Source organism: Molossus molossus, unplaced genomic scaffold (assembly GCF_014108415.1).
Source record: "Molossus molossus isolate mMolMol1 unplaced genomic scaffold, mMolMol1.p scaffold_m16_p_1, whole genome shotgun sequence".
Classification (NCBI taxonomy): domain Eukaryota; kingdom Metazoa; phylum Chordata; class Mammalia; order Chiroptera; family Molossidae; genus Molossus; species Molossus molossus.
Window position 1 is genome coordinate 90,400,951 of NW_023425344.1, and position 288,358 is coordinate 90,689,308.

Below are 288,358 nucleotides of genomic sequence, written 5' to 3' on the forward strand. Positions count from 1 at the left end.
GTTGGGGACCTCGCTTTGCTTTGTCCCTGGGGAGCTGGGGTCATGCCGGGAGCAGGAGAGTTTCTCAGGATTGTGCTGATGGACACGGGGTTTCATAAGCAGCTCTTTCAGGGGTCGAGGTCACTGTTGATCCTGCTTCTCCGTGGGTCATGTTTTTTTTTTAAAAATTGAGCCCTGGCCGGTTTGGCTCAGCGGTTAGAGCGTCCGCCTGCGGTCCGGAGAGACCCGGGTTCGGTTCCTGCTAAGGGCATGTACCTCGGTTGCAGTGTGTCCCCGGCCCTGGTTGGTCGTGCGGGTGGCAGCCACTCGATGTGTCCCTTTCACGCCGATGTTTCCCTCTCTTCCTCTCTCTCCCTCCCACTCTATCTGTACAAAAAATGGAAAAATGTCCTCGGATGAGGATTAAAAAAAAAAAATTGAATCTATGGAAAGGCACTCCATGTTTTTGGCAAGAAAGACTCAACATCAAAAAAGACTTCAATCCTAAAGTTAGGCTTTAAATTTAACAGAATCCCAATAAAAATAGCAATATACAGACAAGCTAATCCAAAAGTGAGCAATGCATAAAACAGGCCAGATAAGTGCTGAGGATTACTGGAAATTAAAAACCTTGAAATCTTTAGTAATTAGAACTGCACATTACTAGAGTATGAACACTAGATTGAAGACACGGGGAAAGTCCGCAGATAATAGACTGAAGCACGTGTAGGAATTTGCTACTTTATAAGGTTAACATTAAAAAAAATTTTTTTTGTTAATCCTCACCTGAGGATATATATATATTTTTTTCCATTGGTTTTTAGAGAGAGTAGAAGGGATGGGAGGGAGAGGTGAGGGAGAGAGAGAGAAAGAAACATTGATGTGAGACATCAGTTGGTTGCCTCACGCATGCACCCTGGGGCTGGGGATCGAACCTGCAACCTAGGTACGTGCCCTTGACCGGGAAATGAAACTGTGACCCTTTGGTGCACCAGCTGATGCTCCAACCACTGAGTTACACTGGCCAGGGCAAAAAAACAAAACAAAAAAAGATTCTTGAATTGTAGGCATCCTTGCATCTCGTGAGGTGAAGGTCTTGGTTATTCTGTGAAATCTTAGGTCTCGTGCAGGTGGTTTGCATAGCATGAGCAAGCCCTGCACCAGGTCCCTGGGACGACACAGTTTATCTCTCGGTCCTCCTGGTGACAGCCCTCAGCTGCCTTTCCTTCTTCCTATGTCGGGAACCGCTAATGGCAAGGCCTGCCCGGCAGGCCGGAGTGGAGGACTTGCCACTGTTTCCCCTGGAGCGGGAGCTGCCCGGGCACAGACTGACCTCCTCTCCATCGCACAGAGCCCTGCACAGGGTGTCGTAGGAAGTAGGTGCCTCAGAAACATGTAAGGAAACTTCTCCCAAGTTTCACCAAGTGCCCATGTGTTGGCTTCATGACACTGCTTGAGGAATTTTAAGACAACACGTGACCTGTGCAAAAGGCTGCTCGTGTTGGTCAGGTGAAGAAGATGAGCTTCCTGGGAGGTGCCTCTGGTGGTTAACTCCCACCTCAGGGACTGCTGGCTCTGCTTGTCCACACCTCGTGTGCGATTGTTCAGGGCCGCACTGTTCCCGATCGTCACCAAGTGAGAACAACCTGAAAGTCCGTCCGCTGACGGACAGCGGGACAGGGTTCAGAAACCGAGAGGAGGGCACTGACACGCCAGTTCTGCTACGTGCATGTGCCTGTAGCCAACACACAGGGCACCCGCTGTAGGATTCACATGAAATGCCAGAACAGGCAAGTGTGCAGAGATGGAAACTACATTTGTGGTTCCAGGATCTGGGAACCAAACCCGGGTCTCTCTGGACTGCAGGCTGTCACTCTAACCGCTGAGCCAAACGGGCCAGGGCGGTACAGCATTTCTATTTGGGTGGCAAAATGTTCCAGATTTAGACAGCGGTTTTCTCTAAAACATATATTGAGTTTCTTCCATGTGCTGTTATCTGTTATGTCTCTTGTATCTCCAGAAATGCCCAGGAAGGCATTCACTGTGCATTCTTTGTACTTATGTTGGATTTAACTACCTTGAGTCATGACAAAGTCTGTATTTTTATTGAAGCTACAGATCAAGCAGCCTTGACTGTTGATGTTAGAGTTTCCAGGCTGATAGGAACGGCATTTATTTTATTGTTCTCCTAGCACAGCACTGTCCTCCAGTGCTCAATACAAACTGTTTGATGACAATGGAGAGGGAAGTTCTGCACGTCTTACGAAGAGGAAAGTGCCCCCCAACTCCACCCGCTGAAGAGCACCGGGTGCTGCAGCTGCTGGGACTGGCTGGGCTCACTCAGCAAGCGCAGGACAACTGCTGAGGGGGGTCATGTTCTGGCAGCATCGCTGGGTTTGATTTTACTGCAACTTGAGCTTTTATTAGCTCCTGCTCCCTCTTCTAAGGCAGGATTCCAACTCCCTCAGGTTTTCTGGTTTGCTCGGTCCTCCAACGATGGTCCTAGGTTTGGGTCCCAGGATGGTATCTTTCTTTTAAAAAGTTTGTATTTTCTTTATTGAGTTTAGAGAGAGAGGAAGGGAGAGGGAGAGAGAGATAGAAACATCAATGGGAGAGAACATCGATTGGCCGCCTCCTGCATGACCCCCACTGGGGGTTTGGCCCACAACCTAGGCATGTGCCCTGACCGGGAATCAAACCCGTGACCTCCTGGTGCATGGGTCGACGCTCAACCACTGAACCCCACTGGCTGGGCCAGGATGATGTTTTTCTACAGCCAGTGGAATCACAGAAACCTGAACACGTGCAGGGTTTCCCTTTCGCCACCTGATGAGGGAGGTCGATCAGCAGGCCGCTCAGGCGGCACGGTGTCTGTTTCCCTGGTTCCTTAAACCACCACCAGCAGCAGCAGCAGCAGCAGCAGCACTGACTAAGCACATTCATGTTTCAGGCTTTTTGTCCAGTCACATGCTGCACACCAGCATTTTAGTCAACGACAGACTGCAAACACGACGGTGGTCCCGTAAGATTATAATGGAGCTATGGTGTCACTAACCTACGGCCAGTGACGCCCTAGCCGTCATACTGTCATAGCTCAATGCTTCACTCACGTGTGTGGAGATGCTGGTGTAGACAGACCTACCGTGCTGCAGTGTTGGAACAGTATAGTACACACCATTGCCGTCGTGGCTGTACCGTCTAGGCTTGTGTGAGTGCGCTGTTTGCACAACAGAGTCACCCCACGAAGCACTTCTCAGAACTTCTCCTCATTCAGGGGCACGAGGCAGTATGGCCTCATTCAGTCCTCACAACCACCCAGTGCAGTATGTGTGATTATGACCGCAGTTTACCGATGAGGAAACCGAGATGCAGAGTTAGCACTGTCCCGTCGTGGAGCGTAGGAGGTGGAGGGGTTCTGGGCCACAGCTCGGGAGCTGGTCTGCTGACTGACCACTGTCCTAATCCCTGACTCTGGGGATGCAGGGTCTCTGTCCCCTGTGCAGCTTTCTGGTGTCCCTGGGTGGGGAGGTGGGCTCTCGGTGAGAGTCCGTGCTGTGCAGGGACATCGCGGCCAGGATGTGGAACGGCCATCGTTCATGCTCCCTCTCCGGCAGCAGGTCAGCAGTATCGCCCTCTCTTTGGTGAGCTCCTGTCTGAGGATGCACCGCCAGTCCTCACGTGTGCCCGGTGGGGTGTCTCACCTCAGGTATCTCTGTGTCTCCTGCCGTCGGTCTGAGTGGCTCTTTCTCTCTGCACTGTCCACAGTGTTCCTCCATGGAGCCTCAGATGTGGAGGTGCCCTCTACCTCTCGGTTCTCTCCTGCTGGCCGACAGTTTCCACATTTCACACCACCTTTATTTTAATCCTCACCCAAAAATATGTTTTACCGACATATATATTTATCCTCACCCGAGGACAATTTTTCATTTTTTGTTCAGATAGAGTGGGAGGAAGAGAGAGAGAGAGAAACATCGACATGAAAGGGACACATCGAGTGGTTACCACCTACACAACCAAACAGGGCCGGGGACAAACTGCAACCGAGGCACATGCCCTTAGCAGGAACTGAACCTGGGTCTCTGGACCGCAGGCTGACACTGTAACCCTTGAGCCAAACCGGCCAGGGCTGTTTTACTGATATTTTTGAGAGGTGGTGGTGGTGGGGGAGAATCATTGATGTATGAGAGAAACGTCGATCGGCTGCTTCCAGTATTCACCCCCACTGGGAATCGAACCCACGACCTAGATATGTGCCCATATCAGGAATTGAGCCCACAACCCTTCCGTGCATAGGACAATGCTCCAACCAACTGAGTCACCAGCCAGGGCTTCACACCACCATTAAGTACCCTTTGCCTAGCTCTTAGGACCACATGCCACGTTGGTCCTGCTGCTGCTGTGGGGTGCAGTGAGGGTCACCTAGAGCTTTCCTCGCAGCGCATGCAGTTTGGCTGCAGGTTGGGTGTTGAGTTCTTCGTCTCCACACCCCAACCACGAGCTCCACCTCAGACCTGTCAGCCGGAGAGAAGTCCTTGGAGGGTAGGATCCATCTGCCGGAATCTTCCCCAAAGTGTACCACATTCAGACCCTTTGCTTCATCCAGTCGTAGGTTCTCCAGCACGATCAAGAAAGTTGAAGGACTGTATACCAGATGTGGGTTCTTTCAGGAGCTCCTATGATTTTATCCTCAAATCTCTGGACACTTCACCCAGTGGCTGCCTCTTAATGAGTTCCCTGATGTAATATATATTTTTTTGTTATTTTAGTATTTTTTCTTTATTGATTTTTAGAGAGAGGAAAGGAGAGAGAGAGATAGAAACATCGATGAGAGAGAATATCGACGGCTGCCTCCTGCATGCCCCCACTGAGGATTTAACCCACAACCTGGGCATGTGCCCTGACCGGGAATCGAACCAGCGACTACTTGTTGCATGGGTCAGCACTCAACCACTGAGCCACACTGGCCGGGCTGATGTGACATTTCTTAGCTAAGATTACAAGTATTTCTAAATCCAGAATTTTAGATATCTCTCTTTGAGTCAAGATGACTTGCATTTCCCTTTTTCTTTGTATAAAAAGGCTGTGGTCTTACCTTCTATCCCTTACCTCCTATGATCCTGTGGTCCTACCTTTTATCCCTTATTTAGGGACCCCACTCACTATGATCCTGGCCTCTGACTTTGCGCCTGCCCCCACCAGGTGCCCTTACCTTCCTCCCAGCGGACTCAGATACCACCAGCCATTCACTGCTCAGCAGTCCCTCACACGCGGAGTTCGCCTGGTCATCCTATTCTACTGTCCTTGCTTTAAATGGAAAAGTCTATCATCTGGCTGCTAATTATTGACAGCTCTTACTGTTGTCTTCACTATTTAATTTCTTTTTTTTCTTTTCTTTTTTTTTTTTTTATCATCCTCACCTGAGGATATTTTTCCATTTTTTGTACAGATAGAGTGGGAGGGAGAGAGAGGAAGGGAGAGAGAGAGAAACATCGACGTGAAGGGACACATCGAGTGGCTGCCACCCACACGACCAACCAGGGCCGGGGACAAACTGCAACCGAAGTACGTGTCCTTAGCGGGAACCGAACCCGGGTCTCTCCGGACCGCAGGCCGACGCTCTAACCGCTGAGCCAAACTGGCCAGGGGCACTATTTAATTTCTTTATGTTCGTATGTCCTGTTTCACCAACTAATCTCCCCAACTCCTTGGGACCAGAGATCACAGCACATTTTTATCACCTCCAAGGACTGAGAACAGTGACTTGTTCACGGCAGGGCTCAGTACATCCTGCTCATTAAGGAACTTGGGAAGGACTGTCACTTTGACTCTCCCTCTCACGACCCGCTGAAATACCAGCAATGGTGGGAAAAGCGTGATCTCCTAATTGGGTAGTAAAAGGAGACACATCTTGACACTAATAACAACTATTATCATTATTACCTTTTATTAAGTGCCCACTTTTCTTTTTCAATTACAATTGACATTCAACATAATTTTACATTAGTTTCAGGTGTACAGCACAGTGATCAGACATCGATACACCTTACGAAGTGATCCTGCTGATAAGTCGAGTCTCCACCTGGCACCATACACAGTTATTATATGATTGACTGTTTCACGATGCTGTACCTTACATTCCTGGGACTGTTTTTATAACTGCCCATGTGTACATATGAATCCCTTTCCTTTTCTCACCCAGTCCCCTAACCCCATGATCATCTGGTGACCATCAGTTTGTTCTCTGTATTTTGAGTTTTTTTCTGTTTTGTTTGTTCCTTTATTTTGTTTTTTAAAAAAATTCTTTTTTCTTTATTGATTTTAGAGAGTGGAAGGGTGAGAGAGAGAGAGGAGAAACATCGATAAGAGAAAACATCAACTGGCTGCCTCCTGCATGCCCCCTACTGGGGATCAGGCCCACAACCTGGGCATGTGCCCTGACCAGGAATCGAACCAGCGACTTCCTGGTGCATGGGTCGATGCTCAGTCACTGAGGCACACTGGCCAGGCCTTTATTTTGTCTTTTAGGTTCCACACATAAGTGAAATCATATGGTATTTGTCTTTCTCTGTGTGACTTATGTCACTCAGCTCAATACCCTCTAGGTCCATCCATGCTACTGCAAATGGCAAGATTTCATTCTTTTTTGTAGCTGAGTAATAGTTCGTTGTGTGGGTGTATATCTCTATCTCTGTCTCTATCTCTATCTCTGTCTCTGTCTCTGTCTCTGTATATCTATCTATCTATATCTATCTATCTATGGACACTTAAGTTGCTTGCATATCTTGGCTATTGTAAATAATGCTGCAATGAACATAGGGGTGCATATATCTATTTGAGTGTTTTGGATTTCTTTATATATATATGTGTGTATATATATATATATTTTATTAATTAATTTTTATTACAGATGTTTCTCCTTTCCCCCCAACTGATTCCCCCCTCCCTCTCCCTCCCTGCCCTGTCCCCAGCTTTGTTGTCCATGTCCATTATTCATGCATACATGCATATAAGTTCTGTGGTTTATCTCTCCCCCACCATCCCCTCTTTAGGGGATTGTCAGTCTGTACCCCACTTCCGCATCTCTGGGACTACCCCATTCCTCAGACTGTTATGTTCATTATGCTCCACAAATAAGTGAGATCATATGATTCTTGTCTTTCTCTGTTTGGCTTGTTTCACTTAGGATGATACTTTCCAGGTCCTTTCATGTAGTCTCAAAGGATAAGAGATCTTTCTTTCTTACAGCTGCATAGTACTCCATTGTGTATATGTACCACTGCCTTTTTATCCATTCGTCTACTGATGGACACTTGGCCTGTTTCCAGATCTTAGCTATTGTAAATAGTGCTGCTACAAACATGGGGGTACATATATTCTTTCTGATTGGTGTTTCAGCCTTCTTAGGGTATATTCCTAGAAGTGGGATCACTGGGTCAAATGGCAGTTCAATTTTTAATTTTTTGAGGTAACACCATATTGTTTCCATAGTGGCTGCACCAGTCTGCATTCCCACCAGCAGTGTATTAGAGTCCCCTTTTCACCACACCCTCGCCAACACTTGTTGTTTGATGATTTGTTTATGGTGGCCATTCTGACAGGTGATACCTCATTGTTGTTTCAATTTGCATCTCTCTGATGATTAGTGATGTTGAGCATTTCTTTATATGTCTCTTAGCCATTTGTATGTCCTGTTTGGAGAGGTGTCTATTTAGTTCCTCTGCCCATTTTTCAATTGGGTTCTTTGTCTTCCTTTTGTTGAGTTGTATGAGCACTCTTTATATATTGGAAATTAACCCCTTATCTGATATATCATTGGCAATGATGCTCTCCCATACAGTGGGTAGCCTTTCTGTTTTGATGATTGTATCTTTTGCTGTGCAGAAGCTTTTGAGTTTGATGTAGTCCCATGTGTTCATTTTCTCTTTTGTTTCTGTTGCTTTAGGTGATGTATCAGTGAAAATTCTGCTGCATATGATGTCTGAAATTTTGTTGCCTACAGTTTCTTCTAGGATTTTTATGGATTCACGAGTCACATTTAAGTCTTTTATCCATTTTGAGTTTATTCTTGTGTAGGGTGTAAGCTGATGGTCTAGTTTCATTTTTCTGCATGTAGCTGTCCAATTTTTCCAACACCATTTATTAAAGAGGCTGTCCTTACTCCACTGTATGCTCTTGCCACCTTTGTCAAATATTAATTGAGCATATTGCCTTGGATCCATTTCTGGGTTCTCTATTCTGTTCCACTGGTCTATATGCCTGTTCTTATGCCAGTATCAGGCTATTTTGATTACAGTGGCTTCGTAGTATAACCTGAAATCTGGTAATGTGATGCCTCCAACTTTGTTGTTCTTTTTCAAGATTGCTTTGGCTATTCGAGGTGTTTTTTGGTTCCATATGAACTTTTGAAGTACTTGTTCTAATTCTGTGCAGTATGCCATTGGTATTTTGATGGGGATTGTGTTGAATCTATAGATTGCTTTGGGTAGTATGGACATTTTAATGATGTTCATTCTTCCAATCCATGAACATGGTATGTGCGTCCACTTTTTTATATCTTCTTCCAATGACCTGTAGTTTTCTGCGAATAGGTCCTTTATTTCTTTGGTTAAGTTTATTCCTAGGTATTGGATTTCTTTGGATAAATACCCTGAAGTGGAGTCGCTGTGTCATATGGTAGTCCTATTTTTAAATTTTTTTTTTTTAATCCTCACCTAAGGATATTTTTTCATTTATTTTCAGATAGAGTGGGAGGGAGGGAGAGAGAGATAAACATTGACATGAGAGAGACACATGGACTGGTTGCCTCTCGCACCACCTGACCAGGGCCAGGGATGAACTGCAACCGAGGTAGGTGCCCTTGACTGAAATCAAACCCATGACTCGTTGGTCCATGGGCTGACGCTCTAACTGCTGAGCCAGACCGGCCAGGCCTATTTTTAAATTTTTGAGGAACGTCTATACTGTTTTCCAGTTTTAAATTGGCTGCACCAATTTGAGCACCTAATTTAAAAAAATATATAATTATCTCATTGACTCCTCATAGTAATCCTTCAATTTAGGTATTATGCTCTTCTAAAAGATGAAGAGTTGGGGTTCGATGGCATAAGATGACTCAGAGCTAGTGAACGTAGGTCTCGGTGTGAAAATCGCCTCCACACGCGGAAAGCTAGCTCCACAAACACGGGCAGTGTACCCAGCTCGAGAGAAAGGCAGGCACGTGCCTCCAGGGTGTGGCGCCGCCGGGCGCTCGTGGAGCGTGAGCCATGCCGCCTGTGAAATCCGGGGTTCTATTCTCCCTGGGGACTGCATTTAGTGTTTAAGAGCACATACAGTGATACCTCGGTTCTCGAACATAATTTGTTCCAGGAGGACGGTCGAGAACCGAATTGTTCGAGAACCGAAGCAATGAAACCCCCAATAGGAAAGCGGACTCCACAAAGCGTGACTCTCTCTCTGCACTCACACTGATGACACAAGCAAGGCGCGCTGGGCCGAATGAACGCCATTCGGCTCAACTCGGCTCATCTCGGAAGTTCGAGTTCCAAATATTTGTTCGGATTCCGAGACAAAAGTTTCTCGAATCTCCTGGTCGAATACCGATTTGGTCGAAAACCGAGGCGTTCGAGAACCGAGGTATCACTTGTACTTCCTACATGTTTAACACGGCTGGGGAGGTGGGGAGAGACCTCGGCTGTGAGCAGCATTATCCTCCCCACAGTCCAGGGGGCCCACACCCCTCTGCCTCCAGACCCTCCTGGGCTCTCTGGCTGACCTCCTTTGATCTGGAGAGTACATTACCACTTGTGCGTGAATGAGCCATTTCAGGTAACACAATTGAGAGCAATGAGCCTCTTTTGTGAAAGACTGTGCGCAGAGCAGGGAAGTGCTAGACTGGGCTCTAGCCAGGGCTGCTGGAAGGAGCCGCTTACTCTCTGCAGACACCCCTGCCCCCAGGGTCTGTCCCGTGGGTCCTTGTTCTCCCCCCCCCCCCCCGTGTCTGGGCCCACAGCCTGCACCTGTGCCTGCGCAGCTCTCTCTCCAGGGCCCGCCATTAACCGGGGGTCACGGAGCCGGTGTCAGGGCTGCAGTGCAGCTGGGAACTGCTGGTGGCCTCACAGGCCGAGACCCGGGACTCTGGTGGAGGTGGCACTCGACTGCCAGGCCCCCAGGCAGTGCCGGCTGGTGGTAGGGCTCTAGCGTGGGGACATTTCCCCACTTAGGGGATTGGAGGGAGCCAAGTGGAAGCCACATTTCCTGCGCAGGATGGCGGTTCCTCCAGTGAGACCGGGGAGAGCAGGTGGTTTCTAAGGAGGAGGCCGCGGGGCAATGACTCTGTACCGGGTGCGGTTGTGAAATATGAGTGTGAGAGAGAAGGGAGCTGGCGTGCAGGCCTGGGGATGCCCCTGCCAGAATGGACGCGCTGTGGGCTGGGGTCTCAGCCGCTCCCCTACCCGTGTCACTGGATGCAAAGTGCCCATCCTTCTCTGGATCCTTGTCCCTTCCCTCCTCACCCATGGAAATGCTGGCGCATTTGTTTGTTAGCACATCTTTACCGAACACCTACCATTCACTGGCTACTGGACACACTCATTTTTTTTTTTAAAGCAGCCTGAATTGCTGTCCTGGTGGGGCCCATTTTCTGGTGGCCTCTCCTGCCAGCTGGGGAATACAGTGGCCTCCATCCATCCTTGTGCCAGGCCAGGAGGTCCCCAGGTGGGCCTGGTCTTTCTGGGACACCCCCACCCCAATTTCCCCTATGCTGAGCACCCCCTCACCACTCTGTGCCGGGCCCCTTCCTTTCTGCCAAGTTAAGTCTCCATCTGCACCCCCCGCCCTGTCCCTGCCCCACTCACCTCACTGTGCCAGCGTCCATCCCTGACCGGTCACGACATTTCTTCTTCACAGCTCACAGGCTTCCAGTCATCAGCGGTCTTTTCTGAGTCCTCATTCTCCTCGTTTTTGTCTCAGTCTGTTTGGGCTGCACAATAAATGTCACAGGCGGAGGCTTAAGCAGCAGGCGTTCATTTCTCACGCGGTGGGGGCCGGAAGTCCAAGGTCAGGCCCTGGCAGATTCGGTGTCTGGTGAGGGTCCTGTTCGGTTCAGGGCATGCGTCCTCTCACCGGGTCCGCGCATGGGAAGGGGCCAGGGAGCTCTCTGGGGTCTCTTCTTATAAGGACACTAATCCCATGAAGGAGTTCATGACCTCCCCTCCTCCCAGAGGCCCCACCTCCTGACACCATCACATTGGGGGTTAGATTTCTATATGAATTTTGGGGACAGAAGCATGTATTTTTTTCTCTTGGGCTCTATGAAAGTGGCATCTCTTTATTCACATCTCTGTGACAACTTTCCCCCGCATGGACCCAATTCCTTCTTCCACCCTCCGGTAGTTTCCAACCCTGAGAGCTGCATTGCTCTTGCTACTGAAATCGTGAAATCTCTGAGTGCACCTGACTTTTTGCCAGTCGCTCAGCGGGGCCACCTGCCCTGTGATGTTTGCACATCACCCTTTGCTTTGAGAACTCACTGTGTGTGCTTTGCTCTCTGCCATGACCCTCTGGGGTATTTCCCATTCTATGCGCAGCCCTGAAGCAGTGTGGCGGTTTGCCTAGGGCCTTGGCACTCACACCAGCAGGAGAGAGGTCTGGGCCTCTGGCTCCAGACACATCCCCTCCCCCGCTCCCTGCTGAGCCCCTCCCCTGGACTCTGAGTTGTTTCCCAGGGTTAGCAAAAGACACTGCTCAGAACACCCTGCAGCGAGCTTGAGCTCTGAGCTGGCAGACGACCTGTGTTAAAATCTGACATTTTTAGTGAGCTCAGTCCCAGGGTAGCCCAGGAATTTATAATCCTGAAAGGTTGGGGGACTGAGGGTGACCGCTTTGGGGCAGGTCTCATCAAGTCCATCGCTGTTATCTCGGGTCCTGTTCACACCTCATCTTCGTTAATAAGAAAGACTGTTCCAGAAGGCTGGCTCCGTAAGGGCACTGGCTTTGTGAAACTCACCGGGCAGAGTGTGTTTCTGCCGCCCAGGCACACCCAGCCACAGGAGCCCGACTGCACAGCTGCGGAGAGGACTCGAGTGTCGTGCGTCACTGCTTCCCTGGCCGTTTGTCCTTCATGCTTCATGCTCACCTTTCCAGCTTTAAGAGTTGGGGTAGACTCCAGTTACTTTCCCTGGGAACTGTGCCCCTCTCCGGACACTTGACTGAACCAATATATCATACACTTCATATTTTGTAAAAAAAATTTCACCAAGAAAGAAAAATATCACAAGAAATGAGGCCACGCTCCCGGCAAGGGCAGGCAGGGACTCGATGGGCATGAAGAATGATCTGGGTGAATATGCAGGACCATTGACGTATAAGGAGGTGCTCACGCATCAGACTGCTCATTTCCAGGAATGATGGCTCTTCTCTCTCTCCTCTGCGTGAGAGCGAGTGCAGGTGCCGTCCAGAGTCACTTCTTAGGACCTTAAAGGGGTGTCGGGGGAACTTTCGCTCTTGCCACCAGACAGCCAGATTCTCAGAGCGTGGTGATTCTACTGCATAACTTCTGAGGCACCTCACTTGCAGGCACGTGAGGTTTGTCTTGAACCTTATTTATGCTTTCAGATCCCCTTTGTTCCCTAAGAATAACTGTGGCCTTAAGTGTCTTCTCCATTAGGGGCAACTCACTGTAAGACTTGAAGCAGGAGATGCTTGCTGCCCAGTGCTCCTCACCAACCTGAGAATGACAGGACGTGTCAGTGTCGGGGCACTGATCTGAAGACCCTTCCCCACATCAACCCGCACCCCCACCCCAGATCTCATGTTGGCACTTGAGGTAAGTTAATGGGAAACCAGTGCAGACTGAACAAAATGTAAGACCCGCCCTCTCCCCTGCCCCCAGCCCATAGGCAAGTGTAGCAGGATTTCAGATGCTGGGATGGAGGAAGAGTGCTCTCAACAGGAAGCCTCATGTGGGAGCACCAGGGCCCCGTGTGCAGCACGTCAGTGATTTTGCCCTGCTCCTGGTAATGGATGAATTTCCAAGTCCCTCCTCTGGCCGCGGGAAAGGGACCGGATGTGCTGGTGGGAAGGACCTGCATCATTCCATAGAGTGGAGCTGAGGACGCAGAGGGAGGTTTTAGGTGTGTCTTATGGCTGACACCCATCTGGCCTTGAATCCTACAGGAAACCAGCAAGCCACACCTGTATTTTCTGTGTGAGAGCACTTTTGGGTGGAAGACCCAGACATCTTAAATGTTTGCTTCAACTTCTTAAAGCCCTGAAACATCCCAACATCACCCATTCCCCTACACACGCATGAAGCAGTGGGCTGGCTGTTCCCCACACGTAACCGTGAGGAGACTGGGGCCAAGCCACCTACTGAGCAGTTTGTTTCGTGTTGCACAGTTCATACAAGCTGAGTCAGCACTTGGAGGAGCGTCTTTCATTCCCAGCCCTGTGATGCTTTCAGTCGTTCATTTACATTAAGTCTACAATGGTAACATCTGGGCTGGGGATTGCCACGCAGGCAGGATCCACGCACAGACACAATCATGAAACAAAAGGAAAACAAAAATGTTTTAGAGTGGAGTGTGCCATTTCTTTGGAGTGGGTAGACCCTTCGTGGATTCTAAACCTGCACATATTCTGCAGAGGCCCCTAGAAGTCTTTTCGATGAGAAAAGCCCAACAACCTAGGAAAGCACAATTTTACTTGATATTTTTATTCACTTAACAGAAACATTCACTTATCAGATATCACTGAAGTGCAATTTACAGAACTTAGAGGCAGGTTAACATATGTAAATTCATATGGTAAGATTTTGGATTTTTTTTTTTTTTTTTTACAAATATTACAAATGTACATCCATTGGTACAATATTGCCATTCAATCATGCTTTTTTATGTACAAACCTTCACTGAAGAATACTGTTCATTAAGTTTATTTTGCTTAAAAAATGCTGAAAATTAGCAGAAAGTTAACTGGGCACTGCTGGGAAAGTTGTTTTTTTGTTTTTTGTTTTTAACTGATGCATACACCGCAGAGTGATAGAAATCTAGTGCCTGTGTGAAAAGAGGCCCTAGAATCCAGGTCTTGTATCTTTATCTTCCGACTTTGACTTTGCAATACTGCGTTGGGAAGTAAGGTCTTTCTCCAGGGTTTGCTACTGTTTGCTGTTCCCTGCAGGAGTGGTATTATCTGGTCTAAATTTCTGGAGATGTGGCCATTAGGCCTCTTTTGGTGAAGGTCAGACCGAGTGGACATGCTCCAGGAGTCCAGGAAAGAACTCCTGTAAATCCCTCGGAACAAGAAGCCACATGGGGCTCCTCCCTAATCCTGAGCGTCTGGCTGGGTCACAGATCAGCAGAGTGGAGCTCAGGGGAAATGTGTGCCTGAGACTTGAGTCTCAGGGAGTCAGAGGTTTTTGGATAGGAAAGGACAGGCAATGACAAAGGGAACAGGAAGGGGAGGGGAGGAAAATATGAGAAAGAAAATCAGAGAGGCAGCGTTGGTGAGAGAAACAGCAGACAGTGGTGAGGATGATCACATCTCTGACCGGTTTCCCAGAACCGTGAGGGGCTGCATTGCTCTGCAGCCTGCATTTCCGGTCTCCGTGCGTCTGCCTCCTCCTCATCCTTCATCCTTTATCTGATTCAGACTTTGTATGAGACGTTTGACAGAAGCCAACAGTAATCCCAGCGTCCCCAGAAACAGCAGTGGCCCAGGCTGCGATGGGTCAGGACCACGGACAGCGGCAAGCGTACCCTTGCTCTGCACTTTGTCCCGCCCCTCAGCCCTGTCCCCATGTCACCCCATGACTGTTTCATGACTGTGCCTGGAGAAACAAAATGTCAGCAAGACCTCAGAGGGGCCTTGTCCCAGCTAATTGCTGCCTGATGGTGTTACAGCCCTTCCTGAAACACAGCTCCTAATTTTTCACTCCACCCATGAACTCAAGAGCTCGGAGCTGGGAATGTGCAGGTTGTGGGCTCTCGGCCTCCTGGAAGGAATGACAGCTCTGTGGACTCTGCTCAGGAGGGCGGTGGGGAAACCAGCGCAGGTACGTCCGGTTTGCTGAGTCCATGGGACTTCTGCCAGGTGGTCATAGCCGTCTGTGCTAGGGCACAGAAAGACTGTCCCTAACTTCTCTTTGGTCTCTATGAGAAAGTGATGTTTATTGTCTTCTGGGCCAATTGGACAGATGATTTTGTTAGAATGGCTTCTTTAAAAGTGGGTGTAGAATTTCCCCTAAATTAAAAATGTCTAAGTTTTAAATGTCTCTTAAAAATTTTTAAACAAGATATATAGGTGCATCTTAAAATTTATAATCTAAAAATAGGATTTCATTAAAATACTCTAACTCTTCTATTCTGGGCATTGATATACCTGTATTTACTGTTTATGGCTCTCCAGATGTGGTAAACAGTAAACTAAAAGAAAAAACTTTAACTTTATTGATAAGAACAGCTTCCTATGAAAAGGAAATTACGTGGGAAAATGTAATGAACAATGTTTGCTTGAAAAGTAACACAACTGGATGTGTCTGGGGACCAAGACTCGGCACAAAGCCAGTGGTGGCTGGAGGGATAGATATACAGACTCAGAGAACCACAGGAATGAAAACAAACCATAGTCACAGACCTGCAAATCCTTTCCTTGGCAAAAACCAAAACCAAAGAAATCCTGAATCCAACAATGTGCTGTCACACGTAGTTGTGAAACGCTGATGGAGCTGAACAGGCAGAGGCATGTGACCGTGTGACCTCCTCCCGCCGAGTCCTGCAAAAGGCTTGCAGAGGATCAGATACTGACTTTTTGGCTAAGAACCAGGCAGGAAAGTTTCCACGGCTTATCTCCCCAACAGGAAAGCAACACCTGCTTTAGAGGCAGATAGGATGGTGCTGATTTGATTTGGAGTTTCGTATTAGGGCTAAGAAATATAAATACAGAACATTGGAAGGTTGAGAACAAAGGACTCGGAGCCACCAGGTGGTACAGGATGGTGATTCCCAGGCAAATTCAGATGGGCAGTGGGGGCAGTTGGGGTAACCTGGACTCCTGGGGAGACCCTGATTTTATGTCTGTCTGTCTTCCTTTTGTTTTGCTCATCACATTTTCAGGGTGACTAGAAGTGGCACCCACCTACTCCTGTTTTGTCCTCCTTATGGAAACCTCAGGTGGTCAGGTGTATGTAGGCTCCTCTCAAGATTCTCATTCATCAAATTTTCTAATTCATCAAATGCAGGGTAGACCTGACCTAACACAGTGTTGGCATGTCCTGTTGGACTTTGACACAGAGAACAAAGTCCTCAGGCTTCCCCTACTAGACTTTCTGTCTCTGAGCGGACAACTTGTCCCTCCAGCCACATCAGACGCTTTTGTGTGGGACCCTGAGCCTGGGCTCTCGGAGAGGGAGCCTTCCGGTTGGCTCAGCTCTCCTCCCTCGGCTGCCCCTTCTGTGCCCACAGCCTGTGAGCGTCTCCTCCTCCCCCCGCTCCTATCCATTTCCCCCTCACTGGACAGGCGCCTCTGTGGCAGAGAGCCAGGCTCTAGGAGAGTTCCTGCTCCACTGGAACCTCCTCCCTGGAGACCTTCTCTGTAGAGCCTGCTCTCTCCTTCCGAAGAGACCCTGCTGACCTAGCAGGCGAATCTGGATGTTGGTGCTAAGTGGGTATAGCGGCGTTCATGTGTGGCTTTCTCCAGAAGCAGACGTTCATATTTTAGTGACGTCTGGGTTGTTTTTGGAGAGCAAGCGCCATAGACAAAATGACTTGTGACTGAACAGGTGCAGTTCAGGAGTTGTGGGTGTGTTCGTTGTGGGGTGGAGAGTGCCATCGGGTCCCTGGAATCAGACCGTATAGGGAGGGGGGCCCTGTGCCCGATGGAAGGCAGGTCCATCCCCCACCTCCCCGTGGTGGTCAGCACTGCCGCCACTGCTCACTCCTCACAGTAGGAGGGAGCGTGATTCGGAGCAGGTCGTGTAAAGCGTAGGACGCCTCCCCAGGCGGCAGCTCGGAATGCTAGCAAGCCCAGGTTCTGGACATAGACTCCAGCCCGCTGCTTTCAAAGCCCACTCCGGGTATTGGCAGTGGAGGGTCGAAGTCACGAATCAGCTCTCAAGGTGTTTGGTTCTCTAAGCCGCATCCTAATGACATAGCAGATGATCAGAAACTAATATAAATGGGCAGTTTCATCATGGCTTTTTTTTTACCGAGTTAAGATTTTATTTCCATTTTTATAAAAGATTGTAACAATACAATCCTATTTGCAAAACATTTTCATATCTTTTGAAACTTTATCTTGAAGAAGTTGTCTACTCTAGTGCCGTTTTCCTTTCTAAAAGAGGGATAAATTTGTTGTCATATGAAATCCCAGAAAAAGCTTCTATTTCCATACTAATGCCTCTACTTATCTTGTAACAAATATCTACAATTCAATTTGTTTCATTTTTGCCTCATCCGTATGATATCCGTAATTTGTACCTGAATATAGACAACCTGACGTTACGCTCGCGCTTCCTGGGTTAAGTGGGAGCCTGTGTTCTTAGGATGTACCCCCAGGGGGTCAGCACCTGGGATTTTACCTGGGATACCAGAGCTGGCTACTGCTAAGCTTTGCTAATTAGCACAATGAATGCAGATATGGCGCTTGTAATTGGAGAAACTAGAGACCTATTAACTAGCATGAAGGGTGTTAGAAATGAGTTCTCAAATGATCCCAGTAGAAGTTAGAGGTGTATGGACTGACTGCAGGTACATTAGAGGGGCACCAGGGCTGTGGTCCTGCCCCTCAGTCTTAGGATGGTGCCCTGGGCCTGCATCCAGCTGGGCACAGGAGGGTTGCGTCGTCTGATGCCCGCTCTGGAGGGTATAGAATCCTGCCTCCTGCATTTGTGTAGCTGCTTTAAGTGAATTTTTCTGTCATGAAAGATGTTGCTGTGGAACCTAAAGGAACAGAGAGTTGGTGGGTGCTCAAGCCCAGAGTCTGGATTGTTTGGGATGTTTTATGGGCTTGCTTTTTACGAACAACTTAGTTCCTAGGTCAGAGTTGGTCTAGGATGGGGTTCTCACATTACCTGGTGGGAGGTTATGGAGGGCTATCTACTCTTATACAGCTGAAGCTTCATTATCAGCCAGACACACTGGACAAAGCGGGCACAGGACAGAGCCTGCGACACTCGGTTCCTGGGAGACCAGGGTAGTTTTGTCGTGTCCGGTTCCTGCGCTCTGCAGCAGTGGTCTCATTTCTCTGGTCCTGTTGTAGGGGTTCTTTAAGATTGTGCATGCCCAGTGCTTTTCGAAGGGGACGGAGTAAAACACTAAATAAATCATGAAAATGAGAGGGCTTTCTTACTGGATTCTTTGGGGAGGAGCCCATGGCTTTTCGCATTGCTTGTGGCTTTTCTGGAAGTATCTGTAACCTTGTGCTAGTGAGAACCAAGTGCACTGCTCGAGAGGCGCGTCAGGGAAGGGAGACGCAGGGAACGGTGCCTGAGGTTTATTTCTAACTGGCGATGCCTCCGTACCAGCTCTCAGGGCTGCAGCTCAGACCCTCCCGCCTGCATAGTCACGCTCCCTCTGGCACACTAAGAAGAGAGAACCGCTGCACTGGTTCCCATAGGCGTGGTGGGTGTGCGTGGCCCCCGCAACCTGGGAGTAGCCATCTGCAAGCAGCACGTTCCTAGTTCAAGTCTAGTTGCTCGTCCGAACGTCGCACACGCGTGTGTTCTGGAACACCAAAGGAAAATGAATGCACGGACCCGACCAGCACAGTCCTGTTGCTCCTCACGCCTACCCGGCCTCCTCAGGCATCTCACTCTGTCCGACAGCCTGGGGCAGCAGCTCATAGAGTGAGTAGGAACTGGTCCTGCTCAGGTGGCTTCCTCACCCAGGTGCCCAGGCCTGCCTTTTGAAACACTTTGAACAGCTGTTGCTTAACTGACTGGTAGGTGCGCGCCCCAAGCTTGGCCTCACAGTACATGGACGGCGTGTCTCCGTGGCTTGGTATCCGTGTGCTCAGCTGTGGGACAGGAGTGAGAGAGGACAGTGAGCCAGGAGCAGAGGCGCCCCCCCCACCCAGGCGAACCGATCAGCCACAGGAGTGTTACAAGCAAACATTAGCTCCTGGCTCCGGCTCCTGATTTTCCTCTAAAACAGAAAAGCAACATGAGACAGAGCAATAGTGGACTTGAAATTTGCTAAGAGGGTTGATCTTGGATTAAGTCTTTTCAGTGCATGCGTGTGTGCACACACACACACTCACCCACACTTACAAATAGTAACTGCGTGGAGGTGATAGATGTGTTAGCTCCATTGTGGCGGTCATTTCACGTATATCTGCTTCAAAATATCAGGTCGTACACCTTAAGAGGTGTGGGCCAAAGTAGGTTTACAGTTTGTATGAACAACAATACAATAATTAATAAATAATAATGCAAGAATAAACTGTGTTTTGCATACTCACAGCTGCAAACCTACTTTTGCCTCACCCTGTATGCAATTTCATGTAAATTATACCTCAAAATGCTGTCAAAAATAGAATACCCATTCTCCCTAAGTCAACCTATTGATAAAGTAAAATAGCACATAAAATTTCGAAACAATATCTGTATTAGTTACAGTTAATTATTAATTCTAAAAATAACCATTAGAATTATCAGGCAATTCTATAATTCTATGAAAAACCCACTCGTGAGGGAAACTGCTTCACCAGAAGTGTGAATGATTAAGGAATAAAATGAACATGTAACTTGCCTGCTATTACATTAACAAGCACTGCAGGTGTTTTTCTTTTTGGAGGAGGATTAGGGGCTTAGATTGGGGTGGGGGTGTGGGTGCCTGGGATGACTGTGGGAACTGAAGCAGCATGGTGGAGGCGGGACCCTGGAGGGCGCTGAGTTATAGTCTAACCGCAGGAGGACAGGGAAACTGGATGTTTTCTCTGTCCTGAGCTGTGCAGCCAACATAGGCAGGGACCCAGCAGGGCCTGACTGCCCCACACAGTGGGGAGGTTGGGGTGTGGAAGAGAAGGTGAGAGGTGGGAAGTCTTCCAATCCCTCTGCAGGCTTCCTGGGAGTAGGGAGCAGCCCCCGCCCCCCACTTGTGGCCATCATCACCTAGAGCCAGTGCAGAACAGGCCCCTTTGTATAGCAAGACAAAATGGATGGTGTGCTCTGACCTTCCAGAGATTCCACCCAGACCCAACAGTGGGCGGGCGGGAAGTGTGCCAAGTGCCCAGGACAGGCAGGAAAGGAGGCCAGGCTGCAAGCCAGAGCAGACCGGGTTCCCGCCCGCCCGCGGCGTCCTTGGGTCACTACCTGCCAGGCTACCAGCCGAGACCTGCAGTTCCCGGTGCCCTCTGAGAGCACACAGTGTTCACTGTGAGCACCAGCAGGTCTGTCCTATTCTTCTCTTGGCTGGTAAGTCAACACAACACTCATCTTTCCTGGATAGGAGAGTGGGAAAACCAGCACAATGGTTTTAATTTATTTCTTTGTTTTTCTGTTTTCTTTTTTCCCTTACAATCTGTTATGCTTTGGAAACACATGGAAATGCACACAATTTAGGGCCCAGACATGTTGTCATCACCCTATTTACAGGGGAGAGCAAGCTCAGAACTGGTGTGGTAGACATGCACAGCTCTGGGCTTGGAGAGGAGAGACAAGCACTCTCTGACCCTCTACCTGTGCAATCGGGAAACCACCTACCCCTCTGACGGTCAGTGTCCCGATACCTAAACTGGGAATAACATCCACCTGAAAAGCCTTCTGTGGACGTGCCTGTGGTGCCCTGTGCTGGCCACACCAGGTGTCAGAGTCGGTCCTTTTCCCTCCTGACTCCTGGAGCCACCCGTCTGGCCCAGCTTGGGGAGTTGGGGGAAAGAATACAGTGTCATGTGTTCCCTGGCTGCCGACCCAATGGCACTCTTGGGGCCCCCAGCCCGAGTCCAGGTTGAAGCCCTAGGCCGACTGTGCCCGGCTTCCCCGACGAGGGTCACCTACCTTTCCGTACAGCCTGGCCCACCGCGCGGAGAGCACGTGCTTGCAGAGCCGGGACGAGCCGCCGCAGCTCCGCTTCCCGGTGGTGGCGTCCAGAACCTCCACGTCCGGGTTGCCCAGGACCCAGTTCACACTGAAGTGGGAAGACTTTCCGGGCTGCCGCGCCTCGGCGCTGCTCACGCCTGTTGGAGAGGGGAGGGGGCCCGCGTCAGCTCCGGCTGCGGCTGCCTCCGACCCTGGCGGCTGCCTCCGGCCCCGGCTGCCTCGGCCCCGGGCAGCGGGAGCTGTGTGCGCCTGCGCAGGCCGCCCGTTCTCACGGCCCCACTTCCCTTCAGCCTGCGCTAATGGAGGCCTTGCAGCCACGGTCATTGCTGGAGCTCATTTTTTACTTTTTAATTTTAAGAGATTATTATTGTAAGGTAGTCCAGTAACGAAGACGCTCTGCCCATGTCCCCTTCCTATAAAGATGTGTTGACGGATTAATGAGCGATGGAGCCAGGTGGAGGCTGCCTGGGTACGAGTGTTCACCGGGCACCTGATGCACGCCCCACTCTGCTCAGTACCAGTCGGGCCCTGAGGTTCCGAGTTGGGTCAGGAGATAGAGACGCTAATGAAGACAAGACGCCCTAAGAGTGCAGCCTAAGTCATCAGTGGCATGACCCAGCGACAGCACCAGGACAGCACCAGCTATGGCATTTGCAAGACCCAGTGCAGATGAAAAAGCGGCCTGCATTTGATACTTGTGAGAATTTCAGGACAAGAGGGCATAAAAGCAACTGCAGTCCTTCTAAGCATGGCCCCTGTGCATCGTCAGCGTGGGTCCCCTGCCCTGAGGCTGGTCCTGTCCGGAGAGCCTCCAGAATCGGCAGGAAGTCCTTCTTTACACTGATTTCTACTTGGGGTGACATGTTCCTTTTAGTGGCCACACTTGATAGCATCTAACCTTGTTCGGCCTCCATCCTGTCCACGCCCACAGGCTCCTCATGGCCATTCAGAGACACTGGTGGTGAGATGCCTGGGCCGATGTGAGCCCTGGTGGCACCTCGCCAGCCTTTCCCAGCAACTCCCTGAGGATTCTACAAACACGCTCGATTCTGGCCCTGCTCGGCCCGCCCAGCGGTCCTCTTCCCGATGGGTCATGTGTAAGACTGGTGCCCGAGGGACAGAGCTGGCTGCTTCGGCGCATTGCACTATGCCGCCACGTGACTGCTCAGGGGTCAGTGCCAGCATGGTGGGGGAGTCTGGGTGGCCCCCGGGGCCTGCAGCAGGCACCCCGGGGAAGGGACCCTGTGCCCAGGGACAGCCAGCACATGCGCAGTGCTTTCTGTGCAGCTCCAAACCGCAAAACTATGGACCCCAGGGCCCTCCCACTGCCCCCACTGTCCAGGGGCCTCTTGGGCAGAGCAACGTGCACCCTCTTCTCAGGAACCACCCAAGTTTGCTGTCTGCACCTGCACAGCCTGGCTCCAGACCAAAACCATCCAGTGACCTTCTCCTGGTCACAGATGAGCAGTGCTGGGCATCCAGGCTAATTCCATCCATGTCAGCTTCTTTCTTTCCCTTGAAGTGATTCCCCGTGGCAGCCACTCATGCCGAGAGCTGGGAAGGGGGACAATCTGGCATGTTGGCAGCAGAGCCCATCCTACTGGGCAGCAGGAGGCAGCGGCTGAGGTCAGGGGTGACCAGCTACAGAGAGAGGTCAGCACTGCTCCAGAGAGGTACACATACAGCCAGGCACAGCCACCCCAGGACCTGTACTGCCCTCCCCCGCCCTCCTCCTCCCCTCCCACTTCCCACCCTCCTCTTCCTTTGATCTTCTGGTCTCCACAGAAGTCTTCGCGACCAGAGTGGGGAGCCGTGGTGCTGTAGGAATCCAGAAACCTAGTTCCAGTGCCGACTCTGCTCCTAATTTCCTCTGGGCCTTCACCATTCTTTTCCTTACTGTGCCTTCAGACAGCGACAACTTCTGGTTGAAGGTCAAACAGGCCACATAGTAGAACTTGTGACAGTGTCCAGTGCTGTGGTTTTTGTTATTTTCATTTGAAGGGATGAAGGTTAACTTTGGTTTGTTTAATGATCTCCACCTCATAGATAAAAAAATGTTCCCAGTTAGCCCTGGCTGGTTTGGCTCAGCAGTTAGAGCATTGGCCTGCGGACCAATGAATTGCGTGTTCAATTCTGGTCAAAGGCATGTACCTTGGTTGTGGTTTGTCCCTGGCCCCAGTAGGGGTCGTGCGGGAGGCAACCAGTCGATGTGTCCCTCTCACGCTGATGTTTCTCTGTCTCTCTCTTTCTCCTTCCCTCCCACTCTCTGAAGATAAATAGAAAAATAACCTCGGGTGAGGATTAAAAAATGAGTTCCTGGTTAGACTACAGGGACTTCCCCAGTTTTGTTACAGCTGGGGAGACCTGCTCACCAAAATGGGCTCAGGGAGTGGAGTGACTATCCCACAAATAAGGGCCAGAGGTCCTTTCAGCATGTTTTGTTTCATTTGCTGGTTCTTCAGTGGGTTCCTCTGTTAGAGATGTTATTGTCTGTCTTACACTTTGAACTTCTAGTTTAAGGATGACCTCTCCTCTCTGTCTTTTGCTTACAAGGACAAATTTCTGAAGCAACCTGACTTCCTCCCTCCCTGCTTCCCACCCTCTTCCTTTCTTCCTCAACCCTGTACTGACAGCACCTTGAATGTTTACTAAATATTCATGCCAGTGCTACAGTGTCTGATGTCCCTGTCACTAGTGACTCTCGCTGACTACACCCAACGAGATCCATTCAGCTGTGCCAGACTCAGCTGACTCTAACACGCAAATGTGCCGATACACTAGGAAACAATTCTCTCAGAATGTTCACGTCAGTGTAGATGATACATTCCCTTCCGTAGGGAAACCCGAGTGGCTAGACCCCCATGCAGCCAGGAGGCAGTCTCTCCATCACGGGACAACTGGAGACTTCACTCCCCAGCATCGACCAAGCTGTCTCTTTCCCCAAGAGCAACGAAGCTGACCTCTCTCTTTCTCGGTCTCTCTCCCTTTCCCTCTCTCTCTCTCTAACTTTGTCTCTCTCCCCATCTCCCTTAGCCTCTCTCCTATAAGGACACTTGTGAAGGTAGGTAGGACCCAGTGACATAACCCAGGATAATCTCATCTCAAAGTCCTTAACTGCGTCCTATCTGCAAAGACCTTTTTTCCCAATAAGGCAGTCTACAGGTGGGGTGGCCATGATCCTGCCCGTGACCAGCACTAATTGTGGATTTTGGTCTGTGAACCAAGTGAGAACACTTTCTGGGGAATGAGTGCCCTGGCCCTTTGGCCCCAGTTCTGGCAGGAGAACTGGATTGGAGGTGCGAAGGGTCTCAGCTGCTCCCAGCCACGTCTGATTTCCCTGTTCTCTGAGCCTGTGACTGGTGGGAAGCTCAGAGCAGCTCCCTCTCGGGACGAATGGCTGGTGAGAATGGCGTGAGCCGGCATCCCCACTGGGCACATGTGGTCAGCCTCAGTCAGGACTTGGCTTTGGAAACTTGGTGAGGAAGTCCAAGAAAGAGTGAGAGAACAGAGGTGACCTGAAAGGGGGTGTAACCTGGCGAAGGACAGACTAGCAGTCTTTCCGTTAGTGATTTCTTAGCATCTTGGAAAGAATTACTACCTGCTGAACAGTCTCTGCGTCAGAGTGACCTCTCGCAGGGACAGTGCTGGTAAGCATCTGTGGAACCGGATACAGGCTCGGAGATAGCTGAACTCAATTTGTTCTTACGCACACGCGTTATCCAACATTTGTGAACCGGAGAGAGAAATATTTCATGTTAAAGTACATCTGTATGAGAATAAGCAAGTCTCCACCAGCCTTCGACACAAATTCCCGCCCAGTGGACTAATTCATGAAGGCGGTCGGCGCACAGGACTGTGTCACTAGGATGGCTGTGGAAACAGACATGTCCAGATAGCACTTCCATGGCTTACTAGCAGCGTGGCCTCTGATAGTTCATTAACCCACTGACTACCGTGGTTACCGCCATCCCACCACAACTTCACCTTCCACTGCTGTCACCATGACCTCTCCCGCCCCCACCACTATTTAAGAGCAGTGAGCGTGAACCGGCGATTCAGCCATGGAAATGAATCTCATTGCTCATGCGGCTATCAGAAGGTGCCTTACCTTGAGAAAACCCTACATGCCATTTAAAGGCAATGTGTAAGAGAGGCATGACTGGATTTCTTTAAATAGCTACTGGATCTACTATATTTAAAATGTAATTCACTTTCCCCAAATTAAATTTACACAGGACATGCAGGGAATGGTTTTTACGCGAAGCAAGGCCAGTCTGTATTACGGGCGGCACTGTGTGCAATCTGTGAACCGAGTGAAGCAGCCTCTGGGCGTGCACAGAATCACAGGGGCAGGACAGACGGGGCCCCCTGAGTTATATATATGGCCAGATGCCTGTGGGATCTCATGGGCACACACGCACACACACACATTGCACATGCATGCACACAGATACGCACTGGCACTCACATCATACACACACACCACACACACACATGCATGCAAACACCACACACATACATGCACACATATACACATACGAGCACATGCCCATACAAACACTCCATTCACACCCATGCATACACACCACATGTGTGTAGGCATACACCACATATGTGCATGCACACACATATTCATACAAGCACATGCACACAGAAGCACACCACTCACCCCCATCACACACATGCACACACACAAACACACCTATCACACAATGCACACATGCATGTGCACACATGTCACACACAGGTACAAACACATATACACATGCACATAACAACCACCCCTCACTCTACACATACCTACTTCTGATGGAAGTAAGCTAGTAACACTTCAATGTGGCCTTACAGATTAACATAACTAACTACTAAGACGATTAATGTCATGTTATACTTTTTCTTTAGCGTGCACACCATTACAATGGATAGTGATTTTGTAGCTACTATCTTGTCTCAATAGAGCACATTCTGGGGAAAGTATGCGGGATGCAGTGGATTCTGAAGATGGTGCGTGAGGAGAACGGAGGGTGCACGTGAGATTTTCCTGCCGAGATATTGGTGACAGGTCCTCTGGGTTCCTGCCAGCCACAGGGGAGCACATTACAGGTTTCCCCTCATCTACCAGGCTGGGGAGCCAGTGCAGGGGCACGAGCCGTGTCAGCTGCTGGCCACTCCGCTACTGGTGTTTGTGAGGAGGGTGTGGAGAGAGCGGCAGCAATGCCGCCCACGTGGGAGGCTGGGGTATCTGCTCTAATAAGAGTTTCCACACTGATTTTCCGGGTCTTCTTTCCAAGAGTCAATAGGATCGTGACCTCCTTTGTGATCATAAATGACAGTAGTTTGTATTCCTCATAGTGTAAGGTGCACAGGCTCACAAGACACTCTAAAAATGTGACATTTCCTCCTCGGCAGACAAAATTTGAATATACTATTTTATAACCTGATAATGACATGGTTCTTGGTTCCCGTAATGATCGTCATTATTTCAAAAGATATGGATAAAGGGACTTTGGCAGAATATGATCAATTTTGTTTCAAATTATATATTTTTCACTACTATAGTATCCAAAATGTAGTAATCAGCCAAGTTGTATAAAGTTTTATAGAAATGTGGATTCATCTCTCTCTACTCTGCATTATCCACTTGGGCTCATTTCCCTTAAATAACACAGTTAGTGTCTCCTTCAGCCAGAGTCTGCTGGAGTTGAATCAACCCTGTTTCTGTCTGTCTGGACTCTTCTCACCTTCATTTTTTTTTTTTTTATCCTCACCCGAGGATATTTTTCCATTTTTTGTACAGATAGAGTGGGAGGAAGAGAGAGGAAGGGAGAGAGAGAGAGAAACATCGACGTGAAGGGACACATCGAGTGGCTGCCACCCGCACGACCAACCAGGGCCGGGGACAAACTGCAACCGAAGTACGTGCCCTTAGCGGGAACCGAACCCGGGTCTCTCCGGACCGCAAGCCGACACTCTAACCGCTGAGCCAAACTGGCTAGGGCTCACCTTCATTTTTAAGGGATTCTTTTACTGGGTCTAGATTTTTAGGTTGAGATTAATTTTCTTTCGGCTTTTTAAAGATATCATCTCCTTGGTTTTTGTCTTCGAAGCATCAGCTCTCAGTCTGATTTAGCTCCTTTGAAGTTGATCTGTCTTATTTTCTGTCTGCTTTTTAGATTTTCTTTTTGTCTTTTTTAAAAGTAATTTTAATGCTGAGGGGAGGATTTAAAAAAATTCTTCTTGGGGTTTAATGTGGGTCTTAGATCTGTAGTTTGATGCTTTCGGTCTGTCCTGGAACGTTCTTAGTGGTTATCATCTCTTTTTGTTTTGTTTTTTTTATTATCCTCACCCGAGGACACTTTTCCATTTTTTTGTTCAGATAGAGTGGGAGGGAGAGAGAGAGAGAGAAAGAGAGAGAAACATCGATGTGAAAGGGACACATCAAGTGGCTGCCACCCACACGATCCAACCAGGGCCAGGGACAAACCGCAACCGAGGTACATGCCCTTAGCGGCAACCGAACCTGGGTCTCTCTGGACCGCAGGCCAATGCTCTATCTAACTGCTGAGCCAAACCGGCCAGGGCATCTCTTTAAATATCACTTCCACTCCATATTTTTCTCTCTTCTCCCAGAACTCTTGTTACATGTATATTAGACTTTCTCACTCTGTCTCTTATTTATTTATTTATTTTTCCTTTTTGTATCTTCCCTCTGGGATGGTTAATTTTATATTTCAACTTGGCTGGACTAAGGTGCCTAGATCCTTGGTCAAACACCAGCTAGACATTGCTGTGGTGGTATTTTCAGCTGGGGCTGACACAGAAATCAGTAGGCTTTGAGTAAAGCAGAGCACCCTCCATTATTCAGGTGGGCCTCATCTAAGCAGTCGATGGACCTAGGAGCCAAGACTGAGGTCCCTTGAAGAGGAAGGAATTCTGCCTACAGACTACCTTTGCATGGACAGAAACATCAACTCCAGCTGGAACTTTCAGCCTCACAGCTTGCCCTGCAGATTTCAGCCGTCCCAGCCCCCACAATCACCTGAGCCAATTCCTTAGACTAGATCTCTTTTCCCGCAGTGAAATGAGCATCTCCCATGGGTTCTGTTCTCTGGAGAACCCTGACAGTACATCCTCTCTGTCTCGGTGTTGCATTTTCCGCATCTTCTTCAGAATGAGGTTCTCATTTCCTCCTCAGCTGTGCTTAATCTGCAATCAAACCTACCCTCTCTTACACACATTGTTCTATTTTCTTTATTTCTGCAATTCCCATTTGGTTCTTTTCTTTTTCTTTTTTTGCTTCCATCTCTCCTCCTACATTTTCCATATTGTTTATTAAACCTCTTTTACCCTGTTGAGCAGGGTTATATGAAAGTCTGTGTCCATGAACCCTGATCTCTGGAGCTGTGGCTGCTTCCATCATCTGTTGTCTGCTGGTCTTTGTTAAAGTGGTCTTGTCTCCTCCCATGCCTACTTGTTTTTGTTGCATTTGCAAATTTTCCGTGGGCTTATTTTGCTCCAACTCTTAGTAGGATCATCTTAATCTAAATTCAAGAATAGAGATGATTTTAAGCTGCTCTATGAGCCCCGAAAGGGTCTGCTCAGGTAGGGTTCAGCCTGACTGACCTATTCCACTAAGTGCAGCTGCCACCCCACCTGTTTCCTGAACCTCCTCTTCCAGTCCTGCCCTGCACCCCCTTCTCTTTTTGTACCTCCCCACACGTCCCTTCTCTGGTCTCCAGGACTTTGCTCAGATGTCACCCTCTCAGATCTACTCTGATTAGAGTGAGAGTCATTTCTTCATCTCCTCCTTGCATTATTTTTCTATAAAGCATTTATATTTTGTTTGTTGTCCTCACTGGAATGTAATCACCCAGGGAGTATTGATTTTTGACCATCTTATTCGCTGCTCTATTCCCAGTGCAGAATTGTCGCTGGCACATCACCAAGATCAATACGTATTTGTTGAATGATTAAATGAGTGCCTGGCTTATGTTGACCAACCTCTTAATCTTTGGATAAATGAAATGTATTGACAATGGAAGAATTTTCCTTAAATGGTAGAATTCTCAGGGACAATGTAATGATGTTTGACGTTCAGTTCTTTTGTGAAACAATTCCTTGAAATCATAGTGAAAATTAAATGAAACTTAGCTAATATACAAATATTTTAAAAAGAATTCCTCAGCCCTGACCGGTTTGGCTCAGCAGTTGGACCCTAGGCCTGCGGACCAGAGAGTCCTGGATTCGGTTTCTGTACAAAAAGAAAAAGAAAAAAAGAAAAAATTTCCCCAGAAAACTAAAACAAGGGTTTTCTATCATTTTAATTTTTCATAAGCTATGGGCTAATTTGCTTAGGGAGATAAGTGATGATTTATTTGAATGTCTTATTAAATAGTTCTTTGTTGAGCCCTGGCCAGTTTGGTTCAGCGGTTAGAGCGTCGGCCTGCAGTCCAGAGAGACCCGGGTTCGGTTCCCGCTAAGGGCACGTACCTTGGTTGTAGTTTGTCCCTGGCTCTGGTTGGTCGTGTGGGTGGCAGCCACTTCACGTGTCCCTTTCACGTCGATGTTTCTCTCTCTCTCTCCCTCCCACTCTATCTGAACAAAAAATGGAAAAGTGTCCTCGGGTGAGGGGAAAAAAAAAGTTCTTTGTTGAATCTAAGTTTCTGATTTTCATGCAAAGATATTAGGATTGTTTTATATTTTTCTATCAAGATATATGATAGTCTCCTCTCCCCGAATTCCTTCAAGGGGACAGAGGATACATTTCTACCTCTGGTGACTGTAGGACAAAGGAACCTGTCAGATATTTTTTTGAAGCTCTTATGAAAAATTTATGAAAAATGTGTAGGCTATTCCATAATATTTCTGTGCTTGTCTTAATATGATAATATTGCAAATTACTTTCTATTTGCATAAAAGAAAATGTTTGCTTCTACCCACTGGGTTATTTCGCAAGATACCATTAATGATCATCACTATCAGACATTACTCCTGAATTACAGAGGCTGGAGAGCCCGTGTCGGATTCCGCAGCTTCGTGTGACAATATTTTGGAAAGTCAAACTCACATCGAAATGTGGATGTCAGGGGCAGCAGGTCTCCAGCACACCTACTGCCGCTCCCTAGGGAGGCGCCTGGAACCAGCAGGGAGGTGGTCGTGTGCAGTGGAGAGGTTCCGGTCGGCAGACGTTTCCATAAGCACCACACTTCTCTCTAACAAATTCCTTCCTTCTGAAACATGAAATCTGAAAAGTCTTCGGACACACTGGCTCGTCATTTTTACTATTAGGGGAATGTGTGCCTTGAAGGAGATGACGGAGGTTCTCTAGTTATCACCGACCCTGTTAATCTTGTCACATGAATGTGACCACGGGTCTTGACTCATAGCTCTAACATTCAATTCCTTTGGCCCATCTCGCAGATTTCATTTTTGTTGCCAAAACCTTGCCCTGGGCTGTAGGACTAGTCACACGCTGAATCTTCAGTGTGGACTGAAAATGTTCAGTGTTGAAAATCACATCTGTTAAGTATGACATGGACATGAGCAAAGACGTCATCTATCCTGTCCAGTTCTCCCCTTCTGTTGCGATTTTTTTTTTTTTTTTTTCCTGATGAAGAAAAATAAAAACTGAGCCTTGAAGTCGAAGGCTCAGGTGGCCCAGCCCTCAGTTTGGTAGGTCCAGACCCAAAGTCGGTTTCCATTCATTACATTTTTCTACAGAGATGAGTCTTCAAAGCACAGATTTTTGTTGTCATTCTCCCCATTTCCGCATCTTTTGGAATACACGGAGACGGACCAAAGGCCAGCCTTCAGCGTGGCTCTCCCCAAACACGCCGCTCTCGCTGAAGGATCCGGGGTGCACAGCAGCCGTGATGGGGGCTGGCGTTCCTCAGGTTTTGCCCATAGGTTGTGGCTGGTCTATGCAGGATGGGGTGGAAGTAGGCTTACTGTTGTGAGGACGCAAAATACAGAGTTTATCCTTGTATTATTATTTGTTAATTATTGTGTTATTGCCATTCGAACAACTGTAAACCTACTTTTGCCTCACCCGGTATATTGTTGGGGTGAGTGGAGAGGTCTCATTTCCTGAATACTTGCTTAGTGTAAAGTGCTTTTAATGAATTATTTCTTTTGGTTCTCACTACCACCCTCATGGGGTACTATTATTGCCCTGATTTTATAATTTAGAACAATTTTATAACCTTGGGAATAAATCTTAGGCCCAACTCAGCCACACACTAAAAACAGCTCTTCTGTCTTCCTGTTTTCTGTCTCAGATAATCTGGTCTGAGACGTAAACCAGTCGCTGCAGCCCGGCCAGCTCCTCTCTGTCTGCAGCACCCTCAGCGCACTGCCTGGTTTTGCAGAGGTGCAGGGGCCCTTCAGGGACTGCTCCTGCTCCAGCCTGGGTGCTGCCTCAGGGGTGCGGTGTCCTGCAGGCCCAGACGGGGCTTCCGCATGCCCCCGCCAGTGCCAGGAAGCTCCCACGGTCCTGCGTGCGGAAGGCCAGCAATCCCAGCGGAGGTGTTGCCTTCCCAAACTGCTCCTTCCTAGTGATCGGAGAACATGAGAACTTCCAAGGCCAGGTGACTCCTGATCCTCACAACTGGCCGTGCTGGGCGGCCTGGGGTGGCCATCCCCATCTTGTGGTGGGAGCAGGATGCCGAGGCTCTGATGACATGCGCAGTATGGGAAGCTGGGAGTAGGATGGGGAATTATGCTTCTGCCCAGAGCTCGCTGGCTGTCTCTGCTGCCTCTGAAATGTGCTTCCCAAGTGGGTGCTAGCATCTAGCCGAGTGGAGGACACAGGGGCCCCTGAGTCTAGCACCCCACCCAGGGCAGCCGGGCCCTGCACTATCCCCCGTCCTCCAGCCTTGCACCCACCTGGCCCTCCATTGGAAAGGCTTCTACTGACCGGTAGGTTGCTGTCCTGTTGGACATGCACGGACGAGTTTTCACTTCCACTGGGCACTGTGGGCACTGCAGCTCGAGTGACACCAGGATGCACCAATGTGGTGCGTGCGTCCCACGTACATTCTCCGAAACGCGGCCCCCCCTGCACTCAGTTTTGGATTGCTGCAATTTTGCTCACTACATCTTAAACATCCAGTGGCCCAAATGGATAAAATCTGCCCGATTTGGCCTCTTTGGGACCTGCCTGAGCCAGCCTGCTGGGTGTGTGTCTTTGAAGACGAGTTCTCTTACCACTGAGGAGGGGCCGGTTGTGCCTGTAAGAGGCGGGCAGCTGGCCGATGTCCTCGGTCCTGTGGCTCATCACCCGGCAGAGGTGGCCTGTGTGGTGCAGGCTGCCCACGATGATGCTGTGTAGGTACACGGGCTCGATGAAGTGGCAGAGGAGGGCGCCCTGCAGTCCCAGCACGTTCCACCTGGCGGGAGAGGATGGGGGTCAGTGCGTTTGCCCACCTGGGTGAGGACAGAGGGGGCAGCCTCAAAGGTTCCCCCCGACCCCAGGCAAACTCCAGCTGGGCCTGTTGTGCACGGTGCCTTTCTTCCCTCTGCTCTGCTCCCGAGGTGTCCCTGTCCCCGCCGTGCAGACTGATGGGAGCCATCCGCGCTGGCCTTGCACCGCTAATGATCTGAGCTTCCTGACTACTGCGGACAGGGGCTGACGGTGGCCCTGCATTTTAGTAAGCATGGCCTCCGCTTCTGGGAATGGATTGCTAGACAGGCTGGAAGCTACATATGCTCTCAGGGACTTGAAATTAGACTAAAAGAGATAAAAGACACTCTGTCCCCGAAGTGAATCTGCATTTTTCTTTATATGCACCGGGAAATAGCAGAAGTGTAGTTTATTTCAGTTTAGGGGTAATGCTCTTTTCTCTCCCTGTGTCCTCAGCAGTCAGTGTGACCTATGGTGTTGGAATTAAATGGCATTAATAAGTGACCTTGTTTTGCTCTGGATTTTAGACACCGGATCAGAGATGAAGGGCGAGTCCATTTTCTCTGAAATAAATAAGCACCGGCTGATTGTTTTTGCTTCTTCAAGCAAAGATGACAGGGGCATTTAAAGATTTTTTTCCCCCTCCCTAAATTTCTGCGGTGCAAGGTTACACCATTCTGTGGTTTCCACGCGAACGTGTTTAAAGCCCACTTGCCATCAGCAGTGAGCATTATGCAGCTAATTTCTTACATCGTTGTTCTTCTCATTAATTAACATTTCTCCACGTTAGAGCGGTTATGGTGGTGCCTCCGCGCTCACGTTTCTTTTCATGATTAATAAGGAGTCATTACGTTTTCCCTTTCCTGAAGCAGTCAATTAACACAGAACCCTTTCCATTAATTACTGAGTGTTCCAACCAGCAGGCCCTACCTGGAGAGCAGTCTGCTCCGAGAACCTGCGACACCCTTGGCTTTAAAAAGTTCTCTTTAAATTTTATCCCAGAAACACGAGCCGTTTAGCCGGCGACATTAATCTGCCTCGGAAGCATTGTGGCGAATGAGGGGCATCTTTCAATCTCATGCAAGAAAAGGCAGCCATCTGGCCGGCGAGGACGGCGCCTCCCGCTCTCCCCGCGCACGCAGGTCGTTAAAGCAATGTGTTCATCTACATAAAACTCAAATGGAATATAAAAGGTAATATTTATATACAAACAATTTAGTCCTACAATTTAAACAGTCGTTGGTTTTATGAAACATTTACTTTATCAGATTTGCATAGCTTCACTTAAACAAAATAAGGGTGGTCATTTCTGCAAGTCAGGCCCTTTCTCTCAGAAAGGAACGAAGGGGCTGGTCCTCCACGTGTTTGTAATTTTGCCAAAGAGTAAATGTCAGAAAGTTTTGGAGGAGCAGACATTTCTGAAAGTGACGCAGGAACGTATTACAGATATCGGGGTCCCCTTCCTTCGGCAATCCTGTTTCTGCACAGACCTATGTTTTCACCTGGACGGTACAATCTGGTATGGCGACCTGGGCTCAGGGAGGTGACTTCAGTGAAATCCCCACAAGGAGTTTGTGGTGCCCAAGCTGTTCTGGAAGGAACGACACCCATGTGTCCGAGTGGTGATTATGGGGTTTGGCTCCTTCCCTTAAATTGGAAACTGGAATTTCTGGGCAGTACTAGGACCGGCCAAAAAGTGAGGGAAAATTCAAGAGTCACCTTTTGGCATTTTGAATACCTCCCTTTCAGTTTTGAGGAGGCTGGGAAGGTATGTCCACAGAAAAAAGGACATGTTTAAAAGTAAGGCTGTTTCACTGTAAAAGTTCTTGGCATTCATTTTTTAATTTTGGCCCAAATATCGGCTTTCTTGTGTTTGCATGTGTCAACGAGAGCAGGTCTGCATCAGGAAGCCTACGCGTGGTGGATTTGCGGTTACAATGATATGTTACCATTTATGGGGAAGGATTCTGGGGTGCGGAGCTAAGTGGGTGTCTTATTATTTCTCAGCTAGTTAGTGAAGTTTTAACACTTCTTATCAATTAAAAGCAGGGAACTGGATGTTTCCCCCATTGGTAAGGAAGTACTTTCTTGAAATGAGCTATGTGTCGAACATGCAATTAGTATTCCCAGAAGAGATATCACTGAACTTAAGTAGGCCACTTTCGTACTGGCTTCGAACAGGACTTCTGAAACATATTTGAGAGGTTCTGATTCTACGGGATTGTCAGAAGACAAATAACTTCTATATCTGGTTTCCTGCTAATAACCTTTACAATAAAGAGAAAATCAGCCTTCTCCTTGCCTGGCTATAGGAATTTAAAGGCATTCAGCTAACACCATCAGTAAAACCAAATATCTTCTTGAATATAAACTGGAAATTTTCAGCATTCAGGATCGAATGAAAAAATACCTCTCCTATTGTTCAAATAGCCAATACTACTGCAATGTTGACAGAGAAAAAAAAAATTCCATGTCTAGTTTTCAATATAGATAATCCCTAAGTAAATATATTTTTTGTCTGTTTGTCAATCACTGAAATACCACAGAGAAGTCGGGAGAGATCTTGGGAAAAGGCTGCCTTGCTTTAACCAAGAGAAGCAGTCTCCTCGCTCTGTTCAAACCTTGCCTCCAAGGGTCAATGGAAACAATCTTGGGGGGTGGGGGGCGCCTCTGTAGACGGTCACCACCCATCTGTGGCTGGGACGTAGACAGAGAACGGTGGTTACTGGTGCATGTTTTGAGTGATTGCTCTTCTGACTAGTGCTTTTGCCACTTGACATGGCCCGGAAAGGAGACGCAACTCTCCAAAGTCTCAGTGAAGTCTGTGGTACCTCATTCAAGTACTATAAAAAAAAATATATATATATTTAACCTGGCATAAGAACAGACACAGAGAGCAATGGAACAGCATGAAAACCCCAGAAATGAACTCTAATCAATGTGGTTAAGGACCCCAGGTCCTGCAAGGACTCAGGCATTACCCCACAGCAGTGGTTTCCAATTTCGGTGCACGTTGGGCTCATCTGGGGGCCTTTGGCAATCTCCTGGTGCCAGGTTCCCCCAGACTCTGATGGGATTGGTCTGGGGTGCAGTGTGGGCCAGTGTTTTCTTGCTCCAAGGTGATTCTAACGGGACCCCAGGCTGAGAATGGCAGCAAAACACCCAGCACAGATTTCGGAGTCAAAAAATTAGGTGGAACTCAAGTCCCAACAGAAGTCAGTTGTGCTATCCTTGACCACTTCCTGCTCCTCTGAGTCTACAGCAGGAGCCCCGACTCTGGGGCGGGGCTGGCGGGTGATTCTGATGGGCTCTGTACTAGTCCTAGGGTCAAACGAGCAACATAACTTCTCCATTAAGTAGCAGCCTCCACCGGGTGCCGTCTCTCACTGCGAGGACTGTGGTCTAGGGGTTGACACTCTTCCCCTTAGATCCTCTCCCACCCCGTCTCACAACTTCTTCCCTCACTTCCTTGACCGAGACAGGTAAGAATGCCAGGTCAGAGGCATTTCTGCACAAATGGTCCTTTCCGCTTCCAGTCTCCCGATAGCTTTTCCTTGGCCTTTCTGAGCAAAAGAGAAGACCAGTAACCCTTTCGCCCGGTAATATCACTGCTAGGAAATTATCCCAGGAAATACTCTCAATAAAAGGCCAGTATTTATATAGCAGAGTCACGAGAGGATTGCTTTTGATTGCAAAGCAAACTAAACAAAACAAACAAAACTGGAAATAATCGAATTGCTTCTTAGTACAGAATGGTTAAGTAAGTTATGGTGCATTCATAGGAAGAATGTAGATATGCCTGCCCTCAGCCTGCCTGGTGCTGGAGGCATGAGTCACCATGTTCCCAGGTGCCCCTGCTCTGCCCACCTAGTCTCCTCGCTGCACCTTCTCTCGGCTGGACTGGTCTCTCCTCACTGCCAGCCCGCTGGGGCCTCTCTCCTCACTCCCCATGTAGGCCGTGAACCGGCTGAGTTAGGGTATTGCCCTGGGTGCACCACCCAGCCCTCACCCGGCGGTCACCTCCGGTATCACCTCCTCTTGGGTCCTAGCACTGTGCAGCGCAGGGTCCCCAGGCGTCCGCGAAGGGAACCCTGGCTGCCAGTCAATGCTCACATGCCAGCCACGAGAGTGTGCCCCCGAGAGTGAGTCCTGTAGCCCAGGGAGCAGCCATGGGGTGCTAAGGTGCTCTGCACACCATGCAGGTTTACAGCAAAACAAATGACCTCTTTCAGGCTGCTAAGCTTGGGTTGGTTTGTTACACAGGAGATAAGTGGTGTGGAGTCTGTTCTGTCTGATCCATGGCCACCAGGAACTCCTCAGGAAATTCACATGAGTCATGGCCGCAAAAGCCACCCGAACAGTACAGTCCTAGGGCGGATGTTTGTGTTGACAGTGGAAGTGGGGGGACGGGTACCCAGGAAGCGAGTTCTTCTGCAGGTGGTGAGCTAGGGTCAGGAGAATGTTGTGCTACTTTAGGTTATTTTTGGCTGAAAAGGATGACTTCCACTTCACACACTGACTCATTTCTCATCTCTAAATCCTACCTAAAAAATGTCCCTCTCTTGAGGTGACCTCTCTGGCTAAGTCTACGCCCCCCGCTCCCGCCACTGTTAAAATGTGAACGTTCTCGGAGGACCAGCAGCCTCACTCGTGTCTAGACTGTTCTCAGTTCTGTCCTTGTTCCCAGGTCCTGTCAGTTCCTCCTCATCCCAGACTCCCGCGGGGGTGGGGTTCTCTAGGGGGTGGTGATGGTGACGACTGTTCGGGATTAGGGAGCCTTTTCTGCTCTGAGTGTGTGGTTTGGGGAAGGGCCCCTGCGGACCTTCACCACCTGCTCTGGCCGCTGTAGAGCCCCGGGCCCTCAGTCTATCCTCAGATGTGCTGCACTGGCCTCTTGATTCCTGGGGGACAAACTGCACTTGTCCTAAGAGATGCCTTTTTATTTCTTTTGTGCAAATAGAAGCCACGGAAGGGAGCTCTGACCTGTGTGTGCACCACGCAGGCTCCCGTTCACGGCGATTTCTTCTTCCCCGTGACCTGGGCATCGCGGTCTGCATCGTGTCCAGCTGACGTTATGGCATCTGTGAACTGTGTGTGTGTTCTCTTAGGCCACTCTTGTATCCCCAACGTTTGTGTTGTCTCTCACTTGACTGACTAGATTTCTAGCTTCCATTCTGCAGAAACAGAGCCTTCGCCGGGTCCCGGTGGGTGGTGGGTGGTAGGCAGTGGGCGGTTGCCTCACACCTGGGTCCACCTCCCGGGGGTGTGGCAGGGTAGCAGGTAGCAGACACCTAGCGTTATTCATTGTTGCTACGACTTTACATTGCAACGATGTTATTAAATGTATCACCACTGCGTTCACTGCTAGGGATAGTGTAAGATTTAAAAGCTGTGAGATGGCCACACAGTCTTTGGTAAAGAAAGAGAAAAAGGCTGATGAAACCAGCTGTGAGCATTTGGGACTGGGTGTTCGGGAAGAACAGTTGCTTTTTTTTTCAGGATCTGCATTTTGAGATTGGAAAAATAAACGATACTCTCATCTGATTTCAGGAGCGCTGGTAACACCTTAAAGATAAGGGGATGGCAGTAGGTCAAGTGTCTGGGTCTCCCCGGTGGGCTGGGGCCGAGAGGGGGAGAGACGGTGAGTAGCGTCGGTGCCCTCAGGAGAAGCTCGCTCTTCACAGCCTGAAACCTCAGCTCAGAAGCCAGACTGTGCTGCCGTCTCCAGGGAGCAGCTGTAATTTTTATAGTTCATCTTTATGGAGAAAGTTTTAATCTGCTCATTTAAAGACCCATTGCGATCAATAATCAAGCTCAGGTGCTTAAAATTAGAAACCATGTCTAAAGGAACATTAGTTCCAGAAGGTTTAGATTTTTATCTGCCACTCAACTTTTGATTTCCAGGGACAAAAGCCAGAAACACCTCCCCGGTTTCCCCCGTTCTTGAGGGGACTGGTGTTTGCCCGTGTGAGTGTAGGTGGGCCTCTCACAGCCAGAAACACAGACAGTGTCCGGGGGACTTGGAGGGGACAGTGATGCTGGCTGTTGTCTGTGCCCTTGTCACCCGGAGGCACGGGACTTGGTGGTTGTGCCCCTTTGAGCTGAAGGGCAGTGGGACTACTGTTACTTTGGTGTGCCCAATCCAATTTGTAATTTTGAATATAGTTTTAGTTTTCATTGCTGTGGTGAAAACCAAAACTACCCATTTTGTGTAGTTTTGTTTCATTTGCACCAGGTGATGTTAATGGTGGCATTTTAGGAGTAGATTTTCCTGTGACTTTTTTTTTGTTCTACAGTTTCCCAGTGATTAAATGATGTGAGCTAAGTGAGTAATAGCTCTCTCCTGGGGCTGCCATAGAAACAACGGAGCAGCAGACCGTGGGCATCCAGTCGCTCACCATTCTGAGGGCCCGAGGCTGACATCGAGGCGTTGGCAGGGCTGTGCTTCCTCCGAGGCTCTGGGGAGAATCAGCGCCAGGCCTGTCTAACCTTCCATGGCGATGGCCGTCCTTCGTGTCCCTCAGCTTGTAGATGCATCGCTCCAGCCTCTGCCTCCGTCTCCCCGTGTCCTTCTCCCTGTGTCTGTCCCCAGTGCCCTCAGCCTCTCGTACAAGGTACATGTAGTGGTGGTGAGAGCCCACCTGAATAACATAGCGTACGCGCTTCCTCTCACCATTCTTACCTTAGCACCACCTTGTACATAAAGGCAGAGTCACAGGCTCTGGGCCTGAGGACTTGGACCTATCTTTTGGGGGCCACCGTTCAGCCCAGCACACCTACTCTGGTCCATCAAGTGATCTGCCCCATCTTTTGTTTATGACAACCTATGGTTTACCTTCCACTATGGGCTTCATGCTCCACTGTGGGAGTATGTCCCAGGTATGTAGGTGGAGATTTGGGAAAAAGCTTTTGTATACAGATAGCTTGGAAGTGTTACAGGAGCAATCACTTGGGAACATCCTAGATATCCAGCCACAGGAAACTGTGCTGAGGCACATGAGATATAATGTACTACACAATGTTATAAATACAGTATGAGACACAATGTTATACACAATATTATAGATACAATATGAGACATAATGTACTGCACAGTGCTATAGACACATCAGACACAATGTTATAGACAGTATGAGACAATGTTACACTCAATGTTATACAGTATGAGACACAATGTTACATGCATTAAGGTGCTCATTATTTTAAAAGGAGCCATGATTGTAGCATTAAATAATGGCGTGTGAGCAAACAGCTATAAGCAGCAAAATCCTGACAACAGGAAAAAATGTGCATTTAGGAAAAAAGATGAACACAAAATTGCAAAAGATGACTGCTATTTTCTGTGACTTTCAGGATATCGGCTAGTTGGTTACTTTCTAATTTTCATTATTTGCTTATTGTGTTTTACTTTTCAATGGGGGAAACTTTACATCTGTGATGCCACCTGCTTTGCGCTGGTTTCCCAGTGGTGGTGAGTTGATCTAATACCGTCTCTGTTGTTCACCTTTCATCAGCTCCAGGGGCACGTAGGGCCGTCTGTGGCCATGGGGACTGTGTGGTCCGCTTTGTGGTTGGCGCAAAGCCAGTTCACGCATAAGGATCATTCTCCCCACCTGGAGCATTTGAACTGGCTTTTATCTTCAAGGTGGTCTTTAGCTCCAAGGTTTTAACTAAAATTTCATTTTGACCAAAAATCTAGAAAGGAGAAGTTATTTCACTATCAAAAGACTTTCATGACCTAAGAATTTTCCTGGTAATTCCAATGATTTTGTTTAAAAAAAAGTCAGATTTTGTTTTCTGCTATGTTCAATATCAAAATTATTATTTGTTAATCCTCATTCGAGGATATTTTTTTCCATTGATTTCTCAGAGAGAATGGAAAGGAGGGAGGCATGGAGGGAAGGAGACAGAGAAAGAGAGAGAGAGAAAGAGAAATATCGATGTGAGAGAGACACATCGACTGGTTGCCTCTTGCACAAACCCCAACTGGGGCCAGGGTTAGGACTTGCAACCCAGGTTCATGCCCCTGACCAGGAATTGAACCTGAGACTTCAATTTGTGGCTGCCACTCTAGCCATTGTACAACACTACCCAGGGCATCAAAATTATTTTTATATATTTAATTTTTTTAAATCCTCACTTGAGGATATTTTTCTATTTATCTTCAGATAGAGTGGGAGGGAGGGAGAGAGAGGAAGAGAGGGAGAGAGAGAGAAACATCGACGTGAGAGAGACGACACATCGACTGGTTGCCTCCTGCATGACCCTGACTAGGGCCGGGAACAAACTGCAACCGAGGTATGTACCCTTGACTGGAATAGGATTTGTGACTCATTGGTCCACTGGCCAATGCTCTAATCACTTAGGAAAACTAGCCAGGGTGAAAATTATTTTTAAAGAAGAGAAACTTAGCTGGTATATCCCACTTCAAGATACTGGGGTGGCCCTGGCCGGTTTGGCTTAGTGGTTAGAGCGTCGGCCTGCGGTCCAGAGACCCGGGTTCGGGTCCCGCTAAGGGCATGTACCTCAGTTGCAGTTTGTCCCCGGCCCTGGTCGGTTGTGTGGGTGGCAGCCACTCGATGTGTCCCTTCACATCGATGTTTCTCTCTCTCTCTGTTCCTCTCTCTCCCTCCCACTCTACCTGAACAAAAAAATGAAAAAATGTCCTCGGGTGAGGATAAAAAGAAAAGATTCTGGGGTGTTTTTCCTATCTAAGGGGAGGAAGAGCTCTGGCTGCGGCACAGGATGGTATGTTCTCCTCTGATCGGCTGGGGTTCGGGCTCTGGTGGCACCTCCCACCTCCCACTGCAGCGATGTCCCAGTTCCTAAGGAGCTGAGTGTGACATCACATAGGCAGCCTAGGGACCTACCTGCTTCCTGACTGAGGCCTTCACGAAAGCAGATGTCATTCGCTGTGCCAACTAGTGGACACACCGGGCACATCACACATGTTCCCCTGGGCCTCAGGTCCCATGTCTTTGAAATGAGTAGAACAATATTAATGTAATAGCAGCTCTCTTCACCTTTGAGAGTCACACTGGGTACTAGACTTAGAGAAACAGAAAACGTTGTGGAAAATTTGCATCTGCAGGCGCAGCCTCTGCCCACACTCAGGGTGTCCTGGGTCGGGCACCTGGCGAGTGCTCAGCCTGTGCGATTTCTTCTCGCTCTCTGATGTGGCCAGGTCCACCCTCTACCCTCTCAAACCACTGAAGCTCTGCCCTCCCACTCTGTGAGCACTCGCAGCCCCGGAGGTACAGGGAGCCTCCCAGGCCTTCCGCCAGGTGCAGGCCACGGGCGAGCCTGCCACGTCCCCTCCTCGTCAGAGCAGGACATTGCATCTCCGTCTCCCGTCGGCACGTCTGATTGGCACAGGTGATGGACAGGTGCAGTCCCACCTCCAGACAAGGTGCCCTGACCTTCACGTTCAGTGTTGGGAAGCCTCTCATGTTTGCAAGACACTTGTCAGGTTACAGGGCTGGACTTCATCCATCGCTTCCAGGCTGGTCTCTCGAACTCCTCCCGCTGTCCCTGAAATGTCCTTTATGTCTCAGGATGAGTATGTAAGTGTCGTGTCTGCGGGCATCTGCCCAGGCCCTGCAGTGTATTCCAGAACCTTGGGGAGGGCACAGCTTTCTCTCTTGGAGTGTCAACCTTCCTAATGCCGACCCTTTAATGCAGTTCCGCATGTTGTGGTGACCCCCAACCATAAAATTATTTTTGTTGCTACTTCATAACTGTAATTTTGCTATTGTTATGTCTTAGGCGACCCCTGTGAAAGGGTCACTCAACCCCCAAAGGGGTCGCAATCCACAGGTTGAGAACCGCTGTATTAGGGGGTCGCGATGTAAACCAGGTGAACGGCTGAAGAAGATGAGATTCTTATCAGGTGAAAACAGTCCTTTGGGGCCAACGATGAGTAATCAGCTAGGTTCTCAGTGAAGAGGCGGCTGGGACATCGAGAGGCTGCGTAGAATGGGGTCCTGCCCTTTTGAGTGGAATTCCTCCACGTGTCACTGAATCTTGACCCCTGAGAGGGGCGGTGGCCAAGTGGATCAGGGGGAACAGGTCTACTGACAGCTCAGGATTTTCCTGAGTGGGGAGGAAACTTGCTGATGGACAGAGGTGTGTGCAAGAATTTCCCGTTTGCTCACAGGGGCTGACCCTCTTAGGATGGTGAGAAATTAGTTCATTAAATGATTCCCAGAGAAAGTAAATAAAGGTCTTGTGAAAAAATGCTGTGGGCTGATGCTCAGGGGATTGACCTTCTTTTCTATAGGGTTCTAACCCTGGTAAAGAATGGGGACAGAGCCCTGGCCAGTTTGGTTTAGTGGTTAGAGCATCGGCCTGCAGACTGGGGGGATCCCGGGTTCGATTTCTGCTAAGAACACATACCTTGGTTGCAGTTTGTCCCTGGCCCCTGTTGGGGTCGTGTGGGTGGTGACCAATTGATGTGTCTCTCTCACATCGATGTTTTTCTCTCTCTTCCTCCCTCTCTCCCTCCTGCTCTATCTGAAGATAAATGCAAAAATGTCCTCAGGTGAGGATTAAAAAAAAAAGAATAGGAACAGAGATGAGCCCCATCAGATAAGCCCATCGCTCTTTTCTGTCACATCTACTTCCCCGAAGACTCATGACGGTTGCCGTGGGTTATAGAGAGCGTCCGAAAGTCAATGCAGAGAGGACCGAGGGGAGAATAATTGAAACATTAGATAATATGTAAGGAAATGGGAAAAATTATCCTATTGATGGAACTCTAGGAAGTTTCTCCACAATGTTTTATGGCTCATTTAAACCACTGTAAAAATTTCAGGGTTTCTATAACAGGTTTCACTGTAAACCTGTCTTACCACTGACTTTGTAAAATGATATCAATTGTTATTCATGGAATTCTGTACTCAGAAGAATGCCTGTTGTGGTCTAATTTATATTATTACTTAGGAATTATTGATCCAAACAGTGAGACCTGTGCATTACTTTTGATCTGTAGGTGGGAAGTAACAGAGCTGTGTCGGCTGTTAAATCCTCTGAACAACCGGCTCCAGTTCATTTTTCTCTGACATCAAAAGGGCTTTGCCAAGAGAATTACAGATCTGCATAGTGGATGCACCTTCTCTACCTTAATTAAAGACATGGCTTATTCATTTACTTTCATTTTAATACATCAGCGTCACATGAGATAGGTGATGAAGGCAGTCAGCCTAACACTTCTGTTTCCTGGCTGCTGAAATACAACTGCACGTGCTAAGGGGGAAATTTCTAAATGACTGAATATTCATGGCTGTGGGCTCCAGGCAGCGTGTGGGGTAAGATCCTTGGGTGCTTCCTGGGAGAGACAATCAGTAGTTTTTGTTGGCGACAGACACATCCCTGATACTTATGAGCAGCACACATAACTTCTTAGCTTTGGCAACTGAGAAGGACGGATCAGGGTGTTGGCACAGGACACCGCTTTCACTTATCCGAGCCGCCTGCACGGGCGCCGGGGTGGGGGTGGGGGCTGCCGCTCCGTTTCGGCGGGGCTCTGTCCCTACACTGTTCATGGTTCACATCACAGCCATTCTGACGAGAGAGGCTTCATCACCCAGTATTTCCCGGGTGCCAGCCATCCACACAGCCTTTGTCTCGTGTGAGGGGTGCCGAGTACAGCCGCTGGTGCATCCATCAGAAGGTACGACTGAAGGTCAGAAAGGGCCTCTGTCTTCCCTGGTGTCACCTCGCCCTCCGTGAGCGGCACAGGCCTCGATTCCGCATACTCGCTCACAGGTGGGCGGCAGTCTCGACGGCTAGTGTCACCTCGGAATAAGGACAGCTGTGAGCGGTCAGCCCCTGCCAGCACTGGGCTCCATCTGCCCCCTCGACAGTGTCGAAACACGGCTGTGGGGGTAAAGTGCCATTGTGGCCACACGTCAGGACAGCTTTTCATCCCCCCTTTCCTGTGTCCGCTGCCCACTGCTCGTTTCCTCGGCCAGCACTCGCTGTGTCCCTGTGTGAAAGGTACTGGTGGGACATGTGACCTGGAGAATGCCGTCACTTCAGGGGGAGGGCGGCCCCGAGCTCGGGTGGGTGGGTGGACTGCTCAACGCTGGGTAGAATCCTGAGCCTCTCATCTTGGTGACCAGGCACTGGGGCCTGTCCCGGGGCAGGACAGTGAGGGGGTGACACGTCCGAGGGGACTGGGAGGAGGACAGTGACCCCCTTATTATCTCAGCGAGCGCAGCTTTGCCCAGCGGTGTGGACTGAGGCCGGATGCCTACGGAGAGGCCTGTGGGCATGGACGGTTCTCTCCGGAGACCGGGGAAGAGGGAAGCTGCGGCTGCAGTTCTAGGAGCACGCGGGCTTCGGGGTTAACTTCGAAAGATGAGAAAGATGAGCTGGTGGGACGACAAAGGCAGAGGACGCAGGGGCGGTAGGAGGCATGTGGAGGGGCCCGGAGAGCAGAGGCCTGGGCTGAGCCAGAAGACAAGGAATGGGATGATGGGCGTCCCCAGAAGGAGAGCGGAGTGGAGGTAGGTTTCACTGTGGCTTCTGTTTTCCCACAGAGGCAGGGCATGGGCCATTCCGGAGGGGCTACGGCTGGTTTCTCAAGTCTGTGAGTTGAAAGGGTCTCGTCTGTCTAGTCCCAGTGTCCGCCCATCTTCTGCCCTCACGCACACCGAGCCCGGGCCCCTGATGCGTGAAGTCACTGCCTCCTGAGAGGACAGGCGGCGGGGCCCGCCTCGGACACGTTATTTCCAGACCTGTGCACACAAGTTGAAGACCTCTTGTGACTCTGATGTTTAGTGATAGGTGGGTAACGGTTGGCTCTCAAACAAAAGGGCACGGATTCTTAGGTTTTGCACATTTACATGGTGTAAATGCCATCCCTGTGACTGAATTCGAGTGACCAGCGTGATGTCAGTGGGCGCAGATGCGGGTCGAGGTGAGCAGTAGCACACACCTCACTTTGCAGATACAGTAGGTGTTAATAACTTCAAGGGCAAAAATAATAGTAACAAGTAGTAAAATAATTAGGAAAGTGATGAGTTTTGAGTGTTCATTGCCTTTGTTTTAATCTAATGCATTTAGTTGTAAGTTTATGTAGTTTAATTTTTAATAATGGCTGTGTTTAACAACTGCCTTAACGTAACCCACTCAGGCGGGCTGAGTTGGCTCCAGCATGACCGTGCTGGGCACAGTGCATGCTGGTTGTGGGTTTTATAGCCAAGCGTGTCCTGCTACCATGATAGAACCTCTGGAAGGAGGGACTGGGACTCTCACCTCTTTGTGTCCTCCAGCCTCTGCTTGTTGAACTGGAATATTTCATCTGTGTTTGTGTGCAGAGTCTTTTATTTGGAACATGGCCTAAACCCTAGGCTTAGCTTCTGTTTCTGCACAGGACAGAGGACAGATGAACGCACGGCCTCAGACGGCCTCTTCGTGAAGCCTGTGCACAGAGGATGTACGCCGCAGATGCCTGTGGTCGGGACCATTAGCATAACATATGCTCCCGCTCAAAGGCGGCAATAGCTCTGTTTGAAAGCAGCTCAGTGCTGCTTCCTCTCCGCGGGCCGGTTCGATTCCGGTGGGGCACAGACAGCGCCGCGCCAGAGGTGAGGAGGCTGCCAGCGGCCCTGGCCTGGCGCAGACAGGGCCGCGAGGCCACTGGTGGCATTTCGCCTTCTTCTCCCTCATCGCCCCTCCCCCTCCTCGTCACCAACAGTGTTACTGGGGAGGCACACATGCACCTCACTGTGACACAAGGACCCCTTCAGACGCAGAAGCAGACGGTGCCGAGTACAAGGAGTCCCTGTCGTGTCAGCAGGTGGGGACGGGTCTGTGCAGGGAAAGGCCCTGGAGGGGTGGGTGGTGGGAGGCCATCAGTGTGAGCAAGAAGTATGAGAGGAGGCAGAGATGGTGGCATGTCCAGGGAAGAGATGGGGTGGCAGAGACAGAGACACAGAGACAGAAAGACAGAGATGGAGAATAGAGAGACAGAGACAGAACAGAGAGACAAAGAGACTGAAACAAATAGGCAGAGACAGAAAGACAGAGGCAGGCTGAGAGAGACAGACATAGATAGATACAGAGAGAGACAGACAGAGACAGAAGGACAGAGAGAGACACACACAGAGAGACGGTATGACAGAGACAGGGGAAAGGAAGAGGGTGAAGGAGAAAACAAAAAGAAAGCATGAGGAAGGGGAGGCCCTAAGGGGCCTGAGTGAGAGGAAGAGGGAACTTGGCACCAGCACCTTCTCCAGGGCTCCTCCCTACCCCACGGTGCCTTTGGGTGGTGTCACCAGCAGATTTGGGGTCTGGAGCTGGGTGGGTGAGAGACCCCTACAGAGTAGGATCCACCTGGCACTTGTAGATGGATTCCTGGGTCCATTAGGGAGAGCCTGCCCCCCAACAGCCCAGAGCCAGGTCACAGAAAGCCGGGATAGTCTTTCTCCATTTCCAACACTGTTTGGAAGCTTCTGGAGGGGGTGCAACGTGGACTTTGTTCTTCTGGTAGTTCTTGTTAAATAGATTTTATTAGAAAGAACAGAATCTGACTTCGAGCAGCTGCATCACCGTCGGCAAACCTGCCGACGACCAGCGTCATATGGGTTTTGTAGCCGCGTTTAATTTGCTGTCTATTGACATTTACGATCCCAGAGACAATAAAATTTCCATGTTGCAGCATTAATTCCTTCATTTTCCCAGGGAGTCAGAGGGTTAATTTAGAATGGTACAGAGAGGATTTCGGTTGAGGTGAAAATTGCTCCTTTTCCCTGCTTTGTGAACAGTGAAAATATCACTAAGGAGGAACACGTCCTTTTCTGAAAGACGGGCTGGTTGAGGCAGCGGCTGCTCCTTTGATGCGAAATCAGTGCTTTGATTCAGTGTCATTAGGCTGACCGGCTCCCTCTCCGGGCCAGGTGCTATCAACCTGGGAAGCAAATGGCCCTATTTCTCCTGCAGCCGTTTGGTGATTCCTCTGAGAACTCGGGCCCTGTGTTCAGGGGCTGAGCTTTTATCTGCCGGTAGTGCTGAGAGCAGGGAAGGGAGGCCCGAGAGGGCGGGGCCCTCGCACGGTCCGCAGCGGCTGGGCCTGGCCCTCCCCTGGAGCCTGTGGGGCCACCTGGGGGCTCTGGCTGCCCTGGTCCCCTGAGTCCGTGGAGGAACCCCTGACCCTGCCACCTCTCACTGTCTGCTGTCTCTGCAGGAGCAAGGTGGCTAGTGGATGAATAGTTGGAGTTATGACAGGTAAAGAAGCCCTTCAACCCCCGGCACGTGTGTGCGGAGCAGTGGGAAACGCCTGTGTAAGGTACTGTCTGAGTGACGGCAGGACAGACGATCCCCCCTGTGGGCGTCCACGTGCTGAAACCACGCGTGGAACAGTGCCCATGGCCTGGGTGCTGTGGGCACCCTGCCACCCTCACACCCACCCAGTCCTCCCGTGGGTAGGGGTTTGAGATGCTGCTCTGGCATCCTTCCCCCACCTCACTCTCCCTGAACACGAGACCGGACTTCTTATCGGCTGAGAGTTTGACCCCCGAGCTTTCCACGTGGAACATCCTGGGAGCCACGTGGCTGCCACTGGGACCACCGTTGGTGAGAATGCACGGTTTTTACTTGGTGGATAGATTGCAGAATAGTGAATCTATCCAAGTTTCCCAAAGCAGTTCTGATTTACTGTTAACATAGGTTTTTCACTGTCATCACCTTTGGGGGCAGCTGTCAGGGACGTCCGACTCTCCCCAGGGTGCAGGGCCTACTGTCCACATGAAGTCACAGCAGTGCTCCAGGTGGGGTGGCCTGCCTGGGGGCTCTGGAGAGGAGGGCGGGGAGTGGCTGTCCACTCCTGGAAGCTTCTGTCCGTGGTGATCAAGGAGCATCTGCTGAGGACAGGGCACCTTTCGGGGCTGCCCAGTGCCTTCTCCGCAAGTCCCTCTCCCCAGCTGGCCGGGCTGAGGTTCCCTGGAGGACCTCCAGGTGGCGCCCTCTGAGGACACCTTCAGAAAGGAGACCATCTCCTGGCATGGGAGGCACTGGTGTACACGTCTTCTTGAAAGTTTGCCAGGTTTCAGGGATGTTCAGCACCTCACAGGGCATTCCCCACACTGTGGGGTACAGGGTGTCCCAGGAGGGCTGCATGTGTGTGAGGCGAGGTGGGACTGGGTGTCTGGGGGGTTGAGGTGCCTGGGGTGCTGAGCACAGGCGGCTGAGCGGGACGGCTTGACTGGCCTCCTGATCATTGCATGAGCCTGGAGGAGCCCAGCCCGTCAGCCAGGGACCTGCACCAGCCCTGTGTCTTTGCGGTGTTTGCAGCGGCAGCGTGGGCTTGCCAGGTGTGTACTCGCTCAGGGCACCCTCACGGCTGTGAGGGAGGGACAGGCCCTCACCTGGGGGCGCTCCCTGTGCCCACTGTCACTCAGGCTGCCAGAGGGGCAGTTACCTGGCAATCTTGTCCGTGCAGGACATGGTGATGAGCTGCTCACCCAGCAGGATGCCGTCCCAGGTCTGCACCGCGCTGGGGCCGCGGACCGGCACAGTCCCCTCCCCGGACTCAATCTTCGTGCGCAGGTGTCCGCGGAACTTCCTGACGAGGTGTTTGCTGCTGGTCACTAGGAGACAAGAGGTGGTGTGAGAAGTGCTGGGACCGTTTGCCTGGACACACAGGCTCCCAGCTAGGAAGGGGGGGGGGAGTGCACCCACAAACATCTCACATGCCACCGCCAGTGTGTTAGGACAGGGAAGCACACGTGGGCGCCGGGGCAGGAGGAACTTCTTCCCAACAGCGACAAGGTGACGAGCTGGGCTCTAGAGCACCTCAGCCAGGACGGCCGGCCACCTCCTGGTAACGGCCCAACACCAGTGTCTCGGCCTCGCGGCCATTGGTCACAGCCGCGCAGCACAGCCAGCCTAGCGGGGGCTGCCTTCCCACCCACTGTTAACAGAGGCTTGAGTTCCACGTCATCGTCACATGAAGCATTACCCTATCACCCTTTCAGCCATCTAAGGATGTAGAACCATGCTTAGTTCACGGTCACACGGAGAAGGTAGTGGGGGGGAGTTAGCCCGAAGGCTGTGGTCTGCGCACCCTGGTCTGCATTTTCATCTTGGCTCTGTTGTTTCCTAGCTGTGTCACATTGGGAAAATTGCTTAAAACCATGGTGACACAGTTACTTCATATTAAAGTTGGGGTAATAATGGTGCCTACCTCCTAGGCTGTGGAGGTGAAATGAGACGGGACACGTGTCTGCGTAGTGCTGGTTATTACCGGAGGGCTGGGCTGTGCCAGGCAGGCTCTGCTGTGCCCTGAATGACTGGACGGAGCCTGCAGGTGGGTCCCTATGGGTCCTAACGTTTACGTTTAGCCTTCTTATGCCTTTTCTTTGCAGAGACCTCTACACACACGCGCGCGCGCACACACACATGCACACACACATGCATACATGCGTGCATACACAGTTATTTGGAGAACTAGCATGCACAAAGAAAAGATTATATTTATTTTTTCTTTAAAAAATTCTATACATTAAGTCTGGATATACCGTAATATGGAAATGGTTAACTGCTTTGCATACAAATTATATATAAAATAGTATAGTACAGTGATTTCAACGTGTACTTACGTGTGAGGACATGGATAGATAATAGACACTTTCTTTAAAAAGCTTAAATTTTTGTTTTAGAAGTTATGGAGATGGGATTTCTATCTCAATTACCCTTACTGAAGGCATCAAATAATAAATAACATGTGGGTTTGTGTGGGCGCCTCCTCTTACAGATCTCAAAGTAACTTGCAGTATGTTTTCTCATTGTTTCTAAGAACTAAAGTTCTTTTATTACATATCCAAAGTACACAAGGCCATCTCTTGGGAAGAAAGATTGCCATACTCCTCAGAGAAAGTAAACTTTTGAGAGGTTTCAGATTGCTTTTTGATCCTGCTACCAATTGAGTACTTGGTGAGATCCAATTTGGATTGGTTTGTGAGTTACCCACAGAAGGAAGGACCAAGGTGAGAGACCGAGCCTGGGTGGGCACAGCAAGGAACACCCAGCCCTCACCCAGTAGAGCACAAAACTCTTCTTTGCATCTCTAAATGGAACCATGAATCATGACAATGACGGTGATGGTGATGGTGACAATGCTGATGAAGATGATGAAGGTAGAGATGATGGTGATTATCACGATGGTGACCATGCTGAAGGTGATGGTGGTGATGACGATGATGATAGTAATGATAGGGTGGTAATGGGGATGATGATGGGGATGGCGATGAACATGACGATGATAAAGATGATGGTGATGATGATTGTGACAATGCTGCTGCTGCTGGTGATGGTGATGATGGTGATCATGACAAAGATGATGATAAATTAAACATAAAATAGTTCATACCACTCAGAAACACTTGAGGCAATCTTTGGTTTGACCTAACTTTTTACACTGTGCAGGAGGGTCTCCATCACCTCCCCACCCATGGTGGCAGCGCCGGGGGAGAGGAGGGTCAGCATACCTGGTAGTTCCCACAGTTCACCACATGCTAGTGTGGTGACTCTTTCATGGGGGATATTTTCTCAGGGAAGATGGTACTTTCTGTCCCTCTCTTTCTGGCAAGTATAGTATTCACATCCCTTTCTCAATGCTTCCACTACTGTGCCATTTTCCAGACCTTGAAAGTCGCCTAATTATATTATAGGCTTTTCTCAATTCTTCCTCATTGCTTCTGCACAACGGACTTCCCAGGAAGTAGACCCTACGGTTGGTAATGCCACGACAACAAGGAGGCCTGCCTTGACTTAACAACTGGTTTCTAGGAGCGAACCCCAAGTCTTCAGGTAGAGTAATTTTCCCCGAAGAGTCAGGTGCAGGAGAGGCTCCTGAGAAGTTGCTTATTTCCGGAGGCGTTAAATCTCAGGCCGTCTTTTCTAGCAGCTCCCTGATGAGCACTAGGGGGCTCTGAGTGGCGAAGGTCCTGTGGAGCCTGTTTTCTCTGGCCCTTTCATGCCTAATTGTCAGAGGCAGGGGGCAGTTGAAGATGCTACTTCAAGCAGAAGAAAATGCCACGTGAACCAGAAGCGGCAGGGAATGGAACCTAAATAACCTGTGGTGGGTTTATGGTGGAAATGTGAAAATCCTGCCTGCTGTGTGCACAGGCCCCCCCGCCCCCCCAATCCATGAGTATATTCTCATCGAATTCTAATCGTCCAAGTCACTGTTCTCTTCATTATGGTATATATTAATCGAAATCCTTACCTGATAAAGTGAGGGTGGAAAAATGCTTTAGGAAATTGTTAGGTGAATATTTTATTTTTAGGAGAGAATCAATAGGAGGTGGAGATAAATGGAGGTTGAAGAATTCCACCTAGGAGCCAAGATCTAGCTAGAAAGTGACACATGGTTGCCGCAAGGCACTAGGGGAGAGGAAAGGAGCCAGAAATGGGAGAGCAGGGATAGGGAATGAAGGAGATGACTTTGAACACCCAACCACCCAACAAACTTTTAATCTTCAATTCATCTTCCAAAGGCATATTCCAGAAAGTATGCCTGTGAAGCAAACTACTGTTTATTTTAATGACATCTACAGCCCCTGTCATGTGGCCGTGTGGGTGTTCCTTGCCTTACTTGATGAAGACAGCGATGGGGACGATGGTGAATTACGAGCCTACGATGCCCAGGCTCACGTCGCATGTTTCTGTAACTCAGGAGGCAAATCTGAAGACAGGGGCTTCAGGAAGTGCATCTCAGGTTCCTTGACTTTTTATGGGATTTGGGCTTAACTCCTGAACTGCCCTAATGTACAATGAATGGAGTAGGGCATCCTAGGCAGTTAACACACACTTGTAAGATATGACATTACTGTGGTCTTTCTTTTTTTGTTGTTGTTAATTCTCACCTAGGATATTTTTCCTGATTTATTTATTTATTTATTTATTTATTTATTTATTTATTTATTTATTTATTTAAATTCGCACCTGAGGATATTTTCCCATTAATTTAGTTTAGATAGAATGGAGGAGGGGGGGATCATAAATGTGAGAAAGACACATTGATTGGTTGCCTCCTGCATGACCCTGACCGGGACCAGGGATTGAACTTGAAACCCAAGTATGTGCCCTTGACAGAGAATCAAACCTGCGACCCTTGGGTCCATGGGCTGACACTCTAGCCACTGAGCCGAACTGGCCAGGGCATAACTGAGCTCTTTCTCATGTCATGTTGTGAAAGATAGTTTGGAGAATTCCACTAAGCTGTTAAGTTCTTGGGGAACGGCAGTAAGAACAGAGTTTCCCGGGCTATTGAAGAACATGCCGAGAACTTTGCAGCAAGAACAGCGGTGAATTAGAGGGAGGACAATAGTTGGGGGAAGTGCCCTAGAGCTTTCATCACTCTGGTCAGTTCAGGTTCTTACCAGAGCTGCCTTGGGTCTGGCCCAGGTCTCCCGGAGCCACCCAGGGGCCTGGCCTCCTCCTGCTAGTCGCTCTGAGTGGGTCAGACCAAGACCTCCGAGTGTGGAGCCTGTGGCCGGAGCCGCTGGCCCCCCGGTGGAAGCCTTGCCTGTCAGCACGTCTGCCTGCCTCTGCAGAGACCCGGCAGGCCCCAGCACGCAGACCTCCCCACGGCACCGAAGGGGACACACGCCCCGTCAGGCAGGGGCAGAGGAGGGCTTTCGAATCCGGCTGCTCAAACCTGCATGATCCTTCTCCTCCGCATCACTGGGGAGGTTCTGAAAGTATGGAGCTTGGAGCCCCACCACCCCAAACATACCGGAATCTCGGGGAAGCGCAGGTGGCAGGAGCCTGCGTGTTTAGAAACTTCCCAGGTGGTCCTGACATAAGCCAGGTGTGGGATAACCACAGCTGCTCCCAGGCCACGTGCCTCCCAGACGTCTCCGATCAGGAAGTATCAATCCCACTTGTAAAGAGTCCAGGGAGGGAGAACTTATGGTCTGTCCAAATGAATTTTTGGAGAGAAAAAAAAGTGGGACGTTTAGAATTTCTTGAGCCGTAGGGGCCCGAGGAGGTGGGCCGGGTTACACTGGGGCTCGTGCTGCCCCGTGGACGCAGAGCCCTGACCTGGCCTCAAGAGCCTGCGGGCCTTCGTGCTGGGGAACCACCGAGGCCGAGCGGCCCCTGTGGGAGGCCCCCTCGCTCGGCTGCGGGCGGGAATCCGCGTTGGTGCTCAGAGATCCGCTAGCCTCTGTTCTCTGCCGGACGTCTGGGATGTGACAGTAGCTTCAACAGTTGTTCAGACGTATCGGCAGACTCCTTCCTGAGCTGGCTCTGCCTTCCTCACTCTAAAGGAAGGGGGCAATCCGGACAACTCTGTTCTGAGCATCTGCACATTCGGTGAGTCAAGTGCCTGTTGGGTGTGTGTGTGTGTGTGTGAAGCTGGGGAGGAGAGTCCGGGCACAGTTGCAGGTGATGGGGCCAGATGTGGCCATGCAGAGATGTGCAACAGCTCCTTGCAGACCAAACGAGGGTGTGAGGATAAAAGGAGCTCACTGGGGACCGCCCAGGGCATGTGTTGCCGAGAGAAGAGAGGGTGACGTCGGAGTGGCCCGGAGTTGGGAGCTTCCAGGGCTAGAACTTCTCCCGGGTTGTGACAAGCTCGTCAGAACCAGTGACGACCTCAAGGTGGGGAGGAGCATGTACGTCTGTGCTGTGCATTTGTGCATTTGTGACTCAGGTCATGTGCCTTGGGCTCCATTTAGGAGCACGGCCCGGAGTGGATGGGCAGTGAGGCTGGGTTTCTACAGGGTTCACTTGTAGAAGGCAGACTCATGACCTCTGGGAATGGCCCAGCAGGTGGGGCATGTCTCCATGGCTCCTGCCCCTCCTGGTCACCTGCATACCCTTCCCTGGCCATCCAACCCTCTTGAAAGAATAACAGAGAGAAACACTCGAGTGAGCCTCACACAGAGCCCCCACCCTCCATATCAGCGGATTCTTTCCAAAGTGAAAGTTATTCTGGAGCCTGTGCCTTCATGAGTGTGGGGAAAGTGAAGTTTCTCTGGGAGGCCCTTCCAACCAGAGATTTGGGTTTCCTGCCCTTACTGAATGGGTACGGGAAGGTGAGGTAGGGCTCTTGGCGGACAGTCTGCAGGACAAGCTGGCCAGGGGCCCCTCCTCAGCATCCCCAGTAAGATGCATTGGGAGAACGCCAGCCTCAATAACTTGGGTGCAGCACCTCATTTTTGCCTGGCATATCTGCCGACAAAATGTGAGGAAAATGCTTAATCCCCCCCCCCCCTTACCAGCACCTGCCACTTCTTAAAATCACCATGAAATAAAAGACATCTGTGCCTGAACGCAAACCCCAGGGTGCATCTGAGACATCTCTGTCTTGTTTTTCTAACCCCCCGGCTTTACAAGTTGGAGTCAGGGCGGGGGAGGCTGCAGTGGTGCCCCAAGTGCAGAGGCGGGAGCCCAATGAGCAGAACTGTGCCTCTGCAGAGACGGGTGGGGCGCAGGCATGACTGGGGCTCCCGCTGGGAGGAAGCTGGATGAATTAGGGCCAGTCCCACACATCTGCAGGGGCCCCCCCCCGAAACTGAGGGCCCCTCATCTGGGTCTTCATGATGCCAAACCGTCCGAGTGAAAATGTAAAGACAATTCCAGTAGCTATATGGACCCCATTTCACAGTTTTATGTGGGGGTTGGGATCACGTGGACTGGGTCTGAGGAACTCTGTTGTTTTTTCCTCTGTCTTTCTGAGATGGGGTGGCAGCGACTCCAGCAGGCCCCGCTGGTGGGACTCTCTGCAGAGACAGGGCCGTGTCCTCCTCTCAGCCCAGGCCCACCCAACCCCTCACCCCGGGCAGTGCCTTGGAAGGTCCCCAGTCCTTAGTGGATTCCATTCTCTAGATTCTCAGTGAGACTTGGTTCCTCCATTTACTTCCCATGGGGTGTTGTATGGGCCGAATGTGTCTGTTCCTCCAATTCTCACGTTGAAGCCCTAACCCCAGGGAGATGGTATCGGGCGGTGGGGTCCCGAGGAGGTAATTTGGTTCAGATGAAGTCATGAAGGGAGGGTTCGCAATGGGATCGATGTCCTTATAAAGAGAACCCAGGGAGCCCCTGCCCCCTCCACTATGCGAGGTCACGGCAAGTAGATGCCGTCCATGAATCAGGAGGAGGGTCCTCACCAGACAGCGAGTCTGCTGGTGCCTTGATCTCGGACTTCCAGCCGCCAGGCCTGGGAGATGAAAGCCTGCGGAAGCAGCCCGGTCTGCGGGGGTCTGCGCTGGCAGCCCGCGCGGACTGAGACAGTACTGACGCGCCACTGGAAATCCCGACGCGGAGAGGTCTGTCTAGCCTGCTGCAAAGGCAGAGCAGTGAGCTTGGAGGAAATTCGGCAAAAAGGCAGAATGCCTGTTTCTGGACCAGTATCCCACCCGAGTGCTAGGGAAATAGGCTAAATGCATGTAGGACTGAAAGTAAAATAAAAAACCTGTAGGACTAAACGCCATTTCCCTGCACCTTATCTTTTTCTCGTTTTTTTTTTAATTTATTTTTTTTAATCCTCACCCTAGGACCTTTTTTCCATTCATGTTCAGATAGAGTGGGAGAGAGAGACACACACACATGTCGATTGGCTGCTTTGTACATGACGCTCTATCCACTGAGCCAAACCGGCCAGGGCAAAATCCTCACATGAGGCTATGTTTTCATTGATTTTTAGAGGGGGAGAGAGTTTGGGAGGGAGAGAGAGGAAAAACATCAATGTGAGAGAGAAACATCAATCGGCTGCCTCCTGTATGAGCCCTGACCGAGGATCGAACCCACAACCTGGATGTGTGCCCTGACTGGGAATCGAACCCTCCACGTTTTGGTGTACAGGATGATGCTCCAACCAAGTGAACTACTGGCCAGGGTGTACATTCTTTATCTCGGAGGAGAGCACTCTTCACAAGCCTGGGACACAGCAGGCATCCAGCACACAGCGGTCTTTCCTTCCCGTGGTTACTAGGACACAAATGTAGCCTTCTGTGGGGAGTCAGAGGCCAAAAATAAACCTCCAGTAACTGTATCATCTGTGTGTTTCTACCATAGGTTCCTTTGAGCACAGGACTGAGACTCGGGTGCCTCCACCCTTCATTAAGACCAGACCCCTCACCACATACATACATTTAAAGGCGGGGCCTACATCAGGAGAGCTGCCCTGTGCGGTTTCTGGGAGGGTGTGAGTGCATGTGTGTGGTGTGTATGCAAAAGTATGTGTACGATATGCACACATAGTATCAGTAACAGACTTTCTTGGCTGCACACGTCATTACACGTGGAGACAATGCCCATCAGACTCACACGGAGACCCCACGATATCCTCATTCTGGAGCACACAGCGCCCCCTCTGCGGGGCTGGAGGTAATGCTGTGCTCTGACCAGCTCCCCGAGGGCAGGTCTGGTGAGGGGGTTCAGCACGGAGCTCTGTGGGTGACGCCAGCTACCTGGGGGAATTGTCTACCTGGCATCAAGCTTTGTTAAAACACTGAATTTTGTTCTCTCAAAGACGGCAAACAAAGTAACTCAACTGCCACACCATGTCACTCTGGCCCGTCCTCCATCCCCAACTCCGCCCGGGCAGGGGGTTTCTGACCATTGAGGGGGGTGGGGACCGGTGCCATGAAATAGCTACTTTTACATTTCACACCATTCTTCTCCCTGACCCGGCTCTCAGACAGATATTCGAGAGGGATGACTACACAGAACGGCAGACACCCTCTGTGCCCAGCGTCTGGGGCCGGGCCACAGCACACACGCGGGGTCTGGGGCCCCACAGCCTGGGACCAAGGCCCAGACCGAGGAGAGCATGGGGCTGGTTAACAGGGAACAACGCCGTCTCTTACGGTCCGAGGTGATCTCGTAGGGCGAGTTGAGGCGGGCGTCTCCGCAGGGGGACGTGCTCACGTACAGGTGGAACTGAGTGTTGTCCCTCAGCCTGTAGCCTCCGTCCTTCACCCGCACGAAGATGGAGCGCTCCGAGTCCTCCCGCCGCTTGCTGGGGGCAGAAAGAGGCTGCGGTCACTACTGGGGACCAGACCGGACACGTCCTGATCGGCAGGCGCCGGGTTTTTCCTCTTCACCCTTGCAGGGGACCCTCCAGAACAGGTGAAACCATGTACAGGCGCACACACAGCAGAAACCCCACCTGTCACCCTCCTCCCACACTCACATTCGGGCTGATCTTTCCCAGAGCCCGAATCTTTCTCAGCTGACGTTCCCTGGGATCTAAGTGTCTATGAAAGTGTAACCCTGAGGGTTCACAGGCGCCCCAAGGCGCTGCCTTGCGGGCACTGTGGGTTTTGCGTGGCCTCCATGGGCACCGTGATTCTGTATTCACAGGCGGAAAAGAACTCTGAAAGGAGGCAGGGCTTGGCCCCCAGCCAGAGGAACCCAGGGCACAGACCGCTTTCTTCTGCGCCCAGCATGACCAGGGAAATGCTCGGAGAGGCCCTCCAGGCTTTGAAGGGCACCCTTTGCCCTTGGGCTTCTCCCACAGCCATCACCCTCCCACCCCCTCCGAGGGGCTGAGCCCCGCAGGCACGGAGCCGCCGGCTGCCCCCCTCCCGGCCTCCGTCTCACTAGGCACAGGCACTCTGCTTTCTGCCGCTCTGGCTGTTTCTCCACGTTCTGCCCCATTGGTGATGGATTCTGTTCTGCGGGTTCTGAGATCACACAGGCAGCAGAACAGACATTTTCTCCCCAGGAAACCCTAGAGGCATCCCACCAGCCTTTCTGCTTCCTTGCCTCTGCTCCTTCCGCTGCCAGGCCCCCTCAGTGTCTCCACACGCGCCCCAACCTCGGAGCAAATGCAGAGCCTGGCCTGCTGGGTGTCTGTGCGGGACTGGCTGCCCTGGCTGGCTTTCCTCAGCCACTGCTCGCCCCCCGGGGCAGGGCCCACTCCTCCCAGCCAGCGGCTTGGCGCCAGCACAGGGTCAGTGCTGGTCCTGAGCCTCCCGTGACACAGAAAATTTAGGGGTATTTGAAAGTATTTCTGATGGAGTGCTTGGAGATTTAGGAGAAACCCCCGTGTTTGGAGAGATTTCCAGCTCTGGCCTCCCCCTCAGCAGGGCTGGAGCTCAGCGCTTAGGGGTCAGGCATTGCTTCCCTGTGGGTCCCCCGTGTGCCTCTGGGCCTTCCTGCCCCTGAACAGCTGCCGCGCACACCAGCAGCACGCAAGAGTCACTCCCTGAAGCCCCCGACGCCCCCTGTCTGTAGGCTGGAGAAACGCTGCTGCAGAGGATGTGGAAGTAGCTGGGAGAGGCAAGGAGGAAGCCTTTCTGGTCAAGACGTGGCCATGAGGTCACTGTGATCACACAGCTGGGCCAGGGCTGGTCTGGACGCCTAGGAGCCCACGTCCACCTGCAGCTCTCCTCCTCTGGATCGTGGAGATGCCAGGGTGGGTGACGGCCTGCTTCGTCCTGGCGGCCCCGACAGGTTGCCCGAGAACACGGGACATCCCATTGGGAGCACATTTCTCAGGGTCTGGACAGCCCCCTGCGTTGAGAACACTCCTCGGAAGACATGCTCAGAGGAGCAGCAGGCGGGAAACAGTATCTGAAGTCCACCGCCGGCGAGAGGTCTGGGCAGTGCGGGCTGCGGGGTGCAGGGCAGGGCTGAAGTGGAGCCTGGCCCATGCTTCAGAGCTGCCGGCTGGGTCATGGGGTCGGCCTGGCTAGGCTGGTGGCATTTCAGCCCTGTGGCCCGGGATGGGGGAGGCCTGGGAAGGGGAACGGAAGGAAGGGCAGGCTGCCTTGCAGAAGACACCCATGCTCTGTAAGACGTGTCCTTGGTGAGAAATTGTCAGAAGAGGACCCCGACAAGGGCAGAAGGAGGTGCACAGCAATCCCTCGCTTTCCTGCGGGTCACAGGTGCAAGTGCTGGACAGTCCTCAAAGTGGGTCCCCTTGGAAGACAGCACAACTTTGTCAAGATGGAGCCGGGTGCCGATGGCACAGGCACCGTGTGTGCTGGGACGCAGTGGGCCAGGGCGCGGGGAGCGGGCCAGGTCAGGAGCAGGGTCCCCGCGCTCAGCTCCCTCGCTGCCACTCTGTGTTTCAAGGAGGGGCAGCGTCTCCCAGAGACGGGCTTCTCTGTGAGGTTTCCTTTTTATAATTTTTTTTTAATCCTCACCCAAGGATGTGTTTCCATTTTTTTTTTTTTTTCAGATAGAATGGGAGGGAGATAGAGAGAAACATTGATGTGAGAGGGACACATCAGTTGGTTGCCTCCCGCATGACCCCCACCAGGCCCGGGACCAAACTGCAACCAAGGTACGTTATGTGTCCTTGACCAGAATCGAACCCATGACTCTTCAGTCTGCGGGCTGATGCTCTAACCGCTGAGCCAAACTGGCCAGGGCTTTTCTCTCTTTTTAAAATGCAAGGCTAGTTCTGGGATAGCAACTGGAGGCTGGTGGTGGGAAGAGTATTACCTTCACTTAACCCACAGGAAACGGGCAGCTTAAGCCAGAGCTGGGGAGGGGAGTTCTCCCTTTAAGGAGCCCTCTGCACCCCTCTAGGCAGCCCTGCAGTTCCCTTGGCCTTCTTGTGTGTGGGTTCAGAGTGTGAGTGCACAGGTGAGTCACCCTGAGGGAGTTGACAGCGTAGGGAGCTCAGGGGGGCCACGGTCCCCCTCTGTTTTTGAACGGGGCCCTTGACCCTGCACACATTCTGGCCTCATGGAGAGAGAATCGCACCAGCTGCCTGGGTCTTTACAGTGGTGTGCTGTCGTCGTCATCCCCAAAGCTCCCCTTTAGAGACCCTTGCTACTCACTGAACGTTTGTGTCCCCACAAATGCATTTGCTGACATTAAGAGGTGGGGCCTCTGGGAGGTGATGAGGTCACGAGGGTGGAGGCCTTGGTCATAATGGGGTTAGTGTCCTTACTAGGTCATAATGGGGTTAGTGTCCTTATAAAAGAGACCCCAGAGAGCTCCCTCACCTCTGCAGGTGAGGACCCAGCAAGAAGTCACCGTCTATAAACCAGGAAGAGGGTCCTGAGCAGACATGGAATCTGCCGGCACCTTGACCTCGGCCTTCCAGCCTCCAGGCTGAGCCACCGGAGATCCAGCCCCCAGGCTGTGTGTTCTGTTGCAGTGGCCTGAGTGGCGACACCCGAATGTTTTAGTAGAAGATGTCGTCAGTGGAATGGTGTGTGACCAGGCATGTTTGTACGTGTGGGCGCCTGTGTGGGGGGATGTGCACCTTGCAGCTTTTTCCTGGAAGGAGGCCTGAGAATCGTGGGGGAGGTGCCTGCAATTCCAACACTTTCCCAGCCTGTGCTCCTACATCACTGATGCTTGAAAGATGCCACCCACCTGGGTGAAACGTGTGCAGTAGGGGCACCCTGTGCACCACGCCCGGATACAGGGAATGACCCTGGTGCTGGCCGTGGGTCACCAGCTCCGAGCTCGTGGCCAGAGCGCTCGTCCCGGGGACGGCGGCTCACCTGAGGTGCAGCTCCAGCTGTGCGTACAGGAAGTGGAGCAGCGCTCTCCGGGCCACGATCTCCGCGTGGCAGTCATTGACCACCAGCCCCTGGTCGCTGATGTACTCGCCACTGATGCACTTGGTCCCCGAGGACAGCACGACGACCTGTGCTTGCCTGGCGTCCAGGCCTAGGGGCAGAGAAGGCGCCAGTCAGAACACCGAGCGCTGCCTGCACCAGCACAGCGACCCCGCTCTCCTCCCCTCCTGCCTCATCCCACCCAGGGGCCCGCTGCCTAGGCCCCGGCTTGTCCACGCGGTGGGCCTCCATGCTCACTGTAGTGCACGGCAGACAGCACAGGGCAGGGCCGCCACACAGCTGCTGCGAGGCGGGTCTCGGCGGTGCTGGGGCGGCCCTGTGCCCACCTAGCTTCAGGGTGGCTCCGCCAGGGAGGGTACTTGTTTCCAGAACTCAGTACCCAGGGTCAGCAGGGGCACCCGGTGTCTCTGTTTGACGGACCCATTTGTACAGCAGGAAGAGAAGGCGGGGGCAGTGCAGTGACCTGCCGCAAACAAGTGGCACAGGGCCTCTGCCGCCCTCGAGCTAGAGGGAGACGAGCTGGCAGCTCTGGGTTTGGGGCTGCAGTTCCAAAGAGCACAGAGCCTCCCGCCTGGCCTCGTGCCGATTACCAAGTGACTCGAGAAATCCGACCACCGCCTGCCCTGGTGCTGAGGTTGAGAATCGTATCTTAATGGAAAGACTTGCTGATGGGAACGTGCACAGGACAGGGTGGAGGCCAAGACAGGAGGCGATTCTGCCCGAACAGGCCATGCTTGGGCTCCCTCCACCCCTCCTGTCCATCCCGGTTTTGCCCCTGAGGCCACCCAGGCTCCAGGCAACATTCCTTTGCAGACTCGAGACCCCACAGGTCATGACTCACTTCACCAGCCTACATAAAGCCCCCTGTCCCTTAGAGCCACCAGTAACCCTGTGATGACCTGGGCCAGGTGCTGGCCTCCCCAAACACCCATCTCTGTCACTTGGGACCCAGCGAGTGCTTCCTACTCATAGACACTTGCTTTTTGGACTTACACTCTTACTGGGGCTTTGCCTGGACTTAAGCAGACTTCTGACTCTGGAAGTCCAGGCTCATGGTCCCAAAGACGTGGAGGTGTGTCACACGCTCAGCCTTCTGTGTCCCAAGAGCACTGTGAGAGGTGCGGCCTGGGCCTCAAGGGCCATCTGGAGAGGTGAGCAGGCCAACGGACCACGGTAGTGACAGCGGGATGCCAGGCCAAGTGTGTCCCCTTCCAGAACTGCAGGGTTTCTGCTGGGTTCGGATCCCTCCCTTGGCCCAGCACAGACTTGGGGTCTTTGCTGAGCCTGCAGCCATGTCCCCCAGGACGCTGGCCTGGGCCTGGGCTGTCTCTGGGGCTGTGTATCTGGAGCAATGTCTGAGACTCGCACTGACACCCAGGGACAGAACACAGCGTGACATGCCACCGTAGCAGCGAGAATGTGCTGAGTTCTCTGATTCAGCTCACAGGCTTTCCACTTTCCCTAAAGAGCCACAGGACAGCGGGGGACAAGCTGCAGGTGGTGACGCCTCCCGTTCCATCCCCACTTTCCATTCTGGAGGCCGATCCCTACAGCGCCACCTGGGGCCCAGGCGGTGGCGGCCCTGCACCATTTCCTGCCTCCTCTCTTTAGGGGGGTGCAGCTGTTCCCTGGGCCCCGCTCACCCAGCACGGCGTGTTTCATGGGAACGAGGCCTCTGTCTGCTGTGGTCATCACATCTGACCAACAGAGAGAATCAACCAGCTCCAGGGGGCCCAGTCTCCGACAAACTCACAGAGCACCCCAGTTATCGTTGCTATTATTATTATTATTTTATTTTTTTATCCTTACCCGAGGACATTTTTGCATTTATTTTCAGCTAGAGCAGGAGGGGGAGAGGGAGAGAGAGAAACATCGATGCAAAGAGACACATTGACTGGCTGCCACCTACACGACCCCAACCGGGGCCGGGGACAAACTGCAACCGAGGTACATGCCCTTAGTGGGAACCGAACCTGGGACTCTCTGGACTGTGGGCTGATGCTCCAACCGCTGAGCCAAACTGGCCAGGGCTATTATTATTTTTTTAAAATATATTTTTTGATTGCTTTTTCAGAGAGAGAGGAAGGGAGAGAGAGATAGAAACGTCAATATGAGAGAAAAACATCAATGGCTGCCTCCTGCACGCCTCCTACCCGGGCTCGAGCCCTCAACCAGGGCATGTGCCCTGACCAAGAATTGAACTGGGACCTCTCAGTCCATGGGAAAATGCTCAATCCACTGAGCCACATGGGCTGGGCCATTGTTATTATCTTTAACGTGCTTTATATATAGTAAGAGCAGGGAGTTTTGAGGTCAGAGTCACGAATGGGGAAGTTTTCTGAGTCTCTGAGCCCAGGTTCCCAGCCACAGGAGGGGGCAGTGACGGCTGCTGCCTGGGGACCCCCTGTTACCCCTCTCTTGGTCTCAGCATTTCCCCTTTTCTGGCTGTAGGATCAACTCTGAGGGCAGGAGCTGATGAGTCCCTCAAGCAATATAGGCTGCACAAGTTACTCTTCATAGGACAGTGCTCATTAAAAAAAAAAAAAATCCTCATCCAAGGATAGAGAGAGGAAGGGAGAGAGAAACATCCATGTGAGAAACATCGATCGGCTGCCTCCCATACACACCCTGACTGGGGATTGAACCCCCAAACCTAGGCTTATGCCCCAACTGGGAATCGAACCCACAAACTTTTGGTGCATGGGACAATGCTCCAACCTACTGAGCCAGGGCAGTACAGTGTTCATTTTGTTTGAAATCAAAGAAATTTTGTCAACAAAAAGAATGTTCTCTGCAAGAATGGAAAACAAACAAAAGAACCAACCCAGACTCTGTGCCTTAAAAATGAGATGTTGATTGCCCGTGTTGAGGGAGACCCTAGAAGACCACGAAATTCCTTTTTTCTCCTGACTTGAGGGCCTGATGGTCGCAAGCATACCTGTATTATCTCTTCACGTAGGAACCAGAATTTCCAAAAAACTATTCCAGAAAGGGGTTCCCTGGAGAGTCCATGTGATTAGGTGGATCGCCTGGAACAACCAGCCAGTGTTCTGAATAAGTGACAAGCTCGATTTTTCAGGTGCTGCCACGAGATATTGAGAGAATGGGGCCGGACACCCTTAGCCAGTTGTGCCTCTTAGCAGACGTCTGTGGCCTGCTGGGGCTGCGTGTGGTCAGTACGCAGGTGACAGCTTAGCAGCCGGTCCTGCCCACTCCGTGAGCCCTGCAGTAAGGGGTGTACGGGCCCTTTCTCTAAAGAGGTGATGTGAAGCAAGCACACGCTGGAGGGAACCTTCCGTTTTAAACAAAATTCACTTCTCCAAACGCCAGGCTGTGCTGGGCAGGTGGTAAGTTCTTTATATGTACGTGTTGCTCTGAGTTGAAAGTTCTACCTGGAGAACTTAGTTCTGCAGCCTGCAGGCTCCCGGCACACTCCCGCTCCACGCAGCCGATTGCCGGCCAGGAGAGAGGAAGAGGGGACACTGAGCACTGCAAGTGACGGGGTGGGGTGGGCAGTGACGAAGAATGGGGAGAAGGGGATGCAGCCGACGTCTGATCGCTTGGTGGTGCTGGAGGGCTGGCCCACCACGGGCGAGGCTAGACCGCCGGGCAGATGGACGAGAGCTGCAGTGTTGCTTTGCGTCTGTCCAGGTCCCTCCTTCCTCGGTCTCCATTTCTGTGGCCCTGAAAACTGCCTGGGGTGAGTATCAGGTTGCTCATCGCTGACCGCTCTCTGCTGAGGTCTGGCTGCATGGAGACCTCAGGAAGCGACTGGTCACTCCTCTATGTTCTGGTCACAAATTGACCGCCATGAGCTATGCTGCTTTAAGACAAGTGAGAACAGAATACATCGACCCCCTTGTGACTTCTTCCCCAGGACGGGCCAGCTCTTTCCTTTCCACAGGGTCCAGCCCTTTCCCAGCAGCTCCCTGGGAGGGCCCTGGAGGGGACCTGAGGGTCATTTGTCCACAGTACCTCGTTCCACAGGGAGCCACGTTCTAACGGAAATGGTTCTCAGGGGACACTGTTGAGAAACAGCCAGTGAGGCAGCCACGTTGATGGAGAAATCGTTTTGCAGATTCCAGCTTAATTAAAGCAGGTGTTTAGAGTACTGGAAAGAACATTTCTCGTTTCCTAACGCCTTCCAGTATGCAGATGTCTGGCGCACCTGTGCCGTGACTTCTCCCAGACAGCATCTGAGAGCCGGCGCTGCCTCCCGAGGGCCGGTCTGCTTCTCCTCCTCGGACTCTGTGGGAACGAGGGCGGTTGGGAAGGGAAACGCTTTCCCTTCACCCCTCATTAACCCTCGCCCCGCTTCACTCCAGGCGCTGCCATGTTCATGGCAATTTTGTGGCCCACGAAACGCACTGTTTATTCGCTCTCGTGACGCCACCGCCGAGGGGCCAGCACCATGCTGAGTAACAGGAGACGCGGAGGGGCTCAGGCACAGTCCGGTCCTGCACAGGGTTTGGCATGAGTCTGGGGAAACCACACAGACGGAAATGTGTACAGGTGAGATACTGTGTGATAAATAGTGGTAAGTGACGCACACAGCATGTCACTACCACGAGAGGAGGAGAGAGAGACCGAGGGGGACGGAGCTTGCGCCCGGGCTCCCCAGAAGCAGCGGCTGAGTCAGCGATTCCTGGGCAGTGATTTATTGAGAGTGTTTTCTCAGGAGGAGCGTGGAAGATAATCACAGAAACAGGCTAAGAAGGGAGACGAAGCGAGGCAAAGAGGAGGTGTCACTGGTGTCTGGTTTCAGGCTGATCTGATGGAAAACTCTGGGATGTGCTGGGCACCACGGAGGCACCCTGCTGTGAGAGAAGGTGCAGCCTGCTCCCACCCCTGGGGAGGGGGCCCGGGGCGGTGAGGAGCGGGGTGGGGCACCCACAGCCCCTGTTGCAACAACTCAGCACAGCCAGTGAAACAAGTCGGGTAGGAGCAGGACTCGGCACACAGTGGTTACTGGTTATCCCCTTCCCTGCAAAATGCTATTGAGAGTAACACTCTTATGCTGACAACATGAGGAATGGTCACAGGAACTATAAACATACTGATTTCTACAGAATAAGTAGAAAAAGTGATCCGAGCTCCCCTCCACCCCCAAAACACCAAGCCGTTCGTTTGGTGGGAGATTTTTACCAACATTTAAGTAGCAGATGATGTCAAGGCCACTAGTATATATAAAGATGAGGACAACCTTCCAATTGTTTTTTATTATAAAATGCCTATATTACTGATCTACACACTTGAATGAGACTGAACCAGAAAGAAAACTACAGATGGCCTCAGTTACGGATATTGAAATTTTAAGTACAATACTAACCATCAAGCATCAGAAGAAAAAAGCAGTGCTGTAATCACTATGAGGTAGGTTTATTCTGAAATGCAAAAATGGATTATATTTAAAAAGTTAAGGTCCAATGCAAATATACAATGATAACCACAGACAGTGGCAAGGCACCTGACAAAGCACAACAACTACTTTTTTTTTTTTTTTATCCTCACCCGAGGACATTTTTCCATTTTTTGTTCAGATAGAGCAGGAGGGGGGGAGAGAGAGAGAGAGAGAGAGAGAGAGAGAGGGAGGAACATCGATGTGAAGGGACGCATCGAGTGGCTGCCACCCGCACGACCAACCAGGGCCAGGGACAAACTGCAACCGAGGTACGTGCCCTTAGAAGGAACCGAACCCGGGTCTCTCCATACCGCAGACCGATGCTCCAACCGCTGAGCCAAACCGGCCAGGGCCCAACAACTACTTTTGATAAAAATTCAATAAATAGAATAGATGGATTTTTTTCCCAATGTGGTTTTTATATATACACAGCCACACCCTCACATACAGGGTGGGGAACAGTAGTTGTACAGTTGTTCATATGGAGAATAATACAATAGCTAATAAATAATACAACTAAACTGTTTCACCTATAATTGCAAACCCACTTTTGCCACACCCTGTATATATTATACATAAAGAGGTATATAAATAAACATACACATATATACAGAGGTACATACACACATATACATTATATATAGAGAAAGATGTAAACACACACACATGGGCAAAGACATATATGTTATATGTAGGATGGTACACACACACGCACATGCACACACACACCCAGCATCATGCTTAATGGGAAACACTAGAGGGCTTTCTACCACAGTCAGGAACATGCCACGAAGGCCCACTGTAAGTCCATCATTTAACATCTACTGAAGCTATTAGCCAACACAAGAGAAATTAGAGGTATGATCATCGCAAAGGAGCAGGTAGCACGATCACTGAACACGCTGTGATTGTATATGTGGAAACCTCCAGAGAACCCAGTGGAAACACTGCTAGAAACCATAAGAGAGTCGATAAGGTGATAGGGTACAAGTTAATATACAGAAATCAATAGCTTTCTTATTACACCCAACAACTAGTAAGAAACCATAAAGGAGAAACAAGTCCATTTATAGCAGCAGCAGAGAAGACAATAGGAGTAAGTTAAATAATAAATAAGCAAAAGCCATAGTGAATAAAACATTAAAAGCTGATGGAAAGTTACCAACACATCTCACCCAAACAGAAGACACCGCAGTCCCGTACGGGAAGATGTGACGTCCTGAGTCCTGTCTAAAGTGACTGAGGAGGTTAACATGATTCCCACGGGGACAGCACTGGCTTTGCTTCTGACAAAGACAGCCTGGTTCAAAATAGAGTGTTGTTTTTTGTTTCCGAGCCACACGCTGATTCTAATGAGTAACCCAGGGAATTCTGAAGGGGGGACCAGTGCTAGGAGACAAGCCCTTAGTAGACATCAAGCAGGTGATAAAGGCTCAGTGATAAATTGCTGTGTACTGATGCACGAAGTCCAACAAGTGGAAGGAAGCAGGGAGCCCAGAAATTCATCCAGACTCATGCAGGAATCTAGCATGGGGTAAAGTTAGCAGCATCTCCACCTGAGGGGCAGAGACGCTCTTCCATTGATGCTGTCTAATAACTGAAGAGCCTCCTGAAAAGTAAAGGTGCATCTGTACCTTACACCATGGACCAGGGTAAATATCAGTGGGTCAAAGATCTAGATGCAAAAAGTGTAACTGCACACAGATGGTAATAGGAGTTTGCCCACAATTGCCAAAACTTGGAAGCAACCGAGATGCCTTTCAGCTGGTGAATGGATAAATACACGGTGATATAGCTAGTCAACGAAATATTCAGCACGAAAAAGAAATCAACTATCAAGCCATGGAAAGACATGGGGGAACATCAAATGCATGCTACTCAGTGAAAGAAGCCAACCTGAAAGCTACAGACTGATTCCACCTCTATGACAGTCTGGACAAGACAGAACTACGGAGACAGTGAAAAGGCAGGAGATGAGCAGGTTGAGCACAGGGTTTTTAGGGGAGGGGAGCTACTCTGTATGACCCTATAATGCTGAATGCATGTATTAGACACTTGTCTAAACCCACAGAATGTACAACACCAAGAGTGACCCTAATGTCAACTATGGATGTTGGGTGATTTAAAAAATGTTTTCATTGATTTTTTTTAGAGAGAGAGGAAGGGAGAGAGATAGAAAAATTGATGAGAGAAACACTGATCAGCTGCCTCCTGCATGCCCCACTTACTGGGGATGGAGCCCGCAACCCAGCATGTGCCCTGACCAGAAATCGAACCTCAGTCCATGGGACGATGCTCAATCCACTGAGCCACACCTGCCGGGCGGACTTCGGGTGATTTTTTAAAAAAGTTGTAAATACAGTAGAAAAAAACTTGGGATAATCTCTTTATAAATTTGGCAGGTGAAAGGCCTTTCTAATGATGATTCAAAGTTCCAAAGCAGTAAAAATTGTTATATTCAAGGGCATAAAAATAAAAACTCTGAGTGAACAAATATATTAAAGGCAGTAAAAGAGCAGAAAGTGGGAAAAATTTCAACTTACATCACAAAAAAAGCACTCTCTCTCAAATATTTAAAAAACTTTTAGAAAAAGAAGTATCCCGATGGAACAATGGGAAAAGGTATGTAAAAACCATTCACAGAAGGAAAATACATGGGTAAAAAAGGAGAAATATCTGTAACAAAAAAATAAATAAATAAATTAAAAAAAAAAGAAAATACAAAATGGTTCTTAAATATATGGAAAAATATTCAACCTCATATATACATATATATATATATGTGTGTGTGTATATCTCAAGTTAAAAATACAATGAGATACAATTCTTTATCTCTCAGGTTGGTCAACATCTGACAGTGTGTCAATGAGCAGTTGACGTCTCTGGGAAACATCTACCTATAAATAGCTGGCAGGAATCTGTGAGGGTAAAGTACACGTGAAGGATAATTGAACAATATCAGATTACAAATGAATACACCCTCTGACCCAGCAATTCTCTTTCTGGGTGTTTATCTTACCCATATACCTGCATATGTGAAAATGATGTGTGTACACACCTATTTGCCCCAGCAACATTTGTAATGGCAAATAATACAAGTGACTTGAGTGTCTATCAGTAGGGGACTAGTTTACATATAGACATCTGTACACTGGGGGGTTCCTTGGAGCCGTCAGACAAAACAGAGAAATTCTTTGTGGATGTAGAAAGATTTCTAAGATATATTATTGTTATGTGGAAAAAGGGAGAGGTGGAGCAATGTGTGTAATAGCCTACCTTTTGTGATGAAAAGGGAAAGAGAAGGACACTATTTCTTGCGTAAGTGTAAAGACTCGGGGGGGGGGGTGTCTGTCAGAGTCTGGGTCTGCCCTGTGCACCGCTGGCGAGTGCGCCTGTTACTGTCTCACGGATGCTGGAGGAAGACACGGGCCTGGGCCAGAGAACGGGGCATCGTCCTCACGGCGTGCTGCATGGAGACTCGTTGTGCCCCCTGCCTGAGCCCAGGCCTCCTAAAACTGAGGCAAGATATAGCAACCAGAGTTAAAGAAACAAATATCAAAACAAGAGAAATTTGAAACAGAAAGAAATGGTTATTATCTCCCGGCAGACTGCCTGAGGGTGTGGTGTGTAATGAATTCCAGCGCCCTATTATCCAGGGTGGTGTCGTTGGGTTTCATTACTCAAGTAATAGTGTGCCCACAACTTCCCTTCCACAACGTGTCAGCTCGGGGCTGGGAAACCTTTCTCTGTAGTCAGCCTCAACCGTCTCCAGTTTCACTCCCTTACTTGGGTCCCCATCCTCCTGGTTTGCACCTTCTGAATATTTCCAGAGAGCTACCTGCAGTTTTACTTCCAGTCATTGCCTGTTCAAAGTCTGGGATTCTCGGTCTTCTCCTGGGAATCCATTCCTTCCTCTTCTGAGTTTCTGCTTATATTCTCTAAATGTCCTCTAGTTAATTTGAAGTAAAGTGGTGATAAGACGCTGCGCAGGCAGGTGTGTGGGGGACTGAGCGGGCTAAGCCTGAAGGAAAGTGTTTGTACCTGGGACAGGGGAGGTTTCTCCCCCTCAGGTCCTCATCCGTGGCCATGTCCACAGCCCGAAGACACCAGCGACCCCCAGGGCTTCTGCTCTCTAAATATTGTCAGTGCATGGATGTTAGGAGGAAAGTAAGTTCTGTGTTAGAATTTTGTGTGTTACCCTATGAATGACAATATGTCTGTAAAGGGCATTGGACAGAGGTGGGCAGCGTCTGACCCTCTCCAGACACGAGTTTGCAGTCAGATCTTGTTTCTACTTGCTTGAGATTTTGGTCAAGTGAACTTTGTCTTATCTGGAAAACGGGGACAAAACTAGTGCTATCAAGCTTTTGAAGATGAAAGAAAATCATGTCACGTGTCTGACACGTGGCTTTCCGAATGTCCTACAAATGCCATCGTTTTGGCTGTTTGTTAGAAGTGCAGGTACTTCAGTTCCCGTCATCACGTTTTTCTGCTTATCTGCAGCCAGATTTTTTTCTATGGCTCCTGTTGCTAGAATGACATTAAAGACCACATGTGCTTTTGTTACTTCTCTTGCCTACGGAGCTCATGTTCTTCATATGAGAACAAGAGGGCTTGTTTGGGGCAGTGGATAAACAGAGCACGTTCAGGGGTTTCATGAAAATAAATCTGACCATGGCACTGGGCTACAGGGGAAACCAAAAATCAGTCACAAGTCTCCTTGATCGCTCCAACCTTATCATCTCAAGGGCATACCTTCTATCTATGTCATTCACTCTGTGTACACTGAACACCCAACTTGTTGGAGGGAGTAGGGATGCAAGACTAAGATTCCAAGGCCCTTTGGTCACTTGGCTGACAGCTGTGGAAGGAGGCAGCACACCGGAGAGAAGTACCTCAGAGCGTGTGGTGTACCTCAGATGTCGGCGGACGCCTCCTGAGAGGATGGGGTGATGGTAGAAGTCAAGGTGAGTTGTATAAGCATCTAGGAACTAAAGATAGTGTTGAAAGGTCCTTGAATGGCCAGCTCGTCCATGTGGTTGGCTAAGTGCAGGGTGCCAGCTGGCTTGGGCTTTTGAATAATCGCAGATGCCCACGTAGGTAGGTGTTGGCATATCTGTGGAGCGTGGCCAGCGCCCAGCATGTGATGCCGTGGAGGGTGGGGCCTGGGCCATCCACCTTCCTTCTCTTGCCTCCACCCTCTGAGTTGGTGATAGAAGCCTGCTCCTCCAGGTCTGCCTTCACCGTCACTGAGGTCTACTCCAGGCACAAAAGACACCAAGCTAGTTGTTGGCAATTTTTTTTCTAAATTCACTTGGTAGAAGAATCTCTTGGACACTTTTATTGATTTTTTTGTTTGTGTGATTTTTAGAGAGAGAGAGAGAAACATAGATGTAGAGAGAAACATGCCTCCTACACGCCCCCTACTGGGGATTGAGCCCCCAGCCCGGCCATGTGCCCTGACCAGGAATCAAACCAGGACCTCTCAGTCCATGGGATGATGCTCAGTCCACTGAGCCACACCAGCCGGGCCTGGACACTTTTAAAAACAAAGATGTGACACTGGCCCTCATGAAAGTGAAACCCTAAGGGCCTTGAATGGAAATCTGTTTGGGAGGTTCCTAAAAGTCAGCCTTTGAGCAATGTTTCCAGGTGATGCTGCAGACCAGGTGACTTGGGGCGTGGCTATGTGAAAAGGCTGATGCAGTTTTCACTCTTGCAAATGGCTGTTTGATGTCACAGGGACACAGTCTGGGGACAGGTGGGCTTACCTGAATTGGAAGCTTTAGTTAAGCATCTGAAGCAGTTTCTTTGACTTGAGGGTGTGCGCATGTCACTGCCCAGTGTGGAGTTCACCAGATTCAGGGGTGCCTGTGGAGAAACTTTGCTGTGTGGGTGCCTGTGGGGATGGAGTGCTGTTTGCTGTCTCTGTGTTTTTAAGGATAGTGGACATTTTAATCAGCGAGTCCTAAGTGCTGACACTGGTGGATTTTGCGAGTGAGCTGTGAGCCCTGGGTTTCTAAGTGGCCCTCGGTGGTTAGAGCAAGCACAGAATCGCATGCTCATTAATTTCCTTCAGAAGACGTGGTCCCTCTCCTCTGGGACTGCCAGCCTGTCGGCTGGCATCAGCATCAGGCAGTTTGGCAGCAGCCTCGTGAGGATGGAGAGTGCCCACTGCTCTGAGGCCTGACTGGGCCCAGGGAGGACGGAGTGCTTGGCTGGGCAACACGAGAGGTGAGTGGTGTTAGCGCTACTCCTTCTTTTCCAAAATGAGTCGGCAGGTTTTGAGGATGGAGCGCCCCACGTAGCCTGACCGAGGAGTGGGGGACAGAAGACGAGGGTGAGTCTGCCCTGTCAGGTGTGACCAGGACATGCTGCTCACCCTCCAGGACATGTAAAGGACAAACACATGCTATGTGAACGTACAGTAAACATTTTTCCCATTAGGCAGACCTTACCCCCTAGACTTTAAGAGAATAGCAAGAACTAGCAGCCACAGTCAATGGATAACCATTATATTGTATAAATAACCATTGCATGGTGCAACCCGAAACTGCTTGCTCCCCCAGGCATAACGGCTAACCGCAGATATCTGCTTCTGTGCGTGCTTGCTCGCTCGCAAACCCTTAGCCCAAATTCCTTAACAGGGGCTAAAACAACTATATAAGTAATCCACCCCCTGAGCTCAGGGCTGCTCTCTCCTCTGTGTAGGATGGGACAGTCCCCGCGGCTAATAAAGCTTTCTTAATTTGAACCCAGTTCAGAGTCTGAGTCTGGTCTGTCTCATTGGTCTACAACAGACGTGCAGCTCGGGGCACCAAGGAGATGCAGAGACAGTGCCGAGACCAACACTGACACGTGGTCCCTCACGCCTCCTGTCCCCTCATGAGGGGCTGACTGGGGGATGTGTTCCCCCTGGAACTGAACTCCCCCAAAGTCAGTGGGCTGCAGGTCAGATGGGAGGTGGGCAGGGGGAGAAAACTTAGCAAAGGCTGAAGACTGTGGGGGGCTGATGCTGTTTTGGAGGTCTCTGGGCAGTCCACCCATGACACCGTGACTGCGTGCACTAAGTCACCAGGCGAGGAGGGGGCTGGGAACACGAGGTCTACATGGACCAACACGGACACGTTATCAACACGTCTGGTGCACTTTCCCTAATAAATTAACTCAACTTTTCCAAATTTAACTTCTGGAGGTTAGGGATTGGGTAGGCCAGCTGCAGTCCCATTTCTTGCCCCCTTGGAGCTGATGACTCAGGTATTGCTCAGTCAGCGATGGGGGGGTTGAGGCTCCACTGAGACCAGAGACACTATCCGCTGGTTCCCTGAGCCCAGGGCCCAGTCCTCCTCCCTCACCTGGTTCAGCAAAGCTCTGACCCAGAGCGCCGGATGCCTCCTCCTCCGCCGTCCCTGAAGGGGCCGACGGGGCAGCAGCACTTCGGGACAGGATGAGGGGAGCCAGGGGATTACAGTGCTGACACTAGGAGGGGCCTGGCTGGAGCCAGCAGCCCCCAGCCGGTGTCCAGCTGCCAGTTCTGTGAGACTAATGAGGTGGGAATTTGTTTAAGAAGCCACTGATCTGCTATCTTACGTCCCATAAGTGATAAACTCCGGAGTAAACATTAGGGCAGTACAAGGTGTGCATCAGAAGACAGAGGTGGCCAGGTCAGCTTCCAAGGAGGCTATTCATTGCGTCCCCGACACCAGCATTGTGAGGGTTCTGCTGGATAAGAACATGGTGATGTTACATTTAGCATCCTTCCCCAAGAAAGTAGGATGACGGAAACTCTGCAACCAGTGGATTGGAAATGGCTCGTGTTCCCATTTGGACTGGCCGCACCGCAGTTCGCCCATTAGGAGCTCATTCCTCTGGACCAGAGGGGCGCGGATGCAGCGCCGCTGAGTGATAAGCGGGATGGCCGATAGAACGCCTGGCGGGGGCTAAGCCCGGACATGGTGAGAGTGTGGAGCAGAGCGCATACATAATTCATGGGCTAAATATTTTAAGTGAAGAGTCTTCTTCTCAGCAAGTGATCACTTGATGTTCTTCGTTTGTAGGAAGGAGGATGTGGGCGCATTTGGAGGGGTTCAGAGGGGAATCTCATCAGCCCCTGGATGCCGTTTCTCGGACGAGCACCTCTCTGTTGACCTCCTAGTTCATTCTGTTCTTTTCTGTGAGACTTTCTTTGGGCACAAGTGGCCGGTGCCCATCTGGTTGGTGACTTAAAACACTCTTTGGTTAATGGCCGATGGTGTAGGCAGGTGCTGATGTAGGCTACACCCTCAACGCCCCTCCTCATCCTTTCCCTCTCCTGACTCGTCTGAGTGCTGGATCGTCCTTTTATTGGACCCTCTTCAGGAATGACCCCAGAGTTGACTCCTTGCCTCCAGTGGGAGCTACTGCTCCTTCCTTCCTCCCTCACCTTCACCCTGAGGGGTCCTGACATGGGCAGCATAGATGACAGTGCTTCCCCAAGGGTCCTTCTTGTGTATCTCCAGAGCCCTCCTTCCTGAAACTTCCAAAGCCCAACACAGAGGAAGGGGGCAGGGTGTAGACACGGGGTGTGTAGGGAAAGGGACAGGGTGTAGACACAGGGTGTGTAGGGGAGCCCACGGGGTGTAGACACAGGGTGTGTAGGGAAGGGGCCAGGGTGTAGACACAGGGGGTGTAGGGGAGGCGTGCCCTGAGTGGACACAGGTGAGTGAGGAAGCTGCTGTGTTGGTGTAAGGGCACGAGGTGAGACCCTGGACTTCCTTGGTGTGATTCTCGCAGTCTGATTGGAGGTGAGAGAGCAGCATCACTTGCTACCCCTGTATTTACTGCAGCGCAGGGCCACCTCCTGCAGATAGATCAACTGTGAAAATGTAAACATAGGTCTGCTGGGTAAGAAAGGAATATAAACCACAATCCTCTGCACATGGGTTTACAACCCCAGAGAACTTCAAAGGGCTACAACTGTGTCCACCTTCACATTTTTTGTTAGTTGGTCCAAGTCCTACAGAATGTTTTTGTTCTATCTCCAGCTAGCCCTGGGGACTTAAGATAATTAACTTCTCCTGTAACAGGTAATGCACAAGAATTGTCCTTCCTTCTTTCCTTCCTTCCTTACTTCCTTCCTCCCTCCCTCCCTCCCTCCCTCCCTCCCTCCCTCCCTCCCTCCCTCCTTCCCTCCCTCCCTCCCTCCTTCCCTCCCTCCTTCCCTCCTTTTCTTCCTTTCTTCCTTTCTTTCTTAGAAAATACAGTGTTGAAGTTACTTTCTTCCTCAATAAAATCTTTTGGGCAGTTAAATGTTGGGTTATGACTTAATGATCAGAAAAATGCAAAGTATTTGAATAGCTTTGGTGGGGGTGTCTGATCTTGAAAGTATACAGAAAAATATTGTCTTGTTTCTTGTATGCATTTCCTTAGAGGCACCTTATTGAAAAGGAATAAATTAAGGCATTTGGTGAAGATTTAGCCCTCTCTTTAGCAGGTTTAATTTCAGTGACATTGATCTGCCCCTTGTGAATTATTCTGGACTAAACCTCCATTTGTCTCCAAATGAGCAGGAGTGGGGGTGGGGCGGGGTGGCCACATGTCCAGTTAGGGACTGATTGTAAGGAGAGATGTTTAGTATACATAAGTCAACATCCATGCAACACAGGGTCAGCAGTAAAATATATTCTGCCTTTTGTGGTGTAAACAGATATAAAATCAATTGTGCGTCATATTCCTTGTTCGAGGAGTGGCCCCCATGAAACTGAGCACATCTGTGGAGATACGTCTTCTACTTCATGTGTCTCTGTCCCCACTCAGTGGTTATTAAGATCAGTTCCGTGAAAGCCACGTGGTCATTTACCATCTGTCATCTCAGCACCAGTTTCTGCCCAGGGCTTCCTACCCAGCTCACTGTCCCCACTCACCTTCCCCATCCCCACTGGGCATAAATAAAAAGACCCTGCTTCCAATTTTGCAACCAAAGTAATTGCCAGTCACTTGGGAAGGGGGGGGAAAGTGGAAAGATAGAGGTTCTGGAATAATGGGGGTGCACTCCTCGCTTCCCCCTCCACAAGTCCTCTGTGAAGGTGAAGAGACGTTTACCTGTGTTGTCAAGAGCAGGTGCTCTGTGGAAGGAACGCCCGACTGGGATGAACCATGGAGAGTCTTTCGCCAAAGGAACTGGGGGAACTGCCTGAGAAAGTTAGGGGTCTGATGGGAGATTTACCACATGGACAGAACTCTCTCATTTTGGCACTGGGGGGTCCCTCGCCAGCAACAGGGCTGCAGTTGACAGGGAGGTGGGCCAGGCAGCCTTCCTGTTTAGGCGACAGCTTGTTGGAGCAAGTGACCAATTGGCACAACTGGAAATCCGTGCCTGATGCCTGTGATAATCAGTCTAATATTATATTCACAAGGGAGAATATTCAGACAAAAGTCATAAGTAGGATGAAAGTGAAAAACTGAACACGAAGAAGGAGGGCCTGATTCCAGAGGAAGTAGAGGGAAGGTTAGGAATCTGTGGTGAGTGACCTTCGAGAAATTCGAGGAGACGTCACATCTATAAAACAAGAAGAGTGCCCCTTGGAAAAGGAGAAACCTGAGGACTTGAGCAAACTAGGTGTCTTGAGCAATGAAAATAGATTGCAAAAATTAGGGAAAAGAGGGCAGTTGAGCTGTCAGATAAATTTAAGAAATTTCTAAGAGCACGAAGTAAAAGGGTACATTAAAAATAAGAAAGAAAAGGTAAAAAACAGAAAATTTATTCAGGATATTGAAAATTCCACAAAAAATGTGTATGAAGAAAGAACTTTATCAAAGAAACTGTACAAGGGGGGAAAAAAACCCCAAATAAGTAGCTTAAGCAAATCCAGGGAGGAAAATGGCTCACACCTGATTTGTGAACAGGAAGGAGGGTTGGGCCATCTGAACTTGATAGTGTAAGAAATAAAGTTCAAGAATTTATCTAAAATGACAAATATTACATGTAAATAATAAAAAGTAAAAAAAAAAAGCACCAAATTTTAACAGTGTGAGTCAGTAGATGGTCTTTAGAATGGAGAATCAAGAAATATAGAACGAATACAGTATTTACAGTCATGGGAACAAGAATTAAAAATGACTAGAGGGCCCTGGCCGGTTTGGCTCAGCGGTTAGAGCGTCGGCCTGCGGTCCGGAGAGACCCGGGTTCAGTTCCCGCTAAGGGCACGTACTTCGGTTGCAGTTTGTCCCCGGCCCTGGTTGGTCGTGCGGGTGGCAGCCACTCGATGTGTCCCTTCACGTCGATGTTTCTCTCTCTCTCTCCCTTCCTCTTTCTCCCTCCCACTCTATCTGTACAAAAAATGGAAAAATATCCTCGGGTGAGGATAAAAACAACAACAACAACAACAACAACAAAATGACTAGAGGTGTCTGCCTCTGAGAAGCACAGGGAAGTGAGGAGCCTGGGAGAATATTGTTTTTCATTCCTAAGTTCTCTCTGTTTGAATTTTTACCACATGACTACATTCATTTGATAAAAGTGGTAACTGTTCAGAAGTGTACTTTTTTGCTATCATATTTCTCATAACGGCTACAAAAGGGTCTGAGGCTCATAAATGAAATGGACTTTACATGAACTAATTGATGTGGATAAATCGGCAGCTCACCAAAAAATGCAGGAGATTCTATCATTTTATTTCAAAATAAACTTAATTTTGCGATATTATAGTATGTATCAACTAGAATAAGACACATCTCTCCATCTAGAGTTACTTAGTTTACTTGAACAACTGAACTAGAGTTAAGATTAAATGGCACATCAACTATAAGTAAATAAATATTTTAAAATGTTTCTGTTAGTAATTTTGCCTATTTCTCCATAATCTCTTTTTTTTAAATCCTCACCCAAGGACATTTTTTCATTTTTTGTTCAGACAGAGTGGGAGGGAGAGAGAGAGAGAGAGAAACATTGACGTGAAAGGGACACATTGAGTGGCTGCCACCCGCACAACCCAACCAGGGCCAGGGACAAACTGCAACCGAGATATGTGCCCTTAGCGGGAACCGAACCCGGGTCTCTCTGGACCACAGGCCAACGCTCTAACTGCTGAGCCGAACCGGCCAGGGCTGTAATCTCTTTTTAATCAACATGTTTGTTAAATCATCTCTTTATAGCAGGAAAGTAAACTTCAGGAATGTATTCTTCAGTGTTCATAAATCACTAATTAGTGAAGCTTTACCTTGTAAAGTCTCACTTTCATGTAATAAACTCAGTTCACGGTCATGTACTAAATTGTCTGCACACAAAGCAGTGTATTCACGGGCAGTTTTAAGTACCATTTTCCCACAAGTGTTTGTAAAACATTACTGTTTTCCAAGGGAAGTCTTTGAGTATCCTAAGAAAGTGGAAAGATACTGAAAAATCACAGCTCCAGAGCTGAGAAATATTGAAAACTCCTCACCAAGTCATAAGGACGTGTGCTTTTTGGGGTTAGAAATATATTGCACAACAAAGAGGAAACATGAGTTGGTGTCTCCCCCACCCCCGCCCCTTCCTCTCTTCCTTCACATCCATGGGTCAAACCAGGCTCATTTAAAACTATGTTATCCTGGACTCTGGCAAACAAATCTATGACACTCCACCTTTTGTAGTTTGCCACGAGTTTGTTTCTGTGATCCTAGAACGCTGTGCACATAACTCTTCACACATTTTACATTGTATCATTGTATTTACACTTTTCTTTGTGCTCACCCCCCACTGGGATGGAAAACTCATGCAGGCAGCTGCTTTGTCTCTTGTTCTCCGGTTTTTCCAGCACCCAGGATGGGCTCTGGTGCTGGTGGGCCCTCAGTGAGTAATTTACAAATGAAACAGCACGACTACTAGTAATAGCACTTGTTATGGGCGAGGAATCTCTCTAAGTGCTTGTCCACATGAACACATGTAACCTTCAAATGACTCTCTTGGTGGGTACTACTGTGGTCCCCAGTCTCAGCCAGACTGAGCGGCCTGAGGTCACACCTCTAGTTGCCGGTGGAGCTGGGACTGAAACCTACGCAGTCGCTTTTCGCCTGCACCACTGTCACTGTTTCCCGGGCGGTCACGTCCTGAGGCGGCTGTATCTTTTCTTTCACCCCTGATGCGTGCAGAATGGTGCCCAGTAGGTAGGTGCATCTGATTACTGTCTGCTGGGGGCTGGGCAGGAGAAGGGCCACGCCCGCAGGGGGTGTTGACCGAGGGTGCTACGCCATGTGCTGCACAAGAGGCAGATGCCATCAAGTGTGAAGAAAGGGTGATGGGTGCCGCCAAATACAGTACCAGGGTGTTGTCAACTAACGAAACCACCTTTGACTTAGAACATGGACCTTATAAGGTGATTAAAGTGATTTGACCTTTCAAGCATTTTATGTACTTTATCCCATTCACCAAATTACACTGGGAGGAGGCGTTTTTATTTCTGCTTTAAAAGATGCCAAAATGGAAAGGGTAAGTGACAAAGCCTCTGGCTGCAATGGAGACAGCGTCCTGAGGGCTGTGTGCCCACGTGTGTCCTCGCATGGGACGGCCCCGGGAGAGTCCCTGGGGTCTGGGACGATGGGACATATACCAGCCGCCTGGTTTTAAATGGATTTTTAACACAAATATGTTTGGATATCAGGTAGATGGTCCTTTTCAAGTCTTGGACTTCTCCTACATATGCAGAATATGTGTGTGAAACTCAAATAGCTCAAAGTCAGTTATTTACACAGTAATCATTCTGTAGCATGTTGTTTCCAATTCATGCCAAATGCTGGAGTAAAAACAGTTAAATTTAAAGAACCAGCTGGTTAGTTATTATGAATAGGTCAGTGATGTTCTCACTAGTACCGATTGCTTAAATTCAACCATGATTTTCTCCCACCTTGGCTTATAAGAGCGGCCACAACCTTGGCCGTCGAGGTCGACGGCTTCCTTTGGCTCTGTCATTTGTACCTGAGGGTGGACATCTGTCTGTGAGCATTGTGAGTGGGGGTCCTGGCAGAAAGGGGTGCATTCAGTCTCCTGTGATAGGATTCTCAGGGGATCTGCACCTCAACGGGAGGGGCTCACAACTCTCAGGTGAATTGGAGTCTCTGGACTGGGCCACCCTTCTGCGAAGAGGAAATGCACTGAGGGAGGGAAGAGGAGGGAGGGAAGAGAAGAGAGGGCAGAGAAGGAAGCCTGGCTCAGCAGCCTGGGGTGACTTATTGGGTGGCCCGGCCTGGCCATGCATTCCAGCTTTTACAGGTTCCTCCAGCATTGCACACTCTTCCTGACAACGAGGTGGTACCAGCCAGTCCTTAGTTTACCTTTCATGGAAATCGAGAGAGGCCTGTGCAGAGGAGGCTTTAGGGAGTTGTGATTACATCTACTAAGCAAAGGTACCAGCCAGTCCTTAGTTTACCTTTCATGGAAATCGAGAGAGGCCTGTGCAGAGGAGGCTTTAGGGAGTTGTGATTACATCCACTGTGGTTTTGCTGGTCCCACACGGGTTTGTCACTGATCCCTCTGTGTCTAGTTTTGTTTTCTTTTTCATGTCTTCGGATGGGAGGGAGAATCCTTTGCTTCCTAAGATCAGGCACACGCTAATTTCCTCTCCTTGAGATGAGAATCCCACAGCAAAAACAGGAGGCGTTACCTTTGGTCATGACGATCCCTGCCAGAGCTCTGTGGCGGGCGTGCGTGGACGCCAGGCCCACGGTCAGCTCTCGGAACTTCTGCGTGACCATCTGGGACACAGAGTCGGCGAATTCCTGCAAGACACAAGCACCAGGCTGCTTTGACGCCAAGCGGTTCACGCTCACGTCCTCCCCTCCTCAAAGCCACGTGCCCATGTGCAGAGTCTGAGGTCACCTGTCGCACAGCTCCCCACCACTGCATGCACCGTCCCCTGATACCGGATCGACTGTGGGCCCTGATTCTGAGGAATTAACCGCCAGCTTGGCCCCTGGGTAGGAGCCTGCCTGTGCCCAGCAGAACCTTTGCAGGGAAACCGGCATGTCCGCCCTCTCCCCACCTCTCAGAGGAGCAAGCTCAGCTGTGTCCTGAGGAGAGCCTGGGGGACCTGCATATGGGACACTTGGTTCTCACTTTCTGCTTCCTTTTTTTAAAAATTCCTCATCTGAGGATATTTTTCTACTTATTATCAGATAGAGTGGGAAGGAGGGAGAGAGAGAGAGAGAAAACCATCGATGTGATAGAGCCACATCAACTGGTTGCATCCTACATGACCCGACCAGGGCTGGGGACAAACTGCAACCGAGGTATGTGCCCTTGACTGGAATCGAAACCGCGGCTCAGTGGTCCAGGGGCCGACACTCTAACGGTTAGGGTCTAACTGCTGAGCCAAACTGGCCAGGCCTGCTTGCTTTGGCAGAGCCAGTTTCTAAGTGCCCCACTTGTCTCTGGGATTTTCTTGGCTGAATTGCTCCTTATGGCTCGCTCACGACCTCTTCTCTTCATACTTATGCACACATGCACATGCATGGACACATGCACACACAGAGACACATGCACAGAGATTCTTCACAGATGCATGCACACACATGTACACATGTATGCACACACAAACACAATACACACCGACACACATTCAGATAGCACATACACACAGCACACACATACCTGCACACATGCACACACACATAAAGACAGACAGACACACACACACACACACACCAATTTGATATAATCCCGGTTGTTGAGTTCCCCTGAAGTGACCTCGTATGTCTGTCAAAGCAGCGCGCGTGAAATGACATGGCTGGTGTCGCCCAGAGCGTGTGGCTCTGCCATCTCCCTTCCTCTGTTCCATCTGTCCGCGGCTGACAAGTTGTACTTCTGCACACGGCCGTCACTACTTTTTGTGGGAGGTGGTGGGGTGGCAGCGACCTTTATATAGGCCTTGGACTCAGAGAAGCCTGGTATGAGTCAGCGTGGGTCCAGTACCCTAATTTGTAAGTAATCCTCTTAACTCCCATCTGAGTGCATCGTGAGGATTAAATTCGAGGATGAATCTTAAATGCTTAGCACGGCGCCTCTGGCTGAGCGTGCTCAGAAACAATGCCGGCCATTCTTCCCCTTCCATTGTTACTATTACTGTCAGCACTATCACTATTATTTCCCGGTCACTGCAGCCACTGACTGAATATGCAGCCAAATCACAATAGCCCCTTATCCAGAAGGTGGGCAAACAGGTCATTTTTCTGTTGGAATGGGCTTTCACTGTCCCACCAGGTATGTTTGGACATTGTGTTACAGATAAGAACAGGTCTCAGGTAAGTACAGGTGCGCAGGATAAATAGTTTAAAACCCCGTGTTCACGTGAAAGCAGGTGTGCGTCCTGGAAGGGAACCTGCCTCAGAAACAGCACAAGGCCTTTCGTTCTCGCGTCTAAGATGTAGAGCCGGGGAGCCAGGCCAGCGCCCCTCTTCCCAGCGCCGGTGGGGTCTGGGGCCGTTCCCCGTGCTGCTGTGGCTGCTCCGGACACCCGCAGGTGAAGATGCCATGCAGAGTGGGTGTCCCTGGTGTGCTGCATACTCCCTCCAGGATTTGACTCAGGCCTGGCTGGCTGGCGATGGTGAGCCCCCACAGCGAGGGAACTGCTGCAGCTGGGATGTGTGTCCCGGGGTTCTCCCTGGCTCGGTGCCGAAAGAACCCAGGCTGCTTGGAGAGACGCCTCACCTCAGGGGGGACTCACAGTCACAGGGTTTGAGAGATAAATCCTGGAGGCTGTCCTGTCTTTTTGTGACCCAGAAACTGAGGTCCCCAGAGGTGTGCGCATGTCCCTGGCCCCTGGCATCTGTGTTTGAGTGTCCTGGTGCTGCTGGGGCAAACGACCATAAACTGGGCAGCTTAGAACAATGGAAACTTGCTCTCCCAGAGTCTGGGGGCCAGAAGTCCACAGTCAACGTGTCGCTCCCTCCAGAGCTCCGGGGAGGGGGGGGGGCGTCCTGCCTGCCTCTTTCAGCCTCTGGGGGCTCCAGGCATCCCTGAACTTGTGGCTGTATCCCTCCTATCTCTGCCTCTGTCTTCACATGGCTTCGCCTCTCTCTGGGTCTCAACTCTGCTGTGTCTTCTTCTTAGGACACTGTCATTGGACATCAGTGGTCATAATCGCAGCCGTTGATTGAATGTGCACCAGGTGTGGACACTGGGTAGGAGGGTTCACGGTGCCCTTGGAGTCCCCACCACGAGGGGCTAGCCTTATCCTTCCCGTTGTGAAGATGGGACCCTGACAAAATATACTCATCCTTCAGAATGGGAGGCCAGTAGTGGGAGGGGAGCCGCTAACTGAGGGTCAAGCTGGGAGTGGGGCTGGAATGGCCAGGTGCCCAGGACCTGGGAGCCTGGTGGCCTTGGGGAGCATCTGTATTTGGAGCAGGGTCTCAAAGGACCCGTGGCAAGACCCAGCACCTGCACCTCTGCAGCCATGTCATGGGGAAGAGGGCCCTCGCCTGGGCAGGGCTGAGGGTGCCCTCCAGTCCAGGGGTCCAGAAAGGCCTCATGGATGCTGACGTCGGAGATGACCTTGAAGGGAAAGCAAGACTCACAGCCTTCCTTCTGCAGACAAATGTCCCTCAGGTCACGGTGAGCAGTGCCTCCTGTCTGGCGGGCTCCGTGGCACACCACTGACTGGGGTCATCCAGCCACTGCCCTGCTGCCGTTACCTCCCCTGGCAGGGCGGCCACCGCATCCCGTCGCTGCTCTCCAGAGTCAGATGCTAGCGGCTTCCTGAGTGTTCCCCTCGCCCCCCGAGAGTCGGGAGCCCCAGGGGTAGGGCGTGAGTCCGTTTTGTCTCCAGTCATGTCCCATGGTGCTGGGTGTCTGCCCCCATGCGCTGTGGGCATGAGGAGCTGCTCACGACCTGCCTTCAGGTGTCCTTTTCCTTCTGTGCAAGAGGAGACTTTCAAATGTTCCAGAAGTGACGAGACTGCCCATGTAGGAGGCAGCTTGTCACTGCGCGTCTGCCTGACAGGGCCCCGTGGAGCCCTGAGAACAGGACGCCCCAAACCACTATGTAATAATATAAAGCACACAAATCCGCCTTTCATTGGAAACCCAGCGAGCACTCTCCGTCACGCAGACACGCAAAGAGACTCCGCGTGTGCCAGCGCCGTGCACACGCGGCCTGCGCACTCCGGATAGGGAGGCTGCTGCCGCAGCGGTATTCTCAAGGCTGGCCCGAGAGACACACGCACGGCTGGTGAAGGGTCGACATTTCAGAGAAAATTTGGTTATTTTTTCTTCACTTGTTATTCTCAGTATTTTCTTCGGACACTGACACCTGTCCGTCTGCTCAGGCGCCATAACGAAGCGCCACAGATGGGGTGGTTGAAACAACAGGCATCTGTTTCTCAGGCTGGAGGCTGGAGGCCCAGATCTTGGTGCTGCGGGGCTGGCTTCCCTCTGAGGACGTGGCGTCTCCTCGGGCTGTGTGGAGACAGCCAGCCAGCTCTCCAGCCTCCCCAGATAGGGACGTTAATCGCACCCTGGCCCCACCCTCATGACCTCATCTAACTGAATCACCTCCTTAGAGGCTCAACTCCACATACAGCCACTCTGGGGGTTGGGGCTTCAACATGACTTTGGGGGACAGAAGCATTCAGCTCACAACACATAGGAGACACGATGTCACATGAACAAGGACCCTTTGTGATAACGGCGCCACGCACTGCGGTGAAGTGCACCCCTCTCCCTCGGTTTCCTCTTCCCCACCCCCGACCCCGCAGGCCCTCCGTTCTCTTCTCCCTCAGGCTGCAGAGACATGTGCTTAACAGTAATGTTAAGGAGCCTGGAAAAAGCACAGAGGCCCACAGGTCCCCCACTGGGGACCTCGGGAATGGACCTCTGCACTGAGGGGCCAGGGCCCCGAGTCACCCACTCGCTGACAACTGTGTGGTCTTATAAGACACTGATTTTTGAGGTTGTAGGTTACAGCAGCAACATTGTTTACACTGAGTAATAGAGAAGGAGAGGAATCTTATAAAAAGTCAAATAAAACCTGACAATCAATTGAGGAAAAGCAAATAGTGCGCTGAGCAGCGGCTGGTGGTAAGGACAGGTGCTCGGCCGAGAGGCGCCTCCCGCCAGGCCCGGCGCGGTGGGCTGGATGCTGAGCCCTGGGCAGCTGCCTCTCTCCCCTCTGAACAGGGCATGCTCCTTAGGGACCCTTTCATTAAACATCTCCTCTCTTGTATTCTTTTTTCTTTATTCCTTTTTTAGGGGTCCTTGACATTTATGTTAAGCATATTTCTCAATTAACATTTTATAGAGGTGAATGTAAAAAGAAATACACAATGATCTCTTTAATTTCTCCTGCTTTGGGTAGTAGACTCTCCGATTAAAACGTAGAGAAATATTTAGTTAATGGGAAAAAAAATGTATCGCTTTCATGGTTAACCATTACTGCTGCCCAGGACGACTGTGGAAAGTCTTGCTCATGGCTTTTCGAGAGAGAATTCATAGAAGGTTTACGTATTGAACTATCTATCACCCTTAGTTTTACGGGTTTTAAAAGTCAGCGGAAGAGAAATCATGACTAATGATCTTTGTCAGAAGACAGAGCATCTGTTATGGGGACTCAGGGAGTCTGTGAGGAATTAGAAGTAGTTTGGGTTTGGAAACATCCAGAGAAACCCAGCCTCTCGGGTTTCTGCTCTGTATCCTGCTATTTCCCCAATGGAGCCGGTGGGTGCCTGCCCTTCCCACCCCGCGTCTCCGTGGGCCCCGCCATGCTAAGTGATTGGTGTTTAATTACATCGCATACATGATTGCAGCTGCAGGTAGCTTCTTATAGCTGGGTTTGTGTACTTGTTGATGGCATGGGAGTTGGTGAGGGTCTAGGGGGTTAGGGGCTGGCCGAGCGGGGGAAAGGGGAGATATGGGGGACATCTGTAATATTGTCAATAAGAATATATATATATTAAAAAACACCCACAAAATAAAACCCAGACTTGGAATTCATGTTGAGAGACATATACTTACTGATTTAACACTGGACAACTTTTGTTTGAATCGCTTGGGATTTAGGGTATACACTCCGCTTGGGTTACTGCAAACTCAACTAATCAGTCCCTGAAATAATCTGGTTTTCTTCCCCTCCTGGCACTTGGTTCACGGTAGAAGCAGCTACAGAGCTCAAACCAAGGTCACAGATCTGATGATTATTTTTTTATCCTCACCTGAGGATATGTTTATTGATTTTAGAGAGAGAGGAACTGGGGGGAGAGAGAGAGAAAGAGAGAGAGAAAACATTGATGTGAGAGAGAAACATTGATCAGATGCTTCCTGTCTGCTCCCTGACCAGAATTGAACTTGCAACCTTTGGTGTACAAGACGACACTCCAATCAACTGAGCCACCTGGCCAGGGCCTGAGTATTTTTATAAACCCAAATTCTAGGGTTCGCCCTGGGGTTGCGAGGAGTTATCCAGTCTCGAGAACTTAAAGGGTATTTTTTTGAGCATGTGGGCCAACCTATTATTGTATCATCACTTTCTAAATTAATGTGAGATATTTCCCCTGAGGGTGAGCACCTAGATGCCTCACTGTAAATTATGAGCAACCCACATCTTCACCCAACAGCCTTCTATTTGGGGCCCGTGTCCAGGCCTGGTGGCAGTGACCATGGGGCCTGCAGACATGCGTTTCCTGTCTCCGTCCACCGGAAGTCATAGATGGTAGACAAGTAACCTTCTCTGCAGAGTCCCACTTCCAGGCCCTGTAATGGCTCCCACGGTGATTGTGTGTTTCTGCCAGACTCCAGCAGCACTTACATGCGGTGTCCTTTTTGGTACAGCCTAAACAAGTTGTTTCTTTTCTCCTACATATGCCCTAAATATGTGATATACTGTAGCTCCCCTCATTGTGGACAAGGGGTATGTGTGTGTATATATATATATATTTTATTTTATTTTTTTGTAAAGAGAGGAAGGGAGAGAGAGATAGAAACATCGATGTGAGAGAGAAACATCAATCAGCTGCCTCCTGCACAACCCATGCCAGGGATCAAGCCTGCAACCTGGGCATGTGCCCTGACTGGGAATTGAACCAGACCTCTCAGTCCATGGGACAACACTCAATCCACGGAGCCACACAGGCTGGGTGAGGGTCAATATTTTTATTGACTCTATTGGTAATAGTAATTATAGCCAATGTTATTGCAAGGTCACTATTGTGAGACATGTTCTAAATGCTTTGTGTGTTATTGCAGTTAGCCTTCACATAAAGCAGGGGCTATCATAACTCTACTCTGTTAACAATCAATGTGAAATAATTAATTACAGAGTAGACAGCTTACGATGCATGTCCTCCATGTGGCCAGGGGTGGCGTTGTATGGATATATACAGGAGGAGGAGGCCAATATGGGTGGTGGCTCAGGATAGGGCAGTCAGGGAGGGCTCCCTGGAGGAAGAGGTAGGATTGGGCCTGAAGTCTTCTCAAAATCTATTTTGGCAGGATGAGAAGAGCAGGAAGGTCTTGGGGAGTCATGGCCTGAAAAAGTTCAGAGGTTGAACAATCTGTTTCTGGGTCGGGTGTTGAGTAGTTCAATATGGCATGAGTCAAGGATCTGTGCAGTGCAGTCGTGAGAACTTAAACTAAAAAGGCCGCTGGGGAGAGACCAGAGGACCTTGATTCCAGGCCAAGCTCATCTGCCTCCCCGGGCTCAGCACTGTCAAGCACCAGGGACACACCAGCACAGGAAGCAAGCGGAGGGCCCTGCCCACACCTCAGGGTAGGGTGGTCTGGTCAGCTGGATGCCCCTGCTTCTAGCCGTGGACAGGAGAGGCCAGACCCAGGGACAAGTGTGAGGTCAGCTTCGCAGTACAGAAAGCCCTGCGCAGAGAGACTCTGACGACCCACTCTCCAAATCCCGAATAACGAACCGCGGTCATTTACAACATGAATTCTTTGTTATATATGAAAAGAGAGGCATTCAGCTGTCCTCATTAGTGTTGATGATTCAGTAACTTAGAAAATGCCTCTAAAGGGTCTCTGGTATCAGGAAAGGGTTTGTCTTTCACACATCATTCTTGGCCTCCTGGAGCATTTGCATCGGGAGTTGGGGTGGGGATGTGATCCCACCGAAGGCTCCTCCTGGAAGCCTCCCAGAGCATCTCTCAGGGCAGGAACAGAGGTGGGCAGTTGGGGGCTTGCAGAGTCTGCAGCAACACCCCGAGTGCCTGCATGGAGCCCCAGTGAGCCTCCATCCGAGAGCTGCGGTGTTGACGCTGCTCGTGCACAACTTGGCACCAACTGGACGTTTGGAATGGAACTGATCAGAGGAGAGCGGATTTGGCTTCTGTGAAATGATGGTGATAATCAGGTGCTTCTGGTTCCAAAGGTTAAGTGGAGACGGTGGCCCCATCTTTAATGAGCTGTGTATTATTGTACTTAACAGAAAAGCTAAACCGAAATGCTACTTTAACTTCTGCCTGTGCCCACACACTGTTGGTTGGCCCCAATTACCATGGCGAATTACCAGCATTATTCAAATAGGAAAAATAAACCTTACGCAGCTACCCTGAAAGGCTCGAGTTTTACTAATTTCCAACACTAATATTTTGAATGCCATCAATAAATAAAATGTGTTCAGATTTGCAATGGCAATCCTCAGGGTGAAACTGACATTCAGCCAAAGGGGTAAGGATATTAAAATCGATAGATTATGAAGGAGAAATCCTTCAGTAAATATTCCCTGTTGAAACCCTGTCTTCGGGTTTGCAATGCAGGAATGCCAGAAAGGTTAGCTTTGCATGTGGGCGGCAGAGCAGAGTCAGGACCAGTGCCCACAGTTTCTGTTGTGGCTCTGATGGCACTCTGAGGAGGTGGGCAGCGAGGGCCTGAGCAGAGTGGGCAGCACTGGAGTGAGGGCCCCGTGCCAGGCTTGTTGGAGCCCGACCTCCATAAATCACAGCCGACTCCGCCTCACTCCCCCGCCCCCCAGAACTGGGAAGGCTGGAGAGATGTGCTGGAGGTGTCGTCCAGCCACCAGCAAGGCCTCAGAAATAAGCCCAGTGGACGGGAGATGCTCTTCCCCGATTTGCATCTTGACATTCCTCCGTGTTTCCATGGAGAAGGCCATCTCTAGGTCTTGGTTGTGGCTCCTGATTGCTGACAATGGCAATAAAGCCTCATTAATTTCAAAGTCAGGGACTGGAGAAAACCAGTGTCCAATCACACAATTCAAATGATCCGACCCTTCAATTATTCTATGCCTCAAATTACCCAGAGGCCAATAACACATTTGGAGGAAGGCGTGAAAGAGGAAAACTCTGAATTGCAGCCACGGCACCGTGGAAAAAGCTCCGCACTTGGAATCAGAAGAATCGGGCTTGAGTTCTGTTACGATCTCCTCCCAACTGTGCAGCTGCCAACGGGCAGTTGGCGTCTCTGAGCTGTGGGTTTCCTCGTGTGTAAGAGAGGCACCATAATGATTACCTCTGAAGTCTGTGATTCTGATTCTCGGCAGAGACCTACAGCATTCCGCCGAACATTTCTGGATACCGTGTTCTCTTTACAGTGGGAGAGGCCGCAGTGTCCCCAGAAGCAGCCACACTCACAGAGACCGTAGCAGGAGGTGCAGACAGAGTTGGAAGGGCCTTCTTCCCGGCGACAGGGAGCTATGTCAGCGAAGGTGCTGGAGCCAGGGGTTGGTGGCTCGAGCAGACCTGTGGCTGGAACATTGACGGCACTGTGACAAGCAGGGAGCAGCAGGAGCCTCCTCCGAGGTCTTTCTGTGGCTGTCTCAGCTCTGGGGTTTCGCCGGGATGTGCGGTGGATCTCGGAGGCTTGGAGGCACTTTGGCAGATGGCATTTCCCAACGATGGCCGCACCAACCTCACCTGCTCACTGCTCGTCTCACTAGCGACCTCCATAGGTCCCCGTTCAGCGATCGGCTCTGCGCCCTCTCCTTGGAGACCACAGAGCAAGGAAGAATGCTGGCCAGTGACGTCTGAGAGTCATAAATGCCGTGTACCTATGTCTTATTCCTGGGTGCTCCTTCTGGAACCCAACCAGCAGCCAGGACCAGCTTTCGGCAGGGGAGCAGCCCTCTGGGGAGGGGTCCGTGGCCCCCTGCTATGCTGCCACGCCGCCCACCCAGGGCCATGTGGAGCAAGGGGTGCCATCTTGCTAAGCCTGTGCAAATGGCAGACACGTGAACAAAAGGAATGATGTTTTTTTAGCCACGGTGTTTCAGTGTGGTTTGTTATATAGCAAAAGTGCCTAATGAGGAGTTAAGACCATGAGGAGTTATTCGGCTGAGGGCTTAAAACCAGGTGCTCTGAAGGCATTCTGTCCCAGATTCAAATTCTGGTGTTGCTACTGACAGCAGTATGACACGAGCGTTATTTAGGCTTCAGTTTCCTCATCTCTACAATAGGAGTCACGCCTACATCATAGGACTCTTATAAGTGAAATGAGAAGTGGATATAAGGTGCTTGATATGGCACCCAGTGCTGTTGTTTTTTTAAAAAATGTTTTTTTTAAAAATCCTCACCTGAGGATGTCTTTTATTGATTTGAGAGAGAGAGGAAGGGAGAGGGAGAGGGAGAGAGTGAGAGAGAAACATTGATCAGTTGCCTCCTGTATGTGCCCTGATGGGGGACTGAACCCACAACCCAGTTATGTGCCCTGACTGGGAATCAAGCCTCAGACCCTTCAGTGCATGGGATGACATGCCAACCAACCCAGCACTGTGCACTCGGTATCTGGTACTCAAATGGTTACTGTTGTCTTTGTTACCGTCCAAACTTGTGCAAACAGTTTCTTAGAAACAATGTAGAAACACTTCCCGCTTATTTTATATCATGAGTGAAATGAAAGTTTTCAGGAGTGAGCTGTTTAAAGGGTACATTTGGACACCATCAGGCAGCTGTGCTCTGTTCAGGGGTGTGTACGGCAGGTGTTTCTGTGCTGCGGATGCTCTCCTTGGTTTTCCCACCAGCCTGCTAGCCAACTCTGATCTCGCCCGACGGCCGCTCTCCCAGTCCAGTGCTCAGTATAAGAACTCAAATAGGAGGAACTCAGAAAGCTGCGTGTGTAAGTTTAATCCGTACCCCAGGCACAGAAACTGTGTATATCTGGGATCTTAAAGAGAAATCACATGTCAACTGCCGCATGTAGTCATTTTAGTGAAAACATTGGCAACTTTGGGTGAGGAAATGCTCGCTGGTTAAACTACTTGCTTGATCTTTTACCAACTTTAAATTTGCTGTTTTTTAAACTTGGAAGACAGTATTTTTGGCAATGATGTGTTCGAGCATTAAATAAATCATGTCTACATTCCTGCTGAGCCATGCTGCTGGCTACTTGGGTTTCTATATGTGGTTTTCTGACTTTGGGTTCTGTCCTCTCTGATCTCACCCTCCAGCCACATTATTTCTGACTGTTGACATGAACACCACCCTCATCACGCCCGAGGACGAGCGTCCCGTGTTCTCCGCCTCGCAGTTGCAACGTCAGCACGCGCACCCAGTGCGCCGCCGTGTGCACGGCCTCTGGGGCTGGAGCGGCACAGACACGTGCTGTCGGACCCCTTCCTGTGGGAAGCTCGGCTGTGTCCACGGTGGCCTGGGGAGAAGCCAGAGTGGAGGCTGTTTCTCAAGCATTTCCACTTCTATTCCACCATTACACCCATCCCCTGGGGAAAAGAATCCATCAAAATTGATAGAGCAAGACACTAATGAAATACGGAGATGAAAAGACAAGGTCCTCTATATAAAAAGCCCGTAACAGGGCTGGGAGCCACGGCACATTGCGTGATAGATGGCGGCCGACGTTTCTCCAGGGCCGACTGCTCGTCAAGCGCCCGCCGCCTCGTGCGCCTCGCTTCCCTAGCCCACGCCGCCGCCCTGGGAGGCCCTTCCTCGATTCCACAGATGGACACGCCGAGGCTGCGAGAAGTAAACCTCCTCTCCAGGGACACACACGTCCGGTCAGACCCCAGGGCACAGGCTAAACCACCGGAGACCCCAAGAGTCACGCTGCTGAGGCGAAGGACAGTGGGTGCCCCAGGAATGACATGTTCTCGGACCACAATGAGCCCTGTCAGCCTAATGAACACAAGTGCAGTCGTGGAGATGCTAGGTGCGACGTTGGAAATTCTGCCTCTTATACAAATGCGAGTGATGTGATTGCCTTCACTGCAGTAATTTTGGGGACAAATGATGCCTGGCGATTGGAGAAGGACTTCCTGGGGGAGGCGGATGACTGCTCCTGGCGGAAGAGCCACCCGTTTTTGGGTCCACAGGCCCCTTCCCGGACCCCTGGATCGGTTTCGGGTAGTGCACCTGCCCTGGCATGTCCCGCACGTGGCCCTGGTGAATGCAATGTGCTCTGAGGCTTGAAACCCACTGGGACAAAGATTCTCTAACTGACCCAACTCTACTCAGGCTCCCTTGAGCTGTTTTCAGCCAGGCCTGTCTTTTGGGCTTTTCGTGTTTCTCTTGCATCGTCCAGTTTTAGCAACAGTCCAGCCTCCACCTTCGATACCTGATCGAACTCCTCATCCTTGACCACCCGCAGCTGATGTCTGATCACATGGCCTGTCTTCAGCAGGAGTCCTGGGAGGCCGGTGTAGCCAGAATCCCCCATACTCCTGACGTTTCCTCTTAGTGAATTTTCCTCCACCAACCCCACCTGCTCCTCCTCGTAAACCCTCACTTCCTGTGCTGCACTCGGTGTTGAGACTAGTCTCTCCCCCTGCAAATTCCTTTGCCTACCACTATGGTACGCCCCTTGAAAAAATTCTTTCTTACTGTGCTTTAACAAGTATCATTGCATATTTTTTCTTTTTTATCCTCACCCAAGGACATTATTCTGAGGACATTTTTCCGTTTTTTGTGCAGAGAGAGTGGGAAGGAGAGAGAGAGAGAAACATTGATGTGAAAGGAACACATCGAGTGGCTGCCTCCCGCATGACCCAACCAGGGCTGGGGACAAACTGCAACTGAGGTACATGCCCTTAGTGGGAACCGAACCCGGGTCTCTCCAGACCACAGGCCGATGCTCTAACCGTTGAGCAAAACTGGCCAGAGCTGCATATTTTTTTCTTTAACATTGTCTAAAACCTGAAGAGGACCTGAAGGAGGGAGCATTGGTGGTGGTGGTGGTGGTGGTGGTGGTGGTGGTGGTGGTGGTGGTGGTTGGGGGGCTCTGTCTGCAAAACCACCAAGGGAGGAAAGCCAGCCATGTTCAGGATGACCAGGTCGATCTTGACAGGCAGTCCGGTAGTTACACTCACTGCTCTTGGGGTCAGAAAAGTGGAAGGACTGACTTCTCCTTGCAAGAGCTGTGAGCTGCACATGTGGTGAAAGTTATCTGGTATCTTCTCCCAGTCAGCCCGTCCTCCAGAGGCTGGCATCCTGCGTCCTCTGCCAGCGCCACGGCTGGCCCCGCTTCTCTCTCCTTGGCCTGTGCACACCTCACCCCACTCAGCAAGTGTGACCTCTGAGAAGAAGACCACTGTCCTCACTCCTACCTCTGAACATGCTGAAGCCTGTGGAGCCACTCAGGGAGCAGGACAGGGAAGGTCCACTTCTGCTCCCCTAGGTCTGGGCTCTAAACGGTGGGTCGTTTGCTGAACAAGAGAGTTCTTTGCCTGTGGACCAAAAAGGTCACTAAATGTGTATGTGGGATGGATTTTAATAGACAGGGCTGGGGTTGGTCACATTCATAAATTCCAAATTTAGAGACATGAAAGCATATTTATTTATTTATCTATTTATTTTTGGTTAATCCTCACCTGAGGATATTTCTTTCCATTGATATTTAAATTTTTTTTTCTTTATTGATTTTTAGAGAGAGGAAGAGAGAGGGAGAGATAGAAACATCAATGAGAGAGAACATCAACTGGCTGCCTCCTGCATGCTCCCCACTGGGGATTGGGCCCACAACCTGGGCATGTGCCCTGACTGGGAACCAAACTGGTGACCTCTTGGTTCATGGGTCGACGCTCAGCCACACCAGCTGGGCCCACTGATATTTTTAGGTCGAGTGAAAGGGAGGGAGGAGGAGAGAGAAACATCTATGTGAGAGAGACACATTGATTGGCTGCCTCCCATATGACCTCAACCAGGACCAGGCATTGAGCCTGCAACCTAGGCATGAGCCCTTGACTGGGAATTGAACCCAAGACCCTTCGGTCTAAGGGCTGATGCTCTAACAGCTCAGCCAAACTGGCCAGGGCATGAAAGCATTTTACATCTTGTATTGTTGACATTTTAAAATTCTACATGATTAGTTACATTAAAGAAACAGGGCAAATGAAGAAAAAAATTTTTTAAATAAAATAAAAAGGTTGGGCACATTCACGTGAATGTATCGTGCTATTGGTGACAAAGGTTTAGCAATATCAGGAGCGGACTTCTTTTTCTTTCCCCCCATGCTTGAAAAATGGATCATATCCTCTGTTTTTTTTGCTATTTATTTTGTGAAGTAGCCCAGCATTGCCCAGCCCTTGAGCACCTCCAGTGGAGACCGACTAGAGGCCAAAGGGGGCGGGTTACCCGGAGCAGTGCGGGTGGAGGCCCCTTCCCGCTGGCAGGAGGGAAGGGAAGGAACCATCGGCCCTGCTGCTCCGGGGCTGCTCCCTGGGGACCAGGCGCCAGGGGCGTGAGCATTTTGTGATGAGACCACCAAGGCAGAGAAAGAGAAGCTGACTTGTTACAGCCGACTCAGCCAGTTGGTAGTAGGGTTAGAATTCAAATCCAGATGTGTGAATTCCAGTTTAACATCTGGGCTCTTGTCCAACAATGTCAGAAGTGACTTCCAAAGGCCTTTTACTAACTGGACATTTCAGGAAAGCCTAAGTAAGAGATCCCATGCTCATTACCTTGAATCGTTGAGAGTTGAGGATTATGTGTAGAGACATCTGTATACCTACCTACCGACTGATTAAGTAAATTTATAGTTATTCACAATTACCTAAATTGTTAGGCATCCACAAATCTACTTACATACAGGAGCAGTAGTTACTGCTTTAACAATCAACTTCAAATTGGAATACAATAAAAATGTAGAAAATAAACTAAAGCCACATTAGAAGAATGTAATATTTCTGTTTTTGTTAAACTGGGGCTTTCTGAGGTACTCAGGAAGATATTTTGCGTCTGGGTTTAATTAGAATCTTTAAATTCTCATTAGTGTGCTAATAGGAGGATGCTAACAGATGAGGCCCTTTGTTTGGGTTTGATTCATGGTTGTTTGAGTTCATCTGGATTTAAAAAGACGTAAACAAGAAGAACCATTACAGTGTATCAAAGAGAAAAAGATTCCCAAAGGAAAAAGCTGTTCTTCTATAAAATATGTAATATTTATGTTCCTGGCTTTCGTTAAATTTAAGAGAAGTTTTAAAGTTATTGCCTAAATAGTAAAGAATGCTAATATCTGTTTTGCAACATTACTATTGAAGTCCCTGTCACACTCGCTTCTGAATGCCATGAAAGATAAACTCTCAGACCCCCTTGTCTCATGTCTTTGGCTCTCAATCTGCCTTTTTTTTTTAAATCTGAAAATAAGCTCCAGAGAGAAAAAATGAAGTAGATAAAAATTGCTAAATAATTCCAAACAATACATCTGAGACATTGCACTGACTAAAGCCAGGGCTAGGCCATCGTCGAGTATTTCCTCAAGCTCACAAAGAGATCTGAGACCAGAGCAATCCGTTCCAGCTCTATTTACCTGTACTCAGCAAATAGGAGAGAGATGGCCCAGAAAATTCCTGTTCTTTCAGCTGAACTTTCACAAACAAGAAAGTCATTGCCTCCCCATGTCCTAGACTCACAGTGCTGCACCCACATGTGATCTGGACCAAGTGCTGTCACATTCCCTGGGACCTGCGCCAAATGTGGCACCACAGTGCATGCCCCTAACTGGCACCCTTGCACCCACTGGCCAGTGAAGGCCTTCCTCCACCACAGACAGCCCTTAGCATCTGGAAAGGTGACTATACACAGACATCAATGCAAGGCTATAAAGAACACAAAACATCAGGGAAACGTGACATGACCAAAGGAACCCAATGAATTTCTAGTAACAAACCCCAAAGAAATGGAGATCCATGAATTTCCTGACGAAAAATTCAAAATAATTGTTTTAAGAAAGTTCAGTGAGCTATGAGAACAGATAGACAATGAAATCAGGGAAAGAAGACATGAACAAAATGAGGAGTTTAACAAAGATAGAAATAATAAAATAGAGCCAAACAGACATTCTGGAGCTGAAGAATACAATGAATGTAATGAAAAAAAAAAAAAAAAAAAAAGAGAGAGAACTTCAACAACAGACCTGGTCAAGCAGAAGAAAGAATTTGTAAATTCAAAGAAAAGTTTTTGTAAGTTATTCTGTTAGAGGAGGAAAAAAGAAAAAAGAATGAGAAAGAGTAAAGAAAGCCTCTGAGGTGTATGGAATACCATCAGTGGAGCAAATATACGCATTATGGGAATCCAGAAGAAGCAGAGCAAGAAAAGGAGGCAGAAAGTGTATTTAAAGATATGATGACAAAAAACTTCTTAAATCTGGGGAAGGAAATAGACATACAGATTCAAGAAGCCAAAGAAGTGCTTACAGCTCTTTTTGAATTTGTTTAGTAGGTCTTCCAGTTTTCATCGGAAGCCCCCCCACCAAAGAAGCCAAAGAATCCAAAATAAGTTGACACAAAGTGGTCTACATAGAGACACAATATACAGATCCTCCTTGGCTTATGATGGGTTATTTTCTGATAAACCCATTGTAAATGGAAAATACTGTAAGTCAAAAATGCATTTAATACACCTAACCTGCCAAGCATCATAGCATAGCCTAGCTTACCTTAAACATGCTCAGAACACAATATCCAAAAAATTCTGGTGACATGGTACACGCTATCGAAAATCTACCAATAAGTGGGGAGTTTATAGCAATACAGGTCAACATTGAAATCGATCTCAAAAATATAACTTAACTACAGCTTAAGCAACTAGAAAAAGTTAGCAGAAGGAAGAAAATAATAGATTGGAGCAGAAATAAATCAGATAGAGAATAGAAAAATAACTGGCTGGTTTGGCTCAGTGGTTGGAGTGTTGGCCTACGGACCAGAGAATAGAAAAATAACAAAAAGTAAAAATATTACTTAAAAAAAGATAAAATTAACAAATTCTTAGCTAGACTAACTGAGGTAAAAGAGGAGACTCAAATAAATAAAATTAGGAATGAAAGAGGAGGCATTACAATGATGCCTCAGAAGTAAAAAGGATCATAAGGACTATTATGAACAATTATATGCCAAAAAATTGAATAATCTGGTGAAAAATGAATAAATTCCTAGAAACCTACAACCCACCAAAACTTAAATAAGAAGAAATTGAATGAATGAATATAACAATAACAAGTGAAGAGAATGAATCAGTAATTTACAAACTCTCAACTATATCTCAATTTAAAAAAAATGTTAAAAAAAATCTCAACCAAGAGGCTCAGTAGAAGATGGCTTCATTGGTGAATTCTACCAAACATTCAAAAAATTGATACTAATTCTTTTAAAAAAATATTTTTTCTTTATTGATTTTAGAGAGGAAGTGAGAGGGAGAGGAGATAGAAACATCGATGAGAGAGAACATCGATTGACTTCCTTCCTTCCTTCCTTCCTTCCTTCCTTCCTTCCTTCCTTCCTTCCTTCCTTCCTTCCTTCTCTTCTTCTTCTTCTTCTTCTTCTTCTTCTTCTTCTTCTTCTTCTTCTTCTTCCTCTTCCTCTTCCTCTTCCTCTTCCTCTTCCTCTTCCTCTTCCTCTTCCTCTTCTTCTTCTTCTTCTTCTCTCTCTCTCTCTCTCTCTCTCTCTCTCTCTCTCTTTCCCCGAGATACAATGCACACACGAGGGTGCCCACTCCAGCCACTCCTACTCAACATAGTACTGAAAGTCTCGGCAGACCAATCATGTAAGAGAAACAAAGCCATTCAAATCTAAAAGGAAAAAGTAAAAATACCTGTTTGTAGTTGATCTGATTACCTATGGAAAAACCCCGAGGGCTTTCCTGCAATCTATTTGGATAGTTTGTTTACGTATCCGACAGGCCCATTGGTGTGAAAGCTTCTGGAAGGCTTCAAATTCGTCTCTGGACTCTTGGCCTTGGCAAGGGGCTTGCCAGGTCATGGAACTCGATAAACATCAGAAGAAATAAGCATCACAATGAAGCAGTGGACATAGTCTCTTTTAGTCGGGTCCTATTTCGCGTTTGTTTAGAACAAATATGAAATCAAAGTGACTCCGTTGGTTGTATTCTGGTGGAAGCATGAGATAATATGGTACAAGTAAATAGGTTTTTATTAGATTTAAGTCTAAAGGTGGAAGGGGTCTGGGGTGGGGGAGCAGCCATGATGGCCAAGGAGCAGGGTGTTTGTTTGGGGGAAGAGAAGGCTGAGAGGTGATGGGAGTAGGTCCTCCTGTGCCCTGAGATGGGAGATGGAACAGTGTCACACAGCTCGTGCCCAAGTCTGCCAGGCTGTGCGGAAAGCACTGCTTAGCCCTTAGAACTGGACATTTCTGTCCAGCCCTCCTCTGCTATAAATGCAGAATAAGAAGATGCAGAGGCATTTTCTTTGTGTGTCCATGGACTTCCTCTAGACTTGGATCTGGTCAACACCCTCAAGAGCACTATGCAGCTGTAGGTGCAGGTGCTAAGTGGACTTGAGTTTTAAGTCTGCATAGGCATGTGTCTCACTGGTCTGGAAGTGGGAGACAGAGGAAGTGACCTCCTAATGCTCCCGTGACCTCTCCTGTGACAGCCTCAGGGGCACGTCCCTGCTCTGCTGGGCTTGTGGCCACAGAGAACGGATGTGCTTTCCCTCCCTTAGCAAAGCTCAGCGGGTCGGCAGCCGTCAGGGCTGGCAACTCTGGCCAGAGACACCTGGACTCTGAAACAGAATTGGATTTAAAATCCTCACAAAGGCCTTTTATCTGTGATAAAAGGGGAGTTGTTTTTCTATTTCTAGTTCACTTTCCCTGACTTCCTCACATGCACTGATGAATGTCTTTTGGAGTTGGAGAGAGAATAAAGCACCCTTGTGACAAATGATGTCACCAGGTCTCCCAGGCGCTCTGAGCAGCACAGATGGACTTGTTAGCTGCTCTGGGGAAGTGTGGAGCGGCGCCTCGCCGGGCCCCTGCGTCACTGTCTGTCCGGCTGGGTGACACTGGACCACGGTCAGTGTCCCCTGCCCAGCACTCCACCACTCCACCGCCAGGGTGCAGGTGTGAGCCCTGCAGGTCCTGTTGGCACACGGCCACAAGGGCCCGTGTCACACATCATTCAACCACAGCGCAACCACCCACTTAGCTCCTGTGCTCCTCGCCCACAGCCTGTGCCTGTTCCCCAAGGACCTGACCACAGAACTCGAGCTGGGCTCCTGGGGGGCAGAGGCTGCTCCATGAGCCCAGAGCTTTCCCAGCATGCTCCCCCCTTCCTGGCCTGCCCTTCTCTTAGCCCACCCCGAACCGCTCCTGCCCCAGACCTGCATCTCACATGGGGACAGTTCGCTGCAATATCTAAGTCGTGAGGTAAGGTCATTTCACTTCTAAGGCACAGGGCTGGTGGCGGGGAGGGAGCCTCCAGGTGAAACAAGTTCAGGAGGGGGTGGGCCCCAGTACCGGGTTACCATGACAACTGGCCGAGTGCCAGCGCACAGCCGGGTCACAGGAAATACACCCATGCCATGTCCTCCACCCACACTTTCTGTTCCCATCATCAACCCAACAGGCTTCCCGTGAAGGAGTTTTCTGTCCCTTGTGCCGCTGGCAGTGCCATTCTAGCAAGACCGCCCCAGAGCCACTGCCCGGGCCCTTAGACAGGGTCTGTCCTCACCCAGTGCCCTCAGACAGGGTCTGTCCTCACCCAGAGCCGCTGCCCGGGCCCTCAGACAGGGTCTGTCCTCACCCAGAGCCACTGCCCGGGCCCTCAGACAGGGTCTGTCCTCACCCAGAACAACTGCCCCGGGCCCTCAGACAGGGTCTGTCCTCACCCAGAGCCGCTGCCCGGGCCCTCAGACGGGGTCTGTCCTCACCCAGAGCCGCTGCCCGGGCCCTCAGACGGGGTCTGTCCTCACCCAGAGCCGCTGCCCCGGGCCCTCAGACAGGGTCTGTCCTCACCCAGAGCCGCTGCCCGGGCCCTCAGACGGGGTCTGTCCTCACCCAGAGCCGCTGCCCCGGGCCCTCAGACGGGGTCTGTCCTCACCCAGTGCCCTCAGACAGGGTCTGTCCTCACCCAGAGCCGCTGCCCCGGCCCTCAGACAGGGTCTGTCCTCACTCAGTGCCGCTGCCCCGGGCCCTCAGACAGGGTCTGTCCTCACCCAGTGCCCTCAGACAGGGTCTGTCCTCACCCAGAGCCGCTGCCCGGGCCCTCAGACAGGGTCTGTCCTCACCCAGTGCCCTCAGACAGGGTCTGTCCTCACCCAGAGCCGCTGCCTGGGCCCCAGGTTGCTGCCAGGGCTCAGCTCTGACCCTTTACTCCTGTGATGTCCTTGTCCTCAGAGGCCTGCCTCCTCCGGGACATTGTCGCTTCCTTCCAGGGCCCAGAGCACTGCCCGTCTGCTTCACGGTGGAAACGTGACCACGTCTGGCTTTACACGAATGTGCGTGGCCTGTCCTGCAATTTCTAATCTGTCCAACAGGAATTCCAGCCAAGTTAAGAGAAGCTGGAGGGTCAGGAGCCTTTGGTGTCAGCCACAGAGCATAGGAGCAGAGTAGACACAAAAGAGACGCTTGTCCAAGTGAAATGTTTAGAAAAAAAATGGAAAACATTACATAAATTACTTTTTCAGGATCAATAACCATCACTCCACTGTAAAACCTATTTAAACCCTTAATTAGACAAAATGTCCTTGGTCTGAGGCCAAGCTCTGGTCCTTCTCTATGAAGACACTTCCCAAATCATTATACAATTAGAGACTCAGTGGTTTTTTCCCCCTACAATTAGTAGTTGTTTCGTTCACACCATGAAGGTGGCTCATCAGTCTCGAGACCGTGCCGAGGGACCCTCGCCGGGTCCTGTGGCTGCTTCTCGGTACACAATGCACCGTTTCCTCACGGGTTTCATGCTTTCTGGGAGGAGGTCACTCAGGCCCGTGGTTTGGGGTTCGGGGCAGTCATGCATCATCAACCACTTACAGAGTGCCTGCCACCCACGGCCTCGGGAAGGAGGGCTGATACCAAGGCCCAGGCCGCCAGGGCAGCCTGTTCTCCAATGAGGCTTCTTGTGAAGGGGGACGCTCCTGACATAAGAACTCCTTCTGGCTTTCTTTCAGTAACTGGGGGGGGGGGGGACCCAAAGCCTGGTGGTAGCAAGTATGTTGCTAAGATACCAACACTCTTTGAAAAGTTGAACCTTTTTAGAAAAGTCTATATCTCATTCGGGGGGGGGGGGGGTGGAGAGAGATTTCAAAGCAATTTTTCTTTTCATGAGGCCTGTTTGGTTCCCTTCCCCTCTGCTTTTTTTCTTGTGTGCATTTTAAACACTGTTAATAGGTTTTGGAAAGCAAATCTTGCCTTTGTCCTGAGCACCTCTCGGATTTTCCTTCCACATTTTCTGAGCTCTCCCTCAAAGGCGTGGAAATGCCAGACAAATTGTTATACCAATGGAAGTCTGTCCCGCTCCTGATAAAACCAAAACTAATTTATTTTTTTGTTTATACTCCGTTGCCGTTGACAAAGCTTCCTCTGGAGATGTGTATCTTTATTCTGGCTCCTTTGGTGTTGGTTTGTCATCTTTTATGCTTTGTTTTGCAACTGACAAGGGGGAAAAAAATCTGACATCAACCTTGGAAGATGGTAATGCATTCAAGACTTTTTCCCCCCTCTCAGATCTGATAAAAATCTTGCCTAAAACCATGTCCAACCTTTTCAGCAGGAAGTCCAGATGGCACTGCAGCCTGGATAACAGACTTGACTCACTGATGCTTCGCGGAATGTCAGCAGGGCAATGTCTTTCTCGCAACATAAATGCAAAACAAAAGACGGCATCTGTGGTTTAGGCAGGGTTGGGGGCACGGGAGGCTGGCGGTTGTCTGGAAAGGGACGTGCAAACAAAGAAAAAACCCTTGGAGTGCATGCTAAAGACCGTCTCACCCGAATGAGAATTCCACCAGGTGGACGGTGAGGTGAGGGAAGGTGCTGAAAATCAGCCCCAGATGCTGCAAAACTGGATTATCCGAGATGAGGAAAAATGTCACTTTCCAACCCTTGACGATGCACTATTGCTGATGTGATCAGTGAGGCGTGTTGCCGTGCGTCTCGACCCGAGGGTTCCTGTGGTGTCGTCGTGGGAGGTCTCACCTCTGAAGTCCATGGAGGCAGGCATGCGGAAATGTGTCACTGGCAGTGTGTGCAAGAACAGGGCCCCGGGAAAAATCGAGTCGGCAACAGGAGCTGGCCGGAGTGATGTCTTTGGTCCCCTCGTTACCGGAATGAGTACCAGGGGCTTGCAGAGTCTGGGAGGACCCCACCACTTGCAAACATGGCTGATGAGGCCCTTGGCTTTCTGGAGAGATGAGCATGTAGGACTGACATTCTGTTACCCCTGGGGAAACTGAGGCTTTCCCTTGTGAGCTCTTCCTCTAGCTGCTTCCTCCTTTTACATCAGGGCCTCACGTTGGTAACATGAGATGGAGCTTTCTTGTCTTTCTCTCGCTTCCCATTTCAAAGCTTTGCTGAACTCATTATAATATCTTTGATGGGATTCTAGTGAAATCATATCCTTCACTTGGTCAAGTTTCACCTCGACCGTGCAAACCAGCCCTCATTAGCCTGACCCAATTCCAACCCATGTCTGCACCGCAGCAGAAAGTGCTGGTTCTCAGCCCTGTCTGCATATTATATTCTTTTGGGGAGATTTAAAAACATCCCCGTGCGGGGGCCCTAACCTAGACCAATTATAATAGAATGCCTGGTGGAGAGGCCAGGACACCTTCATTATAAAAAACAGATTTCAACGTGCAGCCAGAGCGGAGCATCACTGATGGAGCTAAACAGCTGCTCTTAGCTGGAAAGTTACATTCTCTTCGCGTGAAAGCAGTGTGAGCGTCTTCATTACGGGTGTTCACCTTGTTTCAGCTGTTTCAACTCCCGGGTCCCCGATGGCCAGCACAACGCCTTTCTGTTTGGGATCACGCCATCATATTTAGTACAGAGCTCCAAACAGCGACATTCATAAACGTTGGCCGGCTGATTGATGGGGGCTGGGAGCGTGAAGGTGACATGGAGTGAGGAAAGTCAGAGGAGCGAAAAACCCAGGAATGACCTTCAAGTGTGCTACAGAACGTGTAGGGATTACATGTCATTTCGACACCAGTCGGAAATGTGTTGAAATGCACTGATGTGTACTTTTTGGTCTTTTAAAGCCGTTTAGGTAACCCAAAGTCGGAGCCGCACAATTTCATTAGAAAGCGTTGGGGACAATAGCAGAGATCCTGGATGTGACTCAGAGAGCTCGTCTGGAGCCTTGACGTGCTCTGGGCCTGTTTCTCCACCTGCTAAGTGTACTGAGGGGCCTGGTTCTGTCTCTAAAACCCTGGTTCATTGACAGGTACGAAATAGCAGAGTATGTGAAGGGACTCGGCAAGACTTTTTGGTTTTTATAATGATCTAAATCTAAAATATGGAGCAATAATAATAAGTGATTTTCTTTTATTTGTTATTTCAAAGTATTTTTTCAGAGAAATAGTCTCTAGTATTTATTATGGGAGAACTACAGCTTCGTTAAAACTGTAAAGTCACAGGTTTTAGTAGCAAAATGGCTTTATACATGGTGTGCTTTCTGTGCAGCAAACCATCCCAAACTCAGTGGCTTAATCAATAAGCATTTATTAGTTACTGAGGGGTCTGTAGTTGTGGCTGATGCAGACTGATCTGGGCTGGGCTTGGTGGGTGTGCTTTCCTGTGGTTTGGGATCAGCTCTGCTCACAAGCGTCTTATTCTGTGTGAGCAGGTGCCTGAGACACGGTCTCATTGTGATGAAGACAGATGTGCAGGAGTCCAGTCCAGTTGGTCAGATGAATTTTAGATCTTGGTCTGTCAGTTCCCTGAAATCCTGCTGGTCTATGTACAAGACTAATATTAGTAGGACAGGACAGGAAGTTCCTTCCTTGGAGGAGGGAGGAGGAAGCAAATATATCCTGTTTTGTAATCTGATCTATCTCAACAGGCTTAATTGGTACAGAGTGTGGAATAATGCACAGGCTCCGGAAAGGCTGAGCTGAGTATTTCCTGCCCCCATGGCTGGCTCTGCTCTGTAGTAGATATTCACACTTTTAGCCTTCTTGCCACACCATTATCAGAGGAAATGCTGAAACAGCACTGGCTTTGGGCATTTCTGTAAGGCTTGGTACGCCCGATGCCTTTTCAACAGCCCCGGATTGAGACCCCGATTGCCGGGAGGATGGACAGAGTGACAGGTCTGGGGAAGCAGGGGGTCACAGCTGGGGTTGTGAGTGTTGGGTAGGCGGAGGGGAAGGAGGCAGAAGAGAGAAAATAAGAGGGTGGTCAAGACAGCTGTCACCAGCGCGCCTGGGACTGTCTACGCTCATCGCTTTCCAGTCTCAGTATTTAACAGCCACGAAACACGTTGCTGGAGACGAGGCAGCCCAGCCACCTCCACTTCCAACGGAAAAGCCGAATTGGAGAAGTCACGACCCCAGGACGCGTGGCCCCTCCAATCCAGGACCCCTGCCCTCAATGGGGCCCTAGTGTCCTTCGAGGATCATTTTGCCATCCTCGGGGCTGACTTTGCAAGTCAGTCAGGTCTTTGGGCGTCAGTTCTGTCATCTCTCAGATGACATGACTGCATTCGACAAGCTTTTCCGATTCTGACGGACTCAATTCCGATCTAACGGCCCTGCTGGATTTTCTGGGACATCTGCCCCAAACTGTTTCCTCTCCCCCACCCTCTCGACCTAGTGGTTCTTCTCATCCTCAGCGAATGGCCTCAGCGCCTCCTTCCCTGAAAGGCGCTTTCCCTCGTGTTTCAGTGCCCGCGTTTCCACATCAGGGCTGCCTCTTCCCACCCCCTCCTCCCTTCTCATCGGAAAAGCACGCTCCCGTCCCAGTGACCGGCTGTCTTCTCCAATGGCAGTCTCTCCACTAGTCTGTTAGTGTATCTTTCGTGGTTGTCTCTCTTCCCCCCTCACAAACTACCCATGTGAACGAACAAACCGTCCTGGGGCAAATCGTTTCCCCTCAAATTCATCTCTCGGGAACCTCAGAGTGTAGCCTTGTTTGAGAATTGTGGCCCCTGGGTGTTTTTTTTTAACCACAGGCTGAAACTCATTCACTCAACAGCCCACCAGTGTCAAACTCAACATTTTACACATTCAACAATTCAAAACTAGCCCAAACAAGTAGATGTTTAACCATTTAGAAATGGCCAGTTTGCATGCCCCACAAATCCTAACCGATAGCTTTACCCATTGATGAGATAGGTTCCAAGCTGCTAGGGTCCTTTGGAGCTTTCTCTGACCCAGAGATCCCTCCACCAGACAGCTGAGTGACCTCACTTCAACATGTAGCCCCCTCCCCAAGTCCTCCCTCCCCCCAGGGGTCTTGTGCTGTGAGGGGCTCCCGGCCTGCCAACTCCTCAAAGCAGCGCTCAGATACCCCTGCTGTGTGCTGCCTTCACCCTGCGGCCACACCCTCGTCCTTGATCTGCCCGGAACCTCTTGCAGACACAGACACACAAGGGAGATGTCACACGTGTGACGACCTTGGCAGAGACCAGAGCCAGGCATCTACAAGCCAAGACCAGTGTGGCTGGCAGCACCTGGAGCCGGAGGGAGGCCTGGACAGACCCTCCTCAAGGCCCAGAGGGACCAACCCGATGCCTAGAGTCCAGTTCCACCTCCAGAGCAGGGAGAGGATGGATTTCTGCTGCTTTAAGGCCGCTCTGTTTGTGTAATTCATCACAGCAGCCCTGGGAAGCTAATCCCCAAACAAACACGACCTTTCTCTCCACCGTTCCGGGTCTCTGCTGTGTCGAGTTGTGGGTGGCATGTTTTCACTACGTTTAGAAAGGTCCACAGATCCTTGGTGGTGGGCGCGGGGACACCCTTCCTGGGCCAGCTTCCTCTGGGATACTGACTTCTCTCCTTCACATCTGAGATGACAGGAAATGGGTCATTCATTCCTTTATGCATTCAGCTAACGTGTCCTGAGCGCCTACTGTGTGTCCTGCGCTGTGCGAGGTGTACACAGAGTGAGCAGCGACCTTTCTTCTGAGACATTAAGTAGGGGGCAGATGGCCATTAAATCAGTAATAACACAGATTTATTTATCAAGATAAAATAAAGTTCCTCGCAGTGACTTTGTGACTACGGCATGTGGGAAACCACTAGCTGTGTTTTATTTTGCCAAGGGAGGTACTTGCAATGGTCTGACTTCAAGGCCATGGGGTCCCTGAGATCTCGGGGTGATCCTGGGGGCATGTCCAGAGCGTGGCATTTCTCTCCAGCTAACAGCAGGGTTTACTGTCCACCACATTTTTAGTGTCTGTGTGAGATGGAGACTTCAGAGAAGGTGACTTCAGAGAAGGTACTGTGGTCTGTGCAAAGCCCACGTGCGGGAGCTTGGGGAGACGTCACCCACGGCTGCACGCAGAGCAGCAGCTGAGATATGATACCGGGAGGCCATCTGGGAGGGTTGTGAGGGGTCAGGAAAGGATCCCTAGACTAGGTGACATGAAGAAAGTACCTGACAGATGGGTGAGAGTCGGTCTGTAAAAGGGGGCAGGATGCAACCCCACGTGCTAAAAGTGTGGAGGGTTTGATTACTGAGAAGTGCTAGCTAGTGTGTCCACTGTGATGTGAGCACTTTATTTTTGCTTCTTATGGTCCCTCTATCATTTTTTTTTTTATCCTCACCTGAGGACATTTTTCCATTTTTTATTCAGATAGAGCGGGAGGGAGAGAGAGGAAGAGAGAGAGAAACATTGATGTGAAAGGGACACATCGAGTGGCTGCCACCCGCACGACCCAACCAGGGCTGGGGACAAACTGCAACCAAAGTACATGCCCTTAGTGGGAACCGAACCCGGGTCTCTCTGGACCGCAGGCCGATGCTCTAACTGCTGAGCCAAACCGGCCAGGGCTGGTCCCTCTATCTTGATCAAGGGCTCTTCTGGCCCTGCACAGGCAGGTCCTTAAGTCAGATCGTGTCCCCGCCCCCCTGACCTGCCTTTGCCACTCGGTGCCTAGGCCTGCCTCTCCCTGGGCTCCTCCCTCTTCTCCTCCCAGGACTCGCTGTCCCCTGGAGGGCCTGGCTCAGACAGATGCCACCTCTTCCACAAATTCCCCTCAGCGCGCTCTTTTGATGTTTACAAATTAGCTTTCTACATGTCACAGTGTAGTTTGTTCATTCATTCAATAAACATTCACTGAATACTTATTCAAAATGCTATTTTAGGTGCCTCCCCAAGGGCAGTAATTGTGTTGTCTTCATTTTTACATTTTTACATTCCTCGTGCCTTAATAAATATTTGCTAAAGAGGCATTTGGGTTTAAAACACAGAACTGAGTCAGCTCTGCCATGGACGATCTCTGTGGCTTTGGACAACATTCTCTCCCCGCCCCCCTTTTTCTTACTCATGAAACCTATGTAATAGCTCTGCTTCTCCACCTTGATGTAGGTAGAACGTCAAAGAAGACAAAACTCAGGTACAGAGGTTGAGTATAAGGCAAAGCCCATGAAGTCAGGGCTCATGGAGAAAACTTCCTCCCGAGTCCCTGTGCCCACTCCTGTCCCAGGCCAGCGTGTCAGCCCCATTGAAAGCCAAAGCCCCAGTCTCGGGACATGGCAGACCTTGGTGGAGAGCCCCCTCACCTGGGTGAGAGTGTGGGATCCCAGATACTTCCTCCTGCCTTCCTGTCAGCCCGATTACAGGGATCCGCCAGGGCGACGGACTTACAAGCTCTGTGTACTGAGCGTAAAGGCATGCGATAAAAATGGGGAGCTATTTATTTAATTGCATTAAACATTGATAACAGGAGCTACATAACTTTTGAATGGTCATAGAAATGAACAGAATTTAGTGACCAAGCACAAGTTATTAGTCTGGCTCCCACCAACAGAGGGCGATGTAGCTTTCTAAATGGGTTTCGAGTTGAACAGGTTTCAGAACCCACAGATGGTAAAGAAGAGTACTCATATATGTTATTTAACAAAGACCGCTCAGATATAGAATACCGGTGTCTAACATGAAATCGTCAAGAAAATTGGCCTCACAGGGACACAGGCAGGTCTTTTTTTCCTTGTCGTCTCCCTCCCTCTTCCCTCCCTCCCTAGGGTCCATTAGTGTGGCTGATTAAATGCCAGGGTGACTAATTAGAATCTGGAGGGACGATCAGGCAAGTCTGAGAAATCATTACCGGATTCTTTGTGGTTTACTTCCTGTCACTGCATTCTGCGCGGACAGCTCTAGGCAACCTCTCAGGTAACTGATGCTTTAAAATGGGCTTTACTTTTCAGAGAAGTTTTAGGTTTAGAGTAAAACCAAGGGGAAGATACAGCGATTTCACCTGTGTCCCCGGTCTCCACACATGCACAACCTCCCCACTATCAACATCCCATCAGATGGTACTTTTGTTATCATGCGTGAACCTACATTGACAGGTCATCGTCACCCACGGCCCACAGTCGACATTAGATTTGGAAAAATGTATAATGACATGTACCCACCATTATACATCATCCAGAGTATTTTCACTGCCCCCCCAATGCCCTGTGCTCCACCTGTTCAAGCCTCTCCCTCAGCCCCTGGCAACCACTGATGTTTTCACTGTCTCCATAATTTTGCCTTTTCCGGAATGTCAAAGAGTTGGAATCACACAGTCTGTAGCCTTTTCCTACTGGCTTCGTTCACTTAGTGATATGCATTTAAAGTTCCTCTATGTCTTTTCATGACTGGATAGCACATGTCTTTTTAGCTGAATAATGTTCCATTGTCTGGTTAGACCACAGTTTGTTTATCCATTTATCTGCCGAAGGACGTCTTGGTTGCTTCCAAGTTTTTAAAATGATCAATAAAGCTGCTATAAACATCCATGTGCATTTTTGTGTGTGTAAACATAGTTTTCAAATCCTTTTGGGTAAACACCAAGGAGTGAAATTGCTGGATTGTATGGTAAGAGGGTGTTTAGTTTTGTAAGAAACTGCCAACTGCCCTGGCTGGTTTGCTCCGTGGTTAGAGCGTCGGCCTGCAGACCAGAGAGTACCGCGTTTGGTTCCTGCTAAGGGCACGTACCTTGGCTGCAGTTTGTCCCTGGCCCCGGTTGGGGTCATGTGGGTGGCAACCAGTCGATGTGTGTCTCTCACATCGATGGTTCTCTCTCTCTCTTCCTCCCACTCTCCCTCCTGGTCTATCTGAAGATAAATGCAAAATTATCCTCAATGAGGATAAAAACAAAAAAAGAAAACCACCAACTGCCTTCCGAGGTGGCTGCACCATTTTGCATTCCCACCAGCAATGAGACATCCTGTCGCTGCACACCCTCGTCAGCATTCAGTGTGGTCGGTGTCTTGGATGACGGCCATTCTAACAGGTGTGTGGCGGCATTGCTTGTTTTAATGTGCATTTCAAGGTAACTAAGTTTTGACCACACGACTTACTTCTGTGGGAGATTAGCAGGCTGGGGAACTCTCTCATCACAGATCGCCTCTTTTTGTTTTTCTCTTTTGAAAGAGCAGGATGGATGGGCGCAGCAAATGAATATACTCCTGGAGCATTTTATTTCCTTAGCTGCAAAAGAGTTAGGAAAGTGGTTTTCTAGGACAAATAGATGTAGTTTCTTGGCAAAGATCAAATTCTATCAGACCCATGACTGAGATATCCTATGGGAAAAACAAAATGGGCAATAATTCTTCTATACAATTGGGTTCTTTCACTGACGGATCTTGAGACTAAACGACACCCCCCATCGTAAACGCTATAATCTTTTAGTGGGTTGTAGGAATTTGCACTTGAGGGGATGATGTTTTGGGCCGTTGCCTCTAGGAAGTTCAGAACTCTGTGCCCACAGGTGATCAATTAATGGTGACTGTCACTTTGAGGGCACTGAGGAATTAATTTGATTAAGAAAAAGTGGTGGCATTGCCAAAACACTGTAAGGCGAATTCTAGAAGAATCCTCCATGACAGTCCTATTTTTGCATATAGAACAGCTACCTCTGTACAGGTTATGGTTTGACCATTACAAAAACCCTTCTCAGCCGGGCCTGTGTGGCAGGAGCCCTGCCAAGCACAGGGCATGGTTCGTGGACCAGGGGCTGCTCCCGGGACAGAGATTCTGCAAGTCTTGTCTGTAAGGCTCTTGTGGGTGGTCATGGAAGGTTCCATGGCACCGTTAGCTGCAATTTGTAGTGATGCTTTTTTTTTTTTTGCTTGTTTCTGCCTTAGATTTAATATTTGGTAAGTTGTGAAATATACTGGGACTGCATGCCAACAACAGGGATTTCAGTAAAATTGCTTTCTCACGTGTAGAATTCAGCACGTCATCCTGGGTTGTGACCAGGCGGTGAAGGGGGTTTTGTGGGAGGTAGAATCTGCTCCCTTTCAGAGCACTGTCCTCTACGCTTCTCGCTGCCCCTCTGGTGATGCGGATGGTCATCCGTCTTCCTTCGGTTTCTACCTTCTGCAGACACACGGCGTGTTCCCACGGGTCTGATTGCAGAGGCACCTTCCCCCTGGGATTTCCAGCTTCGGCGTCCTCTGTCCTCCAGGTCCATCTCATTTCCAATCTTCTGCTTTTGCTCTCGTCTGAATTCTGTGTATTCCCTGGGTTACCTCCGACCCTTCATCTTCCATTTTAACCTGGTTCTCAGTCCTAGATTCGGCAAATCCTCTATAATTTCCTGCTGTGTGGGTTGCTCGTTCATTCATTCAGAAATGTTTACCGGGGGCCTATTCTGGACCAAGTGTTATACCACTTACTGGGTACAAATAAAGATAAGACATGGTTTTGTTGTCACGCTGGGTGAGGAATGTGAAGATGTTTACGTTCACGCTGTGGAATGAGTTCTGGCTTCCACGATACTTTGTGGTGGGACACAAGCCCAGGTGGTACTGTTTACTAATTCTAGGGCGTTGTCTGTGTAACAGGTGACATCTGATAAACTAGGGAGTATAAGTATCAGTGGAGAAAAACCTTCTTATTCTCTGTGTGTGCGTATCTGGGCAACTCCTTGAGTAGCTTTCCTTGAATAAAAGAAGAAAGAGGAAGAAGAGAGAAGAGTCAACCTAGTCTTCCTCTCCAAACCCTCAGGGCCACAGAAGCAAAGGACTCATTGCTGAATTAGTTTACTCATCTATCAACAGGTATTTATTGAGGGTTAGGCACTGTTCCAGGCAGGAGATGGATAGGGTTTCTGCACTTCGTTGAGGCCTGGGACCCTGGGCACCCCTGGGCGTGTGGTTGTGGTGGAGATGAGCTGGTGGGAAGGAGTCCCATAGTGAAGCCAGCTCCCTATCACTGCGGGTGCTCATGCAGACCCCCTTCCACCTCCCCTTCACCCCGACTCTCATTTTCTCTGGAGAAGACAGTGTTATAAAAACGATGAATAGCTTTAGCCACTTGGATTAAAACAAAATTGAAGTTCAAGTAGAAGTTATTTAGCATCAAGTTGAACCAGGTGGAATCGACCATATTTTTGACTCACAAAAAGGGCGGTGGCATACATTTCAACCTAAAAGCTAAAATGAACGCTTTGGTGTAAACACATATTCCAGTTACTCAGTGCTGTCTCCAGTGGCCCATCAACACTCCAGATCTGCCAATGAAAAGTAAGGTGACTGCGTAGCCCGCTGTGGGGGAGTCATGGGGCTGCCTTGTGGGCCGAGTCACTGTGGGCCGAGGTCTGCCTTGGTCGCTGTGTGATCTGAAGGGAATATTGCCACCATCCACATCCTACTCTGTAAAGAGACGAAGCGTTGGCGCCGGTGAGAGTGGAGAGTGTGTGGATGGCGGGCAAGGCCCAGAGCTGGTGCCCGCCCAGCCCACAGTTGCAAATGCCCGAGTGACCCTGCTGGCTTCTGTACTGTTGCTGGTGGCATTGCTTTTGCGTCTGGCGTCCACTTGGACCTGGCTTTGGGGGTAGACCAGACCTCAGGCCCTCATGGCAGGAATGGGAGGGGTCCTGAGGTGTTTGGTCACAGCTTCGATGTGCCAAGGACCCTGTCCTTGCTGCTCCCTGAAAACAGGCCAGCAGGTCCTGAGGGAGAGCTTTTTGAAAAGGGGGGAAAAAAATCATGCCCGACTGTCTGTCTTGTGAAGAGGATTTCACCTCTGTGAGCACCTGCACCTGCCGGGGTGACCCTGAGCTGAGCGACAAGCTTGCAGCACCCCCAAAAGTGAGTCTGCTGCCCGCGCTTGCCCTGCGGTCCAGCAGACAGGACTCGTGGGAAGGACGGGGCGCCACGGACCTTTGCCCTGGCTGCTGGCCTGAGACCCGATGGGCCCTTGGGACTCAGGCCTGAGCCAGAAATGCAGGGTGCCTCTATGGCCCCCACACACGTGGGCATCAGACTGATCACTGCGTCTTCTGAGAGGCTGTGGGCTTGGCTTAGACTCATTCCAGACGGGTTACTGGTGGCGCTGGGTCAGCAGGCAGATGTCCCATGAAAATGACTGAGTTGAAGCGACCAATGTCTTTTCAGCCTGGGGCAGACGCTCTTCTGCAGGGACCATCTGGAGCCTCTCCCTGACTAAGAAGGGAGTGGAAGCCGACAGGAAGGCCTGTCCTACCCCCCGAAGAAGATGCCCCCCGCAGCCAAATCAGCAGCTCCAGTGAGAACAGGAGCCAGGACTGGTTTCCCCCTTCCATCAGCCCTGTCTCTCGTCCCCTGGACTCATCCCCGCGTCCTGGGCCCTGTGGGGACTGCCTTTCTCTGGAGCCGGAGCCACCGTCCCTGCGCCGAAATGACGGAGGTGCAGTTAAATGAACTTCTTTCTGGAACCAATGGGCTGAGTCTTAAGCCTTCCTGAGAATTGAAGTGTAATTTAAGGAACGGGAAGAAGTGATTGAGTCCGCGTCCTAATCCCCCGAGAGTCTCTGTGCTCACTCCAGTGAGCAGCTTAATCCCCACGGCCCGAGACCTGGGTGGAATCCTTAATTACCAGAATCTCATTTCTCCTCGTAGGCACTACCCGAGGAGCATCTGTCGCTCAAACAAACGCAGGTGAAAATAAAGTATTAAAATCAATAATTCAACTTGGAGGTGAAATGGAACAGAAAAATAACTTTCTTGTTTGCCTGCTCCTGGGTCCCAGGTGGCCACTCTTCACGGACGCAGGAACCTCCGTTCTGCCCCACCCAGCTGTCCCCAGACCGCCCTGCAGGCTGCAGCCGGACGCAGGGCTGTAGCGCTCCACCGGGGTACGAGGTCTGCTTTCTGCTTCTGCACTTGCTGGGAACCAGCAGTAGCTTCCTCAGGAGCCTAGGCCCCAGGCCCTGGGAGAGGTGCCCACTACTCTCATCTGTGGCCTAGGGCCACCCCAGGTCTAGGTCACGCTATGCAGTTTCTCTTAACTTCTTCGAATTTCTGTTTCAACCCTGATCAGATTTCAAAGCTCAGCTGAAACCCCACCCTCTCTGGGGTGTCCCCTGGATCACCGGTTTCTGTTGTATCATGAAAAGCACTAAGGTTAAGTTTATGCGGGCACTTTATACACATCCTCTCATTTACCCATGGCAGCAACCCTTCCAGGCTCTCCCACCCTCAGAGGGGAAGGGGGGTGGTGGTGACAGGCCAGGACTGGAACCTGGACGTCCCCTCAGGCTCTGTGCCCGCTCTCCTGCTTCCCCCGTTGAGGTAGAATTGACGCGCAGCCCAGGGCTCCCGGGTGAAGTGTGCGATCGCCGTGTGCACACCTGTGCAACCGCCCGCACGCTTTCCTCTGAGCTTTTCACCGAGAGGAGACCAGAATGGGTTTCTGCCTGACTTCGACGCGTGTGTGGGGTGTGAGCATTTGCTGGGCCCATCTGGGCCCCCATGGCCAAGCACTGAAGCAGAATTGTAAATGCGCGTCCTACAGTGTTGCTGGACTCTAAGCCGTGACCCCTGCGTGTGTAGTGGCGATGGGTCCCGGCTCAACAGAGTCACAGACATTTCCAGCGATCTCAGTTTTAGTCAACAGGAGAAAGAAAAACAAACAGGAGGCAGGCAGTGAGCTGAGCAGACAGCAGGGCCTCCGGGTCCAGGGAAGGTGGTGGGTGCGGGAACCTCACGGAGCAGAGGCTGCCGGCAGCTCCACCCCGGGGCGCTGAGCTGTGGCCCAGCTTCTGCTCTGCAAAGCTTTCACAGGCTTGTGCTGGTCAAGAGACTTCCTTTCGGGGTTTGTAGACACTCCAAACGCTCGTGTGTGTGGGTGCTGCCTCCAACACCATTCCCTGCGGGCTGGCAAAGCATGTGCCTCGCTGACTGGTGGTCACTACGAAATCACTACGTCTGCATCCCAGTCACTGGGCATGTTCCGTGGGGCAATTTCTAACATCAGCTCATGATGAAGGAAGAAAAGAAGCCTCACTCTGTGAAACCCCATGAGTATGGTGAGGTGGGAACTTGGGGAGCTGGTGACTCAGGGTCCCTTGTTAGTCCTTTATAAAGGACTTGCCTTGCCCTTTTCCCCACAGGTCATAATCAGCTTCCTAAGGGCTTCTATGAGGTGGAAATACCAGAGTCCCTTTCCCTTCCTCTGTTCCTCAGAGAGTTCGAGGAGGGGCCCTTCATCCCACAGCACTGGCACACAGACCCTCCAGCAGGGAGGTCTGGGGGCTTGGGGGGCTTGGAGCAGTGGAGTCCGTGCACCAGCTTAGCTGGCCTGCAGCAGACAGGCAGGTGGAGAAGGTCTGCAGGGTCCCGCGTGCCATCAGGCCCCCACGCAGGGTTCGGCAGTCTCAGAGTTCATTGACTGCTGCTCAGGGCTCCAGGCACGGCTGAGTGAGCGCAAAGCACCCCGAGAACCACCGTCGGCGGGGCTGGTGTGTCCGAGGCTCCCAGCCAGCCATACATCATGAAATATTGACATGGTTCCACTAGACTTCCGCCCCTGACATTTGATTTATAGCTTTAGGTGTTCTTTTTTAATTCTAAACAGTCGATGAAGGATCAAAGGAAATGTCATATTTGCAGCCTTCCAGCCCAGTGTGACACCTCGGAAGCAAGAAAGGGGGTCGGTTCCCGCCCATGGGCTCCTCCCTGCCCACCGTTCGTGGGCTCGAAGCAACTCATGCTCAGGACTCCTCCGCGTCGCTGACAGCTCAAATATTTATCACATTAAATATCAACCTCAGAATATTGCCTTCCTTGAAGCTTTTCACGTCCCAATGATTTTTTTATTATTTCCATCGACCAAAATAAATGAAGAAAATATTTTAGACTGCACCTGAAAGCATGTAAAAATCAATAACTTGATTTTAAAAGATTTAAAATGTCTTGAATACATTCATTTTCAAACATATTCCTCTGATCTTTAAATAGCTTTTCTTGGAGCATAACATTTTTTTTTTTTTGAAAAGTCAAATATGGAGCATTAAGGGTATAATTACCATTTTAATTATAACTCAATCATCGTATCTGCTTTGCATAGAAATTAAAGCTTTTATGTCAGGATTTCTGGGCACTCACAAATGTTCAGGAGCAATTAATGTTAAAAGTTTAATTTTTTAAAAAACCGAGTATGAACTTTACAGTCCTTAATTTCATTCTTGCTCAGGTTGAAAAACGGAGATGCTTCCACTTGTTTTATTTCCAAAGTAATTCCATGTCCACTCATGAGTTTGTTCCGGTGTCCCTGCTAGGTGGGGTGCACAGTGGAGCCGGCGTCCATCCCTGCTCCCGGCCGAGGGACCCAGCGCCTGCCACAGCCCTCAGTCTCCTCATGTCTAAAATGGGCCACGGCCGTACTACCCGCGGGACCTCTGTGCAACGAGTGACTGAGCACGTCCGGCTCCTGGCACAGCTTCCGGGCCTGGCACGCACCTGGACTACGCTGTTTGCTGTCGGGTCTGAAATAATCCCACCACTCTGAGTTACCGATTGTGCTCCTACCCTGAGCAGGATGGCTTAAAAAATGGCAGTTCCTCTAAACCCTTTGTATTCGAGAAGCAGAGGGCTGTTTTTATTAAATAACAAACTGTACAAGCCTGATGCACCTCGGACGGACAGTGCAGCTGGGTTTTCTGGTTCCCTTCCCTGCCACATGCTGGCCGGGGCCTAAATACAGTGGTGGGGCCCAGTGGCTCATTTTGCATGAATGAAAACACTGTCTGGCTAAGACTTAACTAGACTATCATTGCATTTAGCCCTGAAAACAAATACCCAAACGATCAATTTTCCATCTTTTTGCTGCAAATGCAACTCCCTGTCTTGAAGCACAGGCTGCAGGTGTTGGCATGTCTGTGCGTGCGTGTGCATGCGTGTGTGCAAAATTCAGCCTTGCCATTTTTCTCCCGGTTAAACCCCCCGTCTAAGATCTGGTTCATTTCCTCCTGTGCTGCCACTGCTCGGGCTGCAAGAAAATCATTTTTGTGTGCACTGCCGTGGCAAAGTAAAGTAATTCCATTTTTAGGAAGTCTGTGGAACGGGCCCTTCCTCCCAGCATGTTTTGCTGACTGCCTGTCTCTGCTGTACTTTTTTTTCAGCCTATTTTGTGGTCTGTATTTTTCTCACTTGCACTTACATCTTACTTTGCCGCTTTATTAGAAAAAGTGGCAACGGAGGCAGGCAGGTATCATTTAGAAACAATGACCATACACATCTTCTCCACCGGGAATGAGGCAACGTGCCCTGAGACTTCATCACTGAGCGGCGTCCGGTACCCACAGGGCCTGAGAGTGACGTCAGAGGGTCACGTCAGCTCCAGCGGCAGATGTAAATGGTTCGTTGTAAGTGGTCACCTGGCCTAGAGTTTTCCAGGAGAGTTGGGATTTCACATAATTCTATTATTTCTAGGGTAGGGTAATTTATAAAGACTGGAGTAAAGATGACTTGGGTTCTGGAGAACTTCTTGTACCAATAAGTTCACCCTTCAGAAGATGCCCTTTTCTTGGGCACTGTCTTCAGGGTTGGGTTCAGTGCAGGAGCCTGAGGTGCCCTTGAGGTGCCTTTGAGTCCCAAAGCATTGCTGCCTGCTTCTATCTGCCCCACCCATGTCTCCTGGGGGCCCTAGAGCCCACCAAAGGCTCCCAGGCCTGCATCCTGCCAGAGCCGGCAGCGGGGACACAGGCCCTGGGGGAGGGGACAGTTTGCCTCTGTGGGTAAGCAGCATCCCAGGACCTGCAGCTTCTCTCTCTGCATTTCCAGTGCCAACCCCCATCCCCACCCCCATGTGCTCTCTCTGTCATTTCCCCAGCTCAGGCCACACCTTGGCAAGGGGTCCTTCCATTCCACCCTGTGCTAGTGTGGAGGTTCCTGCTGACCCCGAGTAACGTAACCATTAGCATTGGGAGAAGCCCCTACTCCATCCAAATGGGTTCAAAATGTTTGCTGCTCGTATATCTGCATCCTGCCTGGCTGGGCCATTGATGATGGTGAAGAATATGGTCGGATTTGTCGCAGTAAAGGCACATCACCACCCAGTGCTTATTAGGATGTGAGGTCCACAGGAACACTAAGAATAGAAACAAAACCCACCCCAGGGAAGGAGTGTGGTCCCAGGTCACAGCCTGCGGGAGAAGGACACACAGCCGAGGTGGGCAGGCAGCACGGCGGGTTCATCTGTGCACATTCACGCAGCCCGAACGATCCCAGAAGTTCCCGTCTGATTTTAGTACCCACGGCGCCCTGCAGGGTCGGTCAGCGACCCACGAGTGGAAGAGAGTGACCATGTTCAGGCTGCAGGTGGCGGCAGAAAGGCAAACCCTTCGCTGGAGACAAGGAGCAGCAGGTGGCCGCCTGGGTTTGGACCGTACCAGAGGAGCGGCTTGGACTCCTTTGCCTGTCATTCAGCTATTCGTGTGTTCATCCATCAGCTCAGCACGGCACCATCGTGCCGCATCGCTGTCCGCACCTTACCAGCCGCAGGGACGCAGTGGAGCGAAGGAGAAGCCGCTGCCCTGGTGCAGTTGACAGTCCAGGGGACCTCTCTGAGCCTCAGTCACGCATCTGTCGGACAGGATGACAGTGCTCACTCCACTCAGGGTTGATACAAAAACCACGGGAGACCACATTTGGGGGGGCCTTCGTGAATTCGAAAGTGTCGTCAGATGTAATCCGTCCTTGTCAGAAAGAGTAACAGCGAGTGTGGGACCCTCGTTACGGCGGCAGTGTCCACGAAAGAGATCAGTCTATCCCCGCCCTAACCACGGAGAAGACTCCCCTCCATCACTCCCTGCACCTCCCAGTCTCCAGCACACACCTATATTAGTAGAAAATTATTTAGAATGGACAGGACCAGTTCCAATAGCTTATAAATGTGGCTAGTGACCTTGTTTTCTGATGCCTGCCCTATGGCTCCTTCCAAAATACTGGCTGAAGAATATTTTAAAAAGTCCTAGAACCTAAGAATGAAGAGGGACATCTAACCTGTCCAGATACTGGCACACCCCACAAAGTAACAGCTACTAAACCAATGTGGAAGAAGACAAGAATAACCCCAGGCCTATAAGATGGGGCCTTTATCCTAGAACAGACTTTATTACATATGAAAACACAGTACATGTCACGGGAGGGGCAGGGCATCATGAAACAGGAAGGAAATGATCGTTCAGGGAAGGTTTCTAGGATGACTGGTGAGCAAGCATCCTCTTGCCTTTGGATCATGCCTCAGAATATGTTATAAGGGGGGGAATAGCACATATACCAAGATTCCCAGACAAGAAGAAGCTGAAGGAGTTCACCACCACCAAACAAACCAGTATTATAGGAAATGTTGAAGGGTTTTCTTGAAGAAGAACAACAAAAATATGAACAATAAAATGGCAATAAATACATATTTATCGACAATTGAATCTACAAACAAAATGAACAAGCAGAACAGAAACAAACTCATAGATACAAAGAACATTTTGTTAGTTGCCAGATGGGAGGGGATTTGGGGGGATGGGTGAAAAAGGTGAAGGGATTAAAAAGTATAAATTGGTTGTTAGACTGATGAACCTCAAAGGGAAAGGGGGGGCAAATCAGGAAGAGATAAATCAAAAAAGGAAGAGATAAATCAAAGAACTTATATGCATTTTGCATAACTGATGGACATGGACAACAAAGCTGGTGACGGGATGGGGGTGGATGGGAGGAGGGTGTCAATGGGGAAAAGGAGAAACATCTGTAACAAAAATAAATTAATAAAAATATTTTTAAGTTAAAAAAAAAAAAAAAAAAAGGCCCTGGCTGGTTTGGCTCAGCGGTTGGAGTGTTGGCCTGCAGACCAGAGAGTTGCGGGTTCGGTTCCCGCTAGGGGCACATACCAAAAAAACCCCAAAAACCTTATATGCATATATGCATAATCAATGGACACAGACAATAGTGTGGGGAAGGCAAGAGGGGGTTGGAGCAGGGAGGAGGGGGTCAATGGGAGCAAAAATGGGGGGCATCTGTAATACATTCAACAATAAAGATAAATTTAAAAAAGAAAAAAAAAATCTTGTCCAGTACTACCCAAGGCAAGGGGGAGGGTAAAACCAACCACACTGGGATTTTTATTGTAATTGCCTTATTAATTATGGATGAAGTGACATTTTTCTGATATTAGTTCATTCTATCCAGAAACGTGGACTCTTTTTAATTTAGGTTTTGGTTTATGTCATTTAATTAAAATTTATACTTTTGTTCTTAAAAAAAAAATAGCAGAAGAAAACAAAAGTGAATGTTTGCTCAGCTTCCTGAGGGTGGGGATCTTTCAAAGTGTAAAAGCAGAAGAATAAATCATGAACTCGATGGATGAACTACTAAGAAATTAAAAATTTCTCTGCACCAAAAACCATCATAATCAAGAAAAAAACAACAACAAAAGATAGATGCACCCAATGACAATGGATTAGCAAGATCTCAAAGAAAACAATTGCGACCACTGACATTTTTTATAAGAATCCACTGCATAAATTCCTTTCATACCAGAACTTGAAAAAAAGAGTCAGCCTTCAGTGGGAATGGGTAACGGTTCTCTTTCCTATTCTGCAGCACTGGGGATCTTGAAACTCACATTTCCGCTTTGCCTTGAATGTCAAGCTGCCCAGTGCCCCTTGAGCACCTTATCTTTCCCTCCTTGCACTTGCTTCCTGGGGTGTCACCGTTCCTCCGGGAATCAGAGTAAAATGCGCTCAGATGGGTGGTTGAATTCCTGGTTGGTTAGACAGTAACTGTCTTTTCTTTTTTTCTTACCAGTATAAACTATTTCATTTGGATGGACTCCCAGAGTGGAAACGCCATGTGAGTGTGTGAGTATTTCTAAACCACATGGCACCCCACCCTCAGTGGGCCTGGGCTCATGCCGGCTCTGCCTCGGCTCCCCCTCCCGGCCCTTCAGCACCTGCATGTCTGGTCTCACCGGCTCAGACTCTGGTCCCCAGCTGCCCACCCGCTCCTGCCAGAATGGAGACTGTATATGGAAGCTGAGCCACCCATCCCTGGCACAAGGTGCTATCAGCACTCCTTGTGGCTCCGGCACTGGCTTTGAGTAACATGCTATGGACAGCACAGCAGGTCTCAATAAATGTCGACACAGCAAAGTGGGGCTCCCAGGAGTATTTGGATTTTTAAAAAGAGAGGCAGTGATCTGTCTAAATACATAAATGAGGCAGACTGAGGGTCTGGTGACCAGCATCTCTGCAGTGACACAAGGCTCAGCGTTGATCTTGAGTGAACTGGCCTATGATGAGCCCAGGCAAGGGCTGACCTTCCCATCACAGGGTCTCCTTGGTGAAGGTAGAGGTCATTGCATGCTCAGTGCAACCACTCCCTGTGAAGGGGACATTTTCACAATGAACAATTTAGTCACTTTGGTGTTGACTTGACAACTGTCATTCTTCCAGGTACGATAGGATTTGCCAACAGGCTGCTGGGCCCTATAAATTCATTCATTTTCCATAATAGGAGAAGATGATATGGTGAACGACAAAATAAGAGACAGATGACACAACAGTTTCCTAAGGACAACACATCAGGACACAGAAGGGTGGCAGGCAAATGATAACATGTCTGAGTCCTGGTTGTAAGGACTTGGAAGGTAGGTGGTGTGGACATGCAGTGTGGTATTGTATCTATGAACAGAATTGAACTGGGTTGAGACTGGAGCCCCTTGACAGCATAGAATTATTGGGATACATTTTATTATTAAATATTCTGTTGGAATATATATTATTGTTGAGTATTTTGGTTACACCCCAAAATGTAAAATTCCCATTTCCTAGACAACAGGTTTTATTTTGACTTCCACCTGTCAGACTGACGTATCACATGGTCCTATAGTTGAAACCAATATAAGTGGTTTGGAACTGAGGTCCATGGGTTGGCTCTTTATAGGTGCCCCAAGTGACTATGATCCTGTGGGTGTCTCCTCTCCTGCACCGCATCCTTCCCCTTGTAGTTGGGGTCCACCCAGAACCAACCCAGGGGGGTTGTCCTCATTTCAAAGACTGTACCCCACACTGCTTGGAAAAGCCCCAATGTGGTCATTCTCAGATGCAGGACTGTGCTACAGTATTAACACCTCCTCATAAATAAAAACATTACACTCTGTTCTCGGGAGACTTTCCCAGCTGCCAGGACCCTCATCTAGGGTTGAAAACAGCACAGGCTCAGGGGCCCCTGGGCCCCGACATGAGAGGAAGCAGCTCAGGGATGATTTATGGACCCACCATCTCCCTGTGGAGTGGACATGGGGTGGGGGAGAGGGCGGGAATGAGGGACTCCTGTCCTCTTGGGGGGGCAGCTGGAGGTGGAGCAGGGCCCCCTCCTGCTTTGTTTTCCTGTCTGACTCTCTCCTCCTCAGAGCAGCCTAAGCATCAGGCTCAGGAGACACAAATGGGTCCCTGGTGATGTTTCTAAACAACTCAGTGCCAGAGAAAAGTGCGGGTTCATCATCCCTCGCTCTCTGTTTAATGAAAGTCTCTGGAGCTTGGTGAGAGGCCATGGGAGATGGAGATCATTAAGGATGGCCCATAAACTTGATTTCCTGAGTTTAGTGCAAAATCTCATTTTCTGTGGGTAGGCAGAACTCAAATCCATTTGATCAAAACTTCGGTGGACACTGTGACACTGTCTTGGAAACTGTTTTGTCGTTTTCAAGAAACTCAGTATAAGATAGCCGGGGCTTCAGAGCCAGGTGAACTTGAGCTTGAACTCAAATTCTGCTCTCATTTTCTCTCCGTGTCTTTCTCTTAGTCTCTGCTTCTTTATTCTTTTTCTAATTCTTCAAACTATTGAGTATGTGAGCTGGGTTTTTTTCATTGCTTACTACATGAGTTTTTGGTTCAGGCCAGCTGACGATTATTCTAGTTAGCTTAGGGAGCCTCACCGAATGGAGAAATGACGAGTAAGGACGAAGTAATGTCTGCTAGGCTAATACCGAGGGAGGAGAAAGCAGCATGAAGAAAACACCAGGCAAGAAAATGTAAAACATTTTGTTATTTGGGACCCTTCAATGAAAGAAAAGTAGAAAAGAGCAAACAGATCATAATAACTATTGAGAGCTCACTTCATTGTAATAGATTATAATTTTCTAAATCCAAAATGATGGACAATCTGGAAAAAATAGGCGTGGTACACTCCTTTTAAGAAGAAAAGGCACCCAGCTGGTATGGCTCAGTGGTTGAGCATTGAACCATGCACCACGAGGTCACTGGTTCGATTCCTGGTCAGGGCACATGCCCAGGCTGTGGGCCCAATCCCCAGTAGGGGGCATGCAGGAGGCAGACAATAGATGTTCTCTCTCATCAATGTTTCTATCCCCCTCTCCCTCTCCCTGCCTCTCTCTCTAAAATCAATAAAGAAAAAAAAGAAGAAAAGACATTGCATTTTAATGACTCCTATCCAAATTACTTATAGAAAAAATTTGCATTTAAAAATACAATTTTTCATTATTTCAAAATTCATCCATTTCCTCTTTTCATAACGTAGATAAGATGGCATCGACGACATAGGACTAAGAGGACTTCAGTCCACTCTGTCTGTCACCTTTGGCTCCAGGAGACAGAGTGAAGACATGAGAGTGCTGAGTGAGGAAAATGATGTCTATTTGGTCTGTAAGTGAACAGGTTTTCAAAAAGTAAACCAGGGCTTCAACAAGTACTGAAGGTCAACCAAGGGGGAAGTCCCTTCCAGAGTGGCTTTGTCCATCCAATGAAGTAATAAACGAATACACTGGGGAGAGCATTTAGTTCTGAGTGAGGGCTCCATACCCTTCAGTTACCATAGTCATCATCGTCTTCATCATGCTTCACAGAGTCTTTGGGATACTTTGAATTTGCAAAAGTCTACTGCTAGGACCTATATGCTGAAAATTAGAAAATGCTAATGAAAGAAATCAAGGAAGAGCTAAATTAATGGGGCGAGATACTGTGTTTATGGATTCGAAGACACAAACTGTAAAAATGTCAATTCTCACAAAATTAATCTATAGTTTAATGCAGTTCTTATTAAAATACCAGCAAACATTTTCACAGATATGCAAAAGCATATTCTAAAATTTATAGATAATGGCTCAAGTCCAGAATATCTAAAACATCCATTTTATGAGAGTGGGAGGAGGAATCACTCTACCCAACATTGACGTTTTCTGGGAAGCTGGAGTAATCAGGATGGTGTCGTACTGGTGAGGAGACCGACGGGTAGATCAATGCAACAGAACAAGCGTCCACTAATAGACCCACTCAAGTATGCCCAACTGAATTTTGACAAAGGTACAAGAATAAGTCCATGGGGGAAAAATCACATTTCAACAAATGGGCTGGAGCAACAGGACTTCCATAGGCACCCCCAACACCCCATCATACCTTTTATAAAAAGGAACAAAAGTGGATCACAGACTTAAACTTTTAGAAAAAAAAAATGGAGAAAATTTCAGGATCGATAGCAAGTCAAAGAAGCAAAGAATTCTTACACCCAACGCCAAAAGCACAATCCGTAAAAAGAAAAGTTGAGGAATTAGATTTCATGAAAATTGAAAACCTTTGCCCTGTGGACGACCCTCTGAAGAGGATGAAAGAGAAGGTATACACGGAGAGAAAGTATTTGCAAATCACAGATCTGACAAAGAACTAGTATGTAGAGGATACAAAGGACTCTCAAAACTCACTGGTGAAAACAAACAGTCCAGTTAGAAAAGACGGGGGAGACGTTCTAGTGAGGAGCACAGAGAGCGGGCAGCGTGGCACCGAGCGCAGTCGAATTGGGGAATCGGTGGAGGCCTGGCCCTTTTGTCTCCTTTGGTAGTTAGAATGTGATAGAGACAATGGATGGCCTGTGCTACAAACATCAGCTTGAAATAAGCCACGCAAGGTTCAGTTCTTCAATTTAATGTCTCCTTTTGTTGAGCAGTTCAAACATCATTCCATATGTTGGTGATTACTGTTACCATAATTTTTTGCATGTGTCCTGGAGCAGGGCCTGGCTCCTCCCTGATTGTTTAAAACAATTTTTTTTTTCCCTTTATTGATTATAGAGAGAGAGAGAGGAAGTGAGAGGGAGAGATAGAAACATCGACAAGAGAGAACATAGATTGGCTGCCTCCTGCATGCCCCCCACTGGGGATTTGGCCCACAACCTGGGCATGTGCCCTGAGTGGGAATCGAACCGGCGACCTCTTGGTGCATAGGTTGATGCTCAACCACTGAGCCACACCAGCCAGGTCCCCTGGTTGTTTATAAAGTGGAAGGCAAGGTCCTCTGGGTTGTGCCTGGGTCACAATCACCCCGTAGAACTTGGGTGCGTAAAACCGTTCTTTCACTTTGCTTATCAAGAATGAGCGTGAGCGAGAGGGGTTCCAGAAATTTGTCGCTGTGCTAACTTATAACATGTCTCCTTCAGACACGTTGCTCTGAGCCGATACGAAGCTCACTCTGGCGGGTACAGCCTGTGGCAGCTATGCAGATAAAGGATTTAGCGACACGCTGCAATATTACATTACAGCACGGCAGAGAGCTTCTTGGCAGCTGCCTCGTATTTTGTGCCTGCTGCCAGTTGAGATGTACAAATTGTCAGACTATTTATTTCCAAATGGAAATCCAGGCACTAACAATAATGGAAGTGTGAATAAAATAATAAGAAAAACCTCTGCTATTAAATTTGTTCCAGTGATTCTTAAGAATCTAAATAATTAAATCTGTTAAAATGTATCATTTATTCACAATTTTTTTCGGACTGGAAACAGAATGCCCTGACATTTTTAACTCTTCAAGCAATTGTTTACCTGGGGAGGGGTTGGCCAGACTTGGTTGGCATCCTTGCCAGCTCCTCTGGCACCAGGATGTCCTATAAAGGTTCTGATGCTGACCGTTTCCAGGCTCTCCATTGTCTGCTCTCTCATTCACACCTGTACTCTCTCTCTGGCCATGGTTTCTGCCCCATTAGCCCCTACCTGAACTTCGCTGCTCCGTCTTGCTGCTTTGGAAGCTGAGAGTTCTTGTGCACACCTGTTAGATAGCTTATTAATTGCTCTCCAAAATGCTACTTCTGTGCCCCTTTCAAGGTCTGTATGTGGCAGCTTGGGGCAAACAGCATCTCAGACATGCCCAGGCCCCAGGTTCTGGGTGGCACAACCCAGTCTGCAAACATGGTCTGGTTCCTGGAAACAGGCCTGGACGAGTGTCCCCAGGAGTGGCGGAGCAGGTGCCACCAGGGGCTGGTTATTTTGAGTTCTTGCTGCTTGTTGAGAAGGCTCCAGAGTGGATGGCTGTGGTTCAGGGTTAGAACTAGTCAAGCTCTGTAGAGGAGGAAACATTTTTTCCTTCTGTTTTTTCTAATCATATATAGAGCTGTGACTGGACTGTTTCCCCAGACTGCAGTGGCATGCTCAGTGTTCAATGATCTTTCTTTGAATGGTGTTTTATTATTTGGGTGTTTTCATTAAAGTGGGAAATAAATAAGTGCTGAATTTTCTGCACTTTTTTGGGGGGTCTAAAGATGGAAAAAAAGAGTTCTTTAGCAAGGAGGCATGAGTTGGGGCTGATTCAGCCACGCGCTCCTGGGTTTCCTCTCGGGCACGTGGACAGTCAGCGGGGCTGGGAGCATGACGTGGAACTGTGAGACGGCCTCCTGGCGGGGGCCAGCCGCTCACGGCCTTGAACATGCCATGCTCGAACCCAGGCCTTCAAGCTATTTGAGCATTCACTCCACATATGCATATGAATTTATTTATAGATAATATTGACTTTTCTTTTGATATAATTTGTAAAACTTACACAAAAATAGAAATTAAAAAATAATGAGACATACTCCACAAATGAGTGATAGAAGGGAACTTCCTCAACACCCATAAAGAGCCTCTACAAACACCCAAAGGTCACATCATGCTCAGTGATGAAAGACCAAACACTTGTACCCTAAGATTAGGAATAAGAAGGATGTCTGCTCTCACCACTTCTATTTAACAGTATACAGTAATCCCCCTTATCCGAGGGATACATTCCAAGAAGCCCAATGGATGCATGAAACCACAGATAGTACCCTACCCTATATATGCTATGTTTTTTCTTACACCTACATACATTTTACAGCTTCTCTGTGGTGTTATCAAATTGCCAGAATCACTACTCTTGCTTTTTGGGGCCATTATTAAATAAAATAAAGGTTACTTGACACAAGCACTGTGATACGTGACCGTGGATCTGATAACTGAGACGGTCACTAAGTGCCTAATGGGCGGGGAGCACACACAGCCGGGACACAGGATGAGGGATGGCCCATGTCCCAGGTGGGGCGGAGCGGGACAGCAAGAGAGTTCATCGAGCTACTCAGAATAGTGCACGGTATAAAATTTATGAATTGTTTATTTCTGGAATTTCCCATTTAATATTTTTGAACCTCAGTTGATCATGGTAACTAAAACCATGGAACGAAAAACCTTGAGTTGGGGGTGGGGGGAGGGTGTCTCCTCTCCTGGAGGTTCCAGCTCGAAAACACAAGTTTTCTAGAAGAAAACATCGAAGTGAATCTTCATGCTCTTAGGTTAGACAACGTTTTCTTAGTTTTGACACCAAAAGAACAAATAACAAAAGGAAAATAGATAAATTGGGCTTCATCAAAAATTGGGCTTCATCAAAATGGAAAACTTTTGTATTTCAAAATAAATTATTAAGAAAGTGAAAAGACAACACACAGAATGGGAGAATATTTGCAAGCAATTTATCCAATAAGGGATTAGCATCCAGAATATATATTAAAACAATCTTATTAGTAAGAAAAAAACCAAAATAAAAGCAGTTCAACAATTTGAATAGATATTTCTCCAAAGAATATATACACATGGCAAATGCATATTAAAAGACACTCTGTATCTTGGGGTGGTAAATACATAATATAATATACAGATGATGTATTATAGAATTATATACCTGAAGCCTATATAACCTTATTAACCAATGTCACTCCAATACATTTAATACAAAAATAATAGATATTTAGTATCATTAGTCATTAGGGAAATGCAAATTAAAATGACAAGGAGAGACCTGGCCAGTTGGGCATCATCCTATGCACCGAAAGGTTGCAGGTCTGATTCCCGGCCAGGGCACATGTCTGGATTGCAGCCCCACTAGGGGGTGTGCAGCAGGCAGCCAATCAGTGTTCAACTCTCACATTGATGTTTTTCTCTCTCTCTCCCTCTCCCTTCCTCTCTCTCTAAAAGTCAATGAAAAATCTTTAAAAAAATGACAACGAGATACTATTTTACACCAACAAGGACAGCCAAGATAAAGACAGATACTAACAGGTATTGGCAAGGACTGGAGAAACTGGAACTCTTAATATTTCTGGTGGGATTATAACATGAAGGAGCTAGTTTGGAAAATAATTTGGAAATGTCTCAAAATGTTAAATATGTTTGAAACAGCAATTACACGGTTAGGCATATACCAAAGAGAAATAAAACATATGTCTGAAAAAAATGTATATTTAAATGTTCACAGTAGCAGACTTCTGGTCAAGATGGCAGCGTAGGTAAACAGGGTACTAGCCTCCTCCTACAACCACATCAAAATTACAAGTAAACTACAGAACTACCACCATTCAGAACCACCTGAAATTGGGCTGAATGAAAGTCCTACAACTATAAAAAAAAAAAAAGAAGACGCCACAGTGAGACTGGAAGGATGGGCAGAGGTGTGGTTGGGCTGATCCCACACCCATGTGTGGCAGATAAAGATCAGGAGGGATACCTGCCTCACCAGGCTCCCCAGCTCAGGGTTCTAGTGCCAGGAAGAGAAGTCTCCATAACTTCTGGCTGTAAAAACCAGTGGAAATTGAGGCTGAGGCAGGCGGAGGCTGTTGGAGCCCCAGGCAGTTCCTCTTAAAGGGCCCGCACATGAACTTACTCAGACTCACACTCTCCAGCAGAGGGTGGCAGCTTGAAGGGCACTAGAGACAAACGGGGAAGAACTGAGTTGTTTGGCATTGGGGTGAGAGTTGGAGAGGCAGCTTTCTCCTGGACAGACTTTCTGGCAGAGGCCATTGTTCCTTTGGTGAGCCCATCCCTCATGGGGCAGGCAGATAGGTGCCATATCTGGGACTCCAGCAACCTGGCTCACACTACTTGCTGCACCCTGGTGATTTCCTGAGGCCCTGCCCCACCCACCTTTCAGGCCCACCCAAGCTGTTTCCAGTGGCTTTACCATCAGACTGGCCTGTCTTTCTCCTGCTTCAGATTTTCCTAAATTCTCTCAAACAAGCAGCATCTGACCTCACTGAACCCCATACCTCTTGCTAAGTGGCCCCAGGTCTGACACTAGAAACAGCCATCCTTGGTTCATAACTTGGCTTTGCCTGGGCACCTCCTAGCCAAGTACAAAATCAGCCATCTGCAGGTCACTTTGTAGCTTATGCCTGGTGGCCCCAAGTAGGACACAGGTAGTGACTGACCTTGCCCCAGAGCCAACACACCCAGAGGACAGCTTCAGACCATGACAAAACACCACCACCCAACCACCTCTACAAGCAACACATTGAAGGAGTGAACTCAGTGGGTACCAGACCTTCCTGAAGTAAGCCTTGTTCTGTGTGGTGGGCCCTTGCACAGCTGATCCTCCAAGGCAGTCAGAGATCAGTGGTCGGTGGGCATAGACAGTCTCTGCAGCTAATCAGCCTGAGTAAATCCTTCCCATTGATGTGCTAACAGCAATCAAGACTCAATTACAACAGAAGGATGTGCAGTCCACACAGAGGATGCAACTCGAGGGCATAACCTGGGTCAACAAGGAGGCTGTGCCACTGGACCCTACAGGACACCTACTATAATAGGCCACCCTATGAAGCCTAGGAGACATAGTAACTCTACCTACTACATAGAAACAATCACAGGGAAGCAGCCAAAATGAGGAAACAAAAAAACATGTCCCAAATGAAAGAAAAAAACAAAACTCCAGGAAAAGAACTAAACAAAATGGAGATAAGCAATTTAACAGATGCTGAGTTCAAAACACTGGTTATAAGGATGCTCAATGAACTTAGTGAGGACCTCAAGGGCATAAAACAGGGTCAGGCAGAAATGAAGGATGCACTAACTAAAATAAAGAATCATTTACAGGGAATCAATAGTAGAGTAGGTGAAGCCAAAAAACAAACCATTCATTTGGAATAGAAGGAAACAAAAACACCCAATCAGAAAAGCAAAAAGAAAAAATAATAAGAAAACCCCTTGAGCTTAATGTAAGTAGCCTCTGGGATAACTTCAAGTGTACCAATACTTGCATCATGGGGGTACCAGAAGGAGAAGAGAGAGAGCAAGAAGTTGAAACTCTATTTGAAAAAAATTATGACAGAAAACTTCCCTAACTTGGTGAAGAAACAGACATACATGTTCAGGAAGCACAGAGAGTCCTAAACAAGATGAACCCAAAGAGGCCCACACCAAGTTACATCATAACCAAAACGCAAAAGGTTAAAGACAAAGAGAGAATCTTAAAAGAAGCAAGAGAAAAGGAGTTAGTTAACTACAAGGGAGCTCGCATAAGATTATCAGTTGGTTTCTCAAAAGAAACTTTGCAGGCCAGAAGGGAGTGTCAAGAAATATTCAGAGTGATGAAAAGCAAGAACCTACAACCAAGATTACTCTACCCTGCACAGCTATCGTTTAGAATCGATGGACATATACAGAGTTTCCCAGACAAGAAAAAGCTAAAGGAATTAATCACCACCAAACCAGTATTATAGGAAATGTTGAAGGGTCTTCTTGAAGAAGATAAAAAATATAAGTAATAAAATGGCAATAAATACATATTTATCAACAATTGAATCTACGAACAAAATAAACAAGCAGAACAGAAACAGATTTATAGATACGGAGAACTTTTTGTTGGTTGCCAGATGGGAGGGGTTTTGGGTGGATGGAAGAAATAAGTGAAGGGATTAAGAAGTACAAATTGGTTGTTAGACTGACGAACCTCAAAGAGAAGAGGGGTGGGGGAATGGGAAGAGATAAACCAAAGAACTTATATGCATAATCAATGGACACAGACAATAGTGTGAGTAAGGCAGGAGTGGGGAGGAGGGGGTTAATAAGAGAAAAATGGGGGACATCTGTAATACATTCAACATTAAAGATAAGTTTTAAAAAATGTTCACAGTAGCATTATTCATAATAGCCAAAATGTGGAAAAACCCCAAATGAAATGGATCAACTCATCAGTGGATATAGATGGATATCTAAAATGTGTCATATTTATATAATGGAATATTATTAGGTCATAAAAAATGAAATATTGATACATTCTACATGGATAGACTTTAAAAAATTCTGCTAAGTGAAAGAAACCAGACACAAAGGTCACAAAATGTATGATTTCATTTGTATAAAATATTCAGAATAGGCAAATCCTTAGAGACAGAAAGTAGATTAAAGATTGCAGGGTCTGGGGGAGGGGAAAATACTAGTAGGTTTTTTTGGGGTGATAAAAATGTTCTAAATTGGATAGTGGTGATGTTTGCACAGTTCTGTGAATATACTAAAAAACACTGAATTGTAGCCCTGGCTGGTGTGGCTCAGAGGATAAAGCTTTAGCCTATGCACCAAAGGGCCTTGGGTTCGATTTCCAGTCAAGGGTACGTACCTGGGTTACAGGTTCAATCCCCAGCCTCAGTCTGGGCACATGCAGGAGGCAACAAATCAATGTGTCTCTCTCACATTGATGTTTCTCTCTCTCTCTCTCCAACCCTTCCACTCTCTCTAAAATTCAATGGGAAAAATATCCTTGGGTGAGGATTAACGAAACAAAACAACACCCCCCCCCCCACTGAATTGTATACTTTAAAAGGAAGAATTTTATGATATCTAATTCATATCTCAATGAAGTTAAAAAAATAATGATTGAGGACAAAAATGGTGGCAGAGTGAATGAAAGCTACACAGACCATCTCTCAGGACCACACTGGAATTACAACTAAAATAAAGACAAAGCATCAGGAAAAACCAACAGAAATGCAGCTGGAGAGAACCCATATAACCAGGGACGAAAAAAGGACACCAAATCAAGCCTGGTAGGAACTGCAGAGGTGCCAGAGGACAGACTGGGAGCTCATGAACAGTAGCTGAGGGTGATTTTAGCTGTGAGCAGTTCCCCAAGGGTTAAAATCTCAAGCTGGCTCCACAGCACGGAGTGCCAGCACAGAGCACTAAATTAGCTACAGCCACTAACCTTGGGCTCTGGCAGAGGAAGTGTGGACTGAACTGGAACTGTGTGGAGACAGGAATTTGGAGAGCTGGGAAGGCATCAGAAGTTTTTTTTTAAAATTATTTTATTTTTGTTACAGATGTTTCTCCTTTTTTTCCCCATTGACACTATCCTCTCCATCCCCCCACCCCCCCGTCCCTGGCTTTGTTGTCCATGTCTATTGGTTATGTATATAAGTTCTGTGGTTTATCTCTTCCTTCCCCCCACCACCCCCTCTTCTGAGGGTTATCAGTCTGTACCCTACTTCCAAGTCTCTGGGTCTACCTTATTCCTCAAACTGTTATGTTCATTATATTCCACAAATAAATGAGATCATGTGGTATTTGTCTTTTTCTGCTTGGCTTGTTTCACTTAGGAAAATACTTTTCAGGTCCCTCCATGTCGTCTCAAAGGATAAGAGATTTTTCTTTTTTACAACTGCATAGAACTCCATTGTGGTACCAGAAGTTTTATGCTAAATTGCTTCCTCATAGGTCAGTAGCCATCATACTCAAAGAACCCCTTTGCAGATCCCCAGGGAGAAGCAACAGCCCCTCCCTCAGAAATTTAACGCCACCTGACTAGGCCAGAGAAATGCAAATTGAGGCTCATTAACAGCTAGACATGGACAGCAAGAATCTGCCTCACCCACTGGAAATTATTTTACCCTGAACACCTGAGGGATTTTTTTCATTCAGCTGAGGGCTACAACCCAAGGTTCATTGACTAATAGCCAGCAGGCAAAAGCAAGAGGAAAAGAGAACCTTTGATTGGCCTGCAAATCTCCCCAGAAAAGTAAGAATTGATAGTTGTGTTTAACATGGGTCCTCCCACTCTTCCAAACCCAGTAGAGGGAGCCACAATCAGCAGAACACCAACATCCAAAGGGAAAATATGGCAGGCTCCAAAACCCACTGAGACAGCAAAAATGGTGAAACAAAGAAACAAATCCCAAATGAAAGAGCAAGAGAATTCTACAGAAGAAGAGATAAATGAAATGCAATTAAGTTATCAGAGATAGAGTTCAGAGTAATGATAATGAGGAAGCTCAACAGCATGAGTAAAGAGCTCAACAGCATGAGTAAGGACATAGAAACATTGAAAATCGACCAGTTGGAAATAAAATATCACCAAGCAGAAATGAAGAATGACAGAGCAGAAACAAAGAACACATTGGAAGGAATAACTAGCAGAGTAAAGAAAGCCAAGGATTGGATAAGTGAATTAGAAGACAGGGTAAAAAATTATCACTCAATCAGAGAACAAAAAAGAAAAAAAAAACAATTTAAAAACAGGAAGACAGCTTAACAGAACTGTGGGACAATATGAAACGTAACAACATACACATCATAGAGGTTCCAGAAGAAGAAGAGAATGAGCAAGGGTTAGAGAATATATTTGAAGACATAGTGACAGAAAACTTCCTTAACATGGTGAAGGAAAAAGGCATAGAAGTTCAAGAAGCACAGAGAACCCCAAGTAAGAAGAACCTAAAGAGGCCCACACCAAGACACATAATAATTAAAATGCCAAAAATTAAAGACAAAGAGGGAATCCTAAAGGCAGCAAGAGATAAGCAACAGGTTACCTACAAAGGAACACCCATAAGGCTATCAGCTGACTTCTCAACAGAAACAATACAGGCCAGAAGGGAATGGCATAAAGTAGCCAAGGTAATAAAAGACAAGTGTCTGAATCCAAGACTACTGTATCTAGCAATTACTCTATCATACAAAATAGAAGACGAAATAAAGAGGTTCCCAGACCTAAAAAAAAAGAAAAGCAAACAGCACTGCAAGAAATGTTAAAAACATTGCTGTGATTAGCAGAATAAATAGGAAGAAAAATATAACCACAAGAAACATAAATGGCAATAAATAAGTACATATCAATAATAACCTTAAATGTAAATGGAGTAAATGCTCTGATCAAAAAACACAGAGTAGCTAAATGAATAAGAAAGCATGACTCATCCATATGTTGTTTACAAGATACCCACCTCACAACAAGTTTTAAACCTCACATAGGTTGAAAGTTAAGGGATGCAAAAAAATCTTCCAAGCAAATGGAAAGGAAAAAAGACCTGGGGTAGCAATACTCATATTCGATAAAATAGACTTCAAAATGAAGACCATAACTGGAGACAAAGAAGACCATTACATAATATTGAAAGGATCTATCCAACAGGAAGATATAATCTTGGTAAGCCTATAGGTACCCAATATAGGACCACTAAAATATATTAAAAAACTTCTGGAGGACTTCAAAGGAGAAATCAACAGCAATACAATCATAGCAGAGGACTTCAATACCCTGCTGACATCACTGCATAGATCTTCTAGACAAAAAATTAATAAGAAAACAGAGACTCTAAATGATGCACTAGATCAAATGGATTTAATAGATATCTACAGAGAATTACACCCCAAAACTGCAGAACTCACATTTTTCTCAAGTGTACATGGGGCATTCTCAAAGATAGACCACATGTTAGGACACAAACTAAGTCTCTACAAGTTCAAGAAGATTGAAATCATGTCAAGCATCTTCTCAGATCACAATGGCATTAAACTAGAAATTAATTACAATTAAAACATGAAAAAATATTCAAAAACAGGGAGGCTAAATAGCATGTTATTAAACAATGAATGGATTACCAAGGAGATAAAGAAAGAAATTAGAAAATTCCCGGAAACCAATGAAAATGAGCACAAAACAACACAAAATCTATGAGATGCAGCAAAACAGTCCTGAGAGAGAAGTTCATAGCTCTATAGGCCAAACTTAGGAAACAAGAAAAATTTCTAATTGACTATCTAACCTCACAACTTGAAGAACTAGAAAGTAAGCAAATAGAAAAACCTAGAGCAAGTAGAAGAAAATAAATAGTAAAGGTCAAAGCAGAAATAAATGGCATAGAGACTTAAAAAACAATTCAAAAGATCAATGAAACAAAGAGCTGGTTCTTTGAAAAGATAAACAAAATTGATGGACCCTTAGCCAGACTCAACACGAAACAAAAATAGAGCACCCAAATAAAATCAGAAATGAAAGAGAAGTAACAACTGATACTACAGAAATACAAAGGATCATTAAAAAATACCATGAACAATTATACGCCAACAAATTGGACAACCTAGGTGAAATGGACAAATTTCTAGAATCACACAGTCTCCCAAAACTGAACAGGGAAGCAACAGAAAACTTGAACAGATCAATAACAACAAAGGAAATTGAAGATGTAATCAAGAAACTCCCAGAAAACAAAAGCCTGGGTCTGGACGGAACACTCAAAGAAGAATTAACACCCATTCTCCTCAAACTCTTCTGAAAAATCCAAGAAAAAGGAAGACTTCCAAACTCATTTTATGAGGCCAGCATAATTCTAATTCCAAAATCAGATAAAGACACTACAAAGAAAGAAAACTACAGGCCAATATCCCTACTTAACATAGACACCAAAATCTAAAGAGTATAGGACCTATTTGAAGAAAACTAAAGTTCATGGAAAAAAGAAATAGAGGAAGATATAAAAAAAGTGGAAGCACATACTTGTTCATGGATTGGAAGCATTAACATCATTAAAATGTCCATACTACCTAAAGCAATGTATAGATTCAAGGCAATCCCCATTAAAATACCAATGACATATTTCACAGAACTAGAACAAAAACTTCAAAAGTTTATATGGACCCCACCCCCCCACCCCCCAAAAAAGACCCTGAATAGCCATAGCAATCTTGAAAAAGAAGGACAAAGTAGGAGGAATCACAACACTGGATATCAGGTTATACTACAAAGCCAGTGTAATCAAAACAGCCTGGTACTGGCACAAGAACAGGCATATAGATCAATGGAACAGAAGAGAGAACCCAGAAATTGACCCAAGACATTATGCTCAATATTTGACAAAAGTGGCAAGAGCATACAATGGAGTAAACAGCCTCTACTGTGTTGGGAAAATTGGACAGCTACATGCAAAAAAAATAAAGCTAGACCACCAACTTCCACCATACACAAGAATAAACTCAAAATGAATAAAAAACTTAAATGTGATTGGTGAATCCATAAAGTCCTAGGAGAAATGTAGGCAATAAAATTTCAGACATCACACGCAGCAGAATTTCACTAATACAATGCCTAAGGCAAGATAAACAAAGGGAAAAATTAATTCATGGGACTACATCACACTAAAAAACTTCTGCGTAGTAAAAGAAACAAGCACCAAAATGAAAAGGGAACCCACTATATGGGAGAGCATAATTGCCAATGATACATTAGATAAGGGGTTCATTTCAAAATATATAGAGTACTCATACAGCTCAACAAAAGGAAGACAAAACACTGAATTAAAAAGTGGGCAGAGGACCTAAATATACACCTCTCCAAACAGGACATCCAAATGGCCAAGAGACATATGAAAAAATGCTCAATGTCACTAATCATCAGAGAGATGCAAATTAAAATGACTATGAGGTATCACCTCACACCTGCCAGAATGGCCGCCATCAACAAATCCTCAAACAACAAGTGTTGGTGAGGGTGTGGAGAAAAGGGGACTCTAGTACACTGCTGGTGGGAATGCAGACTGGTGGAGCCACTATGGAAAACAATATGGTGTTACCTCCAAAAATTGAAAATGGAACTTCCATTTGACCCACTGATCCCACTTCTAGGAATATCCTAAGAAGCATGAAACACTGGTCAGAAAGAATATATTTTCCCTGATGTTCATAGCAGCACTATTTACACTTGCTAAGATCTGGAAACAGCCCAAGTGTCCATCAATAGGTGTGTGGATAAAAAAGCTGTGGTACATATACACAGTGGAATACTATGCAGCTAAGAAAGAAAGAAAGAAAGAAATAAGAAATAAAATAAGAAATAAGAAAGAAAGCTATCTTATCCTTTGAGACGACATAGAGGGACCTGGAGAGTATTATGCTAAGCGAAATAAGCCAGTCAGAGAAGACAAATATCACATGATCTTACTTATTTGTGGACTATAATGAACAAAATAAGCTGATGAACAAAATCGACCCAGAGACAGAGAAAGGAACAGGGTTCCGACTGATAAACCTCAGAGAAGCGGGGCAGGGAGGGAAGAGATAAACCAAAGAACATATGCATATATGCATAACCAATGGACACAGACAACAATGCTGTGGGGGAAGGGGGGCGGATCCAGAGGAAGGTGTCAGTGAGGGAAAAGGGAGAAACATGTGTAACACAAATAAATTAATTAATAAAAAATTAATGATATTAACTACAAAGTTCTAAAAGTTCTCGATTTTCTTCTTTTACTCCAGTGAACCATCTGTACACTCCTCACTCTGGAAACTTTACCACACTAAGCTCATCAATTATGGACCCATCCCTTGGAAGTATTTAGCAAGCTTTTAGAGGTTTGTCGGAAATCTCTTTTACCTGTGATGTGGTGGTTGTTAGTTTTCTGAAAAACTTCTCTTGCGACTGTCAGACAGGTTAAAGACTTGAATCTGATCTGACTGATCTTTTTTCTCTACTTATATATGTGAACATTAGGATTAGTGAGCCTGAGAGTTAAAAATCCTGAATCTGCAAATAGGCAAGGATAGAAGTGCTTATTAACCAGCACAGTTTTTTGACATCTAACAGATGTTAATTAAATACCTTTGGCTGATTGATGAAAATCATTCCAACAAAGAATGCCATATTTTTGATATTTTGACATAGAATTCAAGGAACTTCAAGATAGCCCAGATGTTTGCCTACTGAGGGTAGAGGAGAGGAATATCAGAGAGAAATCACTGAGATCAGCAACGAAGCTTCTACCCACCCCTGCCCCTCTTTTGTAAAGTTAAGTTATTTTGGTTCTGTGATACTTTCTAGTCAATACAGAAACAACTAACTGGTTAATTAAGTTATTTCAAACAGGACTATCAAGTTATTTGAGAAAATAATCCCCAAACTTTTAAAATGATATGTTCGCCTGGCCAGTGTGGCTCAGGGGATTGAACGTCAGCCCATAGACTGAGAGATTCCGGTTTGACTCCCAGTCAGGGCACATGCCCGGGTCGCTGGCTCGCTCTCCCGTGGAGGGTGTGTGGGAAGCAGCTGCTAGATGTTTCTCACATCGATGTTTCTATCTCTCCTTTCCTCTCGCTCTAAAATATCAATAAAAATATATTAAAAAATAAAATGATTTGTTTGACTAAATTGACTTATTAAGTCAAAATGATTGATCTGATTACATTGGGAAGCACACTAAATATTTTTCCATTCTTCCAGATTTTGGGTTATCAATGCCCCCCCTCCCCCCGTCTCCTTCCCTGTCCTCAGAAATAGATAAGAAAAGAAGCCCAGGAACCAGTCAGCCGATGCTATTGTTGACAGCAGAGAACTGCTTGCAGGGAGGACTTGCCTGACTCCTGGGGCAAGTGACCAGCTCAGAATCCAAGTCCCTGAGCTCATTAACAGAAAGTGCTTGATCCGTTTCTCATTCAGTTGCCAAGCTCATTAGAACTGCCCCAGGCTTAGCTGAGTTCACTCAATTTTTACTTGCTTTCCCCTTGGTTGTGATTAACGTTGGTGCCATAATTGCTTACTTTGGAGTCATCCCATGTTACACAAGTTAGGCGACTGCATTGTATTGCTGGGCAGGACTTGTGTCCCCAGGCACCAGGCACTTTCATTTGTCCTTCCCACCGCCATAAGAGGTGGGTCCTCTTACTTCCCCGGTCTTACAGGACAGAGTGCATAGCAAGGTCCCTGAGCCACGCAGCGTTACGGGGCAGAGCCAAAACTGAGGCTGGGGCTGCCTGGCTCCGTGTCCGCTGTGCAGACTGCCTGCTCACGAGGCGTTGACAAGCCCAGAGGAACTCGGAAAAGGCTTGGCCTTGGAAGGTAATGGTCCTTCTACCACTCATATTCTTCTCATCATGCTAAGACATAGTATTCATAAATGCGCAGTGTGTGAATAACAGAGAGGAGTTCACACGGGAAAACAGAAGTGTGTGCATCAGTGGGAAGGTGCCAGCTGGGGAAGAGACGGACCCAAGTCACCAACTGCAGACCAGAGTCTAACAGGTGAAAGGAGATGTTGCAACAGGAGGAGCTGCCACTTCCCAAGAATCAGGGAAGACCAGCTGCTGGAGGTCAGCTCCTCTCTGTCACTCCTGTGCCCTCAGGCTTCCTGCTGATGCTGCCGCCATCACAGATGCAAAGGGGCACCAGGGCAGCCCAACCTGCAACACCTGCCCCGCTCCCTGGGCCACCAACCAGGTGAAATACACGGATGCCGAGCACTTGAGGGCTCTTCTCACCAGTGCAGATAACCTCACAGTGGAAATGCTTACACATCAGGTTACTGAAACCAGTGGAACAATTAGATCGGAAGCACAATGGCAGTTTTTTCGGTGAGAAGTGCCTTTCACCTTTGGACAGGTGAGACCAGGACGAGAGACTCTGCCACATGCACCTTCCTTCCTCAGCCACGGAGTGGAGAACATTCTCGAGGATGAGGGCAGTGCATGCTGACGAGGGGGTGTCCATCAGACATCCAGCAAATAAATGATCAGTTTCTTATTGATTAATCAGTTAACGACACGTATGAAAGAGATCAAGCCCTCTTTGGGGTGACATACATTTGAATATATTTTGCCAAATGCCTTGATGGCTGTGATTGGCGTTGGGTGCCTGCCATCAGAAGTAATTTTCGAAGCTGTCATACGTGAGCCTCACTGACCAACCCCTCTGTGATTCTTAAGGAGCAGTGGGCTTCAGGAGAGCCAAGAATATGTTCCTGCTCCAGCACACACACACACACACACACACACACACACACACACACACACACACAGATGATTTATATATGTGTATGTGTGTACACACAGCATACGTGCATATATAGTTATAATTGTGAATCACATCTGCCAATTTGGCTACTTCCATAAGGTTCTTTTATTAAGACTTACACCCTTAATGAAATGAATCTTTAAGATCTCAAGGAGTGTTATTTTCTGTGTATCGGAGTTTCCTTTTATGAGAAAGGTTGTTTCACAAAGCCAAACACATTTGTATAGAGTTAAAATTAACTTCCTATTTTATTCTTGATTTTCTTACAGGCGGTGTGGAATTTCTTTGTGTAGCTCCTGTGTGTAGGAGCCAAGCTGTGTTATCTGTCGCTAACAAAGGGTCTTTATTTCGTGGGACCTGAGTTAGCCCTCTTTCCTCAGCTTTTACTAAACTCTTAACACATCTCTACGGCAGCACAATGAAGTATAACTATTTGTTCTCTTTTCAAACCCTTGCCAGAGTTTAATTCTGATATTTTAGCATGACTAAGAATCATTTGAGGTACTTGTTAAAAATGCAGCCCAAGATGTTTTTACTTGGTGAGTCCAGGGTTGTGCCCATATTTGTGTTTTTGAACATGATCCTCAGGCAGAGCTTCTGCAGGGAGTTATTGGGACATAATTGGGGAACTGTTGACCAATTGTGAGCAATTCTCAAGGGCAAGGACTTTATCTTGTTCACCTCTGAGTATTCCTAGCACCTGACACATGGCCTTTTAATATTTTTAAAATGGATGGATGCATGGATAGCTGGATGAACGGACAGATGGATGGATGGATGGACAGATGGATAGATGGGTAGATGAATGGACAGATGGATGGATGAGTGGATGAATGGACGAATGGATGAATGGGTGGATGGATGGATGAATGCATGGATGGATGGTGGGTAGACGAATGGATGGATGAATGAATGGATGGATGGGTGGATCCGTGGAAACCAGTCTCCCTGAAAGTAGGCTTAACTGCAATCCATTAGTTGAGCTGTGAATAAACTCTGGTGATCATTCATGTCATTTCTAAATCTTAAGGAACATGTTATGTCTTAAATAAGAATAAATAAGTTCCTTTCTAAACAGGAAACACTCTCTCACTTCTCTCAGATTTCAAAAGTCATCAAAGCAAAATTTGCACATCCTGATTATCTCATTGTTTTTGCAGCTAGCTCATTGCTTGGTTTACCCTATGTGGTGCATACAAGTCAGAGAGATGTTTGCATCACAAATACACTGCCTTCCAAATGCCTGCACACTGAATTTGGATTTGAATAGTGCTAAATGGGTCTTCGCATTTGGCTGTCTCAGTTAATCTGACCATTCATAGTATGTTTTCATATATCTTCATAACAAATGTAAACATAATTAGCTCTTATTCAAAAATAATTTGATTGTAAAGTCTTGTGATATCTAAATGTGTCCCCCCCCTTTAAGAAACTCCAACATGCAAATATTCAAATTTATGGAATGCATAAATTCAGCACAAATTTATTTCAGAATTATCCTTCACTGTACCATAGGTTGCACTCGGAGGGGGGGGGGGATTCAAACAACTGGATTCTGTAACACATTTAAAATGTGACTCACTTTGCAGTAATCAGACATAATACTTACGGGATGCAGTCACACTGCCATTAAGGTGGTCATCTCATGGTCAGGTGATTCTTTTCAGGTCTGTGTCTAATCCTCACCGTGAGTTTCTTAATAAATTTTATCATGTTTACCTATGGTTCTTTAGCATTCTAGACATTCAGTGTCAAATGCCCTAAGCATTTAAAGGGCATTAGTGAATTCTTGTACATCTTTGCATCCCTTGAGGGTCCTACCACATCGTCGGGAACCCCCACAAATATTTATTACATGGATATCCTCGCTGTAGAGAGGCAGATAACTCTCTATTATGATGTATGAGCACCGCATGGCTGTGGAAAGGGAAGGAAGGGTTTGAAAGTTCCTTAGATATTTCTTCTTGTTATAAAATAAGAGTGACCTTTGCAACTCCATCTAGGTTCAGCTGCTTATGAATTACAAGGTATCCTCCAGGAAAAGCCATTGCCTATAGTCTGCTCACCCTCAGAAGACCACAGACGCTCTCTGAAGGAAATATTACATGTCCCTCATCCACTGGGGGCTGCCCATGTCAGGGGGAGTTTTATTATTGTCCGTAGTGCTGGGGAGAATTACTGTCAGGATGTTCAGCTCATTACTTCTAGTCTCCATCAGCTATTCTTGGTGTGGTGGCCTTTGTGCTGCATGTGCGGCCTCCCTCTGCTGTGACCCTTCTCCCCAGGGCAGCAGAGGTCCAGCCTGGCCGCAGAGGGTGACAGAGACACGGGACACCAGCAGACAGGAGCCTGTGAAACGGTGATGGTAGAATGAGTTCAAAGAAAATGTTCTCTCCTTTTTTATGTAAAGATTTGCTTTGTGAGTTTGTAAAAATTGACTTTTACAAAGTCGCCAATTACTGGGAGAGAAGTGTAAAGTACACTCATATGTTTATGAGCATGTGGTATAGGTGTGTGTGTGTGTGTGTGTGTGTGTGTACTTGTCTACAAATTAGATTCTAACACTTGGCCAAAGAACCACGCATTGGAAAAGACACAACGCCTGGAGTGAGTTCCACTCGGGATTCTGGCTCTCCCTGCAAGCTCAGGACACAGCTGTGTCACCGGAGGCAAAGAACTCATAGACACGGCTCCTGTGTCAGGTGAATGAGGGGCTCTTGTGAATTGCCAGGTGTTGGGCCAGTGGTCTGGTTTCTTAGATCACAGAGCCTTCCCCCGCTGCCCATCCCTCCCCACCCTCCCCATCACAGTCATGGAGGTGGGTGGAGGCTTAGAACGAAATCTATGACGGCGATTCTTTAGTTAGGTTATTCCAATTATCCATCCCCTTCTCCTATATTGAGTTCATTGTATTTAATTCCCATGTTCAACTTCCAGGACACGTTAAGGGAGTGAGTCATAAAATCTCCCGAGATGACCAGACTATGAAAGGGAGCCCCGATTCACGAAGACACGCACGCGTAGAGTTTTCATCCGAGGTCACAGCCCGATTCTGACTGCTCGTGTCAATTCCAGGCACTGTGGCACCACATCCAAGTGTTTCCTGCTGGCCATGGTGCTTTGCAAAGTGAACTAGAATCATTGTGCACACGATCATGTTCCGAACACAACCATCTGTTTGAGATGAGAAGCATCCAGAGAAGCAAGTCCACATGGAGAGACATCAAGGGAGAACCACAGCTCCCAACTTTGTGGGCGTTTTGGAGACAGAAAGCGGGTTGACAATGTGACAGTCACTCCTTTCAGTCATGCTGGCTGGCAAGTACTCAGTTGAACCCCATTGCACGAGTCCAGCCCCAGGTTAGCTACGGTGAGCTGCACAGTTTCAACGGACTGTCACCAGGGCTCTGCTTCTGGTGCTAATATCTGCACTTCAGAAAAACTTCATTTGTATTATTCGTTCCCCATTTCCATTTTCTTATTCTAATTCTTGTCAAATAAATGTTCTGTTTTAGCCATTCCCTTTCCTTATTCTTCCTGCCCTCAATAACCCTATACTGGGAAAGTACTGAAACAAGAACATTGGAGTGATTTTGTCTAGAATGATGCAGAATTTTAAAACTGTGTGAGTGGCCCAGCCAGTGTGGCTCAGTGGATTGAGCGTCGTCCCGTGGACGGAGAGGTCCCGGTTTGATTTCCGGTCAGCGAACATGCCCAGATTGCAGGCTTGATCCCCATTGAGGGGTGAGCAGGAGGCAGCCGATCCATGTTTCTATTTTTCTCTCCTTCCCTCTCTCTCTAAGACTTCAATAAAAACATATTTTAAAAAATATTTAAAATTGTGTGAGTTTTCCATGTGGGACGGCCTCCGTGCAAACTGGGTGGGTTCCTTGAATGGAGCCGTTGGCAGGCCCAGCCTCTAGGATGGCTCCTGAAATCCCAGGGTGGGTGAACCGAGAGGTGCGGTGAGGGATTTCTCAGGTGGAAGAGGACAATTGGCCGCCTTCTTCCCTCCTGCCGCTAGGGGGAGCCAGGTGGTAGACGGGCTCGCTGCTCCTCTGCAGGGCTCCGAGGCTGCCCCGGCAGCTTGCTCACGCTGACCTCTGGTTCTCGCTCACTTCCATACCCCCATCTCCAGCAGTCTCTGCAGGGCCCTGTGTTCCGGGTTTGAAGCGGCATTTCTCTCCTGTGATCCTTTCTGATTCTTGGTTGGACGGCTCACGGCTTTCCTTGCCTGTCAGCATCTCCCTCCTTGCAGCCCTGACTCCAGCCTGGCCACCTGCCCAGCCCACGGCAGCTTTTCTCCAGAGCTACTGAAAAAGTGGGTAAGACCTGAGTCTGAAACAGCTACGACGCCGTCACAATGGCAAAGTGTCTCCCTTCCCTTCCACGACCTGGCTCTTAGAGAGAGGCCATCCTTTTGGGCCACGTTCCTGCCGACTGCTACTTTTGTGTTGGGTCGATCAGAACCTTCTGTCGCTCCGAGTTTGTGACTCTGCTCTCGCGATCCTGGGCTGGGCATTTGCTGCTCTTGCTTTCCTGCCTGCCTCCCTCCTCCCACTTGCTTTGATGACAAAGGGATTAAAACAGACAAACAAAGCAAAAATATCAGCCAGCACCATTCAGAGTGGATTGGTGCCACATTCTGAATAATTTCCAAGTCAGTACTTTCACTAAGAAAGAGAGCTCTTCTAGCATCGAAAAGCTGAGCAGGTACTCTCAGCACAGGTTGTCCTCCTCCTGCTAAGTCTGCCTACGACAGGCACCGGCCTACCCGAGATCGTGTGCAGAGTGCAAAAGTATTCCCAACAGTAAAACACAAAGCTTTGGAATGATCTGCTTTTGCTGTAGACTGTGGTGTTTCGAAGCCATGTTATGGCATCGCTTTGCTCTCTTGCATTCTGCCACGGTTTCCTGAGGGAGCCAGGATGCTGACAGCCACATAGAAAGGGAGCACGTCATACGTGAGATTGTCGGCCTTCATGTGTTCGGTGGCCCCAAGCACACTGATCTACAACTCACTTAGCATCAACTAGAAAACCACCTGTCTTACGGCACTACTTCCCGCAGCTAAAGGTGCCAGGATGTCTCATTTATTCGTAAAACAGCGCAAAGATTTGGCCTCAGGGTGAAGAAGAGTGACTCATCTGCTTGGGGTGTCGGGGCTCTTTCTCCATTCTCTCAGGGATCCCACACCTGCAGAGGCTGTACTTGAGATGCCCGGGGCCCCATCTAGGCTGGATGGAGAGGTGCCTGCAGTGACCAGCTACGCTTGTGATTGGTGGGAACCTGCGGAGGTCGGCCTCATCAGGAAGCCCATCCTCCAGGCCCCTGAGCCCGGGGCAGCATCTCCGTCAGTAAGCCCCTGACATTCTGACCCCCGTGTGCCTGGATCCTCCATCTCAGCTGGGTGAGAAGTTGATTGGGAAAAGAGGTATGATTTAAAACATGTGTCTTTGCAAACACAAGATTTCAGTTCGATGTGCTCTCAGCATGGGTCAGAAGTTTCATTTTGTGTAGTGGGTCTTGGGTCAGACAGAGAAGGGTGCTGTCCGCATGGCATTATGGTCTCCTTGGAATCTGAAGCGCAAAGTAAAATTTGTGAGTAAAGATACTTCTAGGATTACTAGACATGGTGCCCACATGGAAGACATAAAGTTAGGTCAGGGCTTTTCTTACTGCAAAGTCCCTGAAGCTCCTTACAGAAACCAGGGGATGCAGGAGGACACTTGGCATCATGAAGCCAGCCCGGGCTGCCTCCATGCTTCTCCCACCAGCCAGCCCTGCGTCCTCCAGCAAGTCTCTCTTCCACAGGATATGGAAGCCTTTTCTGTCAAATTAGGGGCTGGGTCAGTACTTCTGAGGCGCTAAGGCTGTCTGATTTTACCGGCTGAACGGACCCCGAGTCATAAGACAGTAGACGTGGACGTCAGGTCACCCCGTCTTCCCATGTCATTTCCCTGGACCTCAGAGGAGCTCAGTCCCCCCTTCTGTGAACAGCTGCCCATTTTACAGGAAACTCAGAGGTGGTAGGGAGTTGCCCAGGGGCACGCAGCTGCATGGGCGGAGCTGGATTTAAATTCAAGGTGACTGACCCCACCGTGATTCCTGGTGACAACAGGAAGCCTCATGCCATTGTTCCCCCAGGTTTCTCAGACTTGGTGGCCTAAACCCAAACTGTCGTCTCTGCCCCTCTGTCCCGCACACAGCTCGGCGACCTCTCCTAGACACAGGACTCTGCAGGGGCTCCGGAAGCTGCAAACAGCTCCTCCCCCGGGGAGACCCAGGCCCGCACAGCCTGGCACACGCAGCAAACTCGGCCCTTGGCTGTGACCAAACTACCCCTTCCTTTCCTCATGCTGTTCCAGTCCTCCGGGGGACATTTCCAGACCCGGACATCGACGCGCCTTCCTCTGGGAAGGCTTCACGTCCTCCTTGGTTTCCTCAGAATTCATTCATCCCTCACTGTTCCCACGCTCCGTTTACGCCCCTGTTGCTAGGAGGCCATGTCCTCTCGCAGGGGCACCTGTCACCAGCCCTCTGGAGATTCCAGGCACGCGACTCTGATTCAGTGGCCTGAGGTGGCGGAGCCTTCCTGCCCTGCTGTGGCCGAGACAGCTCAGTGTCCCTGCTGTGGGCGAGGGTTCCGTGGGAGGAAGATGCCTCGCTGCACACCCCGCTCCAGGTCTTCAGCTTCCCAACGTCCTGCGTCCTGGCACTGGGACCGCAGGGATGCAGCGTGGCTGCCTCGGAGCAGCTCGGTGTTTTACGGAAGCATCGTATCCACTCCAGCTTCTCAACTTAGGGGCATGCGTCAGACCTCCACCAGACCAGGCACACTGAGCGTCGTTCGACTAAATGCGCACGGACGTGGTTCGGCCAGGAGAGACTGACAGCGCAGGCAGAAGACGCTGTCTCGTGGCATTGTCGTAATCACCACCACGGGGGAAATGCCCTGTGTGAAAAATGTCTCTCATGCTCGGGCTCTTTAGAGTAATTTTTGTCCTGGAGGCTTGTATTTTTGAGTTCTTGCAGTTCCGCTGAGTACATTAATTTAGAGAAATGCATTTAAAAATGTTTAATTGTGGTGCTGTTGTCAACAAACTGTAGTTCCTCCTTCCTTCCGTGCATCGTCGAACCCTAACACGTGCAGGTGAGTAGTGACAAGACAGCGAGGGAGCCAGAAGGCAGGTGGAGATCTGGGAACAGGAGCTCATCTCTCCCAAAGCCCAGAGATCAAAGGCCTGTGTGACAGGAAGGATGGTGGCATTGTGAGCCTGGGTTTCGCTTCAACCCTGGGAGAATGTTACTACCTGGGGGTAGTTACTGCATTTTATTAAAAAAAAAAAACTATATCTATACCAATATCTATATCTATATCATCTACACTATATCTGTATCTGCATAAGGAGGGAGAAACTAGATCTGAATACAGCTAAGTCCTAGCCTTCTAGATTGCCCCAGTGTGCTGAGGGCAGAACAGACACGAATCACCGCGGGATGCGATCCATTGAAACAGACTTTGACGTCCAGCCAGTCTGCAATCCTAGTAAAGAACCTTGGTGCTAAGGAGCAAGAGGCAAGAGAATAGGCGTGGATTTCAGCCCATCTCCCTCTCTGACACCACGACGAGACAGGGCCCTGGAGCCGGCAACACGGAGCACACAGATGGCAGCGTCACCAGCTTTCTCCCTTGGCGGGTGGCCTCGGCTCTTCCTTTGGTTTGGATAACGAGATTGCCATGGAGAACACCACTGCAGTGAGGAGATGCAAGCTCTGGTTTTGGGAAAAATGCTGCAGATTGCGTGTGAACGTGCTGGTGTGTGTGTGTGTGTGTGTGTGTGTGTGGTGTGTTGCTCTGAGATGTGACACAGCAAATGGCTGCTGGCATTTTGTGCTGCCATATGGGCCTCTTGCACCGCGTTTCGTTTGCTTAGTGCGTGAAGGCTGGGAGCGAACATCTACTCACAATCCCGTCTTTTCAAGATGAGGAAACGGAGCCCCCCCAAATCCCGAGGGCCTCTTAGAGCCAGCTCAGAGCATTCAAGGCCTCAGCTCCCCCCTGCCAGCCAGCCTGAGCCCCAGCTTGCTATTTCGGAAGTTGCACCCCCACCCCCTTGTCCCGCTCCCCAGATGGAATCAGAGGAGCAAGTCTATATTTTTCTTGGAACATTCGCCCTGCCTCCTCCCCGACGACGGGTCGTCCGGAGCTGTCTGTCCATCTGTGCCCCAACCCCACAGCCAGTGTCCCTGGAGTAAGAGCGACAGACACAGTGACCCCCTGTGCCAAGTGCTATTCTAAGCTCTTTGCATGTAAAACCATCTCATTCTCACACCATCCTACAACGTGGACACTGTTACAAACATCCCACTTTACAGGTCAGGAGACGGAGGCACCGAGAGAGAAAGGAGTGAGGTCCCACAGGACTGTGTTCGTCTCCCTGACCGAGGATGGGGGTCGTCTGGTAACCTGTCACCTCCCCGAGACGGAAATGCAAACACTCAGGCCACAAAGCCCAGGACGTGATGTCCAGGCTCAGATCTTATGCTCATTCGCTGCCGGAACCTGGCAAACCCGAAGGCACTTCCATCAGCCCAGCACACAGTGAGCGCTACGTACACGATACTGTGTCTACTGACACGGTGCTTACGCAACATCTACTCCCCAGATCCCATGTATGCAGAGCACCACACGCAGGGGTGGGCGGAAGTAGGCCTACAGTTGCTCATATGGCAAAGTATGTCATATAAGAACAAACTATGTACAATTGTGAGTACGCTAAACACAGAGTTCATTCTTGCATTATATATTTTCCACAGGAACAACGGTGAACCCGCTTTTGCCCGCCCCTGGGTCCCGCCAGTGCATGCATCCCGGGATCGCTGCTCAGGGCACAGAACGCGTTCTGGGTAATTGAGAAGGGAGTGTGAGGGGAGGGGGAGAGAGAGAGGCAGAGACACACAGAGAGAAACAGACAGATTAACATGGCTCTAGGGCACTCATGGTGATTTTGGGGTTGGCTGCACACCACACTGCTGGGAGGGGCCACGGAGGGGGAGTGTCTAAAACATTGTTTCTGATGGGAAGAACTTTCCTTAGAGCTTCCGACACTTTAAAAACTGTAAGGAGCCCTGGCCAGTGTGGCTCAGTTGGTTGGTGAGTTGTCCATTCACCAAAAGTTCACTGGTTTGATTCCCAGTCAGGGCACATGCCTGGGTTTCGGGTTTGACCCCTGGTTCATGTACATTCAGGAAGCAACAGATGGATGTTATTCTCTCACATCGATGTTTCTCTCTCTCTCTTTCTTCCTCTCTCGCCTCCTCTTCCTTCCAGTCTCTAAAGCCAATAAAACAAAAAAGCTGTCAGGAACGGAAGCCACCCTTCATGCTTCTCAAGGCATCAGCTTTGCCTGCTTTACTTACATTTTCTCAGGAAGGGGCCAGAGGCTCTGGGGTGTGGGTTCCCCATGTGGGTCTGGCAGAGCAGAGCCCCAGCTCCTGAGAAGACCCTGCCTCCGATGGGGCGAGCACGGGGCAGTCACCCAGTGCTGCCTCTCTCAAGCCTGCAGGTGTCCCAGCTGCAGCTGCCCAGGCCGTGCGGCATCCGGCATCTGACCACCTTGTTCCTGTGGTCGGAGTCTGTGCCACCTCGTGGCCTCACCCAGACATGGCCTCTGCATCGTGGCTGGTGGCCCTCCTTCACAATCCTGCTCCAGCCTGCACCCTTCACAGACCTCACTCCCCACTCACCAGCACACCCCTGTGTCCCACAGTTCTCTTGCCATGTGCTTCCCAGGCACCACTAGCCACATAGGAAGACACAGGAGTTTGCAGTGTGAGGCTCAGGAGTGGCAGAGACAAGAGGGGCCATGTTCCAATTCTCCCTCTTGGACCCAGTGTGCACTGCCCACCATGTATCATCATGGGAGCAGCTGCAGGGCTGCTCAGCCAGTCAGCACTACGGGGAGCTCTCTGCTCCCTCCCGAGATAGGGAATCTCTCCACACAGGGACGGTCTCCCCATGGGATTCCTGGGGCCCTGGGGCAGCAGAGGCCTGAGCCTAGATGCAAATAGCCCCACAGCCTATGACAACAATGGCACAGAGGTTGAGGTCGCAGCTGGGCTGGAGTTTGCAAGGAGCGAGGCCCCTCCAAATGCTGCAAATGGCAAACCTGGACCCCCCACTTCCCTGAGTTTCTTCGCCATCTCTCTCTGGCACCCTGCATCTGTGAGGTGCGCCTCCCCCTCTCTTGGTCCTCGTTGATTTCTCGGGCTCATTTACATGCTGGCACTCCCCCTGCTGTCTCCGTCCTCACAGTGTGAGAATGTGTCCCTGGGGAAGAGGGTTCCTGGCTGCTCCCACAAGGCCTGCGGAGAAGGGGGGCTCTCTGCTGACAGAGGTGGTCTCCCAGTGTGGGCCTTTGGGGAGCTCCCAGCCACCCCTGCTATAAGGGGGTTCAGTCCAGTTGAGGCACCCCCTGACAGAGAATTTTGAATGTGCCCACTGGTCTCTCCCTCCCTGAGCTCGGGGCCTCCATCCGTCAGATAGCTCCATGGTGGGACCGGGACCGGGCCCTGGTGCTGGGAGCTCCTTTCTGTGCACGTGGCCAAGCTCTGGGATCTCTGAGAGTCAGTCAGTGCTTTGTGCTCCCTCTCTGGGAGGGGCAACACGCACTCCTGAGTCACTGTCATGGTGCTGATAAGTGTGCCCTTGTCCCGGACAAGCCTGTGCTGGGGCTGGAATGTGGGCAGAGGCAGGCTGGTGTCCGAGGGCACCCCTATGGTCCTCCCAGCCCCACCGCTCTCTAGCTGCACTCTGGGCAGAAGACTTAACTTTCCTGTGCCTCCTCGTCCTCATCTGGAGGATGGGAACATGAATAGTGCCACCTCCCAGGTGTTTATGAGGCTTGAAAATGCCATTGTATGTAAAGCACCTAGTGAGCATTAGAATATTAGCTCCAATAAAATCTCCTGACAGCCGTCACCATCACCACCATAAATTGTGGCTACAGAATAACGAGACAAATGGGAAAGCCTGCTTTGTAGACTCTACTGAAGTAATATTAACTATATTTGAAAATGCCAACCACAGTATTGAGAACACATAGACTTAAACACATATCTAGTTCTTCTTACCAAAACTGCACCAAACCTGTTTTAGTAGGAAGTCAGATGGTGAAGGCTATTTTGTAAACGTATATTGTGCATTATACTAGTGGTGTAAGTGCATTTTGTATATACATTGTACCTTGTATATACATTGTACAAATGTGTATCATATAAATATGTATTGTTTCCTATTGCATATACAATATATATAATGTACTGTTAAGCATCTTCAAAGCCTTCAAAACCCTCACTAAGGAGACATTTTAGAAGATACTTCCATGTGTAATGACACTGAAGTGACTGTCACTATAGTTCTTGCCATCAGTGCCTCTTCTGAGGAAACAGGCACATGGTGAAGGTGATCAAGGACTGACATTGCAGCATCGGCTGCTGTTCCAGGTGTCCTCGGGCAAACCAGTGTGGGCAGTGTCAGGACAGGTGCATTTAGTTCCACATTGAATCACTTTTAATTGAAGCTTATTTAAAATCTGAGGACCCTCATTACAGTGGTTAGGGTGCTGTGCCAACTGAGCAAGATAGATTAGTGGGAGTATAAGATTAGAAAGACAGTATGGCCCTGGCCGGTTTGGCTCAGCAGTTGGAGCGTTGGTCTGCGGACCAGAGAGTCCCGGGTTTGGTTCCCGTTAGGGGCATGTACCAAAAGAAAAAAAAAAGAAAGAAAGACAGTTTGTAAAGTGACCAAGGCAGCTGGGTCAACTTTGTGTTTGGGAGAAGGAAACTGAATCTTTGCAAACATCCTGTGAATGCCTTCAGCCCCACTGTCGTGGACTCTGCAGCTACTTCTGGGGGTGGACTCCATGGAATGGGGCCATGTGCAGGAGTTCTGATCCAATTTACTATAAAATGCTGAAACTTAAAAAAAATTGTTTGTTTCCTCTGTACCGCAGGCCGACACTCCAACCGCTGAGTCAAACCGGCCAGGGCAATTGTTTGTTTCCTTTATATTATTTACATATTCCCATAGTTTCTGCCCCTCCTGGCAGAAACGGGTAATGCTTCATGATGTCTCCCCCTTTTGAGAGTTGGCATGACTTTTCCTCACTTTCTCTTTTGCCCCCATCACACGTACATTATTCTCCTCAGTGACCTCCTCCATGTGAAGAAAACGCAGAGAGATATGCCTTTCTGGCTGTATTTAATACTTTTTTAAAAACTCACCTTTATTTTTAAATATATTATAGATGTCCCCCCTCACATTTCCCCCCATTGACCCCCTCCTCCCCAATCCCGCTTCCCTCCTGCCTTCCCCACACTATTGTCAGTGTCCACTGGTTATGCACATATGCATAGGAGTTCTTTGGTTTATCTCATTTGGCCCTCCCTCCCCCCTCCCTTTGAGGTTCACCAGTCTAACAAATTTGTACTTCTTAATTTCTTCATCTTTTTCACCCATCCCTCCAGCCCCCGCCCGTCTGACAAGCAACAAAAAGTTCTCTGTATCAATGAATCTGTTTCCGCACTGCTTGCTCATTTTGTTTGTAGATTCAATTGTCGATAGATATGTATTCATTGCCATTTTATTGTTCATATTTTTTGTCCTTCTTCTCCTTCAAGAAGACCCTTCAACATTTCATATAATACTGGTTTGGTGGTGATGAACTCCTTTAGCTTTTTCATGTCTGGGAAGCTCTTGACATGTCAATCGATTCTAAATGATAGCTATGCAGGATAGAATAATCTTGGTTGTAGGTTGTTGCTTTTCATCACGTTGAATATCTCTTGCCACTTCTTTCTGGCCTACAAAGTTTCTTTTGAGTAATCAGCTGACAGTCTTATGGGAGCTCCTTTGTAGGCAACGAACTGCTTTTCTCTTGCTGCTTTTAAGATTCTCTCTTTGTGTTTAACCTTTGGCATTTTGATGATGATGTGTCTTGGTGTGGACTTCTTTGGGTTCATCTTGTTTGGGACTCTCTTTGCTTCCTGGACTTGTATGTCTGTTTCCTTCACCAAGTTAGGAAAGTTTTCTGTCATTATTTTTTCAGATAGGTTTTCAATTTCTTGCTTTCTCTCTTCTCCTTCTGGCACTCCTATGATGCAAATGTTGGCATGCTTGAAGTTGTTCCAGAGACTCCTTACACTATCTTCATTTTTTTGGATTATATTTTCTCTTTGCCGTTCTGACTGGGTGTTTTTTACTTCCTTATATTCCAAATCAATGGTTTGCTTCTTGGCTTTACCTACTCTACTATTGATTCCCTGTAATTATTCTTTATTTCAGTTAGTGCATCCTTCATTTCTGACTGGTCCTTTTTTATGTTGTTGATGTTCTCACTAAGTTCCTTAGAGGTCTCCTTAAGTTCCTTGCAGGTCTCACTAACTTCCTTGAATGTCTCACTAAGTTCCTTGAACAACCTAATAACCTGTGTTTTGAACTCTGCATCTGATTGATTGCTCATCTCCATTTTGTTTATTTCTTTTCCTGGAGTTTTGTTCTTTTCTTTCATTTGGGACATGTTTCTTTGTCTCCTCATTTTGGCTGCTTCCCTGTGATTGTTTCTATGTATTAGGTAGAGTTGCTATGTCTCCTAGGCTTTGGAGGGTGGCCTGGTGTTGTAGGTGTCCCGTTGGATCCAGTGGCACAGCTCCCTGATCACCACAGCTGGGCCCTTGAGGTGTACCCCTAGTGTGGACTGTATACCCTTCAGTTGTAATCAAGTCTTGATTGCTGTTGGCATGTCAGTGGGAGGGTTTTACTCAGGCTGATCAGCTGCAAGGACTGGCTGTGTCCACTGACCACTGGCCTCTGACTACTTGGAGCATCAGCTGTGTAGGAGCCCACCACACAGAGCAAGACTTATTTCATCAGGGCTCTGGTACCCACTGATTCCACTCATTGAGTGTGTCACTTGAGGTGGTTGGGTGGTGGTGCTTTGATGTGGTCTGAAGCTGTCCACTGGGTGTGCTGGCTCTAAGGCAAGGTCAGCCTCTGCCTATGTTCTACCTGGGGCCACCTGGCATAAGCTACAAAGTGATTTGCAGATGGTTACTTCTTGTGGTGGGCTTGGAAGTGCCCAGGAAAAACCAAGTAATGAACCAAGGCTGGCTGCTTCTAGTGCCAGGCCTAGGGCCACTTAATGAGAGGTATGGGGCTTGCTGAGACCAGATGTTGCTTGCTTGAGAGATTTTAGGAAATTCTGAAGCAGCATCCAACACAGGCCAATCCTGTGGTGAAGCCTCTGGAAACAGTGTGGGTGGGCCCGAAAGCTGGGTGGGGCAGGGCCTCAGGGAATCACCAGGGCGGGGCAAATAGTGTGAGCCAGGTACTGGAGTCCCAGATATGGCAGCTGTCTGGCACCCCAGGGAAGGGTTCACCAAAGGAACAATGGCCTCCATCAGCACATTTGTCCCTGAGAAAGCTGCTTCTCCAGCCCTTGTCCCCGAGGCCAAACAGCTCAGTTCTTCCCTGTATGTCTCTGGTGCCTTTCAAAGTACCTCCTCTCTGAGCTCAGAGGGAGCAAGTCCAAGTTAAGTCTGTGCGCTGGCGCTTTAAGAGGAGCTGCCTGGGGCTCCAGAAGCCACACCCTCCTTCAGCCTCAGTTCCCGCTGGTTTTTCCAGCCAGAATTATGGGGATTCTCTTCCTGGCACTGGAACCCTGAGCTAGGAGCCTGGTGTGGGACGGGGACCCCTCATTCCTCAGGGAGGGCCTTACCAGCCGAGGCATCCTCCTGATTTATCTGCCACACGTGGGTGTGGGACCAGCCTGTCCACGCCTCCGCCCTCCTACCAATCTCCATGTGGCTGCTGCTTTAATTCCATAGTTGTAGGACTTCCATTCAGCTTGATGTCAGGTGGTTCTGAATGCTGGTTGTTCTGTAGTTTAATTGTAATTTTGATGTAATTGTGGGAGGAGGAAACACCGCATTTACCTACGCCGCCATTTGAGTGGAAATCCTGAATTTAATACTTTTATGAATTAAAGTCTTTTCATGCTGAGGGGTGGGAAATGAAGATGGAGAGAGATGTACATTGTGTGATTTTATTATTATTGTTTTTTTTTAAGATGATGCTTCTAGCAAATGGGTATTTATAACCTGACATGGTCTTATTATGACTTGCAAGTATCTTGTTAAGCAGGAGGAATTCTGTGCCCAGAGATGTACCAACTGCGGGTGAAGACAGTATGCGAGGCATTGGCCCCAGCTACCCCCTGCTGCGATGGCTGTCTCATCGCCTGATGTCTGCCAAGCACCCAGCCTGTGTGCCTGGGCGAATGTTGTGACCCCTGCTCACTTAGGTCTATATTGTGCTTTTAAAAAAATTGAACAAAGTCTTCATCTCAGCAATCTGGCTAAGAAACCTAAAGTCCTATCCCGTGACATCGAAGGGTCAGAACTAGCCTCATTCTGAGAAACAAGGTGGTGAGAATCAGGTCCTGGAGAAACCGACCCCTCTGATCTTCATCTTTATTAAGGATATTATTCTTCATAACTTTCTCTTTCAAAATCAGGGTGGAAATGAGCCCACGCTTCTTGAACTTTACTGTTGGACAGCAATGCTGGTGTTACTTCGGGGGAGGGGATGTGTCCCTCTCTCCAGAAAGTTGATGGTTGAATGGGGAGTGCCGCGGCACCAACCTCTCTACCTGAGGGGCGTTGGGGCAATGCTTAGTCAAGATTGTTGGGATGATAAGCATCCAACCTGCTTTGCTGGTCCTGTCCTAGTCCTGCTCCCAGGTCGAGGCTGAGAGCCCTGGTGGGGTCCCAAGGGGCCGGTGACCTGGCAGTGCAGGTTCCTGACCTTCCCTCCAGCACCTACTGCCTTTCGTGCAGCTGGGCCCACTGTGGCATTTTATTTTATTTATTTAAAAAAAATATGTTTGTATTGATTTTTTTTAGAAAGAGAGGAAGGGAGAGAGAGACTGAAACATCGATGTGAGAAACATTGATTAGCTGCCTCCTGCACGCCACCTACTGGGGGTCGAGCCTGTAACCGGGGCATGTGCCCTGACCGGGAATTGAACCAGGACCTCTCAGTCCATGGGACGATGCTCAGTCCACTGAGCCACACCAGCAGGGCCACCATGGCATTTAAAACACACTCTTGGCATGACTCTATGTGCTGTCATGTTTGAAATTTTTTCACTGAATATTACTTAAAGAGGTAACATGACTTAATTTCATTAATTACTTAAAGAGGTAACCACTAGGGATGGTTTCGAGGCTTCATTCATACAAGACTGAGCCTTTGGTTACAGCATTAGGGACTGTTTGCTTTTCTGCACAGTGGGCCCCCCATGGTGTGTTAGGACAGACTTTCGGCTTGTCTCCTGTGTAGGGTGGAACCCAGGACTTTGGGCAAAGAGCACTAAATATTGCCACTGGTACCCAAGTTCCTGAAATTGTGTCTCTCCTTTATGGATGGTCTTGCCTTCCCCCTGGGTGGACTTGGGGAGGGTCCTCAGAGGCAGTGGCTGGGGGACCTGCCTTTCTGGGAGTGTGGGTGGTGGGAGCCTGGCCAGGACAGGGGTGCCCTGCGTGCTGTCCCTAGGCAGGTGCTAACAGCACAGTTGGACAGGATGCCGAAGGGCCGTGCTGCTGGGGACTTGGAGCTCCGGACCACGGTGCCAGCAGGACCAGGCGTCTGCTACATAAACAGACCCTGGGGCCAAGCAGGGAAGCAGAGCAGCACTGGCAGGGACTCTTGGAAATTTTCGTTTTTTAAAGATCACTCCCTGTATCCAGACCATGTCCAAGACAGGATTCGAATTTAATGAAGTTGCCGAAGGCGCCTGGCCCCCAGACCCCCTCGGCCTCACCCAGTCTGGAGGACGGCTGAGGGGATGTAACGGGCCTCAGGACGGCAGTGCCCGGGGTGTGACGGATGGCCCTCCGCCCTCTCGCCGTCCCGAGCCCTCCATCATCCAGTCGGGGTGGTTAGTGGACTGTCAGACTAAAATAATTCAGCAACTGTGGCTTCAACTGAGGTGCTGCGTCCTGGGGTCAAACGACTGTTAGGAGGCAGCGGTGCTGCTGGGTCCCCCCACCGTGCAAGTGCAGGGGTGACCACGAGGGGACATGCGTCTCGGCGGCGACTCTCGGCATCCTTCAACACTGCTGTGGGGCCTGTGGACTCAGAGGGTTGCAGGAGGGGATGAACAGGGAGTGCGGGGCCGTGAGGGCCCTTGGTGGGGAGGTCACACGGGGAAACGACAGGCGGAAGACGAGGGGACACACCACCGCCCATCCTGCTGCGGGGACCTTCTCGAGGAAGGTGGCGAGAAGACAGAGGCGATGCGGAGGCCCTGGGCCACCTGGGCTCACCCAGGGCTCACCCAGTTGGCAGGGGACACAGTGGCTTCCTTGGACATGGTTGGCAAGTGTAAGCTACAGATAACGGAGAAACAGGATCAGAAGGAAAAAGGGAGAAGACAAAACGTAGAAGCAGGAAAGAGAAAAAGGCTGCAGACTTCTGACAGGAGGTGCTCGGGACCTTCGACCTGCACTTCTCGCCAACACCCCGAGTCTGCCTGGGTCGTGTGTTATTTGAGGGTGGGTTGAAAGGCAAGATGGATGGAGATGATGGTCTAAATCCCTTCAACCGGCTCTTGAGAACGTTCAGTAGACAGGTGACAATGGGTGAGGGCACCGGGGGCAGAGAGAGCAGGGAAAACAGCCATCCCTCAGTCGGGGTCCTTGCTCGACGGTCTCCCTCCCTCACTCAGTGGAGCTGTGAGGGGCGGACCTCCGTCAGGTAAACATTAACTGAGCGCCGTGGTTCGGCGCGAGACGTACTTGTGTGTTAGGTTTGGTCGCTGTGTTATGTCCTGCCTGCTCCCTGAGGTCTGGGCGGCACCCTGCGTCCTTCCGAGGACGCACGGCCTCCCAAGGCAGCAGCGGGCTCTGTCCTAGGTGCTGTGATGGCATCACGACAGCCGTGGCTGCAGCCACTTAGAGTGACTGGGCACTTACCACGGGTCTGCACTGGCTTAAGCGCTTTCGAACGACGTTCCTCCCCAGGAGGGACGCCAAACTGCATACAGATACTTTCTTACATCTAATTCATTAGTGCTGCCTGCCGGTCATTCTGAGAACCCGAAAGCCCAAGGTAATTTTCATAAAGTAGCAGTTACGAGACTTGGGAAGATGAGGCTGTTTTGGGATAGGGCTAGCTCCTGGCACGAGGACGGTGCTGTGGAAGTCTTTCTCGGGTGAGCACAGGGGAACCAGCGTGCGAGAGCGGACCTGTTACGGTGTGAAAGGGCCGGGGAACCACGGTGACACAGGGGTCCAGCCCTGTCCTTGTTCTCAGCCCCCTGCTCCCAGGGGAGGGCTGGACCCGCAGACCCTCTCCCTCCGTATGGCCAGGCCCTGGAGTCCAGGTGCTGCACGGGCACCGGCCTCCAGGTCAGATCACCGGGACGAGCCGATTTATATTCACTTCCCTCCCTCCAGCTCCCCAGCGAGAAACTCCACCCAAACTGCTGCCTGACGTGCATTTTTACCTCCTGCTAGTCCTCCCGCGCAGAATGCTCAGCAACCAAGCCACGGAACGGCACAGCGGGAATGCCAGCTGTCCTCCCCTGTCATCCTGTCCTGTTTCCCGCCACGGTGTCATCAGGGACATCACCTGCCTTCACTCTTCCCCTCTCACCTCTGCTAAGTTTGGGTGTTGACATTCTTTCTTCCCATGCACACGATTCTCTCTCCCAAAGCCTGACAATCGCTCTCTTGGTGAGGCTGGGACAGGGCTGAGCTGGCTTTTCTGGAGGGGTGCGTGTGGGTGCTCTCTACTTACAGCGACTGGAGCAGGGGCTGCCTGCTGCCTGTCCCAGCTCACGGTCTCCTAGCATCCGGGAGATGCCACCTGCCGGGAGCTACCTGAGAATTCTCACCTGGGGCAAGAGGTGACTTTTACTCCTGCTGGGCGTGTGGCCGGGCAGCCGGATGTCGAAGAGGGCCTGGAGGGCAGCCTGCGCCGCCTGGCCCTTGGCCAGCTTCTTGCTGCGTCCCGAGCCTTCAAACGTCCTGCCGTCCACGCTCACGGCCATAATGAAGCTCCGGGGCCGCTGCTTGTCAGCCGGCTCCGAGAGGCACACGTAGCGCAGGCCAGCGCGCAGCTGGTTCAGCACCACCACTGGGTTCCTCTCGCCCGGGGCCACCAGGTCCAGCGTGTGGCGCAGCAGCTGCCCCCGTCGGCACGCCGGGGACAACAACTCCGGCTCGGCAGGGCGGCGGCCTGGGAAGGCCACACTGGGCGCCACCGGCTCGAACTGCTTGAACAGGGTGTCGGGAAAGTCGGCCTGGTCGGAGGTGAAGTCTGTGCAGGGGCTGGCACTGCTGCCCATGGCCAGGTGGGCCTGGCAGGCGTTGGGGAACTGCACGAAGGAGCGCAGGGCCAGCTCAGCTGCCCGCATCTTGGCCTTCTTCTTGGTGGGCCCCGTGCCCTCAAATGTGAGCCCGTTCACTTCCACGGCCACCGCGAAGACAGGTGCATGCACCGGGCCGGTCTGGGACACTATTCGGTACTGCAGGCCCGGCCGCAGCTCGTGCAGCTGCACCAGCGCGTTCTTGGGCGCCATCGACCACGACAGCGTCTTCCAGATCAGCTGCAGTTTGCAGAAGTGGCCGCCATTGCCCTCCTCCAGGGGCCTCTTCCTCTTCATGCCGGGGGCACTGCCTCGGGCTCTGTCACCAGCCGGCAGTGGCCGCGCCTCCAGGTTGCTTACGTTTCGGTTCTCCTTCACGTCGGCGCTGCTGGTACCTGGAGGTGAGAACAGACAGTGGTGACCCAGGGCTCTCGGCCTGCCTGCAGACACCACTGCTGGGGACTCTGCTGTGCACAGGAGCCCGGCCGTGGCCCGAAAGCCCAGCCTCTGGCACCCACTGGGCGGAGCCTTCTGGGGACGTGCTAAGCGGTGCCCTTTGTTTCTAGGCCAGCAGGAGTGACTAGGCTTCCCAGGAAGTGGGGCCGACTGCCCGAGGGGGGAGGAAGGCCGCGCAGTCCTGAGCGGTTCCTGCACGTCTGAGAATGTGGGGCATGGATGAGGGGAGTCTGACCTGCTCACGGTGGCTCCTACCTCTGCTCTGGGCATGGCCAACATGGCATGGGGTTGAGGCCGGCTGGGCACAGGCCCTCTGCCCCCCTCTCCTGAAGCCTCCCTCAAACCAAACCACATGTGACCTGTCCCTTCTACCAGCTTCAGGCAATGCTGAGGCCACTGTGGTGTGGCCTGTAAGTGGACTGTGGTGCGATCCCAGGACGGAACGATCGATAGCACGCTCGGTGAGTGAACCAGGTTTGCGTGCTTCAGCGCAGAGGAGTCTCAGCTGTATACCTTTACACGATGAAAGCAACTTACAAGGTAATACCTAGAGTGTGGTGTCATCCGTGCAAATTACAACAGCACAGGCACTGCGTGTTGTTTGTGTCATCAGACGTCGTGCGAAGCTTCGACGCCAACCTTTCTGGGAGACAAGGAGGACACCAAATGGGGGCCCAGGTGGGGGCTTTGTTTGTATCTGTGATGTTTTATTTCTTTTGCAAAAAAATGATATGTATTAAATTTGGCAAAGTCCTCCCTTGCTAACTATAGTGGTGGACAGGCCGTCTGGGACCACTTCTTGTCAGTGGAGCGGTTCCGTGGGGGAAACCTCAGTCTGGATCATCACAGAACTGCAGGACCAGAGTCCCTGTTGCCTCCTGGCAAAGATGCTTCTGGAATGCTAACCCCGTTTCCTACGAAACACTCCAGGATGACGGCCGTGGGCTGTCTGCTCCGTCCCTGAGCCTGTCTGCGCCTTCGTTCAGGCACCTTTCCTGCTCTTTGCTTTTCTCTGGGGACGGGGGAGCTGAGGCTCAGAGAGGTGGAGCTGCAGCTGGAGACTGGTCGAGACACAGTTTCACCCTGGGAATGTCTGTTGCTGTGAAGGTGAATTTACGGGCACAGCGCCCCCATTCCTTGGATGTTCACGGCGACACCGGTCCCCCGGGAGGGAGTGAGGTGCTGAGAGCACACAGTCTGGTCCCCGGGAGGGAGGGAGGTGCTGAGAGCACACAGTCTGGTCCCCGGGAGGGAGGGAGGTGCTGAGAGCACACAGTCTGGTCCCCGGGAGGGAGGGAGGGGCTGAGAGCACAGAGTCTGCCATTCTTGTGGGGGGATGTGAGGGGGCAGCGCTCGGGCCACCCACAGACGGCCCCGGGGCCCCCCATGTCTCCATGGGAACCAGGATCTCAGGGGCTCCGGGCGGCTGTGCCGCAGGTTGGGAAAGAGTTTTCTCTTGTGAAGCAAGTGGAAACTTGGGGTGATGTCTACAGCCAGCCCGCAGCTTATAAACAGAGGAGACTTTCCTCTCAGCCTGTCCCCAGCCCAGCTCCGGTGAGACCCTCATGTTTGTGGTACTGCTGCCGGGGAAGAATGTCACAGCACAGAAGACTCCAGGACCATTGGGGTCTCGGAGAGGCGCCCGCACACTGGACAGGCTCCTCCCTGGGTTCTGGTGCGGTCCTCCCATCAGGGGCTCTTGGTGACGCCTCCTGCCGCCATCCTGGCCAGCTCCCCGGCGGTGTTCCCTGGGTGGTGAGAGCATCCGCTTTGAAAGTGCTGTTTGCGGAGCCCTCCACTGCGCACGAGCATGCTCTACGTTGTGCGGTGGCTCTGTCGATATTTCTCTGGTAGTTTGTGTCTACAGAACATTGGGTCTGCAGAGGTCAGTTGGTTCAAAGGAATGAACCTGAGCACTGTGTAGGTTAGAGGTGGATGGCATCCCTTACAGACTCTTTTGTGGGAATAACCACCTCCCAATATTGAGGGTGGACTTTCAGCTCCCCTGAGTCATTATGCATCTGGGTCTACACAGCCAGGAGCTCCGCTGTGTGGGGTATTTCAGGCCGAGGGCAGTAGATCGGATTAACCACGCTGTTTCCCAGATTGAACATAAAGATGGAAAAAAATAAATAAATAAACAACCCCACTGAAAGGCCCCACAGCAGACTGCCTGGGAACTAGCGGGTGCTCTAATTTCTTATTGATTTCTCACAATGTGAGGATCGAGGGAGCCTGTGTGTGTGATTAAAGTGGCCAGCATATCAGATGACCTCTGTTTCCTTTTCAAGTAGAAAGGTTTATCTTGAAGCAACAGCCCTCACGGTCCCCAAACTACTTCCCCCCCCGCCCCTGCACTGAGATTGCTTCTAGGCTCTTCTCTTCCACCACACTCAGTATCCGATGACGATGGTCATTATTAGTTTTCACCGACATAGACACGATGATCAGATTGTGGCATGAGGAGTCCTTCCAATAAAAATCAACATCTAATAACCAATAAAAATGCAAACCTCTAGGCCCTGTCTTGATACACTAGCTAGAATCTCTAGGACAGTGTTGCCCACTGGTGTTTGCAAAGGAGCAGATGAGGGGTCCAGCTCCCTCCAGCACAGCCCCCCGGCTTGTTTTCACTGGCCTGCTGAGCCTGAGCCAGGCAGAGAGGGTCAGCGGACACTCCACTGGCCCTGGGGTCAAGTGGATGAGAGGTGGAAGTCATCTCCATCCTTTATGTAGTTGTGACCTTAGACAAGTCCCTCAACCTGCCCAAACTTCATTTTCTTAAGATGGAAAATGTAGGTTTAAAGAATGCTTGTCTTATAAGATTATATGAGATTGAACTAAAGGCGCACATGTAATACGCGTAGCAAAAGCCCTGACATATTGGAAAATTTAATGCATGTTTTGAAAATACTGTCATTTCCCCTTATTGGTGGGGATACATTCTAAGACCCCTCCATGGATGTCTGAAACCTCAGATGGTACCGAACCCTATATATACTATGTTTTTTCCTATACATCCATACCTGTGATAAAGTTTAATTTACAAATTAGACATGGTAAAAGATGAACAACAATAACTGATAATTAAATAGAACCATTATAATACTATACTGTGAAAAATGTTAGGTGAATGTGGTCTCTCCCTTTCTGATAACCTATTTGATAAGTAAGTGACTAATGGGCATTTTGGGGAGAAAGAGTGGGACTTTATCTCGTTATGGCTGTGGTTAAACATTTATCTTCCAGGTGAAACACATCTTTCAGAATTAAGTTCAGTTACTGGGCTGCATGTGTGTAGTGGCTGCTTCCTCCCACCGTGGGGTGAGGTCCCAGCGGCCATGTCACTGTGGTTGTTACCCTGGCATGAGCGCAGGCAGCCCTCCGAGTCCCCGTCCCTGGGCCGGCATGGGCCCAGTCATCATGCAGCCAGAGTTCTTGCAATAGTTGAGTTGTTGGGAGCTTTCCGTCACGCTGCATCCCTGATGGCGACACTGCTGTGTCTGGGTCAGAGGGCAGCTTTCCAGTCCACCCTGCCCTAACCAGACAGGCTGGCTGACGGGCGAGGTGGGCAGCCTGCTCTCTGCGCATGCAGGAAGAAGTCCTTGTGCTTCAGGGCTGAGAAGATGTGCAGAGGGGAGGCGTGTGGCCAGCCAGGCAGGCCTGGTGCCTGGGAGTATGGAACTCGAGGCTGGCTGTGTGCTGGTCCCGTGGCTCCGTGGCCACGCTCCGCAGCGGGAGAAGATAGCCTTCTTTCCAGATTCGTCGCATGCCTTCGGGAAGCAGAGCCTGCACACATGTTGGGGTGGTGGGTGGCTGTCCTCCCTCCAGACCCCATGCGAAGAGTGTGGACTGTGCCGGCCTAGGGCCCTGGCCAGGATCGGACATCTCAGTCCTGCCTCTTGCGACACCTTTGGGCCAGCGTTGGGCACAGAGGTGATGGGCTTGGGCCAGTGACCACTCTCCTCAGTGTTCGAAGGACAAAGCTTTCAGGGTCACCAGCGTAGGCACGACGTCTCACAAACACGGCGTTGTCTGGCTGACCGTCAGCCAGAACCCAGCCTGCTGATGCCAGGCTTCCAGGGGGCTCAGGCACTGTCCTCGCCCAGGCTGAGTCTCCGGCTGGCTGTCAACCCCTGACCCCAGCTCAGCCCTGGACATTGGAACCCAGCTCCGGGGAAGGAGCTGAGGTGAGTGAGGGGCCAGGTCTGCAGGGGGCGTGGGAGCGAGATGGTCCTCAATGGTGGAGCTTCACCTTAAACCGATCCAGGCACATCGGTTCCATAGTTTATAGATACAAACAGGAGACTTCAAAGGACACACTTGCCTCTTCCACCTACCTTTCCTCCCTACATACATTGCGTACACACAAGCACACACAGTAAACATCCATTCTACATACACACACATGACACACAGTACATGTGCACACACACATTACATAGACATCACACACATAACACACACACAGACACACAGGCACACACACTATACACCTTTTACACATATATCACACACAACATGAATACACAAATACCCGCATCACATATACCATGCATGCCACACACACTGCACATACATCACACCCACATGAACACCCACACCACATAGATCACATCTATCACACACACCCCATGCACACCATGCATACTTTACACACACACACACACACACACACACACACCCCGTCCAGTGAACTTGGACGGTAAACTGAGAGACTATATGAGTAGCAGTGGTGAGAAATGTTAAGTAAGACAAGCATATTCACTTGGAGGTGTATCTTTGAACAGTGTATGAAAATAGGTTTTCTAAGGATATTAATAACACTTATTACAAAGGGGATGACTACGCCCTGGCCGGTTTGGCTCAGTGGTTGGAGCGTTGGCCTGCGGACCAGAGTTCCGGGTTTGGTTCCCCCTAGGGGCACGTACCAAAAAACAAAACAAACAAACAAACAAAGGGGATGACTAATCTACTGATGGAAAATAAGATTTTCCAAGCATTTCAAAGGCATTTTAACATGTTAAAACATCATTCTTATCTGCAAGTTTTTACCTATTAGTCAGTGAACTGAATTAGGGAAAATAGCCTTCCTTACTGGTACTAGTCAACCTCGATGGAGCATTTATATGTTCCAGGTCCTTGTGTCTGTATGTGCTGTCTTATCGATTCTGACCTCAAGTCCATGGCTCAGGCTCCGTCCCCGTCCCCGTCCCTGTCTTAGAAACGACTCTGAGGTCTGAGCAGTGGTGTTCACAGCCCAGGGCAGCTGGGCTCGTGGTTACAGAACACGGGATGGCCTGAGCGGTCCTGCCCCCACCGGGCTTCTGTTTTCTGAATTGTCCTGGCACCAGAGCCGTTAGCCTGGTGAGCTGTTGGGAGGGGAGGGAGAAGCTTCTGTGTGGGGAGACTAACCCAGCCAGGGTTTCCGCAGTTCGGGTGGCAAAGACGAGGAAACAGTAAGACTATTCCTCAAGCTAGCCAGACATCGATGAAGGTCTAGGAATTTTCCAGTTTAGATAATGAGAAAACAGAAACAGTCGCTCGTCCACGTTTCACTTTGAAGCACGCGTTCGCTGAAGAATAGGTCCTGAACGGATAGTCCGGGGACCCGCGTTCTGATTTCCACGTGGCCCTCTCCTCATCCTCTACGGCTTTCCTTCCTCATCTAGAAAACAAGGACTGAAAGTCGAGCATCTCTATGGTTCGCTCCACTCTGACATCCAGTGATTCTGTGACTTTGCTCTAGTGGAATAATCCAGGTCAATGACCTCAGATGTCAGTCTTGCTGACAATTGCGTTTTCTGGGAAGGGGTTGTTCAAGCAGATGTACTGTGCTTCTTAAGAGCTGATGGTCAACGGACACTATTCCTGTGCAGGCTCTGCTGTTACTTCTTGGTCAGATCAACGATCCTAGTGGCTGCCAGCAAACCTTTGAGTCCTTTGCATCTCAGGACAGCAAGCACGTTCCTAACTCTTTCTGGCTCAGAAGGTGACCCATCTGTTAGGTGATGTTGAAATGCAAGAGGTGTTCATATGGTTTGGAATGTTCAACCTCTTGTTTAACTGCCTGACAATATGCTACAAACAAGAGGCGAGTGTAATGCATGCCAGACACGCCCAGACTCTCACACACCAGTCTGTCTGCTCTGCCTCCTTAGTGGTCTGCACAGGGACACTGTTTAGGTCCCCTCCCTCAAGCCAGCATTTTAGTCCCCACACTACACTGCTTGGTATCTCTCCAGATGCATGTGCCAGAAATGTTTCGACAGGCAGGCACCCGTCCAGCTCTTTCCTTGTTAAATAATTGTACAAACCGTGTTGAAAAAGATTGTGTTCTTTCTTCTTCTTTTTTTTGTTTAAAGGAGAAAAACACAGGAAAGAGGAGGGATGGTACAAGAGAACTTTTTAAAAAAACAACAAAGAACAATCCCTGGAGTTCTCAATCACATAGTTACTGCTAATATTTTTCTACCGCTCAGGTGAGGATAGGAACCCAGATAAAGATGGGATTCAGGTAGGAATGAAATTTCTGGCAGGGATGCGATTCTACCTGAGGATGGGATTCTAGGTGAGTATGAAAATCCAGGTGAGGATGAGATTCCAGGCATGGATGGGGTTCCAGGTAGGGATGAAATTCCAGGTGGAGATGGGAGCAGAACCTCCTGCTTTGGGAAGCCCAGATTGTATCCCTCTGACCCTCCCCCTGCATCATCACCCCAAAGGTCTCAACCTTAGGGACCGTGGGCTAGCTCCCCTCCCCCACTCTCCAGGTAAGGGGCTGCTTACTTAGATTGTCTTCGTCCTCTGTGTTTGTGGCCCCGGGGCTCAAGTGCTTGAAGGGAGCGATGAAGGCTGACAACATGCTTACTTTGTCTGGAAAGAAAAGAAGAACGGAAATGCACTTTCGACATCGAGTTTCAGAAAAACTCAGGGCTTTCATATGTTCTTATTACTGAGGGTTTGGACAAGGGAGGTTGAAAGGTCGTTTTGGTTTCAGCCACTTCATTCCGGTTCAGTCTTTTATTGAATTTCTGACAGCATTTTATCAAATTCCCCTCTCCATTCAATTTTAAACTTTATGATTTCTATCTTTTTTCTTCTCTTATTTTTGGCATCTCCCCTCCTTTTGTTCCACGTCCCTCAAAACTTGAAGTGATCGTCTCCAGGGCAACAGCCTTGCAGGAGGATGCTGGGTGGGCGGGGCCTGTCAGACTGAGGTCATTTCACAGACAGCAACTAAAGCAAGTAAAAAAAAATCTCTTTATATATCTATATATCTATATATCTATATATCTATATCTATATCTATATCTATATCTATACACACACACGTATATAATCTACACACACACCCACACACACACACACCCACAGTTAAATGGGCGTCGTGCAAATAAAGCCAAGACTATTTTTCTCCATTAGTGGAGAACTTACTCTTTGGGCTTGAAATGCATGAAAATAATGGACTTAAAACTGCAAAATATACGTAGTGTGCATTGGGAGAGAAGAGACGGCAGGTGGGGGAGGAAGCAGTGCTGGGCTCTGGCCCCGAAATTCCTCTGGGAAATGGGACCGAGTCCCTGGAGCCGTGAGAGCAATCACAGGGGATGCCCTCTGCCTGCAGCCCGCGGTGGGAGAATCAGGCAAGACTGCCAGGCGTCCTGGGCACCGGCCCTCCCAGTACAGAGGGCACAGGAGGAAGTGATGGACCCAAGGAGGAAATGCCACTCTGACCAGCGAAAGATGTTCCTTCCATGGTCTGGGCGATTTCTCTCTTAAACAGAAATTAAGAGATTGTAGGTTAGACGTACAATCAGGAGATATAAAAAAAATGGCTAATAAAGGGAGCCAAACGAAAAGCTCCTGATGTTAGAGCTTCCACTGACTGGATTCAACCACAGAAGTGAGGAACGCTTGTCCATAAGCAGATCTGACTCTCGAAGGGAGTCCTCCGCTGTTCTCAGAGGCCCGCCTCTTGTGTCCTTTGCCCCCAGCTTCATTATCCTCCACAGGAATCTTGACCACATTATTTAAAAAATGATAGCTGGAAACATCACCGTGGCTTATCTGATGTTACAGGGTTGCTACAGGGTGTGTTACAGGGTTGTTACAGGGTTGCGGCAGAGTCATTCTTGCTCCTCCTGGAGTTAGGTTGTCCAGGGCCCTGGTTACCAGCGGCTTGGTTTCTTTGCGAAGCGGGACACTTTCTGTCTCCTCTGATACCTGAGGCAGGGTTTTCAGCAAGGTCACTGTTTGCATCAGGCTGCTTTTTGTCTGCCTCTGTCGTCAGAAAGGACTGCTCATAGCCCTTGCATTTCCGTACATGTCTACGTGTGATGTCCCAGGACGCAGGTAACGGGCGATTTTATATGCAGCTAGCCTGCAGGCGTCCAGACCCAGGTCTGAATCCTGCTCTTTTTCTTTCCATTATGAGCCTGTTTTCTCTTTAGCCAAGCTTCCCAGAGGCCAGGGGAGTTCACATTGAAATTCATTCCAGAGCCTGTTAACAGCTGTTGTTTCCAGTAGGGACGGGTAACAATATAACGTTCACTCAAAGAGAACAATAAATAACTCAAATACAAAACGCCTGCTCCTTCTTCATTCCCTGAACAAGAAGAATAAGCCAGGAGGACTGGCTCTCCCCGAGCCCACACGGTCCAAGCTAATTTACTACCAGGGAATGAAATCTCTTGCTTGAGTTATAATTTCATTAAGGGAGCCCAATAATATTACACAAAGAGTGTGAAGCTCAAATGATTTAGTCTGGAGCATCTCAAAATGAAATTACAATTTTCTAATAAAGCATGGCTACCAGCCCAACGCCCACAAAAATACACGAAGCCACCTCAGGGCTCACCTGGGCGAAACTGTGAGATGTTTAAAGATTGTTTTAGATCCATCAAGGTTCTCGCTTTTTAGGGCTGCCAGATTTATCAAATAAAAATGCAAGACACTGAGTTAAAAGCAAGTTTGAGATAAGCAATATTCTCTTTTTAGTATATACATCTCTAATACTGGGACATATGATTAAAAATGTATTGTTTATCTGAAATTCAGATTTAGGGTAAAGGACTTGAACAGACATTTCTCCAAAGAAGATATACAAATGGCCAATGAACACTGAAAAGATTCTCAACATCATTAGTCATTAGGGAATTGCAAATCAAAACTGCAGTGAGATGCCACCTCATACCCAGCAGGACAGCTTTTATCAATAAGATAAGAAATAACAGCCCTGGCCAGTTTTGCTCAGTGGTTAGAACATCAGCCTGTGGTACAGAGAGACCGGGGTTTGGTTCCCGCTAAGGGCATGTGCCACTGTTGTGGTTTGTCCCTGGCCCTGGTTGGGTTGTGTGGGTGGCAGCCACTCGATGTGTCTCTCTCACGTCGATGTTTCTCTCTCTTCCTCCTACTCTATATGAACAAAAAATAAAAAAATGTCCTCGGGTGAGGATAAAAAAACAAAACAAAACAGAAATAACAAGTGTTGGAGAGGATGTGAAGCTGAAACCCTGTGCACTGCGGGTGGGAACGTAAAATGGTTTAGCCACCATGAAACCAGCAACCCCACTTCTGAGTACATACCCCGAAGAATTGGAAGCAGAGATTACAATAGCCACTTGTACCCTGATGTTCATAGCAGCGTTTTTCACAATCACCAAAAGGTGAAAGCAACCCAAGGGTCCATCAATGAATGAATGGATATCAAGACATGGTGTATAGACAACGCAATGGAATATTATTCAGCCTTAAAGAGGAAGGAGATTCTGCAATATGCTACAACATGAATGAAACTCGAGGACACCATGCTGTGTGAAAAGATAGATGTAAAAAGACAAATACTGTATGATCTCACTCATGTAAGGTCCCTATAGCAGTCAAACTCATAGAGGCAGAAAATAGAATGGGGGGGGGAGTTTCAGGGGTGAGGGGGTAGGGAATGGGGACCGAGTTTCAGTTTCAGAAGATGAGAATGTCCTGTGGATGTGTGGTGGTGGTGGTTACATACAATGTGAATGCACTTAATGCTTAAAAATAGTTGACATGGCACATTTTACATTTTGTGTATTTTACCACAATTAAAAAAATAACTCAAATTTAACTGGATGACTCGTACTTTATCTGGTGATCCTATCTCGTCCTACCACCTTCCTTCTCTTTCCTCCAGCACATGGGTTTTTATATATTTTATTTTTTTGTTAATTCTGACCTGAGGGTATTTTTTCCACTGATTTTTAGGGAGAGTGGAAGGGAGGGAGGAAAGAAGAGAGAGAGAGAGAGAGAGAGAGAGAGGTGAGAGAGATACATTGATTGGTTGCCTCCTGCACACACCTCGACCAGGGCTGGGGATCGAACCTGCAAACCAGGTACATGCCCTTGACTGTGACTAGAACTTGAGACCCTTCAGCATTCAGGTTGATGCTCTAACCACGGAGCCACACAGGTCAGGGCCAGCACGTGGGTTTTAGATTTCGTGCGCCAGCTGGGGAGCCAGCTGAGCTGCTGACGGCTACTTGCTGAGTCGGTCTATCTCCCATCACTCCTGCTTCACGAAAGAAAAACCATCATTCCTAAGAAACGACAGCGCTCCTCTTTGGAAGGTCACTAGAAAAGAGGGGGAAACATTGCATTTTTTTCTTTAGAAAAATTACAACAGAAACGATCTGATGTCCAGCCCTTTTTGGATAGCTGTTTTCTTGATACAGGCTTGCCAGTTTGGCTTCTGTGTTCAATCGGCCCAAAGGTGAGCGGAGTTCAATATCCAGCCAGTTCTAGTCTTTGTGTTTTTCACAGCCATCTTACCAATTTTTGATAAAAAAATGGAGGTTGTCTTTTTATTTTACTCAATTCTGGATATTTTGGGTTACACAGAGAGAAGCTGGTTAACAGAATTCCCCACACTCCGGTGGCCCCCCCGCCCTCTCACTGTAGGTTCTGGGAGAAGAAGGTGAGTTTCTGGGAAGGCGGCTGGGCACTCCCTGCTCCTCAGCTGTCTGTGTCTGTGGCTACTCAGCTCAGGCCCAGAGAATCTAACATAAGCCAGCTGGAAAGTGACCTGAGAGAGATGCAACCAATTGGCACCAGCCCTGGCGGCGGACGACACCTGCTGCCGTCCTCCTATCAAGAATCGTTTTCAACTGCCACACAGATCAATGGAACAGAATAGAGAATTCAGAAATAGATTTATACCTGTATGATCAATTGATTTTCAATTCATTATAGCTCAAAATCAGAAACAGCCTAATGCCCATCCACAGTAGAATGAACAAGTAAATTCTGTCACATTGATGCAATGAAATTCTATCAGCCATAAAAACGATTGAAATCTTAAAAGGCATGATGATATGAATGAATCTCTAAAACATTATGTTGAGCAAAAAATCTAGGTGCAAAGACAATGTGACAATTAACTCCATTTATACGAAGTTCCAGAACAGGCAAACTACTCTTGGTGAAGGAAATCAGGCAGCCGGCTGCTTCTGTGGGTGCAGGCAGGCTGGGAGGGGCCCCAGAGGGTCCTTCTGGCATGATGAAAATATTCCGTATTTAGACTGAGATATGTCCTGTGTATCTGCATTGGTCCCTGAACCATAACTCATATAGTCTGTACACTTTGCTGTATGTAAATTATACTTCACTTACTTAAAGATATTAAAAGATAAAAAAACATGACTGGGCAAGAAAATAAATGATGTGAAGCAGGCATCAAAGTATTTAATCTAGAAGGGAAAGGAGAGATGGAACAAAATGTTATTCAATTTATAAAAAAGAAAATTGAGGATGCTAGATATTAAAGAGAGGTGTCTACCAAGGAAGCGTAAACTTTGTTTTTTGCTTATGTTTTAGATTTGAAAGTGATGGGGGAGGGGAGGGCACGTAATGAGGATAGGACCACAGCTGTTTAATGATCATTCACCTTACTGACTATAGATAAGAGGTTTCTTACAGGCCCCGGGGACCTGGAAGAGGTGCTGCAAGAAGACAAACAGGAACTGAGGAAGATAAGATGCCCTGGAGCCGGGAAGGTCTATTGCTCAGAAAAGAAAACACATTTTGAGAACAAACAAAAGACAGGACACACTTTGATTTGGTTGCTGTGCCTGGACCCTGACCCCTCCAGGCGTTTGCTTCAGGAATGCTGACGGTTCTCTGGTCCCGGGAGGGTGAAGCTGTCGTAACAGCATAGAAAACTAACTACCTTGTTATTGGGCCTCAAGATCTTAGAAGGAGACACACGGACCATGGACCCTGTCCCCCTTCTCTCTGCCCCCTTCGCCCTTGCACACACCCCTTTCGCACTTATCTCCATATTACGAGCCGGCTAATAGGAAGTGTTAGAGCAGAATTTACAGGATGACCTGCTGCTCTCTCCATACTGCCAGCATTACTGGAATAAATGCGCATATGTGATTCAACCCTGACTCTGCTCAATTTGGCTCAAGTAGTGACAGATGGCCTCGGACCCATTGTGTCCAGTTTCAAAAGCTCAAATATATTTAAAAAGTTTTGACGCGGCGACGAGAAAATTTGCCCCCTCAAAGATAAGACATCCTCAGATTCCTATCAAGGCAATTACATGTGTGGAAACAAGGGAGAAAGAATCAGTGAGGGTGGGAACGAGATCCAGTAAGTGGGGAGAAGGAATCAGAATTCTACACATCAGGCCCAACCACACAGGTCTCAGGAGCCGGCGGTGACTCAGTTTACCCACAGTGATGACTCGAGGAATTGTGAAAAGGTCAACATTTTTTGGCGCAATTACTTTCACAAACTATTCTGTTGATAAACAACCAATCAAACAATTGATACCGAGGAAGATGAAAAATTTAAAACAATCTCTGATGCGTGAGCATGTCAGTTATCCAGACAACCCGTCCATGTGAAAGAGCGTGTTTGCTCGAAATGTTAGCAAAAGCTGTAATTTAAGAGAATATCTGATGACCCGAAGGAGCTGAACACTTAGGTCACACACAAAACCCCACATGCCGCTGTTTATAGCAGCTTTATTCATAACGGCCAGAAACTCGGAAGCAGCCAAGTCGTGTTTCCGCAGGTGAGTGGCTACCTGAACTAAAACAAAAACAAAAGCAACACATACTATTCGCTACAACGTCCAAGGATTTGATTTTATACTCTGCCTCCCGAAAAGCACAAGATATTTCACGGACCAGGTTATTTGAAAAAAATGACACAGATTGAACATTTCGGTTCTGTCCTGATTTCAACAACTTAAAGTAAGGTTTTCCCCGTGTCTGGCTTCCGGTGGCCCCACGGATTCCACAGCCAGCGCAGCTCCCCCGTCTCGAACAGTCGGCGTGACTCGAAAAGGTGATAGTTGGAAGTCACAGAACTCTGCTGGTACCTTTGGGCTACAAACCTCAGCCTCTTTTGTAAGTTCCCTTCTGTTTTCTCTTTGCCAAACGCGCTCTGACAGATGGCCTCCCTCAGCTGACCCACTTTCTCCCAAAACCGTATGTTCTCATCGAACCCAGGTATGTCAGTTACCAAACAGAGCTTCTACCCAAACACAAACGCAAGTCAGTTTAAATAGGGGGGCTACCCTGGGAAGCATGAAAATAATGAACGTCCATGCAGGCAGGAGAAAGGAATAACATTTTGGAGTAAAGGCAAAGAATTTTTCTCACAGATTTTCAGGAACACATATTTCAAAACACTGCTTTCCAGCTGCCATCCTATGAACAACACAAGGGTATTCAGCGGAAAAGAGATTCTGGGTCTGCCCTGAGCTTTGTAACACAAGGTTTGATTTTCACAAGAAGGTGAGGATCTCTCCTGGCAGTTTCCAGATCGATAACACTCATGAGCTTGGTCTTGGTCCAAGTAAACAGGCATCCAGCCTGCAGTATGTTACTCATTCATTGTTAAGGGCCGAATTATGGCCTCCCCAAAAATTCATGTTGAAGCTCAGACCTCCAGGACCTCAAAATGAAACTGTATTGGAAGACGGGTCTTTGAAGAGATGGTTAAGTTAAACTGAGGTCCATAGAGTGGACTTGAATCTCTTAGGACCAGTGTCCTTAAGAAGCAGAGATCAAAATGCAGACACAAACACAGAGATGACCATGTGAGGACAAAGGGAGAAGAAGGACAGCCATCTATACACCAAGAAGAGAGGCCTTGGGAAGAACCAGCCCTACCCACACCTTGATCCCACACTTCCATCCTCCAGAATGTGAGACAATAAACGTCTGTTGTTTAAGCCGCCCCGCCTGTGGCATTTTTCATGGTGGCCAGAGCAGACTAATACATGTAATAATCAACACATCTCTATTGAATGCAAATAAGTGCACACACAGTTAATAAGTCAAGCTCTGAGGCTGAGAAGAAATATTGCAGAGAGACGTCACCTTGTCATGGGACCTCGTGTCAGGGAGGCATCTTCCAGGAGGAAACTGGTTAGCTGAGACCAGGAGCTAATACTACTGTCTACCATTAGTAAGCACAGGGACAGCCCTTGAACCAGGTGGTCTGGCTTCAGAGCCAAGTACACTTCCACCAGAAGGATGAGTATGGATTCACCAAGTAAAGGGAGCGGCGGTCACTCCAGGCAGAAGAAATGACATGTGCCAAGGCCCTGAGTAGTTCCCCAGGACCTAGTTCAGCTTCTGAAACTTGGCAACATTGTCTGAGTGGTTCTCCCCGATAGCTTCCTCTCAAAGTCACAGCACTACGATATTCCCGTACCCACATGGGACACATCCCAGGGCAGGGTTTGACGGACTATGGTCCTGGTACCATGAGCACTCTTATAGACCATGCAGACATTTTGGCTTGACTGGGTTGCCACACCCACGCGAAACTTGGTTTATTTTCGGAGGTAGAGGGGAAAACACTAAGAACAGACCGGCTCCCACCAGCTTGCTCCGTGTGCGCCTCCTGACGTGAACGGCGGCGGGCGAGCACACAGACCGTCTGAAACGTGATGGACAGAGCAATGTGACTCTGCAAGAAAGCATATTTAAATAAAAATACATCTAAAGGTGTGTGTTCAGACTTCACTTAGAGAGACTCGTAGCCTTCCAAATGATCTGCCAAGGCACTCACTCAGTGGCTTTGCAAAGTCTAAATGTTTTTTATTTTATGCCCTGTTGGGGAGTAGATGCATGTAGAAAGTGGATGACATCATTTTCTAAGTTGGTTTAGTATCCTCCATGAAGTTTGAGGTTCAAGGGCTAGTTTCGGCTCTGTCGCTTTAGTTTAGACAACAGGTCATGCTGGACAACCAGTGGTTTCAGACTTATCGGCCATCTAGCCTAGACACGGCGGTATGCCACCTTCTCTGGGACAGCAGAAGGGCCACCCCAGTAACAGACAATGTAGGGAAACGAGAAGGTCAGAGTTCAGCAGTGACACCATTTGAGGCCATCAGACTCTGAGACGAGACAAAAAGCCTGGAGCTTCTTTCAAAAGATTTTCCTTCTTCTGCGACCAGTGTGTCGAGGTTCATCGGAGCCACTCCTTCAGCAGACACCCTCTAAGGTGGTTCCGCGGCCAAGTGTGTGGCCGGATGGCAATCTGTTTTTGGTAGTAACTGAACTGTAGAATTTTCTGGGAAGTTAAGAAAGTGGCAAAAATGAGAGCTCTCCGAAGTGCGTTTCTCCAGTTGGGAACATAGATGTGCTATTGCTTTATTTAACTTGTCCACTGGCAGCCCCCGCCCACGGACATGCGCACACGATTGCCCTTATGGCACCCACTGCCCTAGTCTGGGAGGGGCTCTGCCTCTTTGTCAGAATTCCCCACAGTTCTGGGACCTTCTCCTCCGTTTCGGTCTGTGGTGGTTGTCTCTCACCTGGGACAAGGTTGAGGTCAGCTGTAAGTGGTCTGAAACTAAAAGGACAACTTTCTTGTGTCCGTCTCCGATGCTGTAAGTCCTCATTCTCACTGTGAGCCTGGGGGAGTTGAGAGAGCCTTCGGTCAGAGAGAGCAGTGGCCAAGGGCTCCCGTGACGGATCAGACCACAGGGCATTTGAGGCTGAGAGGAAGAGCCTCCTTTGTTCACTGGCTCTGAGGACCAACGAGTCTATGAGAAAGTCTTCGAGAGATGCTCAGACTACGATCCTGGCCAGGAGTGCTATTAGATAACCAGCTCGAAGCTGGAAAATCTCACGAAATAAACATTTAACCCCACAGACCTACCCAGGCCCTCCAAGGACTGTAATTAGTGAACCATAGAGATAATGAGACATGTAATTCTCCACATAAGAAGTGCTAATCCTACACTGGTTTTGAATTTCTTGTCCCTATAGACAGGTTTCCCCCAACGTCCTTCTTCAATATCGTTGGTTCTTTGTAGGTCCCGCAGCCTCTTTGCTTAGCGTCCTCTCGCCTCCCTGCTCCGTTTTCTTGGGATATGTGCTAAATCCAGATTCTTTCATTTCTCAATTTCACATCCTATTTCTATTTTATAAAAAGATTGCCGTACCTAGTGTCCTCTGGCCATGATCAGTTCTTTTGGACACCCCCTATCTTTCCTATGCTAGAAGTGTCACCCCGAAATCATTGGTCCTGTACGAATGTCTGACCACTCACTCCAGCCCACCGAGTTCTTAAAGTACTAAGGCAGGTATTTGTGATGGTCAATTTTGTGTGTCAGCGTGACTGGGCTCTTGGATGCCCAGGCATTTTCTTCGACATTATTTCTGGGTGTGTCTGTAGGAGTGTTTCTGGCAGAGACCAGCATTTAAATGGGGAGAAAATAAACTGGCTGACTGAGTAAAGCAGATGGCCCTCCCCGGTGTGGGGAGGCCTCATCTGATCTGTGGGGGCCTGGGCAGACCATAAAGGTAAAGGAAGGGAGGATACCTGGCTGTTGGACTGGCATTTTCATCTTCTCCTGCCCTCCTGGTTCTCAGGCCGTCAGACCCAGACTGGAGCCGTGGAATCCACACCATTGTCTACCCTTGTTCTCAGACCTTCCTATTATTCCACCTGGGTCACCACTACACTTTCCTGGGTCTCAGCTTGCAGGTGGCAGATGGTGGGTCTTCTCAAACTGCACAGTCAAGTGAGTCAATTGCTTATAGTCTCTCTCTGCCTTTCTCTATTGGTTCTGTTTCTCTGAACCAATAATGCTGAGATAGGGTTATTTGGTACACAAGCGATCACAGCATAGTATGAACCAGCTGCCAGCCATAGCTGTTGCCTCCTCTCCATAGCCCATCCTCTCCCCACTCCTCACACCACCGTAGTCCAGCATCACCCAAGTCTGGGACCTGTGGGAGCTGGGCATGCGCTTCAGAGGGTGCTCCTCACTGTCCTGGATGGCGGGCAATGCGGGTGGCAGGCTTAAGTTTTCTTTAACGTGTACAATGTCTTTTTTTCTATTGTAGGGGGCGCATTTCCTCACCTGAGTGAGGCGTTTGGGCACAGTGAGGGCGAGGCTGCGGTGAGCAGCACCTCCACAGCTTTGCTGCCTGGCCCTGCTTCACCCAGCGGGTATTCTGTGCCAGGCTGCCCAGTGTGCCCTGGCCAGCCCCACGTGGCCCCTGTGCATCTGGTGCAATTGTTAATAGCACTTGCTCACTCACAAGAATGTCCCAGTTTGGATGATAAAGCATAAGGTCATTCTCCGTACCAGCGAAACTCTCATCTGGAGGTGGGTAGCCTGAAGGCAATTATGCTCCTTAATCTCTAACTCCCTTCCGATTCGAAAGCCAAGTCCCTCCCTTCCTGCAAGACGTTATACTGGATTGTGTTTAGAGGCATTTCTGAGTCCATCTGCTCAAAACAGGAACTAGCCTACCCAGGGTTTCTCTGACCCATTTAATATCATCCCCCAGGTATTAAATGACTCACCTGTTTCCCTTTCTCCCCATATTTAGTGGGTTTCCAAGCCTCCACACTGTACCTCCTGGCTGTTTCTTACTTCCCACGCCGCTCTTGCCGTGTCTGCCCTCATGTGGGTTTCTGCAGTGACCGCCTATCTGTTATGTATCATCATCATCATCATCCCACAGGGCTGTGTGAGAATTCAGTGAGATGAGGAGGGGACGCAGCATGTGCCTGACATGTGACGCACACTCAGTACGGTGAGCCGTGGCGGGCGGTCACGGATTAACCTCACACATCTCCGCGGATGCAATGGTTCCCTTCAGCCTGCTGGGTTTTCAGGGATGTTTATTGCCTCTAGCATTCCTGAGGGCCACTGGATCTAGTGTGTTTTTTACTTTGTTTTCTAGCATTACTCTTATCATTTAAGGTATTGAGGTGGGCTCATTTCACAACTAGAAAGAAGATATCACAGAGCCTCCAGCACGCTATCCTGTCCTCCATTGACTTTGTCCAGCCCTGTTGTCAACACTAATGTGTCCTTCGGTGCTGTTTAAGACGTGCTGATTTCTCACCTCTCATAGGAATTAGATACTCTGGAACCAAAAATAGAACACTGGTCACATAAGTCATCGTGCAGAGAGCAGGTCAAAGTGTAAGCATCTGAACTTGAAAATCTACATGTAATTATTTCCGTTTAGAATGGAGCTCCTGGCTAATGTATGAAAACCATGTTTATTATTGTTAAGATCCCTAGTAGACTGGTTTATTCACACAGCCATCTCAGGCCAGGCGAGTGCTGCTAAATCATCTTCCCGGAGGCTGACCGGAGGGTGACCACAAGATCCACAAACAGCCTCTGCTGTTGCAATGTGTGTGATGATATTCATATTTGTGTGTGATGGCTTCACACATGTTGGCAAACACCAGGTCCTGCAGAACGTCGAGAGGATCCCTTCATTCCTGGCCCCCGATCCACACCGACCCCTGTGCCACAGCTGGGTATCGACCCTTCACGCCAAGCACAGTCCCTGATCAGTTTGAGTTGCTAAGACCCACAGTGGAAACAGCCTGTCATTCATTCTTTCCATCATTTGTTTATTCAGTGAAGATTTGTGAGCACTTACTGTGCCCCAGGATCTAGAACAGCCTAGAACAGTCTAGAACAGCCCAGAACAGTCTAGAACAGCCTAGAACGCCCCGTCCTTGCCTTCTTTCCTGCACAGCCTGTATGGTCGTTTTCAGCATTGTGTCAGACTCGCCCAGCTGTCCAGTTCTCCCGAACAGAGCAGAGACTTCACGTGTGCAGGTGTTCCATCTGCTTTCATAGCTGCGACCGTGTCCATGTCTGCGGTACTGCCGGGCACAGAGCAGATGCTCAAAATGTTTTTTGAATGACTGAATGAATGCTGCTGAAGACCTCTGACCTTCAATTAAACAACTTGGTCTCTTTGTCTCTCCCATCTCCTTTTTTAAAAAACATTAAATTAAATTAATTAATTAATTAATTTTTTATCCTCACCCGAGGACATTCTTCCATATTTTGTTCAGACAGAGTGGGAGGGAGAGAGAGAGAGAGAGAGAAAAACATTGACACAAAAGGGACACATTGAGTGGCTGCCACCTGTACAACCCAACCAGGGCCGGGGACAAACTGCAACCGAGGTACGTGCCCTTAGCGGGAACTGAACCCAGGTCTCTCTGGACCACAGGCTGAAGCTCCAACTGCTGAGCCAAACCAGCCAGGGCTCCCATCTCCTGTTTTAAACACGCTACTGCTTTGTGCTGACGTGTTCCCAGCACGATGCGCCTCTCCCCCAGCAGAGTGGCACCACAGTCCCCTCCACGAGCTTCCCAGCCCCAATCCCAGATTAACCTTCCTTGTTTTCCCTAAGACCTTCAGAACCCAGTTCTGGGATGTAGGTAAAGCAACCACAAAACATATTAATTTTCTGTTCTTTCCTTGAAATATTTGAAATAGAATATGGAACAATGGATTATACAAGTAATACAGTGTTCGCGGTGGACTTTCGGGCGCTGGGCTAGGTGGTGGAGAGATTTTGCTCTCCCTGTGATGCTCAGGCCATGTGCACCCCTGGGAAGAAGCGCTTTCTCTCTCGGTCAGCAGCAGAGCCTGCAACAGTCTAGCTCACAGGAAAACAGGTAGTACTGTCCTTGGGGACTCAGCGGAGTACAAGCGGCTGCAGAACCAGAGGAGCACCTTCTAGGTAACACCAGGAATGCACGCCAGGCACAATTTCCTCAGAAAATCTTCCCTCGGAATCCAGTGCAGCCCTGGCCGGTTTGGCTCAGCGGTTAGAGCCTTGGCCTGCGGTCCCGAGAGACCCGGGTTCGGTTCCTGATAAGGGCATGTACCTCGGTTGCAGTTTGTCCCCGGCCCTGGTTGGGTCATGCAGGTGGCAGCCACTCGATGTGTCCCTTTCACATCGATGTTTCTCTCTCTCTCTTCCTCTCCCTCCCTCCCACTCTATCTGAACAAAAAATGGAAAAATGTCCTTGGGTGATGATAAAAAAAAAAGAACCCAGTGCAGGTTTAACATTCAGCAGGGCACTAGGAGTTTTCCCTGCATAAATTAAAGATAAATGTGAGGCACAGGAGAAATGATTAGAATGAATTAAGAAGGTTCCCAGTCATTGGTTTCCGGGGATTCTGTCTTGCTGGGGGTGGATGCCGATCTGCAAACGCTACAAAAGTCCCAACCTCCCAAATGCAGTCTCGGAGGAGTCCGCTCGCTGTTCCAGGGCCCTTGTGTCTTCACGATTTCGGTGGGCTGGTGGTTATAGTTCAGGAGAGGGAGGAGGGCCGCCCAGGGGCGCTCTGTCCACTCTCATTCAGCTGCCGTCACCTGAGGGCGGAGAAGACCAGCCACGTACAGATGGGACCACGTCTCAGGGCGGGTGGGCGACAGTCGAATGGGATTTGGACAGAACGTTGGGGACCAGTGTCCTTTTCCTCCGCTCCTGGTTTTCCCCACAGTGCAGCATGCCCCTCCTTTCTGATTGAACTCTGGGCAAGGAACGGGGTCACCTCACCCTGCTGTTTGGGTCTCCTCCTCTCGGAGATCACAGAAGGATGTTGTCACTGTCCTGCTGTGTGGGTGGATAAATTGGGCCCCAAGATTGACTGTAAATATCAGCTTTTACGTGTTCAGGGGTTTTGTGACATTATTTGGAAGTGCACCCGCCTGAACGCCTGTCATTGAGAAAACTGGGAAGTGACTCACCAGGTAAGATCTATCGCTGTCATGTAATCAGGACTGAAAGTGGTGACAAAATGAAAGAGAGAAAAACAGGTAGGTCTACCCTTCGGGAGCACCATACAAACAGGGGTGCACCCAGGAGGCAGCTGCATTCGTCCACGTACTGGGTGGAGTGGCCATGGCCACGGCTGCACACTGCCCGTGTCCCCACAGAGAGGCTAGCACGGCAGTGTGTCCCGCTTCTGGTTCTGGTTGGCTCTGAAGGATGGGAAGAGTAGGAGCAGTGAACTTAGCTGGTTTGGATAAGAGGAAAAATGAATGGAAAAGAGTACGTGTGACGTGTGGCGTGTGCCAGGCAGAGGTGACAGCTTAGAGAGCTGAGGGACCGGAGTGTGGATCAGCCGGACATGGGCTCGTGGTGGTGACGTGGGGATGATGGTAGACGGGGATGGAGAGATGGGAGGTCCCCAGTGCTGACCCCCAGGCTTCTCCACCCGGAGGGGCAGCAGCGAAGCTGGCCGCAGTCCACGGCATCCACACGAACAGGCATTTGAGCAGACCTGCCCCGGCGGCTGGTCAGGCGCCTTCAGTATGAAAGGCGGTTTACAGGACAAAACACACCACCTTGTGAAATATTAGTTTCTTATTACTTCCCGTGAACAGCAGCGTGAGTGGAAAGCAGTGTGGTGGATGGATTTTTCTGTAAGGCCGGCAATGCGTGTGCTGTTCTCTATTAGATTCCCTGAAAATCAATCTGCAACCTAGTTCAGCCTGGTAAAATTAGATCTAAAACTATTTAATTTTGTTTCAAGAGTGTTTTTCCCATCTGATGCCTAGCCTGAGGACACACGGTGATAAAAGACCTTGAGTTATTACCGGCTCCACGCACTGCTGTCTGGATGAGACGCACACAGCGCTGTGCGGTTCCTCAGTGGCCTGGCGCCTGGAATAAAATGTAAGCCTTCCCCACCACCAAGAGGCTCATTATTTATGCTCCTTTGCATTCCACATGGTTTGGTAATAAGATGTGGCAAATGGATGGTTTTAATTTGCTGGGGGATGCGTTTTTGTTTTTGGAGTCAGACCCTCTAAGTGGTTGAACGCTCCAGGGAGTAACTCGTTGGGGGTTGGGTGGTTGGGGCGGCCTTGCGGGGCCCAGTCTGGTTTGGCCTGGGGATGAGGCTTGAAAGCAGGAGTCAGGGTGATTTCAGCTCATCAGTTCTTCAACGGGCAGCTCTGCATTTGGGGCTCTGACAAGAACGGCATGGTTGGATTGCTCCAGGAACACCTGCCGGGGCCCCAGCCATGATAACAAACATCTTTATCTGTGGACGGTCATGTTAAAACTAAGGTTACATTTCGCTAGGATCCCAGGCTCCGCCAGAACTTCTGTGTCTTACGGCCAGTGTCCACCAGCCCTGCCCGTGGTCAGGCTGGCAGCATCCTTCCGCTTTACAGGTGGGGTGAGGCCTCGGGAGGGGGCAACTCAGTGCTGCTGGCGGGGAGGCAGCAAGGGGGTGGCCTGGGTCCTCAGTTTTCAACTTTCCAACAATGTAATCATTTGGAAAGGGTGTGCGCTGTCCTGAGAAATGGCACTGAGCTGCGTGGGTGCCGGGAGGGTCTGGGGCCTTCGCTCTAACTGGTGGAACTTGTGGGAGGCAAAACCTCAGCACCACACAGCCTTGGTGTACTCACAACCCCGGTAGACACTGTTAAGCACAGTGCTCAGGGCCTGTTGCGTCATCACCGATTTCCGAGTCAGGCTGCAGTGTGGCCTTGCCGTCTCGAGAGGGTAGTTGCATGCAGAGAACGGATGATGTGCTCTTGGGTTGCACAGTGAACAAGCCGGGCACCACCAGTTCGAGCACCACCAACGGTAGGGCGTGGTGCTCCGGGGCCTCCAGTAATCGCCACAGCCGCTTTCTACTCAGCCTCAGAATCCTTCTCAACACAAGGGCCGGCGCAGCCCACCCCGATCAGCCAGAGCTGGCATTTATTAAGACAACGATACTTTTTAAATTGCTTGGGGGTGGTGGGGGGACCAACTATTTATTAGTTAGCTTTATGTCTTCCATTTATACCTAAGAGTAGAAACCTGATCACAATTGGCTGAACTGGACAGGGCGGTCAAGGATGGGACCCTCTCTGCTGTCTCCACGTCCCCCCCGCTCTTAGGCTGAGCCAGCAGATGCTAAGCTGGGATTTCTTGGCAATCTGTGGAACATTGCCGTAAGACCTAGGGTAGCAGTTCTGACAGAGACAGGTATAATTGCCAAAATTTCCCATGCACAAATAGACTTCTTTCCTGAAGGGTGTCTGAGGGCTTGTCATGTGTGACATGCTCATATAAGTTGTAATTCTCCAAGATGCAGTAAGTAAACAGCCTTTCTCGTGGCCTCGGAGCATACTCCTCGCAAAGTGCTGACAGAGGGGGTGGTAGAGGCCTTGCCTCGTGCCCTTGGCGCCGCCCTGCCGGTGTGTCCCCAGGCCCGCAGAGGCAGCCGTGCCTCTGTGCTGCAGCTTGAAGGGCAGGGCACCGAGCCTGAGGACTTTTGTGTTTGGCACAAGAGCCGGAGTACTTGTGCAGAGATGTGGTATAGTCAGGGTGTCTCAAATCTTCACTGCAAGTGGTTCACTTATCAACAGTCACTTCACGTGTGTTTGTGGAGACCCTAGTGTGTGCCAGGCCCTGTTCTGTGCAATGGAGAGGCAGCAGAAAACAGAACAAGAAGGTTCTTTCTCTCCAGGACTGACACTCTGGTCTGTTTAAGCTCAGGGTAGGTTTCCCTTAACAGCCACGCAATGCAGATTTTGGCCCAAAGGTTAGTGCCCACACCTACCTGAAAATAATTCTAACATCGTGTCTTTTACATCTAACCATCAGGCATAAAGATATTAATCACTTATAGACATCTGCTAAAACAGGCTAACACAGAGGAGAGAGCTCACATCCAAGGATCATATATGGTCTCCCTCACGTTAGTGGGGGTATATTGTCTCTGCCATTCAGCACCCATTTCCTTCCAGCCAGCAGAACCCTCATGTCCTTGGGGATACACAGTTCTGACTCTTGGCCTACTGGTTGGGTGAGGTCGGCCCCCTCTTCAGCACAATCCCACCCTCCTGGCCGGAACGGATCACAGGATTTGCTGAGGCCACTGCCAAATGAAAACGCGGGGTTCCTTGTTAAAAAATCATTGAGTTTCAAGGTGGCAACCACAGAGCGTTAAGCCAAGGGCGGGCCTTTCTAAGTGGGGGTGCTGTGTGACAAGGGGCCCATGCCCGTGAGGCCGTGCTCCTCACCTGGGGGCTGTTCTGCAGGTGGGCACCTGGCTCCATTCAGGCTGAGAGTGGGACCCGGGATTTATTTCTCCGCTGAGCAAAAGCAGCCCCCTTCCTGCTGAATTTGAAGTGAGGTTGTGAGTCTGGAGCTGACACCCTGGACCCACAAGGGAGTCTGGGACCTTCGGGCCACTATTCCTGGCTCACAGGAGAAAGGAGGGTAGACCAGAGAAAGGCAGCCACCATGGTGCTGGTGGACTCTGGCTCCCCTGGCAGCCCACTGCACGCTCGCTGGTCCCGTGGGCCACTCCTGGGGTCCTGACACTAGCACCCAGATATATCCTGACTCGAAGGACCACTCTTTACTGAACCACGCACACTTCTCCTGTTGGGAATTTGTAAAATGGGTATTAACTGTCTCTTTGGGTCACTGGAATGTCCCAATGACAAGTAGATGTGAAAGATTCCCTAGCCGGTCAGTTGGTGAGAAATGACCATGTCCTGAGCACTGTCACACCTGAGGAAGTCTGTTCCTTCGAAAGGAACAAAGGTGTTGCCGGGAGCTGCCTTTGAGCGTGACTGTGCAGAAAGCTGCAGCACGGGGAGGGCTGTGCTTGAAACTTGAAAGATTCACACAGAGAGCTCAGCGGAACAGCCTTCCCCGGAGCCCGTCAAGGTTCTGGGGACATGCTCCTGAGTGTGTCTTGTGTGCCCTGCCTCACTGTGATGTGCATCAGGATGGTAATGGGGGCCGTGCGTCTGGGTCCTAGGGCAGTGGGCTGACAGTCTGCCCTTGAGTGTGGAGACGGGGAATAACTCTGCAGAGACGGAGCCGCTCATGCACCGGGCTGTCATTGCCTTGCTGGCATTTCGCAGCATCCCTGTGCATGGTGTCAGGGTGGGCGCAGCCTAGAGAGTGCCCCCTGGAGGGTGGGTGTGGGATCACATGCGTGTTTCAGAGAACGGATTCCTCTTGTCACCTGTGCTTTTGATGAAAACACATTATTGTATAACTCAATGGTCCACTGTGCTCAGTGGGCATACCCTCTGGGCCTCACTGTGCATTACCGATGCTGCCCAGATCCCAACATCTGGTTCATCACAGAGAGCCTCACACCATTTCGGTAAAATCTGTGGGCCCAAAGGGACGCTGAGCAGACCCCCAAGGCAACGTGGTGAACAGTTGTGAGTTGTGAGATGGAACAAAATGTAGTGAGGGCCAATGTCCTCATCCCCAAGGAAGTAGTGGATTAATTCCCCGGAGCACAGATCTCTTACTGGTTCTTTTCGTTTAAATCGCTTAAGAACACATGGCTTGTTTAAGCAGCAGAAGCCTACCTCTCTTTTAGCCCAAATTAAATCAAATCTCAGGCAGAAGCTTCACACACAACATTTCTGGAGTTGGAGCCCAGCAGGGGAGTGAGCTCTATCCACATCTCCCGCATTTCTTGGAGAACACTGCCCCTCCCCCCGCTCACAGCCCTTGGGGTGACTTAGGTACAGTCAGCAGCTGGTGAGAGCACATTTCTCATAGTGCTCCATGTCCATGACAGGCACAGTGCTCATCACAGCCAATAGTTATTGCATATTGATTATGTCTCAAGAAAGATGTGGAAAGCATCGATTTTCATGTATTACCTCAATGAATAATCCTGACAACCTTATGAGTTAGCCACTATTATTATTATTATTAATATTTTTAAGCCTCACCAAAGGACATGTGTTTTTATTGATTTGAGAGAGAGAGCTAGAGAGAGAAATATCGATAGGTTGCTTCCCACACGCATCCCAACAGGAACTGAACCCACCCTTAGGTATGTGTCCTGATTGGGAATTGAACCCACCGCCTCTCAGTGTATGGAACGACACTCCAACCAACTGAGCCACACTGGCCAGGGCTGCCACTATTATTATCTTCCTTTTCATTAATGAGAAAGCTGAGGGGTGGAGGAGTCAGCAATTTGCTGATTCCCGGCCTCCACAGAGATCTCCCCTAACGAGACTCCATGAGCCAAAGTGTTCCGGGTAAATGTACCATCACACCCTCCTGTTCACAATGCACATTAGCGCCTCTGAGAAGCCGCGTGCCACAAGGAGCTGTTTATTAAACCCTCCGCCTATAGACTCTGATTACAAATCATTCTTTTCAAAATTGCCTGCCTTGGTTGAGTTTATCTTTGTGAGCAGACTGAGGGTCTCGTCCAGACCCTCGAGCCTCCGCATTTCACACCCTGGCTGCTCTCTCTGAGGTCTGATTGGCCAACGTGTACTGCTACCTCCGACGTGTCTGATCTGCTTCTGCTGCTCGAACACGGAGCTGACAACATACTCAGCCCTCAGGGTACCAGGTCACACCCGCTTCCAGTTCAGTCCTACGGCTTCAAGCACCAGCTATCTGGGGTGCAGGGAATGGACAGTGGTGACCTCTTGGCAGGGTGACTGAATGGTCAGACAATCACCTGTCCGCAGGACTCCCCTTCTCCAGCTTCTCTACATTGGTCTGTGGGTCCCCAGAAATACATGTGGGCTCGAGAACTCCCCCAGGGATGGATGGTCTTTCAAACTTTGGAGAAACTCTCAGATAATCTGGTTTTTAGGCCATGTTTATGGAGGACAAAGCAGGGTGTTGGGAAGTAGTGGGTGAATCTAGTAGTGGGTGAACCATTTCCTTGGTTTTTCTGAACTAAGGCCTTCAGGCCGGACGAGAAGCTGATGCCCACTGTGACTGGTGTGGAGGCCAGCAGACCTCGCTGATTGCTGTTTTCTGCAGCTCCATCAGCCCCGTCCATCTCTGCAGCCTCGCACCCTGGTTCCTGCACATGCTGCAGCTGAGTAAGGGGTTACTGTCTTCCTCGTTTGAATAAATGATGGACAGAGGAGGGAGAAGCAGGGTGGTGGGGCAGCCTTGCAAAACGGCAGATGGGTGCTCACCCTGCACAGGAAACCTCTTCAGATCACCCGGAGAGTCCCATGGTGACCTAGACCTGAGGGGAGGCCCCATCCTCTGTGCAGCATCCACAAAGCCACTATCTTTGTGACCGGGCCTTAAATTGTGTTATTTTTACACAGGCATGGAGTTCCCCAAATAGTTGACTAAATAGCCCATCAGCCCTGCGGGGGCGACCACACAGGGACTCGCTGGCGGGCAGTGGCGCACCACTGGCTGAATCATCTCCCCTCTCACTGTCCCCTAAGGAGCCCGCAGCACCTCTCTTCCCTCTCCTGCAGGTGACACTGGAAGGGGAGCTGGGGTCCAATGTCCCACACCTCCAGGGGGAGGTTCACGGCTCTTCACCAGGATGCTGAGTCTGGCTGGGAGGGCTCTGGATGAACCCACGGCTGTCCCCTCTGTCACCAACTGACCTTTCCCTCTTCGAGGCCGGGCTTCCCGTAGAAAACGATTTCTGTTTAGGAGAGACTGGGGACTTAAAAGTTCCCTGTCCCTGCAGAGCCAGTCCTCAGCTCTGGGCTCCTCACAGAGCGGGCAACGCAGGCCTTGGTGCGGACAGGAAAGGCCTGTCCTCCATGCTCATCTGTGAGGCCTGAAGGGGTCCCAGGGCTTCCTTCCCTCACGGCACCTGCGTCAGGCTGTTCCTGACCCGGGAGGTTGCCGAGGTGGCGAGCACAGGTGTGCCTGGAGGCTGCAGGGGGAACAGAGCACAAGCGTCTCCAAGCCCCTGGGCTCCAGCATCAACTGGCTTCTCCCCGCAGCCTGGCAGGACCAGGGACTGAGAGCAGCAGCTCCATCTTCCTGGACCTGCAGCCTGCTGGACGCAAGGGGCCTGGGGATCACTCCTTCCTGACACAGAGTTTTCTGAAGTCCCAACTTATACCAGGACCCGAGAGTGTTTGAACCCCAAGTCAGGAGGGTGCTACCTCAGTGCTGAGAAAGTGCCAGGATGCAGTAGTGCCACCGCAGTGCGTGTTCAGAGCTAACTCTGCGGCAAAAATCATTCTCGCTCACTTTTTCGTTCTCCATCGAAATTTGGAAGCCGTCCCTCCATTGACGTCAGCGCATTTCTGTACACGAAGACTCCGGACTTCTGTTTGGAACCTGAAACTGACCTAGCGGCACAGAAGAGACCCCTCTGCCTCAAACCCTGTGGGCTGACAGCTAATTTCTTTGCTGGGTCACATTGCTGGACTTCGGAAGAGGGCTCTTGTGTTCTGAGAACTTGTCAAGGGCCGAAGTTTCTTGGCGAAGGAGCAATGGGACGTCTGTACCGTGTCGAGGGCCCTTCTCTGGGTGGTGGGAACTCGGACGGGCTGAACCAGCCAGGGCCCTGCGAGCTTGGAGCAGGCAGGGGCTTCTGGGAGGGGGCTCCGTGCTGGGGCAGCTCTTGGGGCTTCATAAGAAACGGGCAGAGCATCCCAAGGAGCCAGACCTCCCTGGCCTATTTCCCGTGTCTCCCGAAGCGTTTACGGGGAAGGGGGGCCGGGAGTGTCAGCTGACAGGAGCGCTGGCTGAGCCAGTGAACTTTGAGGGTCTGTGTGGGCCAGGCCAAACTACACCTCGGCTTGGGCTTTCTGCGCTGGGCCTTTGCTTTCCTTGAAAAGAACGCTCCATTTTCCTTTAAAGCTATTAAATCTATATATTTTTAAAAAGCCTCAAAGCAGAAAGTATTCTTTTGAGCCCCTGCACAAAATCCCCAGTAACCCCCGGCCTGAGAGAATAGGTCGGACAATGTTTCGGGTCAGCATCTCAGGAGCAATGGAAGGATTCGAAGGAAATGGGCCGTGGAATTGGGCAGATCAGCAGGTGCTGAGGGCACTGGGCTGTGCACTCTGGCCGGGGTCCGGGGGTCTCCACTGAAATACAGGCATGGGTGTTGGCTTCGTGGCTCGGGGCTGGTAAGCCCAGTTCCCTCGGTGTGTCTCAGTTTTCTCCCCTTTCTATAAAAAGAGCAGCTACCTCATAGGTTGTCATGAGCATCAAACAAGGCAATCCATGTCTCGTGTGTGGTGAGATACTGTCTCCTGTTCCTTCTCCTTCATGATGTTCTTGTCCCCCGACCTGGACCCGACACCTGCAGATGGGCCTGCTCCTTGCCTCTGGCGACAGGAGGGCACTGGACCCTGGGGCCGTGGACTCCGGGGGATCCTCATGGCACGGCTGCTTCTCAGCAGGTGAGGCTGTGGGCGGCTTGGCTGAGGCCCTAATGCGGAACAGTCTGGAAGCATCAGAGACCACCCAGCGCCCCCGGGGTTTCGGAGTGAGTGTGGACCGACGGTCTGGCTCTGAGCTGGGCCCAGGGCGACTTGGAGGGTGACTGTTTGGGAAGAGCAGCTGTGACACAGTCACTAGTCCTAATACCTCCTGCCCAGCTCGTTTTAGGTTGAACACTATTAAAATAGTGATGTTTAAGTACAAATAAGCATTCAAACTTCTGTAAATACATGAAGTCTTCCAAATACATATAAATATATTCAGTTTCAGCAGACACTCTGAAATACACAACAGGAGGCTGGCACTGTCCACCGATGCGTGGTTTCAATCATTTTGTGTTTTCGTATAATTCAGACATTCTAGGGAAAACACACACCTCCGTTTTTGTGAATTTTCTTAGGAAGACTCCCTTTTCTGTGGCATGTATGTTTCACTGTGAACTAGCTGGGGTGGGGGAGTCCTATGCTCCTTTCCCACGTGTGGCATGGTCTAGGGGAGAAGGAGGCTCACCGTGGACACTGGGTCTCGGGCACATGGAGTTCCGGAAGAGGGTATGACGTCAAAGTTGGTTTTAAGAAAAATGACACAGAGCAGGGTCTATAGAGAATATGTCAGGTGACACACCACCTGGCTGTAGAGCATTTTACCTTCTTGGTGTCTAGGAATCAACTCTTCATTTAATGCATAATTTAAATTTAGAATTTAGCATGCAAAGAGCGGAAACTCATTAAAAACACATTTAAAATAAACAAGTGGGAATTTGTCTCAGAGAGGTTTATCTTGGCTCTCACCCAGTGGGCTGTGTTCTCGGAAAACCGAGAGCCACCTTTTGGGGGGCACAACTGTGCCCAGAAGGTCAGGGGTGCAGCCACTGCAGTGAATTAAGGTTGATACGGAGATGCTGTTGGCACCGTGGTTTTATTAACTTCTCATTGTGCCTCTAAACAGTTCTTGTTATGTAAGTGAGTGCATTATATTGTCCAAGGTTATTGCTCAGATAACCTACAGAAAATGGTAGTTTTCCTTTTTTATCGCACGGATCTAAATATTAACTAAGTGCTTGTTAGCTTTTCGCGTTACGTCGGAGGCTCTGACATCTCCAGGACTGTGAATCAAAGTGATTCAGTGACTTCTGGACCAGAAATCAGTGTCTCTCTGGACATCATTCAAGTGTAAAATGTACCACAAATTGCCTTTAAAAATTAATAATTCACGCAATCTATGGGCTAAGCCCAGCCTGGCTTGAGAAGATAAGTAAAATAAATATTGTAAAGTCAATTTTTAATAATCTGTGGCATGGAATTTAAGCACAAGAGAAAACATTTAGCAATTAGGCAGAAGCATCGGGCGCATGATTAAATGAGAATAATAATATTTAAGAGTGCCGTACCTTCCTCGCTAGCAGGAAATATCACTTAAAGTTCTAATCTGGTACCTCGCACAGCTCATGCCGTCTCTTCGTTTAATGAGCTCCTGCCCTGTGTGTGCAGTTACTTTTATAAGTATTTTTACATCGACAACTATGTGTAAGACTGACAAAGAGTGGCAGAGACAGATGTCTGATGAGGGATTGTCGGGCCAGCGCAGCCATGGACAATATTGTAATTAGATCTGTCACTAGGCTGGTAACCAGAGGTCGGAGTATTTATCTAATTATTGAGACAGCACATGTACATCGGAGATTTCATTATAAGAGTTTTATAAGGTTGGGAGTTAAGGCCGATCTCCTGACTCTATCTACCAAATAGAAGCTGGCCTCTGGGCTGTGGTTGTTCACGATGAAGAATACAATCCCTGATGGATGATGGCAGGTCCTCATCGTCCAGAAAGAGGTATCAACATAAGAGGCGAGGGAATAGAATAGCCCGACTGAAGAGCAGAGGGAGAGAGACACAGTGCTCCCGGCTGCCAGGGCGGCCTGCTCTGGGAACTGCTCTGCTCTCAGGACGGGGCTCTGGAAAGAGAAAGATTCAGGCGGGATAATGTAATTCTGGAGGGCCGTGTCAATTAACAGCTGCCAGGCCCAACACCAATTAGAGCACAGTCCTCAAAGAATCGGCATTCATGTTTCCTCGCTGCGTCGATCTTGGAAACGCATGTTTCCCAGGGGTTTGCACTACGCATCTATTCTGAATGACTCTGTGTAGAGATGGGGATGAAAATGTCCCGACAACTCCAAATCACTCTGTCTTCCACTTTGTTCTCACAGCACCGTGGTGGCCTCTACTGCTCCCCATCCACAGTGCTTATGAAAGCCAGGCCTGTAGGGGGCGCTCCAAGCTCATCCTCCATCTCTGAGCAAACCATTGACAGAAGTCATGGTGGTGGCCCAGGTCACCCGCAGTTGTTGGATACTGGGTGGTGGGGCTTGGACACTTTCTTGGACCTGCCTTGATTGAATTCAGACAAAAGGAATCTTCCACACTGGAGAGTGAGTCACAGTTTTTGTATAGGCTAACAACTGTGTGTCCCTCCTCCTGCCAATTCACATACTGCAATCGAACCCCCAAGGTGATGGTGTTAGGACAACACCTCTCTGGGAGGTGATGGGATCTTGAAGGTGGAGCCCTCGGTGATGGGATTGGTGCCCTTATGAAAGAGACCCGAGAGAGCCCCCTCACCCTCCGGCCATGGAGGGCACGGCCAGAAGACACTGTCTATAACCAAGGAGAGGGATCGCACCACACACGAAAGTTGATGGCACCTTGATCTTGAACTTCTAGTCTCCAGGATTGTGATATTAATTCCCTTTGTTTAAGCCCCCAGTCTGTGGTATTTTATGACAGAAGCTTAAATAGACGAAGGTAGCCCCACAGTTAAAAACAGTGCCTATCTGCCCATCCATGTGTTCTGCAGTCTGTCTCCTGTTCGGGTTTGTAGGAGACGTTGGTTTCCAGGTGAGGTGGCTGGTTAGGATTTGGAGATCGAAACTCCAGCTACACTCAACTAAAATGATGGATTTTATTAAGTGACCCAGCTCTAGTGTCAGGGTTGCTGCCTTGTGATGTCACAAAAGCCACTGAAGCATTCTGGGAAACAAATGACCAATTTCTAAAAGTCATGGGAGCTTGGGGGGTCATAGAAGCATGTGAACTTCTCCTTCTCTGGGATTTCTTTACTACAGATTTTATTCATGTATTGAATAAATATTTATTGACATCTACTATGGGCCAGACACTATTCTAGACCCTGGAATGTAGCCGTGGAAAAAAATTGGTAAAACACCATCTCTTACCCCCTGCATGAAACAGGTGAGAGTGAAGACGCATGATGCTCAGACAGGACCGCACGTGGTAGGGAATGTGAGGGCTAAGTGCCCTTTGCTATTATTAATGTTGGCTGTTTTCGGTGTCCTTTCCACTGTTAGACCCACCCCACCATCACCAGGACAGCCACACGTTGATGGGAAGGTGGTTGGAGGGCAGGGGGTCATGGTCTAACCCTACGTCCAGCCAGAATGCTCTTCTCGGGGGAGCAGCAAGGCAAAGGGAGGGTTCCCGGGCTGAGAAGGGAGGAATGAGGCATATTTTGCATAATCGAGCTTTTTCCTTGATCTCTTACTGCTGGTCCACCCAGGAGGGCATGAGATATGCATTCACTGAACGTGCTACTTTCCTCTGAAGTTATTTCAAAAGAACATGGTGGAAAAAGTGGTTTGAGGCTTCATGCTCTACTGGTGGAGTTTTAGGCTTGAAGCGCCTGGATCTGAAAGCTGTTCTGAGCTAAGGAACCCATCCCTCAAGAAGCCCAGTCATGGGCTAACATCTCCCACGAAAGCCCTGGGCCTGTCCATGGAAACAATGCTTTGGTCCTTGACCTACACAGATTGCCAGCCAAGGTCAGCAAGAGGAGTGGAAGCTGGACATCAAGGTAAAAAGAACGATGAAAGCTATATGGAATCAATGAGGTCAAGAGGGATATCTCACAGCTTTGAGCTTCCCACAAGGTCAGCACTTGTAGGCGCTCTGATACCATACAGGAATTTACAAAGACTGCCGTACTGGAGCTGAGTCAGTGCAGGTGAGCCACAGGAAGCCGCTGTCAACTCTTTCAGGCCAGATGAGGGGCAGGTGCTTCAGGCTGGTGGCACATGCAGAGCTGGACCCAACCTGGGACAGTGTACTGAGGGTGGCATGTTCCTGAGCTTCAGGTGGTTATCTGGGTGGGGTCACTGAGTCCTCCCACACGGTGTTAATTACACTGGTGAAGAGGCAAACATTTTTCTAGAAACACCAGCCCATGTCCCTTAGTCATGAGTCAGTTACCCAGGATCATAGCAACCGCAAGCCACTGAAACACAGATATCTCCAAAAAAATTGACATAACCCACCAGTTGTTTGGTGGAAGATGACCAGTGAACTCTGACAAACTGCAATAACAATGACCACTAATACGTTAATGTGAACCAAAGAATGCAGGCTCTGCAGCGATCTGGACAGGAGGGGCTGCCTGGTGTTCATAGGGCACTCACATTCAAGTGCTTTCTGGAGCAGGAAGGGCATCAGACACCAGACTCTGCCTACAGTCCACTCCCTCCCCCCCAGTCCATTCTGCTGATAAAAAAACAATCAAGTCTTCCTAAAAAGGCCATTTGGAGTACGGCAACAATAACACCCAGCTACTCGGTGCTTAGTGCTGACGAGCCCTGCAGCTAAACAATGCTGTGAGACCGGCAGAAGAAGTAGGTGTTCCGTCTTACAGAGAGGCGCTCTGACGCCCACAGCTTGTTCTGGAGTCTCCAGCCAGGATGAGCCCTCTCTCTCTGCTCAGAATCCCTGCAGTGGCCATTTTCATCACCTGGTTCCGGCTCACTTCTGCAGCTATGACCCCCGCCACTTTCTCCTGGCTCCCCATCAATGCTAGAGTTCCCCAAGCACAGGTCTGCGCTCCTGGCTGCGTGCTCGAGCTCACCATTGAACTTCCCCTCCTAGAATCACTGCCTTTCTTTTCTCCACTAATATGAATCCCACCCATCCCTTAAAACCTCGTTCAGTTCCTGTGTCCTCTCAGGAATTCCATGAGCATCCTCCTCTCTTCAGAAATAGTTATGGTCTCAAGCCTCCAGCCAGCCTCATGCGATGCTTTCCGGGGCAGGCATCTCTCCTATGCCCACTGTACTCAGGGAGACACCCAGCTTCTCGGAGGGAGGGAGGGACTATTCCCGACTCATCTTCACATCTGCTTAGCACCTAGTAGGGTTTTAAGTACACAGTAGGTCCTCAAAGGACTTGTTGATTGGTATCGACTGAGAAACATAGGAGAATGTTAAAAATTTGTGTGTGACTTTGGGAATAAGAGGAGCCCAGGGCCAAGTTAACTTCCTAACTGTCTCCTTATCTAGTGGACACTCTGCCTGTCCGAGGGCAAGAACTTCTGTGCATATTTGCATAACCAGTGGACACAGACAACAGTGCAGTGAAGGGTGGGGGCGGGGGTGGAGGCGGGAATGGGGAGGAGGGAGTCAGTGGGGGAAAAGAGGAGGGGTATCTGTGACACTTTCAACAATAAAGATAAATGTTAAAAAAGAAGAAATGCTGTGATCCCAAATGAGAATGTGTGCAGAGCATGGTTTCAACTCTCATGAGAGGCAGTAAGCACCCTTGTTTACTGACTTGTAATAAAGCTTCATGTCCTACTGGGGCATTTACAAACGACTTTCCTATGTCGCTGGAGAGTTCTATCAAAGGTTGGCCTAATTTTCCTGGATCGTATCCTAGGAAAGTTTCAGACCTGGCAATAAGACCAGCTTCTCAACATGTTCATTTAGTACACGTGTAAACACAAGGCTTATCAGGAGATCGAAAACATAAGACGGTGGGGTGGGGGAGGAAAGGGAGAGAGGGTGAGAGAGGGAAAGACAGAGAGAGGGTGAGAGAGGGAGAGAGAGAGAGAGAGAATAAAAGGCACAGATGGGGTTTGGACAGTTTCTCATCGCTGGTTCCATACGATAGAACTCAACACATCTGGTCTGCTACGAAAAGCATCTTTGCACTAATTTGTATGTCAGTATCCATTGAGAGGACGATCTGTCATTCTGTCGCATTTTGGTTGCCCCGAGATGTTTGAAGACAAGGCTAACCACAAAATGGAACTGTGGCCACCCGGGAGTGAGTGGTGGAAACCGCCAGCTGTTCTTAGGGACATCAACTGTGATATTTTTAATGCTGAAATTTCAACCTAACCTCTACAAAGGCATTTAGCAGCTGCACGGAAAAAGCTAATCACTGGAGCAGGAGGGTGGAATTCCTCCTCATGTCCTGGGGTGTGTGTGCGCGCGTGCGTGCGTGTGTGTGTGTGTGTGTGTGTGTATGTGCGCGTGTGAGTCCAACCCTTATTAATGGAAGGGAAAACAATAGAATGGGTGGCCAGATTTCAAAGAGAAGGGGAGCTCCATCTTGCTCCTGGGTATTTTAAGGCTTTCTGGTCAAAGGAAACATTGCATTATTCCATAATTGGTCTTGGTTTGTAGACACAAGAATTGAGATTTCATTATGTTGCTTCATTTGGTTCCACGACGGCGTAATCTGGTCATGGTTGTCCCCTCCCCATCTCACTGTACCTCATTCACCACCTGCTTCTCAGGACATAATATACTAAATGACATTCATTCATTTACATTTCTTTCTCCCTGAATAAGTTTTAATCTTCCCAGAGCACAGAGACTATGCTTTGTTCTGGAGCACAATAGATACACTCAAGCAATGTTATTTGGATTAAGTTAATTTAAATTGATATCTTTTGAGCAACATGTGAAATGTGCTGATATGTTATACTTAACGAGCTGCCTGCTGTTCAGAGTTACAAAGATTCCTTTGCATCTTCCTCTCTCTTTACTCATGTGGCAGGTGTCTGTTGTGGAAAATACTGGGTGCATTGTCCTTTGTGTCACGTAGGGAATGATCAGGGTCCCTGAGAAGTATAACCTTCCTCTGCTAAGTCTTTTCAGGTCTGAAAGTTGTTTACCAATGAAAGCCAGCCTTGCTCTTGCCTAGGTGACCCTTCTCCTGCCTTCCTCTACTTCTCCACTTGTCAGTGGGTTGGTTTGTAATCCAAGTTACATCACTGAGTTGGATACATTGTAATCTCCGTGAAGACATCCTGGGCCGGTAGCACACATGCTGGAAAAGACTAGCAAATACCGACTCCTGCCAAAATCCAACTGTAACTCAGCTGTCAGGGAAATGTGTGCAAAGGAGGAGGAAGGAGGAAGACTTGGTGTGGAGCAGAATGGGTGGGTGACTCCCTGGAGCAGCCTTACTCCGAAGTGTTGAAACAAGTTCTTAAAGTCGATATGTCATTTACTTGTACTGTTCGACAGGTCATATGGAGGTGGGCTGCCTTTGTCAGAAGGTTGTGCTTATGTTTTATATTTGATCTAAAATGGCAAGACAAAACTAATACAGTGTTGTGGAAAAGAGCCCGTGGTTTAAAAAAATGGTGGTGTTTTGGGCTCCTGGGTCAGGAGGATGAGGCCAAGCAAGGCAGCAGGCAGGTCGCCCTGCAGGACAGGTGCAGGTGCTGGCACAGGTAGGGCGGGGCTGCCTGGCTGTTCGACGTGTACAGCTCCGTTATCTTTGAATGAATCAGGTATTTTACAGTAGAACAACTTTTAAAGTCCTTTCCTTTCCTTTTTCCATTTTATTTTACTTTGCCATTGCTGGTGTGACACAAAATTTCTCTCCTCTCCTGCACAAGCATTTGGAGAACTAATAAAATCAGTGAGCATGCATATTTCTCTCTACAGGTTGGGATGAAGCCTCTCTCCCCACAAACCCGTGAGCCAGAGGAGAGAACCCAAGTCTGGCCAGAAGAAGTGACAAGCCTGGGTGTGCAGAAAGGTTGTTCCTGGTCAAATCTGCACATACTTTGACTCTTTGTGGCTTTTATATCCTTATTTTTCTATCAAAATCTTAAATAGGCAGTTTCATGTTGGACAAAATACAGAGGTGGCCATCGACCTAAGGCAGCAAACAGAGCCAGAGCACTGGTCTGTCCTTGGGACTCCATCCTCAAGCCCTGCCCAAGAGCCTTTAACGGTGGCTCCCAACCCACTTCTTCAGGTCCCTGAAATCAGCCCATCATTCTCCAGAATGTAAACATGTGTAGCAGCAAGAGTTCCCAGTAACTGGATGAATCCTCCCAGCAACCCTGTGAGGAAGGTGACTGAGACCCAGAGACCATTTGTTGAGTGCCACCCAGCTAAAAAGGAGAATATGAACCTGTTGGTTTCCTGTTTGGGTCACTCATTCTAACACAAGGGGGGCTCTGTATTCTGATTAAAATTTTCTTCTAGAAAGGAAGTTCTCTCTTATTAGAGAGTTCACAATTTCCACATGGTTCTTCAGCAGGCATGAGATGCTTGATATTTGCCATGGGAGCCAGGACTCTATCCCATGATACTGGCTGTATCTGTATGTCACCAGAGGAGTCTGGTTGTGCAGTTGTTGATGATGATGATTTGCTTATGGTCTTATTTTATCACACTAAACAATAGCTATTTGCTTATCCTGCTCTGTTTTTTTTTCTACATATGCACAGCTCAGATCAGACTTAACCCCAACATATCAATAATTACCTTAAGTTTAAACAGTCCAAAACACCAATTAAAAGACATAGATTAAAAGAGTGGATAGGCCTGGCCAGTGTGGCTCAGTGGTTGAGCATCGACCCAGGCACCAAGAGGTTGCTGGTTAAATTCCCAGTCAGGGCACATATCCAGGATGTGGGCCCAATCCCCAGAGTGGGGCATGCAGGAAGCAGCCAATTGATGTTCTCTCTCATCGATGTTTCTATCTCTCTCTCCCTCTCCCTTCCTCTCTCTCTAAAATCAATAAAAAAATTTTTTTCTCTATATAAAAAAAGAGTGGATAAAGATAAAATAAAACCATGAACCAACAATGTACTGCTCACATGAAACTCACTTTACTTATAATGAAATAGATATGCTGAAAGTAAAAGAATAGAAAAAGGTATACCATTGACTATTAATTAAACAAATCATGAGTGTTTATATATTAAAATCAGGTACAGTAGAGTCTATAGCAAAGAAAATGACCAGAGACAAAGATGGGAATTACAAAATAATAATAGGATGAATCCACTGGGAAGACATAATCATCCTAAATAAGTATGCATCAAAGAAAAAAAATCAAAATATATGAACAGAAACTGGTAGACCTGAAATGAGAAATAGACAAATTCGGAGTTATAGTCAGGGACTTCAACTCCCTACTCTCAGTGATTAACGGAACTACTAGACTGAAGGTCAGCAACAACTCAGAAGAGCTGAACCACCCCACCAACCAACAGGAACAAACTGTCACAGCATATTCACCCAATGATGTAGAACATGCATATGTTCAAGTGCCCATGTCACCAAGATAGACCATACACTATAAAAATGTATTTCATAACCATAGGCCATAAAACCATCTCAACAAATTTCAAAGAATTGAAATCATAGAGTGTGTTCTCTGACCATAAAGTAATCAAACAGGAAATTAATAACAGAAAGACAACAAGAAAGTCTCCAAACACTTGGAAATTAAACAACACACTTCTAAATAACCCATACATCAAAGTAAAAGTCTCAAAGAGAACAAAAATACATTAGACTATATAAAAATGAAAATACAACATCACAAAATATGTAGGGTGCAGATAAAGCTGTGCTAAGAGGAAATGTTATAGCCCTAAAATGCTTCCTATTTTAATAAATTATAAAAAGAAGAGACAAACTCAAAGCAAGCAGAAGTAATAAAATGATAAAGAAGTCAGTGCAGCTAATAACATGAAAACAAAGACAATAAAACAAAACTGGCTCATCAAAAAATGTCTTTAAAACTGATAAAACATCTTGCAAGACTAAGAAAGATAAAAAGAGAGAAACACAACCAGTCTCAGGAATAAAACCAGGGACATCACTACAGATCCAGTAGTCATTAAAAGGATAATAAGGGAATACTACGAACAATTTTATGTTCCTTAACCACTAAAGTCAGATAATTATTAAAGGAAATGAACTTGTAATTAAAAGGCCCCCAAATAAATATTTGCCCCCTGTGGATATATCAGATTTGGTCAGGTACCTGCACCTTACATCCTCATAACTCCTACTGTTTCCCTTTATAGCACTTACCAAAATTCATAATGCCATATTTATTTATATGGTTAGTTTATTAAAGTTTCCTTCAATTAATCTTGTAAATTTCATGACTGCATTTCTTTATTCACTGTGTGTCCCTAGCATAATGCCTGATACCTCATGGGAAACGTACAGCTATTAAATGAACAAATGATCTCTTTGGATGATAGAAACATAACTCTTAGGTTGACTTATTTAATTAATGACATATTCAGAAATTACTTGAGAATATTTAAATTTATTTTGTTTAACTTAGCAATGTCTTTGTTATTGGCAAATGTTAGCTGATGGGAATAGTCGCTCCAGCTAGTGACTTAAAAAGTAGCTGGAGGTAAGAAGGAAGCATTCGTCTCTGATTCTCTGAAGTTTTACGAAATACTGAGTTTGTCTTCCTTTTCATGAAGTCTTAGCTATTTTGTGATCTCTCCATGCATACTTTTGCTGAGACTATTTTTCATTAGTGTATTTTGATCTAGGGTGCTCACTTACTTTTCCAAATGAAAGGTCTTAAGCATGGAGTTCCAAGTCTCTCTAATGAAGGTCGAGGATGCTGTTCATTTCCTTTGTCTGCCAGCCTAGCCTTGCTCTCTGGCTCCTGGTAGAGGTTTAAGAAAATTTATTAAAAAATAAATGAAAAGCTCTCGGGGTTCCATCTTCTTCTTTGTCGCACCTTGTTATTGATTATTGTTCTTATTGAGTCAGTCATCTTGGGGCTGACCATGTAGACCCCCAAGTTCAAGAATGGGTCTTTCTGCTCCCTGTTGTGTACCAGAACCTCACACGGCAATAGGGTCTTCATAAACACTTTTTGAATGAATGAAGAAATAGCTGAAGAACAATTAATTTTTTTTTTTTAATTCTCACCTGAGGATTTTTTCCCCCCATATTTTGCTCAGATAGAGTAGGAGGGAGAGAGGAGAGAGAGAGAAACATCAACGTGAAAGGGACACATCGAGTGGTTGCCACCCGCATGACCCAACCAGGGCTGGGGACAAACTGCAACCAAGGTACATGCCCTTAGTGTGAACCAAACCCAGGTCTCTCTGGACCGCAGGCTGATGCTCTAACCGCTGAGCCAAACTGACCAGGGCTAAACAATTCATTTTAAAGGCAGTCCTAGATAGAGCTAAACCAGCTAATATATGTATATACTTAAAAAAAGCGAAGCCCTGGCTGGTATGGCTCAGTGGACAGAGTGTCGACATGCAGACCTAAGGGTCATGGGTTTGATTTCCAGTCAAGGGCACATACATAGGTTGCAGGTTCTATCCCTGGTCAGGGTCGTGCAGGAAGCAACCAATCCATATGTCTCTCTCTCACATTAATCAATGTTTCTCTCTCTCTCTTTCTCCCTCCCTTCCTCTCTAAAACTCAATGGAAAAATATTCTCAGGTGAGGATTAACAACAACAACAAAACCAAAGAAACAAACAAAACAGTCCTCTGCTTTCTAACTCAGCCAAGTTTAAAAATGCACTATTTTATTTTCCATCTAGTCTGTAAAGAATTCAAGCTGGCATTTCGATGCTGATGCAAGCTTTGAGAATGGCAATTATTATAAACAAAGAGGAAATAAAATAAAGAGAGATTAATAAAGAAGTTATGCAAGAGATAGATGAGCGCCAAGAAAGGACAGAAATAAAGTAACCACGATCATGACATTGTCTGAATGATGAAGTCTGAGTTAAGACAGACATACCTCATGTGTCCCCCAGCATGTTTGTACATAGAGGGTAGTGCAGGTCTTATTTGGGGGCACAGAGTGTGAAAAAAATAAAATGTTATGTTGTTATTGCTTAAGCAGCCCAGTGAGAGAGCATATGGTCTGTGATGGATTTTAAAATGCTTTGAGAGGCAGAAGAGGAAAAGCCAACGGGTTATGTTATCAGGAAACTGAATGAAAATACATGGATAACCTGCTGCAGGAGGGTCTCATGAATTCTTGTAACTACCCTGTGAAGAAAATTATTATTACTGTTTTACAGACGTGGAAACTGAGGCAGCAAGGTTAAGTCGCCTACCCAAGTTAGCACAAATGATAACTGGAAGGGTCCCAAGCCAGCTCTGCCCAAAATCTTTTCCCTCAGGACCGTGTCCTACTGCCCATGACTTGGTTCCACTACATCTGCCCCATCACACCGATGGGGGACATTTCTGGAAGAACACAGAAGATCTGAAATACTGCACAGAGATAGTTTAAAGGGTAGATCGTGCGTAGTTTATGTGTGTAGAATGTCAGAAAATTTTAAATGATTCCTTGAGAACTTCAATAATTCTATAAATACAGGTCTAAAGTAAATTTGGACAATAAATCAAATTTCACTCAGTCAGCCTCACATTGCAACATAACTATTACACTGTTAATTGATCTTAATTGAATGTGCCATTATTTAATCCCTTGACAAGTTGGTTCATGTTGGACAGATACTAAAGAAGAACATGGCTCTTTAATATTTAGGCACTGATTTTTTTTTGTAATCAAAGGAAACATTAATATTATCAAGATGTTAAGCAAACAGTGTGAGTTTGGGATTAAGCTATTAGACTGAGAGTAAACTGATAATGAGAGAAGATTTACGATGACAGAAGCAGGTGATGTTAACAGAGACCAGTATCAGAAATTCTCATTTAAATGTAATTTGGAAATGTTTTACTAGCTGCTGTTTTTATCTCTTCGGGTGAATAATTTGGCAAATGTTCCCGGAGGGCCTTTCCCTCTGCCAGGCTCCGCTCCTGCCGGGGAGCGAGAGGTGAGCGGCCCTGCCTGCCGGGAGGGTCACATACACGGGACATTAGAACAGGATCGCCCGCTCCTGCAGCTCAGCTGGGAGACCCGGAGGGTGCAAGCACCGGCACCTAGCCCAGCCTGGCGCGAGGACTGGGTGCCTCCAACAAGAGGTGTCCCTGCGCCCCAGGACGTTGACGGGTGTGGACCGGCAGCAGGGGCAGCACTGACAGGAGCGGTGGTGCCAAGGCAGGGGCTGCTGGGCCGGGGCATCTGAGCGCTGCCTGTGTGTGAAACTAATCGGAGGAGCTCCTTTCAGATTGAGACGTAATTGACATACAACACTGTATCGGTTCCAGGCATATGATTTGCTGTTGGTATACACTGTGACGCGATCACCATCAGTCCAGTCACCGTCTGTTACCGCACGAAGTTACAAAAGCCTTCACCCTCTCAGGTTATTTCTGGTGGAAAAAGCTTGTTAAATATTCTATAATCTGGCTGCTGTGAGAACTGGGGCCATTTAGCTTGTGGAGATGTTTTTCCTCTGGCATCCTGCACCAGGCCTCCCACGTCACCCGCACCAGGCCTCCCGCATCACCCGCACCAGGCCTCCGCGTCACCTGCACCAGGCCTCCGCGTCACCCGCACCAGGCTTCCGCGTCACCTGCACCAGGCCTCCCGCATCGCCTACACCAGGCCTCCGCGTCACCCGCACCAGGCTTCCGCGTCACCTGCACCAGGCCTCCCGCATCACCTACACCAGGCCTCCGCGTCACCCGCACCAGGCTTCCGCGTCACCTGCACCAGGCCTCCCGCATCACCTACACCAGGCTTCCACGTCACCTGCACCAGGCCTCCCGCGTCACCCACAGCAGGCTTCCACGTCACCTGCACCAGGCCTCCTGCGTCACCTACACCAGGCTTCTGCGTCTCCTGCACCAGGCCTCCCTCGTCTCCTGCACCAGGCCTCCCTCCGACGGGACTCCGCGCACTGTGCTTTTAGTGATCTGAGCGGTAGCACGGCCGCCACCGTTCCATGGCCTCATGGGCGAGACATCGTTGCTGACACTGCTTGTTCACAGCCCACATCCACAGCACAGGCCCTGATCACTGATGACGCTTCTGCCCTGCGACACCCCCCATCACAAGGAGATGGGGGTCACACCACCAGGACGGACTTTAGAGAAGGTTCTAGTCTACACATCATTCACAATAGGAAAGTTAGCAAAATGTGCAGTAATGCCTTAAAAGAATAATCATTTCATAGGGAGGGGGAAGGATCACTTTTGTAATAAAGCCACTTCAGTTACCGGCACGTGGTCACCTTTCTCCCCAGGTAATGTCCGTTTTCTTACCCAAACACCTGAGTGGAGGTGAATGCAATTAACTACCAACTAGAGAAGTCAGGAGGTATTTTAGGTTCAAGCCCCAGCCATCACCTTTTGTAGTACAACTTTGTTCTATAATAGAAGCAACTTTATAAGGTTCTTAGTGTGTGTGTGTGTGTGTGTGTGTGTGTACAGAATAAATAACTATTCATACATAGCAACTCCTCAGAAACCACTTATGCTTATCAATTGTCTATTAATTTTCTAGAATTGTACAAAATGGAGAACCATCATGAGGGGAACCTATAATTTCCTAAAAGCTATTATTTTCGTATTCTTTTTAAAATTAGCCCAGATCACTTTTTTGTTTTAAAAAAACTCTTTGCTGATTTTCAACAATCACATTTATTTCTTGTGCTTAAACGCTGGTGATGGTGGTGACGTAAAAGGCAATTACATCTGGCTTTTTGTTCAAAAGCTACTCTGATGTTACAAAAAATATGTGACAATGTTAGGATTGGAATTAGGTTATACTTCATATAATGCTTTGTAGCATTGCAAACATCTTTTCAATAATAAATTTAAAAAGCACTTATATAGTGAACACAATTTTTTTTTTATCCTCACCCAAGGACATTTTTGCATTTATCTTCAGATAGAGTTGGAGGGAGAGAGGGAGGAAGAGAGAGAGAGAAACATTGATGTGAGAGAGACACATCAAGTGGTGCCAACCACTTGACCCCAACTGGGGCCAGGAACAAACTGCAACCAAGGTACGTGCCCTTAGCGGCAACCGAATCCAGGACACACTGGTCTGCAGGCTGACGCTCTAACTGCTGAGCTAAAATGGCCAGGGCTGAACACAATTTTTATTTTTTAAAAATTTGTACCTTCCAAAGCTTTTAGAGAACAGACATTAAAAGATGTCAATGCGCACAGATGCGCCTGGATTTCCCTCTGGGAGAAGCTGCCTTAACTGCCATTTCAAGTTTTATATTCTTTCTCTAAATGAATGATTTCATTTAAATGAAAAGGTCTTATTTTTTGTGATGAAAATTCATGTGCTCCATGTAACGCTGATGCATACTGATTTATAATGGACTATATTCACTTTCTTTCTTTTTTTATTTTTTTATCCTTACCTGAGGACATTCTTCCATTTTTTTTGTTCAGACAGAGTAGGAGGGAGAGGGAGGAAGAGAGAGATAGAAACATCGATGTGAAAGGAACATATCGAGTGGCTGCCTCCTGCATGACCCAACCAGGGCCGGGGACAAACTGTAACCGAAGTACTTGCCCTTAGCGGCAACCGAACCCGGGCCTCTCTGGACCGCAGGCCGACGCTCTAACTGCTGAGGCAAACCGGCCAGGGCTATATTCACTTTCAAGGAGAATATCCTTTTCATGGCATTATGCAAGAATCCTTATATTTCTTCGTCTTTGGCATTTTCTATTAATCTCACTGTATCAGAGTTCATGCTATTTGGGTGAAAAATCAGAAATATATAGTAGTTACATATTTGGATAAATACAATTGCAGAAATTAATGTATTTTGTCTACCTGAGTGAGCCTGTCTATCGCATGCTGCTAGCTGTGTGAAGGGACTCTCAGGGAGTTAAGAAGCATTTTCACTGTAGAGAGGGAGGATATTGGGATACTTCTGTTTTCATCCTCTAGGAAAAAAACCTATAAAGTCTGTTAAAATAAACTTTAGAAATTGCTTTTGTAAAAGATGTAAATAAGAAAACTTTTTTTTGTACAAATAAACACGCCCAAATATGTAGTGTGTAGATATCTACTAAGAAGGGTTCCTGGTGCTAACTGGGCTCAAATTAAAAAAAAAGTCCAACAGCCATTTTTACACAGGAGCCTCTCATGCAAACTGCACTTTTGGGAGAAGCCTACACTGAACCACCTGCCTCTGCATTGAACTACCTGCCTGCACTGTGTGTCTGCCATCGGACCCAGTCCTTATAAAGGAGTTTCTAGAATCCTGTTTCAACCAATAGGACTGAGGCTTTCCCTATCCAAATAGAGCTGCACAGTTATATCCCCATCAACATCTTCCCTGACCAATCAGAACAGTGCCTTTTGGACCAATCAAACTGCAAGGATTGGGCTTTCACATTTAAATGGAACAGACCAATCAGAAACCAGGGGCAGGGACTTCTGTCTATATAAGCCACCTACCCTCTGGCTCTGGAGCACACTTTCACTTTCCCCTGAAGACTGTTTCTTCAGCTGAGCGGCTGTAGAAGATATGTTGAAATGAGTTTCTAGGCCCAAGATGGAGCTTACTATGCCTGGAGTGCCATGTGAGCAAACAAAAACTTAGATCACTGTTGCGTCCCTGTAAATGCTGTGCTGGAGCAGAAAGGCAGGGTCTCCAGTCGGCCAGTGCCCAAACGCCAAGCCAGCTCTGGGCTCTGTACTTCTTCCTCGATTCCTTCTTACCCTACCACGACTGCATGGCTTCAGCTGAGCAGAGATTTTTGGTTTGTTTTTTGTTTCTTAACCTATGAAGTTATTAATGGCAAGAAATATGTGAAGGAGGCAGGAACCAGAGTGCATCTGAGTGCGGGGAAAGACCTCCCTGTGGACATATGGTTTTGATGGGTCCTGGGGGCAGTAGGAGATTTCAGACAATGATTGTGTGTCCGTGGGGAAGAGTGAGCATTTCAAGCTGAAGCAACCACAGGATCAAAGGCTTAGAGGTAAAAATTGACATGGATTGTGCAGGAAAATGTAAAAAGATTAAAATGGACCAAAGCTAAGATGCCAATTATAGTTTGAGTAAATAAGTACTGAAATTGTCTTATTTAGTTATTCTGAACAAATGTTCATACAGTTCTTATTTTTGAGGACAATGTTAATAATGATGATAATAATAGCTAACATTTTCCTAAGCCCTTTACACACATTATCTCAGTGAACTCTCATATTTGAACTCCTATTAGGTTGGTATTACTCTTCACGTATACCAAATCAAACAGGAAATAATTTTCATGAGATTTTAGGTTGTACTTTTCCTCCCTGTGATAGTTTAGTAATGTTATAAGAATCAAAAGGGTTTTTAACATCAGTTGGAATGTTGACACTTCTAATGCTAAGTAAATGGGGCAGGTGGTCGGTCTCCTTTAATTTCCCAAACTGACACCGAAACAGCATGTTAGTCTCTGTGTTTTGCACAGATGAAGGAGTTGAGGCCAGAGAAGTTAAGTAACTTCTACTCATTCTGTTATTCTGCATTCTCTTTTCATATTGTAAAAATAACAAAAAATTGTCATTGGATTTTATATTGCAAGTTATTTCATACGTAAATGGTATGGATACCCAACATACTGGCCCCAACGAACATTTGAAAAACAAAACAAAACTCAAATAAATGGCAGGCTGAGTTTTAAGCAATGCACACTAAAAATTTATTAAAATAGGATCTTTCTACAACTTTCTCATTACTATGAAGTGAAATATGCCATATGGATATCATATTAAGTTAAAGAAATTTACATCATGTATTTGTATAATATTTGGATGATTCATAATTTCTGGAATAAACAGAGATTCATTTTTTCTCTTTATCGACTTGGCCCAATAGCTACTTTCCTTTTTCCCGTGAAGCCTTCTTGTGTGATAGAAAAGAATCGTGGATTTCTCTCTTGGCTGGGCCGGTTTCCTAACATCCTCCTGCCACATTTTATCCAGTTATGTCTTTTCTGTGCCACCACAACTAAACATTTCCCCTGGGGCTTATGTGCTGTCTTTGAGGTTTTTTTAATTCTCACCTGAGGACATTTAAAATTTTTTTTTGTTCAGATAGAGTGGGAGGGAGAGAGAAAGAGAGAGAGAGAGAGAGAGAGAGAGAGAGAGAGAGAGAGAGAGAAACATCAATGTGAAAGGCACATATCGAGTGGTTGCCATCCGCATAAGCCAACCAGGGCCAGGGACAAACTGCAACTGAGGTACGTGCCCTTAGCGGGAACTGAACCTGGGTCTCTCTGGAGCGCAGGCCGACGCTCTAACTGCTGAGCCAAACTGGCCAGGGCTCATGTTCCCTGTTTTAGATACTAAGCCACAGCGCAGGCCTGTAGAGGGGGCCATGCAATGCTTGAGAGCAGCTGGAACACAAAACTAGAGAACACAGGGAAACCAAAGATTCTCATGGAATAGCTACTTTGCCGGTTCAAAGAATGATCGCCCCTTCGCTCGCCTACTGACAATAAACATTTTCATAAAACGGAGGAGTCGGTTCTACCCTCTTGAGAATGAAGCTCTCACTACTTGTGAAATTACATGAAAAGATCAATAAGAACTCAAACATTATATTGTATCTGATAAAAACACACAACACAGAAAAGTTCAGCTGAACAGTTTGTGTCTTTTAATTTTTTCCTTTGCAAAACCGAGAAGGGAAACAGAGAACTCTGACCTTGTACACCAGAGCAGTGGACCACGGGAAGCTCAAGGTGAGTGGCCACACGGACGCAAGGGAGAAAAACCAGGACAACGGGCACACACAGTTGGCCAGTCTGGAGAGTGAGCCCATCAGGCTTACACCGAGATAAAAGCAGCAGTGTGCGCGAGATGAACCGCCAGCAAGGAGGGATAAACACCTCCGCTGGGAGGCTGGCTGGGAAAGCCTGTGATGAGAAGGCCTGGAGAGAGGGGCATGAAAGACAAGAAGAAACCAACTTTCCAAGAGGAAACCAAGTGTAAACTAACTTAAAATGTCCCTCTAACTAGCCATAGACCAACGGGGAAATCACCCCTAAACTACGGCTGATCTCTGTCCTCTTCTTGGCTCTTATTTTTCCTATGTGAGCCCTTCTTCCGCCCATGGGAGATATGCTGGAACCCAGAGCCCAGGACCACTCATGCGGTAGGGCTTTCTCGGCCACTGATTCTCCCTCGAAACTCATCTGTCCTTAGTTTTCTTCCCTGTTATACAACCTAACACAGTCTTACATGTTTGTAATATGTTCCATTTGTTGAATGCTGTACAATTTTTGATCTCCTAGAACAACGTCTTTGATTCCTCGAACAAACTAAACCAATACTTGCATCTAACCACATTGTTCAGCTTTTAACCTCTCCAGCTGTCTATTGGAGGAATTGTCTGTGTGGGAATGAGAAAAAGTGAGTGTGGAATAAGGTTGACGGGACAGGGTGGTTCAGAGACGTAACGGAGTGGGTCACTCAATATTTGAGGGGGAAGAGAAAACAGGTGAAAACCCCACTGGCCCCTTTTTGGGCATTATAGCCCCGGAATCAGACTGTATGGAATCCCTGTCCTTACAAACAGCCCTTGTGCCCTGTGGTACGATCCTGTCTTTTGAAGGGCATGTCCCACTAGGCTGGTGGAGACTGGTCTGAAGGTGACACTGTGGTGCTCACTGAGACTGTGTACTACAGGATGGGAAATGAGAGGGAGGGTGAAGGAAAAGGTGAAATTATTGTTTATGCAAAATTTATTAACTTTATTGAAAATAATTTTTAATTATAGAAAGCTTAAAACATGCAGATGAAGACAAAACAGTTTGGTGAATTCTCATGTCATTATCACGTGGCTTTCAAACTGTTGTCATGTACAGTCGTATTTCATCTAGACTCACCCCCCCCATTATTTTGAAGCAAATCCTAGACGTCTTAAAGATAAACATGTTGTCATTATCATAGCTAAAGCCAGTAGTCATAATCCTTTACGAAGAATGTATTACCTTCGAAGAGTGAGATGTAGAAAGAAAAGTTTAAATATGCCTACTTTTATTTAAAAATGGAAACACTCAAAAATTGATTTCCAAGTTCAGAAATTAGATTTTTATAAAACACATGAGTTCGTGTGTCTTTTGAAACAAATGCGAACGTATTGCATTACTGCTCGGTGGTGGTGTGGAGCAGGGTATGGAGTCTAAACTTACAAAGCTGTGCCTGGCTCTCCCACTTTCTGCACAAACTCCTTGAACACGTCACTGAATCATTTTTCTATTTCTGGAATGGAAATATTGTATTTTATTATTACTATTTTTGTTAATCCTTACCAGGGAATGTTTTTTCCATTGATTTTTCAGAGAGAGTGGAAGTGAGGGGGGGAGGAGGAGAGAGGGAGAGAGGGAGAGAGAAACATCAATGTGAGAGACACATCAATTGGCTGCCTAGAGCACGGGCCTTGACTGGGGCGAGGATCGAACCTGCAACCCAGGTATGCCCTTGAGTGGGAATCCAACCCGTGACCCCCTGCTGTGTGGGCTGATGCTCTGACCACAGAGCCACGCCAACCAGGGCGGCTGCGGCTGCTGCTTCTGCTGCTTCTGCTGCTGCTGCTGCTTCTTCTTCTTCTTCTTCTTCTTCTTCTTCTTCTTCTTTTTGCTTCAGAGCGTTGTAAGGAGAGTAGAAAAGGACTTTGCAAACTACCCCAATAGTATACAAATTCTACAGTAATAGTAGTAGTAATAGTAATAATAAGAATAAAAACAGCCTGTCTTTACAGTACAATATACAAGCTGTTGTTCTAAGGACATCACGTGTATTAATTCATTTAATCTTTACAATAACTTTATTATTTTTATTAGTTATTATTTATATATTTATTGTTGTTATTATCACTTTACAGAAGAGCAAACTGAGGCAGAGATATAAACAGCACCCCCCAGGTTTCATGCAGCGAGTGGGCGCTGGGGTTAGCACCCAGGCCGCCTGGTCTGGAGCCTGTCAGGGTAACTGTGCCGCAGGGGACAGTGCTGGGCACGGCCTCAGAGACCTGAGCTCTGGGTCCTGCAGGCAATTAACAGCTGTGCCATTAACCAGCAGTCACTGGAACTCTCTGAGCTAGAGTGTGTACATTTGTTAAATAAGTAATAATTTCTATCACTTTTATCATGAGGGTTAAATGCTCATATATGTGAGTCACCTATTATAGTGTCTGGGTGATGGTAGATTTGATAAGTGTTGCTTCCGTATGTATTTTCTTTATTTCACTCCCTAGTACTCCTTTCAAAGTACTTGACTTGCCCGGCCAGTGTGGCTCAGTGGGTGAGCGTTGACTCACGCCACTAAGAAGTCACTGGTTCGATTCCTGGTCAGGACACATGCCTCAGTTGTGGGCCCGATCCCCAGCGGGGGGCATGCAGGAGGCGGCCAGTCGATGTTCTCTCTCATTGATGTTTCTATCTTTCTCTCCCTTCCTCTCTTTACAATCAATAAAGAAAAAAAAGTACTTGACTTATACCCAGGGAGGGTTGTCTGAGAAGGTTTCACCCTACTCAATTGTCAGAATCTCCTATTTCATTCTTCTCCTTAATTTAATTGCAGCACTTGATTTCTCGAAGCTTATGACTTCATTAAGGAAATATTTGGAAATTGATTGTTTAATCACTTAATTGTAAAACATGAATGGAACTTCTTCTTATGTAAAACTAGTTGGTAGAAATGCAATTATAATTTAAATGGCAGGTGTACTCAGAGCATGCTGATGGTGGGATCACGTCAGGTATCTTTGGGTGAACAGGTCAGTTGGATGGGCTCAGAGCCCTCCGAGGAGTCCCTTAGACCCATTTGGGGAAATCCTCAGTGTGAGCAGTTGGGAGAGCAGGATACTTGCTCTGTCTCTATAAATAATCGAGATTACCCAGAAAAAAATTCACTTAAACTCTTCGGCTTTCACTTTTCTATAAAATGGGATTTTTATACTTCTTTCCGGAAGGTGTTTTGAGCATCCAGTGATTTCCCCCTGTGGCCCATGGCAGTTAACAACCACCTGGCCATCAGGTTGGAGAAAGAGCCATGCTTAGAAAATGAGCTATCAATTGAATGTATGTCCCGAAAATTTCTATGCTGACACCTAACCCTCAGTGTGATGGTGTTGGGAGGTGGAGCCTCTGGGAGGTGATAGGGTCATGAGGGTGGAGTCCCCATGATGGGATTAGTGCCCTTATTAAAATACATGTTTCTCTCTTTTCCTCTCCACCATGTGAGGACACAGCGAGAGGATCCATCTATGATCAGGAAGTGGGGTCCTCACCAGACACTGACTCTGAAGGTGTCTTGATCTTGGGACCTCCTGCCTCCAGACTGTGAGAAATCAACGGCGTTCTGTTACAGCAGCCCAAATGGACTAAGACAGGGTGTCGTGTAGTCTGACAGTGGGAACGAAATAGGGTGAGAGTGCAGAGGTCCAGCTGTACAGCTTTTGCATGTCTGAGTAAAGAGAAATCATATGTAATTTTGATTTGAAGAAAGAAAGAGTTGAAAACATACAGGCTAAAATTGGGCTTGCTCAGTTGTCAAAAGTGAGAGGTAATCATATGCTCTGTGGTGTTTGATACACAAACTATAGATGTTTGGAGCTAAGAAAAATAATATAAACGGAGCCACGTTAGAATGGAGCAGGAGCTGCCTCCCACATCTTACACCTCAACCCTTCGAAATGCTCAAACAGGGCAGAATAACCTCTGGACTGGGCCTGAGCACATTGTTTCCCCAAAGAACTGTTTGCAGAGATAACAAGGAAGCAGATAGTATGACTATTGGACTGATGACCACTGGACTGAAGATTAAAATCCTTGTTTAGAATTAGCATCCCCATGTTCCGTTATCTGCACCGACAGCAATGCCTTCCTTCTGTGGCTGTAACTGTTTCCTGTCCCCTTCTCACATATACCCATCGCCTTTGTCTCCTAATCAGAAACCTACAGGGGCTCCCGAATTAGTGCTTCCCCAACAGCTCTTCTTAGTGTTCTCAAATAAATGCTGTTGCCTCTTACTTTGAAAGACCTTTTATTTTCAGGTAAGCATGTGAGCCACGTTGGAGAACATGTGTGACAATGGCTATGACAAAGTGAGGAGAAGGAGACCGGCTTTGGGTTGACATGCTCTCTCTGTCTCCACAAAACAGCATCTGGTTTGGCCCTGTCCCCAGACCAGGAGGGCGTTGAGCTCATCTTATCTGCTGTTCAGAGTCCTTTGATAGAAGACCCCAGTGGATGGTGGCCCCCGATGTGCTCAAGCCATGATGACCGGCCGTATCTTGGCTCTGAGAGCACCTGTCCCGTGGAGTGGAATGGAGCAACCTTCTAACTTCCATCCCGGTGGAGAATGTGGCCAGCAGATGGTGACAATATCTTCTTGAGATGTGGGACCTCGCCTCAAACTAGCCCAACCTCAAAGATTACCGGAGACTGGGAGGCTTATGGTTTAAACTCTCATTTCATATCGGAATGATACACTAGGGTTTATGCTATTAAGAAATCTAGAGTCCCCACTTTAAAGCCCAGTTCATGACAAAAATTTCTTAGTAGGAAAATGGCCCAATAGTAGCAATTAAGAACCAAACTATTCAGCTTACCATATGGCTTTATACTTCATTTTCCTATTCGAAGAATCTAGAGCCTATCCCCAGAGCTCTGAAAGCTAAGATGAACACAAATATTATTTGTCGAATGACATAGAATGTTACAAGGCAAAGGTGGGCTGTGTATATTCTTGCTAGACTTCCAGTCCAGGTGAATTTCATGTGCCACTGGGCCCAGCATGAGCAATTATTAGTCTCCTGAGGAAGCTACATGCTTCACTTGAAAACTAAAGAACAGCAGAAGGGAAAACAGGAAAAACACACAGGTAATGAATGGAGGTATCACCGCCATCTGAATAAACTGCCCCTCACAGAGGTGGTAACTTGCTTAGTTCCCATTGCGGGTCCAAGGCAGGAATGGGGAAGTACTCATGAAAATAATATTTACAGAGTTTGTTAAGAGGAAGACTTAATTAAGCCACAGAAACATTCTGGGGGAGCCGAGCAGTGTCCTGCCAGCTCCCAGTTTCTGACTTCCCAGGAGTCCCTGCTCAGCTCATGCCCTACCTTCCCCAGCCCTGCCCATGACACAACACCCACATCACAGAACATGCAGTCACACAGCCTACTCTCCCCACAAGCCTCCTGGAGGAGCGAGTGCCTGAGAGAGGCTGTGGTCTGCGTTGGGCACCTGTGTCCCTTACATGGGAGTCAAGGATGGGGCGTGGCGGCCCCGGACAGCGGCCTCTGTGCTTGATCTCGACATCAATCTGGGTAAGACAAAGCCTGTCTCACCTGAAGTGACCCCCTTTTCTTTCTTTCCAACAACAGTTTGCTCCGTAATCTCTCCTCAATCCTTTCACGTCCCCGCACTCGCCTGCCCCTCTGCCCGCCCTTGTCGCTTCCGTTTGGCCAGTACCCTTCCTTCCTTACTCTTCCCACTTGGATCCTGGGCCCCGCCCCTTATCATCAGTATTATCCAGCCCCCTCCTTCACTGTGTTTCAGGGCGCTCAGTCTGTCCCAAAGTAAAACATTTAAAAAGCTACATTCCATGGATCCTCTCCCAAACTTCTGCTGTGACCTCCATTGCTGCTCATTCATCACCGTGTGTGACCCTCCCCACTAGCTGTTCCAGCCGCTCTATGAAGGAGTCTCAGAGCAGAAATCAGATGCTTAGCCAAAGAGAATTCCTAATGGAGAAGCCTAATGGAGTACGCGTAAAGGCAGGTCCTTCTTAGCAGAAAGTAAAGGTATTCTATAGAAAGAGGGGACTCAGTGGCCTGGCCCCGGGTGCTCTGTGCAAAGTAGCTCCTGTAAGATGGAAACGTAGTTGGTATCTCCAGGTCTAATTTCATTTCTCTTAGGCACTCGGAGGCTAAATTAAGAACTTTACAGACACCTCATTTAGATAAACCCTCAACTATTAACCTCCAATCATGTCATCGTTTCACTGAGTAGAAGGGGAACCACGTGGGTGAGTTCAGTTAGCCAGGGCGTGGACGCGGAGGCCTCTGCATTCTAACTGCGTCTCCCTGACTTGATGGATGACTGCAGCCGGGAAGAGAGCTCCTGGCATTGGCTGGGATGACCCTTCTGGAAGCGGACGGGCTCTGCCTTTCTGTAAAGAGCTTTCTAGGAAACAGCTGTGCAGTGTACTCAGGTGAGAAGGGCAAGAAAAAAGAGCCTGTTTCTTCCCTGTGAGGGAGGAATTCTGTATGCAAAGCCTTGACTCTCAGTTATAAGCCCATTTAAAAAATTTTGTTTTAAAATATGTTTTTTATTGATTTTCTTTTTAAGAGAGAGAGAGAGAGAGAGATAGAAACATCAATGTGAGAGAGATATATCAAACAGCTGCCTTCTGCACGCCCCCTACTGGGGATGAAGCCCGAAACCTGGGCATGTGTCCCGACTGGGAATTGAACCAGGACCTCTAAGTCCATGGGACGATGCTCAGTCCACTGAGCCACACGTACTGGGCTAAGCTCATTTGTTTTTCTGCCCTTGAATATCGGTGGTGAGCCAATACCTGGATGTGGCCCCTAGAAGTCAACCCACTGGGGACCCTGGGAGAGAGCATAGGACTTGTCTCAGTTGTTCTACCTGAAAGACCAGGAGGTGGGTGGTCACCAGCCAGCCCATCCCTGGTCAAGGCTGCTGCAGGGTGGGGTGGGGGTGTTATCCCCCGGAGCCTCTAGCTGGTCTGTCCAAAATGGCCAGATAGAGTTCACAGAGTCAGAAGTTCTCATGGAAGAGGCTACTGGGCTCACGTTTTCTGTGTGTTTTCATGAGACTATTCTAGAAGAGGAAAGAAAAAAAAAAACTTTGGAAAAACACTATGTTCTCATCTTCTGGAGAGTCTCAACATTTTTTTATTAAAGGCTCGGAGAAGCCCTGTAGTGAAGAAAAAGAAACCTAACCCGGTTAACTTTATTTAACTCAGTGGTTCTCCACCTTCCTAATGCCACAACCCTTTAATATAGTTCCTTATGTTGTGGTGACCCCCAACCATAAAATTATTTTCCTTGATACTTCATAACTGTAATTTGCTACTGTTATGTCTTAGGCGACCCCTGTGAAAGGGTTGTTTGACCCCCAAAGAGGTTGCAACCCACAGGTTGAGAACCACTGATTTAACTAGTATTTTCTGAAAAGAGTTCATGATAGAACACTTTGTTTTTTCAGGGAATACCTAGTAAGTATATGCAATCTTTCATGAAAGGATAAACCAGTGATTTAGGTCAAAATGACCTGACCTTCTTTGTGTGAAAGATGCAGAGTTCATGTCAACCAGACGTATTAAAAATGTTTGTCCTCCAGGAAAGGAGGAAACACCACGTGTGACCTTGGCTCAGCGGGAACCCTGCCCATGACAATGATGTCTTGACCGGCAGAGTGGTTCAAAGTCTGAGTGGAAATGGAGTGGACTCCTGGGTCCACACACCGGTTGGGGTCACAATTCTGCCGGGAGGGGCTGTGCCTGACAAAGAGGGGACATGTTGCATGAGCAGGGGACCATTCACAGGAGGAGGGGCGTGCCTGACAAGGAGGGACATGTTGCATGAGCAGGGGACACATTCACAGGAGGAGGGGCATCCTGACGAGGAGGGACATGTTGCATGAGCAGGGGACACATTCACAGGAGGAGGGGCATCCTGACGAGGAGGGACATGTTGCATGAGCAGGGGACACATTCACAGGAGGAGGGGCGTGCCTGACAAGGAGGGGACATGTTGCATGAGCAGGGGACACATTCACAGGAGGAGGGGCATCCTGACGAGGAGGGACATGTTTGCATGAGCAGGGGACACATTCACAGGAGGAGGGGCGTCCTGACAAGGAGGGACATGTTGCATGAGCAGGGGACACATTCACAGGAGGAGGGGCGTCCTGACAAGGAGGGACATGTTGCATGAGCAGGGGACACATTCACAGGAGGAGGGGCATCCTGACGAGGAGGGACATGTTGCATGAGCAGGGGACACATTCACAGGAGGAGGGGTGTGCCTGACGAGGAGGGACATGTTGCATGAGCAGGGGACACATTCACAGGAGGAGGGGCGTCCTGACAAGGAGGGGACATGTTTGCATGAGCAGGGGACACATTCACAGGAGGAGGGGCCTGCCTGACAAGGAGGGGACATGTTTGCATGAGCAGGGGACACATTCACAGGAGGAGGGGCGTCCTGACAAGGAGGGACATGTTGCATGAGCAGGGGACACATTCACAGGAGGAGGGGTGTCCTGACAAGGAGGGACATGTTGCATGAGCAGGGGACACATTCACAGGAGGAGGGGCATCCTGACGAGGAGGGACATGTTGCATGAGCAGGGGACACATTCACAGGAGGAGGGGTGTGCCTGACGAGGAGGGACATGTTGCATGAGCAGGGGACACATTCACAGGAGGAGGGGCATCCTGACAAGGAGGGACATGTTGCATGAGCAGGGGACACATTCACAGGAGGAGGGGCCTGCCTGACAAGGAGGGACATGTTGCATGAGCAGGGGACACATTCACAGGAGGAGGGGCATCCTGACGAGGAGGGACATGTTGCATGAGCAGGGGACACATTCACAGGAGGAGGGGCATCCTGACGAGGAGGGACATGTTGCATGAGCAGGGGACACATTCACAGGAGGAGGGGCATCCTGACGAGGAGGGACATGTTGCATGAGCAGGGGACACATTCACAGGAGGAGGGGCGTGCCTGATGAGGAGGGGACATGTCGCATGAGCAGGGGACACATTCACAGGAGGAGGGGCGTGCCTGACCAGGAGGGGAGCTGCGGACGCGGATGAAGAGCCTAGTGGGACATGTGATCATTTCAGGGACACACTGCAGAATCCGTGCTATTTTCTCCTTCGTAGGTGAGAAGGGTGGGAAATGTGGGCATTTTGCTTACAGTCTTACAGAAGAGAGAGGACTGGGTTTTTTATTGTTCAGCAAGGGGTCACAGATGAGCTCAGCTGTTTGTTATAGAACAGATGCATGAAAAACCAGATGAAATAATAAACCTGGACTTGCAGACAATGAGAGAGCTGAGGGCCAGGCTCCCCTGATGAGGGCTGTCCCCCAATTGCTAGAGGCAGGTGTATTGCCTGTAGGCAGACAAGCCTTCTTCAAAGTCGGAATCTCTGCCTCTGTCAGACCACGAAGCTTGCTTTAATCTATGCTGGTAACTTGCCAGCAGCAGAAACCTGGTGGCGTGATGACTTAGCAAATTGGGGCAGATAACAGGTGTAAAACACTGGTCCATTGTGACATAGCCAATAAATCCAAGTCCACGACCACAGAAATCATGTCCGTGTCCCATGTTTGAATAAGTGAGGGGCAATTGTCTGCCTTTCTCTCTCCCCAGGCCTTAGTTCTTTTTTCAGCCTGAAGAATTTCTAGGAAATGAAAGTTGATGAGAGCGGTTCTCGGAAGTAAGCCTGCTTCTGAATCACCTGGAGGGCTTGTGTGTCCCCCCCGCGTGTCTGATGCAGGAGGCCGAGGTGGCCTCAGCATCCGCAGAGCTACAGGTCAGGGGAAGCTGGCGCCGCTGCTCAGGACCACACTCTGAGAACCGCTGGTCTGTACTACCTTGGCTGTTACCTCGGAGGAGTAGTCAGCAGGGTGGTGAACCACGAAGAGCCAGCCAGTTTCCCACAGAAACACCAAGTAAACAACAGTGCACTCACTAAAATAGCTCTCGTACCCGCCGAGGCCTACAGCAAGCAAAGAACCCCCAACCTAGTAAAGCCACACTTACGGCTGTAGGTGTAAAAGGATCAGCAAACGGGCGAAGAACTCAAATAAACATTTCTCCAAAGAAGATATACAACTGGTCATTAACCACATAGAAAGATGCTCAGTATTACTAATCATTAGAAAAATGGGGATCAAAACTACCACGAAATACCACCTCCTACCCACTAAGATAGATACTAGTACTAGAAGAAAATAGTAAGTGCTGGCGAGGCTGTGGAGAAACTGGAACGCTTGTGCCCTGTTGGTGGGAATGTAAATTGGTGCAGCTGCTGTGGAAAACAGTATGGAGGTTCCTCAGAAGAGGAAACAGAATTACCATGTAGTCTAGCAATTCCATTTCTAGTTGTATACCCAATAGATCTGAAAGCAAGGACTCTAATAAGAGAGATTTACACACCCACGTTCATAGCAGCATTGACTACAATAGCCCGAAGTTGGAAGAAACCTTAATGTCCCTCAATGGACAGATACATAAACAAAATGTGGTTTGTACACAATGAAATAAGCTTTAAAAAGGAGGAATTTTAAACACATGCTACCCTATGGATGAACCTTGAGGACATTGTGCTAAATGAAGTCAGCCAGACACAAAAGGGAAGAGGAAGTACTTAGCCTAGTCAGAACCATGGAGGCAGAAGGGATGACGGTTGCCATGTGCTGGGGGGAGGGGAACGGGGAGTTACCGTTTAATGGGGACAGAGTTTCTGTCTGGGAAGAAGAAAGGAGTTCTGTGGACGGATGTGGCGATGGTTGCACAACAGTGACTGTGCTGAATGCCACTGAACTATACCCTTACAAGTGGTTAAGATGTAAATTCTGTTACGTGTATCTCACCACAATTAAAATAAATACAAGAGAGAAGGTCCTGTCTTTGAATATTTGCAGGAATTCAGAATGTTCCACGTGGCTGTTTTAATAACCACCAGCTACAGAGGAAGCTCTAAGTGAGGTTACTCACATTGGAGAAATTTGCTTACAAAACCCAGTACTGGCATCAAATTCCTCAAGGGCTTGTTTTTCCTCCGTGGAAGGAGTGGATACATTGTTACTGAGCGGCATGAGGTTCACGGGTACAGTTCATTTACAAGCCAACTCCAAGCCCTGCTTCCGTGCACACGGGGTCCACAGATGTCTGCAGTCAGGGCTGCAGGTGAGAACAGGACGAGTTGTTGGGGAGCAGCTGCTCCCCTGCTCTCTCGCCGGATGCAATTCAAGCACCGCCTGGAAGAAGTTTAATCATTCGATACGTATTTACAAATAGTCTCTCTCTGAATTCAAGATGTTAATTCATAACAACTATGATGAGCAACATAATTAGGAAATATAGATTTACTAACATAGGGTGCCAGGTAATTCCGACTATGACAATATCGAATTACTTGTGTATCTGTGGATTAAGCAGCTAGATGTAAGTAAATAAAAATGAAAAATAATCTTAACAACAGCAAAAAACAGAAGCAATGATTGAATAATAATGCATAGATAAAAGAAATTTGACAATTTTTTAATGGAAAGTTAAGCTCTTGTCAGAACATTATTTTTGGGTATTGCCTTCTTATTCGTGAAAAAGGTTTAATGTGTTGAAGCCATTCTGTTAGCACCAGAAAAGCGTTCTTATTTAGATGAACGTTTTTAAAAGTTAATATTCTTAACTACTATTTTCTAGGGAAATGAGTCATTTATGATGATCAATTTTTGAATTTCTTAATGGAAACACATCGAACGCATCCAACTGCAGACTTATCTTCATGGTAGAGAATTTACTAAAAGAAAGCAATCTTTACACATGGAAACAAACCCCCTTCTCAGCCATCACCACACAGACACACTGCCACAAAATATCACATGCCTTTCAGCAGAAACAATTTTTTCTTTGATATGTGTCACTTAAAGGATTGTTCCAGTTCATAAGTGGCTCCACTCATTCATAAATGAATGGTGGCAAAGTTTCATTCATAATAGGACCTTCAGAACAAATAGTTTGGTTATAATTATTTGTATACCAAATTCACAACTGAGTTGAATTAAATACAGGATGGGCAAAAGTAGGTTTGCATTGTAATATAAATAAAGAATACAACAATTAATAAGTAATAAAAGAATAAAGTCTCATGTATTCACGACTGTAAACCTAGTTTTGTTCACCCCTGTATATAATTCCATGCACAACTAAATATTTCAAATCAAGGAAACAGACCCTTTACCTAATTTCCCCAGGGACCAGATAGCAAAAACTTTGAGAGCATTTTTTATACCTTATTTACTGGTGAGAACAGAAGCCAATCCAATTCCTGGTCTCTGTAAACAACACTGGAACCAAGGAAAACTAACCGTATTACTTTCTCTGGAAAATATCTGATCCTGGCAACCAACTGCATAGCTGACTTATTCACACCAAAAGCTGGTTCACTGAGACTCAGCCCCAGACCATCGCCTGCTCACCAGTCTACATACAGTTCTATCCTGAACGCTGCCTCATCCCAGCAGGTCTCTGCTTGCCAGTCAGCGTTAATGTCTCCCCTCCCAGGTTCAAACCCAGTCGACAGCCTGCCCCACTTTCCTGCTGTGAGACATGACTGAGGCTCTGTCAGGGTGGCATTGTCCCTACTACTAATAAAGTTAGCTACCCTTGGTCAGCAGATCATTCCAGAGGGTTTTGTGGGGAGTTCCTACTTGGCATCATCATTGTTATTATTATTATTTTTAAATCCTCTCCTGAGGATATTTTTCCATTGACATTTTTTAGAGAGAGTGGAAGGGAGTGAGTGAGGGGGAGAGAGAGAGAGAAACACCAGTGTGAGAGAGACACATTGATTAGTTGCCTCCTGCACAAGCCTGACCTGGGCCGGGGATCAAGCGAAGCTGCAACCCAGGTACGTGCCCTTGACCTTACTGGGAAGCAAACTCAAGACGCTTTGGTCCAAGGGCTGACGTTCTGACTGCTGAGCCAAACCGTCCAGGGCGATACTTGGCACTATTAGTTAGCCAGGTAAACTCCAGACATTTCAAGGGGTGGTGAAAAGGTCACTCATTGCCTCTCCCTCCCCTGCGTGTCCCTATTCCCCCTTTTACTTTGTTTGCATGAAGTGAAAAACTGAGCCTTCTTTAGAAAACGCAGGCTCTTTTGACTGCCTGAGAAGGATCAATTCCTTCTCTGAAAAGAGATTGCATCTCATGCTCCCCTAGGACAGAGGTTAACCCTAAACCACACATTATGCCGGAATAAAAGAAAACCAATCAAAAATTACAAAAAGATCTTATGAGAATAATGGTTTGGCCACTGACATGAAAAATAAATTTAGAAAGATACAAGACCCAGATTTGCAGTAGACGATGAATAACCATGAAGGCTGATTAAAGTTGTGGAAATAAATGATTATTAGCAGTGCTGCCCCCATAAACCCAATTCTAGGGAGATCTGGAGTCAGTTAGGATGAGCAATCATGGCTCATGTCAGGTTCTCCTTTCTGATGCCGAGGCCTCTTCCAGCTGGGGAGGAAGACACACTTCATTAACCCGCACACAGGATAGCATCTCACTGCCTCTGCTATGGTCGAATCAGATACTAATATCTACACGTCTGAATCTCACCAGTCTCCATAGGAAGAACAGCGTATGTACACATTGAAATTTCTTGCAAGTACTTCCCATCTACAAAGCACGCGGTTTGTTTCCAGCCCACAGTTGCCGTCAATCTACTGGCAGCGGTAAGTTGCTAAGTACATGAGAAAAAGTCCCCCTGGACAGTAAGCCGTTGGAGTCCCACACAGACCCGTCTCTTCCCTGATGCAACGGTGAATCTAGGAAATTAGCAGCACTGCTTTTTGGTATTAATTAAAGGCACATTTTTATTAATTAATAAAAGCAATGAAGAAAAGGAAGCTAAGGAGTCGAGAGTGATAGTGGCTCTTCCTGATCCGGCGTCCCCAGGAAAGCTGTTCATCTCAGGGTTGGAGGAGCTCCACAACGGAGCCCCTTCTCTCTCTGTTCTGAGGTCCGTCACTGGTAACCAGGCACCGTCAGTCCTGGGATGCCCCCCGTCTCCCCAGCGCTCCCTGTCACTGTGCACACTGCATTTCTCCTCTGTCGCTCCACTGCTCAGGTGTCCTTTACGGACTGATTTTATTCCATACTCTGGGATGAATTTTGTCTGCCCAGATTCCTATGTTGAATCCTAACCCTGAGGACCTCAGAAGGTATTTGGAGATGGACTCTTTAAAGAAGTAATTAAGGTAAAATGAGGTCATTGGGGCAGGCCTTATCCAATCTGACTGATGTCCTTAACATGAAGAGGACACGAGGACAGACACACACAGCAGGATTCCATTCAAGCGCACACGACAACAAGGCTGTCTACACACCAAGGAGAGAGGCTTCAGGAGCCACGGGCCCCGTCCACACCTTGAGCTCAGACTTCCAGCCTTCAGACTGTGAGACAATAATTTCTGTTGTTTAAGACACCCCATCAGTGGTACTTGTTACAGCAGCCAGAGCTGACTCATACACTCCAGGGAGATTTTCTGAATGCATGGTTCTGAATACGGACCACTGTCAATGCGAACAGTCAATCTTCCACGAATGACTTTTTTAAAATGATTCTTCTCCATTCTCCACCCATATAGGAACTTTCTCTGTGTTCAGTGTATTTGACTTATCAAAATGACAGCAGCATCTTGTCTTGTGCCCTCCTGAAAAATCCCACCCTCCTTTCACCGGCTCCCATCGCCGCATCAGGGACACTCTCTCTATGCTCGGGGCTCTGACTGGCAAACACCCCTCACCTCCACATTGCCTTCCCCTCCCTCTGGCAGCTCATAATCAATAAATACTTAAGTGACCCAAAATAACCTCATCAGGAAAGTTGTTGTATCTAGCAACGCACATAATCACTCCACAGTGTATAGTTTTTTTTTTTTAGTATTTTTTTTTATTTGCATCTATCTTCAGATAGAGTGGGAGGGAGGGGGAGACAGAGAGAGAGAGAGAGAGAGAGAGAGAGAGAGAGAGAGAGAGAGAGAGAAACATCGACATGAAAGAGACACATCTAGTGGCTGCCACCCATACAACTCCAAGTGGGGCCGGGGACAAACTGCAACTGAAGTACGAGCCCTAAGCAAGAAACCCGGGACTTTCTGGTGCACAGGCTGACGCTCTAACTGCTGAGCCAAACCAGCCAGGGCCATAGTGGGATAGATCTAATACTCAGTGGACCAGACACGAAGAAGAAAATTTTGTGTACAAGGTGCTGACAGGTTTTACAGCCAAATTTAAATGCTAATTTGAACATAATATATTCTGTTGTTTTGGATTATCTTTACCAAGACAGAGAAAAATGCTTATTTTTGACTCAACTGAATTACCTTCTTTGACATCAGAATCTGCCGTATGTCGTAGGTGGGATACAAAGAAACCATTTCAGCAACAGTTTTACACTTCAAACCTCGACAAAGAAATGTTATATCAATGACATCATGAAAATGCCTCAAAAGCCAGTGATTTCTGTGTCAGAGCCGCTCACGGAGCTCTGGCTTTGCCGGCCATCTTCCAGTTCAAGCGTCTCATTCCACTGTCCTCACAGGTACACCTGTCCTGTCAGGCCGCGGTCCCGGAGTTTGGTTCAGAACACGGTCACTGTAATTATAGCTCCTCCCTGGGTGAGGAAATGAGAACTATTCATAACCCTTCCATCATGCTGCTGGAGGACTTATTTCTCAAATGAGAATGGAGAAATTTCAAGGGCAATTTATCTAATTATTTCCCTGTATATTGTTTTTTAAAAGAAATTTGTCCTGATGAGGAAAAGTTTGTTTTTAAGAGGGATTCTTTAAAGATACTGATCATGCCCGGTTGGTGTGGCTCAGTGGTCGAGCGTCGACCCATGCACCAAGAGGTCACTGGTTTGATTCCCGGTCAGAGCACATGCCCAGGTTGTGGGCCAAATCTCCAGTGGGGGACATGCAGGAGGTGGCCCATCAATGTTCTCTCTCATCAGTATTTCCATCTCTCTCTCCCTCTCCCTTCCACTCTCTCTAAAATCAAGAGAGAAAAAAATAAGATAAAGATACTGATCACATGTATACCCCTGGCCTCAGAGAGATTTTCAGTAATTGTCCCAGTTAAACAAGGCGAGTCTCTGCGTTTTTTCCTCCTTGAATAACCCAGATGATTTTAAGGTTATTTTAATAATGATTTGGCATCGGGCTTCTATCTTCCTAAGGAAAACGATTAAGCTTCTCTGCCCCCTCCCCCTGACGCAGTTGCCACGCCCTCCGGGCGCCCTGGTGGCAGCCACCACCCTGGGGCCCCTGTGCCTTTCCTCAGGCTCACTCAGCTGTCCAAGTACTTAGATTATGGGTTAACATTTCACATTGGCTGAATGTCCCCCAAAACCTTGGAGCTGGAAGGAGGAAGTAAAATAGTGGATGTTGTGGATGGAATGCTTGTGTCCCCCAAAAGTCATATGTTGAAACCTAACCCGTGGGATGGTGCTAGGAGTGGGGCCTTTAGGGTATGATGAGGTCATGAGGGCAGACCCCCATAATGGGATTAGCACCCTCATAAAGAGACCCCAGGGAGCTCCCTCACCCCTTCTTCCATGTGAGGACCCAGAGAGAAGATGCCATCTATGGACCAGGAAGCAGGTCTCACCAGACACTGAGTCTGCAGGTCCCTTGATCTTGAACTTCTAGCCTCCAAACTGTGACAAGCTCCCCCACAGCCCATAGTATTGTGTCAGAGCAGCTCGAGAGGACAAAGACAGAGGCACTACACGAATGATTCCAGCTTCTGCAAGGAGCTGGGACAATGGGTAGACTCTGAGCCTCGGCTCACTCTGAGGGCTGCATCCGAACGGAAGAGACTAATGTGGTTATGGTGACTTACGGACTGGGTGCAGGTTTGTGGAATGGAGAGTCACCCAGTTTGTGTGCCTGTGTGTACGTGTATGTACATACAAGTATGAATAAAGCAACCTACAAATGTGAACATTGTTGAAAATGAGAAACAGAATCACAACACACTCCTGAAGACCGCTGAGCTTTCCAAATATGCAATTGCAGAAAAGCTGGTCAGACGTGCTCCCTGATGGCACCCCGGCTTCCCTGTCCGATACTCTGCGGCTAGTTTTGAGATGGTTTTGGAGACCCCTTCTTGGAGTAGGGTGTATGGGAAGCAGGGTGCAAGGTTGGGTGAGAGGTGGGGGCACAAGGGCAGGAGGGAGGCACTGAGTGGGGGCCTGAGTGGGTTTCGGGTGGGAGTCGGGTGGGTTTGTGAGCCACCGAGAGGGTCTCGACGCCCACTGATTGGTAGGGAGTGGAACTGGGGTGCTGGATATGACACCCGCGCCTGAGGTGAAGGAATGAATGGGTGGAGGTGAAGCTGCTCTGGGCAGACTGGGGTGACCATTGAATCTTGTGGATGCCTTTGTCCAAGCTGTCATCACATGGTCACCTTGTGCATGCTCCTCAGAGGGGGGTGGACCTGCACAGAGGCCGTGTCATGAATGTTTGTGAATCAGCTAACGTGGAACATTCTGAGACCCTCGTCCTGGGGAGGACATGGATGACAGTTCCAGTAGGTTTAATGTCATCGGCTCCACCACTGAAGGTAGTTAATCTGGACTTAAATAAATGTGGGTTTTCATATCAATAATGAGTCATTTATTATCTGACTAGTAAAACATTAGTTTAATGTCTTCAGTTTTTTTCCAGTGTAGACAACCAATAAATGTTCTATTTTATAATAATAGACCAAAATGATACTGTCTGAACCTGGGTGGCTGAAAGAATTTTTGGCACACACCCACTTTATTTATTTTTATTAAAATTTTTTAATGTTAATATTTTTGCAGGTGTTCCCATCCTCCCCTTTGCCCACCCCTACCCACCCATGTCTCCCTCTCCTTGCCCTTCACCAAACTATTGATGGTGTCCATGGGGGTATGCATAGAAGTTCCATAGCTAATACCTTCACCTTCTTTATCCAGTTACCCGCCCCCCTCGGGCACTGGCCAGTCTGTTCCATGTGTGCAGTTTAAATAAATTGGATTTCATTAAGATTAAGAACTGATGCTCTTTGAGATGTACTTTTAAGAGAATGAAAAGACAAGCCACAGACGGAGAAAATACTTACAAATCACAGATTCAACATAGGATCAATGTTCAGAATATATAAAGTACCCTCAAACTCAATAATAAGAAAATAAATAACCCCATAAAAATGCAGAAAGGATTTGAACAGACACTTTGCTAAGAGATCAGAGGGCAAATAACTGTAGGAGAAGGTGATCAATGTCCTAAGTCATCAGGGAGACACAAATGAAGATGAAAATAAAACCTCTCCACACCTGTGACAATGTCAGACGATGTCCGGCTGCCAGCAGCGAGTGCTGACGAGGATGCTGTCACCTTCCAAACCAGCACAGCTCTTTTATGGAGTCGAATCTGCCTCTCCAAGGGACAGCAGTGCCAAGCCTCAGTCATGGCCCAAAGGGTGTGAAAATGCCCCTTCCCACAAGAACCTGTGCAAGACTATTTGTGGCAGCTTGTTTATAATCACCCCAAAGTGGACACAACTGTAACGTGTTTCAGTTAGTGAGAATGGATAAAGGAACACCTCACACCGTGTAATGACATACAGCACAGCGACGCGAGGGAGGCACTGACTTGGAGTCTCAGATGCCTCGTGCTCGGGGAAATGATCCAGGCTCACAGGTCACCCGTGGCGTGATTCCATGTGTAACAGGGACAGGACGCAGATCAATGGCCGGGCCTGGGGGCAGGAGTTGCTTGCAAGGGGCCATAAGAGGATGTTTTGGAGTGATCAAACTATTTTATATTTTGATAGTGCTTTTAAGACTGTTGTGCTTGTCAAAACTTGTAAGATTGTACACTAGTTAGAGCGAATGTCACTGTATATTAGTTATATCTCAATTGATATGATTAAAAAATATCAGCTAGGGTGACAGAGGCAGCCATGGCATATCTTAGTTTGAAAATATCATAAAAAGAACTCGGGACATCCCATTCCTCCCCCCACCCCAACACACACACACACACACACACACACACACACACACACACTGAGTCCTTTATGATAAGAAGCAGCTCAAAGCAAGAGGTTTCCTGTCTTTCCCATTAAACATTTGGTTTAACGCTGGCTTGATAATCTTCATCCCTACCCTGTAAACAATAAGATAAACGGAGCCACTGTAAAATGGATTCGGACCTTCCACCCCAGAGGAACGGCCTCCCGTGTCTTATACCTAAAACCTAAAACCGTGCACTATTAAAATGGGGAAAAATAACCTTTGGATGGGCCCACGGCAAACACGTGCCCCAAAGAACTGTTTTCGCGGCAACAAGAAAGCAGTTGTGAGGGCTACCAAATCAAAACCGGAGTTTAGGAGCAGCGTCCCGATGTTGTGTTATCTGCACTGATGGCAACGTCTTCCTTCCGGGGGTGTGGTTGCCCCCCTCCCCTGCTCACAAACACCTCTTTGCCTTTGTTTCCTAATCGGGACACCATGTGGGCTTCTGCCTGAATCAGTGCTTCCCAAATAGCTGTTCTTATGCTCTCAAATGCTCTCAAATAAATGCGTGTTGCCTGTCACCACCGTAAAAGGTTTTATTTCGAGTTAACACCTGTCAGCACCCCCAGGAGAACAGTGTCCAGGGGCTTAACGGAAAGGCCCGGGGGGAGGGGCACCCACAAAAATAATGGTTTATAGTCACAGATGGAGAACAGACAGTGGGAAACACATTCTTATTTTTGTTCTGTTAATTTGTAATGATAAGAAGGGAATAACCGGTATGAACCTCGAGAACGCTATACTGAGTGAAATAAGCCAGACATACAGGACAAATTCTGTGTAATTCCACTTACACGAGGTCCTCAGGTTCATAGAGACAGAAAGTAGGATGGTGGGGGCCGGGGGCTGGGGGCAGGGGGCGGGGAGGTAGTGTTAATGGGACAGAGTTCCATTTTGGGAGGATTAAGAGTCTAGACATGAAGGTGTTGATGGTTGTTCAACAATGTGAATGTACTTAATGCCACTGAGCTGTGCACGTAAAAATGGTTAAAATAGTAAAACGTATATACATAGGTTTAAAATAAAAACAAAAAGAATGAACAATAAGAGCCACCACCTCCGGTGCAGTGCCGGGGACTGACTCTCTCACGCGTGTTTCCTCCCCAGAAGGGCCTTTTCAGCGCTGCCGGTGGCCCCAGACCGAAGCACAAGATGAAAAGTGTTCTCTGGTGTCGAGAGGGCGCTGAGCTCCCCCCGCGTTGGCTCCCCTGAGCCCACAACCACTGCCCGGGGAGCCCTGGAGCCAACAGAGGCCCCTCTGCCCGGAGGCAGCCTGTGCAGGGTCAGGACGCCGGCCTCCAGGTGGGGCTGGGCAGTGCGGGCACACAGGTGAGCAGTGCACCTGCTGGGCCGGTGCCGTGTGGTGGCGTGAGTGCCCCTGTTGGGAAGGAGGCAGGGAGAAGTCGCGCCGTCTCTGCCAAGCCCCTGGCCCGCAGTGCGCAGTCAGCGAAGGCGAGCACAGCAGCGCCTGGGTGCTCCCAGGTACCAGGAGTGGTCCAGGCCAGGTGCCACCTCCTGTGGCTCTCAGACGGGAGAGAGAGAGGTGGCTGGATGCCCCCCAGAATCCCCCGCCTGGGAGGCTCACTCACAGTCTGGCTAGTTCAGGTGCCCAGCGGTGTTGGGTGCTGGGGGGGAACCTGCTCTCCCTTGGGAGCTTTGGTTTGACCTTCGCTGGAAGGTCACCTTCCTGCATACTACCTCCAGTTCTGGTTGAAACATGACTCACTTTGTCTTTCATAAATTTTTGGCCATCTTTTGTGCTAATGAAGGTGTTAGAATCACAGGCCTGGGCGTCAAGGCTTGTTCTCCTTAAGGGTGGCAGCAGGCTGAACACCCAGGAAGCACGTGGATTAAGTTAGAACTCAAATCCCAGCCTCTGGGGCCCAGGAGGGGCTGCCGAGCACACCCGAGCCCCTGACTCAGGTACGCAGGGGAGCCACCTGCCATCTGCTGGCCATGGCCCGTCGTGCACCTTGGGGCGGGGTCCTCACAGTCTGTCTGCTCACTGGACTCCTGACCTTTCTGCTGGGATCCATCACCCCTGTTGTCTCCTGGACTTCAGAGAGAACTCAAGTTCAGATCGCCTTACCGACAACTTGCCGCTGATGGCTTTAGGCTGAGAAAATACATTTAAGATGGTCTCCTTCTCCCTCCTCTCTCCGAGGTGCATGCTGGTCAGGAAATTCTGGGTGGCCCAAGGAGACCCTGGTCCCCGCAAGTCTACATTCTTTCATCGAAGTGTTTACCAGTGTGTAAGCTCTTTCTAAATACGCTTTGAAAAGGCCACAGACACAGTGAACGAAACAACACTTGTTTATTTCTCCTGGGCTCCCGGGGCGGCAGCGCGCCTCACTGGTCGAGGTGGTCTGTCCGAAGCCACGCACACAGTGACAGGCCGCCGGCTCTCAGCAGACCTGCTGCTCTCAGGGAGCACAGGGCCGGCGGGGAGCTTAACCTGCACGCAAATAGTTTCCTCAAGGCTGTGCCACAGTGACAACAGTTCCCATCATCAGTTCATTAGATGTCCTTGCTGTCCTGGCCCTGGAAAGCCCAACATAAAATTCAAACCTGTCTCTGAAGGACCTGGACCTCCGAATGCGATGGGTCCCTCAGCCCAGTTGTCCGAGGCCCCGGTCTTGGGCACAGGTCTGACTTTAATGCAAATGGGAACCCGGGCCGGGAGAGTTTAGGCGCGGTCCTTGAGTGCTGACTGAGGACGGGTTCTGAGAGAAGAGCAGTGGGAAGTCCTAAAGGCAGCTGTCAGCCCACAACTTCTGCAGGCCTGGCCTTGACTCTGCATTTCGATGTCAGAGCTGTTGGCTGCATTTCCCTCTCTCCGTCTCTTCCTCTCCCCTTTCCCGCCGAGCTCTGGTCCACTCTCATAAACCTGGAGAGGGGCTCCATTCGTTCGTGCCTACCATATAAAAGTTACAACCCTTTCTGTCTGCACACAGCGGCCTCTTCGTCTGTGTCTGTCTTCAACACTTTAAGTGCATAGCGGTTTAGCTCCTGGCTACCGATTGGAGAGAGCCACGGCTCGGGGGGAACCTTTATGTAAAAAGGCATGACTGGTTTCCACGCTTCTGTCAGTTCTTCCAAGCAAGCATCTTCCTGATGGGAGCCCCCCTGCCCCAAAAAAGGAGCCCAGTTGGGTTTTTGAGAACGAATTAAGTACTGTACAGCTCCCTGAGAAATAACTTCCTTCTTCCCTGTCTCCTTTTCAGGGACTTGGAAATTAGACTGAGATTGGCGAGCACATCAGAAGCTGTTCCAACGGTGCTTTTGTCTTTGGCTGTGTTGACATTAGAGCCACGTGGCTGCCCCTGCTGGCGGGGTGGAGGCCCCGAGAGAGGGCGGAGGTGGTGACATGAAAGGCTGTGCCACCTTCCTGTGAGGATCAAACCCACAGCTCAGACAGAGCCAGCAGAACCCACACGCACTGTTAACCGGTCAGCTTTGTGCCCGGGGACATAGGAACCAACATCAAAATGAATAACACGAGCATCCCGGATCCAGTTCCGGAACTCCCAGTTTGGGGAAAATAAAAACAAATGTTTATGCTGGCGAATTGTAAAATCCCCTACTACGTCCTTTATTCCATCTTGTGCTTTTAAATAGAACACATTAAGCTCGCCAGGGGTAGCTGGCTCCCACACGGCGCTGCGTCCCTCTCCATGAAATGAAAGCAATCTGTCTGACGAGGACATTGAGGCCCAGTAATTTACCACCTCAGCTGTAATTTTAAATGCTCCCCCACTGCACGGATTGAAGCTTTCTTCCCATAATTATAGTGGAATCAAAAGACTAGCACACTAATGCGCTGTGCCATGATGCCAGCTATTTCTAAGAGGTGTCGCTTCTCAGCCGATACCATTTTAATATGTCGTCTAAGAAGGTTATTGGGATCAATCCTGTCCTTTTTTGTCTGGGTTTTTCTCTCTAAGGGAATATTATCACTTGAAAATTCAAATATCTGTGACAGTGAAAAGTAAAACAGCACCCACTAAAATTTAAAATCAAGCAAAACCCAGTTGCCTCTTTAGTCTGTCCTGAGTAGTGCTTCCAGACTGACGGATGGACTGCCAGGGGCCACCTGAAACGGAAGGGAACTTTGTTTGACATTCTGGGCCTCTCGTGTCCAGTCTGCAATGAGCACTGCGTTCCTTCTTTGGGTAAAACTGTTCCCGGTGGTGGAGCGTCAACCAGGGCTCACCACCTGTGGTCCACACACAACAAAGATTTGTCTCCGCAATCAGTCTGTGTGGTTATCTCATGGCACACAATACCTTTCTAGTATCCAAACACTCTCTCTGACACTCCAGAGTGGAAAAGGCAGAAGCCTCTAATGGTGGGAAACAGCAGAGACACCAGAAGGTGCCCTCATGGCAGTTTAGGGGACCAAGGCAAGGAGACTTTTCAGAGCCATCAGAGTAGCAGCGTCCTCTGCTCTCACCCAAGGATGAAGGGACTTCCTTTCTCTGGCACACAACTTCGCTTACTTTCCTCTTACAAGTGGAAATGGCCACCACATCAGACAGATTTCACGCCGAAAACGAGCCAAGATGATTGCAGGAGATAGACGATCGTGCCCAGTAGAAATATGTCTTACACTTGCTTGAATTATTGAATATGAAATCTGGCAGATGCCTGCAAGATGCCTCCGTCAATGTTGTTACTTTACAGAGAAGACGTGATAGCGTAGAAGGTTGAGCAACTTGCATGAGCTGCACAGCTGGGCTGCTGCACAGCTTGGAAGACAGACCCCTGAGCAATGCTTCCTGTTACCCAGTCTGGTGTGATGGCTCTCCAGGAAGTGGTGTGGCCTCCAGCGGCATCCATCTCCTCTCTTTCCGACAGAGCATGCTGATCTCAGACATTGAAAGAGTTGTTTCTATTGGAGATGGGACTGCAGGCTGGTTTTAATTTGGGTACTGCTCTAGCAGAACACACACAGACAACGGCCTTTTTATTGCTCCTCTTGTATAAAACATCTTGTTAACTGCTTAAGGCTACCGAAGGTGGTGACCTTCTTTTTGTTGGCAAAATGCAAAGTTTTCAGATAACATTTTGTTGTCACATTTTGACTTATGTCATCTTTATCTCCTTGCCTGATTTTGGAATTATTATTAATGTTATATATATTTTTTAGTATTCTGATCTTACAATTTGTCTTTCGAAAGTGCAGAATGTTTTGATGATTATTACCTACTTCAAATTTCACTTAAGACACCTGCTGATGATTGCCAGTTTTCAACACCACACTTTTACCTACTTGTACAAGTTAAATTTGGGGGCTTATTGAAAAGCCCCAAATAATAAAACTCTCTAGAATAGATTGGTGGAGCAAGGGAGGAATGCTCAAGTAGGATAATAATTAGCTCAAGAATTCTGATACCAAGTTGTTGAATTGATTGGTTTGATGGTAGTTTTCTTAAGTGATCATTTATTCATTCCTACATGTATCTATATTTTAAAAACAACTTTATTAAGTTATCATTATAAAAAACTGGACATATTTAATGTATAAAACTTTATGAGTTTGCAGATATGCATATTCCCATGAAACCATCACCACTGTCAAGATAATAAATATATCCATCATCTCCCAAACTTTCCTCCTGTCCCTGCTCTTTTTGTTGGTAAAAACACTTAGCATGAGATCCAATCTCTTGACAAGTTTTTAGGTGTACAATACAGTATTGTCAACTATAGGCACTATATTGAACAGCAGATCCTTAGAAGTAATTTATCTTGCACAACTAAAACTTCATACCCACTAAACAACAACTTTTCATTTTATCTTCACTCTAGCCCCTGGTCACCACCATTTTACTCTCCATTTTTTATGGGTTTGACTATTTCAGATATCTCATATAAATGAAATCATGAAAAATTTGTCCTTCTGTGATGACTTATTTCACTAAGCATCATGTCCTCCAGGTTCATATTGTCACATATGGCAGAATTTCCTTCTTTTCTAAGGCCAAATAATATTTTACTGTATGTAAGTACATATTTTCTTGATCTGTTTATCAATCAGGGACACTTATGTGGTGCTCATATTTTGAATACAGCTTCAACAAACATTTTACACTCTTCTAAAAAAATTGATGAAGAAGGAACACATTCCAATAAGTTTGATAAGGGCCAGCTTTAACCTGATAACAAAGCCAGGCAGATACTACAAGAAAAGAAAACTATAGTTTAATTTCCCTGGTAAAGATAGATGCAAAAATCCTCAATGCAAATTCAGAAAACTGAATTCAAAAGCACATTAAAAGGATCATACACCACAGTCAAGTGGGGTTTATTCCTGAGATGCAAGGATAGCTCAATATCCACAAATCAATAAATGTGATGTACAAATGGCCAACAGCTACATGACAAGATGCTCTACATCAGTAATCATTAGGGAAATGCAAATCCACATCACAGTGATATATCACTTCACACTTGTTAGAATGGCTACTGCAAAAAAAGACAAGATATAACAAGTGTTGGGGAGAATGTGGAGAAAAGGAAACCCTTGTGCACTGTTGGTAGGAATGTAAATTGGTGCAACCACTGTGGAAAACAGTATGGAGGTCCTTAAAAAATTAAAAATAGAATTACCATAGGATCCAGCAGTTCTACTTCTGGATATTTATCCGAAGAAAATGAAATCAGTACCTTGAAGCAATATATGCACTCCCATGTTCAATACAGCATTACTTACAGATATTTTTAAATAGCTTACTATCTAAAAGTCCTTGTCAGGTACTTCTGGGGAAAGAAAGATAAATAAACTAAGTGCTGTTATTTTCAAGGGACCTGTGGTCTGTGGAAGAAACAGTAACCCTTCCAGCTGTAATAATAAACAGGAAGAGATCACGTACAGAAGAACAGATAACATGCTCAGGAAGTTCTAGGAAAAGTTACATCTACTAGAAATATTTTTAAAAGGGCTCATTGAAGAGGTGAATAAGCGTGAATGGAGAAGTCATTCTTGAAGTTGTGGAATAGATCCAACCAAATGAAAGAAAACAATCAAGTCTTGGAGACAAGAATGAATAGGACTTGTATGGGAATAATGAGCACTTTTGTCTGGATGAAGCAAGCGTACTTCAAGTGGATGTGAGGCAGGAACTTGAATGTGATCCCAAGTAGCCTGGACTTTGTCATGGCAACAGCAGAGAGCTGCAGACACTCAGCACTGGAAGGCCCTTCAAACTTGTCTAGCCTGACCTTCTCCCTGATGCATAAATTCTTTCTCCAGCCACAGTCCATTTAGGAGGCAGGTGCCCTGACACACCAAACAAGCCCATCTCTGCTTGTCATCAGCAAAATAACTCAGATACAACACCAACTGCTTCCAAGAAAAGCACATTGAAAGGGCACTATGTGCTTATCTACTTTAGCAAGGGGTGTATGGATTACTCATAGCCGAACTGTAATGCATACAGCTTTCCAAGTCCAGCTATTGAAAATTATAAGCCAAAATGTGGTTGATGAAAATATGCATTGCTGTACACTGGAGGCCCTGTAGGGCTAACAAGTTACATATAACAAAGATAATTGGAAATGTTAAAGCTAAATTAGCAGAACTTCATACTTCACAGAATGAAAAGTAGCAACTTAAAATCATGCCTGACTCAAAATAACATTAAAGATGTATTTCTAATAAGTGTTTCTCCCACAAACTGTGGGATCCCTCTGATCTGTGTGTACATATGTTTACAGGAACTTTGTACCAGCCAGGATTTATCATAAATACACAATTTCAGCCTTTATGAACTCTAGAACAGCAATTGTTAGTAAAATGTATGACTCATGTGGTGATTTATGCATAAATAATCTTTAGACATAAATACAGAAAAAATAACCTATGGAGTCAATTGCTTATAAGAACCAAAGAAAAGAGAACCCATAGGCACCCTCACATCTCTTAATACCTGAGCACCCTACTGTGCAATGATCCCAAAGGGGTGGTTTTTCAGCATCCAATGAATGTGCACTCACTGTTCCACAAAAGATTTCCCTTCACAACCAGAGCTCACTGAAAAGATTTTCTTATATTGTTATAATCTATCTCATTGTAAAATCTATCCACTGTCCTCCTTCTGACACCCCACAGGGCTAGTTGAACTCTTATTTCTTTATGTCTTCAACTATCAGATGGAAACTAATTATTATATATTTCATTGGGGGGTGCAGGATGAAACTAAGATTTTATGTTTTCTTGTTAAAACTGATTTTGTTTAATTGCTTACATTATTGCAGCCTGGTGATGTGTTTTTGTAAATCCTAACACCCACTACATTTCCCATGCTTTCTAGATTCATGAGTTTATGATCTATATCCACATCTAACAATATTGAATAAGAGAGACTCCAGGACAGCACTTTCCATCTCAGCATTACAGAGCACCTCCTTGTGAAGGGTGGTCTCTGGGAATGGCCTTTAAACAAAGAATTAGTATTTGGTAACATCATTTAAATGATTACAAATCGAGTTAACTTATACCGTAATTCAGTGCACACGTGATCATCTTGCCCTCAAATGAACAATCCAGTCTAAGAGTCCAGCAAATGTACTGGGCATCCACAGTGGGCCAACAATGAGACTCCTGAAATAAGCTACAGCATGTACACTTGAGATACTTCCTTTGAGACAATGGATCAATCAGATCATTTCAGAACATTATGGTGAGGGCAATGGTAGAAGAATGGAGGGGCTTGAGAGAATGGAGAAGTGGAATAATTAGATTTGTGTTTTAAATAATCACTCTGTCACCAGAGTTGGCCACATATAAGTAAGAAATGAAGATGTGAATTAAGGTAGTGCTACGGGGATGGGGAGGAGATGCATACAGGAAATGTACAAGTATAGGATCTGTTGACTTGGAACTTAGACTCAGGGAGAGAGAGAGGATTCAAACTGGACAATTTAGATGTGTCGTGGTGGTATTTACCGGGATGAAAAACGCAAAAACAGATGCGAGTTTGTGGAGTAGAGAGATGGTAAGTCCAGTGTGGGCACTTTGATGTGCCCGTGGGTCATCCAGGTGGAGCTGTCCAGGGGGCAGAGGGTAACTTAGTGGAGCTGGAGCACCTGGGTGACATCAGGGTGTCAAACCCCGGTGTTGAGTTCTACTAATACCTGCTGGTCTACTGACATCATGTTTACACATTTGAATTACAGTCTCAAGCTCACACTCTTACAGTCCGTGTGTGTATTTCTCATGAGTCCATCTTTTCTCCTAATACCATCTCCACTGACACTTTGCTCTTACACCTTGAATGCTGAGCATCATTGTGCAAATTCCAGGGGAACACAGGGTATGAGCCTGGCTCCTCCCCTCTGGGAGGTGACAGTCTAGGGTGGGCGGACAGACACTAGCTTAGCAGAAGCTGCAACAAAGATGGGGGTGTGCATAGACACACAGGCCTGAGGAGGGGTGGCCACTCTACACTGGCGGTCAGGGAGGCCTATGGAGACTAAATGACAGAAGGCCTCTTCTGGGGGATGGAGATGGGAGGGGGGTAGGAACGGCAGAAACATGGAACCTGAATGATGCCTTCAGAGAACAGGAGGCGTGGCAGAAGGTGTAGCTGGAGAAATATGACAAAACTTGGTGGGCGGTGCCCATCAGGACAAAACACTCCTTGAAGACACAGCTCACTCACATGTCCCAGGCCCTGGGGAGGATGCCTAGCGCTCGGCGGGCATGGAGGAACCAGTCACTGACTTTTTTTTTGCTCTGGGGAGAAAGGTCTGGTGTGGAGATGTTTCCTTCAGGCCCAGGGTGCAGGTGGGGAAGGTGAGGGGCTAGACGAGCTTCCCCAGGTGGGTAGGTGGAGCTAACACCTTCAGGAGAGAAAGTACAACTATTCACAGATGTGGATTCAATGTGTGTGTCCCAGAGTGATGAGCTGGGAAGCCAGGGAGGGGACAGCTTCAGCAAGTCAAGGATGATCGGTTGTGTCGAATGTCACAGAGGGTCCAACACAGTGCGGATGAAACATGCCCACCTGCCTGGGCAGCATGGAGGGCACTGGCCATCCTGGAGCGAGTCACACTGCATGTTCGTTCCTCTCCGTGCCCCGCCCCGGTGCAAGCAGGGCCCTGGTTGCTCACTGTGACGTCACAGCGAGGTGCCGTTCCTATTGGACGCCCGCTCAGTGTTGTGGGGTAAAAGAATGGACATGCGCATTTTAAAGAGCAGTAGGATGGACTCATTCCTTCCACAGGACACTGGAGGTGGATGCGACCAAGACCTTGCGTTGACCTGAAGCGGGGCTGGGGAGGGGGGTCCCCCGGGGTCCCCCTCCAAGACGGCCGAGGCCAGGCCTGCTTTCTATGCCCTAGGTTGTGGGTTTGGAAGAGCCAGCGTGGAGACAAGGGTAACGTCGTCCACAGGCTGGCGCCACCAGTTTTTCTGAGCAGCTTTCTTCCTTGGGATCTATTGATTAGTTGTCTTACTTAAGGTAATGTGAAGGAAGGCAGGACGCTTTTGTTCCGGTCTCCTGCGTCTTGTCCCCAAACGACCAATTGCTGATCACTAAGCCTCGGTTGGTTGCCTTACCTGTGAAAGGGGGGACGAATATTGACCTGCCTCGCTGCCAGGACGGGCCGGGGACCTGGACCGTGCTCACCGGACTGGTGGTCTCTCTCAGTCCCGCGGAGCTGCCTCTCAGCCTGAACCATTGTGGAAACAGACACAGAGGAGGGCGGTGTCTTATCTTTTTTCACCTGGTATGTTCTTACCTATTTTTAAAATTCTAGTTGTGTGAGAGGGACCTTCCTATGGAAATGAGGTGGATGTTTTGTGCTTGATGGGTATTTTGTATATACTTGGAACTGAAGTTGGAAGAGACAGAGCTGATCAATGAGAAGAAAATATGTGTAAATCAATTAACCTTTTGTGTTTGGACTTTATCTGGAGATGTAACAGCCACTGGAATGAGTCTCAGAAATGCCTCTGAAAGTAGCCAGAGATAATTGCATGAATTTTATGAGCAAAAGAGAATGGTATGTATTCGCTCTGAAACACAGATTTTTGTTTCTTTCCAAATCTAGGTGAACAGTCACTTGTCTTAGAGGTAGTTAAACAGGACTGTAAGAAATTTCTCAACTACTTTGAAGACAGTGAAAACACTTTGTATTACCAACAGAAGAAATGCATTTTGAAGGTGAAAAAATTGGAACCACAGGATTAGAGAGAAAACCATAAGAGCTAATGTACCTTTTAGAAGAGAGAGAGGTAACGAGAAAAGACAGAGACAGGAGCAGAGAAAGACCGAGAGGGACACCGACTGGATCTGAAAGCTCCTGATGGGGCAGGTGAGGACAGAGGGCGCGAGGGTCAACAGCCAGCAGAAGAGAGACCATGGCAGTGAGGGCCCCGGAAGAGGACGGCCTAATGGCAGTGGGGTGGGGCCCCAGGATGGGAGTTTCAGAGGAAGACCAGCCTGTCCCTTCTGCTGGGCTGCATTCGCCTCAAAGGAGGAAGGAGCCTCAGGCCCTGCTCATCCACCAGGGGGAGGACTGCATGCCTGGGCCCTGGGCAGTTTCAGGGTCACCCTTTGTGAAGGCCTCATACAACTTTCAGCTCTGACATTGGGGATGAGTTCAGGGCTCCTGAGAGGAGACCTGAAGCTATCTGACCGACAGCTCCGCAGACCCAGGTCCCCAGAACAAGCCTGGCAAGTGGTTATTGCTCCTGCTTCCATGGAAACGCACAAGATTGGGGAGACAAGGTAAGGGTTTAAAGACAGCCTTCTTTTTATAACTCCCCGTACCTTATCCTCTTCCATCTGCTGGCCGTTTCCATGGCAACCAGATCAGAAAGGCCATCAGCAGCCAGAACTCTTATTTGCACAGTGGATTCTGCCAAGTGAGAGAGTACCTGGCTCCTCCGAGGAGCGGGCCGGGAAAGGCCTGGCGGTGGCCGATGGGAAACACTGGGAGATTCCTGGACACTGCGACCCTCTGTTGTGTAAATGAAACTTCAAATGCTGCCTCCAGTTGGGGATCCATGGGCGTACTGACCATATCAAATTCACCAGCTGTGGAGGACAACTTGTAGCCCATAGCAATTTTCTTTCTTGACAATCAAAGGTAAAAGTACTGGGCTGCCTCTGGGCTGAGGTGTAGTCATCTTGGGATGAATCATAGTAATTCATCCCAGAATGCAGCCCCAGCACACGGGTCGATAGCCTAACACACCTGTACTGCCCCCGGAGAACTCACTGCTTGTCAAGATGGTTCTGCCTCTTTTACTCGCCAAGTGCACGAACGTGGGTCAGTCATACTTCTCCAAACCCTGGGTCTCTCCTCTGACCAACAGCACTAATGACCCTTCTTTACCAGGCAGGGCTATTTTACCAGTAATGTGGCAATGTTCCTAAGAACAGCCAAACCCAGCAGGTGACTCTGGGGTGACCATCCTTTCAGTAAACATGTGGACCAGGATGAAATGTCACCCCGAGAATCTCTTTTTGGATGAGGTATATGATATTTACTTTTTAAGGAATTTCTGCTTTACTACAATATCCTTGGACTTAAGTAGAGACTGGACCCATAGATTAATTTTATGGTAGATTAAAATCTAATTTGGGATTTATATGGGCCACAGATACCTTTGAAACTCTGGAGGAGGGTATAAGCCTTCTCAGAAGGCCGCCCAGGTGCCCACGCGCTGCCCCCGGAGGGGCTCCCTGCTCTGAAGCCCACCGAGGGAAGGTCCAGCCATCAGAGGGTTCAAAACGGCCCCTGGGAAACATCATTCTGCCCAGGTAACCTGTTATCCTGCATCTGTGTTCAGTTTTTCTGCCTGTTAAGTGAAGAATCTCAGCTCGACAAATCCTCAGGAAGTCTTTCCTGAGCTTTGAGTCAAGTTCTGGGGTCACAGAGATAAATAAGACACCAAAGCCACCTGAACGGGTCTACGCTCCAGTCACGTACGAACTCTTCAGGCCCTTCCTAACCCTAAAATAGTGGGCAAAGTTCTGTCAACATTTAATTTCTGTCAACATCTTAATTTAAGTTCATGTAACATTTAATTTCAACATTAGCATTTTCATTTTCTCAGTAAAATGCTGAGCTACACAGAGAATGCAACCGATGCCCGGAAGCAGCACAGTGACATTCTGGTTGAGATGCTACCGCAGTTCTCGTCCTACTCTGGCATGGGGCGGGGCTTCAGTGCCCCAACAGGAGAGAAGGCACGGGAATCGCTTCTTTGGCTGTTTCTTGCTTTCTCAGTGTCCCTGTTGAAGTGGGTCAGCACCCTGGGTCTGCCTGTTAAATCTGCCAGGTGAAAATGTCACATCACTGTACATTGAAATCACGTGAAAGATTTCAACTTCGTGATATGACAATGAACTGGGTGTCCTGACTCCCACATGTGGCTGTGAGTCATGGGGGCACTACATGGGGACCCACAAAGGAACAGGAGGACTGCAAACAGGCGGGTCTCAAGCCGAGGGACCCAATAGCCAGAGGAACTGTCCCCAAGGGACAGGCAGAGGGTCTAGGTTAGTAGGAGTGACCTGGGAATCTTGCTGTCTGGGTGGTCGCTCTCAGCATCTCAGGTACAGGATGATCTTTCTCTCTCTCTCTCTCTCTCTCTCTCTCTCTCTCTCTCTCTCTCTCCCCCACCCCCTCTTTCTCTTGGTAGACCAGAAGTACAGTTAGTAGCTGTATGTACAGAGCCCAGTTCTTACTGCAGGACTTAGACCAGCGGCTGGGACCCCAGTTCAGAGGGACTGGGTTTAGGGCAAGGATTTGGGATACAGACCAGAACCCAGGCAAGCCACCTGCCCTGTGGACAGAGGTGGAATTGGGAAGCATTCCTGAGGTTTGAGGAGTGTGTTGGAATCTCTGCTGTGGCAGATCACCCATGACACAAAAGATAACAAATTTAGGGGCCACACAGTCTTTCAGACCCTCCTCAGGGGAGACAGAGCTCACATGCAGCAGGCTTGGATTGTGCTGGCTGAGGGCCTGGGCTACCCAAAGGTTTGGAGATGAAGAGCTGGGAGCAGGCAGGTAGATGGGGTCTCAACCTCCACTTGGACAGAGCCCTATTCCTGAGACGGGATGCAGCACAGCACGCTGGATGCGCACTGACCAGGGTCCACTTCTGCCTCCACCGCTCACACCTGAGACTGGACAGATGACCACCACTTTGCCTGGTCTGCAGGTGAAGAGGACTGTCCCTGAAAGGACAGTTTAGGAATTGAAACAGAAGACTGGTGTGCGAGTATTTTGCATCTAGTGTATATGACTATTTTTAGGGAGTATAGTGTTAACAAAAAAAACTTACTTTAGTAGATAAAGTGTATATTTGCTATCCCCCCACCTGTCTCTTACATCACTGTCCTTACAACCAGGTTTTCTCTGCTGTCACTCAGAGGGAATGGTCTGCAGGCCCACCGGGGCCTGTCCTTTGAGGACACAGCACTGCGACCCAGAATTCTGAAACTGTCTGCATCCCGCCTGCCAGGCCGTGGCTTTCTCAAGTGGTCGGGGACAGTGCCTGGTTCGGGGAAGCCGGTTCTATTCCCTGGACCCTGGCTTGCACAGCTGGGAAATGGGCTTAAAACAAGTACCCTTCTAATAGTAGAATCCTAGCTATGACCCCAGAACGCATAACCCTCTTTGCAAGTATTTACAGGAAAAAAAAATACTTAGCTCTCTAGTGAGCAAATAATTTTCACCAAAATTTTGCATGAGAAGAAACAAAGATCTATCTGGAAAACTCAGCCATCTCTGCCCCTTCACTCATAAGCTATCATTTTCTGATCTCTCAGCGTGGATGCATGATCCCCAGAAAGTCTGTCTGACTGTTACATGACGCCAACCCAAACTAAAAAATATAACCTGCCTTCTTCCATCTCCAATGTGGAGAGATGAGTGAAAAAAAGTAAAACAACCCACAAGAACAAGAAAAACAAACCTGGAATTGGCTGAGTCTAGCTGTGCTATTCCTGACATGTTGGTGACTCTGGGTGACACCTTGGTTGTCATTTGTGTGCAGGACTCGGGTGCATGCTCTGCTGTCACCCTCCCTCGAGACTTCAGCAGGTGTGTCTGAGGAGACAGTGATACACGCGCTACCGTAACGTGATGCCCTTTCGTCAAGCGAGAGCCGAGCTTGTCCCATCCGTCTCCACCTTCCCCGCATTTACAAATCGGCGGTGTTGGAATTACCTGTCTCAGCTATGACACGGAAGTAACTGAGATGAAAACATCCCTTCTTATTCCCCTGAGTGTCAGGGGATTTCTCTTTTCCTGAATGAAAGAGTCAGCCTTCATTTATTAACGACACAGATACACATCAAAGCCACTCCTGGATCTGTCTCTCCCCATTTATTCTGCCTTCCCAATCCTACACCCTATATTTCTTGTTTAACAAATTGTTCTTGAGGTGACGTATTCACAATGAGCCCATAAGCACGGCTGAAACACCATTTCCTGCTAGCTCCAGTCAAAGTGCATTAATCCTCTGGATATTTCCCCAGGACAATATTATCTCTCATGTGCAGACTTTATTTCTCTCATTCTGCTGCAAAAGAAACAAATCCTTGAAAATTGGTTTGAAAAGTGACACATGAAAAAGGGCTAAAATTCCTGGTGTGCACCATTTTCCTTAACACTCCTGTTTCCACGATGCATCATTCCTTAAACACTCATGTGGGAGGGAAATTAAGAACCAGGGGAGTCGCCCCATAGCCGAGTGGCTGCGTAGATGCCTCCATGGAGCAGCCCAGATGGGGGCTGGGGGCAGAAGCGCCACATCAGCACTGCCCACTGCCCTGCACCGGGTTCTGCTCTGTCCACTCACGGCTCCGGGAAAACCCTGCCCTGGGCGCAAAGGGTGGAAGCACACGGTACGGTTTTTTGATTTTTGTTTTTTTGCATTTATCTTCAGATAGAGCAGGAGGGAGAGAAGGAGGAAGAGAGAGAGAGGAACATCCATGTGAGAAAGACAAATCTACTGGTTACCACCCACACAACCCCAACCAGGGCTGGGGACAAACTGCAACCGAGGTACGTGCCCTTAGCGGGAACTGAACCTGGGACTCTCTAGTCCGTGGGCTGATGCTCTAATCGCTGAGCCAAACTGGCAGTTTTTAAATAGACTTGGGCACCTAAACAGTTTATTCACCCGACTGTTCATTTGTGGGGACTTAGATGAGCATGTTCGGCACAGTTCAAAACATAAACACCTGCCTTTATATGTAAAATATGCTTAGGTACACATATGTTTGATGAATGAATGTATGTATGTGTGTATAGGTACACATAGAAGTCCACAGGTGTGTAGGCATGCATGTACGTATGTAAGAAAGGTCTGTATGTATATATGTATGTATATATGCATGCACATATGTAGACAAGTATGTATGTATGCATGTGTACACGTGTGTAGTAAGTATGTAGGCATGTAGGTACATGTAGGTGTGCAGTAGACCTGCACCCACATGTATAAGTACAGATGGAGGTGCTTATCAGTGACTCTAACTCTCCAGTCTCTCGTGCTGCCTGCCTTGCAGGGAGAACAGGGGGCACCTGGTCCACAAGGGGCAGACTAGCTGGTGGCAGAGCTGTCACCTCACCATGACCCGAGCCCGACGGACGGTAAGAGTGCCCACCTCACGCAACGCCTGGGCTGTCACACCGCTGCTTGACGTGAGAATGAGGTGGATGAATTTCCTCTCTTCATGCAACTGCCCCGTCCTCCTTGCAAGCACTGGAACAATAAACACCTCGGGACCGGAGCCTTTTTAACCCAGCCTTCCAACGTGACACGAGTGGATGTAACGGCGGCCTTGACTTGGAGTGCTCAAGTTTTACCCCACGAGAAATACGACTTTCCCTCCCTCTTCTGGCTGCATCATCAGATTTCGGCAGTTGGATGTTCAAGAAGGGCTGGCAGGGAATGAAAATCTATCTCAGCTGACGAAAGCTCAGAGGTGCTGTATTTCTCTGGCCTTATTTAAGAGAGAGGCACAGTTCCTGGAGGTGCCACATCTGCTAATCAATCACCTCAAACTTTGTCACTGGGCCAGTGATACCACATTGTAATTATAAGAGAAACATCAATGCATGTGCACACATGTGTGCATGTGTGCATATGTATTCATGTGTGCATATGTGTGCAAGTGTATTAAGCCCCAACACACATCTAATTGAAGCTTTCTAGCCAACAAATGTGACAGAGATCTGACCTCTCCTCTGGGAGATGATAAGTAGAATTCCTGAATATTGCAAAGTTTTCCCTCAATTTCAAAGCATTAATATTCTACATGGGTAGATAGACAACTGAGTAAATTGTGTGGTAAATTGTGCAATATAGACAAGTCCAAAAACACTAGGTCAAGGGATTGAACACACAAATGTCTGTAGGGACTGGTCAGTGCACGCATGGAGTGCCCGAGCTGGGTCTGTAATACAGATTTGCTTTGATTGCATAGTAAACAATTAGAACAGCTTTTCTATAATGATATTCAACTGTACTTTTTTGGTCTATGTTTTGTTTTCTTATGAGAGAGATGAGGGCATATGGAATCATTATCAACCTCAAGAGAAAGCAACAGTGCAGAAGAAATGAATAGCCCTTACCACGGGCCTCAGAGTTGGGGGTCACAGGGATTGGTGAGGACGAGTGGAGAAAGCCTGTTACCACATGGGAATGTGGGGCCAGAATGGCTGGGTATTCCAAGAGGAACCAAACATTTAAATGTATGTATGTGATTCTCAATTTTAAAATGCTGAAAAAATAGTTAATGCTGTTGGAATTCATACACACACACACACACACACACACACACATTACTTTTGTGTTTGGAAGAGGTAAAACGAGAGAATACGTAGAACTTTTTTCTCAGTTTTCAATTTAGACCTTGCTAACCAGAATTTCTGTGGCTCCCTAACCTCAGTGTGTATCAGATGACTTGGGACATCTGTAGCCGCAGAGTTGCGGGGCTGGCAGCCCAGAGACTCCAGTTAAGGGGTGGTGGCCCCTGGCAGTGAGGGTGTTCTGGATTTCAGTCCCACTTTCTTGGCCAGAGCCTGGGTAGCAAACAAGGGTCAAGGGTTGATTCCAATGCAAAGGAAGAGTCCAGAAAGACTGTAACATTTAAATGGCGTCAGCTCTAATTGCAAATGGTTTGGTTTAGCAAAAAATACCCCCCCTGCTAAAATGAACATTCTTCACACATGCACACACACACACCACTTTAAAAACTATAACATTATTTAGTGAGCTACAAGCTCACTGGTGCCAATGCACAGGGGAGAGCCCGGCCCAGGCGCTGGATTTCCTGTAGCCCCTTTCATGAGGGAACACCAGAAGCAGGGTCTTGGCCATGACCTGCTCTGACCTCCTCTAGGCTCTGACAAGGACTATAGCTTCACAAGGGACAGTCACAGAACTCTAGTTGGGACATCTAACTTTCTAAGGATTCATAGAGACTATAATAAAAATGATTTTTTGGAAAAATAAAAAGGATTCATTATAGACTATAACATGCGGGATTTAGAAAACCAATTTAAGAATGTAAAATGTACAAAAAGATGCTTGTTGTTCAGTTCCTGTTTTTCAGGCTTGAATTAACTAAGTACAGATTCACATCTCTGCAGAACAAGAAAGATCAGAAAAATAGAAGTGGTAACTGTGGTTCTCCCTGAGGGGAGTTAAGAGGAACTGTCCTTGGTACCGGTGAAGACGTTGCCATGATTCCAGAGAAAACCCCAGATGGAAGGGAATGAGTTGAATTTAGAGCAGATTGGAGTCTTTCCATTGTACTAATTTAAATATTAATATAGCAACTTCTCACGTTTCAGAAATTGTAGAAATTATAAGAGGAGGTCAGATTTCAAAACTATATATATTTACATTTTCATTGAATTTATTGGGGTGACATTGGTTAATAAAGTTATATAAATTTCAGGTATACATTTCTACAATACATCATCTGTATATTGTAGTGTGTGTTTACCACCCCAAGTCACATCTCCTTCCATCACCATTTATCCCCCTTTACCCTCTTCTACTCCCCCCACCCCCTTTCTCTCTGGTAATCACCATACAGTTGTCTGTGTTTATAAATTTTTCTTAATCTGTTCATTTTTTTCACTCAGCCCCCCCCAATCCCTGCTCCTCTGACAGCTGTCAGACTGTTCTCTGTATCTATGAGTCTGTTTCTATTTTGTTTATTAGTTTATTTTATTCGTTAGATTCCACATACAAGTGAGATTATTTAATACTTGTCTTTCTCTGACTAGCTTATTTCACTTAGCATAATGCTCTTCAGGTCCATACATGCCTATGTACATTGTGACTTGATTTACAGTAGCCAAGATCTGGAAGCAGCCCGAGTGCCCATTGCAGATGAATGAATAAAAAAGCTGTGGTACATTTACACAATGGAATACTACTCAGCCATAAAAAAGAAGAAAATCTTACCTTTTGCAACAGCATGGAGGAGGTCATATTTTTGTTTGTTCATTTGCTTCATGAAATCATTCAATATATTCATTCTATTCTATATTAAAATTAAAATCTCTCTTAAACATATGACTATTCCATAATTTATAATATGTTATGGACTTCTGAAGCAAATACTTTATTTTATTTTTTTAGTTCTCACCTGAGGATATATTTTCACTTATCTTCAGATAGAGGGTGAGGGAGGGAGGGAGAGAGGGGGAGGGAGAGAGAGAGAGAGAGAGAGAGAGAGAGAGAGAGATGTGAGAGAGACAAATTGATTGGTTGCCTCCTGCAAGACCCCGACTAGGGTCGGGGACCAAACCGCAGTGGAGGTAGGTGCCCTTGACTGGAATTAAACCCACGACTCTTTGGTCCATGGGCCAATGCTCTAACCGCTGAGCCAAACCAGCCAGGGTGCAAATACTTTATTTTAAAAGGCACACGTTACCACAGATTAGGTGAAAAATGGACATGAAAAAATCCTACAGTTGATGCTCCCTTTTTAATCATATTCAAAATGATCCATAGCAAAATAAAAAGGGTAGTATTTGTTCATAGCTCATGCATAGCTCTGAGCGGCCAGGCCAATGATCTGTTTCTGGGTTGCTACAGTGTGATGTATGGCAGTTCCTATAATTTGCTACAGGCAGAAATCGTAATTAAAGCCTCTTCCAGAGTGCCCTTCGGGGAGTGCATTACCAAATTGGGGCAAACATAGACACATGGCCAAATGCCACCAGGGAAACTGTGTGGTCCCATTGAATACATACTTTCCTCCCAAGATTATATGCAGGTCCTGTCCGTTATCAGTTGGTCCTACCCCCCCAGGGAAGGCCCCTTAGATCGGAGAGAAGTTCAGAGAATGCCTGTCCCACTGCATACCTGTGCTCTCTGTGGCTACAGTCCGAACCGGGCTCTGACTGTGAAAACAACCCTCTTATTCTTTCTCCTAACTGGGGATCCATGGGTCTGGTTCTGCCCGATGGGTAAGACTAATATTTCTGGGCTTCATGAAGACACTGCCCATCAGGCCTGCGTTTTAGGTGCCAATTCCTTGGTTAGCAAACTGGGTTAAGAAGGGGCACATTCTGTCTGGTCATATGATGCCTGCCCTCCCCTTTGAGAATAACGGGAGGGTCTCTTCTGTCAGGATGCAGAAGGTTGCTCTGCTTTGCGGCACATGCACCCTGCCGGGGGCCTGCCGTCCAGTATCCTGCTCACATCGGTCAGCTTCTTTCCTTCCAGATTCCTCAGGGCTGCATGAGGTATTGTGGCCAAATGTTTCCCAATCTGCTTATTCCTTAGCCAATTTTCTTCCCTGATATTTCAACTTTAAGGCATTTGACCAGCTTCTCCTTTACTCATGGACGCCCACGGATTCATCTGACCTTGTGTTTTTGGGCTGGAAATGACCATGCATTTCTGGAAGCTTCTGTGCATTATGGCAGTAGAAGTGGCTCCATCATCTGGTGGCACTTGTATGTTAATCACCTTTCAAGTCTCTCAGCACCTCTGATGTAGTACTTTTTCTGATTCTAGAGGAACACACATCTCCGCGGCCCCAACTTAAAAGTAACAGTGACTCCACAAATGTAGATTTTTCTATTCACATTGACAGAAGGAAGACAACAATGTCAATCTTAGAGGTTTAAACCATGAGAAAAATGTTTCTGAATAATAATTGTTGGGTAAAATCCTGATCAGTCTTTAAAGGAGATGAACTCTAAATTTCCCAGACAAGCACATTTTTATTTATTTATTTTTCAAAATATGTTTTTATTGATTTTTTTTAGAGAGAGAGGAAGGGAGAGAGAGGTAGAAAAAAAGTGAGAGAGAAACATCGACTGGCTGCCTCCTGCACGCCCCCCACTAGGGATTGAGCCTGCAACCCAGGTGTGTGCCTTGACCAGGAATGGAACCAGGACCTCTCAGTCCAGGGGATGAGCTCAGTCCACTGAGCCACACCAGCCGGGTTCAAACAAATGCTCTTTTAAAAGCCCAGAATGAGCCTGTCAGAATGGCTGCCATCGACAAATCATCAAGTAATAAGTGCTGGCGAGGGTGTGGAGAAAAGGGGACTCTAGTGTACTGCTGGTGGGAATGCAGACTGGTGCAGCCACTATGGAAAACAATATGGTGTTACCTCAAAAAATTAAAAATTGAATTGTCATTTGACCCAGTGATCCCACTTCTAGGAATATACCCTAAGAAGCCCGAAACACCAATCAGAAAGAATATATGTACCCCCATGTTCATAGCAGCACTATTTACAATAGCTAAGACCTGGAAACAGCCCAAGTGTCCATCAGTAGACGAATGGATAAAAGAGCAGTGGTACATACACACAATGGAGTACTACGCAGCTGTAAGAAAGAAAGATCTCTTATCCTTTGAGACAACATGGAGGGACTAGAAAGTATTATCCTAAGCGAAACAAGCCAAACAAAGAAAGACAAGTATCATATGATCTCATTTATTTCTGGAATATAATGAACACAACATTCTGAAGAACAGGGTAGTCCTAGAGATATGAAAGTAGGGTACAGACTGACAATCTCCAGAAGGGAGGGGATAGAAATAAACCACAGAACTTATATGCAGGTATGCATGACCAACAGACATGGACAACAAAGCTGGGAATGAGGTGGGGAGGGAGGGGGAGGAGGGTGTCAATGGGGGAAAAAGGAGAAACATCTGTAACAAAAATAAATAAATAAATTAATTGAAAAAATAGATAAATAAAAGCCCAGAATGAGAATATTTAGGAGGGAGAGACAGCAACACAATACAGGATGGAAAAAGCACTTTAGGACAGAGGCACAAAACCAGTGACTAACATTCTCTCTCAACTTCTCTTTTATTTATTTATTTATTTATTTATTTATTTATTTATTTATTTATGTTACAGATGTTTCTCCTTTTTCCCCCATTGACACTCTCTTCCCTCTCCCTCCCTGCCCCGACCCCAGGTTTGTTGTCCATGTCCATCAGTTATATGTACATGCCTATAAGTTCTGTGGTTTATCTCTACCCTCCACCTCTTCTTCTGGGGATTGTCAGTTTATATCCTACTTCCACGTCTCTGGGACTACCCTGTTCTTCAGACTGGTATGTTCATTATATTCCAGAAATAAGTGAGATCATATGATATTTGTCTTCCTCTGTGTGGCTTGTTTCACTTAGGATAATATTTTCCAGGTCCCTCCATGTCGTCTCAAAGGATAAGAGATCTTTCTTACAGCTGCATAGTACTCCATTGTGTACCACAGCTTTTTTCCCCCATTTGTCTACTGATGGACACTTGGGCTGTTTCCAGGTCTTAGCTATTGTAAATAGTTCAGCTTTTCTTTCTTGAATGTGATACCTTTTGATAGTAAATGAGACAGAAAATATTATAGGTATTTAAATTAAAAAACATATTCATAGAGTGAGGGCTTATTAATGCAAGCCGCTGCTATGGATGCAAAGGTAGCTAAGACACCGCCCTTCCTCAGCTAACCAGCTCTCTAATGATGGGGAACAGAAGCTCACACTGTGGAAAGCACCACTGCCAAAGAGCTGGTGAGTGAAGAACAGTCTCTGGGTTTGGAGGAGGGCAGGGATTTTTCAACAAGAAAGGCAAAGACAGGACACTAAGAGCAGACAATAGTATGCTGTAGATTATACAGAAATAATAATAAAGGACAGTAAATTAAATGCTAAAATAATCTTGTATCTGGAAGCACTTCATTATTTACAAGACATGTTCAAATGCATTCATTCAAGTGATCTGTATAAAACCCTTGCAAGGTAGCTATTACTCCTTTTTTATAGCTGGTTAAATGGCTCACCGACGGTTACATATAAATTGAAATCAGATAACTAAGAGCTGACATTGATTCTCCTCTTTCCAAAGCCAATATACACCTCCCATCACAGGAAGTGGGTGCCCAATAAGACAGGAGATGGGATGCCAAGTTTAAAACCTAAGGGTTTGCAAGGATTAAGGAATGGGAGCTTAAAGTCGAAATTATGACAAAATGCTTAATATCTACTGAAAACAGGGAAAAATAATTTGACTAAATCAACTGCCTCTGAAGTCCTCAGAATTTTTCAACTTCTTTCTAAGAATATTTTGCAACCTTGTTTTTTAAATTAAAAAATGAGATATCATTGAAAGGTAACATTGTATAAATTTAAGATGTACAACATGCTCTTTTTGATACATTTAAATATCACAATATGTTTGCCTTGGTAGTATTAGCTAACACTTCCGTCATGTCACAATCCAATTAAAAATAGGCAGATTTGTTAAAAACTAGACATTTTCCCAAAGAAGACAGCCACGTGGCCAGCAAGTGCGTGTAAATGTGCTCAACATGACTGCTCACCAGGGAAATGCAGATCCAACCCTCCCTAAGACATCACCTCACACCTGTTAGGATGGCCTTCTCCAAAAAGAAAACAAAACTCTAGAAAATTACAAGTGCTGGCGAGGATGGGAGAAGAGGGAACCTCCGTGCACTGTTGGTGGGAATGTAAACTGGTGTAGCCACTGTGGACAACAGTATGGAGCATCCTCAAAAACTTAAAAAAAAAAAAATAGCACTACCATAGGATACAGCAATCCCACTTCTGGGGATAGATCCAACGGACATGATTTAACAGTTGACACCAAGCGTTCTTGTGCTGCCCCTTGAATTGTTAAGAACCGACTGATAACAAGGACCAAAGAAAAGTCTTCAGTGGTGTGTCCTCACAGGAAACCCACACTTTCGTTCAACATCTTGTCCCCTCAGTTGTCATTCTGTCTGACAACTAACAGGGCCAACGAGTAAAAAGTCCCAGACCGAGATCACTGTCCTTAGAGAGAAGGCAAACAGGACGGACACAACCAGACTGAATGGCAGCATTGCCCTGGGAACCCCCTGCACAGACCTCACTCGACACGGAGCCGGGGTCCACACTCATTTATCTTTTCATATGTACACGTGACCCCTCCACAAGACGACGAGCTGGTTTGCAATAAATCCGAGGGGAAAGGAAAGGGAGAGGACAGCGGAGTCGCAGGACGGGCTGCTCTTCCCGGCCCCGCCATTCGCTCCCTGAGCCTCCGCTCTCCTGCTACAGCGTGAAGACTGTGCCCTGACTGTCTGATGGACCGTTGCGAAAATCACAGGAGATAGACATGAAAAAGCTATTTTTAATTTGTAGAATGCTACAAAATGAGAGTTACTGTTACATCTCTGTATATTGCCAATCCCAGCCCTTCATGTTAAGTTTTATTTTGTGGTGTAAGCATCCTTCGTTCTCTACTTATTGAGTCTCTTTTTGGTTTTGGGAACTGAGCAGAGAATAGGACAGAAAAGGCTCTTATCCTCACAACGTGTAGAGTTTAGTGGCATGAGACAGAAAACAGATAAACAAGACAGTGGTCAAGATACAGCGGACGGTAGAAAGTGCTTCATCAAGAAATAACACGGGGTCATGGACGAGAGTGACGGGAGGGTGTATACACAGAGTGGGTGCTCTGGGTTGAATTGTGTTCCTCCTCCAACAGATATGTCCGAGCCCCCAGTGCCTCAGAATGGACCTCGGTTGGACACAGGGTCCTTGCCGATGTAATTAATTCAGGTAAATGGCATCATAGTGGAGTAGGGCGGGGCCAGATCTGATTTGACTGGTGTCCTTCTGAGCAAACAGAGACATAGGGAGGAACCATGTGAGGATAAAGGCAGAGACTGGGTGGTGCCTGCAGCCCACTGGAGCTGGGAGAGGTAGGAAGGATCTTCCCTAGGGACTTTGGAGGGAGCCTGGCCCTGCCGACTCCACGCTTTCGGACGTCTGGCCTCCAGAACCGAGGGATAGCTCTTCTGTACGTGCCCTGTTGTGGCGCTTTATTTAGGCAGCTCGAGGGGATGAGGGGCAGGGAAGGCTTCCCCACAGTGATGGCGGTTCATCCGCGACCAGACCAGGGAAGCAGGTAAGTATGCGAACCAGGGAGAATCGTCCCCACCACTGGTGGCACAAGCTTATTATGGCAAAAGCTGGAGCACACGGAGCTGGGGGCTGGGACATGGGAGAGGAGCTCGGACAGGGAACGAGGACTTCTGTACGATGAGGGAGGCGTTGGGGCTTCATGGGAGGCGTGGTAAACATGATCGTTACTGACACTGAGCTCAGACCCGATGGAAACACTTGACCTGACGTGGTCTTGCCAAACTGTATCATGTTACACACTTCCACCACATAGTGTGACTTCAAACACACACAGGCCCCAAGCATGTTATTGTAGTTATTTGATATACATTTTCTTTTTCTGTTCAATAGATTTAAAAATGCTTCATCAGAAATTCTAAACCATGCGACAGTGACTGCCCATTGTGCACTTTGGCTGAGTGAATAAATTTGTTCAGATTAAAAAATCAGGATTCTTATATCTGGCAACACAGTATCTATCATAGCATTTTATTATTTTTATTTGATAATGGAAGTGTTTACTTAATACTTTATGAAGTATTAACTGGTGTAGATAAGAGGAAAAAATTAAATTTCTTATTATTATAATTGGTGAGTTCATTATGTACGGCAGTTGTATTGAATTGCTTGTTGATTTCTTTTTATTTTATCTTCACTCAAGGACATTTTTGCATTTATCTTTAGATAGAGCAGGAGGGAGAAGGGGAAAGAGAGAGAGAAACATCGACATGAGAGAGACACATGGAGTGGCTGCCACCCACATGACCCCAACCAGGGCCGGGGACAAACTGCAACCAAGGTACGTGCCCTTAGCAGGAACCGAACCCGGGACTCTGGTCTGCAGGCTGACGCTCTAACCACTGAGCAAAATCGACCAGGGCACCTGTTGCTTTCTTTAGGTTTGTTTTTGCATCAAGTCTCCATATTCTAGTTTTAGATCATGGTAGATTCAGGTCAGAAGACTGAGCACAGGAGGGTGCAGAGGAGTCACATTGCCGGAATGTTCTGCATCTCTGTGAGCCACTAAGAAAGAACTGGAGGAGGACTAAAGGACCCGAGTTCACCCTTGTCAGCACTTTTAAGTGATCTGATCATATTCCTCTCAGTAGCCTTTTGGGACCTATTTCCTCATTAATGAAGTTGTCCATTCATTTACCAAGTGTTGATTAAGCACTCGGTGCTGGATGTACAATGCTGTAAAATGGGCATGGTCCTGCCCTTGGTTTGCATTTCACTCTATTTATTTATTCTCCTGCAAACTGAATTCCACAGCTTCATGACGTCACCAGGCATGTCTCCTTCCGAAAATCAGCTTTGCTGAAACAGTGCCCTGTCTGTACTTCTGCCTCTTGGTTACTTTTAAAGATGGACACGTGTGCGTAGGTGGTAAACTGGGGTGATGCACCTGGTGGTGAACCTCCGCTGGATTACTAACGCCACGGCAGTCACACCACCAGCTATGCATGCTAAGTGAAAACAACCCTTTGTTCTAATTTTTTAAATCTGTGGACTAAAACAGCACCCATGAGGACAATAACCCACGCAGTAGATTAAAAGCCTGTTAAATGCTATTTTCAGCTTGGCGGAGCACCGACTGTTCCGCTACCCTTTCGCTCCACTTCTTTGAGTACAGCAAACTTACCGTAGCCAGGTGACGGTGCTAATATGGCATTTTAGGATAATTATATAACTCCGAAGAAATGCACTTAGGTTTACTTTCCAACTCCTAAACGTAAAATGCAGGCTGAGCTAAGGGATGAGTTGGGGGCTTTGATCTCCCAAATGCCCACCATGTGCCCCAAACCACCCTAGATAAATTTATAATCGAGTGAGAAGTAGGTTGGGTGAGTTAGTTCAACTACAGGACAACCACCCCTGCCCTTGCCAAACTATAAACCTCCCCTGTGTTAAAATTATTAAGTTATCTCTGGTTAAAAACCTACATGTTTTTACTGGTTTAGTGATTTTCTAGGATATCTCTTTTTCTTATTTTAAATTCTCAACCAAACCACATTTATAGCTTGCATTTTTTTTGTGTGTGTATAAAGGCTTGGATCATCCACTAATTTTAAATAGTTTGATTCTGGTTAAAATAGTTTTTAGACCACAATTCTCATGATATGGCTGATTTAAAAGTTGCTTTTCAGCATTAGTAGTAGAAATTGGCCATTTGAATTGCTTCACATTTTGCTACAAAATCGATCTTTCAAGAGCACTTCTTTTTTTTTTTATCCTCACCCGAGGACATTTTTCCATTTTTTACTCAGATAGAGCGGGAAGGAGAGAGAGGAAGAGAGAGAAACATCGATGTGAAAGGGACACATCGAGTGGCCGCCACCCACACGACCCAACCAGGGCCGGGGACAAACTGCAGCCAAGGTACATGCCCTTAGCGGGAACTGAACCCGGGTCTCTGTGGACCGCAGGCTGATGCTCTAACCGCTGAGCCAAACCGGCCAGGGCTCAAGAGCACTTCTTGTCATCCATATGGCTTTAAGAGAGTTACCAGTAAAACCCTCAGAGAGTTTCTACCTTGCTAAGGACAAAAGGAGAGTTCATAATATCTGAATTCAATAGAAGGTGTCTCAGAGGTAATGCTGCCAAGTAAAAATATATCCAGTCCAGAGCCACTATGCAAGGGACTGAAACTGTACACTTAATGATGAGTAGAATTCCAGCCTCCTGCCACATTTGGGCAGAACATAGTCTTACAAAGGTCTGGTGCAGACTTCAGTCATTAAGATGTGTGAGCGTTAGAAAAATTCCAGGTCCATGAGTTAGACGTAGAGACTAGAACCCCATCATCTTGTTTTGGTCTAAAGAAAAACAAGTTCTAGTCATGTGTTGTCATCATTATGAACATCACCATCACTAACATCATCATCATCAGTATCATCATCACCATCATCAATACCACATTCACCATCACCATTATCATCATTATGATTGTCATCATCATTTTCACTATTATCTTTGTCATCGCATTCAGCATCATCCTCACCATCATTATCATCACCATCATCACCATCATTATCATTGTCACCCCCATGTAACTAAACTTCCATTTAATGGAGGGAAATGGGTACATTATCTGTATAATTTGGCTTGTTGGGCTGAGACATGAAGCAGAAACAATACAACATTAAGGAGTTTTAGAATAGGAATTTACAACATCATGACCCAGTGGCAAAGACTTAGAGTACAGACTCAGAATCTCAGATCCAGCACCACCTCTAGCAGTCACTAGCTTTTGATCTAAAGCATATCCCTCAAGCTCCATAAGCCTAAATTGTCTCATGGATGAAACAAAATAATAATAATACTTGCCTCAGAAGTTGTGAATTTCACACCATATCCTCATCAAAATGCCCATTTTCCAGCTAGAAAGCCAAGCGCAGGGAACGGACTGACAACCTTCAGAGGGAAGGGGATGAAATGGGTGGGAAGAGAGAAACCAGGGAACTTCTATGCATTTATGTATAACCAGTGGACACAGACAATAATGTGGGGAAGGCAGGAGGGGAGTAGGTGTGGGGAGGAGGGGGTCAGTGGGGCAGAAAAGGGGGAACATTTGTAATACTTTCAACAATAGAGGTAAAAAAAAGAAAAAGAAAGCCAAGCTCATTCAGTTTAAGTAACTTATACAAGAAAGCATAACTATCACTTGATAGGCTGACTATGAATCGAGTCTTTCTGATTAGAGTTCATGTCCCATCATATGGGATATTGCACACTTATTGCTGTTCTCCACTTTAAAGATTCGTCATCAGTTTCTGGTTTGGCTCAGTGGTTAGAGTGTTGGCCTGTGGTCCAGAGAGACCCGGGTTCGGTTCCCGCTAAAGGCATGTACCTTGGTTGCAGTTTGTCCCTGGCCCTGGTTGGGTCGTGTGGGTGGCAGCCACTCGATGTGTCCCTTTCACGTTGATGTTTCTCTCTCTCTCTCTCTCTCTCTTCCGCTCTCTCTCTCTCCCACTCTATCTGAACAAAAAATGAAAAAATATCCTTGGATGAGGATAAACAATAAAGACTCGCAATCAATTTCTAAGTAAGTTTGCTAAAATATGCAGAAAATTTACTCCTTTGAGATGGATTTCATAATGAGCTCATTTAAAATAAAGATCCATTTACGACTGCTTTCTAATCCATCAGTTCCTCTCAGTTCTATCAAACAGTTATTGTTTGTCTTTCTATTACAAATAATTGATACACAACCACTCATATAGCATGTATTATATGTGTTAAACACATATGCATATGTAATCTGCCTATATTATACAATGTTATATAACATGTATATAATTATATGTAATATACATATATAAATATATTTAATCTAATTATAGCATATAATTATTTATGTATACACACACATATACTCACCATTTATGCCCTTTTGTTTTTTTCAATTTTTTAAAATCCTCACCTGAGGATATTTTTCCATTGATTTTTTTTTTTTGATAGAGTGGGAGGGAGAGAGAAAGAGAGAGAGAAACATCCATATAAGAGAGACACATCAATTGGTTGCCTCACGTATGACCTCAACCAGGCTGGGGAACCCACAACTCTTTGGTCTGTAGGCCGACGCTCTAACTGCTGAGCCAAACTGGTCAGGACCATTTATGCCCTTTTAGACACTATTTCTTAATCTCTCTTTGACCTGGAATCTTTTAAAAGTAACTTGTTCTGTTTGAAATAAAAAACTATATGTAAACATTACTTTTGCCTTTCAGTAGTTTGTAAGTTAATTAAGGAAATCTCAAATACACACTTGAAGTATGTGGGTAGAAAATTCAAATCTGTTTAACTTGAGTAAATTAAAAAGTAAATGTTTTTTAGAGTGTAAATCCCACAGAAGGAGAGAGGGGGGTGTTGCTTGATGAGGTGGAGAAGGCTTCCCGGAGAGCCAGGCAGTTGCGGCGTGGGAGAGGCTGTGTCTGGGAGATGGGGGAGGAGATATCATTTCTAGAGGACGGAAATATTAACATGACCCGATAGGCAAAGATGCAAAGGTCTCCTGAGATCAAATGGTTGTGTTTGTGTGGAACAACAGGAACTCTCATTCACTGCTGTGCTGGTATAAATGAGCAGACACTTCGGAAAACTGTTGTCTGACAGGACATATACCCCACGACACAGCAATTTCACTGGCAATGAGCAAGAGGTACTCCAGGACACATGAACACTTTTGTATGTAAAAAGTAGAAGAAAGAAATCCAAATGCCCTTCTACATTAGAACAGATCAACATACGGTGGTGGTGTGTATTCAGGGCACATTCAAAATACATTCAAAATTCCAGTGTAATGGGACATGACAGCAATGAAAACAAACCAGAGCTACATGCAACAACATGCGTGGGTTCACACCTACCACGTTGACAGAAAGAAGACAAACACGATAGAATTTATCTATGATTTTGAAACAAGGAAAACCAAACTTTATAGTTGAGAAATTCACAGTGGTGAAACCATAATTAAAAAAGATAACGGTAATCAGAAAAGTCAGAACGGGAGGCACATCTAGGGTGGGAGCGGGGAGGTTACATTCAGGAAGGACACAGGAGGTCCCGGGACGCTGTGGGCCTTTTCCCTCCAGGCCTGGGTGTTGGTGATAGAAGTGTTCACTGTGCGCACACTTTGATGACATGTTGCACCATCTATGTAGGTCTGTTATATTTCTTATTTAAAAAAAAATCAAATGGCAAAACCTTAAAGAGGAGAAAATTCATTAGCATGTGCTCGACTGGGAGAATGTATATGATTTTAGTGGATGTGACTGGAGTGGCAGTTTCTTTTATTTTTCTGATGGTTTTATAGATTAAGGGATTTATTCTTTAGCCAAGGAAACTAGAAGAGGGGATTATTAAACACAATAATACTAATAAGCTTTGTGTTGAAAATTGCCTTATTTTTTTTTTAAGTGTGTACATTTTTTTGTCTTTTTATTTTTATTTATTTATTTATTTTGTATTAATTTATTTTTGTTACAAATGTTTCTCCTCTTTTCCCCATTGACACCCTCCTCTCCATCCTGCCTCAACCGGTCCCTAGCTTTGTTGTCCATGTCCATCCGTTATGCGTACATGCATATAAGTTCTGTGGTTTATCTCTCCCCTCCTCCCCCACCCCCTCTTATGAGTGTTGTCAATCTGTACACTACTTCCATGTCTCTGGGTCTACCTTATTTTTTTTTTTTTTTGTCTTTTAAAAAAAATTTATCTTTATTGTTGGAAGTATTACAGATGTCCTTCCTTTCCCCCCCATTGACATCCTCCTCCTCACTCCTGCCCCATCTGCTTTCACTGCAGTGTTGTCTGTGTCCATTAGTTATGCATATAAGTTCTTTGGTTTATCTCTTCCCGCCCCCTCACCCCCCTTTTCTCTGAGGTTTGTCAATCTGTTCCCTGCTTCGTATCTCTGGATAAAAAAGCTGTGGTACATTTGCACAATGGAGTACTATGCAGCTGTAAGAAAGATCTCTTACCCTTTGAGATGACATGAGGGACCTGGAGAGTATTATGCTAAGCAAAATAAGCCAGTCAGAGAAAGACAAATATCACATGATCTCACTTACTTGTGGAGTCTAATGAATGAATTAAATGGATGGAGTGGCAGTTTTATAACGAGGATTATGAGGGCACATGTTTAGAAGGTTATTACAAGGCCCCATGGAGGCAGAAACACCTTGTGTAAGAATAATACAAATGCAATATCTAGACCTATTAGGGAAGCTTCTAAATATTGTTTTTATTTTCCATGAATATATGTTAACTAATGTAGGTTGATGAGTTCAGTAGAATATATATATTTATTATATATAAATAATCATTTCCCATATATAATTGCACATTCATATGTGGAGATAGTGAAAGCAAAAACATTGTTTTGAAAATGTTGATAGACCTTAGGAATGTATTTTTCTTTCTCTCACTATCATCTCCTCCTAAATACACACCCCATTCCTGCCTAGGCACACAATTGCATATCAGAAATACCTTTAGATGGGTTCTTATAAACCTAGTTTTATTTATTTTATTTTATTTTTTTATCCTCACCCGAGGACATTTTTCCATTTTTTGTACAGATAGAGTGTGAGGGAGAGAGAGGAAGAGAGAGGAAGAGAGAGAGGGAAACATCGATGTGAAAGGGACACATCGAGTGGCTGCCACCCGCACGACCAACCAGGGCCGGGGACAAACTGCAACCGAGGTACGTGCCCTTAGCGGGAACTGAACCCGGGTCTCTCCGGACCGCAGGCCGACGCTCTAACCGCTGAGCCAAACCGGCCAGGGCTAAACCTAGTTTTATGTCTATGCAAATGGCTTATAGTATTAATTAAATTTTTGCTGGTTTGATTCCCGGTCAGGCCCATGCCCGAGTTGTGGGTCCGATCCCTAGTGGGGGGCATGCAGGAGGCGGCCAATAGATGTTCTCTCTCATTGATGTTTCTATCTCTCTCTCCCTCTCCCTTCCTCTCTCTCTAAAAATCAATAAAGAAAAAAAATTTCTGGAAAACACACCCTTTCCCGTTAGTTTTTGATAACAGTCTTCTCAGTCACTCTCACTTACTCAGTAATGACCGTGGGAGTGGAGATGCTGTGTGTGGCCAAAGGGGCTGCACAGGAGCCTCAGATTTGGACTCCATCTCCAATTGTCATCTCCCCTAAGAAAATTCTTTAAGTAAGCATGTGTTTTTAGATATGTCGTTACTAAAAGTAAAAATGGCTTCTCTGGAAAAGAGAACTTAAATAGTCTATCAGAGTCTCATGACATGGCAGCTCAGTTACGTCTTCATTGCTTGGGTCACCCAGTAGCATGCTGAGAAGAGCAAATCTCTACCAACAGTAACCAACCCAGCTTCTAAGCAGGTGAAATACTCTCTCTCAATATCAGCTTTAAATAAAGCTCAATTCTCAGCTACCAACATGCAAGTGAAACTTTTATATAATTAAAGGGTAAGATTTATAGAATAAAGTCTGATTTGAACTTTTCAACAAGTGTGTCAATAGTGCTAGAGGAAATACCTGAAAAAAATATGGAAAATCTTAGTCCTAATTTCAAGAGGACAAGGCAAACAGAAGAATGAGTTCCTTCCCTGTGAGTCTTCCAGAACTTATCTAATGAATAAGTTTATTTAAACCAAAATAAAGACTTTAGTGTAACATTAATTTAGGAAATCACAGCACCTGTATTTTTATATCCAAAAAATGAACTACTATTATTATATAGGAAAGAGCTATGCTCACGCACCCTGGCCAGGTGACTCCAGTGGGAGTGTTGCGTCATACACCAAAAGGTTGCAGGTTCAATTCCCGATCAGGGCACATACCTAGGTTGAGGGTTTGATCCCGTGGTTGGGGCACTTATGGGAGGCAACAATTGATGCTTCTCTCTCACATCAATGTTTCTCTCTCTCTCTCTCTCCTTTCCTCCCTTTCTAAGATCAGTAACCATATCCTTGGGTGAGAATAAAAAAACAACAACAACTATACTAACTCATCTCTCCTCACTAATGTCTCATAACTCCATACCTCTCTCTCCCATTAATCTTACAACTCTAATCATTCATCAGTCATTACCCATCACTCATGAGTTATCACTTGTCACTCATCTCTCATCTCTTATCTCTCATCTCTCAGTTCTCATCATTCATTAATCATCATTCAGTAAATCTCTCCTTAGTCACTCATCACATACAGCCCAATGCTGATCATGCATCACCCATCAGTCATATATTATACCTTATCACTTATTTCTAATCACTTCTTTCTTGTCTCCCATATCTCATTACTATCACTCATCACTCTCATCACTCATTACTCATTTCACATCACCCATCACTCATCTCCCAACGTCACCACTCATCACCCAACACCCATCAGTCACCACCTAACACCCATAGCTTATTACCCAGAACCATCACTCATTATCCAATGTCATTGCTCATCATCCAACACCCTTCTCTCATCACTCAACACCATTTCACATTACCTATCACTCATCACCCAACACCATCTCTCATCTTCCAGCACCATCACTCATCACCTAGTACCATCACTCACCTTCCAATACCATCACTCATCACCTAGTACCATCACTCATCACCTAGTACCATCACTCATCTTCCAGCACCATCACTCATCTTCCAGTACCATCACTCATCACCTAGTACCATCACTCATCACCTAGTACCATCACTCACCTTCCAGTACCATCACTCATCACCTAGTATACCATCACTCATCATCCAGCACCATCACTCATCACTTAGCACCATCACTCATAACCCAACACTCACCTCTCATCTTCTCATCTGTCATCTCTCATCACTCAGTCACTCACCAATGCCTCTCTGTCTATATGACGAAGTGAATTCTATATTCCTTTAACTCTTACTCAGCAGATATTTGAAATGACAATGTACATGCTACATGTGGTCCATACCATGTATTTTATTTTGCATTATTATATACTTTATTTGGAATTTTGCTAAAAAATGCTAGATTTTTGTCTTTTTTAAAAACTGGAGTTATTTGAAGCCTCTGTCTCTACTTTTTTTTTAATCCTCACCTGAGGACATTTTCCCATTTTTGTTCAGACAGAGTGGGAGGGAGAGAGAGGAAGAGAGGGAGAGAGAGAGAAACATTGATGTGAGAGTGACACATTGAGTGGCTGCCTCCTGCACAACCCCAACCAGGGCCGGGGACAAACTGCAACTGAAGTACATGCCTCTAGCGGGAACCAAATCCGGGTCTCTCTGGACCACGGACCAACGCTCTAGCCACTGAGCCAAACCAGCCAGGGCTGTCTCTACTTCTTAAGTGGCTCCTCCTGAGTCAGCTCCGAGAGTCCATTTCCACAATCCCTCTCGCCCTTTGTATTCACAGACTCTCTCATGTCTAATTGTTTGCTGCTTCTTGTTATTTTGGTTTTCTGCCTGTGTTGTAAAAAGTTTTTAACTTAATTATGTGTTACATAAATCAAAGTTCTGCAGGTATGTCCCTATTGAGAAAGTTAGACTAGAACTAGAATTACTGTGCAGCAATGATTTCAGTCCAAGTTCTATTTCTGTAGTTGTCACAAAGGGGCCACATGACACAAACAAACTAATTGTAAACCAAACCCACTCTCAATTCTTCTAGATTGGTTTAAATGTTAACTGAATTGCTAATTCCAAATAATAATATAATTAATTATATCTTTCTTCATTTAGAAATACAACATAAAAGGATTAAAACAATTTGGGGGTGAGTTGCAGCAAAGAAAATTTTGATTAGGCCAATAAAGTGGGAGTAAAATAGTCATAGTGTAATAACACTAATCCTGTGCAGTCGTTAGAGGTGGGCTCACATTTAGATAAGCACTTCCTCGGTGATGACCAATGCAAAGAAATGATGATCTCTGACAAGATGCATAATAATCATAAAATAAAAATAAACTGCTTGTTTTTACACCTGGAGGCAGATTCTCTAGTGTGGCTTTTTTTTAAAATCTTCACCTGAGGACATTTTTTTTTTTTTAAATCTTCAGTTAGAGTGGAAGACACAGAGAGGGGAAGAGAGAGAGAGAGAGAGAGAGAGAGAGAGAGAGAGAGAGAGAGAGAGACATCGATGTGAGAGAGACACATTGACTGGCTGCCACCTATACGACCCCAACCGGGGCCGAGGGACTGAACCTGGACTCTCTGGTCCATGGGCCAATGCTCTAACCGCTGAGCCAAACTGGCCAGGGTTCTAGTGTGGCTTTTTAAAGAGGTGATGGGTGATGCATTTGAAAAGCTTGAGCGGTTCTGTAACTTGATTATAGAAACACGGGTCTGCCATTTGGTGACTGGGGCAACCCTTTTGATTTTGTTGGAACTGTACACAGAATTTGGTGCACATATGCTCATAATTTTTTTTTTTTCTAGAATTAAGTATCCAGAGTTTTCTCCAGGTTCTCAAAGGCAATCTTTTGCAAATTGCATTCCACAGACCACTTGCATCAGAATCACTCAGGTAGCTTGATAAAACACAGGGGCCTGGGCTCCACCGAAGAGGGACCCACTGAAGGCAGAACCCGGAATCTGCATTTTAATAAATCTAGTCTCCCAGACATTAGAATGGCTTTCTCTGCGGGCGCGCACACACACGCCACGCCACGCCACGCCACGCCACACCACACTATCCTTAGTTCAATGAAAAACAGCAGCAAAAAGTGGTGAACAACAGCCTACAAAGAAGCCATTCCAGAGGGGGCCCAATCAAGACTGCTCAGATATATGGCTCTTCAGCAGTCTGTTTTGATCCAAGGGTAAAATGTAAAGTAGCCAGGGGAATTTATGGACTTCCTGTCCTTCAGACAATCCTTCATAAATATCACTTCTCTCCACAGGGTATTTCAGGAGGATTGGGAAACAGAACTCAAGGTTTACTCTCCAGACAAGAACCCGCAGTCTTGAAATTCAGGGTCTCAGCTGTGGATAAAGCCATTTGATTTGTTCATCAGCTGGGCAGAGGGCAGGATAAAGATTTTATTCTGTTCTTTCTAGGAACTCTGCCGGATTGAATCGTCAGCATTGTGCTCGAGAGCAAAGCAGGCCAATGATAAGTGCCACACTTCAGGAATAGCCTGGTGAGATTTGAAATGAGGACAGGGACAACAAGGCCACTCCAGAGCACAGAAGCCGAGGACCAGCCCCTGGTCAGTGGGCAGGAAAGGACACCAGTAGAATCTGCTGGAGAGTCATCAAGAACAAACCCAGGACCCTCTCACAGAGGTAGAATACTGCTCATTCACCAACTGCAACTGGGGGGAGGGGCGGGTGGCCGGTGGTCCTCCTGGCAATGCCTGCTCCCAGGTCGGGTCCTTTGATACTGCCTCACCCATGGCTCCTGGCCAGTGATGCTAATAATGCGTGACTTCCGGAGACATTTCACACTGTGTCTTTTATTTTCTATTTCATGCATCCGCACCAGGAGAGAAGATTTAATTCTGTATTATGGAGAAATATATAGACACACACACACATGCATACACACACCCGTAGTCTCTTTCTCTCTCAGAGAAAATGTGGTTTTGCAAAATGCCGAAGTTCTCTCTGGGCTCCCTGTCATCCCTCCCGACTCTAGCATGGAAGACATGAATGCACTGAATTTATTTGTCTCTGAAAAAGAGCTAAGTTACCCCCAGCTGTGAGCCCTGTGCCTGCTGGCCAGGCCTCCCACCCTGCTCCCTGCTGGCACCCCAACGCCTGCCCTTGCACAGCTGAACTGGCTTCACTTCAGTGAGCTCCACCCAGGGGGGTGGTACAGGTTTGCTGCTTTAAATCATCCGTTTCCCAACCTGTACAGACTTAACATTTATTTTTTTTCCCCCTCACAACCCCTGTCAAATGGAAAAAAATGGGATCATGGGGTCTGATTATTGCATGAAAGTAATCTTTATGCATGCAAGAAAGAATTAGTTCTCAGTAAATTCTGTTAAGAAGTCTGTATTTCTGATAGAGCTCAGTAACAGCGTAACCATATGGTGTCATTTCTTTTCTCCCACTATTTTACTCACACCCTATTATTTTTTTCCCTGCAATCTAATGTATTATCTTAATTATGTTTTAAATACCTTTTGGAAAAACATTAGGAAGTGGCTGAGAGATAAAGCTTAAATGCATATAGAGTATGCTTGTTGTGCAACCAAACTTACAAGGAAAAAACTAAAAGAATACAGTTTCTATGTCCACTAGCTAGAATTTCATTAATTAAATCCCCTCTCCTCCCCGGGAACATGCGATTGTTCGGAAAGACACATGTATTTGCAGCCGCAGGCTTGCGTAAGGGGTTCATTAAGGAATAAAATAAAATGGATGCTACCACCTCGGTGCGTAGCTACTTCTCACTCACATTTCCTACATGTAACCCTATGACTATCCCATGACAATTTGTCTTTTTATACGGTGATTCTTTGCATTTGGACTCAAATTCTCCGACAGCATTAGCTCTCCAAGTCAAATCCTCAAATCCATGTTTCTGTGTATGTGAACTACCTTCGGGGACCCAGGATGACGTGGCTCCGTCAGGCCCTGGCACATGTGGACAGCTCGAAGGATTGGCCCTAAAGGAGAGGGTCACTAGAAGCCCTAATGCAGGAATTTGGGCTCTACCCTGACATAGAAACACCTGCTGCACGATGAGCGGGCCCCGCCATGGCACCTCAAGACACCACACATTTTGGGAACTCTCCTAAACTTGGACTGGCCACCGTCTTCCTCATACCCTCTGCCCGTTTGGTCCTGATGTCTGCCTGCTAAACCAGCACGGCGGACCACGGCCTCCATGTCCCCAGCTCACTCCCTCCTCCCTACGCCAAGGCTCCTTCCCAGTGGCCACGGCACAGCCACTCAGACAGCCTCACCTCTCTCCTGTTCTCCATTTTTCTTTGCAGCCTCTCCTTTGGCCAAGCTTTGGTTGAAATGACCTGCTTGGACACCTCTTCCAATGGCCTCCCTGTGTCATAGTGGAGACTCCTCTTTAGATGTTCTTTCTACAACCCCTAAACATTTTGTATAAATCATCACATTTCCTTCCTCTAGCATGGGTTAGATCCCTTGGCAGAGAGTCGGTACTTGGCTATATTCAGTCTTTGCTGTAACTGCCCAGCTCTGCCGTCCGTGCACAGGGCCGTGAGGTGGGGCCTTGTCCAGTGAAACTTGGACTCAGCTCCTCAGATCACTCCCTTCCCTTCCATGCTCAAAGTCCTAGATCTGCTCCAAGCTGTCCATATCCAAAACCCAAGTCCCTCAAAAGTCAGTAAATCAACCACCTTGGTGCTAGGACCTCCTTCTGGAGTCTCCCAGAAGCATCCTGCCCTTAGAGCTCCCTCTCCTCACTTTCCAGGAGACCGTGATTGCTCTTTACTTGAAGAAGCACAATAATACTGAAACCCGGCATCCCACAGCTGGCTCCCCCCGCTGCCTGTGGATGGCACCTGTCCACCCAGCACCTGCTCTGAGCGCCCCACATGCTGACCCTCCTGCTTTTTCCTCTCAGTTCTAGCCCTTCAGTTCTCCAGGCTCAGCTCAGGTCCACTTGTTCCTCTGCCAGGAGGGAACGGCCCACCTGGCTCGGATACGCCTGGCACTGGCTGACAGCACGCCTCTCGCAAACCCGTGCCGCTGCGCACCCTCGGCCAGGCAGCGCCTGCCCGGAGCCTCCGGGACACCCTCAGCCGGGCAGCACCTGCCCAGAGCCTCCGGGACACCCTCGGCCGGGCAGCGCCTGCCCGGAGCCTCCGGGACACCCTCGGCCAGGCAGCGCCTGCCCGGAGCCTCCGGGACACCCTCGGCCAGGCAGCGCCTGCCCGGAGCCTCCGGGACACCCTCGGCCAGGCAGCGCCTGCCCGGAGCCTCCGGGACACCCTCGGCCAGGCAGCGCCTGCCCGGAGCCTCCGGGACACCCTCGGCCAGGCAGCGCCTGCCCGGAGCCTCCGGGACACCCTCGGCCAGGCAGCGCCTGCCCGGAGCCTCCGGGACACCCTCGGCCAGGCAGCGCCTGCCCGGAGCCTCCCGGGCACCTGTGGGTGGCAGGTCGTGTGCAGAGGCACCTGCCCACGAGGTATGGGGTCCACAGTCCGGCTCTGCTCCAGATCCCAGCCTGCGGGTAGGACAGTCGGGGGCACAGTTCCCATCAGTCCGTGACCACAGGAGAAAAGCAAAGACACTGAAGTGAAGTTTCTATAAAGCCACAAGTTTCACTATCTAAAAACTTCTTAAAGTATTTGTACTATTATTACTTTACAGTTTTGTGATGTGCCCAACAATTATTTTTAATCCTCGCCTGAAGATATGTTTTTTCATTGACTTTAGAGAGAGAGGAAGGGAGAGGGAGAGAGAGAAAGAAACATCCATCTGAGAGAGAAACATCGATCAGTTGCTTCTACGCTCGCCAACTGGGGATCGAACCCCAAACCTGCATATGCGCTGTGACAAGGAATCAAACCCGCAACCTTTTGGTGCACAGGACAATGCTCAACCAACTGAGACACACCTGCCAGGGCTGCCCAACATTTTTGCTTGTTTGTTCGGAAACTGTGCTGGACGGTGCAGTCCTCACATCTGGTGGCTCCGTTCTATAAACACACACAGGGCTCCGCACCCACAACAGACTCACTGTGTGCATCCATTATCCGTCTGTTCTACGTGAACCCAGCTCCATATACTCAGAATGTCTGCAAATGTCGACGAAGCCACGAAGGACCACAGTGACGGACGGAAGGCGGATACGGATACAAGTGATTTTAAAGTCGGCCCTTCTTTCTTTTGGGGTAGTAAAAATGGACACGGATGCCACTTTCCTTTCCAGGGAAGTTTCTGGTTGGGTAGTTGAGTTGCAGGGAGTTAAGTGATCTCCCTACGGCATCTTCTGACACACACACCTTCCCACTGCAAAGCTCGTTCTGCTTGAGTTGGAACCCAAGCACCTTCCAGCCCTGAGTCATTTGCTCTAACTACTAAAGCGGGGCTCCCTGCTGGAGGGGACAGCCAGCTACACGGCACCCCACAGCTCTGCGGTCTCCTTCCTCGCCATCTGCTTTTCAACAGACATCTTCTTTTATTAAGCAGACCCCAAACCCTTGTCCTTTATCTCCCTCTCCCTCTCCCTCTGCCTCTCCGTACAATCTCTCTTTTGGTGTGTGCCATGTTAGAAAAGGAAATAAATAAAATTTTACTGTAATTGTTTTTATGATATTCCTCATCCCTGATATCAAAATCAGAACTCAGTCTGACAATTATCTAACAGTTATTTCTTTTACTATATGAAAACACACATTAACTCTCAAGCTGATCATCTGTATGGCTGCGTCTGGGTAAAATACTGTGTGTCCAAACTATTAGGGATGCTCATTGCTTGCTGTGAGGATTCTTTACAATATTTTCCCCATAAAGATGAATAATAGGCACTATTGGTCAGGTAGAAATTTAATGACACGTGAATTTGTTTATGAAAGCTTGAGTTTCATCAAGCGGCTCATTTCAAGTTCCCCTCCTGCAATTCTTCTGAAATAGAGAAATTCTGTCTACAGTATTTATGATTTTTAGGAGAAATGCCTCCTGGGAGCTCCCCAACTAGTCTCCGGTCTAGAAGGAGATGAGAGGTCATCGGTGCAATTCCTCTGCCTCAGTATGAGTACCAGCAGAGGCATCTCAGTACCTGAGAGACCAGCTGCCTACAGACTCTGGGTTCTTCTTGGGCTCTGTGTTCATTTCAACAGCAGTCTGTTTAGACATGCTCCCCCAGAAACACAGAGAACAGTGCCAATAATGACAGCGATGCTAATCCTGGTACATCTACTGAGGCCTCGGTGTCCTGTTGCGTCCTCTGGTGGGTCCCCGAGCCCTGGGCTGGAGCTTATCATCTTGTCTGTTTCACAAGAGACCACAGTCAAACGAAGCAAACTGGCTGCCAAGTATCTGGGTCAGAAATGTTTCTGACCTCCTAGAGCTGAAGAATCCTTTCCTCCTTCTTTATTATTAAAAAAATTTTTTTTTCCTTTATTGATTTTAGAGTGAAAAGAAGGGAGAGGGAGAGAGACATAGAAACATCGATGAGCAAGAACATTGATTGGCCGCCTCCTGCATGCTCCCCACTGGGGATTTGGCCCAGAACCTGACGGGAATCGAGATGGCGACCTCTTGGTGCATGTGTCGATGCTCAACTACTGAGCCACACCCGCCAGGCCCTTTCCTCCTCCTTTAAATTGCTACTGAGTGGCTAACTGATGTTTGGGGCAGGAGACCAATGATGAAAAGTAACTGTGATCAATAAACTCACCTGTAGGGTGGTGGAAGGGGAAGCCTGCTGGTGAGGGGGGACGGGGTAGGGAGGAAATGCCCATCTTAGGGGAGAAGACATGCCCGCTCTGGAGTTAGGAGGGAGGAAGCCTAGAGCAGCTGGGGAGAGAGACCCAGGCCACGCAAGGCAGGGTGCCCAGTGCCCGCCTCTCGGAGCTTCACAGTAGACGTGCGCTCTGTTGTCTTTGCCAGCCCCACCCCGTCCCTCCGGCCTTCGGAACCCAGATGAAAGTCTACATGCTCAGCTCCTTCAGACACAGCGCCAGCCTGGCTGGTCTACGAGGAGTGTGGATTTCTCCCGCTTGATCGGGGTGATGGTTTCCCACAACAAGGACTAAAATCTACGAACATGGGTAACATTTCAGGCATCAGCTCGGGCAGGGAAGGGAAACAAAGATGATTGAGTGTCTTCCGGCCCTACCTCCAGCTGGCCTGGGATACAGGCCAGGACACAGGGTGTTCTCTTCAGGAGTGTCGGACTCGATGTGTTACTGTGCCAGGCGTGGGCAGTGAAACGTGGCGGGTGGTGTGGTCACTGGTATTCACGTGGCTCTCCTGGCACAAATGGGTGGGGAGCCAGTGAGAAGAAAAGCTGGACGCGCCATCCCCCAGGGCCTCTCTCCAACTACAGCACTTTCGCTGTCATCTCTGTGGCTGGCAGGTGGGTTTTCAGTGGCTCTTTGATGGTTCAGACACTAGTCACGTTCTCAGAGCTTTTCTCTAATTTTAGGGGTGTTGACTAATTGTGTGACCTCAGGCAAGCCATGGAATGTCTCTAAACATCACAGTTCTGAACTGCACATTGGAGATAAAGACAAATACCTAAGTCACATGCTTGTCAAAGTCCAATGAAGTTGCTTATACATCTATAAACGGCTTATGGCAGCCCTTGAGAATGTTACTGACTTTTGATCAATAGATACATTTGAGGGGAACAGAAGTGGACGGAGAGGCATCACTGGTGGTTTGACATCCTTCCTTCTCTGGGACCAGCATCCTACAGAAGCTTACTCAGCATCTCCTTCGATGATGGGACAGGGAAGAGCATGCGGTCAGAGTCCCAAGCCACGTGAGTCTTAGCTTGAATGAGTCACTGGCGACCAGCAAGCCCCAGCTGCCTCATCTACAACATGAGAAGAACCCAGCAAGCTGCCCCCAGACGCTGGTTTTGAGACCCACACAAAACCTCTCACGGTCAACTGCAGACAGTGCAGACTGACAACGTTGTGTTCACACTGGTCTCAGCAGAGGCCACACTCATGCTGCCAGCCTCTGAGAAATCAGTCTGAATTTCAGTGGACAGCAGAAGTCTGCAGAGTTCCCGCAAGCCCTCCCCTAAACCCCAGCTCAGCAGAGGGCCAGTCCCTCTCCTGTGCCTCTGACCCCACCACGACAGAAGAGGAAGAGCAGTCCATAAACAGAGCACGTTCCAGCGCATCCTGTGGGGGGCTGGGTCCATACAGACTCCGATAATTGTGCTGGTTTCCTGCTTTGGTTTCGTGCCATGCACGGGATGATTAGTGTGTTTTTTGGGCTAACAGCAACCGTATGTTGAACTAAGATGCCATTCCTGGATAAGATGATCTATCTCTTTAGTTTCATTGGTAAACACATCCCACTGGGGGTCGCTCATATGATTTTATGGCCTCTCCGTCAGAGAGGGCGCATCACCACACCTGATAAAACATTCTTTGGGGGCCTCCTTTTAAATTTTTTTTTTATGGCATCAGGGGAGACCATTACCCATAAATTTAGCCTGATGCATCCTCACTATTAACTAATCCTGCAGCAGCTCTCTGGGGCCTGCCAGGCACAAACCCTTCAAAGAATCTGTGCAGGATATTGGAAATGATATTCGCCGTGGGACGGAGGGTTAAGGACTGAGCTGAGACTGTTTTCTTTGCCATTAGAGTTACAACTTGGCTAAATGTCATTTAGTCAAAATGCTGGATTCTGCAGGATTTGCAGATGGGACTGACTATTTGTCTTTAATAAATTCATTGACTCACAGAAGAGGTATTAGATTATTTGTTTGAGGAAAGGATGTGTAAGTGGTACCAGACTGCTGATGCGCAGTTTCTCATTAGGTCCGTGCAGGCTCAGAAGTGCTCAAATCCAAATTAAGCTCCAGAGTCTTCTTGGAAAACATTGTAGCAGCTGTGGAATGGGAAAGGGAATTTAAATGACTGCGACCGGAGACCTTTAAAGGGGTATCGGCTCAAGCCTTTTCCATGATATGGAACTGCAGGCACGGCTATTTTATCTTTTCCTTAAGTCAAGGCCAGACCTTTTGAAAATTGTGTGTTAATGTTTGAATTGTTTCTGAAGTTCCACTGTCTTCAAACCCCATCTGCAGAAGCTGCTTCTAACTATTGTTTTCAGCCACTGGAGACACTTCCTGGGAAATGATTATTTTCAAACTGAAACTCAGATTTCAGAGCTATCAGGCTAATTGTGGGAATAGTTTCTGTTTTGAATTTCATACTAACAAACCTATTTGAAGATCTTGGAAGATGAAGGATGGAATAGATGATACCTTAAGGCCCCTTATGATTCTATAATAATTATTACTAATATTGGACTAATAGTTCCCCTATTGGAGTCACTTCTTCACAAGAACTAACCGAAACCTGAACACTGAAACCTTTGCCATAAAATTAGTAATAATTAACTATCAGTTAGAATAAACTCTTGATTCCAAAGGGTTTTTTTTTTTTTCCCCTCTTTCTTTCTTCTTTTGTTTGTTTTGTCCTGTTTGCTTGTGTGTATTCCTGGAGGGAGGGTGGATGTTTTTAGGTGCATTTAAAATATTGGTGCATACTAAGCTGAGTACCTAATTTCAGCAGCTTGTTTGTAAGATTGTTTATAAGAACAGCTTTCATTAATTTAAGAAAATTTACTGAGCACCCACCCTGTGGTAGGCTTTGTCTCATGCCTGGGAAAAGCAGTGAACAAAACAGTGGGATTTTTTTTTCTCATGTAGCTTGCCTTTTAGTTAGAAGAGGTAGACTATGTGTGCATGCTTGTGCATGCACGTGTGTGCACATACGCGTGGGTGTGTGCATAGATGTCTGTGCAATATGTCCTTTGGAGATCAGAAAAGCAAAGCTAACTAGACTGGGAGTGCTGGGGCTGGGGTGGGGCACACCTGTGACCTGTGGTGAGCCTGTGAGCAAAGGCCTAAAAGACGTGAGAGACAAACACGAAGATGAACTGACAGCCCATGCAGAAGAAAGGTAACGCCCTCTCTGCACCAGGAGCAGACCCCGTGCCTGGCATGAGCAGTCTCATCCTCCGATCAGCTGAGTGAGGGAGGCGTCATCTCCTCCATTTCATAGATGAAAAAGCTGAAGTTCCAAGAGTGGATGCTGGTTCTGGAGAAATAAAGTTCCTGCGACATTAAGTAGAAGGGTTGGATTTAAATTCACGAGTGCATGATCCCAAAGCACGTTGTTTGTCCTCCAATTTCTATCTCTTCAGCTGATGACACTTTCTCACAGGCCAAAGCTCTGGCGCACACTCCGGACAGGCGAAGGCTGGGCTGCCTGTCATTCCGGGAGAAGTTCAGCAGGAGGCCTGCCACGGTTTGTTCGTATTTCAGTGGAACGGAGTGGGGCGGGCGCTGATCTCGCCAGGCTGGGACAGCGTTCCCCATCTGTCCCGTTCCCCTCTGGATCCCTCACAGGGGCTGTGCACAGTGGGCAGGCGTCCAAGAGCCACCGAACAGACGAGAGCGCCCAACTGATTCCTGTGAAATGCACTTGAGAGTTTATCTGAACACTGACCTGTTTTAATCTTGAGCTTCAAGAAACCCACCAATTCATGACTCGTAGAACTAAAAATGCTCTTCCATATGCTCAGCGATAGAGCTCTAAGGTGATTTTGCATGGACCCCGGATGAAAATCAAGCATGTTCCCTGACACAGCATCACCAGTAGATCACGTGGGGTCACACTATGTGTCCAGCAGCCTGGCTTCTCCACCTTAGTTCAGGGCCCTTTTCCCTGGGTGAGTCTGGGGCTGTGGTTGGCTCTGCTGCTCCAGGTGTGGTTTCTAAGTAAATGCAGTGCTTGCTCCAATAGCACAAATGCAAACCCGCACATATGTACACAACTAATGTTTTTTTTTTTTTTTTTATCCTCACCCGAGGATATTTTTCCTTTTTTTTTTTTTTTTTTGTACAGATAGAGTGGGAGGGAGAGAGAGGAAGGAGAGAGAGAGAGAGAAACATCGACGTGAAGGGACACATCGAGTGGCTGCCACCCGCACGACCAACCAGGGCCGGGGACAAACTGCAACCAAAGTACGTGCCCTTAGCGGGAACCGAACCCGGGTCTCTCCGGACCGCAGGCCGACGCTCTAACCGCTGAGCCAAACTGGCCAGGGCCACAACTAATGTTTGATAAAGATGTCAAGAATATGCAATGGAGAGAGGGAAGCCTCTTCAACAAATGGTGCTGGGAACACTGGACAGCCACATGCAGACGAATAAAAGTAGACTGTTATCTGACACCATACAAAAAAAACAAAAACAAAAACCACTCAAATACATTAAAGACTTAAATGTAAGACCTGAAACAATAAAATACACAGAAGAAAACATATATAGTACATTTACGAACCTTGGTTTCTGAGGGGGTTTTTGTGAACTTGACCCCAAAGGCAAGGGAAGTAAAAAAAAAAAAAAAAAAAATGAATGGATGAAACTACATCAAATTAAAACTTCTGCACAGTGAAAGAAACCTGCAACAAAACAAAAAAACAGCCTACTGAATGGGAGAAGTTATTTGCAATTGATGCCTCAAATTAGGGGCTAATATCCAAAATATATAAAGAAGTAATATAAGTCTAATTGAGTGAGAGTCTTTCATCATGAAGCACCCATCTGGGGGTGGTGGTGAGGGCCAGTGACTTCCGTGTGGCTGCTGTGAATTTGTAATGTCTTCAGTGTCCAGCTCAGGAGCTCAGGGACTGTGTGTAGAGACTTGGTGGCACGAGTGATTAATAGCTTTGCTGGAGGGGGAAGGGCCATGGAATGGCATAGTTTTATCATATCAATACAGAAATCATAGCTCATCAAATTTCCTCTCTATGTTGATGGCTGAGAAACTTTTGATTTGTGTTTAAAGCCCTTTAACTCTTGAGCATACACACACACACACACACACACACACACACACACACACACACATACATATTTTTATCCTCACCCAAGGACATTTTTGCTTTCATCTTTAGATAGAGTGGAAGGGAGAGAAAGAGAAACGATGTGAGAGAGACACACCGAGTGGTCGCCACCCACACAACCCCAACCGGGGCTGGGAACAAACTGCAACCGAGGTACATGCCCTTAGTGGGAACTGAACCCGAGCCTCTTTGGTTCACGGGCCGACGCTCTAACCACTGAGCAACCGGCCAGTGCTCTTGAGCATATTTTGGTGCTCTGCCAACTCTCTCTGGCTTCCTTTAAAAAAAAAAAATGTGTTTATTGATTTAGAGAGAGAGAGAAACACTAATGTGAGAGGGAAACATCAATCGGCTGCCTCTTGCACGCCCCCTACTGGGGATTGAGCCTACAGCCTGGACATGTGCCCTGACCAGGAATCAAACCAGGACCTCTCAGTCCATGGGACGACTCTCAATCCCCTGAGCCACACTGGCTGGGCTCTCTGGCTTGCTTTTATCATTCAACCCTCAATTATGCCCTCTTTTTATCCTATAATGACTAGTTGAGTTAGAGTTTTGAATCAGATGGCACCTAAACAAACTAGCAGAGGTATATAAATGTATGAAAATATATTTGATATTGCTGATACAGAGCACTTCCAAATATTCACAAGAATGGACTTACTATTTTGGGATAATAGTCTAGGAATCCATCTAAGGTACATCTTTATTTCAGTGTAACAGCCATTAATTCTAAATTGCTTTCCAATCATTTAACTAAGAAATGAATTAGGAATTTTCATGTCTCTCAATGACCATGTGGTTCTGAATATGGCTTTTAAAATGTCCATTATCTGGAAAATATTTTCCATCTAATGTTCGTGCTTTGGTAGGATACTATTTCAACCTGGACCAGAGTTACTGATAGAACTTTCTGCAGTAATAGACCTTTCTGCGTCTGGGGCCATCTGGTGTGGTGGCCACCAACTACATGTAGCTACCGAGTGCTTGAAATGTGACCGGTGAAACTAAGAAACTAAATTTAAAATCCTATTATTTAAGTATAGCATAGGGAATGCAGTCAATAATATTGTAATAAACACGTATAGTGTTAGATGGAAACTAGACTTATCAGGGTGAGCACTTTGCAAGTTGTATAAATGTTTAATTACTGTGCTATACACCTGAAACTAATATAATTTGGTATGTTGACTGTAACTGAAAAATAAAGTGAAATGGTGTTTTAAAAATTGTTATTTAATTTTGATTAGGGTTGGGGAGCCATGGATGGCTGACAGCTACTGCTTTCACACAGGCCTCAAGAGGAATTCCAGCGTCTGAGGGGTTTTATGATGTGAGAATAAGAAATCCTTTATGAAGAGGTATTTACACCATGCCAAATACATGGAAAATTACAAAATTTGGCTGTGTTGCAGGAGCCGGGAGCCAGAGCCGGAGGGAAGTAACGCCTTGGGTTTTAGCACTTATCCTTGAGAAAGGGGCAGCTCTCACACCTCAAGGCAGGGGACACCTGTCAGGTCACAACAGCGAAAGAGAACAGAAAAAGAGGCCAGAGAACCCTATGGAAAGGTCAGGATACGAGCACGTGCTGATAGCTGACAAGAACCAAAAGCCTTTGTTTTGTACCTGAAAACAAAACTACTGACCACGTTCAAATTAAATTTTAGCCGGAGGCTTTGCGGAGCAGGAGTGATAGCCCAGCACTAGGAAAGAGAAGAAAGGGGGGACTGCGAGCAGGCAGGACCCAGAGGCTCGGCCTCAGGAAGCCAGAGGGGGTCTGGACCACCACCACCTCCTTCCCGCCCCCTTCCCGGGAGCCTGGAGGCACCGGTGCGTTGCCTGCTACAGTGAGGTGCATTTGTTGACAGGTGAGCCCGCAGCCATGGGAGCCTGCACTCAGGTGCGCACACACCTGTCTGGTTTCAGGAGGAAATCCCGTGTGTCTGGCTGCTACCAGGACCGTTTCTATCCTCAATCACACCTGTTCCTGCTTTCTGGCTGGTTCTCAGGGGAGAACTCAGGTCACAGAACAAACTGTAGGGACATCCTCCTGAGGTCCCCATGTAGCCAAGACACCGGTGAATACTGACCCTGCTGCCGAGAGCTTGAGGAAGTGCGACACTGTGTAGCTTCTGCCCTTTCCACAGCAGGACTGACCTCCTGACTGCCCTGGCTGCTCCCGAGGGCCCACCTGTCCCTGCAGCCAGTGTCACTCAGGGGCCCAAGGAAAAAGTGACCGAGATCTAAGCCCCAGAAAAATCAGGGAGCTGCCAGGCACTCACTGTCTGGTTGGCATTGGTGGAGACAATGCAGTTCTTATCTGGTGCTTTCGGGAGCCGATTTCTCCCTTCTGAGATGTAAGGAGAACCCATGTTATCCTGCACCCGCATTCCGTCCTTCCTTTTCCTCTCTACCCAACACCGAATACACAATCCCATGACCGTCTTCATGTCCTGGTTCCGTATTTGTGGGTAGAGCATCTGAACCAGCCTCAGATTTGGGGGCCAAGCCCAAATCGAACTCAGCCGGGCATCCCTCTCGTGGCAGGTGCTCTCACCACAGCTCACCTCCCCACGTCCACGGGAAAGGTGAGCATCTATGTGCGCCTATGTTTTGTTGCCTGAGCTTTTCTCTTGTGCCACGTCGGGGCCCCCAGGACTGCAGAGTGGGCCTGGACCGGACCTGAGGGCAGCTGGTGCATGAACACCCAACTCCTCCGGGCATGGCTCTGAGGCACAGTCTGCACCGAGCCCTGCAGTCTTTCCAGAAGGATGGACTCCAACGCCCCCTGGAGGGTGGATGTGCCCCTTACTGGCTGCCCTTCCTTCCTTCCTTGTCCCATTCCCCACTCACCCCAGATGAACCACCTCGCTCCAGTCCTTGCCCGAGAGTCTGCCCCCACCTCCTGGAGATGACAGCAGCCCAGAGAGCTCTTTAACTGACAACTCTATTTAATGACTGGCTCAGCAGAGGAAACCTCTTTTCTTTCTCCCTTTGTGCGAGGTGGAGCCCGGCTTCAGACGCATCCAGCCAGCGGACTACTCAAGCTCACATCCTTGACACAATCCCTTCACACTGAACATCTGCTTCTTTAACGGTGTCACTTGTTCTACACCTTAGAAAGGAACGGTTGGCCTCATTTCCTAGGACAATGACATCCTGTTTCATGCCACAGTAAGGACCAGGAAAGAAGCACGGATTTGAATGGGGTCGTGCATGAGCATTGTCTGAAATGCAGCCTCATGAATGACCCTCTGCACCCTTCTACCTGAGATATATCAGAAATAAGAAAAAAATGAACTAACATACCAGAATAACAACAACAACAACAACAACAACAACAACTACTCATGGAATGGTAACAAGAGGGCTTTGCAAACATCCTGAAGGAGGCATCTGGATTTCAAAGGTCTCCGTGATGATAGCAAATGGGAGACGCGCCAGGTAGTTTATTTTAAACCTGTTTGTTTGTGATTCAGCCTCACACACGCTCCGTTTCAGGAGTCATTATTCATCTCCAGGAGCAGGAGCGAGCAGGCATGTCCCACTCCACTCACCGCTGGTCCAGGCTCTCGTCCCCAGGTCGTTGTGAGGAGCGAGGCTTGATGCTGGGACCCCGGCTCCCTGCACGCTGGAGGGAGGGTTTGCATTAGGACATTTCAAATTCAAAGTTGGAGGCAGCTGTGCCCAGTGAGAGCGCGATAATGCCACTCAGATGCTGGCCCTGGAAGTCACCTGTGCTTTCCGCTGTCCTTTATTGGAAAACAGCAGGTTTTGCTAAATGGCAAGTTGGACAGAAAACGATTCTCGTTTATTTTTCTCCTTCAGATCATTTAAGCAAATTCATATCAAAAAGCAAATTTTACTTGTCCTTCTTTATAATTCTTACTACAAGCCAAGTGAGGCAGAGGAATCCTGGAATGCTGTAATTTTCTCTGGGGAAAAGCAATTATGGGAGCTGGTATTCTCAGCAAAACGCTCCTGTAAGTATTAAGCGTGTGATTCCAGTTGGCTTGGCAAATCTACTCTCTGTGTGCTGGGAAAGGAGAAGGACCCACTTGCTTTTTTATATTTGGGATTTAAGTGTTTTGTATGTATTATTTCCTTCTTTTATTTCCCCCGTCAGTGTATCTTCTGAATTTGCTAACAAATTAATTAGCCACGTTGTCGGGATGCTGTGTACAACCTTCTGAAGTCCCTTTCCCAGGATAATGTGGATCCTGGGAGCCCAGCCCACGGTAACACAGAACAGTATAAAGAGCACTGAGAATTATGAGATTGGTTCCAGCTCTGCTATAAGCTGGCCAGGAAACTAGTTAATTTCAGTAGATCTCTGTTTCTTCATCTGAATGACCAGATGTAAGATCTAGAGCAGTGGTTCTCAACCTTCCTAATGCCACGACCCTTTAATATGGTTCCTCATGTTGTATGTGGGCGTATCTGCATGTGGGCGGACCTGCCTGGAGATGGATAGAGGAGCGGTGTCTCCGTTCCTAAGACCATCGGAAATATGTGTTTTCTGATGGTCTTAGGCGACCCCTGTGAAAGGGTTGTTTGACCCCCAAGGGGGTCGTGACCCACAGGTTGAGAGCCACTGCTCTAGAAGGACATAATTTCCCCCACAATTATGTACAGCTCCAGGGTGGAGGATGGAGCCTATTACATAGTAGGTGCTCATTAAATATTTCTTGAGTGTCTTTCAGTACTAAGTCACCAAGAAATAAGCCTTTTTAGTGTGAAGCTAAAATCAGATCAAGGATAAGACAGTAAATGAAACATGGCAGGTGATACTTAGGTGTGTAGAGGCCCCACCCATAAAAGAACTTCCAGCAATGAAAATCGTAGATACAGGATTCTTCTAATCAAAACAGAAGATATCATGTTGACTAAGTAATTTTGGGACCTCTGTTCCTCTTAAGTAGAAGCAGTGATTCAAAGAGATGGACTAAAAAAGCTGGATATGTATCTTAATTTTACCACCACTCTTACTAAAAAACAAAAACAAAAACAAAACCCCAAGTCCTAGATGATTTGTTGGATTCCAAGACAAGGGATGACTTCTAAGGCTATTTAGTGATTTTTTTTGAAGTAACACCATAGTGTTTTCCACAGTGGCTACACCAGTCTGCATTCCCACCAGCAGTGTACTAGAGTCCCCTTTTCTCCACACCCTCACCAACACTTGTTGTATGATGATTGTTGATGGTGGCCATTCTGACAGGTGTGAGGTGATACCTCATTGTTGTTTTGATTTGCATCTCTCTGATGATTAGTGATGTTGAGCATTTTTTCATATGTCTCTTAGCCATTTGTATGTCCTGTTTGGAGAGGTGTCTATTTAGGTCTTCTGCCCATTTTGTAATTGCGTTGTTTTCCTTTTGTTGAGTTGTATGAGTACTCTATATATTTTGGAAATTAACCCCTTATCTGATGCATCATTGGCAATTATGCTCTCCCATATAGTGGGTTCCCTTTCCATTTTGATACTTGTTTCTTTTGCTGTGCAGAAGCTTTTTAGTTTGATGTAGTGAACTGCCATTTGACCCAGTGATCCCACTTCTAGGAATATACCCTAAGAAGCCTGAAACACCAACCAGAAAGAATATATGTACCCCTGTGTTCATAGCAGCACTATTTACAATCACTAAGATCTGGAAACAGCCCAAGTGTCCATAAATAGATGAGTGGATAAAAAAGCTGTGGTGCATATACACAGTGGAACACTATACAGCTGTAAGAAAGAAAGATCTCTTATCCTTTGAGACAACATGGAGAGACCTGGAGAGTATTATTCTAAGCGAAGCTAGCCAATCAGAGAAAGACAAATATCATATGATCTCACTTATTTGTGGAATATAATGAACAAAACAAGCTGATGAACAAAATAGATCCAGAGATGTAGAAGTAGGGTACAGACTGACAAACCTCGGAAGAGGAGGACGGGGGGAGGGAAGAGATAAACCGCAGAACTTACGTGCATGTATGCGTAACCATGGACATAGACAACAATGCTGGGGACGAGGTGGGAGTGATGGAGGCTGGGAGGAGGGTATCAATGGGGGAAAAGGAGAAACATCTGTAGCAAAAATAAATTAATAAAAATAAAAAAATAGTTATATAATAATTTTTCTAAATTTTGTTTTTTAATTTGTATCCATTAATATGTCTTATGCCATGGAATACCCACAGCATCTCTGAAAACATAAATTTGTATAGTGTTTCAGCATGTAGCCTATTAAAACCATGTCCTACACATCAACTCTTCTGACGAGAAATATATATTCCTGAAACTCTCTTAAGATGTGCTGAATGAAATCAGACCTTTGCATGTATGTATCTGAAAGCCAGACAGGGAGACGCCTAAAGCTGAGCCAGAGACAGTTACCTAGTCTCCAGTATCCTGCTGAGATCTAGAACGACGTCAGATGGTACACACGGCCCTCCTCCAGCCCATGTTTGCTGCTCTGGGCTCCACTGACATATGTTCATTATAGACCACAAAGGAGTCATGGTCTCCAGAATTTGAGGTTTTCCATAGCATGTGACCAAAACCATGGACCCAACAATGTTTCCATCTTCCATATATTTTGTCTCTCTTTCCTCCCTTGGCTCTCCTGGAAAAGTAATTATAGAGCATTCGCATAATTGCCCCATAGGCTACATTCTACCCACTGGAGATGTCTTTGCTGAGGCTGAAATGCCCTGGCAGAGTATGCCACGTAGTGCCGGTGCTGTTCTTGAGCCAGGGATTGCTCCTTGGAATTTCGCCAAAGAAAGCAATTGTATAAATTGACATTGAGAATTGTCATGCCAGTACTGCTCACAAGACCCAAAGGTATAAGCAGTAGAAATAACCAATGAGAACTAAGTTAGGTTGTATCCATGCAAAGGAGAATGAGCAACCTTCTATCTTGATAACGAGTTCACTTAGGAATGTTTATATATTATATTATTAGGCTAAAAATTCTATTACTGGATGACATGCATTGTATGGTCCTATTTTTATAGTAATTATGCATGTATGTGTATGCATAAAAATATATCTAGAAAGACATGAACCAGGATTATAAAAACACCTACATCTGGGTGGTGAGATTCTGAGTCATTATTCACTAAATGATCTAGATTTTTTACCAGGGGCATACACTATATTTTTAAAAAACAGACAGAAAGTTAAGTTTAGAGAAGAAAGACATTGGGTCCTACCCTTCTTTCCAAAACATGATGACAAGCAAATGACCCAGGCTGGAAAATGGATGCAGAGAGCCCTCACCAGGTACCGAGCTCTTGTCTGTCCATCTTTTGACCTTCCCAGTACAGAGGGGTAGGAACCAGCTTGTTTAAAGTGTTTGCTCTTTGGTTGAGGAGTGAGACTGTTAAACCAAGTTAGTTAGTTACTGTCGCTCTACATTAGGTCACTTCCTACAGGAAGAAAATGAAAGAAAAATTACTTCAGGATTTCTCGGAGAAGGAACCATTTTCTACATGAGATGAGATCAAACAATACTTAAGTATTTACTAAATACGGGACACTAAGATGCAAACTTTTCAGATGGTGCTTTGACCTTGTCCATTCCTGAGACTAAGACAACACTATGATTTAAACCAAAATGCTTAATGTGGCTGAATACTTTTCAGAAAGGTCAAGGGCGTTTGTCCAGGTCAAGCTCCACTGTCTCCTTAAGTTTTGATTCTGTTAGTTCAAAACCTGTCACAATAGCCCTGGCCTGTTTGGCTCAGTGGCTGGAGCATCAGCCCATGGACCAATGAGCCATGGATTCGATTCCAGTCAAGGGCACGTACCTCAGTTGTGGTTCATCCCCAGCCCTGGTTGGGGGTGTGTGGGAGGCAACCAGTCAATGTGTCCCTCTCACGTCAATGTTTCTCTCTCTCTCTCTCTCTCTCTCTCCATCTCTCTCTTCCTCCCTCCCACTCTATCTGAGGATAAATGGAAAAATACCCATGGGTGAGGATTAAAAAAAAATACCAGTCACAATAGAAACTGAACCACCTGAGGGGATTTGCTATTACTGTTCAAATGTGCTCAACAAATAAAGACACAGGGTCCCGTAGGCTGGGTTACATGGCTGTATAAACTACACATTAGTCATGGAAATTATTCATAGAATTCATGTATGTTTTGGCAGTAAAATGCAGTGGTTAACAATAAGGTTTTGAGGCCCAACAGACCCAACTACAAATCCTCGCTCAGCTACTAATGACCTGTACAATCTTGGATACTTAAAAAAAAATCTCTGTAATTCTCCGTGTCTTCATACATAACCCTGAGTTAAAAATGTCTACCCCATAGGCTGGCTGAGAAAAAGAAAGGCATTTCCAACAGCCACGCCGTGGCCTGGAGCCATTCCTTGCACAGCGGTTCCAACCGTCACTTAGGGTGGAGACAGCTGCTCGGCGCCTGTTCGAATTGTGTGCAGGACACCCGGTGCTCCCGTTCCTCAGCCTCACGTTTGAAGGCGCCGAGAGCAACAAGTTTCGTTTTCACACAGTCGGGTTGATAATCAACCTATGTCCTCTCGAGAGGCAGTCACAGGACCCCTCCCCTAGGACGAAAGCTTTCAACGGCAAGGAGGTCCCGGCACACCAGTCACACCGGTTACAGAGGCCTGCTGTTGAACCCGCGTCCATGGCAGTGGGTGGACGAGAGAACTTCCTGCTCACCGAGGATCAGGACAATTCCGCTTCCACACGTTTTCAAGCTCAGAGCTCCTTCTCTTCTCTATGACAGGTATCACTTTCCCATCTTGTGTTCTCTTGGCTCCTTTCTCTTTCTGTCCCTCAATGTGTGTCCTTGTGTAATGGGGAGTCTCACACTCGAAGTCTCTACTGCAAGTTCCTCTTATCAGCAACCCTGGTTTTCCTGTTCCTTCAAACATGTTACCTTCGCTGTTAAGCCAGTGCACTTGACCTCTGGTTCTCTGCAGCCCCCATAGGGTGTTCATCCGACGTAGAACATTCACATGGAGCGTGTGGTGCAGAGGGTGCCCCTGCAATGCGTGAGGAGGGTCCCTCCGCAGCTGTGGATCCCACCGCCTACTGTAACGGCCCCGTGTGTTCCTCTGTTTTCCTCATGGTGTTAACGACTTCTCACTAGAGTGAGGATTATGATGTTATTGGTTATGAAGCCTTTAAGCTCTGTTTTCAGGTCTGTTTTAAGTCTTGATCTCCTACACGAACCAGGACAGCCTGCTCCCCCAGCTGAGACGGACAGGGTGGAAGGGAGGGTGCTTATCAGCTCCGTCTTCTCCTCTCTGCTGGCTGCTGTCACCCCCTCATTAATAAGAGCCCCCAATCCACGTGTCTATTGGCAAGTCAACAAGGCTAAAGGATGAAATCTGAAGTGAGCTGTGGTTATTATTCACCATTTTATTTGTGTTCTTCACCCGGTAAAGTATGGCAGTTATGTGTGAACCGCTATGTAATCAGATGACAAATCCGTTAACAATATTAACAAATGATTATCCACTTACATACCTGATGTAGAAGTTGAAAATAATATTTTAATCCTAAGAAGTTTTAAGTAGAACCATACATTTCAGGTACGTAAAGAGAGAGAGAAAGCAGTCTTGGCGTCCCGTTCCAGATGCGGGAGGTCGGCACCAGCACGGTTCTCTGGAGTTGGGCCGCGGCTTTGTGAGGGTGAGCAAGGGAGAGGCCTCTGAACGGAGCTCGTCACCTCCTGTTCGGTGTGAGTCAAGGGCCTGCTTGAGGCTCTGTCTGGTGCGGGTCTCTTTGTAGCCAGGTCCAGTGTTCTGACCACAAGGCACTTCCCGTACACAGAGAAGTTTTCGATCCTCTGTTCTTCATTTACATAGTAACATTACGTCAGCCTTGTATTTCCCAAACTTCCAGGGGCTCCTACCTTCTCCAAAACAGCCAATGATGTAATGATCACAGGAATAAGGTCAGAAGTCTTCACCCGGGGTTTAATCTCCTCTGAAACCTAGTTAGACCCTCCACACCCTGGTCTCACCATCATGTCAGCCTAAATCCTAAATATTTCCACTTCTAGTCTGTTGTTTTTATACATATGCTACTCTTTGTTCCAGTCGAGCTTGTTTATTTTTTTTATTCATCATCCATTTACTCACTTATTCATTTTTTTTTTTTTTTTTTAGAGAGAGAAGCAGGGAGAGGGAGAGAGAGAGAAATGTTGATCGGCTGCCTCTGCACGCCTCTACTGAGGATCAAGCCCAAAACCTGGGCATGTGCCCTGACCAGGGATCGAACTGGTGACCTCTTGGTGCATGGCTCACCGCTCAACCACTGAGCATACCGGCTGGCCACACATTCATTTTTATTAAGCATTTCATTCATTTATTCAGCATGTATTATGTTTCAGACAATCTCTGAGGAATATGGATATAGGTAGACAGAAGATAAATAATAGATGACAGATTAATATAGATAGATGATAGATTATAAATAGACAACAATAACGTAACATAATCCTCAAACTTGCTAAGATAGGAGATTTTAATTATTCCTACCACTGAAAAAAAAAAGAGATAATTGTGTAATGTGATAGAGGTGCTAACTGTTGCTATAGTGGCAATCAAATTACAATATACAAATACATCAAATCAACATGTTGTACACCTTACATTTACACAGTTACCCATCAAATATGTTTCAAAAATAAAAACAAAATGTGTAAGAACACTTGTTATACAGATGTTTCTAAACATGAAAAAAATGGATAATAGATAAATGATAGATAAAAGACAGATGGATAGGTAGATAAATAAATGGTAGATAATAGATAACTCATAGTCATTATTTTTATGGTACACAAAATTTTGTAGATGAGTCTAGATGCAACACATTATTGAATACAAGAGACGTATTTGGTCTAATAGAGCGAAAACGAGACGTGGGCTTTGTGATCACTATGCCCTCAGGTTTGGCAGATGTTTTCCTGCTCGGAATTACTGGACACAGGCCCACTAAGATAACAGCCATTCATTCCTAAAATTCAGCAGCAAAGATATAAAATAATAAAAAGTATTAGGTTTTCTTAATCATTGCTTTTCCCACCACATACATGCATCCATTTTCTTGCTCTTTTGGGCAATTTTTTTCAAACTCATTGGCATCACATTTTCGGGTTTTTGCCAAGTCCCTCCAATGAGACTTTAATGGGTCAGCAAGAAAGCTCCACCCCGAGCCCAAAGCCTGAAAGCTTTGGATCAATGGCTCTCATGAAAAATGTAATATCTCCCATTTTCCCTTTCTATCGCCTTTTTGTTTGGTTTTCATGGGAATCTTTGTCTGTGAGTGTTTGCTGAAGGCAGACGCTTCTGTTCCCTTAGCCTTGAATTAAGAGACCAGTGTAACTGGGTGGACGTCCAGAGGGAGGTAGTGGGAATGGGTCAGAGTGCTGGTGTGTGTGCCTAGGCTGGTGTGTGTGTACATGCACACGTGTCCACATGGGATGTGCACATGCGCTACGGTGCTCTAGGAGGCAACATTAAGGTCTGAGATTTGGTGCTTAAATAATATTTCCAGACTCAGAACTTGCAGTCCGGCTGAAATGAAATATATAAAAAATAGTCAGAACAGTCGATCTACGTGTGAGCCTGAAGATTTGGAGGTAATTTTTACCCACTAATACATAATGCTATCTTTTTGCCCCTTTCATTTTCACAGCCAACTGACTATTTGAGTAAGCATGCTGTGTTAGTGATGAGCTTTAGTAATAAGATAACATGAGCTTCACAATAAGGACTAGATCTTACAAAACCTGACTTTCACGTCAGGAAACCGCCCTAGGAAACACGTTATGTGCTAATCGCCGTGGAAGGGGCAGCAACCTGTCTTAATGTCTTTCCCAGGGGTATTTTTGGGGAAGGAGAAATTTTGGGTTCTACTTGTAAAGTTACAGACATTCACTTTTACATAACTCATTACTCTGAACATTTGAAATAATCATAATTAAAGCTGCAAGTATAAAATTATGAAATACTGTCATAATCCATCTCTCCCCCAAATTATCTGGGGGAGAAGATCTGAAATCTGACATTTATTTCACTGAGTACAATTATTTTTACTCGAAAATCTCCTCTAAATTGTTCCGTGGCTCTTCTGAAACATTTTCATCTCTGTTTTGCAAAGTTTACCTAAATGGAGCAATTCCTTTCAAGTCAAAACAACCTGACAGAGTTGACCTGACTCTGACATTAACACTTTTTCCTGCTGTGATTTTGGGTGAACACATGGAGGAGCAGTGAGGGGCGGGGAGGCATAGATGCGAGAGAGACACATCTATTGGTTGCCTCCTGCACGACCCTGACCAGGGCTGGGGATCGAAGCTGCAACTCAAGTATGTGCCCTTGACCAGGAATTGAAACCACTGAGCCAAACCAGCCAGTGCAGCACAGCACTGCTTTTGGACAGCTGGCCTCCCATGCGTGGTGGATGCTGAAGGGCGCCTGTTCTAGGTGGCTAGCCTTGTGGGGAAACGTCAAGCTGCAAGGGAGCAGAAGAAAGTCTCGTGCCCGGAGAGGGTGCTTCTGCGCTCTGACAGGGCACTGATGAGGAGTTAGCTGTGTGACCTGCAGTAAAGCAGAACGGGCCTTCAGGAGCATAGATGGACCTCCCTCCCTCCGCCTCTTTTACAGACGAGGGTAAGAGCTGCTCACAGTCCTCCTGGTTGCCGGCACAGGACTCAGCCGTTGCTTTGTGATTTCCTTGTGGGTCCCATGAGGTTTCCCCAACACGCGTGTTCAGCCACATCCAGCAGAGGTGCCATGAATAAGCGCAGACGGCTGCCCTGCTGTTTGCACCGTCCGAGCTCCCGTTTCCAGCAGGCGAGTCCTGGAGAAGGCGCTTTCCAAGCATCTCAACCTGCCTTTGTTAACAATACGCGGAATATAGAACATGGCACCTTTGCAGAGTTACGACTTTCAAAGCAAACCCTACTCAGGTTTTTGGAACTTCCGCTTAATATCGACCCAGTGACCACAGAAAGAGACAGTCACTGTGCATCTATTTAAACCAGGAGACAAGCCAGGTGGGTTTAGTTTTTGCTGACTATTTTGTTAGTGCAACTGATTAAAAATAAAAACCAATGGAGACGTTTCAAACAGCCCCAAACTGTTATTTAAGTTGCTACTCTTAGCAAACCCCATCAGATCATCAAAATTCAGTGTCGGGCGGCGCCTCGGAAAGAAAAGGGCCTCAAAGACACTGACATCCCCTGTGGGGACAAAAGTGCTTTTACAAGGGAGGGTGATCACGCATTTAACATACTAACAGCTTCTGTAATAAATAAGGATGCTGCGAGTACAAGAAGTAGCAACTTAACACTTTGGGGGGTATCTGAACACGTCTTCACCATTGATTTTCATTTTAAACCAATCAAACAAAGAAAATAACCAACAACAACGCAGCCCAGATCAATGCCTTTCAGAGGCGGGGCCAGTAGGACATTCTTTTCATTGTGAAGCCCCCTGGGAGTCGACACCATCAACACACACACACACACACACACACACACACACAGGATGGTCCCACGTTAAAAATACAATGTTGGGCGATGTTACTTAGTTTGGCCCAATGGGAAGAAGATATGAAGATATATTGGAATCATTTTCCTTCCATTTGATGACGCATTTTACTAAAAGAGCGGGAAGCTCTCCCGGCCAGAGGTGTTTAGTTACTGGCGGGTGCCACAGACGGATGGCAGAGAAGACAGCACGGTGGCACAGCAGCAGGAAGCGGGTGAGGGAGGGCTCTTTGCTGCCGCTAACACCCCCAGATCTATCACTCCAGAT

At 47.8% G+C, this 288,358-nt stretch overlaps 1 protein-coding gene and 1 non-coding gene across 2 annotated transcripts; one reads left to right on the top strand and one right to left on the bottom strand.

The window, feature by feature from the left end:
• Positions 1 to 18,810: 18,810 nt before the first annotated feature.
• On the bottom strand, positions 18,811 to 182,582 carry ADARB2 (adenosine deaminase RNA specific B2 (inactive)). The gene is made up of 10 exons (XM_036264430.1): positions 182,534 to 182,582; positions 166,611 to 166,697; positions 158,892 to 159,760; positions 80,933 to 81,047; positions 60,839 to 61,007; positions 57,236 to 57,387; positions 48,835 to 49,003; positions 32,216 to 32,397; positions 20,969 to 21,147; positions 18,811 to 18,987 (listed from the first exon to the last, which is right to left on the bottom strand). The coding sequence occupies exons 1-10, from the start codon at positions 182,580 to 182,582 to the stop codon at positions 18,811 to 18,813; spliced, it is 2,148 nt and encodes a 715-aa protein (XP_036120323.1).
• On the top strand, positions 96,853 to 96,915 carry LOC118622044. Its single transcript, XR_004957888.1, has one exon. It is a non-coding gene; the product is annotated as a U7 small nuclear RNA (small nuclear RNA).
• Positions 182,583 to 288,358: the final 105,776 nt, after the last annotated feature.

Excerpts from the sequence above, each read along its gene's own strand:
- ADARB2 (XM_036264430.1), bottom strand. The coding sequence starts at position 182,582 with ATGACGCAACAGGCCCTGAGCACTGTGCTTAACAGTGTCTACCGGGGT. Across the intron at positions 81,048-158,891 it reads AAAGTCACCTCTTGCCCCAG|GAATTCGCCGACTCTGTGTC; the intron begins GTGAGAATTCTC and ends TGTGTCTTGCAG. Across the intron at positions 32,398-48,834 it reads TGCACGGACAAGATTGCCAG|GTGGAACGTGCTGGGACTGC; the intron begins GTAACTGCCCCT and ends CTCTCCCGCCAG.